Source organism: Diabrotica undecimpunctata, chromosome 3 (genome assembly GCF_040954645.1).
Source record: "Diabrotica undecimpunctata isolate CICGRU chromosome 3, icDiaUnde3, whole genome shotgun sequence".
Taxonomy (NCBI): domain Eukaryota; kingdom Metazoa; phylum Arthropoda; class Insecta; order Coleoptera; family Chrysomelidae; genus Diabrotica; species Diabrotica undecimpunctata.
In genome coordinates, this window is record NC_092805.1 from 113,703,035 (window position 1) to 113,915,348 (window position 212,314).

A 212,314-nucleotide genomic window follows, 5' to 3' on the forward strand; every position below is an offset into this window, starting at 1 on the left:
TAAAGATGTATATATATATATATATATATATATATATATATATATATATATATATATATATATATATATATATATATATTATAAAAAGTCACAAAATCGTCACGAAATATTGAGACTGAACAAATAGAGTTTTAATTCCTGACCGATTGCTGATACTATAAATCAATTATTAAAACAGTACGGTCGAAAAATAATTTGAAAAATATATATATATATATATATATATATATATATATATACATATATATATATATATATATATATATATATATATATATATATATATATATATATATATATATATATATTTATAAGAAAAAAGAAGTACTTGTGACTCGTTTGGAACAAATATATAACTGTTTTGGATGGGTTGGAGTCAATAATAGGGCTATTGGTTAACTATTTTTTTATTCTCGAGCTTTCAATTGTGTTTACAATTATTATCAAGAGCTAAAAAAGACAAAATACTTACAAGGTTGAACTAAAAAGAAAAAACAATTTTTGTTAACTTACCAAATAAAAATTAGTTTGGTAAGTAAAATCACGGCTTACATGTTCAAAATATTTAATACAAAAATGCTTTTATCTAACAAATGTTTCTCTGAAAAATTTTATAATTTTGAAAACATTTTTTTTTTAATATAAGAATAATTGAATTTATAAATAAGTTCAAATAGCAACCAATTACAAATAGCCTCAATGTCATTAATGCCAACATAAAATTTTTATTTTTGACAATTATATTGCCAAAAGTAAAACTTCGTTTAAACATTCTTTTTTGTTTAGTAACAAAAAGAAGAAGATTTATTCACCCTTGACAGATGTCTGAAAGAATGTGACAGATATATGGAGAATTAAATATGACATTTTACAAGTTTTATATATAAATCATAAGTTGGTGAGAGTTATTATTATTATTATATTATTAAACTCTCACCATCCAAATAAGATGAAAATGAACCTTATAACAGGATTAAAAGAACGTGTTTTAAAACTTTCTCATCCAGATTATCTACAGGAAGATCTTCAGTTATTAAAAAATATTCTAATTGAAAACTCTTATCCTCCAGATATGCTACATAGGATGCTTTTTTCTAATATTGGTAATATAAATAATTTAACACCATTTTTTGCTCAATCTCAAAACATTGTATCTAACAATCAGAACATCTATTATCATTCACTACCTTTTATACCATCATTAACACCTAAATTAATACAAACACTAAAGGTTATTGACAATATAAAAATAGCAACAAAGAACATCAAAACTATTTCATCTTTATATTCTAAAACTAAATATCCTATAGACAAATTTGAAAAAACGAATTTAGTATACAGCATTAGTTGTACTCAGTGTGAGGCTGAATATGTTGGTGAGACCGGAAGAAATCTTTCAAATCGCATTATTTCTCACAAAAGTGATTGCAGAATTAAAAAACCATCTTGTGCTTTGGCAGAACATGTAATCGATAAAGACCATATTATGGATTTTGATAACATTAAAATTTTATGTAGTGAAAGTAATAAATTTAAAAGGACTTTTTTAGAAATGGTTTGTATTAGCAAAAATGATAAGAGTTTAAACAAAAGATCTGAAATTCAAAATTTAAGCAAAATTTATAATTATATTCTTTCTTTATGATTTATATATAAAACTTGTAAAATGTCATATTTAATTCTCCATATATCTGTCACATTCTTTCAGACATCTGTCAAGGGTGAATAAATCTTCTTCTTTTTGTTACTAAACAAAAAAGAATGTTTAAACGAAGTTTTACTTTTGGCAATATAATTGTCAAAAATAAAAATTTTATGTTGGCATTTATGACATTGAGGCTATTTGTAATTGGTTGCTATTTGAACTTATTTATAAATTCAATTATTCTTATATTAAAAAAAAAATGTTTTCAAAATTATAAAATTTTTCAGAGAAACATTTGTTAGATAAAAGCATTTTTGTATTAAATATTTTGAACATGTAAGCCGTGATTTTTACTTACCAAACTAATTTTTATTTGGTAAGTTAACAAAAATTGTTTTTTCTTTTTAGTTCAACCTTGTAAGTATTTTGTCTTTTTTAGCTCTTGATAATAATTGTAAACACAATTGAAAGCTCGAGAATAAAAAAATAGTTAACCAATAGCCCTATTATTGACTCCAACCCATCCAAAACAGTTATATATATATTTATATATATATATATATATATATATATATATATATATATATATATATATATATATATATATATATATATATATTTATATATATATATATATATATATATATATATATATATTGCATTGAAATACACTTGCATATATTTTTTCCTAATTTTGTTTTGTTTTTAGTGGTACCACTGGGAAAATAAAAGTGTAATTCTTTCTTCGTTTTTTTGGGGCTACATATGTTTACAAATATTTGCTGGGGAGCTTGGTCAAACTTATGGTACTAAATGGTTGGCTTTTGTTGCAATGGCCGTTAATTCAACAGCTTGCTTCATTATTCCTTTCATGGCTGAATGGCTGGGATCCCCTGGAGTTATCATATGTCGTGTGGTACAAGGATTATCGCAGGGGTTCTTTTTCCCTTCGGTGCACAATATTTTGGGAAAATGGGCCCCATTAGACGAGAGATCGTTTCTTTCAATGGTAGCTTTTGCAGGCAAGTATTACTATGTTAATAAAGATAATACATAAAAAATAATCTTTACGTTTAAATAAGGAGATCATGAAGAATAGAAAGTACCCAGTCGATACCTATTGTTCTCTCTAATACTGAAGTGATTTTAAAAAAGAAAACAGAACTTTTATTATTATCCTCTCCAAACTTTAAGTAACGCTTCAGTAGGCCGAGTTTAAGACAGTTTCCCTTTGCGACTTTTTTTGGTTCTGGGGCATTTTTCATCTAATTTTAATGGAACATGTCGATTCTACGACATACCAAATAGTTACAGATATTGCTATTTTTTTTAAATAAATACCTAAAATTTATAAGAAACAGTGTTTCTTCAATCACACTTCATACTATTGCCACGTAAAGAATGATTGAATACACAACTCCGTGTAAAACCCTCGTCCTTCCTTCGTATTTGGTTCTCCCGTTATTGGGCATTACCCTCCCCAGCCGCTGTTTCCGTCGCTTTACGAATCATCTTCCGGGCGTACTCCCCCAAGTCCAATTCATATGTAAGACCACCCCCAAGTACTTAACGTACCTTTAAGGAGTGACCCGTACACCCGCACAATCAAAAATCATTATATCTCTCTCTAGGGCCTTTAAGGACTACCGCCTCAGTCTTCTCTACCGCGAGACTCAAACCATGATCAATTATCCAGTTCGGAATAAGTACACTTGTATTCCATACCCGGAACAAGAGTTCCTCCCTGTCCCGCGCTGCCATCAGCAGGCGAGATTATATGCGAATGCAAAGTGTAAGCCCCTCTCCAAATTCGCGATTCATGACCCCGTCGTATGCCAGGTTCGACAGTAACGGGCCAAGAACGGACGTCTGGGGCACCCCGTCTACAATCACGCCTCTTTCCATCCTGATTTTCCACTCGGACAGATAATCCAACACTATATTCATCAAATATGCAGAACAGTTTCGCGCTCCTAGAGGACCCAGCACAGAGGACCACTGTGACGTATTAAAAGCATATCGGACGTTAAAGAGGAGTAGTACCGCCCACTTGTTACCGTCTTCCCTCCCCTTTACCGCACGAAACACTCTCATCACCGCATCTACCATACTCTTACCCTTGCAAAATTTATACTGCCTTTGGGACAATCCCCCAGACCTCTCTATCATCTCTTTTCGATTCTCTTACGCAACATCCTCTCGTACAACTTGCTTATGCTCGAAAGAAGACAATTATGCCGATCCTCCCAAGCCCCTTCAGATACGTGTACGAGCCTCGAGAATTTTCAAGGCTTCGGAAACACCTGTATCTTAAGCCGGGCGTTCATGTTACCCAAAAGCCACGTAGGTTCCAATCGTTCCAGACATTTAACCGCCTCTGTCAGTATTTCATCTATATCGGGTACCTTGCGCGAGTTAAGGGGCTCCACCGCCAACGCAAGTTCGGCCACTTACTCCAATCTACTGAGCAAGCGACTCCATGCACCTGACTTATTGTATGAATATGTTATTTATTTTTTCTGTGCCGTAACCTTCGATTGTAATAAAATTATTGTTTTATTCTAGGACCATCATTCGGTACAATTGTATCACTAATTGCTAGTGGAGCAATATCATCTTCTTGGGTAGGGTGGCCGTATGCATTCTACATCTTTGGAGGATTGGGTTACTTTTGGATGCTAGCGTGGGCATTCCTTGCAGCTAATACCCCTGCCTTACATCCAAATATTTCCAAATCAGAAAAAGAGTATATAGAAAACAGTCTTAGTGTTACTACACAAGTGGTAAGTAAACAATTTCACAAAAAAAGTTAGTATTTATTGGCGATAATATGATACATAATATAATATGATATCAGGTATGCAGACGATACCGTTCTGATAGCAGAAAAATTAGAAGACTTACAAAATATACTAGACAGAGTTAATAATGCAAGTGAAGCAATGGAACTGACAAGAAATCTTCAAAAAACTAAAGTAATGGTGATTAGCAAAACCGATGAAAATTGTCGGATTGAAATTAAATACTCAGAATATCAAGAATACAACAAATTACGAATCGAACAATATTAAACACCATAAATAGAGAATTAGAACTTATAATAACGATTAAGAAAAGAAAGACCTCGTACCTAGGCCACAAAATGAGAAATTACAAAATATTATAACCTGCTATTAAATGGAAAATAGAGGGCCGAAGAGTAGCTAGCCCTATTCACTTCTTAATTCTTCATAGGTTTTGAATAAAATTAGTAATGTATATTAATACATCCAAATTACAGATTCTAAATTACGCCAGAGTTTTAATGAGAATACCTGTCGATCTGGCTGAAAAACAATATACTTTTCGTTTATATATATGCATACGTATATATGTATTATGTATACATATAGTGTACTATTACACGGCGTGGAAGCTTGGACGTTAACAGTCATCTCGTTACGACGTTTAGAGAGCTTTGAGATGTGGATATTTCGTCGTATGGTGAAAATTCCATGGACCGACCGCGGTAGAAATGAAGAAGTTTTATGACGTATGAATAGAGAACGTGAACTCACAGAAATTATCAAGAAGCGTAAAACGTCTTAACTTGGACACATATTTAGACACAACAGGTATAACTTCCTTCAGTTTAATTAAAATCCTTTGTAAAAGGTACCTATATATTTAAAAACCCAAACGGGTTGTGTTAGACAAAACGTTTTCGGAATCCATCATTCCATCATCGGTGTCTAGGAGTACATGAATGTAGCCACTAAATATATGGGTAAAAACCCGTTAACAAATAATTAGTTACATTTGTTTGACATTATATCTTATAAATAATTAGGATGTTAAAGTTACCGTTGGATTAGGTAACATGGCGACATATGACTCCACGTTGAAGTTGCAAGTCCTGAGATGGTGTGTCTACAAGGACTTTATGGAAGCAACTGAGTAGTTGCTGCGTTGAAGTTGCAAGTCCTGAGACACACCGTCTCAGGACTTGCAACTGCAACGTGGAGTCATATGTCGCCATGTTACCTAATCCAACGGTAACTTTAACATCCTAATTATTTATAAGATATAATGTCAAACAAATGTAACTAATTATTTGTTAACGGGTTTTTACCCATATATTTAGTGGCTACATTCATGTACTCCTAGACACCGATGATGGAATGATGGATTCCGAAAACGTTTTGTCTAACACAGCCCGTTTGGGTTTTTAAATATATACCTTTTACAAAGAATTTTAATTAATTTTTTAATATATGGTATACAGCCAAATACAGGAACGTAGATTCCTTGTGGATTCCTTCAGTTTATTATAGAAGGGAAAAGGCTGGACGCGGCCCGGGTAGACGACAAATGACCTGGCTGCGCATTATCAAAGATTGGACAGGATTAGACTTTCAAAGTTTAACAAGGAAAGCCCAAAATAGAGAAGACTTTGCAGAGGTCATCGCCAACCTTCGCTAAGAAGACGGCACCTAAAGAAGAGGAATACATCTATATACACTCACTGACACGAAAAAAGGACACCCCTTGAATTTTTGATAAAATTGTCGAAACACACTTTATTGTAATTTATTATTATATATTATTTTATTGTAACTTATATCAACGATTGACATGCTCTGACAGAGAGAAACGAAATAAAAATAACAAGGCAACGAATACAAGTTGTGTGTCGATTTAATTAATATCTCGTATTATCTCCACGTTCCACGAGCCTTATAACGGCATTCATTCTTCGGGGAGTACTTTTAATTAAGTATAAAACTTCAATCTGTAGAACTGTTTCCCATTCGTCTACAAGAGACACTTTAAGCTGATCTAAGGTAACAGGAGCAGGTACCCAGCTTCGAATACTTCTACCAAGCCTGCTTCAAACATGCTTGATAGAACTTAAATCGGGACTATGCGTCTGGCCATACCATTTTAGTAATATTTTTTTGACTGACATCCCAATTTATTACAATCTACATTTTTTACAATGTGAGCATTAAGTAATATTTAAGCGACATATTTAATTAATATGTCGCTCTTAATGTTAGTATATTAAACTATTATTGGTTCTGGGAAAAACATGATTAGCACCACACTTTTGTTTGCTCACACTAGATCACTAAGCTCTTTACCTTTTAACCTATGCACTATGCACTGTACGTATCTGCATCAAAGTCCTTGCTAGGTGATTTTGGTGTTACCACAATCGGTCCTTTTGTTTTTTTATTCGATATGCAATTTCTTCCTTTTCAAAAGTTATTTCTGCATCTCGATGTACGGCGTAGTTGGTGACATACCATGGTTTATTTAAAATCATCCTTAGTATTTTAGATTGGAACCTTTGTATAATTTCTATATTAGAATTTGACGCTGTTCCCCACAGTTCTATCTCATAGGTCCATACTGGCTTCAACGCCGCTTTGTATAGGACTAATTTATTTTAAGTTGTTCACTGGGATTTTCTATTAGCCAGTATGTCTGTCACTTTATGACCTAGTTGTTTTCTTTTGAAAACTGTGTTTTCCAGGTCAGTTTTCTATCCAGATGAATCCCAAAGTACTTTGCGTCATCTTTCTTTGGTATTTGTTTGCTGTTAATACATACAGGTGGACATGTTCCTATGCGGCTTCATTTTTTTAAGCAATTTTCGACAGGACTCAGTACACTTCCCTGTGGGACTTCCGCTATTATGGGTTGAAGTTCTGTTATTTTATTGTCGTATTTGACTCTAAAACGGCTATTGGTACGGTATGACTTTAGTAGTGTCATAGTTTAGGGGTAAACAATTCCTCAGCTTATAGAGCAACCCCTGGCGAATACCTTCTCAAACGCTTGTCCTATGTCTATGAACAGGGCGGAGCAATATCTGGATGGCTCGAGGTCTTTATGGTTTCTGTTTACTATTCGATGTACTTCTTGAATGGTAGAATGTTTTAGCCTGAATCTAAATTGGTGATATGAAATTATTCCCCTGTCTTCTGAGAGGTATTGGTCTTGTTAGTATAAGTTTTTCGAACACTTTGGAGAGCACTGGTAGTAGGCTGATGGGCCGCTATGATTCCACCCTTTAAGGTGGTTTACCTTGTTTTAAAATGGGTGTTATTTCAGCTATTTTCCATTGTGGTGAAAAATAGCTGATTTTCATGATTGAATTGAATAACTATATTAGATATGTATGTCGTTTTTCCGGCAGTACTTGTAATATTTGTTTTGTGATGAGGTCGTACCCTGGGGCTTTTTTAGAATTGGTATTGAATCTTATTTTGGTGTTTATTTCACTTTTTTGTAGTAATTCTAGCTGGTATGATTCTTCAACTGCTCGGTTTATTGTTTCCTCTCGGTTGGAGCCAGTTATTTTATTGGGAATGAATACAGTTCTTAGGTGGTTTGCAAATGTCTCTGCTTTTCCTTCTGACGTTTTTAATCATCCGCCTTGCTCTTTTTTAATGGTGGTTTATTGTATTGGGGTTTTTTTAATTTTCGAGTAGCTTTTCATAGGGGTAGTTTATTTGTTCAGTTGTATCTAGTTGTTTTATGTATTTACTGAATTGTAGATTCTTTTCCATTGCTATTATTTCTTTAAGCTTCTTTACAGCATTTCTTAGCTGCGTTTATGTGTGTAGTGATCTAGTTGCTTGCCACTGTTAGTTTTCTTTTCTGGGTTATTTTCTCTCTTATCGATATCGAAGTGTATTCTATCTTCATTTCATTGTTGCTGGCTGCTGTTGAGTCCCAGACAGCTTGTTGTATGACTGAGTTAAGTGTTCTAAAATATGTTCTATCCCTTTGTTGGTCTTTAGGGGAATTTTTATTTGAAGTCCCTTCTCCACTAGATATTTAAAAATGTTCCAATTTTTTTTCGGTTATATAATATACATGGTTTTTGGCTGTGGAGGATTTTTTTATTTAGTGTTACAATAACTAGTGAAAAATCAGAAGATAGTTCATAACATGACTCAGTATGCATATGGTTCTTGTTAAATAGCTTATTTATGCCAAAATCTAAAAGATTGGCATGCTCTGATAGATTGTTTTAAGGTATGTTTTAGACAGAAAATGCGTACGAAAAATTCCAAGTTCCACGAGCCAGTATAACTGCATTTATTCTTCTGGGAGTACTTTTAATTAAGTGTAAAACTTTATTCTGTGGAAGTGTTTCCCATTCGTCTATATTCGACACTATGCGCTGGCCATACTCTATGTGTAATATGAACTTTATTTAAGTATTATCTGACAATGCAGGCGTCATGAAGACGTGCATTGTCATGCATCAGTGTGAAGTTTTCACCATTAAATGACGCATATGAGACAACATAATTTTGCAGTGTCATATTTATGTACCTATCAGCGATTAGAGCTCCCTTAGGGACAAGATGCAATTTCGTATGCGCCTTCGAAGATATACCAGTTCACACCATAATGAAATCACCTCGAAAACTTATGGCTAAAAATGCACTCGGCATATTGTTCACCATCTCTTCTTCAGACTCTTGCGTGACCTTCCATATAACGAAGACAAAATATGGACCCATCGGTAAACATCACATTTCTCCAGTCGATTTCATTCCAATAGCGATGCTCCCTAGCGAAAATATAATCAGGGTACACGATGTTCCCTGGAAAATTCGGGTACTGTAGTAGATCTTTGAGTATTCAGATTAGCCTCATTTAGCAATCTTTTAACGATTCGTTCACTACTGCTTCTAACCTATATAGCAGTATAATCACGATTTCTCAATACTAAAGACACTAAGAGACGGTCATTCCGATGAGTAGTTCTTATACCTTAGTAAGCTTATGTCTCTATAAAACGAGCAAAGATACGTTGTACTGTACTGTATCAAACTCCGTATCCGTTAGTTACGTAAACTTGACCTTTTCCGTCCTGAAAACGAGCAACAAGAAATTAAAGACATCTTAAAATTGCCAAGAATTGACAAAAGCGCGATTATAATAAACTTTTGACATCAATAAACAGAAATGTTATAGTAATAACCATTGAAATTGCGCAGCTTCCTTGTAACACTAAGGTAAGGTTAAGATAATAACTTTAATACTGCTGTTTTTCAAGATTTTCCAACATTATCTGGAAAAACTCAATTTATTGTAAAAACAACCCAAAAAATTAAAGTATCAGGGCAAGCATATATATATATATATATATATATATATATATATATATATATATATATACATATATATATATATATAAACTGATTTCATACAAAATGGGAATGTGTCTACAATAATCTAAAAGCATTTTTGGTGTATATAAACGTCTTTTTTTAAATTTCTAAATTCTATGCGAGCTTTGCGGTTAAATTATTTTTGTATGATTTGATCTGTATACCCGCAACGATCTGTCTAAATAATATATAAATTTTCAGGTTCCGCCTACGCCTTGGAAGAAAATATTTACCTCCGTACCTGTATGGGCCTTTATTATCACTATGTTTGGCCAAAATTGGGGTTATTCCACATTATTGACAGAAATACCAAACTACTTGAACAAAATTATGCATTTTGAAATGACATCGGTAAGATATTTTTAAATAATTTATAGATTTTCTTCTTGTTCTTCTTGTGCCATACGCCTGGCAGCCTGTAGTCGATTCATTTGCTGTTCTAAAGAACCACTATAAGGTTTCCATCCTCAGCCACACTTAACACCATGTTAATATATAACACCATACCACCACTTAATATTATTGTTAGTTCTAAAAGTGAAAATAATGTCTGATGATAATAAGTCACAGAAATGCATTATAAATAATTGTTTAACACATCACAGTAAATAATCTAAATATCTTGATATACAAATTTAATATGGTAAATTTATTTCCAAGCGATTTAAAAAGAGTTATTAATTATTGTTTTATTGCTGATATTCTACTAAGAAAGTAATTATAGAAATACCATATACTTACCACACAACACGTGCCTAAATGACCAATGGGAAATGCAGGTACTGTTTTGCGTCAGTTTTCTCTATCGCACTGGGGGAAAGATCCTGTATTGCAGCACTCAGTCTATTTATATGTATATGGTAGTTACCATAGATATATAACTAATGTCTATGGTAGTTTCAATAGTTAGGTTATGTTAAAATGTTAAAGGAGACCCAAATAACGTCCATATTTATTTCATCCGTAGTACGTCCAAAGTTGTACGTCACAAGGACGTCCGTTTAAAGTCCATTAATGTTAGGACTAAAAATTAAACCTATTTTGGACATCCGGAGGACGTCGTGTCCTATTAGTAATATTCATAACATATTCGTTAGTATTACTGATGATGAAGAAACAAAATATTAAAATAGTTTCACTATTAAAATCTATAACCAAATTCTAATGTTTTTATTTTGAAAATATCTAAATCCATAAAATTTCCACATGGAGTATACATGCGTTTCTATTACCTATCTCAGATCTTTATTTGCGCATCTCAGAGACAAAGTGAAATTTGCCAAGTAGTAAATTTGTTTCAGAGGGGTTCCCACAGAAGTTCTCTTTTAAACATCATGCCTAAATATTAGTCTGTAGTGTATTAATATTAGAGAAGTATTAGGATATGGACATACCGAAGATACATGGATGTGTACGATGGAGGTCGCGGTTGCGGTCGATACATCGATGTCAAAAACAAACCTTGATTTTCTTATGAGATTGCACATATTAAGGATGTTTCACCCGTTCACCCTCGCGACCTATCATCGCGGTTTACAGCGATGTCGATGCCAAAACAAAATAGTTTGTTTTACATCGCGATTGCGCTGTTGATTGCGTGGTAAATTACAAGTTTTGTGGTGGTTTTCAAACCCCGTGACATTCGCCGGAGATACGGATGGTATGATAAATATACTGAAATGTATCCAGACTTATTCTCATATAAGCACAAAATCTATCTGAGTGGTGTTACTTAAGCTCTTTAAGTGATGGTATTCTCCTAGATAATGCTTTTTTTTATTTATAGAATGAGCTGGCGATTTAAAGAATTACAAATGATCCACTGCTTTTCATTTAAATACATGCATTCACTGTCATCACTACTGTTGCTCATGTACATAATTTTATAATGTAAAAAAGCTTCTTCTTCTTCATGTGTCGAGCTCGATTACCGAGCGTTGGCTATCAAATTGGCCATAGTAATTTCGTAGCTAGGAAAAGAGATGCAGAGGATCTGTTAAACCAATCTCTCAGGTTTCTAAGCCATGACGTTCTTCTTCGACCTGACCCTCTTCTTCCGTCTACCTTGCCTTGTATTATTAAATGAAGTATCTCTGGGTGGCGCATAACATGGCCAAAATATTCAAGTTTGCGATTTTTAACTGTTTTGACGACTTCCGTAACTTTTCCCATCCGATGCAAAACAACTTCGTTACGAACTCTATCCACCCAACTTATTCGTAGGATTCTCCGATACATCTAGATTTCAAAGGCTTCCAGTTTCTTAAAAAGTTTATCCGTCAAAGTCCAACCTTCAACACCATACAAAACAGTAGAGAACACATAACATCTCACTAATCTAATTTTTAGACTTAAAGTAATATTGTTTCCACATAACAGTTTCTTCATCGTAAAGAATGCAGCTCTGGCCTTCTTTATCCGTATTCTAATTTCTTTGCTCATGTCCCAGTTTTCATTTAGATTACAACCAAGGTAAGTGATACTGTTAGTTCTCTTCAGTTGTTCACCATAAGCGGCTACCACTTCCGGTTGTATTGGCGTTTTACTGACGACCATCACCTTTGTCTTTACGGTGTTTAGCTTAAGGCCATATTCATCACACGTTGTGGTAATCCTATTAATTAGATGTTGAAGTTCTTCGTAATTGCTTGCAATTAACACTGTGTCATCCGCATATCTCAAATTATTAATATTGACGCCATTTATTTTTATACCACATTGAACATTATCCACTGCTTTATTGAAAACGAACTCAGAATAGATGTTAAATAATAGCGGGGACAAAATGCAGCCCTGCCTTACTCCAGCCAAAGTGTCCCGGCCAATCCTGATGTTTGCACGTTGATGCTAGTAAATATTTTTAATAATGCGTAGATCTTTATGATCAATACCTACCTGCTGAAGAATAGCTATCATTTCAGTATGTTTCACTGGATCAAAGGCTTTCTCAAAGTGGATAAAACACATATAAACTGGATGTACGACATCTTTACATCTCTGTACTATAACCTGAATACTAATAGTTAGTAAAAGCTAACGTTACCGAAACACATTGCAGTCACCTTAGAAACCGCAAAGAACACTGAAAGGAAGGTATTTTCAGTATGTTCTATCCATCATCGATGTAAACTTCGACCGCAACCGCGACCTCCACCTCCCACATCCATGTATCTTCAGTCTTTACGTACCCTTAGAATTATTTAGCTCTCTTGATAAACGGATTTAAGAGACTGTTTTCCTTTCTTATGTAATTTTCAGAATTTGCTATCAATATGATTGATATGAACTATTACCATTTCAACTAAATTTCATATGTTTATAACCGAATATCTTTTTTTTTTTCAGAACAGTCTTTTATCCGCTGCGCCATATGCAACGTGCTTCCTATTAAGTTTTGTATTTGGAGCTATCTCAGATTTCCTAATTAATAGAAAATATTTTACAAGAGAGTTTGCACGGAAATTCTTTAATACAATTGGTAAGTATTATCATAGAATATTAGTTACTTCATAATAAATAAAAATATAGACTTAACACTTAATATACAGTGTGTCAATTTTAAAACTTACAATGGGCTATATCTCACTAACAAAAGCTGATATCGAAAAATGCTTGAAATTCGTTTCGAGGATAGTAAGGGGAAACTAAAATGATATGAAAGAGAACTCACCTCCATCAACCACCTAATCCCCACCAACCACAACCAAAAAATTTTAAAGTGCATACTCCTTGGGACAGATCATTAAAAAGACTATAAAAAATGTTATCCAATGGTATAAATAATAATTATACAGGGTGAAGCAATAATTGTGAAACTTGGCTTAAATTGAAAAATTTAATTTAAACCACAAATTTGTTAAAACTGTCAATTAAGTAAATGTTTAAAGACGGTTCCGTTGTTTTGTAAACTATAATACAGCCTATTTTCAAATTCTGCACGAACTTTGGCAAATGTTGTTCTAGTAATAGCGCGACATGCTTGCGTAATTCTTTCTCGCAATTCCCCAAGTGACGCAGCGCAGGTTGAGTTTTATAAACTACTGACTTGAGGTAACTTCATAGAAAAAAGTCAGGTGACGGTAAGTCTGGTGACCTCGGTGGCCATTTAATAGAACCTCTCACTCCAATCCATTTGTTCGGATAATTAGTATCCAACCAGCGCCTAACTGGAGCTGCATAGTGAGGAGGTGCTCCATCTTGTTGGAAGTGCAGCAAATCTTCGTCTAGAGCTAGGTTGCCTTTATCGTCCCTTTGGTTCTCTTATTCATGCACAATTAAAGGTTTGATGGTATTTTCCAGCATATCGAGATAAATGTCGCCACTTAAATTGCCTGGTATGAACAAGGGGCCAATTATAGCATCGCCTAATATTCCTGCCCAAACATTCAGTTTTTCAGGACATTGAGTGTGACCTTCTTTGAATCGATGCGTGTTCGCATCACTACATTACCGACAATTTTGTTTATTTACATTACCATTTAGCATAAAATTACTTTCATCAGTGAAACAAATATTTTTTAACATTCTCGGTTCAACGCGAATTCTTTCAGTCATGAGTTCACAAAACTCAATTCGTCGGTCTGAATCATTATCGCCTAGTTCTTAAAGGACTTGTGTTTTGTACGGGTGAAACTTATGTAATTTCAACACCTTTTTTATAGACTCATGTGAAAATCCTGTCATTGCAGATATTTGACGTGTCGATGCACTAGGGTCTGTTGCAGAATTTCCAAGGACCTTAATTTGGGATGCTTCATTCAGTAATCTTGGGGCATCCCTTTTTTTTATTTTGCACTGATCCCGTTTCTCAAAACTTTTCAACTAAATCGCGGACGTACACGTGACTTACATTTTTGGCCGGATACCTTGCATGAAATATTTGAGCTGTTCATAAATAACATTGGTTCTGGGTTGCATATATGAAAATCATCTCTACGCGTTCAGATATACTGTAAACCATCGTGACAACTACAGCTGAAGGACAGTACCGATCGTAGACATAATGAAAATGAATGACATTTAAAACTCTCAAATAAACCAAAAGTTATTGGATCTGACAGAATCCAAAAACCAGATGTTTTTAACTTGTTTTGCAAAAACGGCAAATTAAGCTTTTATTTAACAAAAAAAATCCGACGGGCACTTATCATTAAAAATAATAGTCTGGAAGATTGCATTATAAATACAAAAGTCATAGTAAGACGGCTGATGTTAACACCCTGTATAATTATTAAACAATAATTATACAGTCATCAACAGAATCAACAAAAACCTCATTAAATTTTCCATTTAAGCCAAAGTTTCATAATTATTGCTTCACCCTGTACAATAATTATTATACCATTTAATAGCATATTTATAGTCTTTTCAATGATGTATCACAAGTAGGGGTTTGCAATTTAAACTTTTTGGTTGTGGTGGGTTGAGTCTACGGGCTTGATGGGGGTGAGTTCTCTTTCATGTCATTTTAGTTCCCCCTTACTATCCTAGAAGCGGTTTAAAGCATTTTTCGATATCAGATTTTGATCGTGAGATATAACCCGTAGTAAGTTAAAATTGACATACTGTATACATTTATATATATATATATATATATATATATATATATATATATATATATATATATATATATATATTAAATTATTATATATTAAAGGACGTTATTAAATTATACACAGGAGTGGTACCTCTAGGAATAATCAAAACGATCGAAACAAAACTTCTTCTTTCGATTGAAGAGGGACTAACTGACCCAATTGAGGTTGGCAATAGGATAAGATTATTTTAGTCCTCTATTGTTCAACCTTAAAGACGTACAGCTAATTTTGCTTTGTTTTTTTTTAACAATCATAAAAAGTAAAAGAATCAATTTTTACCTTTAAAAGGTTTTCTATACACTTTAGAGAAAAATGGTTCAAATAAAAGTTGTAGATCTTAAAAAGTTCTTTAATTCACGAGTTTCTAAATTAAAATACATAAACAATTGACCGATATAATTGCAAAAAAAACCTTTATTTTTTTAAGTTTGTTTTTTGAATAATGAGTAGTCAATATACATACTGCATGTATAATGACTACTTGAAATTATGTAAGTTAATGAGTTGTGTGCTAAATCTCAGCTAGATCGGCTAAATAGTTTGAAGTTATTCAAGTTGTTTATTATATATATTATACTACATGCCCAAACATTGACTCTAGAAGTATTTAGTAGATCGCAATATATTCTGTGAGGCTTCAATTTTTAAGATGTATTAAAAAATTTGCACATTTTAAAATTGTTAATAAAAAACCCTTTACAAATGGACTTTTTAGCTTATAAACAGCCAATTCAGCAAGTGTATTTATTATAAATAAAGCATCGTAAAACCACCTTTTTTTCAGTCTGAATATTATGTTTTAAAATTGTAACTAAACTCTTTGCTAGTGTAAATAAAACTTTATTTCGAGTGTGTGTGCTTTTTAATAAAAGTGTTTTCCAAAAGAACATTCATAATTGGCGCACTCAGGATAGTGGAAGAGTATTTGTAGATCCTCGTCACTTTTAAGTGTTGGTCCACTGTTCCAAGAGGCAGCCCTAGGGAAATCGCCTGCAGAGAGTTCTCCCGAGGGAATAAGAAGTTGAAAGTCTTTAAGATCGAATATGCTGGATTCTAGCGGTCATACGGTCGTACTATAACTCGCTGTAGGCTTACTAATAAACTGTTAAAAAAAAATAGAATCTTAAAAAAAACCTTCTATGACCCATAGGAACCAATATTGTTTTTCTTAAAATCATATTTCCATTGTATATTAAACTATAAGAGCTGAACATTGTTCAGATTGTAAAAGAAGATCTAGATCTTATAATACAATTTAAAGATGGCATATACAGAGGAGATGTAAAAAGTTATAATCTATTAAAGTGATCGTACTCGTAAAATACCGACACGTTAAATTGAAAGGGAGAACTTTTCTAGCCCAATTTTTTTAAGAACGGAACTTCAAATTAAAGTGCGCTAGAAATATTTGCAATATCTCGCCTTCTATCATAAGCTGAACATTCATTTTTTCTTAAACTGGTGTAGCTCGAGAAAATAAGAACAAGTCTACATCCACCTCCCGAAAAAATCGAAGGTTGAGTTTACCGAAAGTACATGCCGAATGTAGCCGCAAATGTCAACCGTGAAATAGATATTTCGGTTTCGTAGCGTTGGGATGTTTTTATAATGCATATGTTGTATGCTTCAAATATAAAGAGAGAAATCTTTTTAAAAGTACATTTTGATTATACTATTTTATGAATTCTGCAATTTTTAATTTATATAAAACAATCTATTTGCCAAAAAAAGTTTCTAATAATAAACTGCAATTATCCAATGCAATGCAATCTCCAAAGAAACAAATATTTACTCATTCTTGTTTTATGTAAATCAAAAATTGCGTAATTCATAACATCATATAAACAAAATGTACTTTTCTAAAGCTTTATCTTTTTATATTTGAAGCATACAGCATCTACATTATAAAAACATGCCAACACTGCTAAACCTAAAATTTTTGTTCTATGTTTAACATTAGTGGCTATAATTAGCTTGTACTTTCGGTAAACTCAACCAAATCGAAAATTCCCGGAAAAATAAACTAATTAATTTTGTCCATAAAAAGTTATTGAATTTTACTATTATTATGTAGAAAACATTTAAATTTTAATAGTTAATGTATATTATTTATATAAATACATAATATTAATTATAAATTACTACTCCAAATGAGTTTATCTAAATTAAAATATTACGACTTATTTTTTAAGAATTTTTTACACTCTCTGAATGGTTTTAAAATAAATTTTGAAATAAATCTTTTTGTACTTTACAAGAAGAATTAATAATAATAATTATTATATACACTCAGGTGCAAAAAAATCGATCCATGGGTATTATTTGCTGAAAAAAGAAAACGTTTGAAGATATTAGTTTTAAATCAGGTATATGTAAAAGTATATGTTAGATTAAAATAATTTTTACAGATTATCCAAAAAAATCATTTATTTATAGAGACATACGCCAAAAATAAAAAATACAAGAATATTCAAAACTTTCTGAAATTAAGAAAAACATTGATAATAAATCACTATCTAGTGTTTACCCTTATAAGCCCTTATAACAACCTGTACACGTCTAGGCATTGAGGTAATTAACCTCTGGATATCAAATTGATCCAATTGGTCCCATATTTCTTGAAGAGCCGCTGTAAGTTCAGCCAAGTTGTTTGGACGGGGTACTCGTGGTCGAAGACGTCTTCCCATCATATCCCATAGATGTTCTATGGGATTGAGATCGGGACTGCAAGCTGGCCAGTTCATACGGACAATTTCCACCACCTCTATATATTGGTTGACGATTCTAGCACGGTGAGGACGCGCGTTGTCGTCCATAAAAATAAAATTAGGTCCAATGAAAGAAGCAAAAGGTACCACAAGCTGATCTAAAATACTTGTTATGTATCTTGCGGCAGTCATAGAACCTCTATCTACAATAACTAAATCAGTATGGGCTTCTGAACTGATACCAGCCCAAACCATAACGGAGCCCCCCCTATAACTTATTCTTTCCGCAATATTACATTGAAAATATGGCTCTCCGTGTCTTCTCCAAACGCTTTCTCGGCCGTCTGGTGACCTTAGACAAAATCTGGACTCATCTGAGAACAATACATTGCCCCAGTCTGCATCACTCCAGTTTTCCTGTTCTCTTGCAAAAGCAAGGCGAGCTCTGCGATGTTCTATGGATAGTATTGGAGATAGGGCTGGCCTTCTGGATAATAAATTACCTTTTAGAAGTCGTCGACGAACTGTCCATCTGCTTACATCCACATTTCACACTTCGCTCAGACGATTTGCCAGTTCAACTGAAGTAAGATACTGATTTCTCAAACATGATGAGACCAGAAATCGATCATCTCTTTCGGATGTTACCGTTTTACGACCTGATCCTGGTCTTCTTGTGAAGTTACCGGTGTCGCTAAAACGCCGAACTGCTCTTTGAACCGAAGATCGACTAAAACCCAACATTTCAGCTGCATAATATTGGCTACGACCATCTTGAACTAATGTCACCGCCCTTGCAGCATCTGTCGGAGTTAGAGACATTTAGGAAGGATAATTAAATAAAAATATAACACGTTTTGAAAATAAAATCACTAAGTACACTAGTATGGTTGTTGAATTAAAAACAACATTCAATAAATATCTACTTGCTTCAGACCCTTTTAGACAAAAACCTGAAATACCAATTTGTTTTAAGAAATATAAAAAGCAATATTAAAAATATTATTTTATTTCTCGTATACGAGGGTACACCTAAATTTACATACGTAATTTAATGTCTCTAAAATTATACAACTTCAAATAAATTAGAAATAAGGAATGGATCGATTTTTTTGCACCTGAGTGTATTTATATAAATAATATACAATAATCAACAAAATTTAAATATTTCTTATAAAATAATAGCAAAATTCAACTTTTTGTGGAAAAATTTATCTGATTGATTTTTTCGGGATTTTCCGATTTTTCGGGAGGTGAGAATAGCACAGTTCTTATTATTTTATAGCACAATTTAAAATATACCACAATTAAAAAAAAATTAAGCTTCTGCGTGCCATAGAAACTGAACTCGGACAGGCGGTATTTTACGAGTACCGCCTTTATCACTTAAACGGGTTATACCTTTTTACTCCTTCTCGATATATGTCATTTATAAAATGGTTCAAAAAATTCAGATCCACGTTTATAGTCTGTTTAATTTTTAGCTCTTAATAAATAATGAAAATATGAATAAAAAAATCGCCATCTTGGTTCCCATTGTTCATAGAAAGTTTTTTTTTTTGTTTTTTAATCATCTTTTTAGTGAGCCTAATTACGTTGGTGGTCCGATAAGTAACTAGCCTCGCCGCCACCTGATGGCACCACTGTCTCAAAAGAAATCTACTATCGTGTAATACATTCTAGTACACAGCTAATATCAAAATTTCAGCCGAATCGGAATCGTAGTTTTGTTTCGACCGCGTGTGAAAGCGGGCATGTTCGTGGAATTTGGAAAAATGGAAAAATAGCAATATTGATCGGTGATTCCATTCTTGTTTTTGCAAGAGAAATCGCACAGCGAAATCAAAGAGCGCTTATATGCTGTGTACGGTGATGTGGTATGTAAGTAGGTCTCCTTCGATGCCAACCCTTAAAAATTAATTAAACGAGTTTCAACGTGGTTTTACGTCGGTTTTTAATGAGCCACGCCAAAGTAACAAAAATTCACGATTTGATATCGCCAGACAGCCGACTAAAGGTACGCGAGATAGCTGAGACAGTATATATCTCAAAAGACCGAGTTTGTGATATCCTGCGTAAAATTTTGGGCATGCCGAAGCTGTCGGCGCGATGATTGCTCCAGATGAACACTCCAGACAATTAGCTTAACCGTGAAATCACTTCAGAGCAGTGTTTGATGCTATTTAAGCGTAATCCGAAGGAGTTTCTACGTCGTTTCGTAACCAGTGACGAAACATGAATCCATGGTACACACCAGGGACCAAGAAACAGTCGAAACAGTGGCGACACCCAGCACCGGACGTGCTCCGAACACGGTCACAGGGCTCTACTATGTCGAATTATTGGGCCGATTTGACGCCGAATTGTAGAAAAAACGACTCCATTTAGAAAAGACAAAAGTGCTCTTCCACCATGACAACGGACCCGCTTATTCCGCAGTCGATATGGCGAAATTGGTCGAATTTAGCTACGAACTATTGCCCCATCCATCATATTTCCTAGATTTGACCCCGTGTGACTTCTTTGTGTTTCCAAACTTGAAAAAGGCACTCACGGGGCACAAATTCGAAACAGAAGATCATCGCCGCCACGGAAGCCTACTTTGTAGACCTCGAGAAAACGTATTTTTTAGACAGGTTAAAGAAGTTGGAACATCGCTGGATAAAGTGTATCGAGCTAAAAGTAGACTATGTTTAGAAATAAAACGCCACTTTTCCAAAATTTTCGTTTGTTTTGTAGGCTTATTACTGATCGGACCTTCCTAGTACAAGTACGTGACATAAAAAGTATCAAAGGTTCAACTGTCCATAAGCTAAACACTTTTACGTTTTTTTAATAACAAATTTGATAAAATGATTAAATTTTTTTATTATATCTTAAAATTAAAGCCTTAAAGAATCGATTGCCATCTGCTAAATATTTTATATCATTATTCAAAAAATAAAGTTATTAACATTTATAAGTTACTGCAAAAATATGGGGTTTTTGCAATTATCTCGGTCAATTGTCTTTGAATTTTAATTTAGAAATTCGCAAATTAAAGAACTTTTTAAGATCTACAACTTTTATGTGAACCATTTTTCTCTACAGTGCATAAGAAACGTTTTATAGGCAAAAATGATTCTTTCAATTTTTATGATTGTTTAAAAAACAAAACAAATCAGCTGTACATTTTCAAAGATTTGTCATTATCCATTGCTCATATACTTTTTTGAACCCCTCAAAAACTTGTATAAGATTTTTTCAGTTATTTTTTTTTTCTTTATATCCCAATACAAAATATTTAGATATACAAATATCACTTTTGGCAATGTTGTGGTAGAAGCAAGACTACAAACAACTTCAGCTAAAGTATCAGCAAAATATGGCAAAACAAAAACATTAGCATTTAATCAATCCCAGAAGCAAGACCAGAAATGTCAAAAACCAAAAGACTAAAACATAATGAAGAGACTTCGTAAATAGATGAAAGAAAACTCCTAAACAGAAAAAGGGCGAAAACATAAGAGACACATGCTTAGTCGAAAACATTAAAATTGAGCGCAAAAAAGAAAAAAATTGAACGAGTATAGTAACATAATGGAAAAAGGGAGAATCGTGAGAATCTCACAGGATAAAATACCAGTTGAACGTCAGAATATTAGCCGTAAAAGTTGACATCGATGATTTAAGTATGGATTAGACAAGTTTATTCTTTACTATTATTATATCTATATTATTCTATTATATTCTTTATCATTTACGTAGTATATCTACATAATATATTTTCTTTTTTGTCTGGGAAACTTCCACTGTAACAACTGTTTAGTAAAATATAGTAAAATATACATAACCTATTTGAAAAAATTTCAAATAATTTATTTAATTGCAATATGTAAACTAACTTGTTTTTTTATTTTATAGGAATACTTGGGCCTGCCATTGCATTAGTAGTTTTAAGTTTTCTTCCAGACTCCCAAAGTACTCTAAGTGTTGTCATGTTAGTCATTGCTGTAGGTATAAATTCCGCAGCTTTTGTAGGATTTCAAATTAATCCTGTTGATTTGGCACCCAAATATTCAGGAGTACTCATGGGTATTGGCAACGGATCTTCCAATATATTCTCAATTTTGGCTCCTTTAACGGTTCAATTTGTGGTTAATCCTGAGGTAAGTTGATATGATTTTCTTAAATACTTTATTAATGTAAAGAGAATGTAAATTGCCTACAAGATTGCATCAAAATCTTGAATAACCCAAATAAAAATCGGCTTCCGCTACAAAAACGGACTATAAAAGTTAGATATGAATATAGTCGTCTTACCTAACTGAAAGGAAAAGTGTTTAAGTCTTAACATATCAATAATCCCTTACTCTTTCCGTTACAATTACTAACGAAAATCACGCTTCGGTATCATGTTTGCCGCCGAAATATAAATACCAGTGAAAACGTTTCGTTTTTACGACCACAACTAGTTATGAAATATTTTTTCTAGTATCAACCGCTCGCAATTTCATTAGAAAAACAAGTAGACTTCCATTGTCGGCAAATTGAAATTTCCTTTCCTATGTGGCTATTAAAATCTCCAATTAGAAGAACATTTTTTTCCTTTTGCCTTATCTCTAATACATATTTTGGAGCGTTGTAAGAAATCTTCCCTTTACCTTATAGTCGCTCTATCATTCATTGCATATACTCCAACAATTATTTGGTGGGCCAAATATGTTGTTGGATCTAGGACAATTGCCCGAAAACAGTTTCCCGAAAGACAAATCCCCGAAAGCACTTCCCCGAATAGACAATTCCCCGAATCCCCGAAATACGAATGGACCGAACGGAAATTGTCCGAATAGACAATTGACAGAAAAAAAAACGGGTGTGGCAGTCCAGTGGGACTGCCGGTAGAAGTTATACTTCTATACACGCGTTCGCCGTTAAAAATTTATATCGGAGTCAATCTGCACAATTATTACATATGTAATGCTATAGGTAAGAGAGAGCAGAAAGAGAAAAATAATTAGTTATATAGGTATATGGTGCATCGTTTGCTGTATATAAACATTTGACCTGTAATGGGAGTATAGTAAATGAAGGATTGTATCAATATTTTAATGAAAATATATATTTTTATTTTTATATATGTATAAAAGGAGTTGAATGCAAAAAAAAAATTTTACACATACTCTGCAGTAAAATTCATTGTTTATTTTGTTATTAATATAAAAATTACAATACAATAAATACACTGCAACATAATTCAATATAATAATACTGTAATATTCATAAGTATTTAAAACTGCCAATATACATAATACTTACTTTATGAAGATAAAAATAAAAAACCAACAACTCGGATTATGTTGTAAATTTTCATTTTATTTTAAAATTTATGTTTTTTGCGTATATTACATATATTTAATAAGATTATCGTGAGGTTTTTAAATATTTCAAAAATAAAAAGGAAATTCATAATTGGGATTCGAACTCACAACCACCAGCTTATGAACCAAACACGTAAAGGATTTGCCAATTATGACACTAACGGATTTCAAAATTGACAGTTCTCAGTAAAACAGTGATTATTTTGAAATACAAAAGCCTAAAATAATTATAAACGTTTAATTTTAAATAATACAAAACATATCACATAAATAATAATATTAATACATAATATATTATAAATAATATTATATATATATATATATATATATATATATATATATATATATATACAATATTATATATATATATATATATTTATATATATATATATATATATATATATATATATATATATATATATATATATAATATTAAATATATAATATACAAAAGGAACATTTTTATTCTCGAGAGAGGAAGAGAGAGAAAATATATATTCTGTCTCTCTCTTACTCATTATCTTACAATGTAATGGTTTCACAGATTCACTCTCATGCAAATTTCCAACGCCGACCGAGCGTATACAAGTATAAAATTCAAAAAATTGTCCGAAAAGAGAATTGACCGAAAAATATATTTCAGTACTTATTGCTTTACATGTATTTTCTGTATACTAATTACGTGCTATTTAAATAGTTATTACTGCTTACATTGTGTTAGATTGTGTAGAATAAATAGTACGTAAGTTACCGTAGTAGTATATAGGAAATAATAAAGCAATAACTATTTAAATATATTTTTCTGTCAATTCTCTTTTTTTGTTTATCTGCCAATTGTCCATTCGAGCAATTGTCCGTTCGGGAAATTGTCTGTTCGGGAAATTGTCCCTTCGGGTAATTGTCCATTCGGGGAATTGCTTTCGGGGAATTGTCTTTCGGGAATCTGTTTTCGGGAATCTGTTTTCGGGCAAATCGGGGAATTGCTTTCGGGGAATTGTCTTTCGGGAAACTGTTTTCGAGCAATTGTCCGGGACCCAAATATGTTCATCCTATTTTCTATTATTCGTTCGTATATTTTTTTTGTAATCTTGTATGTGTTTTCTCCATTTATTTTTTACTAATATAGATACTCCTTTTGTTGCTCTTTCATGTTTGCAGATTCCACTTATATGTGTATATTTTTAACTAAATGTATAAGACCAAATACTTACCATGTCAGGATAGTCTTATGAGGTTTTTTTTCTAGTATTTTCCTCATGATTTACTATGCAATCATTAACAAGAAAATTTTACTGTCATCAATGCATGTGGTCGTCTTTTTAAAGACGGATCACATGCTATTTTTCTGACGGGTATTCTCAAGTTAAAGTTTATTTCATCTAAATAAAAGTAATCGAATGAACTATCTTGGCAATATCATTTTAAAATCGTCTACTTTATATGAGTCAGATGAATAAATTAAAAATTTGTGTTAAAATTGTGGCTTATTCCCAACAAAAATAGAAATTGAGTTATGTGAAAACCGCCAACTAAAAATAACATATAACTTTTTTAAACATAAAGATATACTTACACAAATATACCTGAGCACAAGTTACTTCTTCTTCAAGTGGCGGAGGTCAGCAATCATCATAGCTATTCGAACTTTTGAGGCGGCTGCTCTGAAGTTCATTTGATGTACATCCGTACCACTCTCTCAGATTGCGCAGCCATGACATTCTACGCCTCCCTATGCTTCTCTTTCCTTGGATCTTTCCCTGCATAATCAGTTGGAGCAAGGTGTATTTCTCTCCACGCGTAATATGTCCGAGATATTCCAATTTTCTTGTTTTAATTGTATTTAAAATTTCTATTTCTTTATTCATCCTTCTCAGAACCTCTTTGTTTGTGACGTTTTCTGTCCACGATATTTTCAGAATTCTTCTATACACCCACACCTCGAACGATTCCAGTTTTTTCATTGATGTCGTATTCAAGGTCCAAGATTCCATTCCATAAAACAAAGTCGAAAAAATAACCTCACCAACCTAACTCTTAGTTTCAATTTTAAATCCCTTGTACATACCACTCTTCTCATTTTGTTGAAATAGTTGAAATTTGCTCTAGCCTTTTCTATTCTGATTTTGATCTCCTAAATGTAATCATTTGTGGAGTCAATCATTGTTCCGAAATATGCATATTGGTCCACTTGTTCGACGTTGGTTCCGTTTATTAGAAGATTCTCGGTATTTCTTTGAGTTTTCCATATTCTCATAAATTTCGTCTTCTTGACGTTCATTATTAGAGCGTACTCTTTTCCATACTCCGCTATTCTGGTCAGCAGTATCTGAAGATCTTCAATATTTTCGGCTAAAATCATAGTGTCATCCGCATATCTAATGTTGTTAATGGGAACTCTATTTACCTTTATTCCAGCTGTTCAAGACCCCTCAAGAGCGTTTTTAGGATCTCTTCGGAGTAGGCATTAAAAAGAAGTGGCGACAATACGCATCCCTGTCTCACTCCACATCTAATTTCAATTTCTTTTGACAGCTCTTCGTTAACACGTACTTTTGCTCACTGTTTATAGTATAAATTTGATATGATCCTGAGGTCAATCAATCCTAGATCCTAGTCAATCTTCTTTGATTTTAGGACATACAAATATGTCGAACTTTATCGAATGCTTTATTATAGTCAATAAAACATGCGTATATACCTTAATTGACGTCCAGGCATCTTTGTATCAATATATTAAGTGAAAAAAGAGATTTACGCGTTCCTAGGCCTTTGCGCAAACCAAATTGTGTATCATTAACGTCTATGTCCAATTTGCGATATATTCGGTTATGGATGACTTTTAGTAGTAACTTTAGCACATGAGACATCAAGCTAATGGTGCGGTAGTCGCTGCATTCTCTTGTTTTTTTCTTTTTGGGGAAACAAATAAAAATCGACATTAACCACTCTTTGGGTAATACGCCTAAACTATAAATTTGTTTCCAGAGTGTCACTAAAACATCAATGTGCTTGTCATCTAGAATTTCTAGGATTTCTATGGGAAGCATGTCATTTCCAGAGCTTTTCCCACTCTTAATTGTTTTTAATACGTTACAAGTTACTAGAAATTTAAAATTAATTGTAGATTACGTCGTATTAAAGCAAAACACTACAATGAAAGTGCAAGACATAAGAGCATATAGAGAAATAGCATGCGGTTCAGATCATTACATTGTAAAGTGTAGTAGTAAAGAACTTGGCCGATTTACTTTTACTCAGCGGTCTTCATGTACCGCGAGTTTGGCGTGTTTACAAGCTGAGACTCGCAGAAACTTGGTTTTTGGTCGTTTTGTTTGTGTGCTCGTCGAATTTTGGCAACATGACGAATACCAGAAGGCGTTTTGGACTACGTAAACGGCCTTTAAGCGATATGTACGAGATTAGCAATATACTTATAGTATCATGCAATATGCTGCTGACCATGACGCGTTTTGACCGTAATTGTCGATCATTGGCCGCAATCGGTCTTTGATTTTAACAAAGTTTTCATCATATTTTACGTTATTTTAATCGTTAAGCCCTTTTTGTTGAATTATGATATATCCAAATTATTCTTTATTTTTTAGGATGATAAATCGCTTTGGAGGATAATTTTTATCGTAGCAGCCTGTGTCTACACTGCTGCCGCCATAATTTTTATCATCTTTGGATCAGCCGAAGTTCAGCCTTGGAATGACGAAGAGCAGAACAACGAAAAAGAAGAAGAAAATAAAGAAAAAGTATGAATAATTAAATTAAACGATTGAATATCATTAGTTCACTTACAACGGCACTAAAAGTGTATCTGTGATAAATTTTAATTTTTCTGTCTACCAGATAAAAGCATCATAGAGGCATACTGGTAACCCAGCAGTAAATAAAGTTAATAGCACAGTAATAAAAATTAGAAAGATGTAAAATGATTTGCTGTATTTTGCTTATAATATTGTTTTATTTTTTATGAATAAATATCAACTGTATAGTTTGAAAGTATTTTTATCAAAATATGATCACAAGTATTTTAGTTTTATATTGTTTATATTCTATATAGAACTCGATCCTATTAAAGTTTTTATTTATTTTGCTGGATTTATTGTCTATTTATTGTTAGTTTTTATTTTTTGTGTCCTTGCGGATTTTTGTTTATATTTGCTTATCTGTAAATCTATTTGCAATACTTACTTACAAGACTTCTATTGCCAAAACCAAGATTTTAATTAACGTGGAAAAAGATGTTTAATTTTTCTTTTAAATTCTTCAAACTATGATTAGTTAGGAAATATATTTTTTGTAATATTTTTGTTTTGTATATTGTGTATACGAGATTATATAAATCCCTTTGAATTAAAATAACAAAATATTTGTTTTATTTCTGTACATTTATATACTTATCCACATTTAATAAAATTTAAATTATTAAATATATTATTTGGAAGTTCTTCTTCTTCTTCCTCTATTCCGATGCCTATTTCTTTAATTTTTTTTAAGTTGTCTATCCAATCTGACTTCCATTTTGTTATTTTGGTAGATGTTGTCAATGGTTTTTATAATATGTAGGGAACTTCTCTATTATACAGAAGATCGATTATATTTTTGAGTCTTATTCTGACAAATGCTTTTTTTAAGTCAATCAGACACAGAAATGCTGGTCTATTATACTCTAGTAAATTGTCAGTAATTTGCTTTATGACGAATATTGCATCTGTACACGATATTCCACTACGAAAACCCTGTTATTCATCCACTAAACTTATCCTCTGATTCATTAGTTCTTGTGAAATTTTAGTTGTATATGTTGAATAAGTTCAATTTATTAAAAAACCGTTTTTGGCTTTGAACTTCGTAACTGGCGCAGTCAGTAGGATTTTTTGAAATTATACAGTGCTTGTGTTAACCTTGCCCAATTTCGAGTGCAATTTTTCTTTTCAAAGATTAACGAAAAAGAAAAAATTCACATTTCGGGTACGGTAACAGCCAAACATCCAGGGCTAACAACAAGCATTGTCCACAACCCATTGAAGAAGCCAAGACCAGGGTGAAGAAACCAGCATCGTCCAGAATCCTATTGGTGCAGACGGAAGAACAAAAATTGTCTGAAGTCTATAGAAAATGAAAATATTCATGTAAGTGTTTCCTATTTTACCAAAATCCATATTTTTACCTATATATTATATTTTTTTGATTCACTGTGGAGGAAATTTTAGATCATTTAGTAAATTTATCATTTAACGAGATGACTCAACCTAATTTTCAATTAATAAATAATCGAGCAGATAATATTCCTAGTTTTGATGGCAATCTGAAACAATTAAATAGATTTATTAAATCATGTGAAAATTTTTTGAATAAACATAGCAATAGAGATGCAAATAATCCTATAAATGTTTGTCTTTTCGATTGATTTTAAATAAATATTCAAAACTAAAGACCCAACCATTCCTCTTACCATATTTTTAAAATCACAAGATCCAACTAAACAAAAATATTTTAAACCTAGTAAAATAATAATACCACCAAGAACTGTTCAAAAAGTTAAAGTCCCAGTTAAAAGAAAATCTGGTACAGCGATACTAAATTATACAAAAATCGGAAATGCAGAAATTCCTTCATGTTTAATTGAGATAAATGATCACAACGCTTTTACTATGATAAGTAACCTAGAAGAAACTCCAGCGGAAATTAAATTTACGGAACCTTTTAATGTAGAATATATTCAAGAAGAAAATTGGAATAATATTCAGTCATACCATATTGAGCAGATGGGCATAGAAGAAGAAGAAATAGATTATCTACAAAAAGAAAATCTCAAGAAACTTAGACTTCATGATTGTAACAAAGAAGAATACGAAGCTTTAAGTAAATTATATTATGAATATAGAGATATTTTTTATATAGACGGAACGCCTCTTAGTTTTATGAATGAAATAAAGATTTTTAGTTAATGATACTCCGGTTTACACAAGGAATTACAGATATCCGGAAGTTTAAAAAAAAGAAGTTAGTAGACAAATAAATATGTTAAAAAATGGAATAATACAAGATTCAAACCCGCCTTTTAATTCACCCATCTGGGTAATAGAGAAGAAAATGGATGCAAGTAACCAAAAGAAATATATAATAGTTATAGATTACAGCAAACTGAATCAAAGTACAATAGAAAATAAATTTCCCTTGCCATCAATAGATAATATTCTAGATGGTCTAGGAAGAGCTCAATATTTTACTACTTTAGATTTAGCAAATGGTTTCCATCAGATAGAAATGAAATTTTCCACAGAGACAGGATATTATGAATTTTTACGTATGCCCTTTGGATTGAAAAATGCCCCAGCTACTTTTCAGAAAGTTATGAATAATGTATTAAGAGGATATCAGAATGAAATCTGCTATATATATTTAGATGATATAATTGTTTTTTCCTCATCATTGCAAGAACATGTTAAAAGACTGAAAGCAATTTTTGAAAGACTAAGAAAATCTAATTTTAAAAAACAGCTAGATAAATCAGAATTTTTACGAACAAAAGTGGCATATTTAGGTCATGTTATAACAAAAGAAGGAGTACGACCAAATTCAGATAAAATAAATGCAGTCAAAAACTTTCCTATTTCTACTACACAAAAAGAAATAAAGTCATTTTTAGGATTAGCAGAATATTAGAGAAGATTTATTAAAAATTTCGCCAAAATAGCTAAACCTTTAACTATGTGTCTAAAGAAACATGCAAAAATTATACACACTCTAGAATTTAAAAAATCTTTTAATCATCTTAAAGAACTTTAAGTTTTAGAAAAGTCGCAAATGATTTACCCAGATCTTTTGAAATTTTATGCGACCATAGACCCCTAAGATTGGGGATGGGAAAAACCTGCCGGTTTTAACCGAAAACCGGTTTTTTTACTTCGCAATAACCGGTTTTATCGGTTGTTTTTTTGTCCCGGTTATAACCGGTTTTTTATTTTTAAAGTAAAAACCGGTTATTAGGTTTTTACGGTGATTAGGATTAGGTTAGGTATTATTTTGGATCCCAATCATAATTATTATTTTCAAGTAATTATTCCAAACAAATTATTCAACAAAACAACAGAACAAAATCAATCCATAAAATTTTTTAGATTTAAAAATTACCAGACTTAAAAACAAACATGACTTCTCCATATTTCATAAACCTACCCATACTGACACGACTATTCACAATTCATCATCCCATCCCACACAACATAAACTGGCAGCCTATCATAGTATGTTACATAGATTAACAGCAATTCCTATGTCAAAATACAATTTTGGGACAGAATTAAATATCATTAAGCAAATAGCAGTAAACAATGGATACAACGAACAAACAATTAATAAAATGTTAAAGCAAAAACTACACAAGAAAGCCCTGAACTGCCTAGGCAAATATATTAAAAACAATAAGAGCCAACATAAAAAACACTTACACAGTGGTGTGTACAAACTTAAATGTGGCGACTGCCCAAAAACTTACATTGGTCAAACAGGTAGAAATTTTAATAAACGAATAGCAGAACATAAAAGGGCTTTCAATAATAGAAAAACAGATTCTACATACGCACTTCACCTTCTAGATCATAATCATTCTTTTAATGACGAATTTAAAATTCTACACATTCAAAATAAAGGCCTTAAGCTATCTTTGTTAGAATCTATGGAAATCAACAAATTAAAAAACACAGATATAATTCTGAATGACCAGCTTGAGACAAACAGTTCTCCCCTCCTCAACCTATTTCATTAGAGACTATAAAGTGTAAACCCATGCCAAAAACAGATCACTTGAGAAAGGTAATCAGCCGAAACAGCTGTAGTGATAAGAAATTAAAATAAATTTTGTGGAAGTTTTGAAAACAAAGTTTTCAGCGTTTTATTGTTACATAAAATATTTATGTTGATATTATTTTTTTTAAATCCCATTTGAAAGAGTCTGGGAGATTTTTTATAAGTTGAAATGGTTGGGGTGGGGATTTTTTTGGGTTTGGGAGGGGAGGAAAATTGGTGGGTATTTTAGAGGATTATATTTTTAAATGGTAAATTAAATTTGCATCATTAATTGAATACAATAATTGCATATTATTATATTCTACTCTCATTATATTCATTGACAATAGAACCTGAATTATTTTAGCGCTCTCTGTTGAGCAGTAGTATAATAATTTTGGTTTACTGCTCTCTGCATCTGACTACAACCAGATTCACACTAATGTCCCCATATATAGCTGCAATATTGGCAGATCCCTCGATTTAAAAAGCACCAAGGATGATTTCTGGTTCAGATATAAAACTAATCACTAAAATTGTAAGCATTTTATCGCCTTTCGATGAGGCCACAAAGGAGATATCGGGTTCCCAGTACATTACTGCTAGCCTTGTTATTCTCCTTGTGTCTATTATCGAAAGATTTTTAAAAAACCTCAAGCCAAACCTTAGTACAGCTCAAAAGTTATGCCAAAGCTTATAACTAGCATTTAAGAGAGGGGCACCAAGCTTTTACGAAATCATCTGCTTTGCCATGCAACAATCACGGACCCGAGGTTCAAAAAACTATATCTGAATCCGTATATAGCGGAGACAGTCACATCCAATTTAGGCTCGGAAGTTAGGACGTACCTTACCGAAATCGGAAAACTTTCTCCTTCCTGCTCCTTCCAGAATGAAGAAGCCAAAGTGAGTTTAAAATAAAACCCTCTTTGGTCTTCACACGATCTGGAGTTGGTGAACAGTAGTTTCAGTTCAAGTTCTCAGGACACACAGATTCAAAGTTCTTTTTCAAATGAACTGACTCTATATCTGCAGCGGCCTTTGCTGCCAAGTGATCCGTTTTCATTCTGGGATCAGAACAGAACCTGTATGCTAGGCTTGGCTTTTATAGCTAAAAAAATACATGTCGTTGGTCGGAAGTTCGGTGGCATCAGAGAGACTGGTGTCATCGTTGAACGATATTGTGTCAGATGAGAGAAGCCGCTTAACCGACCAACATATATATGAACGAGTTTTTCTCAATAGGCTTCATGAAAAATACTGGCCAACATAATGCGAAATCCATTTCATATAATATAACCTATTTGTAACCTTCTAACCTATACTTTTTTACTTAAAATATTACTTCATATTCTTTTATTGTATATTATTGCAATATGTATATATTAATCTTACGCTATATTATATTTAATAATAATCACTAAATATATATTATAATAATAATATTATAATAATAATAATAAAATAATAAATAAATATAATAATTAATAGAATAAAATGGTTTTAATAAAAATTGTGTTTTATTTATATTGATATTGATGTTCTTTCGATAGTACTAATTTTGATCATATTGATATCGAGTCGAATGAAGTATCCCAAACTAAAGTGCATTGTAAATGTAACTTTGTAACTATTGGATTAAAAATACCGAAAACCGGTTTTTGGAAAAACCGGTTTTTTTGGCCGGTTATAACCGCCAGGTTAAACCGTAAGCAAAAAAAACCGGTATAACCGAAAACCGGTGTTTTGTCAAAAACCGCCATCCGTACCTAAGATGGTTATTTAATTTAAAGGAACCCAACTCCAAATTATTACTATGGAGATTAAAATTAGAAGAATTTAACTATACTTTAAAATATAAACCCGGTAAAACGAACATTGCCGATTCTTTAAGTCGAATAAATATTAATGTAATTGAAACAGAATTAAATATAAATAATCCCGGTGACATAGATTTTGATATCGACCAATTTTTAGTTGAATTTAATCCAGACATAGTTGATGAAAATGTAGTAAATGAAAGTTTGCAAAATCTCGATAACAATGAGGTTACAGAAAACCACCCACAAGTAAATAAAATTATATCAACAGGAAATAAGAACAATGAAAACGTTGAGATGGATAACTCAGACACAGATACAGCCCATAGTGCCCCCTGCCTCTTCAAATGCAAATAGGTTCTCATTGTTAGATGAAATTATAAACAATAAAGCCTATCAACTTATCGTTAAAAGAGCGCCTTTTGCAAATTATTTAAAACGCGAATGCAAGAATTTTGAAGGACATAAAATAATAAAAGCTACTATTTCAACTGACGAAGAAAGTGTGACCCAATTCCTAAAAGAAAATGCATGCAAAAATACTTTATACATGTATCTCTTATCTCAAGAATTACGACCAATATTTCAGAATGTATGGCGTAAATATTTTACAAAATTAAAATTGATTGAATGTACAAAATTAGTTAACAATGTATTATCAGAAGAAAGAAATCAACTAATAAAATATAAGCACGACGATAAAACGAATCATCGAGGAATTTCAGAGACTCTTAGAGCTTTAAAAATAAATTACTACTGAAAATCAATGAAGAAGGATATAAAAAAATACATAAACGAATGTGAAATATGCCAAAGATCAAAATATAATAGAAATCCACATAAAGAACCTTTAATATTAACCCACACACCCTCCAAGCTTTTTGAGATAGTACATATAGATACTTATAAAGTTGGCAATCAAAGATTTTTAACAATTATAGAAAAATTTTCAAAATATGGCCAAGCGTTACAATATTTTGGTACAGCGATATCAGCGTGTCAACAATTAGTACATTTCTGTTCATTTTTCGGAATACGGAAGCAAATTGTTGCAGACAGTGGCGGAGAATTCAAAAATGACGTTGTAGATGAATTACTAAAAACGCATCCACAAAAAATTCATTTTACTACTCCATATCATCACGAATCTAATTCCCAGGTAGAAAGATTCCATTCTACCTTAACTGAGCAGTTAAGATTACTAAAAGAAAAAGATAAAGATGCAGATAATATTTCCATTATGCCTTATGCTCTTATTACCTATAATAGTACTATACACACAGCAACTGGCCATACACCTTTCGAATTAGTATCGGGACATACAGACAGTAAAGATCCCATGAGACTTATTCCAGCACAAGCTTATACTCAATATGTTTTTAGATGTACACATAATAATACTCAAGCTCTATATACAAGTATACAAGAAGAAAATCAAAAACTTAAAGAAAACAAACTTAATTGGAAAAAGAAATAAAGATAGGAACTCAAAGGATCCTCGTTTAGGATCACAAGTTTATAGAAAAACAGAAACTCGCGGAGGAAAATTAAGTAGAAAATATACTGGACCTTATATACTTACACAGATATTAGAAAACGGGAATATAGAAAAAGAAAAGAAGAAACCCAAGGATTTATTGTGCAAAGAAGCACACCCCAAGGATATGCTTCTTTATAAGGGTGGAGGAATTACGTCCCTGGATTATCCAATGTACGACATATAGAAAGACTATATATACCAGTGTTTAATTAGATTAAGAGCTTTTTGTTTTGTAGTTGTTACCATACTTCTACGTTTCTAATAAATAAATTTTGTTACGAAGTTTAATTTTTAAAAAAAAACCGTTTTCGGCTCTGACATTCGCAACTAGGGTAGTATTTAACAAGTTTATATCCCTGTAGATTTCTGGGTGTTTTTATCTTCTTTTTTGAATAGTAGAGTAGTATAATGTTATTAATTAATGTTGTTAATTGTAATGGCATTACACTTCCACAATATTTCAGTAATTCGTTCGGTATTCCGTCTTTACCTGCTGCTTTTCTGTTCTTCAGCTTTTCAAGTAGGTATTTTAGGAACTCACTGTATATTTATATTAAGTTCTGCATTTGCGGTAATTTCTGTGTTTCCGGTTCTCACATCGTTTGTTCTTCCTCTGCATAGACCTTCTTAGGTAGTCAATCCATGTATCATTTCTAGTTCTCTTTACAAAATAATAGATCAGGGAGGATCTGTGAAAAACGACTGAATTTGCATGTGAGAGGTGGCATTTGGATTTTTGCAGAAAAAGTTGTGTGATAACTTCAGTAATAATTGACTTATCCTTTCTCTCGAATAGATCGGAAATATTAATAAAAAAATTTAAATTTCTTAAACATTACTTAAAACATCGTTTTTCTTTCTATTTTCCTTCGTCGTAATGTATTTTATTATGTATAATAACCTTTTACTCCGACTTGCATCTACAGTTTACCCTTGAAAAACACTATCTTTTCACTTTTTACGTACAGAAAAGACGTTAAAATGAAAGTAAAAGATTGCATTTAATTTCAATTAGAAATCAACCATTGTTCTACACGTGTTTCGAGTAATTTAACTCCTCATCAGGAACACTTGTGGGAGTTCAAACTGAAATGAACTGCACTTTGGTTAATTACAATACCAGTCTGGTACGCTAGCTGCGGCATCTATAAGTAACAAGAAGTCAGGAGACCTCTCTTCGATAGCGAATTAGATAGCAATGTAGATGCTAGGGTATGCAAAATATACTCAAAACTTATTTTCCGTTTAGGTCTTTATAATGAGAAAGTGAACAAAAACCATAACAATGTGGTTTTTAGATGGTAACCATTAAAAAACTTTAAAGAATTTCCGTGGCAACGTTATTTTAACACGCATTAGTAAATTGTTTTATTTAAGTTCGTTCAATTCAATTCTGAAAAATGGTTAGATTAACGGAAATGCATAAAATAAAAGTTTTACAAATGATTAGTTACGGAGATAACACCCAAATACAACAGGAAGTTACTCGCCTATTTCATGAGAAATTTCCTAATTTACCGCCTATATCCCAAGGAACAATAAGTAAAATAGAGAAGCAGTTTCGCGAGTTTGGTCATATAAGGCAGATAAAAAAAGCAGCTGCCAATGTACTGAGTGATAAACTCAAATTAGATGTGTTGCTTGAGTTTCAGGAAAATCCACATACATCGAGTAGACAGGCATCCACTACATTCAATGCTAGGCATACATCGATAGTAAACATATTAAAAGAAAATAAATTGCATCCCTATAAGATAATACCTACTCAGGAGCTCATGGAAGACGATTTTGATAGGAGAACTTTTTTTTGGGAGCAAATGATGGACATGTTGGTAACAATATTATCCAATTAGAAGACGTTATGTTTTCTGATGAGTGTACTTTTTCACTTAACGGTCATGCTAATCGGCAAAGTTGCCGCTACTGGGCCACGGAAAATCCTCACTGGATCAGAGAAGAACACACTCAATACCCTCGAAAGGTTAATGTTTGGGCAGGGATAGTATGAAACAATATCATTGGTCCCTTTTCCATTGAGGGCAACTTAAATGGCAACAATTATTTGGCACTACTTCGAAATGATGTCATTCCAACGTTGGCAAATTTATATCCTGATCCAGGAAACCCTCAAGTTCCAGCGAATACGATATGGTTTCAGCAGGATGGAGCACCACCACATTACCAACTTAATATCCGGCAGTACCTCGATACAATATTTCCCAATCGGTGGAAAGGGAGGCGGGGATCGATTGAATGGCCAGCGCGATCACCTGATCTTACATTATTAGATTTCTTTTTATGGGGATATGTGAAGAGCCATGTGTACAAAACTAAACCTTCTGATTTAAATGACTTAAAAGAACGAATAACGCTTGCGATTAGGTCGATCACGCCTTTTATGTTAAATAATGTTAGAAGACAGTTTTATTTGAAATTAGGATGTTGCCAAGACGTTCGCGGTGAACATTTTGAACATCTACTTCATTAACATTCATAGTTCTTTTTCGTGTTCTACATTTTATTACGTTTTGCATTACATTTTAGTTTTTGATTGTATTGTAGCGAATTTCGGTAACCACATGATTTTAATTTATTTTATCTTAATTAATCTTAATAAACTTGAAAGCCACATTTTTGAATGGAGAATGAAAAGACCTTTCAAACGATATATCACAAGCCTATACTTCCTATTTTAAAAATTGGGGGTTGTACCTGTCATTCTAAGAGGGTTGAAGGTAGGGGTTGCATTTTTACGTTGAAGAATGTCAAGTTATAATTTAAATTTGACGTGTTTCGGGATTTTTTATAAATATGTACAGTAACCTAAATAATGAATTTATTCCATTTGGCTTTTACACACTGTATATATATATATATATATATATATATATATATATATATATATATATATATATATATATATATATATATTGTTATGATATGTAAAATCGAGAAAAATATTGGTTTGTTTAAAAATATTTCAAAATTCAATAACATTAAAATAATTCAGATAAGTAGGATAATATCCAACAAACATTTCGAAGAAGGAGAGTTATTAATTTCTTGAATTACCTGTACTAAACAAAATGTAAGCTTTGCACAAATTATTTCTTTGTTATACTTGAGTGACCCGCATAATTTTAAGTGAAAACAAAAAGACAATTGAACGGGGTTTTCCAAAATACATTAATGCAGTGATTAGAGACAAATAGAAGAGATTTTAGAAAGAGGTTTTTGTTAGTTTTTAAGAATTATAGAAAATATTATTTGTAAATAAGTTTTAGGAAATTTTATAATTATAGGTAAAATTTTGTTTGTTATCGAAATGAAAAAATGGGGGAATTGTGACGAGTTTTGATTGGCGGAGATTGAAAAAGGTGGGATAAGTATGTAGGAAAAAGTTTAGCGAGATTGAGGAGAGAGAAAAGATATGATCAGTTGGTTTCCAAGTCTGTAAGAGGAACAGTGATTGTTCTCTGGCGGTTCCTGAAATGTAGCAAGCAGTAGTGTTGAATGTTAGTGAGTTTTTGTGGAGTTAGTGTATCTGACAGAAGCTGAAGCAGCAAAATATTGTAAGTCATATTTCTCTACTTATATTCCAAGAGTCACTGTTCAGGCCAACGAGAGATTCAGTTTATCATAAAGAGAAGATATTCCAAGAGTCATTTTTCACTCGGGCCAACGAGAGATTCAGTTTATCGAGAGGAGAAAGGCTATCATAATTTGAATGATTTGTGCTTTTGAAGGAGATCATTAAGAACGATATACTTGCAACAATCTGTGTAAGATTGCTGATTACATAGGGAGCGGTTGAGAGGAGATAATACAGTCTACAAGGAACAAGGATTTGGACCACTCATCATCAGAGAGAGATATTTTTGTTTTCTGCAGTTTTGTTTTTCTTTTATTGATAACAAAATTTTTACACGTAATTTAGAAAGGATATAAATATTTTGATTAGGAGAGTTAGAATAGTTTGGGATTTTGAGATTTCAATTAATATTGTTTGTACCATTAATTTTGAATGTTCACGTACGGAGAACAAAATTTTGAGAATCCTTATATGAGATTTGTTTATTGAAAACTTTTGAGTGTGAATTATTTCATTATTTTTATTTCAATATATAGTGTTAGATCATATGTGTTTTTTATTATTCCGGTATTCTCTGGACCTTCCCTTTTACATGTAATAGCATAGATATTGAAGCACGAATTTAACCCTGAGATAAAAGAATTAAAAATTGTGATAGAGTCATAATCATATCATTTAAATAATTTTAATTAATCAAAAAAAAAATTAATTAGCTAATTATTGCTTGGCGCACCAAGACTTTAAATATCACAATAACTGGCTTCCAAAACGTGGGGCTTGAAAATATCGCAGCGTTACATTTGAAGGAAGGGAAAGAGATCTGGAATAAGTACAGGTGATCCAGAGATAAAAACATATAACATTGAGGGAATTTGAATTTGAAAGTATTTTGACAATTTTTCCAGGGAATATAAATTTGATTTATTGATTGATCGTAGTTAGTGGATATTTACTGCTATTGAATTATTTGATTTTATTTTCTTTACCAATCGTACATTTGATATTTATTTTGAATTATTTGAATTTTACTGATTGCATATTTGATATTTGTCGTGAAAATTTAATACATTTGGGGAGAAATATTGTCGTGTTCTGAAACATATAGAGTGTTGTAAAATTTCACATTTGGCGGGGACAAAAACAATAACAAAAAGTAACAACATGTCTGTCACAAGGAGACAAAGTAAAATGCAGGAAAGGAAGGAGGATAACAGAGAAGATGAAACAATTTTGGAAGAAGTATCGGATAATGAAGGAAATATGACAATAGTTGAGGAGAGAAAAGAACTATCAGGAATAGATAAAATACTACAACTAATGCAACTCCAGTCACAAAAAATGGATGAAACAAAACAAACAATGGCAGAAACAAAACAAACAATGGAAGAAAACCAACGGGAAACAAGGCAAGCAATAGAACTAAATAACAGAAATATAGAGCAGCGTTTGGAAAACTATGAACAAAAATTAGAAGAAAATGATAGAAAAATGGAAAAGCGTTTGGACAAATATGAAAATGAGGTAAAAGTCTGTTTAGAAAAAGTCAGAGAAGAAACAGAGAGGAAACTAGAGATGCAGAGAGAAGAAATAGAAACTAAAATGAAAGATATTAAGACTGTACAGAAAAAGGAATTAGAACAGTTAGAAACAAAATTTGAAATGGCTTTACAAGAAGACAAGAAAGAAATAGAAAAACAAATTGAGGATATCAGAAAACAACGAGATATGGGTGACAGGAGAGAAGTACTCATCCAAAGTTCGGGTGACATAAAAATACAGTTTGGCGGGGATATTCGGAAAACACACCCAGTACCGTTTGTTAAAAATTTGAAAACCAAATTACAACATATTAGATATTTTGACGATTGCAAAGAAACAATTAGAAACCATTTGAAAGAAGGAGCAGCGTTATGGTATGAAAGCAAGGAAGATGAGTTTGAAAATTGGACAGATTTTGAAAATAAATTTCTCAACTATTTCTGGGGGAAAAATAAACAGAGAGAAATCAACCAAGAGCTACAGAATGGAAAATATCACGAAAAAATGGGAATATCTGAAGAAAGATATGCTTTGCAGATATATAACAATTCAAAATATCTAGAATACAAATATTCTACCGAACAGCTGGTAGAAATGATCAGCAGACATTTTGAGGAAACGTTGGAAGATCACGTGATTTTGAGAAACTATCAAGATATTGATAGTTTGTGCCAATTCCTTCAATTAAAAGAAGCGAAAAGAAAAGAAATGAGAAATAGAAGACAACATGACCAATATAATGGACCGGAAAGAAGGTATTCATCAAATTATGACCAGAGAAACCGACATCCCAGATCAACAAACGAATATAGGCCGAGAAATTACAATAATTACAATAGACAACAAAATTACGATAACAGGAATGACACACAACAGAGAACATATGAAAATCACAATAGGAATAGAGATGCACAAAATCCTCCGAATAGGAATACTAACGAACAAAGGGACGATAGAAATAACCAGAGCTTCCAACAACAAAATAGAAGGGAGATGAATCATGTAGCAATAGGAAACGACAGACAAATTTCTAATTCTAATCTAATATTTTTAGATGCATTTATAAAACATAAAGCGATTAAAATTGTGATTGATTCTGGATCGGAGATATCGCTAATCAATAAAAAACTAGTAAAAGAATTAAATTTGGACAGATTTGTGTATAAGATTCCTAGGGTTGATTTAGTGGGTGCAAACAATAAAAATTTGACGACAGTAAACGAAGGCTTGGGAGTACAGATAAGAGTGGGAAACAAATTCCATATTATGAAATGTGTGGTGATTGAAGATTTAAATCATGATATGATAGCGGGAATTGATGAATTGAGGAAAAAAGATATCACCATAAATTTTTCGGAAAATAAACTGGAAATCAGAGCAGAACCAGACAACACAGCAGAAGAAAAGCAAACAGATAGGAAAACAAATTCTGGAAGGATCAATGCACAGGAAAAACGCAAAGAAATCGATATGACTGTAGAGGATAAACCGAATGTACAAGAACAAGATCTAACAGAAAAAAAAAGAGAAGGAAGAAAAAGAAGAAGAGTTCGAAAAGAAAGCAGGAAAATAAGATGGAGACCAGAGAAAAACAGGAAATAGAAGGTACAGAAGAATTGTTGGCAACCGACGATAAAAGAGAATGGAAGCAGGAAGAAAAAGAAGGTATCATCAGAGAAATGAAAGGAATAGAAACATGGTGCTCGGAATACCAAAGGGAATTAGAGGATAAAAAGAAAACAGAAGAAAAAATGGCATTGATGGACGAGAATCCAGAATTGTGTGAAGAAGTATTATGGACAGTGAACACATGTGAACAAAAGGTGGATGAAAGAAAAATAAATTGTGGAAAAAACATGGAGAAGGAAATAGAGAAGATTTTAGGAAACCATGGAGATTTTGTTAATAAAGTAAATCAAGTGGTTAAAAATTATGAACTTTCTTTTAAGGGAAAATACTTGGAAAAATTTAAAACGAAAATATATCCAATCCCGTATAAAGACAGGCAATATACGGGGTATTTTAACATTCACGACATCTATCAATATCATGAATAGATTTTAATAACATAGTGAAATAATTTGATCCTAGAAAACTTTTGTCATTTTTAAAATTTAACAAAGAGTTTTCGGCAGATCAAATGGCGGGGATTTGTTATGATATGTAAAATCGAGAAAAATATTGGTTTGTTTAAAAATATTTCAAAATTCAATAACATTAAAATAATTCAGATAAGTAGGATAATATCCAACAAACATTTCGAAGAAGGAGAGTTATTAATTTCTTGAATTACCTGTACTAAACAAATGTAAGCTTTGCACAAATTATTTCTTTGTTATACTTGAGTGACCCGCATAATTTTAAGTGAAAACAAAAAGACAATTGAACGGGGTTTTCCAAAATACATTAATGCAGTGATTAGAGACAAATAGAAGAGATTTTAGAAAGAGGTTTTTGTTAGTTTTTAAGAATTATAGAAAATATTATTTGTAAATAAGTTTTAGGAAATTTTATAATTATAGGTAAAATTTTGTTTGTTATCGAAATGAAAAAATGGGGGAATTGTGACGAGTTTTGATTGGCGGAGATTGAAAAAGGTGGGATAAGTATGTAGGAAAAAGTTTAGCGAGATTGAGGAGAGAGAAAAGATATGATCAGTTGGTTTCCAAGTCTGTAAGAGGAACAGTGATTGTTCTCTGGCGGTTCCTGAAATGTAGCAAGCAGTAGTGTTGAATGTTAGTGAGTTTTTGTGGAGTTAGTGTATCTGACAGAAGCTGAAGCAGCAAAATATTGTAAGTCATATTTCTCTACTTATATTCCAAGAGTCACTGTTCAGGCCAACGAGAGATTCAGTTTATCATAAAGAGAAGATATTCCAAGAGTCATTTTTCACTCGGGCCAACGAGAGATTCAGTTTATCGAGAGGAGAAAGGCTATCATAATTTGAATGATTTGTGCTTTTGAAGGAGATCATTAAGAACGATATACTTGCAACAATCTGTGTAAGATTGCTGATTACATAGGGAGCGGTTGAGAGGAGATAATACAGTCTACAAGGAACAAGGATTTGGACCACTCATCATCAGAGAGAGATATTTTTGTTTTCTGCAGTTTTGTTTTTCTTTTATTGATAACAAAATTTTTACACGTAATTTAGAAGGGATATAAATATTTTGATTAGGAGAGTTAGAATAGTTTGGGATTTTGAGATTTCAATTAATATTGTTTGTACCATTAATTTTGAATGTTCACGTACGGAGAACAAAATTTTGAGAATCCTTATATGAGATTTGTTTATTGAAAACTTTTGAGTGTGAATTATTTCATTATTTTTATTTCAATATATAGTGTTAGATCATATGTGTTTTTTATTATTCCGGTATTCTCTGGACCTTCCCTTTCACATGTAATAGCATAGATATTGAAGCACGAATTTAACCCTGAGATAAAAGAATTAAAAATTGTGATAGAGTCATAATCATATCATTTAAATAATTTTAATTAATCAAAAAAAAATTAATTAGCTAATTATTGCTTGGCGCACCAAGACTTTAAATATCACAATAATATATATAAGAAAAAAGAAGTAGGTACTTGTGACTCGTTTGGAACAAATATATAACTATTTTGGATGGGTTGGAGTCAATAATAGGGCTATTGGTTAACTATTTTTTTATTCTCGAGCTTTCAATTGTGTTTACAATTATTATCAAGAGCTAAAAAAGACAAAATACTTACAAGGTTGAACTAAAAAGAAAAAACAATTTTTGTTAACTTACCAAATAAAAATTAGTTTAGTAAGTAAAAATCACTGCTTACATCTTCAAAATATTTAATAAAAAACTGTTTTAATCTAAAATTAGATATAAATATATATATATATATATATATATATATATATATATATATATATATATATATATATATATATATATATATATATATATATATATATATATATTTCTTCGGAGTATTTCTAGAATTCAGTGGACTTCTAGTACTGCCGTCAGAACAGTTGTAAACCTTCTGCGAATCGGCTAGTAATTTTGATTAGGAGCGTAGGAAGGGCTAAAATAACACTATTCCAAATTGCCAAATTTTTTTAGAGTTCGAAAACCCTAATATATACATAGCAACTGAAACAATGAAGTACAATTTGAATCAAATATTGTGCGTCTTACAAATATTTTCGATCCATCCATTATAAGCTTTTATAGTATAAAATATGCAATTTGATAAATAAAATGGTTTTGAATCATTTTACTAGACACGAAATTATTTTAAGCACGGGCTTTACAAAACCAAAAGACGATGCCTCTTATATATTTTGTGGTTTTTAACGATAGTAGAAAAAAGTTAGAACAATAGTAATTCAGGTGCACAATAAAAATTCTTGGGAAAACCTAATTACCTATTGACAATGAATCTGCCTGCGACTCACGTAGATACGACTACAATAAAATTAGTTTATAATAAAATTTCAAAACATATTTGATTCCGGTTAGATTTATTTTTCGTATCCAATTTAATGTTCATGTTCTTTATTGAGAAAACAAAGTAAAAAAAAATTAAACGTACAAGCTCTATTATACAAATGGTTTTTGTTTTAAAACCTGTTCGTATAGTTCGTATAGAAGAAAACGTTTCGTTTTGTACTTACAAAACAGCATCAGAGTAATACTCTTTTAGAAGGATTAATGAAGCTCTTTAAATTAAAAGAAAAGGCCAATAAGTGACCTCTCATGTTGATAAAAGGAGAATAATACTGAAAATGTGACTTACATGATCACTAATATAATATCGATGGTAATTACAGCTTAACTCCGCTTGGAATGACTGTTGGGTGAATCGAGTAGCTTAACAGTCTTTCTTGCCAGTCCTAAGCCCAGATAAAGGAGGAGGGTTAAGCGGAAGGCAAACAATACAATACCCTTATAAAAAATAGTCTGTTATGAAAACTGCAAGTTTGCCTCGGAATCGAACAGATACTTATGGAAAACGACAATCGCAATGGAAAAGGACTTTGAATGTTGGAACGTGGAATGTTCTAAGTTTGTACCGGACGGGAGCATCTATACATGCAATAAAACAGTTAGAAAAAGTAGGAATGGACATTACGGAAATACAAGAACTATGGTGGCTAGACACAGGAAACATAAAAATGGACAAGGCGGTTATTTTCTACAGTGGAAACCAGACAGAAAAATACGATGTTGGCACAGGTTTTGTAGTACGTGAAGAATATCTGAACAGTATTATAAGTTTTACGTTCATTAGTGAAATACTTTGTTATATTAGACTGAAAGGAAATGGTACAATAACTCAATTATATCCGCACACGCTCCAACACAAGATAAAGGCTAAAGGATAAACATATTAAAGATTACTTCTATGAAAAACTCGAAAGAACGCTTGACAAAATCTCCAGACAAGACATGCAGATAATATGTGGAGACCTAACCTAAGACCGACAATAGGACAACAAAGCCTCCACGATATCTCAAACGACAATGGACAAAGGCTCGTAGAGCATCGGCTAACAATATGCTTGTAAAGTCTACTAAATTCCAACATAAAAACATTCATAAACAGACTTGAATCTCTAATGATCACTCCACGCGGAACCAAATTGACTACGTAATTATTGATGCTAGACATGGAAGTAATGTGCTGGATGTAAGAAGCCTCAGGGGAGCGGATGGAGATACAGACCATCACCTAGTAAGAGCAAACATCAGGTTGAGAATATCTTCAGAGAAACCTAAGGCCAACAAAGCATTGGCCTCCTTGTGTAACACCTCGTAACACGAGAAAATACAAAATGAGAAAATCCGAGAAAATTACAAACAAGAAATTAAACAGCATCCAAACACAGTAGACCAGAACAATGATGTCGAAAGGCTGTGGCAACAAATGGAAAAATTAATTACGGAGTCAGCAGAACTACTAATAGGAAAAAGCAGGAAGAGAATAAGGAAATGGTTTAATAGAAAATGTCAAAAAAAACTACATGACAGACAGATAAAGCGAAACATTATGCTTCAACAAGGAACAGCAGAAAGTAAAGAAAACTATGCAACTTCACACCGAAAACAAGAAAATTAATTAGAGAGACATAAATGAAATACGAACAACAGAAATATGAAGAAATGGAAAGGAATAGTCAATAGGCAATAGTCAAATAGTTGAGCATTTTACAAATCAGTGTCAACCGAAAAGAAAGGCTTCAGACCTAGGTGCGTGTCTGTACTCAGAAAAAATGATGAATTAATAATAAATAAAAAAGAACTGCTCCAAACATGGCAAGAATATTTCAAGACTTTACTAAACATACATCAAGAGGAAGAACATGGAGAAAATATATATTTTGGTGTAGACCTACCGGTAGAGGAGCCCAAAATAGATGAAAAATTGCAAGCAATTAACAAATTGAAGAACGGAAAAGCTCCAGGTTCTGACAATATACTGGCTGAATTCCTTAAGTACTGAGGAGAAACTCTACATAGACAAATACACAAACTAATAACAGTTATATGGAACGAAGAGAAGATACCAACAAAATGGCACGAAAGTGTAATAATGCCCATCGATAAAAAGAGAGACAAAACCAAGTGCTCTAATTATAGAGGCATCTCCTTACTTAATACTGCATATAAAATCTTATCGAACATCCTATTAAGTAGGCTAACACCGTTTGTAGAAAATTTCATGGGGGAATATCATAGATCAGATCTTTACTCTAAGACAGCTGCTTGAAAAAAGATGGGAATTCAATAGAACTATCCATAATCTCTTTATAGATTTCCGGCAACCGTACAATAGCATTAAAAGGGATCAGATGTGGAATGCAATGGCAGAAATTTCAGTTCCAAAAAAACTTATCCAGCTTCTTAAGTTATTTGTGAATAGCTGTAGATCCAGAGTACGGAAAGGTAACAAACTCTCAGAATCTTTCGAAATAAGCAGTGGCCTGAAACAAGGAGATGCGCTGTCACCTCTCCTCCTTAATATTATCCTGGAGAAAGTAGTAAGAGTAACACAACCTAAAACAGAATTACTGACAGTAAATGGCCAAAATTACTACTAGCATACGCAGATGACATTGACATTGTGGGAAACACAGTCAGCAATGTGAAGGAGACTTAATAAATTGGAGATAGAGACAAAGAAAACTGGTTTAAGGTTAAACGAAGAGAAAACCAAATACATGTGCATAACCAGACAAAAGGGACGAGGTAGAATGGGGCAAAAATCTAAAAGCCTAACACGAACATCAAAGATTAGAATATAGGCGACCGTTCAAGATGGAAGCAAGTTGTGCAGTCAGCCAAAACCCACCCCGGGTTGTAGTGCTACGAGAAGAAGAAGAAGAAGAATTACAACTACCTGTATTATAAAGAATTAGTCAACTATTTAAAATTCACATCATGAAACCCACCACTTTTTGTTGTTTGGATGAGTACAATACTAAGATTTATGTATGTTTCACACTTCATGTAATGTGTGTCATGGTCTTCAACTTGTAAATATTCTAGTGATTTTACGTAATCACTAGTTTGATTATATCCTTTTGTATATAACATCATATATTAAAAATGATTACTATTTTCATAAGATGATGGACGGAGTGGGTGTTTACCAATTCCTTTACATTTGTTGTCGGGAATGTCCTAGTTTCTTATTATTTACAAATTATATACAATAAAATGAAATAATTAACTTACCTTTTATCTGCTATAAAATAAAATATTACCAATTTGTTAATTTAAAATCACGAAATTGTTAAATAATTTCAATTGTATAAATTCTTATTGTGAGACAGTATACACTACCAATTTTTAATTTTCGCGGCACCTGTCATCTCTCCTCACGTGTCGTGCTTTTGAGTTCTTTTCTGCGCCGGTTCTTCTACGAACAGCTTGTTGGAATGCCACAATGGCGACTGACAATTAATACCTAAGACATGCCGTAAATAATCAATTTACCGGTATGCAGTTTTAAGTGCTTTTAGAACAGGTAAATATAATTGTTTTTGTAATAATTATGTGATCAGTTTCATTTAACAACTAAGGCTAATTATATAATTCAAATATACTTGTTTAAATCTTATTTTTCATGGATTAAGTAAGTAATTGTAACCTTACTAATATATATCTGGCTAAACATTCATCACACAAACGTCATAGATATCCAGTTAAAACAAACAATAAGGCACATAACGGGAACTATAAACCCACACCAACCCAATGGCTTCCAATTTTAAGCAACATCGCTCCACCAGCAACAAGACGACTAGCCGCACTAAACACCCTAGTTCAAAAATGCCAACATAACCCAACACTACCGATAAATACAGACATCGCTGAGCTAGACCAAAGAGAGTTACGACTGAAATCCAGACATCCACCTACTAGAACTGCTACAAGATTGGCTGATTTCACTACTGAGGAGCACTGGATGGGCGAATGAAATCCAAATATCAGAAATGCTAATCTTATAGAAAACCCTACAAGTAAACCATACGGCTTTTCTCTTTCTCGTCGTGAATGGTGCAACCTTAATAGAATACGAGTTGGTCATGAAGTTTGTAACCAGTGGGGTATAAATGCCAGTCCGGGATGTGACAAATGCAGCGCTGTTGAACAAACAATTAACCACATCGTCTTCGAATGCCCAGCCACCTACAGCCGGCTTCGAGGCTGTAACCTTCGACTTTAATAATTTTTATTTTATATGTTCTATGTTTGTGTTTTCTTATTTATTATTGTTTTTATCATTATTTTTTTAATGTAAAACTGCAATGTGTAAAGTTCATACGAATATTATATACCTTACTAATACGATTACATGATGTGGATTTTAAAAGGTTGGCCAATTCTTTGTAACACTGGTAACTGTAATTACCGTCGATATTGTATTACTGCTCATATAAGTCACTCATATGTGTCATGGAAGGAAACTCAAGATTTTTAACGCTGGGATTGATGTCACGAAGCTTGGAAGGGATTTTATTCCAGTGATCTTGCCAAGACATCTGGATGATGTTTTTAAAATACGACCGTAAATCTGTATGTAGTTGTATTTTTTCAGTCTCCATATTAGAAGACGAGACTTGTTTTGCAAAGAGGTCGGCTAGTTCGTTATCTGCGATTCCTACATGAGAAGGAATCCAGATTATGGTTATGGATACTCTCATTGAGATTAAACTATGGAAAGAGTTTTGAATAGCTTGAACCAATGGATGTGCCGTATACATACTTTTGAGAGAATAGATAGACGCTAAAGAGTCTGTACATATTGTTACTTTTTTATATTTTAAAGATAGTAAGTTTATAGCTTGTAGAATAGAGAATAATTCAGCAGTATGTATGCAGCAGAAGAGCGGTAGATTACAAGATATGAATAAATCTGTGTTTGAAGTTACAGCACATCCAACAGCTATAGGACTCTTAGAAGCATATGTGTATAAAATTTGGTCAAATTTGTTGTTAGCAATTAATTCTTTAAATGTTTGTCTTAGAAATTGTGGATTTTATCATAATTAGTTAACGAGAGATTAAAATCTGCTATCAATTTATTCCAGGGAGGTTTAGGTGATATTAATATTAGAGTTGTGACTGAAAGATCGATATTTTTCAGATGTCGTGAGAGATACTGTGGCACAGATTGAAGTTTAATAAGAGAAAGAGAGTTTAAAAGTTCATTACTTAATAATTTATAAGCTGGGTTTTCGGTATTAGCTGAGATTCGAGACGAAATTTTTAAAAGGAGTTACCGGCGTCGTAGCCAGAGGGGAAGTTTATTAGCTTCTCTGTATAAACTCTCTGTGGGTCTCGACCTGAAGGCTCCAAGGCATATTCGGAGTGCAGTGCTGTGCACAGAATTAAGAAGTTTTAAATCTGATGGGCTAGCTGACATATAAATGAAACTGTAGTAGTCTATTTTAGAACGAATAAGACATCTATAAATCTGAAGCAATGAGTTTTCGTCTGCACCCCAATAATGATTAGACAGAGTTTTTAATAAGTTAAGATTTGTCCTGCACTTAGTTTTGAGATCTTTTAAATGGCATTTCCAAGTAAGTTTACTGTCGAATGTGAGTCCTAAAATCCACATACTCTTTACTGCAGGTAGACAAGTACCATGTATGGTAATTTTAGGATTTGTAGTACTAGCTGTCCTGGGAGAAAACTTAATGATTTTTATCTTTATTAGTCTACGACCTCTTATAGTCTACTCTTATATAAGCAATTATTAGTCTACGACCTTTTCCAATAGGTGGGTTGAAAACAGTGGAATAACCTTACATAAAAACATTCGCGAATTGGTAATATTTTTATCAACCGAACATTGTGAAACAGTGTGCCCTTCGTTTAACCAGATTTCATCTAAATAATAAATTGTTTTTCCTACTGTTCGGAACCTTTTAATTGATAATTATTTCTTACAATTAATAATTGATTAGATATTCCCTTCTCCAACAAAAAATATAATCTTTGTCAAGAAGTAAAGCTCTTTTATTATATTTTTTTCACGAAAAAACTATATAACAATAAAACACTGAAAACCTTTGTTGTCAAAACTTTTTTGGCTGAAACAGCTGTACCTAGTGATAAAAAAATATAACAAATTTGGAGAAAAAGTGTCCGGAAACGTGAAAAGTTAATAGAACAATGTTGGGTGTGTGAAAATCTCGTATCGCATTAATTAATCCAGTCATCATTTACAATTCAAATGAAGATACCGACCACAGCGATTATGGGTATGGATCTAATTCTTGATTACACTACAAGACAATATATTTTCATTTTCCCAATAAGAAAAATTTTGAGAGTTATTGTTATTATTTTATCAGCAAATACTTATAATACAATTTAAAAACAATAGAAATTGTATTTTTTTTCTATTTTTACTATTTTCTACTAGCTTTCTCAGCACAGCGAACCGTTTACGTTAAAGATTGTATCTCTAATCCGAAATAGCAGCAAATTCGTAAAATATACTTTAGCAGTAAGATCCATTGAAGAAGAAAAGTATTCAATTGTGAAATTTAGTATTTTAAATACAAATATCTTCAAGTTTTTGTGATTTTTTTGGTATCTTCATGAACATAAAGAGATGTTTAGTATTGTTTATTAATGCTCCTAGGTAGGAATTAAATAAAAATTGTTATTCCAAGAGCTTAAGTTTAATCGTTAACCGCTGTGTTTGTATAACTAAATAAACAATAAAACAAAATATTTTTTCTATGAAAACCACAACTTAGAAACCGGACTACAAAAGAACTCATTATTAGTCCCATTCCTTAATGATTTTTCAATGATTGAACATTTATCACTAATTTGTTATCTTTGGGTTAACCCTCATTAAATACTACTAATACTAAATGGTAAGAATGTTGCCTAATTCATATATATTTACGTATTTCATGTTTATCTAAATTTAGTTTATAGTAGTCGGTGACATCGTCGTTTTTACAGTGGAAAATTAAGCGACATGAAGACTATCATTTTTGAATGTGTGATTTTTTTGAGTGTAGGATTTACGATATGTGCCCCCAATTTAGTGTTAACGACAGATGCTACGTCTCCAAAGACAGAAAATGAACAGAAAGAGGTAAGAATAAGAATAATTTTCTTTTATTTAGGTCCCTCCTCCTAATGGAGCCAACCATGGCCATTTTGAGTTTGTTAACTACATTTTTAAAGTGCTCCATTTTCTCGGATATTTAAAGCAAAATATTATTTTTATACTTTCTGGGTTTTATTTTATTGAATAATTTGCGTGGTCACTGTTAGTACTGCATACTTTTTTAATCATTTTTATATATTATTAGTGTCATTTCACATTTATTTTTTATCTTCTATAACTTATAACTCTTATAATCTTAAATACTAACGTTTCTATAATAGCTCTATCACCAACTACTCTCAACATACTTTCAAAAATGAATATATTCTTATAAGGTGAAATTACTTCTTGTCATTATGATGTATATGTAAGCATTATACAGTGTGGAAACCACTTATGGAATAAAATTGTTTGTGTCCTTATTATACAAAATAATAAAAAACTCACCCTGTACACTCAAATTTATACTTAAAAAGCGCACATTTAAATTTAAAAGTTAAAGTATCTCAACGTTTTTTATTATTTTCTAAAATAAGGACACAAACAATTTTATTCCGCAAGTGGTTTCCACACTGTATATTTAACGTCAGAAACAAAATACAATTTATCTAATGGAATTTTAAGTAAACTCTATCAAATTAAATTTATAATGAATTAATTTATAACTACTGTACGTATTGATCTCTTTCACAAGAAAAATGAAATTCCTGTAGGTGGCTGTATGATACTATGACTAAGAAGATAAGATATTGCGCATAAGTCGTGACGTAATTGGAGAGCTGCACGTTCGTAATGTCAGTTTTTTGTATGCATCAATAAATAATCTTTAATAAATAGTTTGGAGATATCCTTTTGTGTATGATTATTGTAATTAATAAACCTTTATTTAATATTATTATTTTGTTAATTGAATAATTTCATCACAGAATACATACAAATTCCATTTAACTTTAACAATAATTCAAATTCTACTCTCCAATGACGGCATGCGCGAACACGACCGATTTTGTGATACAGGAAGATCCTATCTTGTTAATCATAGTATCATGGGTGGCTGTATACCATGAATCATAAAAACTTTTATTTAAAAAAATTCTGTGTAAAAGGTATATATCTCTTTCAGTGCTGCTTTTTTTTCAGCAAACAAAAAAATATTTTTTGCCTAAAATGTACTTAAAACAGTTCGTATAACACTTTTTGGACATTAAAAAAATATAACATGTATATATAAAAAAATAATTATGGGTTCATTTGTACCCAAAAGTACTAATATCTAAAAAACTAGCGCGTATGAAACATAAAAAAGCAATTTCTTTCTTTTTGAAGGCACAAATGGACATGGCACTTCTGACATTTCCATCTTGATTTTCCTGTACAAACAGGGTTTTTGCATCTTAAGGTTAAAGGTAGCTGTGGTTGCTCTGGAAAATGTCCAATATTATCAAATTGCACCTCAGTAAGAGGTCTAATTTCAACGTTTTGGCGTTTTGCAGCTACTTCTGGACTAAATGTATCGCTTGAATGTCTTTCCCGTTTTCGGTTATTGAAAGAGTTGACTTTTATTAGGGCTTCACCAACTTTCATCCTAAAGTGTTTGTTAGGGTCATGTCAACTGCATGAAAGATTAGTCGAAAAGTCCATTTTCTGCAACGATTTCTTGTTCTGTAAAACGCAATAAGAGCATTTCTTTTATTTATGCCACCCATGGACTTGTTATCATTTTTTATAACTTCGGATCGACTTACGTCAATGAGACATTTTGTTTCATCATTTTCTGTACCAACCCCAATGACGTTGGATACCATTATCAATGGCTTGTTATCTAACCATCTGGTTACTACAATTCCATCAGAGGAGATAATTTGTTTCGTTGTTCCTCTCTGGTTTTTTGAAAAATCTTTTTACATCAGTTAGAGGTCCCTCTCTGGTTTTTTGAAAAATCTTTTTACATCAGTTAGAGGTAGTTAACTATGGAGGACATAGAAAGTCTATTGATCCTCGCAGTATTAGCAACAAGTATTGATTTTTGGTTGAGAATTTAGAAAATAATTGTCACAGTACAATGCATGCTTATTAGGTTCAAGTATCGACTTCCATCGAAGAAGTCGAAGAACAAAGAGAACTGCCCGAGGAACCAAACGAAATTATCCCTCCAACATCACCGGAAGAAATAAACGAACTAATTAAAAAAAGTTCGCCGAAGAAAACACCTGGACCAGATCAAATAAAAAACAGAGTTCTGAAATACTTACCGGCGAGAGCCATAGTATTTCTAATGAACATAATCAACGCGATGCTAAGATACAGCTAATTCTCAAATCGATGAAAGGAGGCCCATGTCATCATGATCCCAAAGCCAGGAAAAGACAGTGTATTCCCTCAAAATTACAGGTCAATAAGATTACTTCCAGAAATTAACAAGATTGTGAGAAGAGTCATCCTATCAGGCTACAAGCCGAAACAAATAGGCTAGAAATAATCCCAATAGTGCAGTGTGGATTTAGAGCAGAGCACTCTAGCAAGCTGTAAGTACTCAAATTAACAAAGTACATAGCAGCTGGTTTCAACTATAGACAGTGCACAGAAGCAGCCTTCCTGGACGTAAACAAAGCTTTTGACAGAGTCTAGCATAAAGGGCTAATCACATTCAGTGGAGCAATGACGAGATTAATCTCTTCGTACTTGGGCAACCGGAGCTTTAGCGCTCGTATAGGACAAGTTCTGTCCAAGCTTGAAACCTCGGAGGCGGACAGGAAGCGGTCCTGTCACCTCTACTGTACACAATATACACCACCGATGTTCCATGAATACCAGGAACTCTACTAAGCCTTTCGGTTGATGACACGGCGATAGCGGCCAAGTTCGCCCAATCGCCTTAAGCTCCGAAAAAATGCAAGAGGTACTCTTTAAAAAGGAAGATCAACAGCCAGAGGACAAAGAACTAACTTTCAAAAAACACGTAGATGCCACAATGCAAAAAAGTCAACGTGGACGAAAACATCAATAAGAGGACTCGCAGGTAGTAAAAGTAAACTGAGGACCCAAACCAAGATAAGGCTAATAAATAGTGTCATTCTACCGATACTAACATATGCATCTCTCGCATGGGGACACATCTGGAATACCACAAAGAAGAGGATACAAGCGGCACACAACAGCAGCCTAAGAGAGGCAGTTAACGACCGAACTACGTCTCAAAACGATTTTTTATTCAGAGAACTGCAGCAAGTCAGAGTGTCTGAAATAATGAAGGAAAAAGCCAGGATAAAATTAGCCGAACTGGAGAATCACTTAAGTCCCATAATGCGAGAGATCGTAAGATACGACGCTTTCCACCGATGAAAGTACAAAAGACCTAAGCAACAAATAGTGGAATAAAATAAAAATAAATCCCGGAGGGAAAATAAATAAACAAATTTACCAGAGAAAAGGCAAAACAAATAAACAAGAAATAAAGTGAATAGTTCGTAGCTCTAACAACGAGGACAACCACAGCACTGTGTAGGCCTTAGGAATTTAGATTTTTCAATACACTAATAAGATTTTTTTCAGACCTCCTCCTCCTCTATCCTTTATCCTTGATAGCGCACTTTATTTGGTCTGACCATCGGAGTGGCGATCTTCCTCGAGTTCTTTTACCATCTACCTTGCCTTCAACCACCAACCTCTCCATGCCTTCCATTCGTCTGGCAATGTGTCCAAAGTACCTCAATATATTTTGGTTGATGATTGTAGTAAGCCTAGTATTGATGTCGAGTTCTGTCAATATTGAGACATTTGTGCGATGTGCTGTCTAGGGTATGCGTATCATTCTACGATATACCCACATTTCAAAGGCCATTATACGTCGTGAGTCGGACTTTTTAACGGTCCAAGTTTCTGACGCATAGGTAGCGATAGGAAAGACATCCTACAAAAAAAACCACAAAAAACACAAAAAAAATGATTTTTTTTTTATTTTCTATAAGCTATATTTTAGCAATTATAAGTTTTTTAGAAAAAATGTAGTTTTTGAGTTATTCGTGAAACATCGATTGTAAACTATTGATTTTTCAAAAATAAATTCTATGGAATATATTTTTATATCGATTACCAATAGAAAATCATTATTTTCAATATAAAGATTCCAACCTCAAGCTGGGCTGGATTTCACCCTCGAAAGTAAAATCACACGTCGGCCTAGGGTAAATTTTGCTTTTGTAGATATTGCCTACTTACTGTTAAAATTTCAAAAAAATTGATGCATGTTGATGAAATTCTGAGTTAAAAACCCTATTACACTTCATTATATCATGAATTAATATATTTAACACTAATTTAAGAAACGTGCATCGACACTAAAATAGTAAAAGAATATTTTCGTTGTAAATAATTATAAACTTAAGTTTCATCAAAAATCAATCAACTATATGGATTCCCTGAAAATTTTTCTCACCAGAGTCTCACCACTGGACTTTACTAAAAACTTTCCTGTGCTATCAGAAATATAATAGGCATGTTAAATACCAATTAATATGATTGCCATGCGAATACCACATTACTTTGAAGTTTTATCACAATACCTGCTTCTAATGTAATATTACACGTAACAGCTAAACATGTGTTTAAAAATTTCAAGTTCCATTGGTTTAAAAAACCTAAATATACAGATTAATGTAAGCGAAAATATAGAGAGTGTGAAAATTTTGAATATTTATGTATGGTAATGGATATACTCGTATAATATATATATATATATATATATATATATATATATATATATATATATATATATATATATATATGAAAATTACTTAGTTCTCGGGAAAAACCGCGTTGAGAATTTATTACTCAACGTTTCGGCACCCATTTTGGAGCCATGCGCTGACGTGGTCTGAACTGATGTGGCCTGAGCGGTGTGGGCGGGAGGTCGCTGAAGCAGGGGTCGCCATGTAGCCGGCAATCGTTTCGCATCATCGCGCGTGTTCAGGCTGTTAGGCCGTTTTTCGATTTCGATAGCTTCACGAATGATTCTCGATTTTAAGGAGCGGATGGGGGCGATGGTTTATGCTTTTTCGAAATCTATTTTGTGGCCTGTTTGAATATGATGTTGGGCTAGGGCTGAAGTAGTATCGGAATGTTTGACAGATATAGAATGTTCGTAAATACGGTTATGGATTCGTCGGTTTGTCTGTCCGATGTATGTACGTGGGCAACTGGAACAGGGTATCTCGTAGACACCATGGTGTTCATTAGGGATTTGGTCTTTTACGGATCTGACGAGATTGGACAACTTGGAGTGAGTAGTGAAGATGGTTTTGATATTTAGAGGAAGAAGAGTTCTACTGATTTTATCAGTGACACCTTTAATAAAAGGTAGAAAGATTTTGGGTTGATCCGGCGGCAAGGTTTCTTTTTTGGATGGAATGGGGTTTAGATGTTTTTGAATGCTCTTATTGATTTGGGTTTTGTGGTAGCCGTTTTGTAAGAGTGTTTGCCTTATTGAATTAATTTCGGATGACCTATGATTGTTGTCGCTAAGTCTTATGGAACGAGAAATAAGAGTGTTGACAACTGAATTGAGTTGGGCGGGGTGATGATGTGACTGGGCATTAAGATATCGGTTTGTATGAGTGGGTTTCCGGTACACAGAATAGGAAAAAGTGTGAGGTAAGTTTTTCTGAATAAGAACATCAAGGAATGGCAAAGACGCTTCAGACTCAACTTCCATCGTGAATTGAATACTAGGATGTATCCCATTCAGGTGGGAGAGGAAGAGATCTAACGTGTCTTTACCATGAGGCCAAATGACAAAAGTGTCATCAACATACCGTAACCAGCAGGTGGGTTTGAGATTTGATGAGGACAGGGCTGCTGTTTTGAAATGTTCCATGAAAATATCAGCTATTACGGGAGAGAGGGGTGATCCCATTGGGGCACCTTTGATTTGACGATAGAAATGATTTTGGAATGAAAAGTATGTATTAGACATGCAGTGTTTTATAAGAGATAGTGTGTCTTGGGCGATTTGATGTTTAGAGTCCAAGATGGAAATGGTTTCATCGATGGGAATGTTGGTGAACAAAGAAACAATGTCAAAACTAACTAGAATATCTGAGGGTGAAATAGAAATATTTTTCAGAAGATCAATGAAATGAAAAGAGTTTTTGACAAAAGACGAGGCTTTTTCGGCTAATGGTTGCAAGGATAAAGCGAGATGTTTTGCCAATTTCTGAGTGGGGCAGTTGTATGCACTGACGATGGGTCTTAGGGGAACATTGGTTTATGGATTTTTGGAAGGCCGTATATCTTTGGAATTCGGGATGATTTTTCTCTGGGTATAAGATATTTTTTGATGTCTGAAGGTAGAGTAGACTTATTTATGATGTATTTATCAGTAAGTTATAGACAGTAAGTTACAGACTTATATCAGTAAGTTATGTAAGTAGGAAATAAAATTCTATTTTTTCTATATCTCAATATTTGTCACGATTTTTTGACTTCTTGAAGAAAAAACTGCAAATTTATTAGAATGATTAGATGCTAACAACAGACGAACTTCAACAACAATTTAATGTTTGATATAATAAATATCTTAGGAAACACAGTGAAGACTTAGTAGAGAACACGATAACAAAGAATGAACACGCGATGAATACGCTACCCAGAGGCAACACGTGAAGCAAACAGTACGACTGGAGAAGAACAATACTGGGGAAGCATTTAAAAAAAGCCAACAACAAAGTATCCGGACCAGAAAGTATAAAATGGAATTGTTGAAATATATAGGAGAAAGGATCTTATTTGTTCGACTGTTGTTTAATAAAATGAAAACAGGAGAAGACATTTCAAGTGAATACGATGTATAACACATGTCGTCAATATCTAAAAAAGGCAACTGTCTGAAGAAAATCTTGTTTGAAGTAATAAAAGATAAAATAGAACGATAGCCAGATCATGCCTCGAACATATATTTATCATAAGACAAGTCATCGAGAAAAACAAAGAGAAAAACATTGAAACACACGTCATCTTCATAGATTTGTAAAAAGCATGAGACACTGTATCCAGAAAACAATTATGGAAAGCAATGAAAAGGATGAACGTCGGAAAAAAATGGATAAATATAACACAAAGATTATATATAAGGTGAGAAAAGCATAAATTAAGATAGGAATAAATTAATAAAACCAATCGATGCAACAAAAGGTCTTAAACAAGGATGAGGCTTATCACCTACTCTTTTTAACATATATATTGAAGAAACTTTAAAAAGGTGGTATAGAAAATTCGGAACGATTAACATATTAATACAAGAAAATATATTGCGCTCAGTACTTTTCACAGATAATCAGGTAATTTTTGCAAAAAAAATAGAGAACATAGAATAAATTAAATTAAATTAAATTCTTTATTTTCTTTCTGACAAACATAGTTTATATAGAATTAGTCATAAATATACATTGCTAAAAAATAAACACTAAACAAGACATGAAATGAATTTAAAAGCTAAATGAAATACAGCTAATATCTAAGATCTAAAAAATTCTTCGACTGTATAAAACACTTTTTCACATAAAAATTGCCTAAGATTCCTCTTAAATACATTTATTGAACTAGTGGACTTTACAACTGTAGGTAAATGATTAAACACCTGTAGCCCGTATACTCTGGGCGATTTAAATTTAATGTTACCTTTTGAAAATGGTATATAAAGTTTATTACAATATTTAGTATTGAAATTATGCATATCACCACTCGTTTTAAACTGATGTAAGTTATTAAAAATAAAAACACATAATTCAAAAATGTATAGACACGCCAATGTTAAAATTTTATATTTTTTAAAATATTCTCTACAACTAGTTAGTCGGGAGACACCAGCGACACAACGCAATATTTTCTTTTGTATGACGAAAATACCATTTGCATAACCAGACATACCCCAAAAACATATCCCGTATCTTAGCCTGGACTCTACGAGTGCATAATAAATCATAATTAGCTGATTTTCCGTCAGAACATATTTTAAATTTCTAATTAGATAGTTAATGGAACTCAACTTCGAAACAACCGCTCCACAATGCAACTTCCAATCCAAACTTTCGTCAATCGTTATTCCCAAAAACTTGCCTGACGACACCGTAGCTATTTGCATGTTGTTAAAAATAAGCTGAAGATTTTCCAAGTATTTTTGTTTATTGTGAAAATGTATAACTTGCGTTTTTTCTGCATTAAGATGCAACGAGTTATCGCAAAACCAAGAATATAAAGATGAAAGAAAATCATTACATTGATGTTGAAGGATTACATTGGATTTGTTAGATAGAATAATTGACGTGTCATCCGCATATATAGTAAAATTTACCGCTCTGTCCACTTGTACGATGTCGTTAATGTAGACTACAAAGAGAATTGGTCCTATTATAGATCCTTGGGGAACACCCATGTTTGTAGTAACAAGATTAGATCTACAACTGGTCACAAAATCCTCGATCCTCGTCTGCAGGCTCACATATTGTTGTCTATTGTTTAAAAATGACATAATCCACTGTAAAGAGTTTCCTGTAATACCTATCTGTTTTAGTTTTTTAAATAATATTTCATGGTTGACACAGTCAAATGCCCTACTAAGATCACAAAATATTCCAATAGGACATTCGCCTGCATCAATCAAACTGGTTAAATGAGCATAAAATGCATGGACTGCCGTATTAGTAGATTTATTTTCTTGAAATCCATGTTGATTTATAGTTATGATATTATTGTAGACAAAAAATTGATGAGAACGATAAAAGTACGCAAGACTGCATACCTTGGACACATACTAAGAAATAATAAATATAGTCTTCTACAGGTCATCATGCAGGGTAGAGTCGATGGCAAAAAGGGAATAGGTAGAAAGAGGAAATCATGGCTGCGAAATATTCGAGACTGGACAAACATGACTGTAGACGAATTATTCCACGTTGCAAAAGACAGAGAAGCTTTTAAAAATGTGGTCGCCAACCTCCGTTAATGGGGACGGCATAGGAAGAAGAAGAAGAAGAAGATATTATTGTTTTTTAGATAATCATTTAATCTCTTTAAATATCCATACTCAAATACCTTTGAAAATATACTGGGAATTGTTATAGGCCTATAATTGCTGACCAGTTTTGGATCTCCTTTTTTAAAAATGGGAACTACTTTGCCTGTCTTTAAGTAATTAGGAAAATCCCCATTGCAAAAAGACAAATTGGTGAGATAAGTTAAAGGTTTGATTATAAAAGGTAAAACTTTTTTCACCAAAAATGCAGGTATCTCGTCAAAACCACTAGAGGATTTGTTTTTAAGTTTACTTTGCAAGAGTTCGATCAGTTCCTGCCCAGTAAATGGGTACAATTGAAAGAAATTTTCATGATCTATAATAATTGACTGACAGTCTTTGTCTACTGTATTACATGGAATTTTCGACACTTTTTGAAAAATCATTGACAATTTTCCACGTGATTTTATTGGGATTATCAGACGAAGTAATGATTTTCTGGTAATAATCTTTTCTTGTTTTGGTCAAAAGTTTTCTATGCTTTTTCCTTTGTTGTTGATAAAAATCTCTAAGAATTGGTACTGCCCTTGATAGAGGTTGTAGACCTAAACTTAAGCTTAGAAGACGAGATTAACAAAAGTTACCAGACTTTTAAGTATTTAGGATCGATAGTACATAGAGATAATACATGTCAACGAGATATAGAAATGACAATAGCTCGCGGAAAGCAAGCTACAAATCCACATAATGAGTTGATACGGAACAACCCTTCTACCAAAGAAAATAAAAAAAGAATCTTTCATAACATCTTGGGAAAACGTGGCCAGTGACAACAACAATACGAAATAAAATAAGAACAGTCGAATTGAACTTGGGAAAATATCTTCAAATTACCGGAAGGGATATAATAAGGACTGAGGGAATATGGAACTGGATGGAAGTAGAATGCTCAATAATAAAAAAAGTGTTATAAAATGGGAATCTCCAGAAAGAAGACAGGAGAGGAAGACCAGCTATAATATGGAGAAAACGACTATAGTGAATGCGATAATGGCTCAAAAGTGACTGGGAATATAGAAAGCTATGGAGGATTAAAAACTCGAACTCATGATGGAAAAATGCGGAAGAAAAAAGAAGATTACAAATTATTATCTTTATTTCTTACGAGATCTTTTAATTTTATTTATAAGGTATATGTTGTTATACATTTGGTTTTTTCTGCTAAGATTATCATACTATTATATTTTTTGCTTATTGTATTAAAAATTTTCGTTAATCTTTGTTGATCTTCTTCGGTCTCGGCGACTAAATGAAATGTAAGGCGACTTCGATGGTGCACAAAAATTAATATGGAGCCAATGGATGGCAATGATAGAGTTAAAGGAAATTAATAACATACCAGTAAGTAAATGGGAAAGATTCTTATCAGCACTATTTAACAAAAATGAAAACAATAATCAACACAACAACGTGCCTGAATTACGACTCGAAATAGAAATTAATGGACAGGAGGTTGAATACAAATGTTGATGGAGGTTGAATTGATGACAAAACTTTTCCAAAAATAATATTGCAATGCAAGATAAGAGATGCATGGAGAAATGGTATAATGATACCCATGTTCATCTGTGTTGGTGCTTTTGGAAACTGGCGTTTCACGTTGTGCTAGTAACCTGAAGAACTGGGGATACCAGGAGGACGATACCTGCGACTGTGGCGCGGTTCAAAATAGTCACCATCTACTATTATGCACAGAGATGAGAGAGACCTACACAGAAGAAGACCTATTTTTAGCGAATGACATGTGGCCAACCATTGGAAATACAAAATTTAAAACTGTTGGTATTCCGGACACGAAAAGTAAGTAAGTCCATATCCATGTTTAAAACAGGAGATAAAGAAGACCAAAACGACTATAGGGGTATAAATCTACTGAACACCATACTCTTACACCGTTTACTACAAAAATTTTAAGAGACAGAATCAATAAATTAATAACACTATCAGACGAACAACTGAGATTCAGATCCGGAATATCGTGCTTAAACGACGTGTTTGTAGAAGAAGAAGAAAAAGAAGAAGAAGAAGAAAAATCACAGAAAAGGCCACTGAATATAATAAACCGACATATTTATGCTTTTAGAACTAACAAAGACTTTCGATCGCATCCAAGTCGGAGATGTCTTACATATATATACATATATATATATATATATATATATATATATATATATATATATATATATATATATATATATATATATATGTATATATATATATATATATATATATATATATATATATATATATATGTATATATATATATATATATTATATAAAACAAATAAACCAATCAATATTATACAAAACATCGAAACCATCTACTTTATAATCGACTACAAGCAAAGATACATGGAAAATTATCGCAGCCCATACCAATACAAAGCAGAGTCAGACAAAGTAATTCGTTAAACTCACTGCTATTTAATAATTAATGGCAAAGAATGTATATCTCTATTTTTCTCATCTCATTAATTTCTATGTATTTAGATAATTTATCATTTCAATTCAATTTAAGACATTATGCATTTGATCGGAATAAAGAAAACATACTTAAACAATATTTTTTCATTTCAGGGTACTGAGAAACCACCAGATCTTATTATTTATGACTTTGGAGTCAAATCTAACATTTCCAATCGATATTCAACCACAGTTATTACAAGTAAAGTAAAAAATCCAGATGCTAATTCAAAAGAAGCTGTTTTTTCCGTTGTTTTACCAGAAAATGCATATATTTCTGAATTTGTTATGGAAATCAAAGGCAAACAGTACAAGGCCTATGTCAAAGAAAAAGAAGAGGCAAAGAATATTTATAACAAGGTAATAAACACAATTATTTGGGATTTATATAGGCTTATAAAAATATATAATTTGATTGGTCAGTACAATAAAAATGACAAGGTTTTAGCATAGAGTTTTATCCATACAATTTTAAACAATATAATATGTTTACAAACTACCTATCTTTTTATTGTAGAAAAATTATAAATGTCATCAATATTAACATTAATGATTTGTGAAATGGTTAAATTACCAACCAACTTCATCTAAATGGAAATTTACCAACAAACTACTCTAATTACGATTTGTGTATAGTATTTTTCATATAAAATTGCGTGCACGTCATTAAATATTTACGACGTCAGAACCCCATAGCGTTGCCAAAACATCAGAATAGTTAGTAAGTGAGGAATTTTTAAAATGTCAACTATTTGTCAAACTACTATCACAGTAAATACACTTGAGTTTTAAGATTCTGTAACACACTAAAATACATAAGAAAACATTTTAATACAAAATTATATATTCTAAATTTTAAACTAACCTCTTTCAGAGCATTAATAGTAAAAACGTCCCGCCATTATTTCTTGTTAAAAGTAATCTATCTTATATGAAACCTTATCAGCTTTCTACATACTATTTAGTTGTTTTGGCATAGCACAATCACAATACACAACAATAATTAGTTTTTAAAGCTATTAATCTAAATTTAATATGTATTTATAAATACAATTTATTAATATATAATATATTATGATCAAATTGTGTAAGAAATCAAAAAATAAACAAAATTCTTACTCTAAAAAAGCGGCAACACTTTAAACAATTTTACCACACGCTGAACTGTCAAAAAATTTGAAGTATTCTCTTTATCAATTGCGTACAATTGTCTAATATATTTAATTAAAATTATTATTTTGTGGAATATTAGACTTAAAGAGTTATTTCATAAAATTTATATTAATAATAATAACAAATGTTTTTGGTTATTTAATCAATATATTTCTAAAATTCCCAATATAATGATGATTACGTTTTTCTGATTATTATACCATGTTGACGCCTATGAAACATCGAGTAGTTCCGTATGGGTTTCGTATTATTAGCTGTGTTAGGAAAATTTAAACTCTAAGGTAGACGTTCTGGAAATTTTAAATATTAGTGACGTCACTTTATATAAAGTGTGACTGCACGCATTTTTATATGAAAAATACTATAATGACTTGTTGTGTATATACATATTAACTCTTTTTAGGCGGTACAAAGTGGTCAAAGCGCAGGTTATGTAGCAGTAAGTGCTAGAGACTCAAACAGATTTACTGTATCTGTCAATGTAGAACCAGAAACCAAAGCAATATTTTATCTTACTTACGAAGAACTCTTACAAAGAAAAAATAATAAATACGAACTGGTGTTGAATATTCACCCTGGACAAATTGTGAAGGATTTACATGTAGAGGTAAAAGTATTATAGAGCATCAGTTTGTTAAATTTTCAAACTATTTTGTGACTTACTTATTTCTTTTATGTTATTTTGCCATACGTAAGTATTACACACTTAATATTAAACGATAATTTTAATTATATTTTTATATTTAGGTTATCGTTAACGAAACTAGGCCTTTGAAATTCGTAAAAACTCCATCACTACGTTCTGGAAATGAAATAGGCAAAAATGACGAAACGTTAGATCCAGCTTCAGTAGTTAATATTATAAATTCAACTAGCGCAGTTGTAACCTTTAAACCTGATATAGAAAAACAGAAGAATTTCATTAAAACTCTTGGCGGTAAAGAAAATGAAGGTTTAACTGGGCAGTTTATTGTTCAATACGACGTTGAAAGAGATCCATCTGGCGGTGAAGTAAGTATATTATTTTATTATTCACATTTCAAATTTCAAACATCGTTTTAAATAAATAATGCCACTACTGATGAGAAAATACAAAAAGAGTTTTGAGTTTGTCTACAATTCCCTGTAGTTGCAAGCTTGTAAGTTACATGGTCTTTTGGGAGCCAATGAAATCGTAGTATATATAGACCAAGGCGGATCTGTTTTGAGGTGGATGTGAGAGGTAGCATTCGGATTTTTAGGTTAAGTGATACCTTCATCAATAATAATTGACTGATCCTTCCTCTAAAATAGGTCGGGAACATTAATTAAAAAATTAAAATATTTAAAAATTACTTACAGAAAATAAAATAGCGACAATTAAATTTTCAATAAGATACGGCTGGTTAAAAATGTTTTAATTTATTACGGTTCCTGCAAAACAGAAATAAATAGAAAAAAGAGGGGGAAACAAGCCTTTTCTTTTTCAATGTTTTTCAACCACTTAGATTACACTAAGAACCTTCCTAATTCGTTTAAAAAATATATATAATATAGTAAAACAGTGCTCCAAATTTTATTAAAATTCATTTAACAGATTTCGCATAATAATTTTGCGATCTAATTTTTTTTTTTAAATTGAATTTTTTCAAAATCTTGCCCAACAAAAACTAGGCCATATAGAAGTTTGCCAATTTTTTTACTTATAAAAACGTACTTAACATTTCTAAGTTACTTTATGGAATTAAAATCAAATTATTTGAACGGTCTCAGGACTGCTTTAAAATTATAAACAAATTTTTGGCTTATAAACAAATAGAATATCTCGGTAACTATTGGCTTAAATTAAATTCAAGAAACGGCGTTGGCAAAGACTCGGTAAGACGTTTCTTATAAAAGAAAAAAAGTTGAATTACGGGCAATGGTTCCTGAGACACAACCAATCAAAGTTGACCGATATTTGCGACGAAGTCATAAACAATAGGACGTTAATCTTTAAACCATTACCTTTTTCTTTCGGAACTCTTTCTCGATAAAAATTTTCAATTATTTAAGATATTTATTACATACGAGGCATGTTTTTTAAGTAAGTACCGTTTTGCGATTCCGCCGCCGCAGCGCTACGGTCGGCGTTCCGCGCATGAGCGCTGGTTACCTACATCTCTTGTCTACGCACTGACGCCATTACAGTCTGATTCTTCATTGTATACTTGTTTACTCCAGTGTTTAAGATGCCTCCAACAATCGTGACTCACGCTGATTATGAAGTACGGGCTGTTATACGATTTCTTAGTGCTAAAGGCGTAAAACCGATCGATATTCATCGTGAGATCGTTGAAGTTTACGGACGAAACATTATGAGTGACGGAATGGTAAGGAAATGGGTGAGAGCATTTAAAGATGCCGCACAAATGTGCATGATGAAGAACGGAGTAGGCGTCCTTCGGTCGTTAATGAAAATTTGGTGCAGAAAGTGGACGAAAAGGTGAGAGAAAACAGACGCTTTACAATTTCATTATTGTCCGACTGCTTTCCTCAGTATTCTCGTAGTGTTTTGTATCGCATTGTTACCGAGAACTTGAATTACCGGAAATTGTGTTCACGTTGGGTTAGAAAAATGTTGACGGATTTGCACAAAACCCAACGTTTAGGCAGTGCATTGACTTTCCATGAGAGGTACCACAGTGAAGGTGAAGATTTTTTAGACCAAATTGTTACTGGTGACGAAACGTGGGTGGCCTACGTCACACCAGAATCGAAACAACAATCCATGGAATGGCGACATTCATCATCACCCAAAAGAGTGAAGTTTAAGCAAACAATTTCTGCCCGGAAAATCATGTGCACAGTTTTTTGGGACAGAAAAGGAGTATTGCTAGTGGAGTTTCTGCCTCGTAATGAGACAATCAATGCAGCGTCTTATTGTGAGACATTAAAAAATCTGCGTCGTGCAATCCAGAACAAAAGACGTGGCAAGTTGAGTAAGGGTATCGTTTTGCTGCATGACAATGCCCGTCCACATGTGGCTAATCAGACCAAAGATCTCATCAAATCATTTAAATGGGAAACTCTAGATCATCCTCCATACAGCCCTGATCTGGCACCCGGCGACTACTATTTGTTCCAGCACTTAAAGAAACACCTGGGCGGTCAGCGTCTTCAAGACGATAACGAAGTCAAAACATTTGTGATGCAGTGGTTAACAAGTCAGGCGGCAGAATTTTATCAGGAGGGTATTCAAAAACTGGTGCCACGTTATGACAAGTGCCTCAATATTCACGGAAATTATGTAGAAAAGTAGATTAAGGTACAGGCTTTCATGTAAAAATAAAATTATTGCCATATCTTTGCACGTGTTTTTTTAATTCCAAAACGGTACTTACTTAAAAAACACGCCTCGTATATCATAATAATAAAAACCATCGCTATTGCGCGTGAAAATACGAAAAAAATTAGGTTGAAGCAAATTGAATTTTAAATATCAAAATCGGTATACATAAAGAAATGTATTTTCTCGGTTTCCGACGTATCTCTAATAGAGCCATCTGAAAAACGCATTACAAAATGCCGGAGATGCTTTAGTTTTATCAATACATAGATGATCACATACACATAATGACCAACACTGCCCCTAGGAATATGTGTATACCATTGTACAGTAGCATCTACATGTCCGAAGATCAAACCGGTCCCACTTCACTGTGAAGTGGTACCTATCTGAACCCCAGGCTTTTGCTCCACCCCTCCCCAACTTGTGAATTACGTGGGGTGGCTTATGATTAGACTTCGGCAAATATGCAAATAAAAATGTAGAAAATATGCGCATAAATATGCACGTGTTTACCCGAAAATATGCAAATATTTTACAAAATATGCATACAAATAAATAAAAAAATCGTAAAATAGTAACAATTTTATTTTAAAAAAAAAGTGTACATAACTAAATATTTCCTACTATTCATTAAGATTTACATTTATTTTAAGTAACTACATCATTTTTAAGTATAAATAAACTTATTTAGAATTATGGTAACAATAAATGACCAAGTGGTGTTCAAAATTTTCTAACAAAAACTTGTGGCTTCTGTCTGAGTACATATATTTATATATGGAAAAACTTCGTTTAACATCAACTGATGTAACGGGAGCATTTTTCAAACTAACCAAAACATTTGGTTCTAAATTAATTGTTTCCGAAATATTTCCAGCTAGAACACTGACTACTTCAGAAAGAATATGGTAACTTTTATTTTTTTCCATAGTAGCTTCAAATTTTTTTAAAATATCTTTTCCAATATTACCTCTAACGTTTCGACAACATGACGCAAATTCTTGTATTAATGCTGTACTTTCGAACAATGACAGTTTTGGTGATTCTAACTGAATAATTGTTTTTTGAACAAAACTAAAATTTGATTTTATAAATGAAAGTTCTTGTTGAAGCAAGTTACTCTGAAAAGTTTGTTTAGAATCCAAAAGAGATTGGGAACTTTCATCTGTTAACGTATCAATTATGTTCTTTATTTTAACAAAATGATCTGCATAAAAATTAGCTGCTTCTAACCATGTTCCCCATCGCGTTAAAATAGGTTGTGGTGGAAGAGGAATGTTAGGCAGCATTTCTTTATAAAGTTGAATTCTTATAGGAGATTTAAGAAATACTTTTTTGACACTGGATATCATGGTATTTACAAGTAGAAACTTTTTTCGTATTTCCTCTGCAACTCTGTTTAATCCATGCGCTTGTGTAACATGTATTAAATCTGGGAAAAATATTTTTAAATTTTGTCCTGCTTTCACCATATAAGGAGCAGCATCCGATAAAATAAGCAGTAATTTATTAGAAGGAATAGTTGTCGGAAGAAAAAAAGTTGCTAATGTTTCTTGTATAAAACGCGAAATTGTTAAAGCATTTGTTTTCTCAAGTTGCTGGCATGAAATAAGATGAGATTTTGGTAAGGTATCTTCTTTAAGAACACCAATCAATAAATGAGCAATATACTTTCCTGAGGAATCAGTGGTTTCGTCTACAGATATGTAAAAATAATTATCTGCAATTTCTTCCTTAATATTAATTAACACCGACGAGTATAGCCCGTTCACATTATTTCTTCTTAGAGACCGATCACTTGGAACATTAAGTTTGCAATATTTTTTTAGAAACGAACTAAAATTTACATTTGCTAATTTTGAAAGCGGTATGTTTGCAGACACTAATGCGCGACACAAGTCTTCATTAAAAGTTTCTTGCTCATCTAATTTTTTTGAAGTAGATTGGAAACATTTAGCCATTGAAGTTTGATGTTTTCCTCCTATTTTTCCTTTTTTTTGCAATGTGTGAAGCAGTTCTCACATGTTGGTCTATCTGAAATTTCTTCTCACATGCTATCTATAAATAAAAATAAAAACCTTTATTTTAACCCAACCTTTAAAATATAAAAATATACAAGGTGTTTTTGGTTAATTAAATAACTGGTTTGGAAAAAAAAACACTCGCTAAGTGTTTTAAATGCAGTATTAATCCACAAATTAGTTTTTGTTACTAACCATCAGTACATCATATAACTTATTTTAAAATTCAACAAAAGTTTTTTTTTTTTGTTAATTCAATTACAATAAAAATAATTGTGTTTTAGAATAGCTGACTTCATAAAAAAAAGTAAAGGTGAAAAATTTTTCTAAATACACACCATTGTATTGTACCATGGACAATTTTTTCTCACTAAAGGAAGCTATTTTTCATTTAAAAACAACCTACGAGTACTAAATTTCAAGTAAATACGTTTATTGGTTTTAAAGTTATTGTTGTTATTAACTAAAAGAATTTAATTTTTTTTAATTTTAACACCCTGTATCTCGAAAAGTAAATAAGTTTGACCCCTCATTAACTATATCGTTTTGTTCAATTTTTCGAGAAGTATCTACAGTCAAACGTTGTAAGTGTCATTTGGAAACACCCTGTATGTATGAAATATTAGATATTTAATAGAAAATATTAGATACTTACAATTTTGCCACAGACTGAACAGTAGATTTTCCCATATCCATAGACAGCTCTTTATAAGGTTTAATCCAAGTTGAAGCACTGGTTGTTTTAGGCATTATAAAATCACAATCTTCCTTTTTGTTACGCACAACGAGTGTTTACGCTTTGAATATCAAAACAAAAATGATTTACAAATCTGAGCATCAAATTAGAAATGTTTAGGTACCTAATTCAATAAACTGGGAGATTTTGGAAAATCCCTAAATTAGGAACAAAACTATTAGCCGTTTACCTGCTGTTAAGATACAATAAATTGTAGATAGATTTGGGGATTAGATCATAAAATGCAAATGAGCGAACCCTTAGCGATTATCCAATAACTGAATGCCTCAGTGACCGAGACTTTCTAAGAATGTTGAGGGCTACTTAAATTGATCTTCTTTGAAATTGTAAATGTTTTGTACCTGTAGAGATTACGTACTTAGATCATTTCTTGATTAAAATGACTACAAAATTTTATACAAGAATTGAAATAAATTGGTATGTTTAAAAATTTTCAAATACAGTATAAAAATCTGAACTTTTATGCACTTTATGCAAACTTTTATACAAATATGCCAAAATATGAAATATTTGCATAAAATATGCACAATATGCAAAATATGCAATATGCATATTTGCCGAAGTCTACTTATGATCTTAAAAGTTTCGGGTGCCCTGAGTAATGGAACACCCTCTGTTTACATGACTGTGGTTAGGCCAGCTATCTAAAGGGGTATCACACATATCGGCTTTTCTCCCTATTTACTTTACTGATTCTATATATAAGATACTCTAGCATGACTTCGGGACTTGAGTCCCTAAAAAAAGACGTGTGCTTCGAACAGAGGGCCACCAACCTAAGTTGATGACTTCCTGTCTGAACTTTGTGTGTGCTCGGTCACTCAGCCTCCGATGTGGCAAAATAAATTTTGTTCTCCTCGTCGGCTGAGCATCTGAGTGGTCTAGTCACCGAGCCCATGTTTATAGCACATGGTCTCGATGCTCAGGTTCCGTGATAGTGTCTTTATGTGACCTGCCAAAAGGGCCTACGCCTAAGCAGCTGTATAAAAGGTTTGATGGGTCTTTTAAACTTATTCATTTAGTTTAAGTGCGAGCATAGGTTACATTTACATTTTTTATTTTTTGCAAGCGCAACTCATCTCACTAAAGCTATCATTATAATTTTCAATTAAAATTTATTCATTATTATCATTATTGTCAATATAATTTATATCTTCACTCAAATCAATTTTAACTATACTTTTGCAAGTTTCCCCGTGGCAACCAATACACAGTTTTTAGCACTTTATGCCGTGCTTACGATACCTATATTTTTGTTCGAAGTTACCTATTCAAGAACAAAATATTTTTGTAATAATAATAAGTACCAAACATGTTTTTTCCATCTTAATATATTTGTTATCCCCTCTCCATTCATTAAACGCATCACACGCTCCAATCAGACCAATAACAACGGAGATATGATGTAATGTCCTTATGGCAATGCCGCCTATTTGTTTTTCGTCAATGTACTAATTACCCTCTCCCCTTTCCAACGAGACCTCATACGTTACGATTCGTCGAGCCGTTGTCGAGCTGTGCGGCTTTGCGACAAATTTCCGTAACGGTGACGGTCGCGTCACTGTAAGTCTGTCGCGTATTTAATGCTTTTTCCCCATCCAAAAAATGCACAACGTCGCTAAACAAGTTTTCACTTCAAAAATGGCAATATATACAGCATAAATACCTCCAAATAACTCTCAATAACAGTAAATCACTTCGTACTCTATGTATGTATACTTACTTTATCTCTAGGTCCTTGAGATAATCAAATGCTCTTAATAATGACGTCTAACTCTTAATATGATCCAAAGTTGTCACTGGAATTATAATCGAAACGGTTAAGAATATCCTAATTGATTGTTTGAATTGAGTACTAATGCGCGATTATATCGCTGGAAAACATCACTGTTCAGTGATTATAAATACTAAATTTATATTTTTATATTTAGTTTTTACTAAAATAAATACTAAATTACTAAAATACTTTTTAATAAAATAGTTTTCGACAATCAATTTTAAAACCTTAGATACCATTATTATTAGATGAGAATAGATGGAAACAAGTTACAACAAATAGAGAAGTGTTTAAACCATCATCATACGAAGTTAACATTATAAAATGATGGTTTGTAATAACCGCAGTATTAAATATAATATCACGTAAATGATAAATATTTGTTAAATTAAGAGCTTAGATCTCTCTAACTCATCTCATATACATACCTTTTATAGTGTTTTCTGGTACCATTACAATATAACAGTGTAGCGATTAGAGAATGGAAGCTATTGTTATAAAGTTTACATAAAATAATGGTTCGTAATAATCATTGTAATAAAGTAATATATCCGAAAGTTTATGCTGTTATCATTAGTATAATGTTTCTTTTTTTTAGGTATTACTTAACGATGGTTATTTTGTACACTTTTTTGCGCCAGAAAATATAAAACCTCTAACTGAACACATCGTTTTCATCTTGGATACAAGTGGCAGCATGTATGGTCAGAAATTAAAACAGTTGAAAGATGCAATGGCGAGTATTTTAAGCCAACTGAAAGATGATGATACTTTCCATATTGTTGAATTTAATACGTTTGTTTATGTATGGGATATAAATAATAAAGAAAAAATTAAAGTCAACATTACCGATGACGATAAACCTTTCGAAGATGTATTGGTACGTATATTTTAGTTTGTTTTTATTTCCTAATTTTTATAATTCTGGATCTATTTTCTTGTTTCATTTTACTTTTGTGATTAATATATACCGATAATAAACTAAAATTGCAACACATTTATATTTACAGCTCTAATATCGTTTTCAAGATATCAAGTTTTATTGTATTGTGAAAACGATTTCTATAATAAAAAATATACATAAAAAATAAGAATTCAAAACAATTTCTAATTTTTATGTATACTGTATCCAGGGTCGATCCTAGGGAGTCGGCCGCCCTCGTGTAAAGACCTAATGTCCACTTCCCTCTAGAGAATATTTCATATTTTTGTTAATATTTGATGACGATGACATAAACTCATCTATCCATCCAAGAATAAAAAGTAAAACACTAATAACAATGCAAATAAAACAATAAACGCAAAAGTTTATTTTTTAGGCCAGCCAGGTTTTAATAGTAAAAAATACTTAACCAAGATATTAAAAAAAAAAAACAAAAATAAAACCTTTTAAATAAAAAAAAATAGATATGTTATAATTCATGATTATGATACTAGCTTTAGAACCCTGTGTGGGTGCTAGCCCCCTCAAGAATTTCTCTCCAGTCATCCCTATCCAATACAAATACAATATCCAATCCAATACAAAACAACAGTATTTAGTAAGGAAATACAAATACTTAAGCCTAAATCTCATGAAACAACAAGTATGTAAATTCTAAGTACAACATACTACCTACTAATAGTTCTACTAATTATTTATAAACTAACTTTTCTGGCTGTCTGGGAAGCATATTTGTCAATAATTTCGTTGATATCAATTTTTTAGAGAATTCGTATTCGTTAGAGATGATGGCGAAATCTGTAAGCCGTTTTTATGCCATCTTCTTTGTCCTCAGCGTTTCCTTTTTCAAGGGTCGCTGTTCCTTACTCTTCGTCGCCACTCTTTTCTGTCCACCGGATCTTCTTCACCTAAACCTTTCTCTCTCAAGCCACACAATCCTTTCACCATCTCATCGGTTTTTTTCTACCTCTTCTTCCATCAACTTCTAACAGCTCTATTCTTCGTCCTACATAGTTTTCATATCTACATCTGACATGACCAAACCATTGCAGTTTTTGTTCGTAATTTTTTTTTAGACTGTAGTCACCCCGGCTCTTTCCCTCATCAAATCGTTTCTGATCCTATTCCTTCTAGTCTTACCCAACATCCACCGTAACATTTTCATTTCAACTACATCCATCTTCTTTTGCTGAATCTTCTTTACAGGCCACACTTTAACGCCGTACACCAACGCAGGTCTCACCCCACCTTTGTATATGTTTCCTTTCAGTCCTTTACCGATTTTTCGATCGCAAAGTAAAATGTTTATTCGCTTTCAGTTAAATCACCCAGTTTGTATCCTGTGGGCAATTTCTCGATCTGGTGTCCCATTTTCCGTTATATGGGAGCCAAGGTATTTAAATTTTCCTTCTCGTCCTAGTTTTTCTCTAAGCAATTCTATGTCACCAACCATTCCTCTTCCTCTCACCCACATATACTCCGTTTTCGATCTGCTAACCTTAAGACCTCCCTCTTCAATAGCCCTTCTTTAACACTTCAACTTAACAACCTTCAACGGTATGTCTCAGGACTTGCACCGTCTCAGGACTTGCAATTTAATGTAGAGTCACATGTCGCCATGTTACCAATCCAACGGTAACTTTATCATCTTAATTTTAAACAAGACATAATGTAAACTAAATTTCATTTAGTGATTTTTTAAAGGGTTTTTACCCCCATATTTAGTGGCTACATTCATGTATTAACCTGACACTGATGATGGAATACTTATTCCGAAAACTTTTTGTCTATTTAACGTTTTTATATACCTTTTTATAAAGGATTTTATTAAAAATTTTTTTTATCAAATGTAGCTCAGTGTATTTCTCTCAAATTAAACAAGGCATCCCCAAAACCCAAACTATTATTCTCCTATGAATGTCTCTCTCCTTAACTACAGATATCTTCCAAATTTTTATTGTGTGCGATTAATTTATCCCTCTATAGTTCTTACAGTCCTGAAAGTCCTCTTTAGCTTTAAACAACGATGCCATCACACTCTCTCTGCATTCATTGGGCATCCTTTCTTCCTCATATATCCTACTAATATATTTTTTTGTGTCATATTAATTATTAATAATTTTTAATTTACTGAAACTTATTTCTTCTTATTTCCCTAAGTTAAAGAAAGAGGTGAGGTTAAAAATATTTTTAACGCAATAGCAAAATTTGGAATAATTTTTTTCAAATATAATTTTTAATAATTTAGTTGGCAGTTTTTCACCTGGAAAAATATGTTTGAAGTTCCCTCATTAAAGAGTTGTTTACATCAGTGGCGCACCGAGGGGGGGGTTTTGGGGGTTAAAACCCCCCCCCCAGGACCCTATTCCGACACTATTACTTACACATTTTAAGGTCTCAAAATGGAGGTAACACCATAAAAAAATTTTGATGACCAACCAAAACCCCCCCCCCAGAGGCAAATTCTAGGTGCGCTACTGGTTTACATTAAAGAGTTTATATCTTTAAGGATACATTGTTTCTCCTATACATGTAACTTAATATCTAAGTCAATGCAATGTGAAGTATGAAGCACATAGATTTTAGAAATTCAAGTTAAATTCGATTTTGCATATGTTCAATTTGAATTTGGTTCAATGCCACAACGTGATATTAGGAAAGGGTATTACTAAACAAGAAAGTGGAAATGTTATAATAATATAGAGTAAGAGTAGGTATATTTACGAATATGTGACCCTGTGTAAACAGCACAATTCACGTATTTAAAGCGAAATGTAAATAGACAAAAAATAAATTAGTAGTGCTGCCGTCGTTCGTAATATAATACGAACCCCGACCGGGGTTACAATTATATTGTTAACTTATCCAATAATTAAAAAGTACAATCGATATTTTTTTGGGAAAGTGAACATGGAAAATCAGTTGGGCTAACGCTGCGGAAGCCCGACACCACATGGCAATCCTGCCATCCCAACACCACAGCAGGCTTTCATACGATTATCATTAGAAATGTTATGAAACTCATGCCGAAAGCATAATATTGAATACCACTCAGATAATAAGGTAAATCTTTTAAATACATAGGAAATGGCGTGTTCAAGAATTGCAAAATAGAAAGCAGATATAAGATGAAAAATTAAGAATCAATACCTAAATCTCTAGCAAGTATTGTTGCTGATTCGATATAATGTTTTCAAATTAGTGCCAGATCCTTGAACTTCCAAATATTTTTTAAGATTATCTACGCCTGAAATGCATTCCGCGATTTTTAATTTAGAATTTTAAAGAATTTTACTGAAGGCATCAATGTTTAATATTAAATCATACCAAATTACAATACATCACAAAAATTTACATGTTTCTAGACTTTTAATTATTGATTTAGCACCCATTTTTATTTTCGTGTTTCCGGTGGGATCTTTAATTCTTCTTTTTCTTCTTTTTATGTAGACATGACTCTGTTTTTAAATGTGCCTCCAGTAAGTTGTTATTCCATCGTTTTCATGGACTTCCTACTGATTGTGTTCCTATTGGGGAACCGTCTCTTGCCATCTTTACTACTCTATTTGTTGTCACTCGGCTTATATAATCGTTCCATGCTACTCTTCATTTTCTTACCCAGTCCTTCATGTTCTCCACCTTGCATCTATGTTATATATCAGTACTTCTAGCTCTGTCCCATAGTGATTTACCATCAATTTTTCTAAGTGTTTTCATCTTTGCTGTTTCTAACATCCCTTTTGTCCTCTCTGTGTCAGGTCTTCTTTCTGCCGCATATGTCATTATTGGTCTGATGAATGTTTTGTAAATTCTGCCTTTCATTTCTTTCCCGATATTGTTATTTCTCCATATTGTTTAATTCAGGCAACCTGCGGCTCTTTTTGCTCTATTCACTTAATCTTCCACGTCTGTTTTGAGTATTATAGTACCTACTAGGTACTTTCCGTACCTAGATAATGTAATGCTTAGATATTTAAATTCTATCACTTGTTCTCTTATCTGACCTGCCAGCTCCAATTCACTTTTTAGTAAATTTGCTGTTATAGCCATGTATTTTACCTTTTTTGTGGATAACGTCCTTTAATGCGACACGATCAAATGCCTTCTTAAGGTACACGAAACAAATGCCGGTTTGTTGTATTCTAATGATTTCTGTTGCCCTTGCCTCATTATAAATATAGTGTCAATGCATGATCTTCCCGACCTAACACCTTGTTGTTCTTCTGCTAATGTTATAATTTCATTAAGTTGATTAGTTATTACTTTGGTTCTTAATTTTAGTGTTGTTTTTAATAAATTAATTTCTCTGCAATTTTTCTGGTCCGATTTGTCTCCCTTTTTGATGAGAGGTATTAGGAAGCTTGATCTCCATTCTTGAGTAATTCTGTTTTGTTAAATTATTTTTTGGATTATTTAGACATTATAACATCTTTTAGAATCTTTAATTAAGGCATTAAGCGCAATAATTTTTAGGTTTTGTTTTAGAGGTCTAACAGCATTGATACAACTTTCCCACCTTGTTTCACCTAACGGTTTTAAGTTAGACATTCCACGCTCTAAAAATGCTCTTGTAGTAAATCCAATCGAAATGAGGACACAGAAAAGTAATTATAAACCTCTTATGCCATATAAAAAATCAAAAAATTTCACTACTAGACCTGGCAGCGTCAATAACGAGGAGATTTAATGTATGAGCCGCATACGGCACGTATGATCCTTTAGTATTGATATCACGGATCTGTTTCTGAAGCCCTATTGTTTTCCTTTCATTTTCGATCCATTCTCGTAGCCCTGACTCAATATATCTTTAACTTCTAGCTGATGACTAGTTAATAGCTTCTCTAATAAAAAATTGCATAGGCTTTTCCAGATATGTAGTATTCAGACACCTAATTACAGACGTTATTTGTTCTGTGTAATTAATATCTGGCTTAGAGGCGAGAACCGTAGCATAATATTTGGCTTTGAATTATTTCTGAATAAGCTGTCATGAATAAACCGACACCAGTATCGCTGATAACAAAAAAAAAACCTTTAACTATTGCTGCCTTTGCCACGAATTTTGCTCAATGAAGAATGTGTCAATGTGTATAGAATTAAAGAGTAAACAATAATAGACCTACAAATTTTGCACTACACTCTAATTTTTTAATGCTATCGAAAAAAATGAGACTGTGATAAATTTTGTTTTATTGATAAAATTAGAAGCGCCATGTAGACGCCCTTTGCTTTAGTTGCATGCATGCGGCGCACGCTATTCACACCTGCTAGGATCGGACCTGACTTCAGAGTTCAGAATGCATTCTAAAATCTTAAATGCCAATACTATTTTAAAAGAAACAAAGTTAAGATTATACGGGACTGTGATCCAAGAGTACTGTGTGACAGTGTATGTTGGGTGATCAATAAAAAAGAAGAAAGTGCATTGAATATCTACCAAAGAAGTGTGCTAAGAATGGAATTAGGAGAGGGAGTTTAAGTGAGGAAAAACGAGTCAATATGAACAAATGCCCAAGTTCAGGTGTTATATGTAAAGCTAGAAACAAGCAATGTCGTTAAAACAAAAAGACTTGGTTAATTAGGAGTTGTGACAAGAACAAGAGAGGGAGGATAAATTAAGAATAAATTGCTGAGATGTAAAATATGAAGATGGCGAATACGAAAATAATTATTATACTAAATTTGAAATACATAATAGCAAAGTTTTAGTGGTAAAAGATTATAGCGGTCTTTATACAGGACTGTTCAAAGCATAAAAATTAGAAATGTTGGTCTTCTTGTTTCGGTTTTGTATAAGAATCTATAAAAATAAGATGTGCATCCGACAAACATCAAATACAATGACAGCATAAAATGTAATTTGGCTATTTCTTCTCTTTTTCAACCATTTTTCATCCACTCCAAAATGTAGGTCTCCCCCAATGGCTTCTGTCTTCTCTATCTTGTTTTTTTTACAGTTATTTATCTCTTTTGAGGTCTCCCTATGCTTCTTGTTGTCTCCATTGGTTGCCACCTAAGAATTCTCTGTGTCCACCTGTTATCGTCATATCTGGCTATATAACCGGCCCAGCGTCATTTCATTTTGTAATTTCTTCCACGATATCCCTGATCTTCGTTCTACGCCTTATCTCGGTGTTTCTAATTTTGTCTCTTAGTGATATTCCAAGCATGTTTCGTTCCATTGCCCTTTACGTTGTTTCTAGTTTTTAAGCAGATTTCCTGGTAATGGCTACGGTCGCCAACCCGTAGGTACAAATTCTTGGATATTATCTGTTATTAAAACTATGTCAGTTGCAAATCTCAAACAGTAAGTATGATTCGTCGATATGTATAACCTTTTTGTTACATTTTGCTATCACCCCATTAAAATCTGGTTATGATATGTTTCATTCTTCTATAATTATTTCTTGTTCTACCTGAAACTATTTACGTTTATGATCCAACTGAACAAGTTGCTGCATCAATAGAATTTCAATTCACAGCATCTGATATTTCTAAATTAAAACAATTCTTATTATTGTTTTATAATCGAAAAGTTGTGATTCAATGCTCATTTAGACACGTTTCTGTTTGATTTAACAAAATATTTATACACAATGTATAGCCTAGAACTCGTCTGGCAAATCTATTACACAGTTTATTGAACATACTGCTCTTTATGCAATATAATTGTATTATTTTAGAAAGCTGTACTTCCACCCGCAATTCAAGCTACAAAAGAAAATATAGTCAAAGGAAAAGAGGTAATAGAGAAACTTCAGGACGAAGGTATAACAAATATGCTTTCTAGTTTAATAACTGGACTACATTTAGCAAAATACACTTATAAAAATGAGACTGAAAAGACGCATCATCAACCCATTGTCATCTTTTTGACAGACGGAGATCCAACAGCTGGCATCATTAATACAGATGAAATTACAAATATCGTAAGTATTTCTTATTATTTAAATCCCAATTAGGACAATTAGGTGTCAATTAAATGGAAGCGTAATTAGACGACATAATTTAGCCTGGATTAAAGATGGATATTAATTAGATGGAGCGTTTGAGAACATAATTAATTAGCTTTTATTTTTTAGACAACAGACTACAACTCCGGAGACATTAAAGTCCCACTGTTTTCACTGTCTTTTGGCGATGAAGCAGACAAAAACTTTCTGAGAAAATTATCCCTGAACAATTTGGGATTTTCGAGGCATATCTACGAAGCCGCTGACGCCTCACTGCAACTACAGGAATTCTATAAAGAAATTTCTTCTCCTTTGTTAGCCAACGTCCATTTCAAATATGATTCTGACGTAAAGGCAGTTTCCAGAAAAGATTTCCCAATTTTCTTCAGAGGATCGGAATTGGTAACTGTAGGAAAATATGAAGGTGAGAGAATTATTTATTTATTTTATTATTTAGGGTTAGCTTAACTACAATTAATATTCATTCATTTATACATGAACACATACAATAGTTTATAATTTACTGGATTTATATTGAGTATTTTCTTATTATTATAATTCTATTCCTAGTTTTTCTGCCTCTCGTCGAACTTGTCCATCCCCCTTATCGCCGGTTGGCCAAACTTGTTTTTCCCCTGTTGTCTAGCTAGTTGTATATTTTTTGCTAGTTTTTCGTCATTTATTCAGCTACGAGATGACCGAACCATCCTAGTTCTCCCTCACTTATAATTGTTTATATTGGTTTCACTTCTGAATTTGCTATTACCGTCGTGTTTCGTATCCTAAATATTTTCTGTTTCCTTCGTAGTTGTTTATTAGTACCCATCATTCACTTGCATAAATTCTTGATGGTCTTACTATTTTCTGAAGTATTTGAGTTTTTATTTTTCTTAGAAATTTCTTTTTTCCCACAGAACGCTTTTCTTAATATATTGAACAGTTTTCCTACTTTTTCACTTATATAGTTTAATTATTCGTGTCTGTCCATATTCTTCAGTGACTATACCTTCAGATAATTTAGTTGCTGACCTGTTCTACTTCTTTGTCTTCTATGCTAACTGTATTTCTCTTTTTTGATGTTGCAATATTTTGATTTGCTTTTGTCGGTGTTTTCGTAGAGTTACATGGTTCATCTTTTTTATCTATTTACCCATTGTCATATTTTATTATTTCTTCCTACATTTCTCATCAGCTATAATTAATGAGAACAACAGTGAACTAAGTAAGCAATGTATGAAAATTGTTTTAATCAATTTTCAAACATTTCCAAATGCCGTCTCTTCTTACTGTGTCCAAAGCTTTTTTTAGGTTAATGAAACAGATAATCTCTATTACTTTTCTCATTAGCTTTTCTCCTGTCTATCTCAGTATAAAAATGAGATCTTGATTACTCCTTCCACCCGAAGAAAGTCCACCAGTGGCTATTACTGTTCATCGGATTAGTTAATTGCCCTAGCGCTGTTGCGGATGAGGATGAAGACAGAAGAAAATGTAACGTACAGTGTATAAACGAATGTACACTAACAATAAACAGAAAAAAGAATGGAATAACCACATAAGCAGAATGGAGGAGACCCGAGTGGTCTAAATAGAAAGAGATAAATCACCAATCGGTAAAAGTATTGGACGACCGCGCAAAAGATGGATTGACAACCTTCCATAGAGATATTAATCCACCAATAAACAAACAGAATTGCTTATAAAGAGGAAGAAGAAGACGAATATGTAAGTCCTGGGTACAAGGATCCTCATTTGAAATCTTCCCCGTATTATGCAGGACAGCGTGAGGCGATATAGTCCCGCTACAAAAATAACTATGGTCTTAAACTTACTTATCATCGATTTGATGTTGCTTGTCCGCGCGCCGAGTCCCTGTTCCGGACCCAGTTAGCCGACTCAGCGCTCAAGTGTGTGCACTTTTTGCACTTGCAATTTTTCTAGGTTTTGTTAGTATTTTTTGCGTCTTCTGTTAGTGCTTTTTAAATTTTTATAGTAGCCGATATTATAGTAGCCGATATATTATTTTTTGGTTTTTTTATAATTTTTTTTTGAGCAATCTGAAAGAGAAATGCCTCAAGGCGAGCGTGATGTCTTCTTTTAATAGAGCTACAATATTATCTAGAGTTTGTTAGATCTTCGCTAACGTTTGTTGTTTTAATCTTCTATGCTTCAATCTATAAAACACATCACAGCCTAGTATCTCTCGCAGAATCCGGTTCGGGTGGTCTTCAAGCTCAGCTAATTTTATTCTGGCTTTTTCTTCTATCATCTATAATACCCTTACTTGCTTTAGATCTCTAAACAGGAATCCGTTGTGTGCTGCTTGTATTTCTTTTTGTTGGTGTTACATATATGTCTCCATACAAGAGGTGCAAGAGATTCATGTATTATTATGGGTACCTATTATGATACTGTTTATCAGTCTTAATTTGGTTTTCATTGCTAATTTGCTTCTTCCTTCTGTGAGTCCTCTTACTGCAGCTCTGACCGTCGCTGTTTTTTTAACTGTGTTAACTGCGTTTACGTATGGTTAAACTGAACGTTAAACAGTTATCGCTTCCTAATGAAAAATAGGTGTTAGTACTGACTGTAGTTCCCTCTACCAACATAAAACCAATAACTTGATGAAGTTGTCTCTCAAATTAGGTATGGCACCACAAGAAGTTAGTACTGATGTCAATATTTCCATATTTAGCATAAACTAAATATTTAAAATTATTTAAATCTATTTTTTGAATCTTTTATGAATATATTATCTAATTCTGTTGTGTTTTTGTTTAAAGAAATAAGCAAGTGGCAAATAGAAACTCTCCACATGTATATATACCTACAATTTTATTATCATTTTTATTATGTATATATATATATATATATATATATATATATATATATATATATACAGTAAAACCTCCCTTAACCGAAACCTTTTTAACCGAAACATCGTTTAACCGAAACGGCTGACAGTTTCAATAATTTCGTCAATAAAAAGTAAATGTTTGTCGCAAAACGTAAACAATTCCGTTAATTTCACTCACCAATTGATGTATATGTGTGTTGGGAAATCACAAAAACCAAGAGCTCTAAAAGATATTTCCGAAAAGGCATTTTAAAGTATAGAAGCCAAAAAAGTTCATGGATGTCGACCACTTTATTTTTAGAATGGTTTGAAAATGAATTCGTCTCAAGTGTAAAATCCTTTTTAAAATCAAAAAACCTTCTCATCAAAGCATTTTGCTTGTTGACAATGCGCCCTCACCCTCAAAATCTACAAAATGGTGACAATTGTCAGATTTTTGCCACCGAATATCACAAGCTTAATCCAGCCGTTAGACCAGGGAGTCATAGAGACATTCAAGAGACATTATAGAGAAGCATCCTTAAGACATCTGTTATTACAGGAGACGAATTAATCCAAAAGTGTTCCCGAAATTCTCAAATCTTTAACAATAAAACATTTTTATTGGTGAGCTGAGTCATGGGCCAAGATAAAATCTTCAACTTTGGAAAAATGCTGGAACAAACTTTTTGATAAGATTTTAATTGACGATCCTGAAGAAGAAAATGGTAAGAAAACGACAGAAGAAATTAAACCTTTCATTAAAAATTTGCCGGGACATGACGAAATTAACTAAGAAGAGATACGTGACTGGTTAGCAGCTGATGACTCAGAACGTGAATTCATCGACCAAGACATCATTGATATGGTTCTTTATCAAGACAAACTGAGCATATCAGATGACGAAGATGGCGACCCAAGAGGCAACAGGCAGCACAAGACCGTCGACGAGATTTTCAATGCTTTAGAGGAAAGAATTTTATACAATAGGCCTAATTAGTTAGGGACACGACTAGATTCTTAATTTTTGTTGTCATTACATAAAGTTTTGTCCTTTTCAGATTGTTTTACGTTTCGTCGAACAATCGAATGAGGCAAACTCATGACGTTCTGCAAATTAATGATGGAGGGAGAGAGAAACATCGTTGTCAAACGAAAACGCAAAAAAAATAGCAGATTTCTTTAAAAAGCATGTTAAACTTGTTCATTTTCCTTAATTTTATTACTTTATTTTGGATTTACTTATTAGAAAACATTACGAAATCAACTCATAGTATTTTTTAATACCAATACTTTGATCAAGAATATTATAAAAAACAATGTTATAATTATTTCGGTTAACGGAGGTTTTACTGTATATATAACATTATAATATATTTATCAAAATTACTTATTAATATTTTGTTCCAACTATCAAGAAATTTAAATGTTTTATTTATATTTTAGGAGCCTTTAGTGGTACAGTTGAAGGTTCTGGAATTGACGGATCCATCTCAGTGTCAACCAAAGTCGAAACACCAGTGTCTTCTCTTGAACGACTTTGGGCATATCTTACAGTAAAACAGAAGCTTGAAGAAAGGGAAACTGTCGCAAATAAAACACAACTTACAAAGGAGGCTTTGGATCTTGCTCTAAAGTACTCCTTTGTCACTGATGTCAGTTCTTTGGTGGTGGTGAAACCCAACGACACAAGCTCTGTTAATACTGTAGACGCATCAAGTGAGTACATAACTACTTGACTAATGTTTTAGTACCTGTGCACATTCTAACTTATCGATCGAAATAATTTAATTTTAAAGACAAAATATATGTTGTTTTTGTTTGTTACCTAAATATCTTATCCATTTGTTATTTTTCAGAGTCAGTAGACACGTCGAGGGTTTCAGGTAGGTGTTAATTTTTAAATCAAGCATATCTTTATTTCAGTTATATATTCAGGCTTAAAATGTATTTATTATTATGAGCAAATGTCGAAAGACACCATTAAGCTAAGCGATACCATTTACCAAAAATTATACAATGAAGCATTTTTGACAGAGTAGGACTTAAAGATGTAATCCATCTTCTATATAATAGAGAAGTTCCCCTAAATATTATAAAAACTATTAAAAATATCTACCAAAAAATTAAAGTTAAAATAGATGGACAACTTGCAGAACCTATAGAATTAGGCAACGGAATAAGACAGGGGGACTCACTGAACCCTATGCTCTTCAATTTAATCATATCAAATGCGTTAATAAAGGAAGAAGATACAAAATGGGAAACAAAGAAGTCGAATTGCTCTGTTACGCAGACGACGCAGTATTGATAACCCAAGATAAAAAGTGTCTTCAAAGACTGGTCCACATATTTAGCAAAAGAGCAAAAGAATGTAATATGACAATCTCATCTCAGAAAACTAAAACAATAGTAATCAGCAAAGAACCAATCAGATGTAAAATAGAAATTAATGGCATCACTATTGAACAAGTAATGGAAATAAAATACCTTGAAATTACACTGTCCAGCTATGAACACCTGGACATAGAAGTGAGAGATTAAGTACAAATAGCAAATAGACCGACAGGATGCCTTAATACTATATGGTGAAACAGACACATTAACAGTGAGATGAAGTCAAGAATTTATAAAGCCAGTGTAATACCAATAAGGACATATGCCTCAGAAACAAGACCCGATAGAGCCACAGCACAAAGGCTACTAGAAACGGCAGAGATGGAAGTACTGAGAAGAATTACAGGAAATATGCTAAGAGATCAAAAGAGATGCTGTAACGAAATATTTTGCCTACCACATAGGGTATTACTATAAGTGGTTGAAAATTGGGACAGAAGTTACTGGGAGTGGAGATAGGGCAAGCAAAATAAACGATACTTATGCGAATGGCACTCAGGGTTTATTTGGAGTAGCTGGGTCGTGGATAAGTGAATGGCAAGGGGGTTGGATTGGGTCAACTACAAAAATGAAACAAAGAAGTACTTACATCTCCTGGAACAAATGGACAAACAAAACAACAGGAAGGACCTCTAGCTATTTAAAATAAGGACGCCGCTTCGAGGTGACAAATTATAACGATTACAACAACTAGTTGTAACTATTGAAATAATTATTAGAAATGCAAAATATATCTTTTTAAATGAAACTTAAAAAAGGGGTTATAAACTTTTTTTCTAAATAAATAAAAACAATGGTTTAGGAGAAATAAATTAAACATTTATTGTTGTCTCACCACACACAGTTACAGATATAAATGGTACAAAATACTATATTAATAGTTACAAAGATTTATACCAAAAATAACAAAGAAAACTTACATGTCATCCGTTTACAAACTCTGTTTCCAAGTGGGAGGTGCTACAAAACTTACAAAAAATATGTTACACATAAAGAAATATCTTTAAAATGAAACTATTCATAGAGAGGTTAACCTTCTTTAAAAAACCAAAACAAATTGATGTCAATAGTAATAAAACGAGCTGTCATATGTCAACATTAAATTTAAAACAGAACAATTAAAGTGACAGTTAACCACGCCTTAAGACATATATTTTTAATTATTACAAATTCTTTACAAATCTTTATAAAAGCAATTATTAGAAAAAAATGTCTATCGTTACTTTAAAATTTAAAACAAAAAAGTTACCTTGATTTCACAAAAAATGCACTAAAACTTCTGTTGTTAGAACTGGAATTACTAAAATTTTTGGGGTTAAACTCTCTGCTACACGAACAAAAGAACTGCTTCTATGGTCTGGCGACCACGACAAACAAAACAAGGATGGAAACAACGATTCTTCCAAACCTCACTTAAAACTTTAAACTGTAATTATTAACTTCACACTGCTACACATTTCCCCATGAAAAAAGGACGAAAAACGAAGATATTACAAATTTAAAGAAAAATTTGGACTAAACGCTGGAAGCAGTTGTCTCTGACAACGCCTCAGCCAGAGTAAGTAAATTCTTAAAAATCCTTCGCTTAACTTGGTATAAACAAAACACTAAACGGGAATATTTATTTAAAACGCAGTATCGAGCAGCTTAACAATTAAAGAATACCGAGGAAATAACCATCTGTCAAATATTAAACAACTTTAAAATGGTTTATTTTGACTCGGCGACGCTAAGAGAAATTGAAAGGATCCGGTGTTTTAATACGTACGAATAGGAAATGAAATACACTAAAAATATTTTTCGATGTTTTAAATATATACGAGGAGATTTCAATATATATCAAGGAATTTGCAAATGCTACAAAGTGAAGACATTAGAAGAAAATGTAACCTACAGTGTTTAAACAAATGGATGCTAAAAAGAAAAATAGAATGGAATCACTATATAAGCAGAATGGGGGAGATCTGTGTCGTGTAGCAAGAGATAAATCACCAATCGGCAGAAGAAGTATCGTCAGAAGAAGTACCGCGCAAAAGATGGAGTGACAACCTTCCATAGAGATATTAATCAGCCAATGAACAAGCAGAATTGCTTGTAAAGAGGAATAAGAAGAAGAATAAGAACGGAAAGCTTAATAGGATTCAATTATACCATCCTACAACAGGCAAAGATAATGAAGAAGTTTAACGTTTTCATAAAAACAAAAAGAACATACTAAAATTAACAAAGTCCAAAGACACTACAATTGTAATAGACATAGACATATAATACCAAAAATTATTTAAATTATTAATTTTTAAATAATTACAACTTATTATTTCTCATTCCTATTCTTTATAACGGATCTATATTGCAGTACTCAGTCTAGGTATTTTCTAAAGAAAAACTTTGATAGTATCACAAAATATTGCAGATAAAATCGTACGAAACCAAATGTATAACTTAACTATGAATACTACATATATAAGTAGTATCAAATCAATAAAGTCATGTCCAGGTGTAGATCAAGTAGCATCAAGCCATAATTAAAATATGGCTAACATAAAAATAAAACTTAAAAAAAATAATAAAGCAAAAAATGGTTGATTAAAAGACATTAATACAAACAGATAAAATAGTGATAAAATGGTGATAGTGAATGTATCTTACGACAATAAATATTAAAATGATAGATAAATATGGACATCATTCAAGAAGCTATAACCAAACATCTTTAAAAATTATTCAATCATCATTAAAACATCTAAAAATTAATAAATAAGAGAAACGACTGAATGGCAGAATTTATTTTAAAATTTATGGATATTAAAGTCCAAACATTAGCTAGTCTTATAAATACGACTAATAGAATGTTACATATATGTTATCCTACTGTATGGTGTAGAAACTTGGACAATGAATAAGTATTGCTACAATAAGATCGAAGCATTCCAAATGTGGATTATTATAGAATAATTCTCAAAATTTCAAATGAAATGTCAAATGGATAAAATATGAAGTTTGGAAGTGTTTAAAAGAATTAAGAAAAAAAAGAACTACTATTTATCATGAAAACTCGTAAATTTCAATATCTTAAAAATGTTGGGTGATAAAAATCTGCTTCTGCAGAATCTCATCTAAGGGAAGATTGTAGGAAAAAGATGTATAACGGGAAAAAACATTTCATAGTCACGAAACTTAAAGTGATTTGATTGCAGCTTCAATCAACTATTTCATGAATCTGTATCCAAAATTCAAATAAATATGTTGACATCCAATCTTCGAAACAGAGAGGAGACCTGAACAAGAAGAGGGAGAATACATTAAAAATACCAAACATTTAAAAAGTAATGGTTTTCAAAGTTTTTTGAAATGTTATGAGGACACTTATTGAGAATGCCTGACGAACGTTGGCCCCAAAAGCTACACGGATGGAAGCCCCCTGGAAGAAGAAAAAGGGGTAGACCTCGACGTTCATGGAATGAAGGAATTAGAAGAGCGATGGAATCGAGAGGTTTGGAGGAGGAGCATGCCTTGGACCAGGAGGATTGTAGGAGGAGAACGGGAATACGGCGATAGCTGTCTCCAAAATGTGTTGTATTTACAAGTTGGATCGTGTAATATATATATATATATATATATATATATATATATATATAGGTATATATATATATAGGTATATATATATATATATATATATATATATATATATATATATATATATATATATATGATTTTTTTAAATATGATTCACGCTGCTTTAATGATCTCCTAAACGTTAGCCCAGTGAAACTATTGCTTTTAGTGACCATTGGGAGGACTTTAAATTAGTCGTCCCATTAATGTAACCTCGTATTTAATTAATGTAAAAAATGACATTATCCGCATATAAAATATATTAACTATAAATATTTTAGTTGTAGGTCTACGCTTCACCTTCGAGGATGCGGATTATGATGAAGGAGGTAAGTATTCCTAGGCAATTCGCTGGACTTATATATCTTATCGGATATATACTATGAAATTTTAATATCAGTTTTTAACATATCTACTTAACTAAACAAAGTACTTGGTAGTCAGAAATGTGGTGACAGAGAAATTATTTTAAAACAGTTTATTTTTCTAATACCTTTTAAAGTAATATAGTAAAATAATAATTTAGCTGTCTTCGATCATTTTTTTAGATATTGGTAAGCATATTGTAACCCTTTTAAAATTATTTTCTAATAGCAGTTATGAAATCACGGTCACAGTACAAATATTGATGAGATTTAAGAAATTTTTTGACTTCTTGATGACAAGCTCTTTACTATTGTTAAAGTAACCATAATCAGAATTTCTTGGAACCAATATTTCTTTAAATAATCTTCACATTTCTTCCGCAAAATTTCCACATATTCCAAAGTTAAATGATACTACTATTAGCACCTATTAGTATGAACAAGAGAAACAATAACAACAATCAAACCTCAAACTAAAAATTGCAAGTGGACTTGCATGGCACTTAGTTCTAACGTATCTATTCTGTGGATGTTTAAACCACAAAAACTTATCTGACTTTACACTTCTTCTTCTTCTTCTTTTTCTTCTTTTTATATAGACATGACTCTGTCTGTTTTTCGATGTGCCTTCAGTAAGTTGTCGTTCCATCGTTTTTCTTTTCTATTGCTCTAAGAGCTCTAAGATGAGTAGGATAACAAGCGTGACCAAATCTTACTATTATTAAGATTGTTATATGTATATTTTCGTTTATTCGATAAAAATGAAACGAGGATATACTACAAATTCTTAAATACTAACCGTCGAGAATTTAAACCACGATTAAAAATTTGTAAAGACACTAATGGTGAAATTCTACATGATAAAAACTCAGTTCTTAACAGAGGGGCACAACATTTCAGCGAACATCTAAATATAAACGATATTGAAGGAGAGTACAACATAGAAAATCAACAAAATATACAACGTCAACTACACGGTGAAGACCCAACAAGAGAAGAAGTGTCAAATGCGATCCTAAATCTCAAAGACAATAAAGCCCCAGGAATCGATGAAATCTGTTCCGAAATGTATAAAAAAGGTGGTGATCAACTTTTTGCAGCAATCCATAAACTAATAGTACTTATATGGCAGAATGAATGGGTACCAGAAGAGTGGCTGAAGGGAATATTATGTCCGTTGCATAAAAAGGGTGATCAACTGGAGTGTAAGAACTATAGAGGCATTACTCTGTTAGCATCTGCGTATAAAATCTTCGGCAATGTATTAGTTGAAAGACTTAAACATTTTACAAAGGATATTGTTGGTCAATATCAATGCGGATTTACTGCTGGAAAGTCAACTACACATCAAATTAAAGCACATAGGCAAATTCTAGAAAAGTCACTAGAATATAACATAGAAACACACCATCTCTTCATTGACTTCAAAGCAGCCTATGACAGTGTGAAAAGAACTGCATTATATAATGCAATGATCGACTTTGGGATCCCACCGAAGTTAGTTAAGTTGACCCAACTAACAATGCAAAACGTAAGCTCATGCGTTAGAAGTGAAGGAGAAAACTCTACGTTCTTTGACATTAATAATGGTCTAAGTCAGGGGGACGCGTTGGCGTGTCTGCTCTTTAATATTGCCTTGGAAAAGGCAATCAGACAATTAAATATTAGAATGAATGGAACTATTTTTAATAGATCGACGCAAATTCTCGCATTCGCTGACGATATAGTTATAGTAGGCAGAAGTATGAGAGACATGGTGCAGTGTTTTACAAAACTTGCGGATGCAGCAAGTGAATTAGGACTTGTGGTAAACGAGGAAAAAACCAAATATATGTTGGTTTCTAAAAACCCTCGAAATATCAAACAGAGAATTCAACTTAACAATCATACCTTTGAGCAAGTCAAAGAATTTACATATCTTGTATCACTATTAAACGCAACAAACAAGACAAGCAACGAAATAAAAAGACTCATAGCAATAGCAAACAGAACTCTTCACGGCCTCCAGAAACATTTAAAAAATGAAAATATAAAACGTGCAGTAAAGCTTAATATATACAGGACCTTAATAAGACCGGTTTTGATATATGGAGCTGAAACGTGGATCTTATCTCAAAATGATAAAAGACTTCTTGGTATTTTTAAGAGAAAAATTCTTAGAAAGATTTTTGGGGCCGTAAATAAAAATGGGCTATGGCGTCGAAGATACAACTTTGAACTATATCAGATATACACCGATCCAGATATTGTGAAATTCGTTAAAGTGCAGAGACTTAAATGGCCTGGACACATTGCTATGATGTCAGATCACGAATACACGAAGAGATTAACATTTTCAAAACCAGAGGGCACAAGAAGCAGAGGACGACCACGAATGAGATGGATTGATGATGTGGAAGAACACCTACAGATTCTAAGGGTTAGAAGATGGAGGGAAGTTGCCAGGAATCGACTGGGGTGGCGACTTCTTTGTGAGCAGGCCAAGATCCACAACGGATTGTCGAGACACTTATAATAATAAAAAATGTATATTTTCGCTCGGTAATAAATTTCTTAAACCATCTGGAATTTAGAGTATGTGGTTGTATAGAAACGTATTTTGTTGTTAAATGTTCGACAAAATTTTGCCAAGAAGTTCTCCAACGATCTATTTGATTTCTTTTAGAGATAAGAATAGTGTCAAGACGACAAATTTTCTCATCTGGTAAAATTTCAGCTGAAGAAATTATTGCGGCTTTAACAATAGAATCAACATGTTTTTTTATATTTTATAACAACATGGGTTTTTACCGAAATAAAATTAGTATTTTTTTTTATTTTTAAGGTTGACACACATGTTGTTAATTTAGTAAATGAAAAGATTAGAATTATAGTTGGATAACTTTGAGCTTTTGGGAGATAATAAGACTGACAATGAATCGGATATTATTAAAGCTGCATTATTGTTTAAACTGTCGAAATATATCAATACTTCAAGAATTGCTAGTGCTTCAGCACTAAAAATTGAGCAATTGGGAGGTAGTTTGAACATTTTTTCTGTCGACTTTGATGGAATGTAGACAGCACATCCGGTCTCTTTCTATATTTTGGATGCATCTTTATAGATTACAGTTGCCTTAGTCTATTTTTCTATAAAGAAGATGCATGAGTCTAATACTGAAGTATTATAATATGTTGGTATGTGTGTCTCACCTTAATACAAAAATTAGAAATAGTCGTTAATGCCAAACTTACTAATAATGTTGGTATACTTATTGTTAGACATGGCTCTAAAGGCGGTGCAAAGAGTTGATAAATTTTTATGAGTTCAGTAGTTGTTTGTTAGATAATCTATGTTTAGTGAACTTATTCCGGAATAGAAGGAACGGTTGATACATGAAATTTACACTATAAATTTTTCACTTAGATAATCTCGTCTAAAGTTCAAGGGAGGTTCTAAAGCTTCAACGTGCAATGGAGCTATTGGAGTAGACTTCATTGCTCTTATACATATACGTAGAATAGTACGTTGAAATATCTAATTTATTTTATTTAAAATGTGTTGACTTGCTGATCCATAAAGTATACATCCGTAGTCCAGAATAGATCTAATGTAAGATTTGTAAAAAAGCAAAGCTGTTTCTGCGTCGGCTATACATATATCTAGGCAAATATCAGTGCTTTACCTTTTAAATATCAGATTTTTCTGTTGGCATTAATATCGGCTTAATTTACATAATTGGTACTTGACCGTTCGAACGTTCCTATAAACCTAATAGTATAGTTTTGTAAATTCAACACTAGTTCTTTTATTACTTAGCTTTATTTAGTAATCTAGTACTACAGAAATACATATATTCTAATTTTATCAACCATGTGCTTCTGGCACCATTATATTTTTCTGCATAACCTATCCTCTTCTTTAGGTGCCGTGTCCGTATTCAGATGTTGGCCATCACCATGTTTACAATTTTGTGAAACTGTTCTTTACTGTGGTACCACATCATTGTCTATTACGCAGCCATGAAAGTTTCTTTCGACCAATCCATCTCTTTCCTTCCACTTTTCCTTGTATTATAAGGCGAAGTAAATGGTATTTGGGTCTTCCAATTATATTCTGTTCGGGCCGAAGTATTTTGTTTTTCTTCTCTTTATTATGTTTGTGAACAATCGTTCTGAACTCATTTTAAAAATATCTTCATTGAAAGTGTGCGAAACCCATGATAGTTTTAGGATCCGTCAATAGCACCCCAATTTGAATGATTCTAATTTGTTAAGCATTGTGGTTTTTAATGTCCATGTCTCACAACCATCTAATAGGAAAGACCACACATAACATTTCAGGAGTTTTTTGTGAATATGTAGCAACAGGTTTCTGTTACATAAAACTGGTTTCCAGGTCATAAAAGCCTTACGTAATATTTCGATTCTGATTAATATCTCTTCATTAGAGTCACAATTTGCAATTAACCAGTTGCCGAGGTATTTAAAATGGTTTACGCGTTCTACCTTCTCTCCATTAAGCGAAATCAAACCTTGATCTATATTAATCTTTCCAACCGCTATCCACTTTGTCTTTGAAATGTTAATTTTAAGGCCTCTCCGATACTTGCTTTACTAACTAGATTTACTAATGTTTTGAAATATTGTAAATTTTCTGCAAGAATGGCTGTATCATGAGCGCATCTGATGTTGATTACTTCTCCGCCTAGTCTTACTCCCTCTTGTCTATCATCTAAAGTCTCCCTAAAGATTTCTTTAGAGTACAGATTAGAAAGACTGGGTAACAAAACACAACCCTGTCGTACTCCACGTGTGATGGGTAGTTTTTCAGTACGACTATCCCAAATTTGGCTAAAGGCTACTTGATTGTAATATAAGTATTTTAGCAGTCTTATATCGTAGTGGTCAACTCCTGCTGCCTACAGGCAATCGAAAAGTGTATCGTTTTGTACTCGGTCGAATATCTTCTCGAAGTCGATGAAATAAATATAAAAGTTATTTCGGAACTCACAGCTTTTTTGTAAGAGAACACGTATACAAAATAGTGCCTCTCTATTTCTAGGCCATTTCTAAATCCAAACTGCTTATTACCCCTTCTACTTTCACACAGAAGGAATACTCGGTTTTGTATAATTCATAAAAGTATCTTAAGTGTGTGGTTCATCAAACTGATTAATCTAAAATCGCTTCATTTGGTGGGCCTGCTTTTCTTTGGTAATGTTATAAACAGTGACTCTAACCAATCACCTGGTATTATTCCTTTGTTTGTAAATTTTGTTAAAAAGGTAGTTAAATAGGTAATGTTTTCCTCGTCCTAATATCTAAGTAACTCGGCAGGAATCTGATCTGGTGCATATGCTTTATTATTTTTGGCTTGCTGTATCGCTTTTCTGACTTCTGATTTCAGTATACTGGGATACATAACCTATATATCTATATATAAAATCTATCATGTCACGTCATTCTTCTTTACTTTACGAGCACAGAACACTATAAAAAGAATTAAAGAAATTAGCTCACAGAAATAGTTGAGTATGTTTCCAAATTGAGAAATACGTTCCTAAACAATTCTTATAGATTCCATTCAAAAGGATCAGTTATGTAAATTATCATATTTAGACCGGCTCTCTTTTTGTGTAGTAGGCATAATAAATCAATTTTTAATTATTATTATTATTATATATTATTATTATTATTATTATTATATAATTATTATTCAGACATTTACTCTTCTTCTTAGATATAGTCTTGTCTTGACTTATTTATTTAAGTGTCTCACTCCACATTTTTGTAGAGGCCTACGGAAATTTCACCATTTCCTGGCGCCCTGGTTTTTGGATTATTAGCTGACTCGTTAGTTTCCTCCGAGATAATATATCAAATCCATGCTAATTTAAGTAAATATTTAGTTGTACCTACATTAATATCGTCATTATCATCATAGTGTTTCCCTTATTAGAGTCAAATATAATTGGAATTAAATATATTTATTAAACATATTTTTCAGGTATGGGATCCCTTGAAAGTTTTTCGAGTAAGTTATATTTAATTACAAATACACTGCGCTCCAAAATTAACGCATAATTTTAAAAACCCTGGTAAATCAAATAATTTGAATGTTTCGATTTTTGTGCTAATATATTATTGTTACCCCCGGTATATCGTAAAATTTATCGAAAAAACGGTAAAAAACGCTGAGCTTTTTACCATTTTTTGCACAAAAATAAAAACATGCTAATTGTGCTTCATTTTATTTTGTATTTAGGGTTTTCAAGTTTTATTCAGTGTTTTTTTTTAATGAACCACTAGCAGCAAGAAAATCGTTACTTTTCGCGAAGAAGGATACACTCAAGTAGAACTCGCTGAACTTTTTAACGTCACCCAGTCAACCATTTCAAAAGTTACTTACTTACTTACTAGCCAACGCCTACCCTTGGCATGTTAGCCATTTGGTGGCGCGCTGACCAGTATAGACGAGCCGTTTCTCATAGGCGATCTTCATCCTCCTCGGGTGGGTCTGTTTTCAGGGCTGGGCACTCTGGAAGGTGAGCAGCATCCATCTGGGGCTGATCACATAGTGGACAGTTGTCATTTTCGCGGACGCCGATGCGATGTAGATGGGAGGCCAGGTAGTCATGCCCCGTAGTTGTTCTGAACACGGCTACACTAATGGGTCTCGGCAAGTTGCGAGGGATTGGTGACTCTATTAGGTGGGCCCAAGATTTTCCAGCACCGGCCTGTATTTGCTGCTCTTTTATCTTCGCTTTGATTCCTCTTCTAATGGTGGACTTTGCTGATGTGTACGATTGGAAACTAGGGGGCTGTGGAAGAGTAGTGCCTTCTTTTGCAAGTTCATCCGCCGCTTCATTTCCTTCAACACCGACATGACTAGGGATCCATTGTAGAGTAATCAGCCACCCTTTTTCCATCAAGTTCGATAGTTTGACGCGGCAAGATATTGTTTTGGCACAGTCGGTGTATCGATTTGTCGACAGGGCGAGGATTGCGGCTTGGCAGTCGATGAAAAAGGCAACTTTTTGGGGGTGTTGGAGATTCTCAAGATTTTTTGCAGCTTCGTGTATAGCAGCAATTTCGCCGTCGTAGTTGGTGAGAGGGGCACCCACAGCTATAGAGCCTTTGAAGAACGTTGAGACGTATCCTGCTCCTGTTCTTCCCGAGTCCGGCATCGAGGATCCATCGCAGTATATGTGGATCCACTCATGTGCTGGGTACTTGGTGTGTATCGTCTCTAGGGCGGCTTTCCTTAGGGCAATGTCTGACGATAAGTGCTTCGGGTCGTTATGGTTTTCAAGCAGTAATTCTGTGTTTGGTAGACAGCGGGCCAGTGTGGTTTGCGCTGGGAAGGGGGCGGCTTCCGACAGGACAATGTGGTATTTTTCCATGATTTGGTTTGCTACTGTAAGCGGAGTGGTTTGTGTTTTAAGACGTGAGGCTGCTTGTCTATATTCGTCCCATTTTTGTGGAAGTATTCGTCTTTGCCTTTCCCAGAAGGTTAAAGCGTGTTGCTCTCTGCGGCATTGTATTGGTTCAATACCGGTCTGGGCTTCCATTGATGTAATCGGTGTTGATTTTGGAGCACCGGTGATGACGCGAAGGGCAGTGTTCTGGGCGACTTCAAGCTTGGAGGTGGTGTTTGTACTCGCAGTTATTGTAGCTTCACTCCCATATTCTAATATCGGCCGGACATAGGTTTTGTATGTTGCTACCAGGACATCTTGCGTGGCGCCCCACTTTGTTGCTGTGAGACGTTTGAGCAGTCGACATCTCTTTGTGGCTTTCTCTGCAATGTTGTCGATTTGAGGTTTCCACGTCATTTTCTTATCTATGTACACCCCCAAGTATTTTGTTACGTCCTGTCTTTCCAGATCAACTCCTTTATACGTCAGCTTGACAGCAGTCTGTTTTGATGAAAGGCTAAGTACTTGATATACGGTTTTGGTTGTACTGACTGTTAGGCAGTTTTTATCCGCCCATTTTTCTAGATTTTTCAGAGCCTGGTTCATTACTCCCTCGAGCGCTCTCAGACTGCTACTTGATGCCCATATTAGGAGGTCATCAGCATACAGGAGGGCTTCCACACCAGGTGTCTTTCTAATCATTTCGAGCACATCGTTTATCATTAAATTGAACAATTGACAGCTGATGACAGCTCCTTGTGGCAGCCCTTGTCTTTGCAGTCTGAATTTGGAACAGTGGTTGTGAAATTTGACTCTCTGATACCTTTCCCCGAGAAAGGATTTTATCCAATTGAATAGTTTGCCGTCAACTCCGGACTTCGCTATCTTGTGTAGCAGCAAACCTCTCCATACTGTGTCGTATGCAGCTTTGAGGTCTACTAGCACTGCTACTGTTGACATCTTACGGTGGAAAGCATCCTTGACTTTTTGGGCAAAATCGACTACATGGTCCATGGTGTTCCTGTGTTTCCTGAAGCCAGCTTGAGCGTCGTCAATCAGTTCAAGATGGGTTAAGGCTCGGTTTAGTCTGCCCAGAACCATTTTTTCGGCTACTTTGCATAAGGAGCTTGTGAGGGATATTGGCCGGTAGCTATCAGCCAGGCTCGGGTCTTTTCCTTTCTTTAAGGTGGGTATGACCTCACTCTTCCTCCACTGACTTGGGACTCTTGAATTCCATGTTAGGTTAATCAAATTCAGAATGGTGCCTTTGGCTGCGGCTCCCAGATATTTAAGCATTTCTGGGTACAACTCGTCAATCCCTGCTGCCTTTTTCGTTTTTGTGTCAGAGAGAGCCGCTTCCAGCTCCAACATCGAGAAATCTTCTGAACAGATATCGTTTATACTTTTGCTCATGCGCCGGGGAAGGGGATAACGCAATAGTCTTGCTCTCTCCCTCTTATTTATTTTAATATTACTCACTTTAGTGTAGTGCTTACAGAGTTCGTTTGCTATATCGGCATGTGTAGTGAGTTCTCTAGCCATGCCTCTCATTGGCATTTGCTGTTGCTTGTTTCCATCATTGTTTAGCGTAGTAACGAACCTGTGCGCTTTGACGCCGTCTTTTCGGAAATCGAGCTTAGCAAGAAAGGATTTGAAAGCTTCTCTTTTACCTGACTTAATGGCTTGAGTTAGGACCGCTTGCCTCTTTCGAAGCTCTATACAATCTTTCATTTGCCTGGATTTTTCAGCTTTTCCTCTGGCTTTATTTCTGGCAGCTTTCAATTTGGATAGCGTTGGGGACCAGAAAGTCTTATACCCTTTAATTTGACCTCGCGGTATGCACTCTTTTGCACATTTAAGTATGGCCTCACTTACTTTCTTTGTTGCTTCTTCTGGTTCTTGTAGTGTTAGTTGAGTTAGGACTTCATTTGTGCATTCCCTGTACTTTTTCCAATCCGTCTTTTTAAAATTCCAGCGTGGGGCGCGATTTTGGGCTTTCTTGTCCTTTGCCAGTTTGCATGTCACTAGCAGAGCGCGGTGACCACAGCCTGCTGCGTCGTCCAGGAGGGTTACACTGATCTTCCCTGTAATGTGTGGGTGCGTTACGACAAGATCGGACCTTGTTTGACTTCCTGTAAACGATAAGAACGTAGGTGGGGTGTTCACTACATCGAGATAGTTGGTATCCAGGAAGTCCTCGAGGTGTTTCCCAACGTTGGTGGTTCTAGAATAGCCCCATCTCGTGGATGGACTATTGAAATCTCCAATTATGATGGTACTTGGCTGGATTTGTTGCTCTACCAATTCCAATGCAGGTATATTATCTGGCGGATTGTATAGTAAGAAAAGGGTGATATGTTTTGAGTTTTTCCAGACTTCGACCTTAAACATTTCCAGTTTGTCTCTATCCTGCATTTCGTGGATTATGTTAGCCTTGCATACTAGAGGGGTTTTGATTCCGATGATAATTCCTGACGCTACTTGTCGACTCCTCTTCAGCACATGGGTTGAATAGCCAACTGTAGAGTAGAGATGAGGTGTGTCTGTAGCGGCTCCTGCCTCTACAATGACATATATATCAACGTTCTTTTCGAGAACGCTTCGTTTGAGTTCTAAAAACTTGCTGTTGCTTAGACCTCCAGCGTTCCAGAAGATGACTTTGAGGTCTGCGTCGCTGCCCTGAGAAGGGCCGTTTCGAGTAGGGATTCGTACACTCATGGATCAGCGCGCGTAACGACGAATCGCTGCTGCTCATTTAGCGTTACCCAGGGGACACGTGTGATCGTACCTTGCGATAGACCACGGACGCGAGCAACTCTGTCCCCCAACCATTTCAAAAGTGTTAACACGTTTTTCTGTTACTGGAAGTAACTCGAAAAGACCCGGTCAAGGCCGTAGAAGGGTTACAACTCTTAATTAAGACTGGTTTTTGACACTTCGTACATTGAAACAAAGGTTTGTTACCAGTACTTCTCTACAAAATGAATTTTTGGATCGTTATAACTTTAGAATCAGCCAAAATACGATTAGAAGAAGACTTGCCGAAAACGACCTACACCCTGGAAGGGTACCAATTGGCCCATTATTGACCAGAGACCATAGAAGGCAAAGATTGCATTTTGCTCGTGAACATGTTGATTGGAATAATGACGATTGGGGAAGAATATTGTTCACGGATGAATCCAGGTACTGTCTTTTTTCTGATGACAGTAGAAACCGAGTATATAGAAAACCTGAGGAACGCAACGCACAGTGTAACACCGTAGGTATATACTGTACAGTATGGCGGCGGCTTGGTAATGGTGTGGGGTGGGATTAATTTAGAGGCTCGTACGGAATTAGTTAGAATAGATCGCTGTCGGCTTACATCGCAGAGGTATATAACAGACATTTTAGAAGAGCATGTCGTGCCATTTGCCCCATTTATAAGGGATAATTTCATGCTTATGCAAGATAATGCCAGGCCACACACGGCAAGAATTGTGCAGCAGTATCGTCAGGCCGTTGGAATTCCTGCCATGGATTGGCCTGCCAGAAGTCCTGACCTCAACCCAATAGAACATGTTTGGGGCATCATAGGCAGATGACTACGACAACTACCTAATGCACCAAACACATTAGATGAACTGTTTTTGCGGTTGGTTGAAATTTGGGATCAAATTGATCAAGAAGAAATCAGAACGATTATTCTCAGTATGAGAGATCGTTGTCAAGCAGTAATAAATGCCAGAGGAGGCAATACTCGATACTAGTACACGGTACTAGTATTTTCTTCAACTTTCAAAAATTTCAATTTCGTCATTAATTTATAATGTTAGTTTGTTTAGATCAGTTGTTTGTTTAGATGTTTAGATTTATGATGTTATATTGTTAATTTCAGTACATGTTTTGTAAAAAAGAAAAGTTTTTTATTTAAGATGTTCTAAAACAACTATAAAGCAGAAAAGAACAAACAAAAATTTTTTCAGTATAACTCAAAATAAGAATTTTAAAATTATGCGTTAATTTTGGAGCGCAGTGTATTATAAAATAGAGAATGATAAATTGAACTGTATGTAATATTACTTACACATAGTGAGCTTTTAGTATAAAACTCTGCAATTATCATAGAAAGGGCTTGTGCGATTTATATAATTTTTTGTTTGTGACAGTTTTGCAAATACGGCTGATCTAATACTTACATTGTTTTTACAGTTTCGGTTTATCTGGAAATATGATGAACTCTGTTATTTCAAATAAACCACTTTGCATATATATTTTTTAAATCCTCAAGTCGTAAAGTTTTTTCAGCGTCTTTTACGGTCCCAAAATACTTCAGCACCTTTACCATCAATTCTTGTTTTTTTTTATAAAAATATTTTGGCATATATGAATTGTTTTAATTGTTTAAAAAACAGAAATTAACAAATTGGTTAACTGTTTTTTTACTGCTTTCTAAAAAATCGTTCGTTTTATATTATCATTTAATTTAGTTTGATTTATTCAATAATTCATAACTTTGAAGCGAATTTAGATATCAAAATTAATGAAAAAATCAATGTATAGGGAATAAAGAAAGCTTATAGGATAGTTTTCAGTGACATGCAAAAGCTTATTTCATCATTGGATTCTTAACCTTACATAATAGAAACAATAATTGTAATGTTCCTCGTATTAATGTATTAATTCCGCCTTAAACGTTAATCTTAATGATGAGAATTGATATGGAAGCATTTTTCTTCTGCTTGTTCACGAAATTATCAAAATTTTACGATAATTAAAAACATTATTAAAGGTCAAGATTGGTTAACTTTAAAAAAAATAACACCTGAGTTAAAATAGAAATGTTATTTTAATATTATTTAAGTTTAGATATAAATTGTTCTAAAATAATATTTGTTTATATATTTTTTAGCTTCAATACCTCAAGCACTTACCAACGATGATGATCCTAATGATATATTTACAGCTTTACCTTGGTTAAACGGAACTTTGACTGCAAATAAGACACTTACGATATCAGGACGTAAGTATTTTTAATTTTGTTCTGAAGCTATTTTCTTGTGGCATTTTAAAGTAATTACTATTTACAAAATACAAACATTAGTATTAGTATTATTATTAGTAATTAGTACTAATGTTTGAATTTTGAGAACGATTTCCGAAGTGGAAATTGAAACGTCAATAAACTTACTTTAACCTTTAATTGTGGCTTATTCCCATTTAAATAGTAAGTATTTTGAAATTATATAAAAAAATAGTTCAAAAATTTTTTTTCATAAGTCACGATTTACCACTTGGTACCAAAATATCTATAATCAGATGCTATGTATTTTCTCCGTCGTCGTATGGAGTAGAGGCCCGAATAGAAGATTCTTTAAGAAAGCTCGAGGTCTTCGAGATTTGGTGTTACAGACCTGTCTTAAGAATTTCATGGAATGTGAGATTCTCGTGGATATGTACTATTTCTGTTTTCCATGTATTTACATAAGAAACACCCTTGTTGTACTGCGATATGAGTTTTTTCTATTAAAGCTCTTCGATGATCATCTTTTTTAAATTTAAAGCCCAAATATTTTAATAACGTATGGTCCTAAAGTTTTGGGAAAAATTTCAAAAGCATATAACTCTGACCACAATAATCTTATATTTTTATTAAATTATTCAACAATTTAACTTAACTATCTTTATTCTAAATCAAAATTCAAATGCCAGACAAGGGACCATTATTTTCGATTTGCCTAATAATTCCCCTAACACTTTGCATCATCCTTTGGACGACCTCGGCGTCAATTTCTCTAATTTTTTTATATATGCGGCGTCTTAACTGTTCCTGATTTTGCGCTTCCCATCCGTTATTATAGACTTTCCGACTTAATATTGCCCAGAACTCTTCAATTGGACGAGCCTGAGGTAGGTTGGGGGGATTGTCTGCTTTCGGTACAAAGGTAATGTTGTTAGTTTCGTACCAGTCCCTTGTGATCCTCGCGTAATGACAGGAAGCAAGATCTGGTCAACAGACTATTTGATAATTTGCATGATTGTGTGTTCACAAACTGAAGCAATTTAGAGAGACATCTTTGAATATAAATATTTGCGTTTAAGGCTTCGCCTCGAACAACACCAATGTAGGGCTGTGAGATAAACCCAGCCTCAGAAATTGCACACCATACCAAAATTTTGTACTCAAATTTTTTCTTACTTTTAAATTTTATTTCATCAGGTACATTTTCGTAATCGTTCGTGTAAAACCCATCGTTACCCTTCATCTCAGAGTTGGACAAAGTAAAATATTTTTCATCGTCCATCACGATCAACTTGTTGACGAAATGCACTCGCCTTAACGCGCGGCAACATCTCGAAATTCTCTCTAATTGATCCTCTGTGTATTTTGGAGCTTTCCATCTTTTCCGGTAGATAATATTGTTACTCGATAGGGTCCTGTATACTGTAGTCTTTCCAACATGAAATCTTCTGGCCAGTTTTCGCTGTGAGACCCCGATTTTGTTCTTAGCTGCTTCAATCAGTCTTGCCTCTCTTATATGGTTCAAAATCCGCGGTCGGCCACTTTTACGCAAGTTAACACATGGTATCCCTTCTTCACATTCTCTGATTGTGCGATAAATTGTCGATTTGCTTATGTTTTAATCTCGATAAATAATATAAACAATATCTCGTTTCGACATTCGCCCAACCATATTATAAACAACTCGACGAATATCAATTTTATAAGACATTTTGCAGAGCACAAACCAAAATATTCTGCTTTGTTTATTAAATGTCAATAACTGATGACATTTCAATTCCATGGCCTTTTTTGTTAAATGCATTTTGCTTCTCAATCAGACCAGGTGAAATTTTTCCCAAAACTTTAGGACCATACGTTATTCTACTCAAGGATGTTTTACTTGTAGAAACAATTTCTTTAGCCCGCAAATCATTTGGTTTACTTACTATCCTGGTACATATTATATATTGTATTTAAAATTGCCGTTTTAATTCTCTTAGTTAAATCAGTAGTTTTCGTTTTTAAACGAGGTCTGCTTTTTCCCGGAAAAGATAAAACAGGATTTTTTAACAAAGTTAAAATATTATCAATATTTTTAATCGAAATTAAAAAAAAACCAAAAATAAAAAGTTCCTAATTATAAATATTTTGTTATTGATTCTATCTCGATATAAATATGATATGTCGATTAAATTTAAAACGAATTCTTGTTCTTGTGAGGTAAGAGTTTTTCCAAAGTAATCTAAAAAAATTCAATAAAATATTTTCTTTTTGTCATTCCTTTCACTTTTGCGAAAACTTAAACAAAACCATTCCTTAACTATGTAAATAAAGTTAACTTTGTATGCAAATTAATGGCAAAATAAAGTACACCTACCATAACATTTCAAAGTCCAATATAAATTGTGAAAATAACTATTTGTGTAATATAAATAACTTCTAACTGCAAAAACAGGACAAAAAAGCAGAAAAAATCTAACGAGAGAACCACGAGTAAACAAACCAGAAACATCACAAATTGTAGTTAAAAAATCTGAAAATGTCCTAAGCGTCTTTTTTGTACCTATCTCTCTTCGATGTAGTGAGTCTATAGCGTTCATAAAAATAACATGTGTCTTTACTTAATAACAGGCGGTAGCTGGTTTGTCTTTAATTTCGTGCGTGGAAGACAATGATGCTAGATAAAAAGTCTGTTTTATCTCGGCAGGTATTAATGACGCGCGGGTAAAGAACCATGGCACCAACTGTAGATTTGGTAATAGTTATAGTATTACAATCTCGTCTGTGCTAAACTGTGCTATATCCTATAGCATATAACGCATTATCATAGTGCTTCTTATAACCAAGTCAAAAATTATAGCGTTATAGTTCATTGCAAAATTAAGCAAAGTAACCCAAGCCTTGAACCCATATCAACAATATTTTGATAATAAAGTGAAATAGGTTTAGTTGATTTCAGTTTTTTTTGAGTTTGAAGACGTATTTTTGCTAATGTTGAAATGTTATTTATACAGGGTGTTTCAAAAAGGTATGTCATAAATTAAATCACGCATTTCGGGGACAAAAATAAATTGATTGGATCCAACTTAGCTTAGTACAAAAGTGTACACAAAAAAAGTTACACCCCTTTGAAGTTACAAAATAAAAATTGTTTTTTTGCATTATCCCCTAAACTACTTTACATTTTGTAATAAAAATGGACACGTTACTTTCTTATTCTGAAAGCATTTTTCATGCAAAAGAAACAACAAAATCTAAGAGCACAGAACAATTTTAAGGGGGGTGTGCAGCCCTAAATCCCTCAAACTTTTGAGTATGTTCAATTCAAATAAATTTTGTGGCATCATTAGTTTAACACATTATTTTTAAAACTTTTTTGCCTCTTATCACTTTTTCGAAAAACTAGTTTTTTCCTAGTTGGCCACAAAATTACAATTAGTTTCTACGGATACAATAATTACAAACAGTTTCATCAATAATAGTCAATAATTTGAAGCTATCATTTATTGTGTGAATAAGATTAATATTAAAAATTTTGATATTACAATGGCCTACACATTTCAGAAAATGGCAGATATGCATTTAACTTTAGGTAAGTTGGATCAGATTAAATTATGATTTCAATAAACTATCGGGAATATCGTAGGTGGATGTCAAGGAAATAGTGCAGCAGCCGCAAGGCGTTATGCAGTAAAATACCCCAATCGAAATACACCCGATAGACGATTATTTCTGATCATTAATCGTCGTTTACGAAAACGGGTACATTCCAACCGCAAGTTGCTGGCAATAGTCGTCGTCCAAATGGATGCAACTGATGAAGATATTTTAGAAATCATTGAAGAGGTCTCTGGAACAAGTACAAGGGTAATAGCTGCTCAACTAAATGTTCCTCACGTAAGGGTTTAGAGGCGTTTGAAAGATCAGCTGCTTACACCCTATCACTTAACAACGGTTCAAGAGTTATTGGTTAAAGATTATCCTAAAAGGATTGGATTTTTCGATTGGTTGTTAATGGAAAACACTCGAAATGTTAATTTTATTAGAAATATTTTGTTTACCGACGAGGCTACCTTCAGTAGAAATGGAATAACAAACCATCATAAAGAGCACATTTGAGCCGACGAAAATCCTCACGCCAAAAAAACGACTCATCACCATAGGACTTTCAAAGTTAATGTTTGGGCAGGAATTTTGAATAACAATCTAATAGGCCCAGTATTTCTTCCCAACAATTTAAATGGTGATAATTATTTGCAGTTCTTGGCAAACGATTTCTAAGAGCATTTGAATGAATATTGCAATAAGGCAAAATATGTGATTTCTACAAGATGGCGCTCCACCGCATTACAGTAAGGAAGTCCGGGAATACCTTTGCAGGCAGTATCCTAGTCGGTGGATTGGAAGGGGTCGTGACGCACCTATTTCTTAGCCACCCAGAAGTCTAGGTCTTAACCCCATGGACTTCTGCTTTTGGGGGTTTATGAAAGAGAAAGTGTATTCTGTATCAATAGAGGACGAACAACAATTGAGGGTTAGAATAATTGAAGCTGCAAATCAATTTCGTCAGAAAAATATGATTTTTCGGCGCATTCGGTTTCCTTATTAAAACGATACCGAATGTGTATTTAAGAAAATGGCGGTCATTTTAAACATTTATTGTAATATCATATTTATAGGGGTTATAGACATTTTTTGTACTTGTTAATTCATTTAAGCCATTTATTTAGTTGCACGTAATTTTTTAAAGGTTAATGAAAAGGGCCGTAACTCAATAAAAACTGTTTTTTGAAAAAAGTGATAAGTGGCAAAAAAAAAAAATAAAAATAATGTGTTAAACTAATGATGCCACAAAATTCATTTGATATGAACGTACTCAAAAGTTTGGGTGGATTTAGAGCTGCACACCCCCCTTAAAATTTTTCTATGCGCTTAGATTTTGTTGTTTTTTTTTTATGAAAAATGCTTTCAGAACAAGAAATAACGTGTCCATTTTTATTACAAAATGTCAAGTAGTTTAGGAGATAATGTAAAAAAATCATTTTTATTTTGTAACTTCAAGGGGTGTAACTTTTTTTGTGTACTTGTGTGCGTGATTTAATTTATGACATAACTTTTTGTAACACCCTGTATATTAATTATTATAATATAACCCAATTAATTTTAGCACTTTCTTCACGAGAACGCACCTTCGTGGTTTTATCAAAATCATTTTTATGCTAACTGAGAGTATATTTTTATACCTCATAGCATTTTTTACTATAATAAAGTTTTTTGTAATAATTTTTAATGGTCTTGCCATATCCTCAGATGTCTTTCAGATCAACTCGTAATACTTTTATTGTGTCACTACCACTAAGGCCGATACTGGTACAGATGGGTTGGAGAAATGATTCATCATCAATTATCTTTTGCTGTAGAGACAGGGAGGAAGATTCTTGGACAAAGTTAATCATTACATTCTTTGATTTTTAAGAAAGCTCATTACACTCATGAAAAAAGGATTTAATCCCTAGTTTTCTAGAAGCTCTTTCTTTAAAGGAATATACCTTGCAGAAGAATATTAAAGTCCGTCTTTAAACAACCAGAGGATTAACTTGGACAGAGCTCTGAACATTTTTCCTCAAGGTAAAAGTATCTGCAGCTCCCACGAGGAGATTTTTCCAGTGACAGGCATTTATCGTTTCTGAATACTTTCTGCAGCTTTCCATTTTATTAACGTGAAAAATATTAACATATTACAATATTATTGATTCAAGTCGGTACTAGTCTAATTTTATTTACAATTGTTAGACCTTTTTGTAGTAGGAACTTAGCTTTTTGTAAGATAATAAATTCATAAATAACAAAGAATAACTTTCTTTTTAAATAAAGTAGCAAATTTCGCCTGTTACAAATTTCATGCACCCATTCATTACGCTATCTCTTTGTATGTTTATTTTGTTGTTCCCCTTCCTTACACAACAAACTAACAATAATAATTTTTGGATTCATCTACCATGTAATATATAAATCCACTGAGCTAACGTGATTTTCCCAATGAATGCTCGTTACGGCACTTAATTCGGGATGTAGCGATACGTTCCCATGCCGGCCGGTTTGGTCAAGTGCGCGCGTAGCTTAAAGCTACAAGTTTTTGATGATCATAAAGTTCTTGTTTTTTACATTTTATATTTAAAAATTGTCTTAGTAAATTATTATATATCCAATATATTTTTGCAGGGTCTTACAAAATCGACAGTACTAAAGGAATACCATCTGTGGACTGTCCTGTGACACCATTAAATAACAATAAAACTGGAGATTGTGTATTACTTAAGGAATGTCCAGGAGTATTAGTATTTTTACCAACATTTAAAGATTACGAGAAATATTTCTGTTCTTTAGATAACAAGTAAGTATTTTCATTAATTTTCAAGGTCGATCTGCAATGACGCATTCAGTATCTTTATTTTTGTTCTAAATATTTAGAACTAATATTTATTTATTTAATTTTCAGATATGCTGGAGTGTGCTGTCCAAAACTAGTGCTTAAATAAATAGTTCTCTTTTTAGGTTTCAAAAATTAAGTGTGAAGAGGAAACAAACTCATTTGAGTTAATTAATTAAAAATAACCAGAAAACTTTATTAGATTTTGCTCTATTCAAAGCAGCGCCAAAAATTTGGCAATGGTTTTTGACAATAATTAAAATTTAAATAATTAGTTAACGCCACGATGTAATTTTTTTTTGTAATCTTGATTAAAAAAACTGAATTTTTCCAAAGTTATTATTAACACTTCGTGTCAGTCAATAGATTTATTTTATTTGTATATTAAAAATAAGACACAGAGTGTAAATTTTATTTAATAATGTAAGACGAAAAATTTTAAAATAGTATAAATTATAATAAATAATAAGTTACATGACTATTTATTCGTTTCGTTATTGCGTGGAGTAAAATTTAGCGACCAATCATAATATAGATACCACTGCCTAAGTTGCAGATTAATTCAGATTTTATACTACTACAATTGTTTAAAAAAGAATACTTAGGCAAGCTTTACCAGAGAAGTTTTTGACTTTTAATCTGCCGTCAGGTGACAGTTTCTAGTAATAAATCTCAAAAACTATTATCAGAAATTTAATTATATACAGAGTTCTACTCAAGTATATTTTCATCTGCCCTATCTCCAATTCAAACCTCTACACTGATGCCAGATTGTAAAGAAAATATAAGATTTAAATAAAACGCTTATTGTTGACCATTGTATTCGTTTAAGTTAAATTAGATGGTTTATATTTATATTTAGTATAATTATAAAGTGTATTATGTAGCATGCATCTATGAGCCTCTTCTCATATCAGTATAGAGAATTTGTAGTTTAAGTCAATTACCATAAACAAATTATACGCTGCATGATTTTATAAATTGCCATATTAATTAATATGGCATTTTTATTATTATTTATTAAAAACATTACCCTTATGGTTTTTTATTTATTTTCAACAATAAAAAAATTACTAAACCCTGGCTATGCATTCACTTATGTCAACATACGTTGATTTTTTCATAATTACGTTAAATCCAGAGGTAGCTATGGAAAATGACATCAAAACAATAATATTGTCAGTTAATGTCAAATGTATTTTGTAGTATTGTAAAGCTTTTTGCTGTTTGTGGTTTGTACAATGGGTCGAGGTAAAGTTATCGATGAGAAAATTTGTTCAATTCATTATTAGATTTTTTAATTCTGGAAAATCCAATTCGGAAATCGCGAATATGTTAGAATTGTCACGCTATAGTGTAAGAAATATAGTCAGAACATACAGAACTACAGGTTCGGTCGTCACAAAACCTAGAAATGTCCGAAAAAGCCAAATACCAGAAGCAGATCGAAGGTCATTAAGACGCATTATAGTGAAAAATCGACGAGCAAATTATATGCAGTTCAGCGTTTTATGGAGTGACGTTATTGGAAGACACGAGATCTAGATCAACATGTCACCGAGAGGCCCACAAATTAGAATTTGGTAGTTACAAAGTAAGTTTTATAGTTAAAAAGTTAGTACGAATTGTTTTTAATTTATGCTATCCTCCGGGATCCATATAGAGGCTTTGGTAAGTTTTGGGAGCTTATCCTGACTGACAACAGCCAGTGATGCTTCCCTCCATGGTTTGAGATCAGCTGTAACCTTTTCCAGTCATGCAAGCGCCCCATCGTCTCACCCGAGTAAATCCACGATTTGAAAGTGGGTGCTTTTACCTGGCTGCTGGAGGTGGACAAGAGTGCTCTGTCCAATTGTTCGATCAGGCTGTGTTTAATAAGGTTCGCCCGGTCGGCAGCGACCTTTCCATACGGGTTTACCTTATCTATAATAGCGACCTTAAGATGTCTTAAGGCGTCTTCCGCGAAGCTTTGGGAATGCGCAGCGGCGTTTTCACCACTGCGTGACTTCTTAGGCTTCCGCGGCATGCCCTATGTAAAAGTTACACTGACTGCTCTGTTCAGACTTCCGTCCTAACTTGTCAAGATTGTCATTTTCAATCAGTTGCTTTCATTAGGTCCTCGTAGACACATCGTCTCAGGACCAGCAACTTCACAAGAAGTCATACGTCGCCATGTTACCAAATCCACTGGTAACTTTGACATCTTAGATTTTATCACAACATAATGTAAACCAAATGTATAAAACAAATTTTAACGGGTTTCTACCCACATATTAGTGGCTTAATACATGTATACCCACCTAGTAAGTATTAACCACATTTTGTATTAACCTTGGTCAAAATTTAAATTTCACGTTCTTTTTAATTAAGTGGACATATACTTTTTAGTTGCACTGATGATGGAACGTGGATTCCGAAAACGTTTTGTGATATAGCCCGATTGGGTCTTTTAAATTATATACCTTTTATAAAGGATTTTTAATAAAAAATTTTGTTATATATGGTATACAGCCAAACTACAGGAACTTAGATTCCTTGTGGAAATTAAATTTTTAACTAAAAAAATTGACGTGTCGATTTCCACCGCCAAAATCGTTCTCAACAAAAGATTTAAGAATTTTGTTAAAAAGAGTGTATAACCACCAAGGTAGCTACAGAAGTTGTGCCATTTCACAAAATTGTAAATTGACAAACTTGGCCGAGGTGTTATAAGCAACAGCCATGCTGAAAAGATATTAGGGTGGATTTTTGCCCTATGGAACTTCAAATTCTGATTATTCTAAGTGTTCTGCACTATTAATATGTGCAATAAGCGTTTGAGAGTTCGTGTTTTGTGTATTATTGAAGACTATGTGGAGTTTCTTCATCGGTTGTTAGTATATTCCTGTTGTTCATTTCTCCTTTCAGCCTTGGCAACCAAAGCTTGCTACATCTTGCTGATGGGTTTGCTATACATTTTTTTTCAAGGAGTATTAGGGCTACTTCTTTGACTTTTCTCTTTTTCATGTCTATTTCTTTCATGATTATTGATGCATCTTTCCATTGTACCCGGCATGTTTGAATATCTGTGATTTTTATAAAAGTCCCTGTTCTTTATGTATATTTCATGCTCGTTTATCCTGACACTTAGTGGTCTTGCGGTCTCTCCCACATATAAATTATTATTATTATTATTGAAGCAGGTGTTTTGGACTCTACCATATAATTTAATTATTCCTTTTTTGGAATTGAGTGCTAATTTAAATCTGTTGGTGTAAGTTGGTTTTCTATAAACTTTGATTGCGTATCCTGTATCCTCTGTTGTGATTAGCACATCCTGAAAAGAAAGTAATTATTGTTTTCTTTTTCCATGGTGAATTTGATTTATTCTTCGTTATTGTTGATGTCCATCAGGAATTTATTCAATGCTTCTAGTCGATGATGCCAAATGGAGAACACATCATCTACATACCTCCATCATACTTTAGGTTGTTTGTCTTGTATGTATACAATGTTTTGTTCGAAATCCTCCATGAATATATCTCCTAATACTGGATATAAGGATGAGTCCACGGTTAATTCAAAATTTTGATTATAAAAATCATTGATCAAATCAAGTTGAAAATAAGTGCTGTCTGTGCAAAATGTTAATCACTCCATGATAGCTGATACATTCAGTTTAATTTTTGTTGTCTTTTGTTGCAATTCACTGTAGTCTATAAATCTTGCTTAATAGTCATATTCAGGATCCACGGGGAAGGTTTTTAAGTAAATAAAAGACCAAAATCATATTAACATAAAATGTATTAAAATATGAAAGCACTCACACTTTTTTGGTATAAGCCTGGTTTTGTATTCAAAAATAAAGAAGCAAAAAAGAATAAGTGCAGCAATTTTCACTGATTAGAGTATATAAATACTGATAACAATTCAAATAACATAATTTGAAATAAATAAAACAATATTAACATCTTCGATGACACTTTTTATATGATTTTTTATATATACAAAATATATTGTGTTCAGTAACTTTTATATATTGATGTGTAAAAATAATTACTATTGTAAATAATAAATAAATTGCAAAGAATATTTATTTTATGGCCAATAATCCATTAACGCCAACAGTACTATCATCTTTTGGTGAATATTTCAACATCTGCAGTACACAGGGTTTTAGCATTATTTACTCTTTTAGATCACATCACAGTTTACTGTATTATTTTTGATAGTTTTGATAAACCAAAGTTGGAAGTGACCGGTGTATTTTAAAGAATATTTACTAAATACATCAAATTAGTTTTATTTATGTATGTCTTATCACACACTTGTTATGTATATCTGTGACCTCTGAAGACTTTTTTCAAAGACACAAAAAAGGCGCACAAAATTCAGGAACACATCGAAATCATCCTTCCGAGTAGTAGATAGTATGGGGTGAGTTGTAACTGGCCTCTATAGGCGTGGATCAGGATATCTTGCTTGCAGCAGCATTAGACAATATAACAGTTATCAACAATGCAGAAGTAGGCTTTGTTATCATTCCGCCAAATGTAAATTATCAAACTGACGGAAAGAGGTTTGAGATTTTGAAAATGAGGACAAACTGGACAAAACCGAGTAAAACATTTCATTGTACAAATTGAGAAGATTACAGAATGCAAGTAATTACACAAACATTAAAGAATTAAGTAAAAAAACATAAAAGAACCAATCGTCGGAAAATAATCAGCTGAATAAGCCTGAGAATCCCAAATGGCGTCCTAAAAAGGTAAATGTAAACATCTACGGTTTTGAAAGAATTCAAACGAAGCTTGCTGGACTAAAAACTTAACAATTTTTTAAAAATTATTTGTTGACAAAGTTCATAAGTCATATTTTGGGGCAATCCCATAATACCCAAATCTCCAATAACATAGACTCAAAATTAAAAACTAGGAGATAAAAAAAAACAATCGTGAAAATGGAAAATATTATGATTACTGCTATGATAAAGTGTTTCATTATTTGTAACAAAGAGCCTATGAATATCAATATTATAATACAAGAGAACCTATTGCACAAGTGAAGCGTTGGTGTGCAAAAAGGAAGGCAAAAGTAACAGTGTTGGCTTAGTCTTAGTCTTAGCTAACGATCTTAGCTTAAATATTTTTCGCTATTACTGCCAAGCGTTCAACAAAGCCAGTCAAAGTAAAATCGTCGGTGGGCTAGCAAAGAGTATACTCAACCCTCAACCCATTGATCCCTCAACCCATTTTCCTAAAAAAAAGCATCAAACCCAGAAAACGTTGCCAGAATACTACATGTGAGTCAGATAAATGTGCGAAATTATGGTAACCCTGTAATGAGATGAGGGAATGATTCAATATATTTCACTCTAAAACAGCATCAGAACAGCTCTAGAACAGCATTCCTGAAGCTGGCTATAGCCACTATTTTTTTAAGTAATAAAGAGCATGTTTACAAGTACTCATTACCAAAGCTTTTAGTTACGATTGGTTTTCGGGTAGTCGGTGGGCATCAATGGAATAACACTAGTGCTATATTGAAATCTATTCTTTCAAAAGGTCAAAACTTCAATTTCTTTCAGTCTCTAGTAAAGCGTGTTGAATAATTTAAAGGCCTAACACTATTTTTACACTTAATTATCAGAAAAGTTACTGAACGAAATTTAAATTAAAAGAAAAATATATAATCCTTTATTTTAGTAGCATATATCGTGCTGTAGATGTAAGAATTTGATAAAAGTTATTTTAAAGATAAATAATACAAAATTTGCAATGGTAATGCGTGTTTGGGAGCATTAGTTACACTGTATCATAAGTGAAGTAAAATTACCAAACTTAAGGTGGCTCTAGGTTCTTTCATAAGATTTAACCCACAAAAATGACACTTACGGTTCGACAGGATGTTATCATAGACATATAATACAAATAGACTGAGCGCTGCAATACAGTCGCATTCCCCCAGTGCAACAGAGAAAACTGAGACAAAGCAGTCCCCGCATCTCTTTCTAATCTACCAGGTTTATCGACCAGGGTCGATAAACCCGGCCCGTTGAAAAAATATATGCAAGGACTGCTTTGCTTTAGTTTTTTTGCCGCACTGGGGTGAACGCAGCTCTATTGCAGCAGTCAGTCTATTTGTATTATATGTCTATGGATGTTATTGTCCATCGTAGGGCTTACAGGTTATATATGATAAATATACATTGTAGTTACCTTGCCCTATTACAATAATGGACAATTCACACAAAGCCCGTTTGTCGAATGTATTACCCACTTGACTCATAAAGATCTTGTTACAGCGTCGACAAGTTTTAAGTAATAGACATAAGACTTCATTCAGATCACTAATTTCAACAAAAGCAGTCAGTCAAATTGCGCTAAAAATTCACAAAATCTTCAAAAAGAGATAAACAAGCATTCACAGAAAATATAGATATTCATAATAGGAATATTTACCCTCACTTTTAATTTTTTGCCTCTAAATATAACAGTTTTGTTTTCTTTACCAAAGTCAAAGCAAAAAACATTAGATCTTGCCTTGCGCTCTAACTCAGATCACTGTGAGTGATAGTTTTCGTAATCACAATATTTGCCTTCATCGAATATTTTATTCTCACAGAATACTGTACCTCTTAACCATACATATAATGTACCCTAGATATAGCAGTTTTATTGTCTACACATTAACCATTTTCTTCATATTTCCTGTTTATTTAAGAGGTCTATATTAATTTATCACTTCGCCCATTCACAATATCTCTACAATCCTATTTTAAAACCAACCGTGAACTAGTAATTCTTGCCCAATAGCGTGATAGGGGATCGTTTCTACTATTGCGCATAGTAATCGTTTTATGCTAGTAAAGCTTCAGGTTATGGGTTATGGGGCTTTTAGATTAGATTCAATCAATTTAAGCCAATAAATATGTCAGTATTATTTTGTTGTCATTAATATCATTATATTGATGTTGCGTGATAATCTGAACTGCTGACTGTACATATGTACTTCTATATCATCAGCATATATTAAATATCAAGACATCTCAGCCTGAAACTTTAAACGTATCAGCACCGATATGGTATTCTTATATAAAATGTGAAAATACACAATTCACAAATGACACAGTTTGAAACATTTTAAACAAACAAGAGTAAAAATAATTATTATCAACCCAAAACAGAATTCACTTTTTGCTTGCGTAATACTGATTAAAATAAAATATGCTTAACTGTTTCAACAAACTATTCACGAACAACTTTTATCAAAAAGTTCTAAATCTACTACCTAATTAAATATTATTCTCTTTAATTTCTACAACTTCCTTATTTTGACTATTGACTTTATTCAAGTTATTTTCCAAATTTAAATTAGAAAAGTCACTATCCAATTTAACAACTCCATCAGATTTTACAATGTCAGGTTTGACATTAACAGAAGTATCTAATTTGACAGAACTATCTAATTTGACAGAACTATCTAATTTGACAGAACTATCCACTTTGACAGAGCTATCCAATTTGGCAGAGCTATCCAATTTAACAGAACTATCCAATTTAATAGCAGACTGTTGACTCGAAGCAGAAGCATGGCTGCTAGATCTAGAATGGCTTCCTCCAATAGGCGTTTGTATCTGTGGAGTGGGAGGTGTAATTCCTCCAGGAGCTATACCTTGCCCCATCTGCATGTGGTATTTATAGATATTTTCGGTCGATTCCACAACGCCTTGTGTAAGGTTAAGGCTGCGACCACGAATTCCTCCGGCATCTTTGGTTTTCGGCGACCACCAGTTAACGAATGTCCCTACGATCGGAATATGTCGCACAATACCTTCCTGCCATAATCGTTCTTCATTTTCTTTTTGGAGGTCGAGAGTTGCTGTTTCAATACCTGAAATATTTGTTAATGATATGATTGTTTAAATTAAATCAAGTTAGGAAATTGATAGATAAGCCATTAATGCAATGAAAAAGATTTGGAAAATCCAAGCATAAAACTCATGAGAAAAACGCAAAAATTACTGTGAAACCATTTGAAACTTTTATGTTCTTAACAACTCATGAATATTTCAAAACTTTAAACCAATTTTTCGCTATTAAAATATCCGCAGATACTATTGAAATATTTATTTTTGTTTGGTTTCTTAGTCATTTCGTAATAAAAAAAAGTACAAACAACATGAATATATATATATATATATATATATATATATATATATATATATATATATATATATATATAAAGGTACACCGAAGTAAGTGTAAGTTGGGTCAAGTAGAACTAACGCTTATTTTACTAAACTCTATTTTTTAAAATGGTTCCACCTATTGAATACTAGCCTATTAATAACCTTTGCAAATGGAAAAATGGGGGTTTGACCTCTCCAAGAAAAAAGTGTGATTACTTATAGGTCGTTATATGAACGAGAATAAGATCTAAACTCTATTCAAGGATGGTATACCAGGTAATGACTATTTCATGCGATTTAAAAAAAAATTTAAACTCAGTCAAAAAAGCCACTAATAGTGGAAGTAGCAAGAAAAAGAAGTGTAGATCTATTAATTATCAGTTATCTTTTAAAAAAGTCATAGAAGGTGTTTCTCCATCAGCTATCTACAATATAGATGAAACTAGTTTTTGTTTAAATCCGAACAGAATAAAAAATGTTTAGCCCAAAAGGAACAGCAGTGTCGCTAGATGCAAGCGCGGCGGGAAAACTACCACCGCATATTGTATTAAGAGGAAATAATGTGTGGGACTCAGAAATGTTTCAAAATTATTTCAAAAAGAAATTTTTGTTGAACGTTATGAACAACAAACATATAAACGTTGGTGCACTTGTCAAGAACGTCAGGCAGATGTAGCTGCATTCACTTATAATGCAGCAGATCAACCACAAACAGTCGTAGTACCCACAACAACCACAATCGCAAACAAAGTCAGTGTGTCTGAAGCCGGAGCCTCAACATCTTTAAACCATCGGCAGAAAATGTTTAAAGAGTTGCTTCTGGAGCAAATAAAACGAGCCTCAACATCTTTAAACCATCGGCAGAAAATGTTTAGAGTTGCTTCTGGAGCAAATAAAACAAACACCAAAAACTACCACCGGAAGAAACAAAATCTGCGCTGGTGCAGAAGTGACCACTGCAGAAGACGCTGTTGCTAAACTGGAACAAATCCAAAACCAGCGGCTTGAAAAACTCATCAAAATAAAAAATATTTCAATAAAAATAGCTGAAGATAATAGTAGCGAAGATGACGAGACAGAAAAAGAGAATATTCGAAGCAAAAATAAAAATAAGCAGAAAAATCGACGAAAATGAGACCTTTATTTAAAGAAAACAGTGATGGCGACAGTATTGAAGACAAACAAAGTATTTCAAGCAATTCTACCATAGATGAAGTTCCTCAATCAAATGCAGCTACACTTGACAAAAATAAACGTGGGTGATTAGATTGTGGTTAAATTCAATCAGAAGAAACAGGTTAAAATGTATGTAAATCAGCTAAAAGAAAAAGTATCGTGTTCAGAGGCAAGATTTTGTCGGCGAATTAGTAAGACATCTACATTTCATTGGCCTGTTGTAGAAGATTAAAGCGTAATCAATGAAGATGAGATTTGTATGCCCTTACCCTCTCCTACAGTAGATAAAAGAAAAAATAGTATTTAACGTTACATTTGATGTAGGGCTAAGTAATGTATTTCCTATTAAAAATAATTTTTTTTTGTATTATATATCGAGTCTAATTATTTACTCTTACCCCGGTAGATTTGCTTCCGCTTACCCCAATGTACCTTATTTAAAAGAAACATTGCATATATTGAACAGAGGTTTAGAGCCAATTTTTCACAGATGGATTTGTTTTTAATATTGAAGACGTTGGAAAAAACCACAGTAACAAAAAATAATTATTCATAAATGTTATAATTGGTCATAAATGTTACAGTAATTAACATAGAAAACTTCTATAAAGCAAACCAAGTTCAAGAAAAAAAGCTAATGAACAATACAACACGGGACTCTATTTAAAGCAATCAAATTATAACATATTAAGTAAGCACCCCATATTAAATTTGAGTAACTTGACTAATAAAAAAATGCATTAGAGTCATTTTAATTCTTCCCTTTGATTTATACTTACCCTTTTTGACAATCTCACTCATGGAATCAAGTACTCTAGAATTCTCTTCTACAGATTGTCCTACTTTTACAACAAGATCTAACAATTTTTCGACATCAGATTCTGGAGTCAACATGCCGAACCGTACACACATCAAACCATTATCTCCTTCTCCCAAGGAAAATGCTGCATCCGTAGATCGAAGAGTATCTACCAGAACCATGTTAAGATGGTTAAGTTCTTCTTTAGCTTGGTCAGTCAATAATTGTTCCCATCCTTCTGGACAATATCGCACTCCCCCTAGACCTAAAAGAAAATCAGTCGTAAGATATTTTGATATCAATCTATTAACAAGCCAAAACGAGTAGAGTTTTGATAATTTTTATTTAGAATTAAATAAATTATATTAATATAACAAACCTTATAGGTTATTAAAAATATAGAATGCAATCGGAAACCAGGAGCAATCGAATGATAATGGCAATAGCTTAATAAATCTAGAAATATAATTTATTAGGGTTATAGCCAGTATGTACTTCGAACGAAAAAAAAAAAAACAAAACAGCACCTGGCAATCTCCAGACGAACTTACAGTAAATATAATAAATTATGTGATTTTTAATTCAAGACACCAATTTGTAACATAAATATACGAACCAGGAGAGTGAAAAATGTGAATTCTAACCAATACATGGTTGAAAGTAAGGTAAACGGACCATAATAAATAGACGGGTGAATGAGCAGCTACTTGATGGATGGATTACTGGTACAATATAAAGGGTGTTTCAAAAAAGGTAACATCGTATCTAGGATAGGTTAAAAACTTAAAAATAATTGGTGTTTGTTGAGTTTGTTGATTTTTTATAACTCCATCCGTTTTCAAGATAAAGAGCGTACACATTTTTTACAATTTTGCCGAAACTACTGGATTTTAAACATTGTAATGAAATTTCATAGAAATATGTTTTGGAAGCTGATACATCCCATAAATTTGTTTTTATATTTGACTCTCATTGAAGGCGTTGTTAGTTACAAGGTTCATATCAAGTACCTATTATTCAAACTTTTTTAAGAATATAATTATTAATCAAAATTCCAAGTGAACTTAAACATCATACAATTTTATACCAAAAAGATACTCTTGGTAAAACTCGATACTGCGTACCGTTTTCGGAATATTTTGATTTGCAAATTATGAAGTAAAAACCGATGCCGGTATGAAGTAATGATAAAGTTATTAAAAAAAAACACAAGAAAATTAAAATAAAGAGCAAAAACATAAAATAAAATTCAATTAGAGTAAGTGTCCAAAATGTCCTCCGTTTTAACGAATACACAAGTATACTTTTTTCTAAAGAATGCATTAATCTTCTAAACAGTTGGGAATAAGCTATGGTGGCATTAAAGTGTCGTTGAATTCTGTCTTTCAATTCTTGACGTGAATTTACCTTTGTAGCATAGATTTTTCGTTAACCCTTAACCACTGACATGCGGTATACCATACCGGTGTATACCATACCGCGCCGAAAATATATTTTGTTGTAAAACGTGTTTTATAAAATATTCCTAGAAAACCATCTGTGTACCTTCAAGTGGTGTGTAAATATAACCGCTCCCAATTGCTGCAATTTTAGTATGGGTGTTTAGTCTTTGAGCTACGTTGACGTAAAATTTTCTTACGGTATCTCGTACCGTATGTCAGTGTTTACGTTTCTATAGTTAAAAGCAGTCCAGTGTATTCTTTCGCTATTAGTATGGCAGCAAGTTCATCAAGGTGTTCTAAATTTACTCGCAAATCTGTAAAACCTTCAGATTATGATTTTGAGGCTGTTTTAACTCAATGGGCTGACGAAGTACCTAGCGATTTTGAATATTTTAGTGATAGTGATATTGACGATGTAAGCAAAGAAGTAGGCATTGAAAGTCAACACGACACCGGAAGTGAGCAATCGGGAGGTTCTGAAGACGAATAGGATTCAAATGCTACTAATGTCATATGTGTACAGCAAAAATCGTTTTGAGTGGTCTACTACAGAACCCTCAAAAAATGTAAGAACTGCGTTACACAATCTTGTAACAAAACTACCAGCTCTTCGAGTTGTAAGAAACGAGACTTTATCATTTTTTTTTAATTGTCTTATTTCCGGGGATATAATACAAGAATTACTTAATGGACATATAATAAATTACGTGCAATTCGTGAAAACTATAGAAAAATAAATAGACCAGAACTAAATGAAATTGATGAAACAAAACTAAAAGCCTTTTTGGGATTGCTTTTATACACATCAGCTTTCAAATCCAATGACGAAGATATAAACTCTATATTTGCTACAGATGGCACTGGTAGGGATATATTCAGATGTGTTATGTCAAAAGAAATATTTACAATATTTCTAAAATGTTTACGTTTTGATAACCCCCTGGATAGAGAGGAAAGAAGAAAGATAGATCCAACAGCAGCCATTAGTAACATATTTAATATATTTATATCAAATTGTCAAAAACTGTATTCCGTAGGCACATGTGTTTGTATTGATGAAATGTTGGTCGGCTTTAGGGGAAGGTGTAGGTTCAAGATGTATATGCCTAATAAGCCTGTGAAATATGACATTAAAATAATGTGCCTGTCTTATGCACGAACGAGTTACTTATACAATGCCTATATATATGGAGGCAAGGACACTGACGGAACAGGGTTATCTGAGGAAGAAAAGAAGATGAATAAACCAAGTCAATCTGTTTCTTCTGCTTGTTAAATCTATTTATGGAACCAACCGTATAATATTACAGCCGATAATTGGTTTAGTTATATAGAATGAGTACAGCAGTTAGAAGTAAAGAAGTTAACCTATGTGGGAACCCTTAAGAAAAATAAACGGGAAATCCCTCCGGAATTCCAGCCACACCGACGCAGGGAAGTAAATTCGACTTCTTACGGATTTACGAAACGTTTAACTCTAATTTCCCATGTGCCAATAAAATCGAAGGCTGTTTTACTTATTTCTTCGATGCACCATTCAATAAGTACGGATCAGATTACTGGAAAACCAGAGATTATAGCTCGTTATAATCTTATGAAAGGAGTTGTCTATACGTTAGATGCCAAGTGTGCTAAATATGCTGTTAAACGTCGTTCTCGCCGATGGCTACTTACTGTTTTTTACCGCATCATTGATATAGCTGCTGTTAATTCGCATGTTGTGTACCAATCACTACAGGTAAAAAACACGGAGAGGTGAAACTACACAAAGGAGTTAGCGAAGCAATTAATTTTACCACATCTTCAGAGAAGACTCGAAAATCCAGAATCCCGAAAGAATTGATATGTTGTATTGAACGAATACTAGGACAAAAACGCCAAAAAGAAGCAGATTTTGAAGAAAGGCACCATTTAAATTCAAGGTAGAATATGATAAACTATTAATTTGTTACCTAAAGTTGCTGTTATCGAGTATCGAGTTTTACCAAGAGTATCTTGGGTTTAAAATTGTATGATGTTTAAGTTCACTTGGAATTTTGATTAGTAATTCTACCCTTAAAAAAGGTATGTTGAATATTACTTACCTTATCTGATCTTAGTTGTCTGATAAAGCCATGATAACATTTATTAGCAATGAATATTATCCATAGGTTATCATATTTCTTGCAACGTAGTTATCAGACATAACTAGGGATCTTACGTATGTAAAAATTTTTACATCCTTAATATTTCATTGTCAGGATATCATAACATTCATAAAAATAGGATGGCTTCGTTAAATGAAACATGAAGAAAGGGTGGAAAAAGATGAAATGCCGACCGAAATAAACAAACGAATGACAATAAGAAATAGAACAAGGGAAAGACCAAAGCTTGGTATAAGGAATAAATATAACAAGATATACAGTATGCTATAGTTTTAAGAGTTATTAAAAGTGTAGACATAACTGGAAATTTTTCGATAGTACTTAAAAGAAGACCAAAAAATATTATGTATATAACTGACAAACGTCTGATTTTATAGGTTTATGTCATGGAATAGATTATGCTTTTTATATTTAAGTTTGTAAAACTTATAATTATATTAATGTTTGGCGTCAATAAGTTAGATCTATTATTAAATAACAAAAACATTTACGAACCTGCCCAATCTGGTAGATCAACAATTTTTAGCACCGGTGAAACTTCCACCAATTTTACAAAGCTCTCCCTATGGTGCACCGTCGCCTTCAAAATAACCAACTGCTGCTCTAAACATACTATAAAAGCTTGCATTTCTTCTAGATTGGGCTGCTGACCGCAAACATTTTCGAATGGACAGAATCGTAGGACCACTCCGATATTTTCCAATTCGCAAATGTCGATCGGTACTTGGGGAGCGTCTAATTGCAAGATTTGTCCTAGCCAGGAGTTGAGTTTATCGTAGTAGGGTGGAACCTTTGCAGTATATTCACTATTATCGGATGTTTCGGGGACGAATTGGAAAACTACCGAACAAGCTGTCGATTCCATCAAAAGCTGTAAATACAGAGTTGGGTTATTTACTTTATAAAATTAGGATTAGTACAAAAACAAATAAACCGAAATTGATATGACGGGCGTAACTCAGCGTAGCAATTTAGATAGACCAGTAACTTAAACAGCAAGCATGCCTCCTTAAACCGTTGGGTTATCTTATTCTGCATGTTCATTTTAATCTCTTATGTTCCAATATTCTCTATTCTCTTCTTTCTCTTCAGCCTTAAGTAATCCAACTTTGGACATGGGTTTCCCCAAATAAATCCAGTGTTTTCTATTTTGCGCCACTTGCTTATCAATTTTGTCCTCCGATCTTCTTAATGTCATCAGCCCATCTCATTTGCGGTATTCCTCTGCTTCTTTTTCCTAACCATGGTCTCCATTGTTGTATTTCGTGGTTCCATCTTTTATCCTTCAGTCGGGCATTGTGTCCTACGAGGCTCCATTTTAATTTGGCAGCATGTTCTCCTGCGTCTTTTACTTTGGTTTTGCTTCTAATCCATTTGTTTGTTTTGTTGTCTCACCCCGAGCATCGATCTTTCCATCGCTCTTTGTGCCTTTACTATTTTATCCATATTAGACTGGGTGAGTGTCCAGGTTTGTGAACCATACGTGAGTATAGGGAGGATACACTGATCGTAAATTCTGGTTTTCAAATATTGTTCTATTTTAGTGCTTTTCAAGATCCAACTCAGTTTTCCAAATCCTGCCCATGCTAACCTTATTCTTCTGGTAATTTTGGCAGTTTGATTTTCTTTGTTATCTTTCATTATCTGTCCCAGGTAGATGTATTCGCTTACTGTTTCTAAATTTCTCTATTATATAAGCTTATTTGGTGGCTATTATATTTGCATTATTGCTATCACCCATTGTGTCCATTGTATGTAAACTCAGTTACGGTTTTTATCCGTTTAGCAATAATGATTTTGCATTATCCATTCCAAAGACTACGATCGATTTTATCTGGTTGTATTTTATTTACCGTCTTATGTTCAGTCTAAGTAAATCTTCAACATACTTTATTTTTCTTTAAACTTCTCCGTTTATATATTTCCATATCTCTCCTTCATTTCATTGTAGGCATGTGGTGCGGCTGACAATATTTAAGTCGTTGAAGGAGATTCACTATTAAGGTAATTGTATGCATGATGATGAAAATACCTCACCCTTCATATGGTTAGCTTTGATAGTGATACTGCCGATTCCACGCTAGTTCAAATAGGCTATTGGCTTCATCAACAAAACAACGCTTGACACATGTGAATATTTCCACTGCAAGTAATTGTATAGTGTCCTTTCACGCACGAAAGGGTAATAAAACCAACTTGTTCACAGAAGGCAGTGACAAAAATCAATTACATTTCCTGATATGTTAGAAGTGCCTTGAGCATATCAAATCCAATAGAAATGATGCTATTTAATAAAATGATCAACGGATATCTGCACACGATTTTCTCCTTAACTCTGCAAAATTCAGTGCTGAATTAAGTTCCACCATACATCTGGATCTAAAGTCATTGTACTTAACGGGCGCCCAGATCTTATAGATACACAGTATATTTATGTACTTACAGGTATACTGGATGGCTTTGAAACCAATTCAGCCACGGTGTAAGTACCACTCTCTCCTCCTGGTTTAGGACTCTGAAAAAATATAATAAAATATAAGTTTATGAAACTATCACACAAATAAATAAAACGCATTCCTCGGTAATGCAAAGACAAAATAATTGAGAAGAAACTAACGGTATTATACACCACCATAACCAAAATATTTCTACGAAATTCCATTTATAAGATATTTTTATAAAAATAATATGTCCAAAAAAATTATTCATTTTATGAGCTACTAAAAAAAATTTTTTTAAGTAGAACTGTGGGCTATCAAGAAATACCTTACGTGGATAACTGTATAATTTGGTATGGAAGAAAAATCAAATGTCACTAGAAATATGTATTAGAGGATGCAACAATGTATGAACATATACACAGTTGGAACAAAACAGTAGACACATTATTAGGAACAGAGGAAATAAAAATTACTGCACAAAATAATAAATAAACCCTCTAAAGAAAATACAGTAAAACCTCGATATAACGGACCTCTATTTAACGGTCTTCGGATATAACGGACAAAAAATCCGGTCAAATATAAAACAAAATAAAAACGTACTGTTAATATTATACATGCTTAACCCGTCCCATACCAGTGTATTTTACAAAGAATTTCAACAAAATCTAGCATAAGAGTCATTTCTAATAGTAATATGTAATATGCAAGAGACAGAAAGTGAGATTATCACATATTATTAGGGGATTCCCTGATATAATAACACGTAGGTTTCTATGATTATATGGGTGTTGCTAAACTAACACATTTAGTGTACGCCAGTAAGTAAGTTAAAATTTTCGCAATCCTACCCTTTAAATATGGACAAATGGAAAAGAATCAATCTAAAAATCAATCAAAAACTAGATATTATACAAACGTTGGAGTCTGAAACGTCTGTGTCTCATATATGTGATAAATATGGCATAAAAAAGCCAAACTGTTTCGGACATAAAAAAAACAAAAACAAAATAAATAAATTTGCATTCATGTGTGATGTAGGAGAGAACAGCAATCTTAGAAAACGAATGAAATTGGCTCGTAAAACTTCACTGAAAGAAGCAATCTTAAAATGGTACGGCCAACAACTTTCTAGAGGGGTCCCAGTCCAGGTAATCGAATTGAAATCTGATGCAATTAAATTGGCAAATCATATGGACATACCATTCAGAACAAGTGATGGATGACTTAGCGCTTTCGCAAAAAGCACGGAATCATAAATAAAAGAATTTACGGCAAAGCTTCAACTGCCCCAAAAGAAGAATAGAACCTTTTAGTCAAAAATTAATAGAACATTATAAGTAACGAAATACTATTAGAATCACAGATTTACAATACTGACGAAACTGGTTTGTTATGGCGTACTTTGCCTGAAAGCACACAAGCCTCCAAATATGACAAATCTAATTCTGGAAGAAAAAAAAAGAGGATCTCGGCTTTGTGCTAACGCCGATGGATCGCATAGATTGACTCCTATAATGGTTGGCAAATCTCGTAAACCTAGCAACTTTAGCTGTATGTTTTTGTCAAAGTATACAACATTGCTTATTCAACAAATGGATCAGGGAATAATTTTGGCAAACAAACGAATATATCGCAGAAAGTTTTTAGAGGATAGCGTACCTTGCAAATTACAATTTAAAGTCAACAATTTTTAATTTTGCTGCAGCATGGGAGGAGGTGAAAGAGCAAACAATAAAACATGGTTGGAAGGATTTGTTTGATGGCCTAGATGCATACACAGATTTAGAAGGGTTGGAAGTTACTGATTTCTGTAGGACAATACATAATAATGCCGGACAACATATAGCTGAGGAAGATACTACACCATGACTGAAAGTGAAATAGCAGATGAAGTTATGAACGTAAAAAATAAGGATGGAAGTGATGATACCGAAGAAGGTGACAAAACAAGACTACTAAAAATGAAGTTATCAGAGGTAAGATCACATCTCGACGCTCTAATAACAGTTGATTGATTATTCATCAGATAAAGAAGTTCAACTGTGTTCTACGCATATTCGTAATTTTAGAGAGTTGATCATAAAAAAACAGCAAACATCGAAAGTGCAAACGAAACCTGGTTTCTTTTTCAAAACTGGATTACCGACAGCAAGCGCGTCGATATCAACAGCAACGTCACTTCACGACGAATGTCCGAAGTCAATTAAATAGAATTTTGTTTGTATTTTGAATTTTTTATATACATCTAAATACGTACATATTAAAAAAAAAAGTTTTTTCTATTTATTTTAAACATATTTTTATATAACGGACTTTCGGCTTTAACGGACACCCCGTCCCCCCAAGTAGTCCGCTATATCGAGGTTTTACTGTACAACTATACTTTATTTGTCTGCAACTGGCAGCTCATGACAAATGCAAATCTTCATTAATTAAACAGCAGGTAAAGTGGCCAAACGGAAATCACTCAAAATAATATCCTCTCCTGTTGGAACGTAGTTTTAAATATTATTTTTCAAAGAGTCCACCCTGCTCACATAGAAATAATAATACCGACCCAAGGATTATATACCTAACAGGTATGAAAATCATGGGTCAAAAAGAACAGATTTATATCTTAAATAATTAATGTCAAAGCGGATACATCGTATTGATATCTAACATTTAAGCTATGTGCATAAATTATAAACTTACTGATTTATTTATAGAGAGAGAGGGAGAAATGTATTGTTTCTAAATGAGTTACATTTATAAAACAAAACATGACACAGTACAAACAAAGTACAAGATACATTAAAATACATACTAACTATAAAATTTTCATAATAACAAATCTATCAATTAGTTCAACTGTCCTCAAAAAAATTCCTTAATACTATTGTAATCCTTAGATAATACAAACTTCTTGATTGCTCTACTGAATACAAAGATATTGCTTGAGGATCTTATATCATCGAGTGGTAGGTGATTAAACACTTTCTTTCTAGTGCAAATAAATGATTTTTTAATTAACGTAGAAGAGGAAATTGGAAGTGGAACAACATAAGTTAGACGAGTGTTATAAAATGAATATGTCCGAATATCCTCCTTATGTTTTTTAAAAATTAAGCACGCTATTTCAAGGATATATATGCAAGGAAGTGCCAAGATACCATGTTTCTGGATCAAAGGTCCCGTTGTACCAAATTTCACCTTGCATAAATAACTGAGTGCTCTCTTTTGTAGCACAAAAAGTCTGTTGAAACGATTTTTGCAATCTTAAAATCCAAGTGATGTGCAACTGATTTGATACCAAAACAACCCGATATATTTTTGCTTAGATATACAGTGTATTGCTCAAATTTAAGTATTATCAATATAGAGGCCTAAAAATGTATTTACGATGTCAGAACAAATGCCTGCGTTGCCAAGAGTAATGTTGTTTAGATCATTCTTAAAAGAAATTAATTTGGTTCTTGAAAAATTAAATGTGAAATGATGAGCTTTGGACCACTCTAAGATTTTTAGCAGATCAATACTAATAATCTTATTCAGTCCTTGTTTTGCCATAAAATTGTGCTGTTATCTACAAATATAGTAAACCGACCATTAATGTCGGGGTTAATTATGCCATTAAAATATATCAAGAAAAACATAGGTCCCAAGACAGAGCCTTGAGGTACGCCAGAACTAATGAAGATATTACTAGACTAGCGCTCATTAATTGACACAGACTGTCTTCCAAGTACGAACTGAACCACTTTAGAGCAGTGCTTCTAAAACCATATCTTTCCAGTTTATTAAGAAGTATTTTGTGATTGACATAGTCAAAGGCTTTAGATAGATCACAGAAAACCGCAGCAGCAACATAAAAACCTCCCCAAATCAGTATTGACCCTCCTCGGTAAGCCACTGTTTCGGTTATAGCGCATGCAGCAAACCTTTCATTTTGACGCCTATAGACACGTTGGCGTCCATCTGGACCTTTTAGGGCTATTCTACACTCATCTGAGAAGAGTATATTCTTTCATTCCGCCATAGTCCAGTTAGCATATTCTCGAGCAAAATTATGTTTAGCCCTACGGTGTTTTGGGAGCAGTTGTGGTGCGCGAGCTGGACGACAAGCCCTCAAGTTTATTTCTGACAGTCTTCTTTTAATCGTTTGTCTACTCACACTAACGTTTCTCACCTCAAGAAGAGAACTACGAGCTTCAGGAGCGGTGCAAAAGCGATTTCTCAATACTTTAGTGACAATGCAGTTAGCATATTCTCGAGCAAAATTATGTTTAGCCCTACGGTGTTTTGGGAGCAGTTGTGGTGCGCGAGCTGAACGACAAGCCCTCAAGTTTATTTCTGACAGTCTTCTTTTAATCTTTTGTCTACTCACACTTACGTTTCTCACCTCAAGAAGAGAACTACGAGCTTCAGGAGCGGTGCAAAAGCGATTTCTCAATACTTTAGTGACAATGAAGCGGTCATATCGAACTGAAGTGCATCGTTTTCGGCCTTGACCTGGCCTGCGGTTGTAAGATCCTGTCTCCCAAAATCGTCTGATAGCATTTTGTACCGTAGTTCTGGGTACATCGAGTACACCAGCGATATGACGTTGACTGTAACCAGCATCAACTAAACACTAAAAAGCACTAAAATTTCAACTTAAACAATATTCGCTCACAATGATATAAAATTACAATTTTAATTGTTAATTTTAATTACAAATTTAATTTTAATTACAAATTGTTCAAGAATTGTTATTAACACGAAAACAGATTTGCAACAATGTCGTACAACTACTATAATATGTCAAAAATCCTTCGATGACACAAATTTAGGAAACAAACTGTCACAGGTAATGTAAACAAAACAATAATAAAGGTGGTGGGGTTAATTTTGCTGGTGAGTTAAATCGTCTGTATTGGTGAAAAACATGGCTAGTGGTTAAACTACGTAACTTTTGTATTATCCAACATAAGCGAATAAATCAAAAAACAAAATGTTCAGAAAACATGAGGCTATAGTTAGGTTTTAATTTCAATATTTTAAAAATGCCAGAATATTCCACAGGGTGATGCAAACTTTAAGAAAAAACACAGTTTAATTCGTACACCCAGTATACAATGAAAATTTAGCTGTTTATAAACCATATTATTATAACAATATTGTCAAGGAATAAGGCTATAACATATTTAAAAAATCACTGTTTAGGAGATATAAGACATCAAAAATTACACATTTTTAAGGTGGCCGGTTAATTTTGACCTAGAGTGTAGAAGGGCTTATCGAGAACTTGTAATATTTTTATCTACCCATTCTTTTATAAAGCTATGATTTTCGTTTAGCCAGGTTTCATCTAAATAGAAAATGCATCTTCCTTCTAATCTAAATCGTTTTATCGTTCTCAAATATTGCCTTCACCAACAAACAATATTTTCTATATCGTTCAATATAGGTTTTTTTTTTTATTTTCATAGCAAAAACCGATTTCTATAAGTAATTTCCATAACTTATATCAGCCAAAGTGAGGAAAATTATTACCTCTTATTGCCTTTAATATTGTATCCAATGTACGAATCTCCTAGTTTAAATACAACGAATGAACTTTTTTCCGAAAATCAACAATTCCATTGGTTGTTTTTCTTCATATCTTTTTGGCTCAGTAATGTTTCCTTGTTTTCTTTCACTTAAAAATCTGTAAATGGTTCTTTCACTAAGACCTGTCATATACCGGAGCAAATAGTCACTACATTATTAACCGTTGTTAAAGATGCACAAGGGAGTCATAACTGTTTTTTTTTGTTTTTAACATCCAATGATTATTGCAATCTGTCTCATTACAAACAATAAGAAATGTATAATTTATGTACAATAACATAGTGCCGCCCAGTGGCAAGCACCTAGGTAAGACATATAATATTATAAATTTAATCCATGATATACCAATTAATTTAAACTTCAACTTAACAAAGTTTAATACAGATAAACAACACTGACACACATATGAGTACTATAAGACTAAAAAAATCGAGAAAAGTTTAAGAAAACACCGAATAAAACTTGTTATTTCACCTCACTATGCTCTGTTTCTCCAGATTTACTAGAGGTCCAAAGGGTCTGGTCGTTTTAATCTTCTTACGAGTGAAATGTTGAGCAGATCCGTGGCCAGCGGATTTGGATGACAGGATAATCTGGTCTTGTATACAGAGTTTACAGCAAATATTGCTTCGCCAACTGTTGGTAACTGTAGATCGTGGTGTAATCTGTGGTTCGTAATATACCAAGGGGCATTGCAGATCTGGCGCAGTACTTTCGATTGGAATCGTTGAAGTTTTTGTATGTTGGTATTACTTGCTGTACCCTAGATGTGTGCTGCATATTGGCATACCGGTTTTAAAATACATTTATATATCAGAAGTTTGTTCTCCAGGCTAAGATTTCATTTTCGACTCATCTACCAATACATTTTCCTGTAGATTATGCTGAGTTGAAGGCGTTTCTTCCATATGTGGATGCCCCAATTAAGTTTGCTATCCAAATGAATTTTCTAAGTATTTAACGACGGTATTAACTGGTAGTGGAGTGTTGTTTATAGAAACTGGTGGCGCGACACCTGTTGACTTGGACTCTCCGCAGTTTAAGCCAGCTCTCTAGTTTAAGTAGGTGATTTTGTAATACCTGGGATGCTTCAGTTGCTGTAGAATTTGAAGCCATGATAACTGTGTCATCGGCATATGTAGCTTATTAGGTATATTGGTCGTCGTTGGGAGATCTGATGTGTATATTAAGCAGAGGGTGGGTCCTAGTATGCTTCCTTTTGGAACTCAGGAACAAATTGGAAACAGGTTAGTAATTTTTTCCCACTTCTTTTGAGTTAAAAGAACCAATCTGTCAGGTAGGATCTTAAAAGTGAACTTATGGGATGAGGAAATATCGATTCAATTTTGGAGATAAGACTTACATGCCAAACGTTGTCGAATGCTTGAGAGACATCTAGAAATGCAGCAGTACAGTAATTTTTGTGTTCAAACTAATTTCTGATAGTCTTTACCATCCTATGAATTTGCTCGTTGGTACCATGTTTCCTAAACCCAAACTGATAATTCGGTAAAACATTACTGTCATATAAAATTAAAATAAGCTCTAGTCTTCTCAGAAAAAGCCGTTCAAATACTTTGAATATAATAGGCAACAACCTAATTGGGCGATATAAAGATACTTCCGTATGATCCTTATTAGGCTTTGGAATAAGAAGAATTTGAGTAACTTTCCATTGGAATGGAAAATAACCTGTTTTTAATATTGAATTAAATATATAAGTAATTAAACTCACGCCTTCGATGGGTAGATTTTTTAGTACTAAACGAGGTATTAAATCATATCCAGGTGACTTTTTCAAACTGTATCAAATAGGTTACAACTTTATCTTACTCGGTCGGCAGGTAAGCAGGTATCCCAAAGATAATTTGTTAAATTCCTCAAAGTCATTAATGAAGGATTATCCTGTAATGAGATCAAGGTTTTCTATGAATGTAATAGTATAGATATACCTTATGATCCAAAAATACTACTACTTCGTGAAAAAATTAAAGAGCGGAAAGAAGATTCAGGTAATTATCTGCCTAAGATACAATTTTTACAAAATTCGTGCTTTTTTATTTGCTTATTATTATTCGTCCTAAGAAGTTTTAATTCCATGGGGTCTTTTTTTAAAGTATATGTAACTAAACAAATTAATGCATAACTCGTAATTTAAAAAAAAAGCTAATTGGTTTCAACTACATCCGTACGGCAATGGTTTATGACCTTGACGGTAACCCTTAACCTCTATTTGAAGATTTACATTTGTAATGAGCTGCCAGTTGCAAACAAATAGACTTTAACAGAACGTAGTAACCCGTAATGTTTGACAGGAATACAAGGGACTATCACATGGGAATATAGAAATTATAGAGAGAGAATATATCGCCATTCAGCTGAGTTGAAACCTACTACGTTACGATTGGTCTCGCTAGAACATGAGTTTTACAGCAAGCGTGCAACTGTGGGAAATTATTGTAACATGATGCGTGATAAACTTCTATTCATTCAAATTTTCTGATCGATAACTAATGATGATGAATTGACGTCGATGAATCGACGGGTCGATAACTATTTTTCAATTTTTCCTATAGTTGAACGCTTGAACAAGTCGAGTTGTCTCTCGGAAGCCAATCATATCGCAGTATGTTTAAAGTAAATCAGTTTGCATTTCTACTTATAGATGCGAATCATATGCACTAAGGATAAAAATGGGAAATAAGTTATTACAATAAAATTTCAAAAAGATGTATTATTCATTTCTCTTCTTAAAACCAGTGGTTCTGATGAGTTAATAATCATATTTAACTCAGATACATATTTATCATAAAAAATACTCATTTTTGTATTTTTTTTTAATAGTTGTATACTTACCAATACTCTAACTTGTCTAAAAACGTCCAATGCGGACCACAGCCTTTCACTAGCCAGAAAATCTTCTTTGATCCTGGAATGCACACCTTCCGTTCCCAATTTCTGCAATCCCGTCCATAGAGGTAATGACAGTATCCTTCTACTTTGGTGATCAGTATTCAGTCCTGCTAAAACTGGAAGCGTACTCTCTCTACTTACTCCTACTTGTTTATTGCGATTAGGGTTGTTAGTGCCCCATAACCTATAGAGGGTCTATCAAAATGTTAAGAAAAATACAAATCCAGTAGGCCTAATTATCCCTGATAACGTGGGAAATACCCCATTAGGATAATACCAAGACTTCAAACCATCAAGAATCTTAAAAGCTAAATGTATACATTGAACAGTTTTTTATTTATAAAAGTTAACGAATGATTAAATAATGTCAAATTGGAAAAAACAAAGATGGTCCTAAAAACAAGAAAAAAGAAATGGATTCCCCCAGAAAACAACGACCTGTATGAAGATACACTAACCAGACATATACAAGACTTGCAAGATCAAATAGAAGATGTAGATCAAGCAAATGATAGCATAATGAAGGCTCTAAAAGAAACGGAAAGGGAGTGCTGCCCGACCGTTCTGACCTATAAAGAAAAGTAAGCCAATATACCAAAGAGCTAATAGGTAAAAGAAGTCAACTGACGGAAAAATACGGCTCCAACTACACAACAATGAAAAAATTAAATAAAGATATCTACCGGTCAATCCAAAAAGACGTAAGACAACACAATATTAGAGAAATAACTAAAATAATTCAAGAAAACAAAAGTTTAAAAGTTTTGAGGTAAAATACGAACAACATAGGCAACAAAAATATGTACAAAATAAAAAACAAATATGGAAACATTACTACTGATAGAACCAAAATCCTTGAAGTTGTCGGATCCTTTTATTACGAAATGTATGAGAGCACCGACGAAAGGCAAGATCAGCCCCTGTCCAAAATCACAAAACAGGGATCAGAATTATTGCCAGAAATAACTCAATACGAAATCAAAATCGCACTTTTAGAAATGAAAAATAACAAATCCCTGGCGATGACGGAGTAGTGATCGAAGCGATCCTACCGAGGAAAAACTCCTTCTCAATGGAACAATGCAGTCATTATTTTATTACAAAAGAAAGAAGACAAAACAGATCTAAAAAACTACAGTCCTATCAGTTTGCTTTCTCACATATATAAACTTTTCACAAAAAAAGACTGGATGCTAAATTGGACTTGTATCAGCCTAGAGAACAAACTAACAGCTCTAACGACCACTTGCTAGTGATAGAGAACCTGATAAAGAAGTCTGCAGAATACAACAAACCATTGGCACTGATATTTGTTGACTACGAGAAAGCTTTCAATGCCATAGGCATAAGCCATCAGAAAATGTTAAAAGCATTGACAAAATGCCGAATAGACCATCGCTACACTAACATATCTTAATCCCAATGAAAGAAAAATCCAAATCTGCAACCTCCACGTGGTAGAAGATGGGCAACATCTATCTATAGATGGCCAATGCAGATAGGGACCGAGTGATTGCCGGTATAAGCAATCTCTCACTTAGTGACCAACGGCTACGGGCGGATAAGTTGGTAAGTGATAGGGCACTCTTTTGTCCTGGAGTTGAGAAATCGACTCCAAAGGCGGATGAACCAAAGAAGTGGTCAACGGCAGAAGGATGTAGAAGGCAATGAGAAACCACTACATTAAAGATTTCACAACTACTGATCATGGACATCGGATACCAAGATCCGGCAGGGGAGGCAATTCTCAGTTAGATCGCCGGGCCTCCCAGGTCGCCAACATGCGAAAACCCCGCGTCAGGCACAAAAATATAAACGAACTGCAGATAGGTACCTGGAATGTGAAGTCTATATATGAATCAGGGAAGATCCACAATGTAATACATGAGATGAGGCGACTTAAAGTCAATATAATGGGACTAAGCGAGACCAGATGACCTAGATCTGGCGAAATCGAAGTCGACGGTGCCAAAATATACTACTCAGGAAATTAAGATATTCACCACTATAATGGCGTCGCGATAGTGGTTGATCGCAGTTTTTGCCAGGCTGTAACTTGTTTTGTTCCTATATCGGATAGAGTGTTGATGATCACAGTCCAAACAGCGCATAGAACTCTTAATATCTTACATGTGTACGCCCCCACTGCAGATAAAGATGAAAATGAAATAGAAGAGTTTTACAATGACATTAAAAAAGAACTAGACAGCACCAATAATAGAGATATAACAATAACAATGGAGGATTTTAATGCCAAATTAGGAAAAGGTAAATTCCAAGACATTATTGGTGAATTCGGACTAGGAATAAGAAACGAAAGAGGGGAAAGACTGACGGAATTCTGTCAGGAGTTTGAAATGATAGCGACAAATACATTCTTTCAGTTACCACCACGTAGATTATATACATGGAAATCACCTATGGATAGCAAAGAAAAAATTATCAGAAACCAGATAGATTATATCCTTATCAATAAGAGATACCGTAACTCCATCAAATCGGCAAAGACATATTCAGGAACAGATGTGTCATCAGACCACAATCCAGTAATTGTAAAATTCGAAATCCACTTAAAGAAAATAAAAAATCAACAAAAGACACAACAAATAAGCGAATAGCAGTTAATAAATAATAATTGATCAACACTTAATATTTCGAAGTTTTATTTATTTTCTCTCACAAATTTCGAACCATTTGATATTTCAAACACTCAATAATTCGTAATATTTTAAGAGTCTCTCGAGTTTCGAATTAACGAGTGTCGACTGTATATCAAAAAATATAGTCACATTGTAATGAATAGTATAGTATAACATATTTTACTTTGTAACATATTGTTAAGTATAACTGGCCATAGTAGCCGAGCACGTTAAATCTAAATAATAAATATCTTTAACTGGAACCGTTTGATCAAACGATCAAAAACTAAATATTTAAAAGGATACAATCATAGGCAGTCCTGGAATTCCCAACCAACTTCCTAAAGTTAAAGTCAAGCTGTCAGCTATTGGAGGAACCTAAAATATTCAAATTAAATTCAACAAGATATCTTATTTTCAAAAATTGAAAACCAAGTTTCAAAATATGACGAAATTACATTGAAAACTATTTTCTTTCCAAAATATGATACACACGTTCTATTATAAACTTCGTTAGAAAATTTTCGGTTCTTGTTTTAATTATTTTTATGGTCTATGCATTTAAGTAACTACAATACTTAAACGTTAAATATTCGTTCCATAAGTCACACATTTCTAGTTTCTTTCACATTTTCTGTTCATTAAGAATATGTTATATGTTAATATGAAATAATATATGTTTATTGTACTAAATAAAAAAAGTATCAGATTTTTGTTCGAGGTTGTATAACCGAGAACTAAAACCTAATATTTTTCAACATATCAATCAACGCGACGCAAAGTTACATGAGTTCAAATATGGACTTCCAGGTCTACTTCCTGTCACATTGAGTAAAAACCTAGGATTTTACGAAGCATGAATAAAACCTTTATTCACATGAATGAAACCTAAAAAATAACTTACCGTCCCATTGCGCTGATTATAATTTGGCAAAGCCAAAGCAGCTACACTATGTCCTCTGACATGTAGCCAAGTCCCATGCACTTTACAAAGCTCCCTAATCCTAGAAATATTATCTATATGGCCGGTTACAGGCGTGCCCGCGTCTGCAATAACTATGAGAGGCATTCGACCGGTAGCTACATCGTCAGCAAGCATTTTTTGTAGCGCCGAAACGTCCATAGTGTACTGGGAACCTAGAACAATATCAGATAATAAACAGACTACATGCGATAGAAAATGATAAGGAATTGTTTCTATTGAATAAGTCTTTGGAACATTTTAAGAAGTAGAACCACTGTTTTGCTGATATGTGTAAATAACCATGATATGTGTATAATTAACCAGCTTTTGTAAGCAACTTTGGAATTATGTAGAACGCCGTATTCAAAGCATTTCAGGACAAAATCCTATCTGAAAATCTCAAGCGCGAATCGAGAAAGAAGAGACAATGAGTCAGAAAAAGTCTGATAACTGGTCATTTAAATTGATCACTTGGATTTTTTTAGCCCATAAACACAAACATGATTTAATATATGTCGATCAGAGAGCCAAGCGGGACATGGTTCTTCTGCTAAAACGAACTAAACGTACGGCTAAAGTATAAATTAATCTTCTACTTAAAGTGGAATACGCTGAAATGTTCGGAAAGATTTCCGCGGTTAGTACAATTAAACCTAGAGCTAAGATTAATACTATTATAAAGATTAACATTAAACTCACCAGTCTTCCGGGTTGAACCGCGTCGATATCCATTGGGCCGAGCTTTCGACATCTTTTCTGATATCTTCTTCAGGACTTCCGAGGTCTCAGTCTCCCGAGCCTCCAGACACTACTACACTCACTAGTCACTTCTAGTTCACTCACTAGTTCACTACTACGACTGGAACCAGGGGACGGTTCATTTATACCGTCGATGGTGACGTGGCCTAGGTAGGGGTTAGGGTGGGGATTGCCGCGAGAGTTGGCACGAACATTTCCGACAGTGGGATTTTGATTCGAGGATGGAGGGGGCGATATTTTCTTTATAAGAGGTCTCCATGTAGAAGATAACCGTATGGCGTCATCTCTTTTATTAAGGCAATTTGGTCTTTTTTCTATTTCTATGGCTTCTCGGATAATTCTTGGTTTATAGAAGCGGATGAGGGCTATGATTCTGGAGTTTTCAAAATCAATTTTGTGACCTGTATAAAGATGGAGTTGACCGAGAGCTGAAATTGAATCGGAATTGCGAACAGATATGGAATGTTCATAAATCCTATTTTGAATTCTACGATTTGTTTGGCCTATATAGGATCGGGGACAGTCTGCACAAGGAATTTCATCCTATATAGGCCAAACAAAGCGTAGAATTCAGGCCACGTCACCATCGACGGTATAAATGAACCGTCCCCTGGTCCCAGTCGTAGTAGTGAACTAGTGAGTTAACTAGAAGTGACTAGTGAGTGTAGTAGTGTCTCGGGGCTCGGAAGACTGAGACCTCGGAAGCCCTGAAGAAGACATCAAAGAGGATGTCGAAAGCTCGACCCAATAGATATCGACGCGGTTCAACCCGGAAGACTGGTGAGTTTAATAGTAATATTTATAATAGTATTAATCTTAGCTCTAGGTTTAATATATATATATATATATATATATATATATATATATATATATATATATATATATATGAACAATAATAAATAATCTTACCAAAGTACGTATTGACCGGTACAGGCCTCACGCATGCTAATGGTAGTCCTAATTGTCTGCAAAGATGCTGTACAGTACCAAGAGGACTGGCCACGCTGCTATAGATAGTTGGCAGTGAATTATTCAATGTTAAAGCTCCGTCCTCTAGATATCTGGGATATTTGCAGTGCAGCATCATGCGGGTAACTCTTACTAATCCTTCTAAATGATCTTCATGGTAAAAAGCTGAACAATCTAAAAACCTGAAAGAAACATTTAATTTTATTATTATCGATGCTATATATTTAATAGAAAAGTAATGTGGTATTATTCAAATGCCTTCAAAAAATCGAGTTTATAAGAAAAAAAAAGTGGTGATTTGGACAGACTAACAAGCCGACGGAAAGACAATGACAACATTTAAAGAAGGACCTATGGGGCCCTTAATATGTAATGGCTAAGAGAGACGGATTGGAAGAGGTAATAAGATTGATTGTTCACCAAGGTTTCTTTGTAATTTTGCCACAAGTATATTTTTCTATTTGTCGTAAAGGTAATCTAAAAGTTATAATTCTTTAAATAATTTTTAATCATTATGTATGGTGTAATAATTAATCAATTTTAACTCTAATGAAGTAGCCGCCTGCCTAATAGAATAGAATAGATTCGAATTGAAATAAGCTTTATACTGAAAATTGTACAATTTTATGGAAAATTTTACAAGTCAGAAAATACCAATAACAATTACAATTTACTGAAATTATATAAATCGTCAATATCACAAAATAAAACGTAATAAAATAAACAATATATTGCAAAATTTAAATAAATTGCAAATTGCGTAATAAAACCTTACGACCTAATATGTTGAAGTTGCTGCATATGTTATCCAAATATAGGTAAAAATACTTTAGTTACTTGTACATAAAGTTACTGTAATTTCTTAATTATTCGTTAAGAACCTTTTCTACTGAATAATACGGTCTTTCAGATAGAGAAACTTTTGTCATTTTACGGAACTTGGGGAAAGATGTTGCAGATTTGAGTTGTAAAGGGAGATGGTTGTATCGTTTTTTGACGAATATAATACAGATTTCTTTACTAACTCAGTGGATGGGATCGGTAAGTAAACATCAAAGGTTGAATTTTTGGTGGAGTAGTCATGATTAGGTATTGCTGGAAAACATTAGGTTTTCGTGAAAACCTACATTCGTAGGTTTTCACGAATTAAGCAAACAGTTTCTAAAATATATAAAGACACAAGTAGTAAAATCCCGTGATTTTTTAAGTAGCTCCTACAGTGAGTTGTTATTCTAACGCCAAACAGATACGGTATTGCTCTTTTTTGTAATTTAAAAATAACATCAGATTGGGCAACTGTACTAGAACCCCAAAATGTAATACCACATCGAAGATAAGATTCAAACAAAGAAAAATATATTATTTTGGAAGATGCTAAATTAATTTCCTTCGTTATTATTAAGAAGCAAAAGTTGAAGAGCTCCTTTATAGGATAATGCTACTGTCTTATGCACAATGAAAGAGATTAAATTAGAGTCGGACCAGGTTTTTATTTTGAGTAGATAAGAAGTTATAGCTACATGAAGAGTTGTAATATTAAAGTTCCTCCAGGTGATACTGGTATTTTTTAAATTAGTGATGTTATTTATCAAGATAAGGAAAAGTAGATGACCTAATACTGAACCTTGTGGCACTCCACATACAATAAAAAGCCGGACTGATTTTGTGATAAAATGTTGTTTTCAACGAGAAAATACATGTCGGGCTTTTATAAGTCTCTATAATTTTGGATAGTACCGGTAGTAAGACAATAGAGCACTTTTAGAGCTTCCCAGACTATTTTGATAGTATGCTTGTTTAACTGTTTTGATAAGTTTTAGATAAGTTTCTCAGTACTTGGTGATATATTCACTAACGGAGATGTTAGTAGTAAATTTCTTGATGTACAGTAGTGAACGCATATTCTTGGCTGATATGCGGATACCTTTGGTAGTCCAGGGTTTGTGATGTTTAGAATTAAATGTAATTAAAGAAAATGCCTTGTTGAAAATACAGATAAGCCTATCTAAAAAATCACTGAAATTATAGACCTGGTCTACAGAAGGAAAGTGCCACCCAGAAGTCAAGCATAAATTTTGGAACTTACGAAAATTCTGAGCGGAAAAAGTCCTACCTAAACGTCGGGTTTTCGAGGAGAGTTTGTTGAGAGTGTTAAACTTGGTATATGTTGCTTCATGATCAGATAGTCCTGGATTAATAGTTGTGGAGCGTACAAGGGGTGAGAAATATGAGACAATATTAACATTCATTGTGAGACCATAAGATTAGAATATATTGATAGATATATATTGACAAGGACAGTTGAGTAGCACAAGTAGCAGCGTAACTAATGCCGCCGCATAGAATTTGTCTGCTTTTATTGAGAGATCATCTAACAAATTTAGCAGGTTCTAAGAAAATAGTTCCGTGGAAGAGTCAAATGATCTATAAATGTAAATAATGTATAGATTAAGATTCTTATTATAAACTAAGGAAAATTCAAAGAAGGCTTCATTTAACAAAAAGTCATATTTGGTTACCGGAAAGAAATCATTATTTGTAGAAAGAATTAATGTGCCACCATGATCTGAACTTGAACGATCACTCTTAGCAATTTTTGTATATTTTTCTACAAAAAAAGGCTCGTTCACTTTAAGTCAGTGCTCTGTAACCGCAACTATCGGAGAAAATCCTAATTCTTCTAGAAACAAAAAAAAAATCATCTGTTTTATATCTTATAGGACGAATATTAATCAGAACCATGCTAAAGTTGTCATCACTAAAATAGTTTGAGGTTTCTAGCCCTACAGAACACGTCATATTGTTAAAAAATTTCGTTTTGGAGAGACAACGAAATAGTAATTTCGGTGACATTCACTTGATTTTGCAGGTGAATAATTCTTGCCGAAGTAGAAAGGACCTAAAAGTAGCAAGATCAGCTTCCACCTCAGTTGGACGAATTCCATAAGCATCGTTAAATGCTAGAAGGATTTTTCGTATCTCTTCCATCTTAGTGGGAAGTCCTTCGGAAGCCAAAAAGAATTTAACGCTTGTGTTGGTAAATCCATCGTAACATACTGAAGCAGGTTGGTCGTCTAATCGGTTCCTTTAACCTTGCTAGAGATATCGACTGTTCGAGTTATTGGTTAATCTAACTCTTGGTGGGGTCATAGGATCCACATTTGTCGCTGGTTCCAAAGTATCTTTCTTAATAAAATTAATATGGAAATGGAAAGGATTATTCTTCTTCTGAAATTTACCTTCCAATATGATTTGGAGTAATTCACATCTTTCACCTCTCAACAACATGACCCAAGTATTGTATTTTTCTCTCTTAAAAGGATTCTTAGATTTGCCAATTTCGATGGAATGCTGATCTGTGAGTATTTTCTGTTTTCTATTTCATTTTTGTCGTTGCTTGAAATGGTAACTGCATCTTCCAAGCTAACAGGGCTTCCGATGTTCTTCGGACTTATATTTGACTCAGATGAAGGCATTGGTTAATATGAGGATTCGCTATACCAAATTTGCCATTAAGGTGGCCAAATTTCCTTTTTGAATAATAAGTCAATGGAGGTTTTAAATTATACATATATTTTGAATGACATATAATATATTGCTTGATATCTAGCTTCTCTTTAATAAAGTGAGTCACTTGTATGGGGTTGTAAGTTGGGGTTAAGTTTCTAATAACGACATAATGAAATTTATCTTCTACATTTATCTAAACGACATAACATTGAGAAAAAAAACATCGTGATACAGATATGAAAATTAAAGTATGCAAGACAACAATACGCTCCATTATAACTTACAATGAAGAAACAAAACAAGTTGTGTAGTCTTCATACTAATCGAATTTTCAATAGCCATTCTTCACAATTAGACAGGTTAAACAAATGAAACGTATGCATTCATAAATGAAAACTCCAGATTCTTTACATGTTATGCTAAAATGACGAATGATAAAGTATGTTGCCCCATTAATTACTATTTAAATGGGAATAAGCCACAATTAAAGGTTAAAATACGTTTATTGACGTTTCAATTTCCACTTCGGAAATCGTTCTCAAAATACAAACATTACAAAATACAAAACACTAATGTTTGTATTTTGAGAACGATTTCCGAAGTGGAAATTGAAACGTCAATAAACGTATTTTAACCTTTAATTGTGGCTTATTCCCATTTAAATAGTAATTAATTTAAAATGCCACAAGAAAATTTGAAATAAACGATGATGTTACGGCGTCATTTTAAAGACGACCGGAGTGCGAAATGTTAAAATTTGTAACACGTAGCATAAAGTGGGTGTAACGAACAAATACGGTTGATAAAACTTTTGGCGTGCCAGTCATGGTTTTTATTATTAATTTATTATTTAGTGCATATAAAAGCAAATTAAAAGATAAAATAAAAAATTATTTTTATATATATTTGCGACATTATCGAACTAAATACTTTAAGTAGTATACTTATCATTATTTGGCACGTAGTAACTTTTTTATTAATATGTTAATTAAACATAAATAAATGGTATTGTATCATATATAGCATATCTCACATAAATGTGAGAAAAGTGCTTTTTCGGGTAACCTTTTGATGTTAAATATTATCGAAGCATTCAAATTGAATAATAACTCCCTATCCTTCTCTCGCGTCTTTGTGTTTGTATATTTCCTCTTCATCGTCTTCATTATTTCTTGTTCGTATTTAAAATAATTCAGTGCGATGCGTTCTTCTCTCAGCTGGAGAGAATCAAACATTTAAAACCTAAATTTAAACCATACATTACATATCTGCAAGACACCAATGCGAAGAATTCCAGACTTCCCTACTTGGAAACATTTCAAGAAATCTTCTTTTGGTGCCTATTCTCTGTGGATGTTGGCAATCACGTTGGTCCATACAACTTTGTTGACAGCTGCTCTAAATAGATGTATGGTAGTCATTCCTGCCCACTGTCTGATGTTCTTCAACCACGATGTCCTTCTGCGCCCTTGAGATCTTTTGCCTTCTATCTTGCCTTGTAAACACAAGATTCACTTGGATCAAGTATTACGCTCTGATGCTTTCAAAAGTGATTCTAGTGTTGGCTGTTCAGTTACCACAAAAAGCAACCTTATTTGCATTTTTCGTTTGTGTAACGTATATTAAAGGTTATTAACCCAGATGAGCCTGACGTACAATAAATTGTACACCATAAACATGATTTGACTTGTGCGAATCTTTTCTCTTGCTAACAGCTTAAATACTTTCCGTAAGTCTTAATCAACCATAAGATGTAGTTATGAACTGCTCGATTTGTGATGTCTGACGATAATTATGTGATAGAGTTTATAAGTTTCATAATATGGCTGGATATGGAGTACCATGTGCTAAGAACTAAATATTTGTTATATTTATGCAAAAAAAAAAAAAAAAATTTGTACTTACGGGTAAAAAATACATATATGTTTCGATATAGATTTAAAAAATTGGTGAAATCATTATTTTGTAATTAGTGTTAGGCTATTTGATTTTAATGTACAAAATATTGTAAGGCAGACAAACACCATACTATTTCCTTTTAGAAGTTTTTTATTGGATGTTATAGAATGATGAAAATTTAGTAGCAAATGTAGACACTATTACTTTGGTGCTTTCAGGAAATGCATGTATTTTCATAACATATGAAGACTATGGTCTTGAAGGTACAATGTGGATGGATAATTTAAGTTACGGAAAATATATACAGATTATGAAGTCAGAGCTAGCATTTTATTAGAATATTCTGATCCGCTAAAAGAAATATGGCAAAATAATAGTTTAATCTTGTTCTTGAGTACCGTTTTACCTCTATTTTGCTTACGAAACTGACGGAAAGATTTTTAGTCACCGACACGGTTATAGAAAATGGTTTAGAAGAAATGCACAATATTCGAAAAATATGAGAAAAGAAAACAGTGGGGCATATAATTACAGAAATAATTGCAGTACAATGACATCACAATAATTTAATAACGCTTAGTTTAAACTCTGCACTACCTACTGCAACCAATTCGTTTTGTAAAGTAGTTCCTAGAATAAGAAAAGGATCCACATATAAAACAAAATAGACAATTTTCCTCTGTGATACTGGTTTTATTTATCATTTCAGGTAGACCAACCCCATCTCGTACATGTGTATAGTGTTTATATTCGATAAAAAAATGCGGTGTTCAAAATACAATATTGCAGGCTTCCTTATCAAATATTTTGTTTCATTCCATATCCAAACTTAATAGTAGGTTATATGCCTGGTGTACCATATTTTGTACAATATTTTTTATTAATTGTGCATAAATAGATTGTTTTAATGATAAATATGTTTTTGTTACCTTGTATAACTTCTTCTGGAAACAGAAGAAATTAAAAACCAACTTAAGGCTAAAATAAAAAATGTCAACTCATTGTTTTAAGGCTGTTTTAGCAGTTCATGTACACTGCGATTTGAAATGGGCGTATCACTTACTTTTCTACACTGCTTACGCGAGACCATCTTTACTCAGTGCCGCCGGCCGACGGGTAGTTTAATGACAACAAATACATTATTCTCCATTCAAATTAGTTTTAACACGAACTAACTGACCGTACGTTCATGAGATTTGACGTCACGAAGGCGATAACGATGAAACTAAGCGCCGATGATGAGTAACACGTTTCACTATTAGATTTTAGTATTTTTTAGCAATTTTCTTTAAAGTTGGAACACGCTTTTCTCGATTATTACTGGACACAGAAAGGTGAAACAAAAATCAACGATTACAGAAAAAAAAACTCTTTCGAGTGATGGGCGTAAAAAGTTTGGTTATAATAGAACGTTAAACAGTATATTCCAATTTTTCAACAGAAGTTTCAAAAAAATAAAAAAAGTAAAACCATCAGTTTAAAGGCAACATAATTTCGAATAACGTGTCCAAATTTCGAGACATTTTGTCAGTAAATAACAGAGAAAACACTGTCCCTAGGTTTTGGTGCACCGATAAAACAGCCTTAATGATAAATATGTTTTTGTTACCTTGTATAACTTCTTCTGGAACCAGAAGGAATTAAAAACCAACTTAAGGCTAAAATAAAAAATGTCAACTCAGAGCTACAGCCAGAAATAGCAAATCAGAAATAAAGAAGGCATTGAAAGAAATGAAAAACAACAAATCGCCTGGAAAAGATGGAATAACTGCAGAGATGCTGAAATATGGTGGAAAAGTGGTAATTAATACTCTACATTCCCTTTTAACAAGATATTAAAAGAAAAAAGAATCCCAAATAACTGGAAGGAATCCGTAACCATTATCCTACACAAGAAAGGGGATACAAAATTCGACGGGTACCAGTCGAAAGAACAAGGTGGTTTTAGAAAGAGATTTAGCACAAGTGACCATTTACTAAGTATGAAAATAATTATAGCACAAGCAAATGAATACCACATTCCTCTATATATATATATATATATATATATATATATATATATAGCGTTCATAGATTTCGAAAAGGCTCTCGACAGTGTCGAACATTGGGCAGTGAAAAGTTCTTTGATTAACAGCAGAATTGACCACAGATATACGGAACTAATAGCCAATATATATATATATATATATATATATATATATATATATATATATATATATATATATATATATATATATATATATAAGGATGCCAAAACGACAATTAAAGTATATGAATGAACAAAATCAATACAAATAAATAGAGGCGTGAGGCAGGGTGACACAATATCACCGAAACTTTTCAATCAGGCTCTGGAAAATCATAACAAATACAGATAAAAACATCACAATGAGGATCGGACAAGATGAAATAGGACAAGTTCAGGATTATATATATCTGGGTCAAACTATAAAACTTAACAAAGAAAACCAAACAGCAGAGATAAAAAACGAGTTAGACTGGCATGGGTGGCATTTAGCCAACTAAGCTACATTCTTAAAAACAAAAGATAACCACAGCATCTTAAGACCAAAGTATACAATCAATGCGTACTCCCTGTTCTCACTTATGTGGACATTTACAAAAGCAAACATGGATAAAATCCCAAAGAGCAACGAAAAGACAAATGTTGCACATAAGACTAATGGATAAAAAGAGAAACGAGTGAATAAGAGAGAAAACAAAAGTGAGGGATGTTAGACAAGAAGTTGCAAAATTGAAATGGAGATTCGCCGGACACAATATAAGACAAAAAGAAGACCGATGGAACAAAATTCTTATAAGTTGGAGACCGTTGGAATTGGAGACCCCAAATGAGATGGGCAGATGATATCAAAAAGCACGTGGGCGCTAGGTGGATGACTATAGCGACAGACAGAGAAGAATGGAAAAGGATTGGGGTGGCCTATGTTCAAATATGGACCGAAGAAGCCTAATTAGATAGATAGACCTTGTATAACGCTTAAATGTGGAGAAAAATATTAAAAAATTATTGTCCAAAAATTGAATTAAGTCCACACTCAAAGGAAACCGACAGCACACACGACATATCTGTACACTCTCTAGCTTCCATTTTATACATTCAGGAATTATTTACCTATCACCCCCTTGTCTAAAAAGTCCATCACCCTTGCTAACACCTTTCTACATTAAACTCTAAGCTAACCATTATATGGTTTCCGTCTCACATTAGTATACCTGGCAGTGAACTCGCAGGTCAGTATGCTAAAACGTCTTAACAGACGCCACGTCAACCGGTCACGTCAAAATTTACAAAGATGTTAGAACGAAATAAGGGAACATAATCACCAGGAGATTATGGCAAACCTATTAAAGCTCCACAAATTCATCCCCACGAGCAATCCAGTCCTCATTGTATAAACCAATTTATACTGTCACCACATGACACTCTAGACAAGACCTTACAACCATATGATTATATCATAAACTTAAATTATTGTTACCTGAGTTAAGTTATTACTACTATGTACCACCATGTTGTTTTCGTAATCGCTCCCGTGCGAGTGGTAATTTTTTGCTTATTTTGAGAAAACAAAAGTTTTCAGTATTTTGTTATAAAAAAAAATAAAATTTGGTTAAAAAACTTACCCAAATAACTGAGTTATCCATCTAGTAGTATCAGTAGTAAATCTTGTGCTTAACTTCTGCAAAATAGGCCTTTCTAGACCTCCACAATAGACTGCCAAACTGTGCGTTACCATTACCAACTTAGTAACACTATCCAGAGAAGGAAAGTTGAGGGGTTCACCCTCATCATCTGTACTAATCAACCCATGGATAGTTCTGATAATTTCGTCAGTATGTTTCTTTTCTAATCCTAAGAATACAGTAGAATGATTATGGACATTTTCTGGTATTGGAACTCCTTCGGCGGCTTGTTCTAACCTACTCACTATTTCTGAAGCTTCAATTGCCAACTCCCCTAAGCTCTAAGTAATAAGAGAAGTAAAAGTTAAATCTACAATGAATTAACAATACAATTGTGTTGCTTGCATCTGACATTCCACATTTAAAAACAAAATCAACAAACAAACTTCCAACTTTCTACCATATTTACGACAACATAAAACCTTCCTATAAGATAGATATTTAGATATAATTAAAATATCATATTTCTGTTATGGTGGCACCACACTTCGCTATGTGTTATTCGTTATGCGCCATATTCGGCCGCGTGACACAGTGTGGAAGGTACATTCGTCAATTATTTGATTTAATGGCACGCATAAGCGAATACCCGAATAGGACCCGTCCACTTGTCGGTTTTTTGACACGCTTTAAAGGGCACGAATAAGCCGAATGTATGTGTCGACTGCCCACTCTTCGGTCGCACCGGTGGTTGTCTCGCTGTTTATCTTAACCTAACTTTATTCTAATTCTCGTTATTCTTGAACCATAAATTTGACAAATTTGGGTGTTTATATACAACTATCGTACCTATTACGTTTTGATTTGTGATTGCAGCGACCGTCAATACGTATACGTCCATTTTGGTTCTGCCGAATACGGATTACATAAATATTTGGCATGTTTGGCTCGCCGGCACAAGTATGGAGTAGCGTATCTGTTATTCGCTGAAGAATAACAAATATTTGGGCGAACACAGCGAAGTCGCATAACAAATACAATATAGCGAAGTGTGGTGCCACCATTATTTTATTATTATATTATTTGAAAATATCCTGTGCTGAATAGTTGTAAATTTAAATCCTTAATAGTGTCTTTTTGGCAAATTATTTAATTAACTACTAATACTATAAGCTCTACTAGCCAATTATGAAGAATATTAGCTTCTTCGGTGAGAAATAATGAGCTTCAATCTTGTACGAGACTTTAATTGGTGATCTCGCAGCTCTATATAACAGACATGTTTATCAGCTTCCATATTTTTTATAATTAATATACAGACAGAAAAAACAACACCTATAAGGTGTTATAGTAATACTGAATGTATTACAACTAATTTCCAAGAATATATAATATCTATTTTAGGACAAAACATTATTCGTTTTTCAAACCATACCGGCAAAGTGGTTTTTGTGGTATCTTCTCTTCTTACAAAAAAGTAATTAAGCGATGGTTTTAGATTTTCAACAGCTCAGTGCGTTTGATAGGGGCTGAATAATGGGCTTGCATGCAGCCGCTTTGTACTTTAGAGAAATAGCCATGAGGTTACAGAGAAGTATCAATATGGTTGAGGTGGTTTGTTGTCGGGGCATGGAATTAGGAAGGCTGTACACAAAAAGCTAGAGGTACAGGACGTGTTAGAAGAGTGGTCTCAAACCAAGATCGCCGCATTAGACTTTTATCTTTATGGGACTGCTTCACGTCCAGAAGGTCAATGGCAGACCAGTGATTTGAGAGCGTGGAAGACAAATTACAATTCTTCTTCAAGTGCAATCTCCGCGGCGGAGGTCGGCAATCATCATAGCTATTCGGATTTTTGAGACGGCTGCTCTGAAAAGTTCATTTGATGTACATCCGTACCACTCTCTCAGGTTGCGCAGCCATGAGATTCTACGCCTCCCTATGCTTCTCCTTCCTTGGATCTTTCCCTGCATAATCAGTTGGAGCAAGGTGTATTTCTCTCCACGTGCAATATGTCCGAGATATTCCAATTTTCTTGTTTTAATTATATTTAAAATTTCTATTTCTTTATTCATCCTTCTCATAACCTCTTTGTGACGTGTTCTGTCCACGATATTTTCAGAATTTCGTTGGCTCATTTTGAAGACAATTAAGTCAATTTGTTGCCTTAGCAGTAAGACAAAAACGTACAGGAAACTTTCACGTAGTGTCATTCTTCTGCATGACAATGTTTGACCCATGTTCCTAAAGTAGTGAAAGAAAATCCACAACGAAAGAAATAAAGAATATTAGAGCATCCACCATACAGTCTCGATTTATCGCCTTGCGATTTTTCACATTTGGACCACTGAAAAAGGCTTTAAAAGGTAATCGTTTTTAATCGGACGAAGAAGTACAAAATGCCGTAAATGAACTCTTTGAGCAAGTGCCATAAGAATTTTGTAAGCAGGGCATACATCATTGGTGACACAATGGGTGGAAAGGTGCCTTAACTGAAGAATTTAGAAAGGTATTACCAAACTACGAACATTTTTTTTTCTTCAAAAAACTAGGTATGTTAAGAAAACGCTAGTCTCAAGTGGTTTAAAGGAAGAGCCCTTTTTAGTAGATTAGTGAATACGTCTTTGACAATTTCCCAAATAACTCCGAAACATCAGAAACATTTCGAATGTGAAAGGGCAATAAGAGACACATTTGTTAAAGCGGCAAATGTATTATTTGATAATTTCAAAAATAAAACAGAGATTACATCTGATCATATATATTTAATTATATCACCAAATTGTTATTACACCTACTACTAAGAATTTCCACTGTATTCCTTCTAACAACTGTTCTCTATATCGCTTGATATATCTTTCTCAGTTGTTATATTTTCCTCACTTGTTCCTCTGGTTGAAATTATAAATTCTAAATGCTTTTTGTCTGTTTCCTTGATTTGTGAAGAAAAATCTACTATTTAGATGAAACTTGTCTGACTCGAGGCGATACTGTCTCACAGGTGTGACAAAATTTTGAAGTTAGAAACCGTCGACAAGCCTTTATTAAAGGGTTTTCAACAGGTTTGAAAATACCAACGATCAAACGATGAATACTCATTTTAACACACATGGGCAGTGATTCAGGTTTTTTGGATAACAGTTTGTTACTCTTTGAATCGAAGAAAACTATGGACGACCATTGAAGAAATGGATGATCAATAATTTGAATGTTGGACCAAAGCTTTTATTAAGCCTTGAAATAAATTCTGTTGTCATTATGGACAGTGCGTCTTACCATAGTAGAGAATTGGAGCTGTCACCAACGCTGTAGAATTATTAAATCTTGCAATGAGACATACACCCAAATACAAAAATTTTATTCAGATGATAGTTTATGTTTTGATCTTTCACCATAGATATCAAGCTACTTTGTCAATACTGCTTCATATAATTATAAGTAAGTTAATGTTGTTTACATACATTGTCAAATTAAAATACTTGCGTCTTCTATAACTCCTATATACATATTCTATAACTACCTATATACATTAAATTCCAAAGGCTAAACAAGATTAACGTAATTATATTTCAAAAACAGACAAAAACATAAATTTAGTAAAAATACTTTTTTTACATATTAATTTTTAAATTTCACTGCAGCAGTATAAACAATACTCTATCAGGTATGCAGTGAATATCAAGTCTGATTGATATATCTCTCTAACTTGCAGCTTCGACGATCTACTTTTCTTTTCTACTAGTCAGCATTGTATGTTTTACTAGATACTTTGTCTTTTATTCTATGACTTTTGACTGTATGTGAATTATTAATATAGAAGTTGATAGACTATAATCACAACCTGACAACAGTGTTGTCATTAAAATGCAATTATCATTTCTCACAATTTAGTACCTACAATTTTGAAACTATACTATAGCACATTATAGATATAATATTTTGTATGAGAAAAAATAATCAGCTCATTGATAGTTTTAGGATTGTTAATTTTATTAACATACATTTTAATTATGTATTCAAGTACTGTGATTTTTTTATGTATTTTGCTATTTTTGTTATTTAGGATCAAATTCTGCGGATTACTTATAGATTTTATTCAAGTACTGGCTATTCCTGTAATTGGCTCAGCTGGTCTTTTTGGGTTTTTCTTATCCATGATTCATGTTCTGTACAACTACAGGCTACTATAGACAAAAGAGGGAAAGAATATGGATATGTGACATATTTCCCTTCACATTTGCGTCACTTTAATGTAGTGTAAAAGTTTTCTATTGTGTGTATGAAAAAGATACATTTGGAACTCCATACAGGTGTCCGTTTTGGAGATGAACTTGGGTACACAAGGTAGTGCCTACAGTTGTAATCCACTTTCTAATTTAATAGTTTCTTAAATGCATTGATATCGCCAGTTATGATTCTTATGGGTTATGTTGCCCTTATTATTCCTATCGATGTTACAACAAAGGTGAAGAATGTTGTTTTCTTACAAATGCTCACTTAGTATTGCATCTTCTATTTTTGATTATATGCAAACAATGTCATTTTTAGTGGATTATTTTGTGCTGCTGTATTTTTCTTATGACTTTGTTTGCAGCTTTGGACAAGTTTATTTAATATTAATTTGTAAATAGTTTTCTTGTTAGTTTTTTCTTGAATTTGAATTGAATTTTTATGATGCACAGTTCTATATATCTAACAAGGGTGTGCTATTAATTAAAACTTCTGTTTTTAGATTAAAAATTGATTTGTATTCTTGATTTAATAGTTGATTCATTTATGGAGAATAATTTATTGTTGTATTATTTTGTTTTGATGTAATTTTAATGGGAACTTTTTCCTTGCTGATTATTATTGGAAGTCATTACCATTATCAGTTGATGTTTTTTTGATTTGATGAATTAGTCTGGGAGCTTGTACCTATAATTTCTGAAATTTTCTTGTTGAGTAAACATATTTGTTCTTTTTTAAGATTCCATCCAGAGAACTTTTTGCTATCTTTAATTACTTCATAGGACTTAGACAAGGAGGCAGCCTATCATGCCTTCTATTTAATATTGCACTAGAGAAAGCGATAAGAGAGTCTGGAATAACAACCAGAGGAACTATTATTAATCGCAGCGTACAATTACTAGCGTACGCCGATGACATCGACATTATTGCAAGAAGAAAGGCGGACGTGGTCGAATCATTCAAGGCACTTGAAGCAGCAACAAAAAGAATGGGACTAGAGGTTAACACTAGTAAGACGAAGTATATGAAAGTATCAAATTATATACAAGCAGCACAACCCAAAGATCTAACGATCGGAACATATACTTTCGAAGGAGTAAGAGAGTTTATATATCTAGGCTCACAAATTAATCAGAATAATGCAGTAAGTGCAGAAATTAACAGACGGATATATCTGGCAAATAGAGCCTATTAAGGATTAAAAAAAATTTTAACAAGCCTAGTTACAAAAAGAACGAAACTAGTGATATACAGAACTCTTATCAAGCCCATCCTCACCTACGCGTCGGAAACATGGACGATAACAAAGAGCGATGAAGAACGTTTAAGATGCTTTGAGCGTAAAATCCTCCAGTATATCTACGGAGGAGTACAGGAGGGCGGATTATGGCGCAGACGCTATACTTCCGAACTTTACCGCCTGTATGACAAATCTGATATTATTAGGTCCATCAAAATAAACCGGCTGCGGTGGTTAGGTCACATATAGAGATTGAATGAGATGGAGCCGCCAAAACATATTTATAATCAAAAAATAGATGGAGTGAGAAGGAGAGGCAGACCCAGAGCATGATTTAAGGATCAGGTGGAGGAAGACTTGAGAATGTTGGGAGTACGAAACTAGAAAGCCAAGGCGAAGAATGGGAGAGAATGGAGACTTATCCTTGAGCAGATGATATATCCTTGCATGCATTCTAGACAGTCAGTAATTTGTTTAATTATGAACTGTCTTAATGTATAGACAATCGCACAGTACCAGACTTCTTACAGACCAGTTTCTTATATTTTGCATTGTAAGTGTAATAAAGGCATTTTCAAAATGCGTTTTTTTGTGACTAGGGTTTAGGCTACTTCTAATAGTATTCTTTTTGGTAGCCATAGGTTGCTATTGTCAAATGCTTATTGTCCAAATATTTTGTGATCAATTATAAACCATTAAAGTGTTAGCACTCCTGCTCTAGACCAAGTCTAAGATACTAAGTTCGTGACTATAATAACTATACAAGCTAATATTCTAAATGTAGCTTATTGTTACAGTAGTCCGTGAGATTTATTCCAACTATAAAAAGTCCATTGACGAAAAAGAACAAGTATTGAAAAAGCCTGGAATTTTCAAGATGCCATCAAAAAATCTTATAATGTCTAATAAAGTCTGGAATGTCAGAAAATATATAAAAACAGATGTTGTTGACAGTTTGTATCAGTTGTAATTGAGATTTTGAAGTTTATAGTTGTCATTGAGTTATTGTAAACAAGTATTGTAATATTGTTGGTATTCAGTTATTTTAAAGAAGTCTAACATTGGGACAGCAGTGAGATTACAGCAGTAGTAGTTGTACAGTAGTAGTAGTTGTACAGTAGTAGTAGCAGTAGTAGTTGTTAGTTTTAAATACATGATCCACTGAATTTAAATGTAGACAAGAAGAGAAAGAAGAAAAGGGAAAAGCATTGGGAGGTAAAGGAGAAGCATAGACAATAAGAGAAAGAACTGAAGGAGAAGCATAGAACAGAAGAGGAAGAACTGAAGGAGAAGCGTAGACAAGTGGAAGAAATTAAAGAGAAGCATGGACAAGAGGAAGAGAGGCATAGAAAAGTAGAGGTATAAATCATGTGTAGTTTTTCCCAAATTCACGAAAATTTTCACAGTGAGAAGTAAGTCAAATTACTAGTAGAATAGATAAATTAGAAGAATAACAGAATAATTTAGAAAATAAAATATGTAGTAGAACAACAAAACAGTTTAGAAACCAATTTAGAAAATAAATTAATACAACATAGAAATGATTTAATATCCAATTTAGAAAGACAAATAGTTGATTTAGAAAGACAAATAGTTGAATTAGAAAGAAAAATGAATACCCAAGCTTTTTTATCTAATATTGTTTCAGTAACTAAAGTCAAATCTTAACAAACAACTTCATCATCTTCCATAATTGAACCAGGTACTTACAATAAGAACTAGCAAAATTTTAAAACCACCAACATTTGATGGCCAAACAGCATGGGAAAATTATTGTTTTCAATTTGAAGCTGCAGCTGGGCAAATGGATGGACTGACAAAGAAATAGCAGCTTTCATGGTAGTGTCACTTCAACTGTGACAGGCAGCAACCATCTTGCAATTTCTTCCCTAGGATGCACCCAGTTATACCTCTCTCGTTTAAGCTTTAGAGACAAGATATGGTCAGCAGCATCTCCAAAGTCAGCTGAAAGTTCGGTATCAAAAGCATAACGAAAGCCTGCAAGAATATGAACCTGATATTAAAAGATGATTGCATTTGGGATACCTTCAGGCACTTTAAGATTTCCTGGAACAAATTTGGTATAGACATTCATAGATGGACTACAGGATGTTGAAATGCAACAAGCTATTTGATTACATCATCACTAAATGGAGCACTAATCTCAGCCCAGAAGTATGAAATGGGGAAAATCATATCCAGATCTTGTCCAAATTTAAAAGAAATAAGATTTCGAGAACATGAAGAAGTTACAACCTCAGATAATCAACAACCAATTTTATCCCAAATTTTAAGCATTGTTACTGCAAAATCTTTAACAAAAATCTCAAAATCAAAACAGATGTTTTAATTGCGGAAGAAATTATTTGAAAAATAATTGCAGAAGCTGATCCCAGGCAAAGACAGAAGAACCAAATCATGAGGTCAGAAGGTTGCACAGATCGATTATGTCTAAGTCTCCAAGAAATCAATTTCTCACAAGTGACCACAGAAGTGAGAAATATACTCTGGAATCTGAAGTTGCAGATCCAAGGAAGCAACTAGCGCTTAGTAAAAATAAAATAGAAAAGTTAAGAGAACATGTTCAAAGTCAGTGTCAGCTTAAAGAAAAAAAAGTAAGTCTCCAGAGGACCACAGTTATACAGAAAGATAATGGTCAGACTTCCCTGGAAAACCTTAAATAGAATCAAAAAAAAAGGTAATGACATAAAAGTCATACGAGAATGGCTCAAAAATGGAGTAACACCTATTTGGCAGGAAATAACCAAATTCAGTGGAACTATAAGGATGTACTGGGCATACTGAGCTCACTGGGAATCTCTGTGTCTTTTCAATGGTTTACTACATCGGAAGTGGGAAAGTCTCAATGGAGAACATACAGTTCAATAAGTGGTACTGCCAAAATCACACATTAAAAGTGAGTTGCAAGAACTTCATAGCAGACTTTCTGGAGGATTTTCAAAAGAACACTGGCCAGAGTTGGAGACAGATTTTACTGGATCAATTGTTGCTGAGATGTAGAAGATTGGTGTAAGAAATGTGATTTATATAACAGTAAAAAAGGCCATAGAACAAGAAGTTGTGGTAAAATGGCACAATAAAAAGTGGATATTCTTGCTACTTCCAATCACAGAGGGAGGAAACAAGTACTTAATCATTGAAATGGATTATTTTTCAAAATGGCCAGAAATTGCACCCTTTCCTAATCAAGAAGCAACTATAGTAGCAGAAGCATTCATAACACATGTTGTATCAAGACATGGAGTTCCTTTAGAGTAACATTCTAATCACGCATGAAATTTCAAATCAGAATTATGGCAAGAATTAATAAAAATCTTGGGTATTAAGAAAACTCACGCCATGCCTCTCCATCCGCAATCAGGCGGACTGTTTGTAAAAGACATAATAGAACTATTTGTCAGTACCTTTCAATGTTTGTTGCTGATAATCAAAAAGATTTGCATACTTGAATTCCTCTATTCCTGTTAGCCTATAGAAGTTCCGAACATGAAGCAACCAGTTATTCTCCATTGATGATGATCAACAGAAGAGAAATGAAGCTTCCTCAATATCTCATTTTTGGAAGATTGCCTCTCTGTGAAGAAGAATGTCCATCCCTGACATACATCCAAAATTTGAAAGAAAAATTGGAAAAGTCTATGAATTTGCCTGTAAAAGTTTGAAGCTTTAAAGTGATAAAGCCAAAGCTAGAATCGACATGTATGCTACACATACAACATTCCAAAGAGGTGACCCAGTATGTGTATACAATCTCACATGTAAGAAAGGACTCTGTCCAAAACTTCCACGAAACTGGGAAACCCTGTACACCATCTTGCAGAAAATAAGTGATCTAATCTACTGCATCCAGTTTTCACGTAGAAGTAAACCCAAGGTAGTTCATATTGAGAGATTATCCCCATATCATGGAACTGATCCACTCTGTTGGCTTCAATCAGTCTCTGATAGTCCAGTTATGCAGGGCGAGTAACTAGAAAGGGGGGAGCAGTATTGCAGTTTTGTGAGATTTATTCCAAATAGAAAAAGTCCAATGATGAAAAAGAAGAAGTATTGAAAAAACCTGGAATTTTCAAAATGCTATAGAAAAATCTTAAATGTCTAATGAAGTCTGGAACATCAGAAAATATATATAAACAGATGTGGTGGACAGTTTGTAACAGTTGTAATTGAGATTTTATAGTTTACAGTTGTCATTGAGTTATGAGTTGTCATATTATAATCCATATTATTATAGAAAATGTCTTAAAGCAAAATGTGTAGCAAAACCCACAGCTTTCTTTTTGGGGATCATTTTAGAATCTATAGCAAAATAGTATTATGAGAATAGAAAAGTCTAAAAGGAATGAACAAACAGAATATTCTTAAATGGAAAAGCTTCTAAAACTGCAACCAAAAATAGGTATGCTATCAATGACCTAAATGATAACATAAACAACATCAATAATGTTTTAAGACTTGTTAGAACTACATGACTTCCCTACATTAATACATTGCAAATACTTAATGAACACAGTTATAGGAAAAGCAATGCCACATAAAAAATATGAAACTAACATACTCATATAAAAAAGACATCCAAATTACAAATTGTATTACATTAAATGATAAAAAAATATATATAAAAACATAATATTCTGATTTGATATAATGTTTATAAAGTTTGTGTAATGGGAAATTCATAGAAGTGTTTTTATGTGTAAATGGTTCAGTATCAGATCTCACATGGCACATCTAGATAAGTGCAAGCTTGCTGGTTTAGTTAAAGCATTTTGTGTAATGAACAGAAAAGATTACACTAATCTATACACATACAGATACATACAAGATGTAATGTTTAGGGAATCAGCAAGATTGGGATCCTATAGCATTAACACTTTAATAATTTTTAAATTATTGTGATGTATTTACGACTTACATAAACATATTTGTACAAAGTTCCAAATATTGAATTAAAAACCACAAGAAGTCAAGGATAATTAACAGGAAAATTTCTCATTAACGTCTTGTGTTCGTTAATTTAGAACTAATGAAATATTAGACTAAATAAAAATAAAATATGTAAAAGATCGTCAAAACCTTACAATTCACAAAGAAATACATATTTTGGTCTCTAAACAAATATAAAATTAAAATAAATAAAAACTAATCTATAAATCTTTCAAGCGTAAAACTTTACATATGTATAGTTTAGACTAATTTTATGTAAAATAAGGAAGTTGAAGACTTACATTTTTATTATCCGTAGTCATTTTTTTAATTTACATTGCTGTGTATCGGTTTTCTTTAAATAATCAGCTATTTGACGTTGAAGGTTTGATATTTATTAACATGAAGTTAGACTATTAAACGTGTCAAATGGCAACGTGGCTATATACTTCTGCGACATAAATGTTACTACGTTGCTATGCAACCACCAATTGTACTCCTTAAATTGCTTTCTTCCACTTTACTTGACAATATTTTTAAAATGCTATCACAGCAACTTAAAAATTAATATAATTATGTAACTTAAAATCATATCCATATTTAAATTAAAAATAATTTAAAATTTGTTATTTTACTGTGACTGATTAATATCTAGTAATCTGGCAACGAGGCAAATAAATAGTAAACAAACCATGTATAACTTTGAAGTTTCTTAAGTGTCAAAAATAAAGAAAGGTGTACATTATAAACCCTGAAAAAATCAATTAATTGATATTAATATCACTTAATATGTTGCTTTAAAACAGTGAATCCTGATCAACGGTATTGATTTCTTGAAAAAAAGATAAACTTATAATTGAGACTGATGACAAAAATGAGTGCCAAAGGTTGTCATCACCTACAGGTTTTTAAGAAAACTCATGCTCATGTGGATGCTTTAAAATGGGTTCACGTCGTTTTCGTTGTAACAGATACTCCTAAGAGCAGGAAAGCTAAGGTAACAGTTATTTTCTGAACAATTGAGCACAAATATTCAGATAATCTCTTTATTACACTCATGTTTAATTTGGATTGACAACTTCATTTACTTGTTTTTCATTAAAATTAAAATGACTGATTTTTTTGTTTTACTTCCACATAGATTTTAGTTGTTACTAAAGTAACAAGGTGACATAAAAATTGTAACATCAATCAAATCTATTGTTTTTGTTTCATGCTTTGAAGTAATAAAAGTTGCCTACATTATGGCTATGAGAGTAAAATTTTAAAATAGTAAATTTTTTCTTTTGTCTCCATGTTTCCAATTTTCACTCCAGAAAGAACAAGAGATTTGTACCTAGTATAGCCTTCTAATTATTTAATTTAGTTAAATAACTAATTGGAATAGTTATGTCAATGTGGTAGATTTAAAAGTATTATAGGTTTATATCTGATCATATTTTCCTGAGTCAAGTTTTCTTGGTTGGAGACCTAAAGTAATTCGCATGATCTACTGTAAAAAAATAAGTTAACGTTAATGTTATTACTTTTTTATTCAATAAAGGGACACGCCTTTATATTAGTTTTATCTAATTATATTGATTGTAATGGATTTCACATTTGAAAGGGTATAATGACAAAAGAGAAAATAGTGATTTAAAAATTAATAAGGTCCATTTATAATCAAGATATAAAGGCTTATTCAAGCTCATGTTGTTTATTTGGTTGTTATCATTATGTTTATGAAGTTCTTTGATTACCAGCTAGATAGTGTGGTATCAGGTGAATTTTAGATGCATTATCATTCATTTTCTGCAGCAATTATTTAGTAGAGTACAATGTCAATCTTAATTGGGAGCTTCTAAAGTATGAAAATTAAATTATTCTTGTTTGTATTACCACAGAATAATAAACAATCAGAATGCCTACTCTCAGATGCCGCCTTTGAAGTTTGTCAGCACACAAACGCCATGTATTAGATTGAAACATAGACTCGAATTAAGAAATTTGTGACAAGCTACGACAGAACTGTAATTTAAATTTTTAGAGATTAATAATTTAGTACATTTGAAATAATTTAATCTGTTCTTCAACTAAAAGTACGAATAAAATAGTGCATATTATGTCTGTAGTTGCAGTAAATACATTAAACCAGGGTGAATTTGTCTATGCACACCAGATAAAATGCCACTGAATAGCATTGGTTCTGACTAAAACATGGCTGATTCCGTCTGCTTGACTGAGATGTGCGTACTTATTTTTTCAAGCAGACTGGACATTCTGATTGTTTATTATTCTGTGGTATTACTTTCATTTTTTTTATAGTTTATTGACTTGTTCTTTGCACATTTATGACATGATTCACAATTGTTTTTATATTATGGAATATGAAATTAAGTCACTTGTCCATCCACAATAAAATACATTAAATAAAGACAGCAATTTGATGGAGAGCTCTGATTCATACTGAATTTCAAATTTAGACAATTTCAACATTGTTTATAACTTGGCTTTGAGTTTTAAATTTATTTATTTGGTGCAATGAAGTTGGTGCAATATATTTTTTTAAAGTTTTAGTATTAGCCCAGGGAAATAAGCTTTTTTTTGTGACACTAGTCCGGTGAGGCAACCGACAGTTGTTTTGAATAGTATGGACCTGTATAACAAGAACCTATATGTTTCTTGCAGTCGATTTTTTGGACTTAATTAATTATTAACAAATTAAGATCAAGAAAACAGTAAATTTTCACTTTTTTTGTCTATCACCAAAAAGTAAAGCATTTAAAACAAATTTAAGAGGAGAAGAAACATAAGTTATATAAAAACAAGAAGAAAAGACAGTTAAGATTTTATTTCACGTACAGTGCGTTTGTGTATCCGCTTATACTTATTTCACCCTTAAAGGGATCTTCGGAGCGGCTATTCTCAACCGCTCTGAACGTGAAAATAATCTTTCTTGTCATATTAGAAGCAACTATAAAATGGCTTCGATCTGGACATCTGATAAATAAATCCGTAAACTAATTTTCAAAACCAAGTTCAGATTTCTGCTTTAATCTGTGCCTTCTAAGAATTGCAAGGCAAAACAGACGTTGATAAAGATGTTATTTCGTCTGTTTTACCTTGCAATTCTTAGAAGGCGCAGATTAATGCAGAAATCTGAACTTGGTTTCGAAAATTAGTTTTCGGATTTACATAAAAACCTTCAAAATTGCCTTTTCTAAACGTTCTTATCCTTTTGTTGCTTAGAAAGTTGCAAAATAAGTCAAAAATTTCGGTTTTGTTATAAATACTAATAACTTTTTTTTAAAATAAACTGATAACCTTTATATTACACACAATGTTGGGTCTTGTGGTGCTTAAAATAAGATCAAAATTTTAAGTCAATCAGTCAAAGAGTTCAAAAGTTATTTAATTTGTTTATTCCAAATTAATTTTTTTTGCAACAATATAAGTCAGAAAATTAAATCGGTATAATAAATATACGGATAGATTCTATAAGAAAAAGATTTATTCTATTAATATTATTTAAAAAAATGAGGAAAAATAATTTAAAATATTGCAAAATAATTTGACAAAACATGTCAATTTTTTGCTTATAAACAATTAGAATAACTTTTTAACCATTGACTGCAAAAAACTGATTTTTTTTTTATATTTTGACATCTTGAATTTTTTTACAAATTTAAAAGGAGAAAAAGTTGACCTAGGACACTTTGGGACGAAGTTAGTGCTTTTTTTTTATAAATTGATAGTCGCTTTGTTTATAACAATTAAGATACTTTATTAGAGTCATGTGAAAGAACATACTTTAAGGTTTTAACGTGAAAAATTCGAAAAAAATTGTATTATAATGGGATCGTTTACAAAGCTTCAAAATTCTGGTCCTCAAAATTGGTCGGCGTTGAAACTAGTGAGAGCGCAGGAGGGGGAAGAACTGTCTGTTTCTTGTTTCTAGATTTCGACGTTCCCTTTTTTAATTTGTATTTACTTTGTGCGTACATTACAAATATGTATTATTTAAATAATTAGATTGTTAAATAAACCATCTAATTTGTTTAAACAATTTTTTTTCAATTTTTATTGTAAACAATAAATATTTATGATTAATATATATATATATATATATACTTCTTTAACAAACTTCGTAAATATGTTATTTATAATAGATTTTATGAAAAAGACAAATTGTCCTATCCAATTATTTCTAAAAATATTATTGGTTTAAGTAATGCTTGTAAAATAAATAATCCCAGATAAACTAGGTTTTATTTCTTGCTAAGCATGCTAGGCGTGTGGCTTTTGTCACACAAAAATTCATACCCACATGCTGAAACTTGTTTTATTCGATATTATTATGATGCTCAAAATACTATGATACTATGCTCAAAAGTTTCCCGAAAATTTTTCATGGCAACCTATTTATGTATAACAATTTTTTTTAATAATTGAGATGAAATGAAGAGAGTTATTTCAAGACGAAAATTATTCTTATGATATTTGTGTAAAACGCTCACTTTAAACGTAAAGGGCAAATAAAATGCTAAAATAGCGACAAAAAAAAAGGGGGAATTTCGAGGCCATTTTTAATAGGTTTAACATCCGATGTAAAAAAAAACAAAAAATACAAGATGAAAGCTTAAGCCAATTCGTTTAAAAATGCTTAATTTAATTTTGATGTTATATTGCAAAAGTCAGTTTAAAATATACATAAACAAATTGATATACCGTTGCGTATTGGAATATAAAGACTTGATAAACGTCCAAACTTTAACGTTTGAAACACAGTGTTTATTTATTACCACGATCTTAATCTTATTTTAATCGGAAAAATATTATGCTGCAATATTACAGTAAAAAGATTATCCAAAGTATACCATGGCTACTTGCTTAATATGTATAAAAAAAGAATAAATAGTTCAAACACAAATGAAATTTTTTAATTGTTGAAAAATTGTTATAAATAAACAGCTTCCCGTGGTAAACTTTGGGTTAACTTTTTACTGTAATATTATAGCATAATATTTATTCTTCCGATTAAAAGAAGATTCAACTTATGGGTAAAAAATAAAATAGTGTGCTTTGAACGTTAAAGTTTGTCAAGTCTATATATCCCGAAACGCAACGGTATATTAATTTGTTCATAAATATTTTAAACTGACTTATGCTATATCAAATCAAAATGGACTTGCGCATTTTGAACCTATTTTGTAAACTTTCACCTCATATTTTTTGTTTTTTTTAAATTCGATGTGAGGCGTTTCATATCAAAACTTGTCTTATCCACGTTATGAAGTTTCTTGTAAAATCGAAAAAACCTTTACCGAAGTTTTTTTTTTATGAGCGAAAAGGTACACCAAGTGTTAATATACAATAGAATGTAAGAAAACTTAAACATTAATTTATTTACACGTACAATATCATCATTTTGGTAAAAAAAATAAACAAAAATGGATAAGGCAAGTTTTGATCCGTCAATTTGGATTTGACAAGTTATGCTACAAAAAAAAATAAGAATCCCACTGGGTTTATGGAGGAAGTTTTTTTATTGTTGTTTAAAAACATTATTGCAAGCAAAATATAATATATTGTAAACTAAATTCTTAAGTCTTTATCGTCTCCTGTTCTCACTGGCTCACAAAAATGGTCTTCGTCAAGAACTTCTTCAGAATTAGGTTCTATCAATGGTTGCGCTATTCCCTTTAAAACATCTTTAAAGAAATTTAAATTATTCCCCTTTGTTTTCCATTCCCTTCCAAAATGCTTCTCCAATAAATTGTTTACGCCCGTTAACTTGGCAGGTTTTACTGGTACACCCATTGGAATAACTTCTGGAGAAGGATGCTCCAACTTTATGGCTTTTTTTTAAATTGACTTGGGTATTCCAGTGTCCGAGCAATGGAAAGGTTCTCCCTGAACCATAACATTTCCACTACGATTTTTTGTTAGTATAAATCTCTTGGCATCGGAAAACTTAAAATGTCAGGAACCCACCGGTTTTTAGAAAATCACCAACAGCAGATTTCCAGTCCATAACGAGACAATCTTGCCCTAATTATGTGCGACATTTTGCTATCCTGTTTTTTTGGTGGAGAAGATAAATTTATTACCAAACTTTCCACATTTTAGAGAGGCGTAGCTGAATACCTAATTGCTAAATTTAAGGAACACTGAAGTAATAAAACAATTAAGACGATTTTTCCTTCGATTTATTTATAGTGAACTTAAGGGCTGATTGGATACATTGATAATTATCGCAATTCTGACAATAATAAAAAGAATTACAAATATCATTAGCTTTACAGTGCTAGGAGGCAGTAACAAAGATACAGAGTATTGAGAGAAACAAAACTGGTATATTTATGATTTAACACAAAACACCGGTTTTACGTTAGAGCATCTATCACTCACGCAACACGCACTTTTCGGGATCGCCAACACGGATCGTCTTTACTTGCCGAGAGGCAAATCCGCACGGTCATGTCTTCTGTTCTAAAGTAGAAACCCTCAATTTAGAAGAGTGATATCATAGTTTAAACGCGGAATATCCTCAAATTTAAATGTACACAGCGGCCCTCGAAAACTGCCTGTTTTCTCGATTGCAATTTGCGTTAGTAGACTTGACCAGAAGTTGTCGTACAATGTACCCAATTCTTGTTCACAAGTAGTAATTATGGTCATACAAAACCTGTATTCTTCCATGCAGCGATTATTACCGTCATAAAAATACAAAAAAACCTGATTTTTTCAATAGTAAAAATTAAGCACAAAATTGTAATGAAATAAATTTTATTTATATGTTCCGTTTCGTTACATATTTAAATTTATAAAATAAAAATCAATATTTTAAAACAATATTTTTCAATCGTTTGGCAACTTTGGAATTAGCGACGGAATTCTGTTTCAATTCAGATCCACAGAAAGCCGTAAGACTAGTTTTTGTCGAGCGAGTGCCCATCAACAATAGGTTATTTACATTGGCGTTTCTGAGGGTAGGGTATTTTATGCGATAAGTTTGTATTATTGATAAAACGTGTTATTGATAATACGAGTGTTATAGTTTGTCGTTTTATAGTAAATTTTTAGTTATATTCTGTGATTATTTGGTTTGAGTTTTATTGGAGTTGGACGAAAAACCGAGTTGTTCCAAGAGAAGACTGCAAAATTTTGATGTTGATTCCAAAAATGAAATGCCGCAAAAGAGACGGAAAATGTTAACGTCCGAAGAGAAGGTAATAATACGAAACGTTTATGAAGGAATTGTCGGCAGAAAAATGGAATTAAATGTTAGCCAAGCGGTCGACATTTGTAGCAGTTTAACAAAAGTATCCGTTAGCTGTATTTATCGTGTACTTAAAAATACATCGGAAAATAAAAAGCAAGAAAAAGGTAAAACTAGAGGTAGGAAAATCATTGTTTTGGATGACGAGACAAGGAATATTATACGTCGAAAAATTCATTCATTTTATTTTCGGAGTGAAATTCCAACACTGAAAAATATTTCTCAAGAGCTCGAAAACGATGACTCCTTACCCAAGATATCTCGTAGAGTCTTAACCAGGACCATGCGTGAAATGAACTTTCGATATGTAAAACTCAACAGAAAAAGTATGTTATTAGAAAAAAATAAAATTATTGTGCGGAGAAGAAAATATTTAGAAGAAATACGCAAAATTCGCAGCACTGGACGCAAAATATGTTATTTGGATGAAACCTGGATTAACCAAGGTTGGAAAAGGTCATACAGTTGGAAAAGTTTGGCAAGATTTAAATGTCAAAAGTAAACGCGAAGCATTTATAGAAGGCTGATATACAGGATTAAAAGCTCCATCAGGAAAGGGACGGCGTTTAATCGTCACCCATATAGGAAGTGATACAGGGTTTCTTGATGATGGTTTTCTTCAATTTGAGTCGAAAAAAACAGGTGATTATTAAAGAAATTGAAAGGGAGGATTCAACAATGGCTTACAGAAAAGGGGATTGCATACGAAGAATCAATGCTCAAAATTTAGCTCCTTGACATTGCACCGTTAAGGAAAATTGAATATCTTAAATATGCTGTAGATGAAACTGTAAAAGATTATGGTGTCAAAGTTCTGCGTCTACCACCTTATCATTGCGAACTTAATCCCATTGAACTTATCTGGGAGCAAGTGAAAGGAGAAGTAGCACGCAATAACAAAACGTTCAAATTAAACGAAATTAAGAAACTTTTGATTCAAGCAATCCTCCATGTAACTCCAGAGAAATGGGCTAAATGTATAGGCCACATAATTAAAGAAGAACATCGTATGTGGGAACTTGACACTTATATAAAAGTTTTACTAGAGCCAATTATAATTACACCAGGTGGTGAAGATAATGACAGCGATAGCAGCACTGCATCTTCAGGTTTAGACAGCGAATAATATTTTCTAATAGTTTAATAAGAACATCAGCATAAAAAAAACCAAAAACAAAAAAAAAACGAGAAGAACATAGTAAGTGTGTATAGTGTTTGTGTTTAAACACATCAAACATTATTTTTATTTTATTTTGTTTTATAGGATTTTATTTTGTTTTGTTTTATACTGTTTAAGTGTTTTGTTCATTTTATTTAATAAGACAATATGGCTCTTGGCGAACACCCATTTAAAAAAAGTATCGCGCCACAAGACATACCTCTGGGGTGGTGTGGAAACTGTCTTAAAATTTGTTTTAAAAAAATTTCATTGTGTAACTCTTTAAGGACGGGTCACGTCAAAAGACGTTTTAGCGTAACTTCCGCGACAGCCGGTTGGTATCAGTAAACTTTCTGCAAAATTACTTCTTTTTTATAGCTTTTTGTTTGTGGCATTCTGTATTTTTAGGGGAATGTAGGGAATGAGCCACAAAATATTTATTCATATGTTTATTTATTGACGTTTCGATCTCTATATCCACCGTTTTCAATTATACAAATGATAGTACTATTTATTTTCTATGGCTTTTCGCTTGTCGTTCTGTATTTTTAGAAATGATGTTGTGAATAAGCCACAATATATTTATTCAAATGTTTAATTTACGGACGTTTCGATCTCTATAAAGAGACCGTTTTCAAACATACAAATGACAGATATATTTATTTTTATATAGCTGCTTGTTTGTGGCATTCCGTATTTTTAGGGAGAAGGTTGGACATAAGCCACAATATATCTATTTGCATGTTTAATACATTGACGTTTCGATCTCTATTCCGTTTTTAAAGATAGAAAAAACAATAAACAATATAAGATTATAAAAATATATAATAATAAACAAATAAAATAAATATAACTATCATTTATATCTTTGAAAGCGGTCTTTGGATATAGAGATCGAAACGTCAGTAAAAACTTGTAAATAAATATATTGTGGCCTATTTCGAACATTAATATTTGAAAAATAAAATATAATTAACGTTAAAATAAAAGTAAGTGTACGTCACTGGATTTTCAAACAGCTTTCCGCATTTCTGGGCCTTTAAACGATGACTCACTCTCTCAAATAGTGAAATTATACCATAATAAGTTATATAACGCGGGGTGTATAGAGAGGATACGCGAGAGGGAGCCGGTCACACACACATTAACACGAGAGCTGACGAGCTGAGCATACAAGTTGGTAAAATAACTAAATACGATTACAATATTATAAATAGGTTGTTTTTACAACATTTGTTTTGACTCCTTTTAGATTTTTTGTTAATTATCTTTCTACGTTACTGATAAGTTATTAAATCTTTGGTGAAACATTCTAATCAATGTCAAATTTTCCTGAAGAATTTAAAATTCATTTATGCAAAAATAACACCGGTACTTCGGTTTGTATAAAATTAATATAAAACACTAGTATGTTACATTAGAATATTGTCTAGCAACAATCTTATTTATTGGTTGTAGATATGCAATTCATATTGCCGATCTTGCAAGAAAAGGGGTCCATTTTTGCATGCCTGTTTAGAATGTGTATATTTTGGATGTCATAAACATATCAGGGATCACACGATATATCAAAAGCATGCAATATCCATGGACCTTTGTTATGGCCAACTTCATTGTTCGTTTTGTAATGATTACATCTATGATTCTGAAATAGAAGAACTTACCGCAGATAATATAATGAACGCTAAAGCTTTTAGAAAGAGGTAAGTGTTGTTCAACATGTTATAATCAAATATCATATTCGTAGATATGTTCTTTTGTAAGGTTAGAATGAAAATTCGATATAAGTGAAAGATTCCGAATAAAACTGTTAGCGAGCGTGAAGAACTTCGAGTAGATCGAATTTTCATCTTAACCGAGTAACATACTGTGTTTTCTCTACGACCAGAAATTAGGAATAAAAAAACAATTCAATCTGAACAAAACAAGTTATTATTGAAAACTTTTTTCTTCGGAAGCCATCTGTTACAATCCGCTCTAACTTCATCGTATTGGCTTCTTATACATCTTACTGTTAAAACTTAAACAAATTAAACGCACCAGTTGAGTATACAGTTAAGACTAGCTCTATTTTGTTCCAAAAGTAAATACAATTGACAGTTTACATTGTAGCAATCTTGACTTCCTGTAAATGACATATAACGCTGATATTTAAATTTTGTTTAGTTGTTGATATCAATATTTTAACACTATCAATTCTCTGGAGAGTCCTCTATCATCTTTTTAGTCAGTGTTGCCCCTTTTACCACTTACCCTTTGCCTTTGATGCTTCTTTCAAACTAGGTAAACTTCCTTAAAGCTTAAAATTGGCAATTGTTAAGCCACTACATAAAAAAGGTGATGTTACTAAGATGGAGCACTATAGATCCATAAACCTTCTTCCATCATTCTCAAAGGTATTCGAAAAAGCGATATATTCCAGAATACAAAACTTTTTTACCACAACCAACTTATTTAGTAATTCGCAGCATGGTTTTCTCGCAGGGAGATATGTTGATATTAGGTAGTTGAAACAGTTACCTATGATTTTATATCAAAAATTTTAGAAAAATTAGAGGCAAAGATGAAAACACTAGATGCTTTTTAATCCTATCTAAGGCTTTCGATGGCCTAGATTCTTCTTAGGGTGCCTGTCCGTTCCGAACGTTGGCGATCATTCTGGCTATGATGACTTTGTTTTTCTCACAGATAGATCACAAAAATTATGCTTGGAGAAAAAGGGATTTAAGGTTTACTCTTAACCGATCAATTTAAAATTAGGCATACCACAGTGGAGCGTCTTATGGCCTTTTCTTTTTTTTGGTCTACATAAACGACGTTCCAAATGCGGTGGTTATTAGTTCCTCAAACCTTGTAAATTTGGTTGATGACTCTAATGTGCTTTTCTGGGAAAAAACACTCCTCACAGTGACTTTGACTTTGACAAGGCTGAACAGTGGTTCAGTGGAAATCGATTGTTACTTAATACTGATAAGACAGTTTTTGTCTACTTTAGAACCAGCCAGTCACGATAACAGTTCCCAGATACAATCAATTTTCTCAAAATTCACAATCACGGAACCTGCCAGATCAGTTAAATTTCTTGGTCTTCATATTGACCAGAACTTGAATTGGGGGGAACAAATACAAAATTCAACAAAAAAACTTAATAGAGCCTGCTACTGATTAAGAGTGTTGAAGAGCCATCTAGACCAGGGGATTTTACTATCAGTATATGATGCTAACTTTTATTCTGTTCTGCGATATGGAGTAATCTTCTGGGGTGCTGCAGTAGATAGCTAAACTGTCTTTATCGTCCAAAAAAGGGCAGTGCGGGTGATCTTATGACTAAAAGCGGGAGAAGGCCGATTCTAATCACTCATTATACGCACTTTCTCAGACAGCTGTATATTTGAATATTACGTTCCTTTTTAAAAATTTTACTTTGTTTTATCGCCTGCTTCCAAATCATAAATATAATACAAGAAGCCTTAATTTAAATTTCCCACTTAACATTGAGCCCTATACTGTGGCGGAGTGTCTGGCCTATCTTTCTCCCTGATCAGCATATATATTTGTAATGTTAATATATTTTAATCTGTGATTTCAATATATATATATATATATATATATATATATATATATATATATATATATATATATATATATATATATATATATATATATATATATATTTGTTTAATCTGTGATTAATAATGTGAAGTTATTTGCTTAATTATGTTTAAAAATCCTTATGTTTAAGATTATTCGAATGGAATTCGTTTGATGCAAGCCCAGATGAACGGGATTTACTACATCATAGAACTAAACGAATTTGTATCACTCCAGAGTCTACCATAGGCTTGAGAGGTTTAATCAATTTAGGAAAAACCTGTTTTGTTAATTGTATAGTACAAGCTCTCATACATACTCCATTGTTACGAGATTATTTTCTTACTGAGAGACATAATTGTAATGCTGTCGTGGGAGCTTGCTTAGTTTGTGAAGTATCTAAAATATTTCAAGTAAGTATTGTTTTTTTTTGTTTAGAATTTAAAATCTGCTTAACATAGTATTATATCCTTCTAGGCATTTTTCTAGCTTCCTCGTAGGTTACGTTTTTTAAACAATTTGGGAATATGTAGAAGATATCACACGATTTGTCATTAAACTCTTTGATTTCTTCTTGCAAGTAGACAGAAGTGGAGGTTCGCAGACCATAAGATAAATCTTAAGAAAGATAGAAGATTATAAGATAAGAAAGAATAAGAAAAACAATCCGCATGAATTTATGCAGTAAAGAAGAACTCAATAAAAAGAATATACCTTAGGGTAGACGAGACATACTTGGATAGAGAAAAAAAAAACAAATTGAAAAGATTTCATTGGAATCGAATCGAATTAAATCGATTGGACTCAAGTTGAATCAAATCGAATCCATTGGGATTAAATCAAATGAAATCAAATCCATTGGACTCGAATCGATTGGAATCGAACCGATTAGAATCGAATCGACACAGTTGCGAGTCAAATCAATTGGAATCGAATCAAATCTGGAATCGAATCTAATAAAATGACTGGAATTGAATCGACTCGATTGGAATCTAATCGAAAAAAATATTGCAATCAAATCAAATGAAATTGAATCGATGGGATCTGAATCGACTGGAATCAAATCGAATCGATTGGAATCAATTGTAATCGATTCGAATGGATTGAAATTGAATTGATTGCAATCGAATCTATTGGAATTGAATCGAAACGATTGTCATCGAATCAAATTAATTGGAATGAAATCGAATCGAATTGATTGAAATCGAATCGAATCGACACAATTGGAATCGAATCGACACAATTTAAAACGAATCAAATCAATTGGAATCGAATCGAATTAATTGAAATCGAATAAAATGACTGGAATTGAATCGAATCGATTGAAATTTAATCGAATTTTTTTTTTCATATTATTATGAGGTGGGTAGGAAGTTATCGTAAGATAACAGGTCTTATATCTGGTATGTGGGAATACCTCACCGCCGCTGAGATGGCAGTCGATCACGCCAGGGCGATAACCTACCCACTAAAGCCCTCCGTCCTCTCAACCGCGCTTGTGATCCGCGAGAAACAATTGGTATCGAATCAAATCAATTGGAATCGAATCGAATTAATTGGAATCGAATTAAATAGACTGGAATCCAAACAAATCGACTAAAATCGAATCGATTGGAATCGAATCTATTAGAATCGAATCGAAATAGAACCCGAATAGAATCGAACCAATTGGAATCGATTGCAATCGAATGGAATCGATTGCAATCGAATCGAAAGGAATTAAATCGAATCGATTGGAATTAAATTGAATCGATTGGAATCGAATCTAATCAAACGGAATCAAGTCGATTGGAATTGAATCGAATCAATGGGACTCAAATCGAATTGAATCGATTGATATCGAATCAATTGTAATTGAATCGACGCAATTGATATTAATTCAAATCAATTGGAATCTAATCGAATTAATTGGAATAGAGTAAAATGACTGGAATTGAATCGAATCGATTGGAATCGAATCAATAGGACCTGAATCGATTGGAATCGAATCAATAGGACCTGAATCGATTGGAATCGAATCGAAACAATTGACAACGAATCAAATTAATTGGATTCGAATCAAATTAATTGGGATCGAATCAAATAGACTGGAATCGAATCGAAATAAATCGATTTGACAATGATCAGATCGCAGTAACCCTAGCGTTGGCTTCATCTGGAATATCTACAACTTTATTAGAAGTCGGTTGAGCTGCAAGTTTTGCCTTAAAATTACCATTAAACATACCCATCAAATTAATCGTTTGGAACGAAAACTAATTGATAAGAGGTCATTAAAGGCACTGGACAGAACTTTAAAATATATTCGTGACAATTGTCAGACTGTTCTTTATTTAATACGTACTTATTCCCCAATTAACTGCTGCGGACGAACTAAACTCATATCTAACATCATCACCACGCTCCAATTGACAACTAAATTGCGAGTGTTTTGCAACAAGATCAAAGTGTAAATGTATTGTCGAAGCAGTTGTTAGATATTGGAAAATATAAAGTCGCTATTGACACGTCGACAGGATTCATTTCATTACCCAGAGATTTCTGTTACTTAACAGACTCAAAAGAGGAGCGTATTGATTTTGGACCCATTATTTAATTCTAAGGCGGTACGAAGTTCGCTGGGTCAGCTATTTGAAAATTAACTACAGGGTGTTTCATTTAAAAAAAATATATCTTTGATGTGGTACAGTGTTACGGGTGACCCTGAAAATTTGTAACTAATTTTAATGTGAAGCTCTAACAGCTACCTCCTTTTTTTGTAAATAAATTTTATTGGTATATACTATAATAACAGAAAATATATATATATATATATATATATATATATATATATATATATATATATATATATATATATATTTATATATTAATACATCTATTAAATTCAGTCCAAACACCCACAGAGGTGCAAATTGGAGATAGGGAAAAACTGATAGAACGGGTGATGGAATTTAAATACCTGGGCATCATTCTAAAATGGCACCGAAATCTCACGTCAGAAGTGGAAAACCCAAGAGTGAAATTGAACGACCATTTCCATATAGGCAGAGTGGCTGAGAGCAGAGCCATAAAGACCGCTAGAAATAATTCCCATGTGACCGATCAGTGGGACGACAACAACATATTGAAAGGGTAATATACTGAAGGTACATTAAAAAACAGCAGATTATATGCCTACATTAAAGAATATTTAAACGCCTTCATCTATGTAGATGATGAATAAGTTATCAAAATTGCTGTAACCCCATTTATTTTTTTAAGTTTAATTTTATATAAAAATAAAAGCAAAAGGTATTAGACTCTGTAGGTAGCGCCCTATTAATTACAATGCTCTATATCCACTAGGACTCCTCAGTTTGCCATAAAGTGGTTTAGAATGCACAATATTAAGCAATCAGATTTATTTCATCCAAGTAAACACTTCCGGTTTGATAATTTTCCCCCACATCTCTTTTAATACTGAATCTAAGGAGGCTGTTTTAATTAATGCTGTTATCAGGTTTTCTGTGTCTGTTGCGATTTGGGCTGTACGAATCCTCGAACAGAGGGATGTTCTGAACATAAAACTAAACAATCAAAAAAATGTTAAACGTTCATTTCGATCCAAATAATAATCGATATAAACAATTTTAGGAATTTTATAGAGGAGCTAGGCTACCTTTAGCGTTGCATGAATTATTGCATTTAACATGGATTCATGCAACCCACCTTGCAGGTTACAAACAGCAAGATGCTCACGAATTCTTTATAGCTACATTGAACATTCTTCATAAACAATGTTTGGATACCATGCCAAAGAGTAATGAAATGGTACAAAAGGAAAATGATAAATGTCCTTGTATTATAGATCAAATTTTTACTGGAGGATTGCAAAGTGATTTAGTGTGTAAAAGATGCAAGTAAGTATTTATGGTTTTTACTTGTTTAGTAGAAGTAATTAAGTTGTGTAAGAGTAATAAATTGTTAGCAGAGTAATAAATTATTTTCTGAAGTAATTTCATGGTCAGATCCAAATATGTATATTTTAGATATGTCAATATTTCTGTTCTGACTGTATAGATCGGTTTGTGTTTGTGTAGAAAACATTTCTGATTTAATCCTGCTATGAGTATTATTAAAATTCTTAGAATCGCATGAATTTTATTCGGCATTTCTTTCATTATTTTAGTGTTTTTTAACCAGTCTATTATTTTTAGCTAATCTCATCAGTAGTACCGAGTTTGTTTGTGAGTAAAGTTGGTGTGGAATTACGCTTAGAAAGATTCTTAAAGTATTTATAGTGTTCTTTATTAAATATATTAATTGTATAAGAGCCAAGTAAATAGAATAAATAATATATAGACTGGACAGAGACCATCTAAACGATTAAAAACGACTGTATTATTTTTAAATAAAAAAACTGTCCTCAAGAATTGTTGCGTATTATTGAAAAACAAGAATCCATTTGCACGTGTTATTGATACTGTAGAATTATCTGCTGTGTTATGATATTTATTGCCAAATCCACAACTTATAAATTAGTCAAATGTTGCAAAAATGGATCGCTTCAGTTCTCTAAAACTTCTTCAGGTCGACAACAAATTCAAATAAATGAGACATTATTAAAAAACTTTGAAAATTAAAGGCAAATTTGGGCTATCCAGCAAGCGCAGAATGTAATAAACGTGAAATTAAACATAAATTGTACATAACATTACACTAGAACAAGAACAAACAGTTTAAAATTATTTAAAAAATACTCTACGCTACATTCTTGTCGGCAACAGGACAACAGTTTATACAATTTGTACAATTTATGTTTAATTTCATGTTTATTACATTCTGCGCTTGCTGGATAGCCCAAATTTGACGAAATGCCCCTGATGATGCTGTAGAAAGCGAAGGTACTTGGGCAAGATTTTATTATTAAAATTGTGCTCGATATTTGCCTTTAATTTTTCAAAGTTCATTTATTCGAGCATTCATCCTTATATCAATTTATTATTAAAAAAGACTAAAGCGTAGAGTAAATATAAGAGTCATGGTTTTTACTTCGAGCTAAACTAAACGAGCCATGTAAGATAATACACAAATATATTACCTCAACAAACCATGGATACATGCAGAATATAATGTTTATAAATACTCGCCATACGAAACAACATTGGAAGGCAAGCATTCTTGTAAGTAGTGTCGACAGGTGTGAGTCCGCCACTTGGTAAAGGAAAAAGGCTTAGTATTCTGAGAAGTTCTGAAGATTTTATTCAAGATGGATTATTACTTGTATTTCAAAATGTATTAGTGACTAACATGAGTTGACGAAAACATCAATGGGCATGTTTGTAAAGAATATTTCGTTGAAATATTAGATCTAATTCTGAAGGGAGCTATCATTGTTATGCACAATAAGAAATATAAATTATAAATTGTTATGCACAATAAATATTTGGCGTAAATGCAGTAGCTTATTTTCAAAATTTCAAACGTACCAAAAAATTCCCTAAGAAAATAGCTTAACAACATTACTAATAAGTACAAGAATGTTTTTAAAAAGTAGATTGTAGATGAAACAGCAACTTAGCGTGGTATATCAATATATCGACTTTTACCCTTAAATTTTAGATTAATCTAATAGAAATTATTTGGGCACAAGTTATAGGAGAAGTTGCCCGGAACGATGTTTCTTTTAGGGTGGATGATGTTAATCAATTGTTTAAAAGTACCATTAATCGCATGAATTTTTTTTATAAACCCGGGAAAAATCATCGAATGACACCAACCACTTAGATTTTATTATGTCGGATTTTTACTTGCTAAACATCCTTTCTTGTTCATTTTTAGTTTTAGATAAAATAGATCTCATTGTGTTTTTTGTTGAAATGTTAAATTTATTTCCCATCGTATTAAGATTTTTCGATAATCCTTTTACCCTTGGAGTCAATTAATGTCAGGATGAAGTGGAATCATCTATCACGACATATGCCTTACATTTATCCTGGAAAATTTGATGGTAAACTTTCCACTTTAATGTCTTAAAGCTCTGTCTTCAGCTTCTTTCTTTTTAATTATCTTCGTTATTAATTGGTACCCCCGTTGCTGGAGTTGGATTGAACGATAAAATCCACAAGGAAAATAATTCCTGTAGCTGGCTGTATACCACGTATAACAAAAGAGGTTAGTCTTTGTATGTGGGTATATTTTATTTTATAAAAACCCTTAAAAGGGCAACATTACAAGCACGAACGTTTTCGGAACAACTGTTCCATCATCAGGTTAAAATACAGGTTACCATGCCTGAGCCACCAAAATATTTGGGTAAAAACCCTTTAAAATGTAATGTGTTACCAAAGATTGTACATGTTGTTGATAATATTATATGATGTTTAATATTTTAATTAGATTTTACTTCAGGTAACATACACCCATGCTTAAGTGAGTTCCAGTGTCCGGAGAGTAAACCTCTTCAAACGGACTACGACTGGTAACTCCGTAGTTACCAGCCGTAGTCCGTTTGAAGAGGTTTACTCTCCGGACACTGGAACTCACTTAAGCATGGGTGTATGTTACCTGAAGTAAAATCTAATTAAAATATTAAACATCATATAATATTATCAACAACATGTACAATCTTTGGTAACACATTACATTTTAAAGGGTTTTTACCCAAATATTTTGGTGGCTCAGGCATGGTAACCTGTATTTTAACCTGATGATGGAACAGTTGTTCCGAAAACGTTCGTGCTTGTAATGTTGCCCTTTTAAGGGTTTTTATAAAATAAAATATACCCACATACAAAGACTAACCTCTTTTGAACGATAAAGATCTACGAATAATTACAAATCTATACTGGTATCAAGTGGCAAGAATAAAGGTTGAACAAGAACTGTCGGATGAAATAAATATAAAAAGAGGAGTGAGACAAGGCTGTATATTGTCGCCTTTGCTTTTTAACTTATATTCGGAGGAAATATTTAAGGAAGCCTTAATGGAGACAACCGAAGGTATTATTGTGAATGGAGTAACCGTCAACAATATTAGATATGCCGACGATACCTTAGTGCTTGCTAATTGCGGAGAAGACCTTCAAAATCTAATGAACAAAATAAAACAGACTTGTGATCAGTATGGATTAAAACTCAACGTTAAGAAAACTAAATATATGATAGCAAACAAAATTATATACAGGATGACGGTATAAAAGTCGAAGATGCCACACTGGACAGAGTAGAGAAACTCGTGTATCTCGGCAGTAATATCAATTAGAGCTGGGATCCAACCGCAGAAATTAAAAGCCGAATAGAACAAGCACGAGCTGCCTTTGTAAAAATGAGAAACGTACCTTGCAGTCACGATCTTAGCATTGACCTTAGAGTTCGAATGACATCTTGCTACATCTTTCCTGTCCTGCTATATGGAGTGGAAGTGTGGACTCTAACAGGCTATCCTTAGACGCTTGACAGCCTTTGAGATGTGGGTATACAGACGACTACTGAAAATAAGCTGGGTCGACAGAGTTAGAAATGAGGAGGTCCTTAGACGACTGAACCAAACAACACAACTGGTCAATATAATAAAGAAACGCAAGCTGGATTACTTCGGTCACATTATGAGACACCCTGAAAAATATGATCTTTTACATCTGATCATTATACAAGATCCAAGGTAATCGCGGTCCTGGTAGAAGAAGAACATCATGGCTGAAAAATCTAAGGCAATGGTATGTAAAATCAATTACATCGTTATTTAGAGCTGCTGTCAATAAAGTCACGATAGCGAATATGGTAGCCAACATGATATCCAACGATCGATAACGGTCATGGAACTAGAAGAAGAAGACCCCCGTTGCCAGTTTTTCTGACTCTCCAGGATGTAATTTATCAAATCCTCATCTGGGTGATACACTTCTGTTTCAATAATAAAATACTGTCTGTCTTCGACCCATCTATCGCACTCAAAAATCGGGTGTGTTGGCGACACATCCGATCTTCAGCATCATAGTAATGGCAGTTTAGGCTTTGAGTTTGTTTCAATGTAATGAATGTAATATCTATGAATGATGTAGACCGTGTAAAAGTGGGTTTGCTTCCTTTGTTTGTTATTATTAGGTCCCTTGAGGAGATAATCTCTAAATGTATTTCGCCTTTTTTGTTGGTTATGGGGGAATCCCATTCTGTGGCTTTGTCATGTCTCTACTTTTTCGAGTCCAGAAAAGGAAATAAAACTCTTCAAAACATTAATAAATAAAAATTTTGTTTTCTCTTACCTTTGCGTGAGTGATTGCCACAAACTATTTTTATTTTTGACGAATAAATATTTTGTTTTTGGATACTAAAAATTTACTATATACTATAAAACTTAATACGACCAGTAAATAACTCAATAATAACTATAACGTTACAAAACACAAAATATATTAACTTATAAACCAACACTCTACAATTTGAATATAATCAGACTGAGCAGATTGGACCTGTAAAATGACAATCATTTTCGATCAAGGCGATAATTCATATTTAATAGTCTCTTGGCGGATACCGTCGGAACACGTGCGTGTCAGGCCTCGATAATTTGTTTATGTTAGGAATATGCAATATGAATAGAGTTTAGGTATAGTAGTAGTAGATTTAGGTAGAACTACTGACGTGTATAATGGGGAAATTTTATTTTAAATTTTGTTATACATCTGTATATTTTTAAGATACCTAATGATGATTTATTACTCTGCGTAAACTTTTTAGGGCTTTAACTTTGTCAACAGTATAAATCTTTTGATTGTATTGGGAAAGCTCAAAGAGTGAGTTTGAAATAAATATTGTATCTATTTCTCTCCTTCTTATATTTAGGTATATCTTTGTTTATTATGCATCAATTAAATATTATTTTTCATTCCGAATTATCATTTTTCCAGCTTCTTTGCCACTTCTGTGATGATAACTTCTTCTCCCAACACTTTTTTCTTATTACATTTCATTGTATTTTTAAAATTCGACACGCCCCGGAGAAAAAATTTAAATAGTAGCGTGACACAGAGGAAGGTAATAACAATTATGATATTGCTGCAAAACTTCCTAGTATTTCATATCGTCAAACTGGAAAAAGTAAGACTAAAGAAGTGTTTAGTAAATCCTAATGAGCCTTATTTTGCTTTATTAAACCTGACAATTGTATTGTTTTAGTGGTGTATCAACAACGATAGATCCAATTTGGGACTTCTCTTTAGATCTCGGACCCGTAACATTAGGAGGCAGACAACCTTCTTCTCTTCATGAATGCCTTGATAGATTTACTAGAGCTGAACTTTTAGAAAATAAGGAGAAAACCTTTTGTTCAAATTGTCAATCACACGAAGAATCTACTAAACAGTTTACTATGAAGACTCTTCCTATAGTTGTATGTTTTCATCTAAAGAGGTTTCAGCATACAAATGAGGTACGTATATCTAGTGTAGGTATTTAATTTTCTTACCGTCTAAGGTCTTTAATTGAAAATATCTGAGCTTCTCTTAGTATCACAAGGCACAAAATTATTTAAGTTACAAGCTGAGAACATTGACTTACTTTTTGGATAAGTAAAATTTTAGTAGTTCAATCGAACCTACAAATATTGACTTGACTGTTTGATCAGCCAAATTGTAATAACCCAGTTCCCATAAATTGGATATATTCATTATTTCATACTGTCTGGTACACTTGAATTAAAACGTATCTCAGTACGCGTTATAAATTTTATGAACCAATCATACCAATTTGACAGGAAAGTTTTTTTGCCAAATACATAATCCTCTTATATAGTTACCAAGTGAACGCCTGAAAAATTCAGTTGTTTTACATCTCCAATAGATGGGGCCAGGGTTAGTACCGCATTTTTAAGAAAAGATAATTTCAGTTAAAAGTTTTTTTATATTATATTAAATAATGGTATTATGCTAAAATATATCCTATTATATAGAGCCATCAAAAAAAATCGTAATTGAGATAGGCCATGGAATTATTATTTGTACGGATCAGTAGTATCATCGTCATCATGGTTAATAACGTGACGACATTATGAATCAATATTAAAATTATTGTCAATGTAAAGTTTGGTTAGGCCAATACGAGGTTTGTCTTTTCAGTTTTGCATATAGTCGCTTGGAGGGCGCCACCAATAAAAAATTCCAACACAAATTTAATCTCAATCTTTTGTTGAAATAAATATAGAGTTTCATGGCGATACAACAAGTCGTGTAGATACAGTAAATTTTTGAAATTCGCAAGTCGGTCGAAAATTTTTGAGCAATAATTTTTTTACAATTTTCGGAGAAGATTATCCCACCAGCATTGTCTCTCCCAAACGGTTTCTGTGTTTGGGAATACAGCATTACACCAGTCAACTATTTCCCGCTGGTATGACGAATTTCAACGTGGTAGCTCATTGTAAACATTGATGCGGTTCGTCAGTTAATTAAGTATAACCGCCGTGTAACATACCGGGAGATAGAGGCATCTTTGAGCATTTCAAATACCTCTATCCAAAAGATCGTACATGAAGAACTGGGTGTTACAAAGTTGGTTTCCCGTTGGATCCCTCATTTATATAATATCCCTCATAAAATAGCGATTTTGCAGGTGTCAACTGAAGACTGGAATAACTGTTTTACCATTTGGTTTGAACATATGCAAAAGTGTATCGATCTTGCTGGGACATGTTTTGAAAAGCAATAAAGTACTTTAAGTCTATATATTTTTTGTCTTTGTGGCTATATGCAAAACTAAAAAGACAACCCTTGTATTTTTAACAAATATTTTTGGGAAAATTAAATAAAAATAGTATTCAACTTGTTAACGGATATTGTTTCTATGTAGATGTAAAAGTAAACAGCTAGTCTCGAAGACAGTGTGAATAAGTTTTTTATTAAATATGTAGTGTGCCAATTAGAAATACATAGACAAAATGATGTTTAGTTTTTTAGAGGAATTTCGGAGATGTAGACAACATTGGTGTAAAAATGTTCTACAATGTGAATAGTGTAGGGCTGCGAATAGTTAATATCATGAATATCATGGTTGGGTACAATATTTTTGAAGGCATACATATTTAGGTACAATATCACAATGAATACTTATTTCATTATATACCCAAAATCTAAAGTAGGTACACCTTAGCATATTTTAATATCCATTGAAATAAAGGAATATTTTCAAATCTGAGATCAACAAAATATTCCTGCTTTATTGAATTTATACTGAAATAGTGTTTTTTTTTTTATAAAAAGGGGGACAAATTCGTTGAACTTAAATTTAGTTCAACAAAGCAATAGCAGCTTTTGCTAAAAGATTTAATCTTTTGCACATTTCGTATATTCCAGAGGACAGAAAACGATAATATTAAATCGTTTTCGTTCATTAAAGTAGATGGCATTTCAGTACGCTAACTACTGCAGTGGTAAAGATTTCGGAGACATCGTTGGACTTTCCGAGTTTGAATTTGTATCAGCTCGAGTTTCTGACAAAATACGGATGCTGAAGTGACGTCATAACACTCTATTGATACCGATTCGAGCACGGTATATAGCTTTATGAAGTTTCTTGAACCATACTATATTTAATAACTTATAATAAAGTTAGTATTTCTTGGGGGTTTAGGTTTTTATATATATATATATATATATATATATATATATATAAAACCTTTATTTCTGAGTTTGAGAATAAATAAGACTTCTCTCTCCAATGGCGCTACAGCCCAAATCGAACCTTGGCCTCCTCCAAACTATGCCTCCTCCAAACTATGCCTCCAACATTGTCGGTCCCGTAACGATCTTCTCGAGGTTATTACGTCTAGCAAATGTTGCGCGTCCGCTGCCACTTCGTTCTTTCTCCCACCTTTTCCGTGACCTTTCTTTTGGTCGTGCACCCTACATTTGACTATCTAGGGCTGTTTTTGGCAATCTTTTGGTCTTCATTCTCACTACATGACTGGCCCATCGAAGTCTCTGAAGTTTAACGAATTCCGAAATCGGTGTCTCTTTGAATAGTTGGTAGAGTTCATAGTTGTACCTGGATTTAAATACTTCATTTTCGTTAATAGGTCCAAATATCTTCCTTAGGACTTTTCTTTGAAATACTTACGGCTTTCTTTTTGCCTTTTCTGTCATCACTCATGTCTCGAATCCGTAACATACTGTTGATCTGATAATAGTATTTCAGACCCTGATTTTCGATCTCCAGTGTGTGTTTTTCGAGCGGAACACATTTATAAGCGAAAAATAGCTTTGTTTCCCTTTACTATTCTTCTTTGAACTTCTCGTTATTCTGTTTTGTTTTTTGTGTTTTGAGTATTTATTTCTAGTCCTGTCCATTCTGTCCCTGTTTTCAATTTTTGAATATATTTCTGCCGCCTCTTCTGTTCTGCGAGACATGATGCTGATGTCATCGTCATAGGCGGCAATCTTTATTGTTTTGTTTGTGTGGAGATTAGCTCTTCCTATATTTTACCGTCTTATCACATATTCGAGAGTGAAGTTGAATAGTGTCGGTACCAGCCGGTTTCCTTGCTTTAATCCTTTAACTATTGAAAAGTTCTCAAAGAGCTCATTTCGTATTTTGACAGTTACTATTGACAAGTCTATTGTTGCTTCTACTAGTCGAATTTATTTTTGGGGGATGTTAAAGCTATGTAATATTTGATATAACTTGTGTCTATTAATTGTCTATTAATCTCAGTTTATCCTCATTTTTCTATTTGGGCGTATGATCAGTCCAGTAACTAGGCCAGTTTTCCAGTCGCTAGGGATCTTTTCATCATTTCAAATCTTGTCTATGAGCATATGCATGTGTTCTATTAGGTGTTCACCACCTAAATATTAAATAGATTTTCCATACTGATTTTATTTCTTTTGGATCGCTGGTTATTTGCTCTTCTTAATTTCTGCATAGATTTGTTCGGAGTTCTCTTGTATCGTTGCTTTGAAGATTTTCTTAAATTTTCTGTATATTACCGTTCTCGTAGTTTCTTTTCTCTATTCGGCATATTTTATTGGCTCTGCGTCTTCGTAGATTGCTCTTGTTTCTCTGGTTCTTCTTCCATATATTTTTTGTGTTCTTGATTTCTTTTCTGTGTGGTCTCTTTACACTCGCCATTTAACCATTTTTTGTTTTTTCCGTTTTTTGTCTATTATCTTACTTGCTGCATCAATTACTTTGGTTTTGAGTTCTTCCCAATGTTCTTCGGTGCCTAGACTGCCTTTATTTGTTAGCGTTTGTGTTATTTCTGTCTCATAGTTCTGGTTGATAACTGTCTTAATTTACTGATTTGTTTATAAAGACATGATCAATTTGGTTGGCGGTTGTTCCACCACACATAATCCATGTATTTTGTGTATATCGCCTAGCGTAGCTTTGTGTATATCGCGGTGTGGGAAAATAGTCGAACTTATGATCATGTTTTTTGTTACTGCCAAAGTTAATTAGTAATTCTCCATTTTCATTGGTGTTTTGATGGAGTGAATGTTTACCAATGATTCCTACAATTAGACCTACTGTAAACATTTAACCAAACAACTACAAACTTTAAGTGTAGGAAATCCTAATGCTATTTGAAACAGAATTAATTTCTTATTTTGATAAAGTCATAAAATGAAAGTAATTTACTTTAGTCATTAAAAATCTTATCTATGTCCCCTGTTTCTTTTCACTCTTAAAAAATGGATAAGTAACTAATTTAAATTTTGATTGAGCTGTAGTTATATCTAATTATATTTGATTATTATTAATATGATACTATTAATATGTATACATGTAGATATAGATTAGCTACAATTATTCGGAAGTGCAAATTTTCAAATTTCGAACCGAGTATTTTTTGAAATCTAATGTGCGGTCTGCGTGACACACTGTTTATATTATCTTTATCATTGTTTGTTACATAAGGGTAACCAAACTAGTCTAATGAACATTCATATACCTTCAGTAATTTTTATCAAAATATATTGATTATTTTTAGGTAAAGAAAAAAATATCTACAGTGATATCTTTTCCTGAAATGTTAGACATGACACCTTTCATGAGTAGAAGTAAAGAACAGACTTCTTTCCCCATAGACAATAGATACTCATTATTTGCTGTTATTATTCACGTAGGTCCAACAATAGATATCGGACATTATGTAGCGTACGTGAGACAACAACACGACTATTGGTACAAATGTGATGATGACATCATAACTAGAGCTAATCTTAAAGAAGTTCTTGGATCAGAGGGGTAAGTGTGATCAATATTTATTCTAGATAACAATGCCTCTTTAGAATAATACTCCATATTTCTCGTATATTTTATAGTTGTAAAATGTAGTTGTAAATATACGAGTTTAGAACTCCAAGAAGTGAACATTATAGCACATACATTTGTAACCGTGTAAAATATTCGTTTCTCTAGCATAGTTTGGTATGTTGAATTATACAAAGTAAGTTCTGGTATTGATAGATGTGATGTGTTGCATTTGTCTAATATTTTTCCAAACTTGACTCGAAAGCTGTAGAAGATATGTATTTATACCAGCATTCTTTTTTGCTTTGTTTTTTTTTTATTTCTTTAGTACAGTCTTACTTTACTTTGGTGTTGAATCCTCAGAAGATAAGACCGGAATGAATCTTATTCTAGCGAGACGCAATCTTCTTTATGTGCCGTCTTCTACCGAAGGTTGGCGACCATCAAACGATAGGTTTCTCTGTTTTGTGCCGCATGTATTATGTTCGCGGCTTCTGGTATTTGAAACCATTCTCTCAAATTTTTCAGCCAGGATTTCTTCTTTCTACCCAAACCTCTTCTACCTTCAATCTTGCCTTCCACGATAAGCCGTAGCAGACTGTACTTATCATTACGGAACACATGGCCCAGGTATGACGCTTTCCTCCTTTTAAAAGTTGTTAACAATTCCATCTCTTTACCCATTCGTCTTAATACCTCTGTGTTGGTCACTCTGTCTGTCCAAGGTATTCTCAGTATGCGTCGATACAGCCACATTTCTAGAGCCGCTAACTTCTTTATAGTTGCTGCTGTTAACGTCCACCCTTCAACTCCGTAAAGTAGCGTAGAGAGTACGTAGCATTTCGTGGCGCGCCATCGGAGGTTAACGCTTAGGTGGCGGTTGCTCAAGAGCTTTCTCATTTTGATGAATTTGGATCTTGCTATTTCAATTCGGATCTTAATCTCTACATCTGGGTCCCACTTATCATTTACTGTATATCCCAGATATTTAAATCGGTGTACTCTTTCAATACGTTCGGCTTCAATATTCAGGTCGATATGTTGAATGTTCTTTTTACTGATCACCATAAATTTAGTTTTCTTTCTATTGATCTTCAGTCCAAATTGGTTGCCAATTGTATTTACTCTATTTAGCATCATCTGTAAATCTTCGATATTATCGGCCAGTATAACAGTATCATCTGCATATCGAAAATTACTTATTGGTACGCCATTAATCTTGATGCCCTCGTTGTACTCTTCCAGTGCCTCTAGAAATATTTGTTCCGTGTACAGGTTGAAAAGCAGTGGCGAAAGAATACAGCCCTGTCTAACCCCTCTAGAAATGGTTACGTTTTCACTCACCATATGTCCATTCTTCATGTGGGCTGTTTGATTCCAATATAGATTTTTTATAATCTGGATGTCTTTAGTGTCAAGTCCTGTAAGATGTAATAGTTCTATGAGTTTGTCATGTTTGATAGTATCGAATGCTTTCTCATAGTCGATAAAACAGGCGTAAACATCTTTCTGTTGATCCAGACATTTTTGAATCAAGACTTGTATTGCAAAGAGCGGCTCTCGAGTTCCAAAACCGCATCTAAAACCGAACTGTGTTTTACTTATGCTGTGTTCTAATTTTGCTCGTATTCTGGAATGGATAATACGCAAGAATACTTTAAGGGTGTGACTCATTAAACTTATAAGGCGATATTCACTACACGTCTTAGAATTCGATTTCTTGGGACGCAAGACGCAATAGCAAAGTTATTTATTAAAATCGACTAAAAATCGTGCCATAGGCATATCCACTTAAATAATTTACTAATCGATTTTAGATCGATTGTATTTATTAGAAGTCCTAGTCCAATATATAAACATTTATATGTCACAGCCAGGTGGTTAAATTAGCCGTTCGATTAAACAGCTAGCCCTTTGACTGAATAACGCCATTTAATCACACGAATAGTTATTGGGTCGAATTTATATGCAATTAAAAAGTTCAACGACATGGCTGATTGAAAAGCCGCCACATCATTGACGTAATTTGTTTCTTGACCACCGCGCCGCTCGTAGCACCCGTTAACTGTTTGAAAAATAGTCTTTTGTTTGAACCAATTTGTGTCTCGTGTCAGAATCCAACCACTATCGCCTATAGCTGTAAGTATTGCAATAATCCTGTTCATGTCACATGTGGATTGTCTGTAGTAGGGGAGGAAGGTTTTGGTTCCACAGTACTGTGTTTGAGATGCAAAACGGAAGAAAACATACTATTTCAGAGAAATGAGGCCCACAGAAGTATAAAACGTGCAGCTGAAAAAATGGTTGAGAGCACAGGTTATTGGCAGTAGTGTCCTGATAAGTGTACCGAAAGTGGATCGTGGACCTTTGGACACCAAAAATATCAAAGGAAAAATTGTGGATTTTAGAAATGGAGTTTATACAACAGGCACAAAAACAGAAACTATTAAAAATTGGTTTATGCGACAAGAATTTCACTCATCGACGGAAAGCAATGATGATGAAATTTTAGATACTTCGATATCTTTACGAGAAACTGTGACTATACAATCAAAGTTTGGGGGTCAAGGTTTTCAAAAATACTTGTATACACCAGCACAAAAACAATGCCGTACTATGAATGTGCTTACTTCAAGAAAAAAGTTCTTTGTGAATCTAAATGTCCTAGCAGTTTAAGTCGTGTCAATAAATGATTTATATGTAACATGAAAATTATTAATAACCTCATCTGTGAAGTAAATAACATTATTTTATAAGTAAGACATCATAACGCGTAGTTCAATCAAATGAAAGGGCTAGCGGTGACTAGATGACTATTTTAATTAGCTGTTTGATTACACGGCTGATCTAGCTGACCTGTGGTCATGTGACCTTCGTGGTCGTTAGCCACTCGGTTAATTGACATTCAGACATGTGATTGAATGACGTTGTTTAATCAAAGGGCCTAGCTGTTGTATCGAACGGCTAATTTAACCATCTGTCTGCGACATATAGATGTGCTGTGGATGTTCGCCAAACATCGCCAAGGCGATGGGTGAAATTTATATCGGATGGTATATTTTTCTAAATGTATATTTTTGCAAAATTTTGTAGTGTAATTAATTCGTAAAACAATTTTAACATTTATTTTCGATCCAGATTTCAGTTATATTCTGTAAGTATTATAAAGGAAATGAAAAGAATAGTAAATTTGGAGTAGGATTTATAATAAATAAAGCTATAAGTAACTACTTTGATGAACTACATAGAGGAAAAGCATCTATACGCAATGAACCCCTTTTACAAAAAGAAGCCCCAACGAAAATGGACATGGATCAGCCCTAATGGATCCACAAAAAATGAGATCGACTACATACTGTCCACGGAACGATTTATCATTAAAGATGTAATAGTTCTTAACAGATTCACAACAGGTAGCGATCACAGGATGGTCAGGGCAAAAATTAGTATTGACGGTAACTATGAAATGAAAAGAAAAATAATTAGAAACTGGGATCTAGTAGATAGAAACAAACGAGGGCAATAGAAAGAGATATAACAAAGACTTATTAAAAGAACAACTTACCCAAAAATTAGACAGTGATGATAAAGATATAGACGAAATAGACAACATACTTACAGCAACGATGATTACATCAGGAAAAGAAATAGCAAAAAAGGATCTAAAAAAGAACAACTATATATCAACAGAAACAAAGAAGCTTATGGATAAAAGAAAGAAGCTGAACGAAGAAGGCAAAAGAAAATCATATAAGCAAATCAGAAATAAAGAAGGCATTGAAAGAAAAGTGGTAATTAATACTCTACATTCCCCTTTTTACAAGATATTAAAAGAAAAAAGAATCCCAAACAACTGGAAGAAATCCGTAATCATTATCCTACACAAGAAAGGGGATAAAGGAGATATAAAAAACTACCCTCCTATAACACTCTTCAATGTAATGTATAAACTTCTAACAAAAATTTTTACCAATAGATTGACGACAAAATTCGACGGATACCAGTCGAAAGAACAAGCTGGTTTTAGAAAGGGATTCAGCACAAGTGACCATTTACTAAGTATGAAAATACTTATAGAATGAGCAAATGAATACCACATTCCTCTATATATAACGTTCATAGATTTCGAAAAGGCTTTCGACAGTGTCGACCATTGGACAGTGAAAAGTTCTTTGATTAACAGCAGAATTGGCCACAGATATACGGAACTAATAGCCAATATATATATATATATATATATATATATATATATATATATATATATATATATATATATATATATATATATAAGGAAGCCAAAACAGCCAAGTATATGAAGGAACAAAATCAATACAAATAAATAGAGGCGTGAGACAGGGTGACACAATATCACCGAAACTTTTCAATTAGGCTCTGGAAGATATTTTTAAAAGATTAGAATGGGAAGAAAAAACGCTTGAACTTAGACCTTAATATGAATTACAGCAAGACCAAAATCATAACAAATACAGATGAAGACATCACAATGAGGATCGGACAAGATGAAATAGAACAAGTTCAGGATTTTATATATCTGGTTCAAACTATAAAACTTAACAAAGAAAAACAAACAGCAGAGATAAAAAGGCGAGTTAGACTGTCATGGGCGGCATTTGGCAAACTAAGCTATATTCTTAAAAACAAAAGATATCCACAGCATCTTAAGACCAAAGTGTACAATCAATACGTACTCCCTGTTCTCACTTATGGTTCTCAAACGTGGACATTTACAAAAGCAGACAAATGTTGCACATAAGACTAATGGATAAAAAGAGAAACGAGTGGATAAGAGAGAAAACAAAAGTGAGAGATGTTAGACAAGAAGTTGCAAAATTGAAATGGAGATTTGCCGGACACAATATAAGACAAAAAGAAGACCGATGGAACAAAATTCTTATAAGTTGGAGACTGTGGGAATATAAACGAAGCAGAGGAACTCCCCAAAATGAGATAGGCAGATGATATCAAGAAGCACGTGGGCTCTAGGTGGATGACTGTAGCGACAGACAAAGAAGAATGGAAAAGGATTGGGGAGACCTATGTCCAAAGATGGACCGAAGAAGGCTAATTAGATAGATAAATTAGACAGATTTCAGTCCTCTACAAATAATATCTTAAATAATTAGGGAATCAGGAATTCTATAGTTTAGATTAGAATTTCCTACTTGAGTTTTTATGGCCCTGTTTACGATTCACCACCCGCTATATTTAAAGAAGTGAATGATTGAAATATCGTAAAAGTAACGTGTACCGTTATTTTATGTTAAATTCGACAACCAGCATTATTCATATCGTAATACTGATTGCCTATCGACTAGTGATATTGTGCAGTGTGTTGTATTTTAGGTGATATGAGAGTTGTTTTTTTAGTTTTGCATGTAGCCATCAAGACAAAAAATATATAATTTTTTATTAGGAGTGCGCCACAATTTAAAATAAGTGGAATAAAATAATTTCCACTTCGGAAATCGTTCTCAAAATACTTTAATGTTTTGTACTTTGAGGACGATTTCCGAATTGGAAATTAAAACGTCAAAAACAAACTTATTTTAAACTTAAATTGTGGCTTCTTCCCAATAAAAATAATACTTGCATTAAGATGCTACAAGAAAATAGCGTCAGAACAATAATAAAAAATATATAGGCTTAAAGTACTTTAATGCTTTTCAAATTATGTCCCACCAAGATCGATACACTTTTCCATACGTTCGATCCAATTGGTAAAACAGTTATTCCAGTCTTTAGTTGACAGCTGCAAAATCGCTGTTTTAAAGGCATCGATGGCTTTTTCTGGCGACTGGAATCGCTGCCCACGTATTGAATTCTTGATCTTTGGAAACGTGAAGAAGCTGTTGGGACCTGGGTCGAGGCTATACGGTGGATGGTTTAACAATTTGATGTTTTGAAGCTCCAAAATCTGTATTGTCTTTTGAGCACTTGCATTGTCCTGATGTGGGATGATTCGTCGTTGTGTGTTGCTTTGTCGGAGTGTCGCGATAACTTCTGGTAAACAAACGGTTATATACCAATCAGAAGTAACCGTTCTTTGATCTTCTAAAGCAATTGTTGCCACATTTACTTTGACACAAAAGTTGCGACCATTTTCTTTGACGCACTTCGAGAACGGATCACTTTTGTTAGCGTGAAACACCCACACAGCGGATTGGCGTTTATTTTCCGGTTTGTAGGAGTAAATCCAAGATTCATCGCCACTAACAATACTATAAACATTTTTTGAACTGTTTCCTCTGTTGAACCGTTCCAATGTTTTTCGACACCAATTGACGCCAACCACTTTGTGCTCTTCTGTGAGCAAACGAGGGATCCAACGGGAAACCAATTTCGTAACACCCAGTTCTTCATGTAGGATCTTTTGGATCGAGGTCTTTGAAATGTTACACGGCGGTCATCTTTACTTAGCTGACGAACCGCATCAATGTTTTGCTGTGTGACTGCTGTTTTGGGTGGACCTGGCCTGGATTCGTCGCTTAGACTGAAGCAACCACGTTGAAACTCGCAATACCATTGGGAAACAGTTGACTGGTGTGATGCTTCATTCCCAAACACAGAAACTATTTCAGCGAAACATTGCTCTTAGGATAATCCTCTCCAAAAATTTTAAAAAATTATTGCTCGAATATGATCTCGGCTAAGATCTATTTTTCGACCGACTTGCGAATTTCAAAAAGTCGCTCTATCTACACGACTTGTTGTATCGCAATGAAACTCTCGATTTAGGTCAACAAAAGATTGAGGTTACATTTGTGTCGTAAGGTTTTATTGGTGGCCCCCTCTAAGCGGCTATATGCAAAACTAAAAAGGCAAACCTCGTAGGAACAAAAATGTTTTGTTTTGAAATGAAATATCAGCTTATCCGAATATTTCCAATTGGTTTTCAGCACTAAAATTATACCACACACTGATTTTTACCAATAATTTACATTTCTTTCGCTGTTTAAACTATACCAATGCGGTCTAACTAGGATTTAGTTAGGTCAGTCCGTAACAATTTTGAAATGTAAAAGATTTTGACACTTTGAATACTTTTTAATGTTCTTTTTATTTTCAGTTATCTTCTATTCTACCACAAGCACGTGCTAGGATATGAATGACGTAATACATCTTGTGATAAAATTGGTGATATTAAATAATTGTATTGTTGCAGCTGAATAAATAGTACTTGGATTGGTTCTTGAAGGATGTGTATACCGCTATGAGCTTACAACTTATAATACCGAAGCAAATATTTTTATTCTATTTAATCTTTTATCTTTTTCACGACTAATTATGGTTTTGCTTTGGGGGAGCACAGATGATCAAATACATGCATTTAACCTTTAAGAATGTTTAGTTTAGCCCATCTTATAAAATTAATTATAAAAATGGGATCATAATTGGGAAAGTGTATCATATATATTTGCTTTTGGACTTTTTTTACCAAACATGTTTAGTACAGTCACATACTAAATTGTATAGTAGAATCTGTGTGGTATACATGATAGGTTTGTTCGTTGAGTCGATCTGAGCAGTATAGTATGGATATATTGGCATGCAACTTTTGTTTTTCATCGTGTTCAGTGTAAAAGAGCTGTCGATTTTTTTTGTTTGTGGAGTATATAGAACAAGTTTTTGATTTATCCATAACTATGCGTCTAATATCCTCAGATTTTGTCAGACTTAGTCGGCCAAGTTTTTGAATACGCCTTAATATTTTGTTTATAAACTTAACTTCCTGATATACTTGCAATAAATAAATTTATTTCGGGGGTTTATATAAAAATTCATTGTATTTTGACGTAAATCATGAATTTTGATTTTTAAAGATAAAATTATTACTATACTTACCAGTCCTGAGGAGATAATCAATTGGATGTAGATGCTAAAACACTTTAAAAAGTGGTGGTTGATAAAGATTTCTTTGTCTAACATTGAAAATGCAATTTATGCTTTCAAATAAATCTCTCTCTATCGGTCGTTAGAAGTGCTGCAAAGTACTCATCTACAGTACTCATCTACAACCGAAATCGGTTTTTGAATAGATGAAAAGCGTTTACCAGTGTCGAAGATCTTGAATTTTTAGAATAAATGGAAGTCTGAGAGAGCCTTTGGGCAATAATGTGGAATCTGGGTCTATTTTCACAAATGCTTACGTTCAGTTTCATTAAAATTTGAGAGTGAATTATCCAGTTATGGTTTTATCCTTTTCAAGATAGTCAATCAGCAAAATTTTTTCGTATCTCAAAACTTTGACGCCATGACCTTACTATCCATTTCTTAAACTTCTATTTAGTTTCTGGTGTCTAATTGTGGAGGAGTCCGAGAACTTATCAAACGTCTTAGTAGCATATAGTGGAATCTAGGTCCTGCTTATTTCTTGTTAAATTGAAAACGTTAAGTGCAAAGTAGGATGTTTGTGGAGTTTTAAATGATTGTGATACTTCTGTGCCAAAGCATAGGCAAAATGTATACATGGACTCTTGATAGAAATATAGGTCGCTAAATATTCCATGAGTTCTTTTAATACATTTAACGCGGTGGATTAGTCATCATATATCATCATTATCATCATAATTCTGGCTTTACAACCCTGCGTGGTCCTAGCTTCCTCAAGAAACTCAGCGTATATTCTTTAGGATATTTCTCAAAGATTGTTGTTTTTTGCTTTATCTACTATCTTCTTACACTCTCTCGTGTTCTGAATCTTTTCTCTCCAATTTGCTATCTTATTTGCAATTTTCTTCTAGCAGTTGGTCTTCCCATTTTATTTTTGATCTTTTTCTTGGTCTGTTTATTAGTCTGGTTTCTAGTTCGTTATCTTCCTAATTAGTTCGTCTTCTCCTCTCCTTTGTATGTGTCTAAACATATCGGTATTTGTGCCTAAATAAATTTTAGTATATCTTCCCCTTCGGTTATATTTAATATTTCATGGTTCATCAGTCGTTTGTATTCTCCTTGTTCTGTATTTATTGGGCCATGTGTTCTTCATATGCTTCATATGCTAGCATTGGTCCAATTGCTGCTCTACAAAGACAAATATATAGATGTATATATTTTTGCTCAGGTTTTTGTCTTTAAGTAGTCGGTGATATTTCCGATATGCCCCATTTCCTGGTTTAATTCTGTCACTGATTTCTGCACTCCTTCCACTTTTGCCATCCACTATCACCCCCAAGTATTTAAAGCAATCGATCCTCTGGAATTATTATTATTATTATTTTCACTTATTTTTATTTTTGTTATTCTGTTTACATCGTCTCTTGTTCTTATTAGGTATTTTGTTTTATTCTGATTGATTATTAGTCCTCTGGTATTTCCTTCTAACTTTGGAAGTGTTTCTTCTAGCCTTTGATTGTCACTGTGTCTATGATTACTCCTTTTAGGATGATATTAAATAGCTCCGTCGACAGAGTTTCTCCTTGTCTTACGTCATGTTCTAATAACTTGGTATGTTCTTCGTCTGTTTAACTCCTGCTGATGAGTCACTTTCATTGCCATTCTAGTCAATCTTATTAACTTTGCTGGTATTTTCATCCTTTTTATTCCTTTTAATAATCGTCTGTATATGCTGTCGAAGGCCTGGTGAAAGTCGATGAACAATATGTGTAGTATTTCATGTTGTATGCATATGTCTATTGTTGATCTCCCTTTCTAATTCCCTGTTGACACTGCCCTGTTTTTTCTGTGTAACAATTTAGTCGGTTTCTGATAATTGTGGTCAGGATCGTATACGTTTTGTTTAGTAACATACTATACTGCATTTCGCGGTGACTTTGCAGTAGAAGCAGTATAGGGTTATGTAAATCTTAAGGAACCATAGAGCTCAGTATTTTAAGTAGGCGGAAACACTTGAAGTCCGTCTAAATAGAATATTCCAGTAATTTAAATTATATTTCACTTCATATAATTTGGTTTTGGCGAATTATCATTATTCTTAAGATAGATTTGTTCTTAATTACATACATATAGATTTACAATTCACCTAATTTTCTATAATTAGGTCCACAATGAATTATTTTTCATGATTACCGGTATCAATGTTTCATTGTTCTTAAGCTGACTGTACATTCCAAAATTTACTATTGAATCTAATTTAAACTTAAATTAAACGGGCGTTTAAAATATTCGAGTACTGCTGATAAGCTAAACGAGAAACAAAGGTATAACGCCAATGAACGCTAATGTTTACTTCTCTAGAAAAGAAAAATATCACTTGCTTAAAATATATGTAACACTGTTCTTCATAAGACTGTACTGCAAAGTGACCGCGAAACGCAGTATAGCTCTATAGTTGTTGCAGTTAGTTGGATCCCCCTTCTTAAAAATTGGTGTGATGTATCCGTTTTTCCATTCTACAGGCATGTTTTCGTCCTTCCAAATTTTGATCATTAGTTTGTACATCCGCTTTAACAGCTTTTTTCTTCTTTTATGATCAGTTCGTTTTTAATTTCATCTTTACTACATCTATGAATTCTAGATAAGTAGGTGCGTCTTCCTCTGCATTTCTATTATCTATTTTTTCTTCATCTTTTGCATCTGTCTTTTGCTTGTTTTTGTATAGATCCGTAAAATGTTTTTCCCAATATTTTTTGTTTATTTTTTATGGGTGTTTTTTTGGTACTATATTGTTGTTTTATATATTAGAACAATCCCTTGTCCTTATTATTTATTTTTAACTGAGATCCATATATGTTTGTTCTCTGAGTTACGTGGCTTCTTGTTATTACGTTCGGTATTGTTCGTATTGTTCCTGCCTCCCGTTCTCTAGCATTTATTTCTCGCAAGGATTTTAAGTTAACTTTTTTTGTGACATTCTTAATTAAACCATGCTTTCGATTTTTTGTTTTCTTGTGGTCCTATTATTTATTCTGCAGTTTCTATTATGCTGTTTTTATGTTGTTTATTTCCTTTTCTGTGTCCGAATCGTTGTATCATCTCAGTTTCTGTCCCAATTCTTCTGTATACTGTTGTTTTGTTTCTTGTGTTTTCAATTTTTCTGTATTCCATTTTTATTTTTCTTTCCTTATTAATATCAATTTTTAATATTTTTATCTTTAGTTTTGCTATTAGTAATATTTGATCAGTGCCATCTTTGTGTCGCATTTGCTCATCTATAAGACCTTAGTATCTATAAATTCTTGTACTATTTGTGTCCACTTTTTCAAAATTAATACATGGTCCATTTGAATGCCATCAGTTATTGTCGGTATCATCCACGTTATCTTGTATTCTCTTTGGTGTTTATGTTTAGTACTGACTATATATGTGTTTATTGCAGAGGAAAGTTGGCAGATTTTTCCTCTTTTATCGCTTGTGACTTCATATAGTTTCTTTGCCCTCTACAATACAGTTATAATCTTCCCTTCCCACCTTTACATTAATATCACCCACTATTATTAAGATGTATCAATAAAGCAACCAACGCGTAACAATAAATCAACCACCTAGATCGTTGAGTGCCAATTGTTTACCAATAAAACAACACCTCAGTCGTGTGATTATGAACAAAGACTGCCAATTTTATTGTTAGGGCTTCGACCGCCTATTTCTTCTTAGGTGTAGGTACGTCTTATCTTAATGCAAATTGTACAATGAGAAATTTGGAAGGGGATAAAAGATAGGTATAATCTGATAAAAGGTTATACTAAATAGTCATATTTATGAAATATAAAGAAAACCAAAATTTAGTGAGCAAATCTTGGCTAATCTTTACAATAAAATAAATGTAAAAATATACTTGTGACTAATACAGAGATATTGTCACATCTGGAGGAGAGCTGGATATGTTTTTCACCTGGAGACAAATTGTAGGCTGTAGTAGCAGCAGCATTGATGTTGGCTGAAGTTGGATTAGTATTGATGTTGGCTTGCTACATCCCTTTAATAAGCAATTGTTGTGGTAATTAGCACGTGGTGTTAATTGAGTAGTCCCATCAAAATGGGGACACAAGAAAAACCCAAGAAGAAAATTGAGAAATTAAAATGCATTTTTGGACTAAAATTTTTGTTTAAATACACCAAAAAGATATCCCTACTTCAATTAGTTTGAAGTGGTATTTGACATTGTCTATCGGAAATACCGACAAACAAATTTTGTATGTAGATGAAAATTAGTATACAAGTGGTATACTACGTAGTAAATGAGAGTTAGACTGAAATAATTCAAAATGTAAATCGAAGAATAATAACTAAAGAGAGTATTTAGTTGAAAGAAAAGTTGAGCGCCAACTATATTTAGAAAAAAAAAACAGTAGTAAAACAATGACTAAAATCAAAAGAAATTGGAACAAAATAATTATTTGAAGAAAAATAAACATTAATAATGATTTATACCATTACAATCTCATTCCTGAGAATATTTTCATAAGTTTGTTCTAAGATATCACAAAATGCTACTTGATCTTCTTGGGCTGCTTCTTCAGTGAGGGCCTATTAATTAAGTATCGATATGTCTGCTTGTTTGTTCTCTATCTATACGTTTGTTCTCGATATATATATGTTTGTTCTCGATATAGGATATCGTTCCATTAACTGCTTTGAATTGTATTACCTTTCTATTACCTATTTCTTGCATCTTACCACATGGTTTTAATATACCAGAATCAAATTTTAATGGTCTTCATTATTTTCCTCTTATTACGTTTCTTTTTTCTTTTGTGTGCTTTGTTTTGTTATTTTTGTTAGTCTTTTCCATTGCCGAATCTATTGCCTTAGCCATCATAATTATCGATATTTCGACTGTGCATTCCGTATAAGTTTTTTGGACGTCCTCCCTCGGTGTTTTGTGGTCTTTCAGTCCGTTTACTATTATTTTTATGCCATTAATATTTAGCTTCATATACCCAATGTTTGTTGTGTTTCCTTTATTAGTTTCTATAGACAGGTCATCATCATTTTCCGCCACTATTATGACGTCATCAACGTATCATGGATTTCCTTTTTTACCTTTTTTGACTTTATTTCGTCTACATATTGATTAGTAACGGACTTTGACGTGCTTTAAATATTTTATTAATCAAATAATTGGAAACAATAGAAGTTTTTATCAATATTGACAGAATATCAGATGCCGCTTATATTACTTTAGAATTTTAAAAACATGAAAGTAATTATTTATTTTCTTGATACCCGAATTTTGTTCAGGTGTTAATAAATTCTAATAAATATTCAATAAATATGTACTACTAACCAACTTAAATAAATTTTAAATCCTGGTTATATTAACAACGTTTGGCATGGCCTACACTGAATAAAAATACAAAGTTCTTCATGAACCATTCTTCTGCACGTTAATGATTCAAAGATCTTATTATAATATATTAACTAAACCATAAAAAATTTAGTGTGTTCCGTCAAATTTTAAATGTAACTTGATGTCCCCATTTCGATACCGTTGTGACTTTTATTTTGCGTTGAAAGTAAATGTGCGAATTTAATCAATTAGGGTGTTTTTAAATTAATTTTATGTCATTATTATATTATTATATTTTTAATTGATTTTGCGAAAATGCTAAATTGTGTTTCAGAAATTGATTGTATCTAATTAAGAGGATGATTAATTGTTAAAGCCAAATATCTTTTTTCTATCAAACTTCCTAAACAGAAGGAAAAAAGTAAAAGCTTTTTAAATCTTTAGTTGGTAAATTTTCACTAAGAAATTTTTAAGTAAAAAACTCATATTTTTCAAATTATATATTATTTTTAACGATTTTTATTTGTTAAAAGTAGAATCTATGATTACCAGTAGAAGTTTTTATAATCATTTCATATTGTGTTTGTTTTGTTTTCACTTCAGTACTTCAATATATCAGTATTCCTTTCCTAGGCGAGTACGGGACTGTTTGTATCGCGACGTATGAAATGTCGTTGGAAACTAGAGGGGTGAAACCCACTATCAATGGACTACCTAAGTCTGACGTCACAATGGGCGAGGCTTAGAAAACCTTTCCCTGTATGCGCGATAGCCAATTCCGACAGGGGGCGCTCAAGATTTTAAAGATGGACGATAACTTCGGGAAAACAAATCATTTTGTAATTTGATCTCGAAGCTATAAAACGTTTAATATAAATCATGTCATTTACACGTGTGTTTACAAAGTTTATTTGTTTGTGATTCGAGTTTATACATGCGGTAATTGACTCCTAAACCTGAATAAAAATAAAATTAAATGTTTTTTTATAGTATGTCTGAAACACGAAAAGTAAAATTTACATTATCTCAATTATTTTTGTGGTTGCAAGGTCGGCACAGACCTTTAGTTGAGGGTGAGGCAGTTTTTTTGGGGCAATTTAGCTGATGGAACAGCATTTTTCAGTCTTCTCAATTTAGTTTCAGGTGTTACTATAAAGTAAATTAGATATAAATATATTAAAATATAAATAATATTTTAATCAACTTATTTGGAAAGTAATCGTTTTCAGTAAAATGTAAACTGCACAGTCATGTACTTGTACTTATAGGTCTGCTGCCAATTCGCAAAATGCATTGCCAAATTTTTCTCATATTCTTGTCCAGCGAAAACTTATGTATGGAATTTTTTTTGTGAATTATAATAGGATGAACATTGAGGAACACTGCAATAGTTTTTTGAAGTCGAAGTCATTGTTAATTACAATATAAACCGGTAGCTAATATGTATACAAATTAATGACAATTTCAAGGTTTTCCCGAAGTGGATGCTTTTGAAATCTACCACCAGGCGTCGCCCACTTTGCGGTTCCTCGCGAATTTCTCCCATAATAAGTTAAAAATATTGATTTTTTTAATTGTTAAATAAGGACATTTGGTTATGAACATTTATTCATGAGAAACACAGGAAACACACACTGAACATATGGAAAGAATAAATACGGACTTGTGGTTATGAACATTTATTCTATACGATTGGTATTATTTGTTGTTCGAATTTGTGAGGGAAAAATATCAAAGTATTAAGATATTTACTGTCAAAGTTCATATTTTAAGGTTATGTTATGTTTGATTAACTTTTCTTTATTTCAAGGTATTTTGTTTTTATCAGGGTTATTTTAATGTAAATCAATAATTTAAGCCTAACCTACAAATAGGACAACTACATTTTAAATTATTTTTAAAATCATGACAGATACATAGTATAAATTTGAAAAGACAATCACAGAATATCTCAAATATAAGCTATATTAAAACAAACTAACAGCTACTTTTACCTCATGAAATTTATCCACTACTGTCTCTCTGAAAGTTGTGCCAAGTGTTTACAGCTTGGAGCAAAGCACATAACCATTTTATTAATTAGATGGATGTAATAATAAAATAACAGTCCTTATTCACCTCTTAAACTACAGTCCTTATTAACTACAAAACGAATATCTTTAGTCTGTTTATGGGATATAATTACTGGACCTAATAAAGAATAAAACATTAATTTAAATATTTTTCAACTTCGTAAATAAATTCAATGATTTACTGAATAATTTTGAAATAATCCTTATAAAAACAACAACAAAATACCTTGAAATAAAATTAAACTTTTAAACAAAACAATATCTTTATTTATAAACAAATACTTTGATATTCTTACCTCACAAATACACGAACAACAAATAAAATCAATCGCACAGAATGAATATTCATAACCAAAAGTTTTAATTTATTCTTTAAACAATTAAAAAAATCATAATTTCCAACTTCTTATGGGAGAAATACACGTAAAACAGATTTGTTTGGAAAGGTTTTTAAAATCCCCGCCGATTGTGACGTCAGAGCTTACCTAGTCCATTTTTATACAGTAAGGTTGTTGGTCTTCGCTGTTGTACGCCTATACGGGTGTGGTACTGCTGTGTTAGGATGTTTCCTGTTAAGTTGGTATAGAGGTATGATATATCAATTTTTATATTTCTTGCAATACGTTTATCTTTACCTGGGGGCTTTATCCGTTTTTTTTTAACATCTGAAATAATAAATAAATTTGAATATATTTAAGGAAATTTTATATACTTATGGCTTCAGTGGATGGTACTAATATGGCATTAATACTGAAGATACGTACCTACTGCCCATTTGCGAGAAATTATCTTTGTTTCTTGTACATTGTTGGGCTTCCCGTCTTCTCCGCTTTTCTTCTATTTCATCTTCTATCGCCGTCTGTCCACATTTTTAGAGTTCTTCGTGGTAATATGCCACCATCTATTCTCATTTCAGGACCGCCCCATCGAAACCTCTGGAGCCTAGTAAATTTTGATGTGTTTGTTAAACATTTGATGTTTAAGGTTATGGTTGTTTCTGGATCTCCGTATACCATTTTCGTAAATTGATCCAAATATCTTGCTTAGAATTATTCTTTTAGAAATTTTTTTGTTTTTGTATTTACCCATGTCTCGCATCCATAAAAGAATATTCGTCTGATGATGGCTTTACAGATCTTAATATTTCATTACTTGTGTCTGGTTTTGTAACCGAATATGTGAACTTGCGAGAAATAGGTTTTCTTTTCATTATCCGTGTTTGGATTTCTGCTTTCTCTCTCTTTCTATTTCTCTCTATCTTTCTTTTTCTCTTATTAATTCGACTCGTTCTGCTTCACGTGCCATATCAGAATTGTTCGACGTTGACTATCACCATTACGAAGGATTCTGGATCTTCTGCCCCATGAAATAATTATTGTCGTCCTGTATTTTATATCTGAGTTGACGTCTCAGTATTCACGAATGAGTTTTAGCGAAGAAACTTGATTTCTTCCCACACCTAAACATATAAGACATTTTCCGGTGTCGTAACAGTTTTTAGTAATTCTCTATCCTTGTCAACCATATTTAGCTTAATACTTCCTCGTTAGTTTTCCTTGCCGTCCAAGGTATCTTCAACATTGATGGTATATGAATCCACATTTCTAATGCTTCAATTCGGTTCAAGGCTGGATACTTTTAGGGTCCACACTTCAGCTTCAGACAGAAGTACATACCGAACATAGCACTTAACCATTCTTCGTCTTCGTTCTTAACTGAGATGGTTATTGCAAAGAAAAATCTCCATTTTTAGAAAAGGTTCTCTAGTCCTGGCTATTCTGCGTTTTTTTTTTCTTCTGTCTGGGTCTAGTTGGTCCGTTATAATGGTTCCTAAATATGTAATTTTGTGAATTTTTTCAACTTACACTTTATTACTCAGACATGGACTCCATTTAATTGAAACTCTGCATCTGGATGTGGGTTACGGCTTAAGACTAAAAATTTGGTTTTGTTTGTTTATTTTAAAGCCCATTTTCTCTCCTACTTCGTGAATACGATCTAGTAGAATTTGCAGACCTTCAACGTTTTTTGACAGAATTACTGTATCGTCTGCATATCTGATTACATGAAGTAATTTCCCGTTAATTTTGATTTCACATGGTTGCTTTATAAGTAAATAGTCCGAATATCTTATCTGCTTCAGTCGGTGTATCATCTGGACAACAAACTTTCCTAATTTTAGCATTTTTATAGCGATTTCATAATTTCTGGACTGTCCAGAAGAGTACAATTTTGTTAGAATTTAATATTATTTCTCGCATCGTCAGACAACTCTTATATCCAGTTGTTATTCTCTTCTTATTTCGTTCTCATTAACTATGATTTTGTTGGTATTGTCAACTAGTACAAAGTAACTCGTTTTTTTAAATGTGCTGCTTATTTATTTTACTTTTTTGTGCACGTTAAATAAGTCCTTACTAGATATTACATTCTCGCAGTTCGTCGCACCTCTCTCTCGTCCATTTTTCTTTGGCTAATTTTAATACCTCTCTTTTAATTCCCTGCTCTCTCTCTCTCTCTCTCTCTCTCTCTCTCTCTCTCTCTCTCTTTTAATTCCCTGCTATAGTTGTCTATATTTTGTTTCATTTGATTTAATAAGTCGATGTTGTGTCATCAATTTACATCAAGTTACTTTTATAATCATTGTTTGTGTATATTTCAACTTTTTAAATTCGTTCCATAGCTCCTCTGGATCTTCTAGTTGTTCTCCGATGTTCTTTATTCTATTGTTAAATTCTTGTTTAATGTTATCTTTTATGCTTATATCCTCAAAGTTAAGTACTTTGGTTTTTGTCGCTGCCCCGAGGGGTTAGTGGTCAGATCGATGTCCTATCTCTTTTGTAGTTTTATTTATGTACGTATTTCCGTCGTCTCCTCCATTCTTAGGAACATGATGTTAATGTAATCGGTAGTCAAGAAGCTGTACTGGTTTGTTAGAATAGCTATTTCGACGTTCAGCCTTCTTAAGATATTCGAGTGTCATGTTAAACAATGTCGAGTCCAGCTCATCCTTGTGTTTTAGTCCAGTAAGTTTGTTATATGCGGACCGTTCCTGTTGTTGGATCCTTGGTAGCTTTTACCAGTCGGATATGTTTCATGGAGAAGTGGAAGCGCTGTAGGATGTTATATAACTGGATCTGTTGGTTAGGTTGTAGACCAGGTTAATGTCGCATCGTGAACGTTAATGTAGTGTTTCTAAGATTTCTTTATATGTTTTACTGATCGATTGGTTTTAAAATTTCCGAACAATATTGTCCATCAGTGCTACTGATACTGGTATTTGTACTAGTAGGAGTTTTCCACATAATTTGAACAATTCAAGAGTCTGGGGTCATATCTCTTTATCTCTTCTCTCCTCTAGTTACAATTTCAGAAGCTTATCATTTTTTTGTGTTCCTATTAGAATTTGTAAGTTGGTTTTGAAAACTCATTTTATTTCTGATGTTTTGGTAGTTATTTTTCTGTTCTTCGCCACAAAAATGTTTTGGGTGTGTATAGAACAATATTTTCTACTTGCTGCTATGGAATCTTTCAGCTTAATCAAGGTCAAATTTAACTAAATTTTGAAAAATATTGAGATCTTCGTGCGTTATTGTTTAATATTGGAAAGTTTATAGAAAAAAGATATTTGTTTGTAAACTAGTAACTGATCAACTTTTCTTTATACTCTTTGTAGCTCACTTTATACGTTTGTAATTTGTTAGTTTTCAATATGTATTAAAGATAAATTTACAGATTTAATAAATCAGGTTATGTAATTGCATGTACGCTTTACTTTTTAAAAGATTAATACATTACGTTTTGTATAAAATTAAATGAAATATACGTACATTTTTTTAATTGTTGTATTTTTATATCTAAAAATTTAAGAATTTTCTAAGAAGACAAAATTTCCAGATAACTAAAATTAGCCAACCTACCACTATTAAAACCGAGGTCAATGAAGGAGACAAATTCGCTTAGACCAATTTGGTTGCTGGATACCCTGGAAAAACATACGAAATACAGTAAGGTCTTGTTTTATGCGGTGGATACGTTCCACCGAAAAGTGCATATAAAAAAATCGCATAAAAAAAGACATTACTTGCCTTTAAAAAGTAGGGATACGTTCCGTAGCCTTCTAAAGTTACATAAAACCAAGACAAAAACAAAAAAGTTCAAAAATTACTTCGAATATCTGAAAGAAATTCATACAAAAGCTTAAAAAACTTGTATCCAAAGCTTAATTAATTTTTATTTTATGGGAAAGTAATAGGTACAGTTCATCCCAAACCCTTCTTTCAGTGCGTCATAGTTGATCGAATTCTCTCTAACGCATTAAGCTAGAAGTGACAGAAAAAAACGTAAGTCTGTGATTATTATACATAGAACTTAGAAAATTATGTATCGTTCACGGGTATTTGCATATTAAAGCGAATTCTACTTTCGGATATATAATTGGTGGGAGTTTAGAATGCGCTAAGTAGATATCCAATCAATGATGCGCATAAATATAATTTGACGCAGATGGTCTCAATAGTGACAGTACTATGATAATGTCAACTGATAAAATGATAATTGTCATTCCAGGTTAGTATTTTCAGACATTTTACAGTGAAAATTTAATTTTGTATTTATTGTCATAAAAATATTTTAAATATGCCGAGATATACCGAGAAAGAACAAAGCCTAATATTAAAATTATTAAATTATTTTCAATTAGAAGATATTCATATGTATTAAAACGGTTCTTTTTAGAACCACATTTTATTAAAATATAAGATAATTGATGCCAGCCACATATCCCCTGTAATCATTGATTTTAATGAATTAGGTTCTGAATCGGATTGTGGATTGTTTGAAATATAATATTCATTTTTGTTATTCATAAAAAAAGAAGGTAAACTTACATTCGGTATCTTGTTTTTTAACTAAACTCCATTAACACTATTTCATCTGCATACCGAAACTGGTAGATTAACTCAAAAATCAACTGCTTTACTATTTAAACTGTCCATTGTTTCTTTACCTAAACTTCATAACACTCTTTCATTTGCACACTCAATCTAGTAGAATAACTCACTATTTAAACTATTTTCACGATTTTATGATAAATCTTCACAAAATGAAACTAATGGCTGCCACAGAAACTTTCCGAAAATTACTTATCCGAATATGACTGATTTCAATCGATGCTATTTTATCACAGGAATGTTTGCTTTGATGCCTTGCAATTGCCAGTAAATTTTTTTATCTCGCAGTCAACTCTTAAAAGATTCTATAGGAGGAAGCATTATTTTAAATAAACAAACATTCCAATTCCATAGTGTTTATAATAAATAATAATAAATCCATAAATAAATCTTAGCTAATTAAGCACTTTCTTTGGAATGTATAGAATAGCAATTATGACAAAATGCCGTTCCAATATAATGCGCAATAAAAATTTTTATACAGGACGGGACCTCTAATATGTAAAGTAAAAAAAAATTTGAATTCTTAAAGTTTTTACTTCACATTTTAAAAAAATAATCTTTTCACATTTAGCCGATTACAATCCTGCAACTGTCAGATTTAACTAAAATGTCATGCAATAATTCTCGACATTCTTAAAATCCTATATGACGTCAAAATTAGTGACGCACTGAAAGAAGGGTTTGGGACAGACTGTACATATAGTTTTACATTTACATTTTTAATTTTTATCGCTATCTGATAATGGTTTGCACCATTTGCGAAGTGGCTCAAAATCATCTTCGTCGTCAGAAGAAACTGTCTCTGCAATAGATATTTGCGGTAAAGGCGATGGATTTTTACAAACTTCATTTTCGTTCTGTGTGGCTCTTCCTTTTCTGACAATGTAATTGAAGGGGTTAGAAGTAAAACCGCCTAAGTTCAATTTTCACGAAAACGACTTTTGATGAATAGAAAAAACAACCAAAATGAAATTCACCAACCAGTAAGAGCAGAAATCGCCTTAGAGCACCTAGGCTGTTTTACTTCCAAACAAGCGACTGGAAATAAATATTTTTTTATTACTTTTGTTGTTTGGGTTTTACTCAACGGTTTAAATTTTTGTTTATGAATTGTAGGTTGTACTTCTTTAGTAGATTAATAGCAGTGTTTTAAGTGATTATATTGTGTGCAGAAATTATATATTTTGTCATTATAATATTTGGATCATGTTTTTTGAGTCAGGTAAGTTATAATGGTTTTTGGAAAAAAGATAAAATAAGAATTTATTAGTTCAATAATTTTAAGGTTATATATTATTATTTTTAGAGTCAGATAGTGATCCATATGCTTCAGATGGAGAATGATTTCATTCCGAGTGAATATGAAAAAGATAACGAAAGCAATAATTCCATAATATCTGCCGAGGAAGCAACTACAAGCACACATGGTGAGTATAATATTTTAATAGTAAAAGTGTATGTTTTGGCTTGTTACTTTCAATTTAAGCGTAACATCCCCAACAAAAATTAATTTATTATGTAAATATTAAACTTGTAGATAGCGGTAAATTTAGTACCTATTACATTTATGTACTTTTAGAAATTTCGAAGTTAAGTTCAACTTAAGGGGTTAACATATTTCTTCTTTTCAGTAACTCCTAAAACTACCCGAAAAAGGAAGCGTAACGTACAGGAATGGAAGAGGAATAAAATCACAAATAAGAGGCTCGCTGGCCAAGAATATGAAAGTAGAGGAAAAATGAAGAGAAAGAAATGTGTCCAGGAGTATGTGCATACGTGTAGGTACCAATGTGGAATATTTAACGAGGATGAACGACAACGACTCTTCTCTTAGTTGTACAGTTTACCAACTTATGACCTGCAAACAGCTTTTTTAGCTTCATACATCAGAAAAACTGAACCTAAAAAAAACTGGCTAATAGCAAAAATAATTACAGTACAGAAATTAATCTTCTTGACCGCCGTGTATGCAGAGAGTTTTTCCTAAAAACTTTTGATATCAGCTATAGTCGCTTTAAGATTTTGTGTAAAAAAGTTGACAAAGACCCTGATAAAAGAGGAAAAAATGTCCCAACCAACAAAGTATCAGATAACGCAAGAAGAAGAGTGATAGAACATATCAGATCATTTCCACGTTATAGAAGTCATTACTCTTATAATCAAAATCCAAATACGAAATACCTTTCGCCCGATTTAAACATTCGTAAAATGTATTGTCTCTACAAAGATAATAATTGCACTGATAACGATGGACCTCCAGTTAAGGAATCATATTACCGCCATATTTTCAATACTGAACTTAATTTAAAATTTCACCATCCTCATTCAGACACTTGTAATAAATGCGATCGATTGGTAAACTTAATCTCATCATCAACTGAAGACGAAAAAAAGAAGTACGAGACAGAGCTAGAAATTCATCAACGGCAAGCAAAAAAGGCCACAAGCAGTAAAGATAAAGATGTAAAACAAAGCAAAACTGGAAAAAACACAATAGCCATATGCTTCGATCTTCAGAAGACACTTCCAACACCGCTACTAACTACAAACAAAGTCTACTATTTACGGCAGTTGTGGACGTACAATTTTTGTATATTTGATCTTGTTAATGGGGTATCAAATATGTATGTTTGGTATGAATCTCTGGCCTCTAGAGGATCACAAGAAGTAGGATCCTGCTTGTGACATGTAAGTGACTAAGTTTCTCTTTTATTATTATTGTTACTTAATATAATAATTTTTTTTAGTTCATGAAAAATTTGCCTACTAATATAGTAAATATGATTGCTTACAGTGACTCATGCGGCGGTCAAAATAAAAACAAAAATATAAGCAAATTATTCATGAGCATAGTTCGCACTACACATATTGGAAATATTGACCACACATTTTTTGAACCTGGTCACTCCTATATGGAGTGTGATCGGAGTTTCGCTCTAATAGAAAAACTGAAAAATAAAAATCCTCAGACCTGATCACTGGTGCAACTTAATAAAAAAGTGTTCAAAAAAATTTGTTGTTCATAAAATGACAGATTTTGTGTCCCTTTCAAATTTGAACAATTTCATTACAGATCCAAAAAAGGATAGCGAAAATCATGTGATCAAATGGAGAGACATTAAATGGTTTAAATATAATAAAAAACAAACATACCAATTTTAAAAATACTTTAGACGACGACTTCCCATTTTTTGAATCTGAAAAATGCAATAAGAATGTTGGACGACCGGTGAATAATGTTACTTTGGAGATCAAGCAAAATTAAAACATAAGTATCAAAAATGGGAAAACTTACAACAGCTGCTAGATTTCATACCCCCCATTTACCATCGACTTTATATTGATTCGCCCCATGAGTCAAAGCCGCAAAAAAAAAACAATGAAAAAAGCAAGCACTGCTGTTGAGTCTTTGTGAGCGGGGTTGGTTTTTCTTCCTCATCATTATCATCTTCTAGACTCACAACGTCATCTAAAGTTTGATCAATTATATCATGGGCATAGTCATTTAATGCATCATCCACAAGCAAGTCAACTATATTATCGTGGCTGAAGGTATTAAAACCATCTCTGCCAATTTCATGTGCTAAATTAATTATTTCATCTGATAGTGTCAATGTTTGAATGGTTTCATTGCTTGTTACACATGATGGTCAAACCTTTTTTCAACAGGCATATTTAAAGTTCTTGGTCTTATTTGAGCACAAGCAGATGCAACATGAATCAAACAATCAAAAATAGAAAATTGCTTCCACACGTCTTTTACTGTTAAGGGCTCATTTTCTAGTTTACTCACGATGGATATGTAAGTTGCTTTTATATAATATTTATTAAATGCAAGTATGCCTTGATCTAATGGAATAAGGCTTGTTGTATTCGGCGGAAGAAATACTATTTGAAAGTTTGAATGTTCCAAGTGTGGATGACCTGCTTCTACTTCTGGCACGAAGCTAAGTATTGAAAATTTTTGTAAAAATAGCTTTTGTTAGCCATCCAATGCACTGGCAGTTGTTTCAAATCTTTGCCTTTTAAAGCACGTGGTCTAGGGATTTATTTATTAATAGCGGTTTCAATATCCGATCTCCTGATGCATTGCTACAAAGTTATAATGTTACTTGATCTTTACTTACTTTATGTCCTCTTGCAGTTTTTTCATCGTTTGCGATGTAAGTACGGTTAGGAATTTTTTTCCATTACAGTCCCGTTTCATCAGCGTTAAATACTTGATCGGCACAATATTCCCCATCTTCAATAATTTTTGCTAGCTCCTGTGGAAATATTTTTGCTGCTGCTTCATCTGCTGTAGCACTTTCTCCTGTAATCTTGATATTATGGCGTGCATTTCTTTTTATAAACCCGGTTAGGCATTATTTGCTAGCTGAAAATTCTTTACTCTTTACAGGTGGCTCTGGCTGTTTCATTAACTCATAAACTGAAGAGCTTTTTCCTGGATTAAATAACCATAGGACTTCAAGAATTCTTCTTTGAATTGCGATGGCTCTTTCTTTCTTTCTAATAATACATCCCTTGAATAAGATGAAAATTTGGCGCTTAATTTCGTACCAGAAATTATAGATTTTCTTATAGCAACTTCATTCTTCTTAAATGCTCTTACAGTTGATTCGCCTAAATTAAATAGTTTTCCAATTGCCGTAGATCCTTTTCCTAAGCGATCTATAACTGCAATTTTCATTTCCAACGAAATTTATCGACTTTGATGTTTGTTTTTTTTTCTCCATTATGCCAAATAAAATCTTAAAAAAAAATAGACTTACGATATTGAGAAAGCAAAAACCTGTTCTAATGAAAAATAAAACTTTACGACACTCACTTAAAGCGTTTCAATCCAAAAACTGTACTGCTTATTAGACTGTAACTTGGAATCAGCAAAATTTTAAACAACTTATTATAAAACGAAGCACCGCTAAGAGAAAAATTATTTCAACACAATAACAGGTTATACCTTTCTATACGATACTCGCTATGATATAATAGGGACATCATCTAAGAAGGGACTCCCCGAATTGCAAACGCTCGCTTTACTGACATCTGGATGTGAAAAGTAAACATTTAATTTTTATAATAGTTAATAATAGAAATTTTTGGATGAAATACAAACCGCACAACTTTAAAATATCATAAAAATAATCCGCATAAAAAGAGACCTTACTGTACTAATAAAAAACAGATTACAAAAGACGTTGGATGAATGTACACAAATATCGAAATAACAATCCGGATTCCAAAAATTAAAATCAGTAGTTGATTCAATAAAATGGATAACAGAACAAGTTAAAAACAACAAACGAGAATGGGTAATTATAGTAACGCTTTATATTAAAAATGCTTTAATTAGCAAATTAGGACATAATAATCGAAAGAATGAAAGTCATATCTAACAAACATGTGTGAGCATCTATAAAAGAGAAAAATAAATGTAACCGTAAAAAATGGTTGAACACACCGTCGGGAGTTCCTCAGGGATCGGTGTTGGAACCGATACTGTGGAACGTCGTGTACAACGGGATATTAGAGCTAAATTTTGCGGACGTGCTAAAAACAGTCGCAGAGTATAAACCGACTAAATTTTCACGGCAGCAAACATTTTTTATTCGATTTTATATTGTTTTTCAAGTTCAAATGTATTTTTTTAAGTCGACCAGAAATTGTTATGAACAAATAACTTATAACAAAAAAAAACAATTTCCCGAATCGCTTTAAGTAAAATTGTTTTAGGCGGATCTCATCGAAATATGCTTTTTCTGTCTTGGTAATTTTTCAAAAAATGATAACTCTTTGCAATTTTTGAAGTGATTTTTGGGATTTTTTCTAAAAAAATACTAAATGAATTGCAATTCTATAAAAAGCTTCATAATCTTTAAACCTTTAAGTACAAGTAAGAATATTTTTACAAGGATAAATGTATTCTATCCTGCTGAAAACACGGAACCAAATATTTTGAATATGCATTTCAAGCAATCTATCGCTAAGCATATACAGTTGTGTGGTGCGTAGAAATCTTTGTTTAAATTTAAAACTATGTTTTTAGCAAGATAGAAACCATTTATCATTGTCAAAATAGTCGTTACTTGTATGTAAATGTTTAAAGATTTTTGTAGAATTGTAATTCATTAAAAAAATTGCAAATAGCTCAAGGAAGCATTTTTCTAAAAATTATCAAGAAAGAAAAAGTATGTATTTCGATGAGATACACAAAAATTTTACTCAAAGCGATTCAGGAAATTGTTCTTTTGTTATAATATTGTTATTTGTTAATAAAAATTTCCGGCCCACTTCGAAAAATTAAAAAAATAGAAATCCAAAAAAATTTAGTCAGTATATTCCTTCTCTAAGCATCTTTTCAGGGGTAAACTGCTCGCCTAAAATATTTATTATTGGGAAGAGAAAACTCTGCATAGAAATTGAAAATATTAAGTTTTTTCCACACCAATCTCTAAAATTAATGCATACATAATGGTAAAAGGTTCCAATTATGTCAGCAGATGTCTCAGTGTAAGTTCCAAATGCTGTTTTAAGGGTATTGAGTATCAACATCCTCCAATGTCTGATACAACATTCAAAATGTTAAATGTACAATTCTCTTTCAAATTTAGTATTTTCATTATCAGTACATCCATAACAGTTTTTATAAAACTGTACAAAGTTGCTTTATTTATATTATATTTTCATTTTAGTGATGGAAAAAATTGAGAAGAAAGTCAACATTCTTCAAAATCTCCAAGTATCTCCATTAAAAGTAAATATTTGTTGAAAAGGGCTTAAAATGCTAGTTACAAATTAGGTTTTAGAATAAAGGATTTGTTTTATAATTATTGACTACAAAAATAGTTATTTCAGCATGAATATACTAACATACTAAATTTGTTTTTTTTTTTAGACAAAATCACCACAAGAACTCCTAAAGGATATCCCAGTATAAAAATGAGTCCTATTAAAACAAAACTTAAGTTAAAGAGTTCTAGTGATATTTACATGTTAAGAATACCTAAAAGTGTAGATGCTGATGATCTTTTGAATGTCAACATTGACTTTGAAGGAAAAAGCAAAGTAACAATAGGGGGTCACAAGTTTGTTATACGAGCCACATCAAAAATACCTGATCCCACCTTTGTTTTAAGCACAAAAACCCATATGATCGAGTTTAAAAGAAAATTTAGTGATGGAGAAATACATTAAACCTAACAGAGGTCCAAATATACCAACAATAGAAAAATCTTCAGTACCACCACCAAATTCATTCAAAAATCGCCATCCCCTATTCGGTTCCAACTTTGAGGACAAGATACAGCTTAATGATGATGTGTAAAAGAAGATCAGTGATGCTATTAATAATATATTGAAGTCCAAGAAGAATAAAAAAGCAAGAGAAGACAGAAGATTACTTATCAATAGTACCATGTTGCCAGATATCACATCCACCCAATTTAGTCCAAATGTTAGCTCCATTTCCCCAAAGAAAACAATAAAAAAAGAGAAAAAGCAAGTTGAAACAGACAACAGTGAAATATTCAATGACATGTCAATAAGTAACATTTTTAATCCTGATGACTTTATACCTCCATCAAGGAAATCAAAAATTTAAAAAGAAAAACCAGATCCTATTCTCGATATTTCTAATGAACAAGAAGAAAATTCGGAAAGTCCTAAAAAGACGAAGGAAAGGAAAATCAAAGAGGAACTTGTAGATTTTAGCCCGCCAAAGAGAAAGAAGAAGAAAAAGGTAAAAGAGGAATATGAATAATTTTTATTTATATATAAAAAAATATTTTTATAGAATAACTACATAAAGTTTAATTAAAATGTTTATTTTTATTGTTTTATTTACATACAAACATGAAAATCTTCCCTTTTCTAAACCCATATTATACAATATCATCTCGATTTTAGTATGACTTTTTTCTTGTTTTTGTCTTGTTCTAATTTGTTTCCTATTATTTCTTAAATTATCACTTGGTATCACTTGGGTTTTGCTGTGGGGGCAAATCAAGATATTATTTTTCTGATAATCATCTGTTAAATTGACATGTCTCATTTTTGTTTATTCTACCACATAATTTTTTACTTTGAATGTTGGAGAATAATATCTTTCATATATAAACATACATTTACTTAATAAATCACAAAAGCAAACATATCTAAAAATGTGGCTGGATGTGTAAAGCGCTGGTGATAGGTAATAAGGGTAAGATGGTGGAAAATAAAGTAATGAATGAAGAAAAATTAATTGAAAAATGTACAAATCAAACACTAATCCATGATTCTGAAAACAAATAAATTTAATTGTAAAATATGTACCGATAAAATAGTTTAAATGCAGTAATCATTTGATATTAGAGAAAGGACTAAGGTATATGAACCCGCCCTCATATGAACCCTTATACAAAGATAGAAATAGTAGGAAAAAAACAAATAGTAAGCTGAACTGTCTTCTGAAAGTAGCGGAAGTTCAATC

The 212,314-nt window shown here is 32.9% G+C and overlaps 4 protein-coding genes across 9 annotated transcripts in view; 3 read left to right on the forward strand and 1 right to left on the reverse strand.

The window, feature by feature from the left end:
- LOC140437248 (putative inorganic phosphate cotransporter) overlaps positions 1–27,868 on the forward strand; it is a 90,960-nt gene extending 63,092 nt beyond the window's left edge. For 4 of the 5 annotated variants that reach the window (XM_072526654.1, XM_072526657.1, XM_072526655.1 and 1 more), the window contains exons 5-10: positions 2,355–2,667; positions 4,211–4,428; positions 10,024–10,173; positions 13,168–13,300; positions 22,031–22,275; positions 27,093–27,867. In XM_072526654.1, coding sequence (XP_072382755.1) covers positions 2,355–2,667; positions 4,211–4,428; positions 10,024–10,173; positions 13,168–13,300; positions 22,031–22,275; positions 27,093–27,251 — 1,218 coding nt within the window. In that variant the 3' untranslated portion in view covers positions 27,252–27,867. Of the gene's footprint in view, positions 1–2,354; positions 2,668–4,210; positions 4,429–10,023; positions 10,174–13,167; positions 13,301–22,030; positions 22,276–27,092 lie in introns of all 5 variants that reach the window. The other variant, XM_072526658.1, reaches the window with a different exon arrangement.
- Positions 27,869–51,194: 23,326 nt separating this feature from the next.
- Positions 51,195–108,384, forward strand: LOC140437250 (inter-alpha-trypsin inhibitor heavy chain H4-like). 2 transcript variants are annotated; one of them, XM_072526660.1, is made up of 14 exons: positions 51,196–51,394; positions 63,054–63,299; positions 64,516–64,719; positions 64,860–65,123; positions 72,576–72,857; positions 79,604–79,849; positions 80,003–80,297; positions 84,156–84,428; positions 84,569–84,595; positions 89,003–89,050; positions 95,076–95,102; positions 101,381–101,491; positions 107,696–107,867; positions 107,973–108,384. In XM_072526660.1, the coding sequence occupies exons 1-14, from the start codon at positions 51,275–51,277 to the stop codon at positions 108,010–108,012; spliced, it is 2,355 nt and encodes a 784-aa protein (XP_072382761.1). In that variant the 5' UTR covers positions 51,196–51,274; the 3' UTR covers positions 108,013–108,384. The 2 variants fall into 2 exon arrangements, with proteins under 2 accessions (XP_072382762.1, XP_072382761.1); XM_072526661.1 differs by lacking the exon at positions 95,076–95,102 and having other exon boundaries at positions 51,195–51,394.
- Positions 108,385–111,721: 3,337 nt separating this feature from the next.
- LOC140437249 (pyridoxal-dependent decarboxylase domain-containing protein 1-like) lies at positions 111,722–157,834 on the reverse strand. Its single transcript, XM_072526659.1, has 10 exons — positions 157,676–157,834; positions 146,957–147,297; positions 137,840–138,081; positions 136,112–136,344; positions 135,514–135,585; positions 132,512–132,763; positions 124,084–124,155; positions 122,136–122,511; positions 118,032–118,316; positions 111,722–115,778 (listed from the first exon to the last, which is right to left on the reverse strand). Exons 1-10 carry the CDS (start codon positions 157,694–157,696, stop codon positions 115,180–115,182), a joined length of 2,493 nt encoding a protein of 830 aa, XP_072382760.1. The 5' UTR covers positions 157,697–157,834; the 3' UTR covers positions 111,722–115,179.
- A 189-nt stretch (positions 157,835–158,023) lies between these two features.
- Positions 158,024–202,709, forward strand: not (ubiquitin carboxyl-terminal hydrolase nonstop). The gene is made up of 7 exons (XM_072526662.1): positions 158,024–158,370; positions 167,252–167,496; positions 169,536–169,797; positions 173,018–173,283; positions 178,541–178,793; positions 183,348–183,604; positions 190,698–202,709. The coding sequence occupies exons 1-7, from the start codon at positions 158,239–158,241 to the stop codon at positions 190,738–190,740; spliced, it is 1,458 nt and encodes a 485-aa protein (XP_072382763.1). The 5' UTR covers positions 158,024–158,238; the 3' UTR covers positions 190,741–202,709.
- Positions 202,710–212,314: the final 9,605 nt, after the last annotated feature.

Excerpts from the sequence above, each read along its gene's own strand:
- LOC140437250 (XM_072526660.1), top strand. The coding sequence starts at position 51,275 with ATGAAGACTATCATTTTTGAATGTGTGATTTTTTTGAGTGTAGGATTT. Across the intron at positions 63,300-64,515 it reads CAAAGAATATTTATAACAAG|GCGGTACAAAGTGGTCAAAG; the intron begins GTAATAAACACA and ends AACTCTTTTTAG. Across the intron at positions 101,492-107,695 it reads GACACTTACGATATCAGGAC|GGTCTTACAAAATCGACAGT; the intron begins GTAAGTATTTTT and ends ATATTTTTGCAG.
- LOC140437249 (XM_072526659.1), bottom strand. The coding sequence starts at position 157,696 with ATGACTACGGATAATAAAAAT. Across the intron at positions 138,082-146,956 it reads TGGATAACTCAGTTATTTGG|GTTTTTAGATTGTTCAGCTT; the intron begins GTAAGTTTTTTA and ends TGTTTCTTTCAG. Across the intron at positions 135,586-136,111 it reads ATAATCAGCGCAATGGGACG|GTTCCTCCAATAGCTGACAG; the intron begins GTAAGTTATTTT and ends TGAATATTTTAG.
- not (XM_072526662.1), top strand. The coding sequence starts at position 158,239 with ATGACAAAAATGAGTGCCAAAGGTTGTCATCACCTACAGGTTTTTAAG. Across the intron at positions 158,371-167,251 it reads CTAAGAGCAGGAAAGCTAAG|ATATGCAATTCATATTGCCG; the intron begins GTAACAGTTATT and ends TATTGGTTGTAG. Across the intron at positions 169,798-173,017 it reads AAGTATCTAAAATATTTCAA|GAATTTTATAGAGGAGCTAG; the intron begins GTAAGTATTGTT and ends AAACAATTTTAG.